Raw genomic sequence first — 218,137 nt, 5'->3', positions numbered from 1 at the left:
TGCCTGGCTGAGGGCTGTGATCCCGCAGACTGCCAGGCCCGGCTCTTCCTGGGCCCGTAGGACCCCAGCCCGTGCGTTCCACCCAGCCTGGGGCTGGGCCCGGGGCAGGCTCCTCAGCGCAGCCGCGTTCTCCTTCCCTCCACCAGCGTCCCTTCCACCAGAAGCGTTCTCACACCCTCCCCTCTCAGCTTCCTAAGGACCACCGCTTCTTCCAAATCCCTAGGTGCTCTCTTCCCAGCCCAGATTACTCAGTTTCCCCACCCCTTACCAATGCCTTAATCTCAATCTAGTCTTCCTAGTTTACAAACGTTTCTTGTCTGTCCATCCATTCATCTATTTCCCATCTATTTGTTTATCTGTCTGTGTGTCGATGCGCCTGTTCACCCATCAAGCCAGCCATGCCGTCATCTATCCGTTTACCCAGCTGTTCATTCATTCATCCATTTACGTGTCAGTCTATCGTCCATCCACCCGTCTGTTTATCTACGTGTGCACTTAGCCATCCGTCTGTTGTTCACCCATATTTCTGTCTGTTTATCCACTGTACGTCCAGCCATCAACCTGTGCCTGCACTGGCCCGTTCCTCCACCCAGCCAGCCAGCCAGCCAGCCAGCCATGCACCCCTCCCTCCCTCCCTCCATCCATCTGTGCACCCTGCCAACGTTAACTGAGTTTCAGGCTTTATGCTGAGTGCTGGCAGAAAAGAAAGATATTGGGCAAGATGCCTGCCTCAGGGAGTCCCCGGTCTAGTGTGGAGGGCAGAGGAATGAACAGAGGCGTTTTTTGATTCGTTGATCTCTGGTGAGTCCACTTCTCTGGGGGGGAGCTTCTTGAGCACTCAGTTTCCTTCCCTGTGCAGTCTAACCCTTTGCTTTATGTCCCCTTCTCACTAAGACTAGCCTGCCTTCTCCCTGTCGGTGGAACCCCAGATGCCCAAGTGTTTCTTCACTAGCAGCAAAGACCAGAGATTCACAGGTCTGGGTTCACCATTAGATCTATGTCACCTGCATCTTCACTGAGTTTTTTGCATCCACACTTGGGACTCTCCAAGACGTCCAGGTCACTGGTCCTCAGGACTCTCTGGGACCCTGACCAAGGCCCCTCCCCAAGAGGAGGACAGGGGTGGGCCGACTTGGCATCCGCGCCATGCCTGTCCCACTCTCCCACTGAGAAGGCCTCGCCCCGCTGACCCGATGCACGTGGGGGCGGGTCCGCTGCAGGAGCACCAGGTCCTGGCTGCTGTGTTCATTCATCCATCCATTCTTGTCTTGCTTTGTTTTGTTTCTATGCTTATTTATCTACTCGTTCAGTCATTTAATCACTAACAGAAAAATTCTTTTTAAAGATTTGTTCTTTTATTTATTTTATTTTTGGCTGCAGTGGGTCCTCGTTGCTGCGCACGGGCTTTTTCTAGTTGCGGTGAGCGGGGGCTACTCTTCGTTGTGGTGCACGGGCTCCTCATTGCCGTGGCTTCTCTTGTTGCGAAGCATGGGCTCTAGGCGCGTGGGCTTCAGTAGTTGCAGCACATGGGCTCACTAGTTGTAGCTCGCGGGCTCTAGAGCGCAGGCTCAGTAGTTGTGGCGCACGGGCTTAGTTGCTCGGCAGCATGTGGGATCTTCCCAGATCAGGGCTCGAACCCGTGTCCCCTGCATTGGCAGGAGGATTTTTAACCACTGTGCCACTAGGGAGGTCCAAATCACTAACTTTTTCTTGAGGGTCTCCCATGTGCTGGGCCTGGTAAGGGGACACGCACATGAAGGATGCATGCCCTGGGCCTCCAGGAGCTCACAGGCCTGCAGAAAGACACGTAAGCAGACAACAGCTGGTATGGTTCTTGGGGAGGCAGGGGCACAAGAGGTGCCAGGTGCATTGGCAAACAGTTAGTCAGGTCAGAGCCACAAGTAGGAAAGCACACAAGGGAGAGAGCACATCTGGCTGAGGAACCAGCCTGAGTAGAGGCAAGGATGCGGGAGAGAACAAGGGAGCGGCGAGCTGCCACCCTTGTGACTGGAAGCGAGACAGGGCAGGAAGGAAAAGAGCCTTGGGTACCGAGTCTGGGGGCCGGGGTTTCAACCAGGGGCGGCGGCGCAGCCTTGGCCGGTTAATCAAGAGCAGGGAGTGTGGTGCTTCCCTCTGTGGGTGCAGGCAACAGATCAGGTCGGCTCCGTGTGCCTGAGCCCTAAGTCTCAAGGGGCCTCGAGATGAGAAAGAGACTCCATTGTCCCAAGCCTGGCCAAGCCCAAGGACCCCAGGGTGAGGAAACCCACAAAAGATCCACGGCCCCAGATCGATGGAAACAGGCAGAACTGACTCCCCCTTGCTGTGCAGCTCCGGCGTCCCGTGTCCATTCGCACAGCAAGTCCCCCCCATCCTTCCTCCCACCGCCCCTCCTCCCAAAGTGCACCAGAGGCCTCTTCCTGAGACTCGAATTCCTAGGGACCTGATGTTATCCGAAGCCTCTGGAACAGTAGGACCCAGATTCTAAGCAATTCTGCGCAGAGCAGGGAAGGTCTGATAACCCACAGCCCCAGAGCTGACAGCTTCTTAAACGGGGGGCACATCATTGTCTGAGGGCCCAGTACTGTGCCGAGTGCTTCCACCCTCGTGCTCTCACGTAACCAGGACAACCGTCTGTTACACTGAGGCCCAGGAGGTCAGAGACGCGCCCAGGGTCACACCACTTGTGAGTGGAGAGCTGGGGTGTGAACCCGCCTTCTGAGGCTCTAGGAAGGGCTGGATCCTAGTGCAGGGGAAGGAGGCAGAAGGAAGAGAAGCCACACGTGGAGAGAGCAAGGAAGGGCAGCCAGAACGGGAGAGGAAAAGAAAGGGAAAAAAGTAGGAGAAAGAGTCAAAGAAGGGACTAGAGAGAAGGGAGGCAGGAAAGAGAGAACAGGGCAGGGGTAGTGGCGGGAGGCAAAGGGGAGGGAGAAAGGAGACAGGACAGCGGCGACCGGGCAGCAGCCGGACATCAGAGGAGCACAGGCCGGGCCTCCTTCTTCTGCAGCAGAGGAGACAGGACCAGCGAGGCTCCCCGACTTGCTGGAGGTCACCAGGAGCATCACGTTGGCCTGGGTTCTGCATTTCTTGAGGGCAAGAAATTGGTTTGACACCAAAAATCTTAGGCGCTCCAGGGAATGAGAGGCGAAACAGTTTTTAACAATTACTTTATTTTTTGAATAGGTAATATATGCACAGGGTATGAAATCCAAAAGGTACACAAAGGGAAACAACTGTCCAGTTCCCTGTTTCCTGACTCTTGGGATTTTTCTAGACATAGTCTAAGCAGACAAAAGCATAGAGGCAGATATATTCTTTTTTTTAATTTTACCCAGAAAGTAGCATATTAAACACACCGTACTTCTCTTTGGTTTTCTCCCCCCTAAATCCATCCCATGCCTACCCACATAGAGCTGTCTTGTTCTTTTTTAATAACTATATAGTTTCCACTGTTTGGGGGGACTGTGATAGTTTTACATCATGAGAGACCCCATTCATACAAAAGACTGCACAAAACACTTATGTACAATTTAAAAAATAATTATAAAGCCACCATCCAGGTAAGACATAAAAACACTGCCAGCCCTAGAGAAGCATCCTCCAAACGCCCTCCCTCTCTCTAGAAGTAACACTGTCCTAACTTTTTCAGTAATTATGTCCTCGCTTTCTTTATAGTTTTCCCACTTATGTAAACATCTCTAACAATATAGTTTAGTTTTTACCTTAACAGATTTTATTCTTTATACAAAGAGAATCATAGCGTAAATGTTCTTTTGCGTCCTGCTTCCTTTTTCCCACTACGCTGTCACACGTAACCAAGGTCTGTTTTCATGGCTGTGTAGTATTCTATTGTTTAAAAAGTCATTTAACCTGTCTCTTACAGATGGACATTCAGGTTGTTTCCAGTCTTTTGCTATTACAAATAATACTGCAATCGGTACAATCTGCTAATTTACACATATGCAAGTGTATGTCTCAGATAAATTCCCCAAAGTTGAAATACTGGGTCAAAGAGCAGTGCTTTCCCCCCATCCCGCCCCACCCTGGGGAAGCTAGAGGTGAGTGTCCACTGGAACAGCTGAGGGAAGATTTGAGTTAAAGGTCGTTTCCTGGGCTGGATGGACGGCAGTGCTGGCTCCAGGTGGCAGTTCTCATGCTTTCACGTTTGCTTGTCTCTAAAAAACATCCTTCAACAGTGAAGAACAAAACATTTTTCTGCTCTAAATGAAAACTATATAGGAGAAAGGCCTCCTTCTGCAAAAGTAAATGTTCAAGGGGAAAAAACCTAAAATGCTATACATTCTTTCCTTGTATTTAATTTTCCAAGTCTAATTTTGATGATTGAGCGATTGATAGCAAAAAGAAAATCGCCACACCCAAATGCAGCCTGAGCTAAAAACCCTTGTGCACCCGCCTGCAGACACGCATAAACAGGATCAGAAATTACCTGAAATGGAAATAAAAAGTCCTCTAACGATAAGCAACACTGAAGACGGCACAGCGTTCTACCTTAACTCACTGGCACCCTGTCCGGGATAAAAGTGGGACCACTTTACCCGCCTGCCAGCAGCGCGTGGCAGGGCTGTCCCCTCTCCACGGCGCGCGTGGGCGCCCGCGTCGGGCTGGGCCCTGCAGAGACGGGGGGGGGGGGGGGGGGCCCAGGCAGGCCCGGGTGGCCGAGCGCCGGGCGTCCTTGGCCCCCGCGGGGCTGGGCGGCGGGTGGGGCAGGCCGGGTGCTTTTGCAACCACACAGTAGGGCAGGCAACAGGAAGCGTGGGCACTGGGTCCTCGAAGCTGCGTCCACATGGGGGGCACGACTCCTCACCCCTCCCCAACCTCAGCCCAAAAGAGCTGTAAGAGGAGAGAACAGCAGCCCCTCCTCTCCTGGGAACCGGTCCCCGAGGGGTGACCGGGGCCTGCGGGAAAGCTCAGGCCTCCGAGAGCTGACCAAAGAGCGCTGAGCCCGCGGACAGAAAGGGCCGTCTTGCAACTTCCTCTCACAGTTGAGACACTGGCAGAGGCTCCCCAAGCCCGGTCAGAGCGCTGGGCTGGCTCTTCGGTGCATTAAGACAGCCAACAAATATTTGCTCAGGGCCTCTATGGGCCAGGCGACCAAACAGGCAAAGAACCCTGTCCTCCTGGGGCTTGCTCTGGAGCAGGGAAGGCAGGGGATGTGCGGGGTCGGTGAGAAGGCAGCGAGTGCTCCAGGAAAGGGAGGAGGGGGGTGTCTGCCGTGGCAAGAGGGTGGGCAGGGCAGGCCTCCCGAACAAGCCCTGGAGCAAGAGGAGCAGCCAGCCAGGCAGATACCTGGGAGAGGCGCTCCAGGCCGGGGGACCAGCACGGGCGGTGTGAACAGAGCCGGGGGAGGAGGCGAGGTGAGGGGCCGGTCCAGCAGGGCGCTGGGGGACGCGTCGTGTGCTCTGCAGAGCTTGGTTTTGACTCCGGGACAGCAGGAGCAGCACTGCAGAGTTCATTTTCTTACTCAGATCTGAAGTCGGGGCTGTTATCCCCGTGGTACCGTTGAGGAAACTGAGGCCCGGAAGGGGCGCACGACTCAGCCGGTCGAGGGACAGGCGAGGCTTAAACGCGGCCTGCTGGAGGCCCCGGGTGGTACCAGGTGCCCATGAAGCGCCTCAGGCCGGGAGAAAGGACCGATGGGCATTAAGTCACCCCACCTCCCGTGACCCTGTGAGTTTACGATCAGTGCCACTTTACAGGCCAAGGTCACGGGGCTCAGCGGGCGAGGGGCTGCCCGAGGACACGCAGCTGGCTTGGGAGTGGGAGGTGACTGCTGCTCTCGGGCGCCCTGGGGCATGTGCTTCCTCTGCTGCCTCCAACTCGAGTTTCTCCCGTGGGTGCTTTCCTGCCCCAAAACGGTCCTCAGCTCTGGCTTGTTCACAGGCTGGAGCCCAAAGCTCTGAGGCTGTGCCGGAGCCCCAACACCCGGGAGCCCAGCCAGCCTCTCCACCCTCCCCCACCCCAAGTGGACCAGCCCCACCCCCACCTCCAGCCAGAAGACACTACTCAACATTCCCAGAACCTCTTTCTCAACCTCCCACGGCCTTTGCTCACAGCCCCACCCCCTTCCACACCCAAAGGCCTCCCTCCGACTTCTGAGGGCTTGCCTCTTCCAGGCTGTCCCCCCAGATACTCCCTTCCCAGTTCACCTCCAACTCTCCCCAGCCCAGCTGAGTCCCTCCTCACACCCTGCGCCAGCTCCCCGGCCCCAGTGGCCAGGAGGCACGATCTCCAGAGCGGCCTGGCCTCCTCCATGCCCTGAATCTCATCTGCCCCCTCCCCAAGCCCCTGTCTCCTGCTGACCAGACCTGCAGACGGGGCGCTCACCTCCCGGCCACATCACTCAGCCTCCGGCACCTCAAACCCACCGCCACCCACAGCGACTTCCTCCTGCTCACCACGGGCGCCGCCCCCCCTCCGCCGCCCGCTCACTCACTGAGGACAGGAGCCACTCCCCCCCCCCCAGGACCCCTCTTCCGTGGAGCCCCGACACCATCCTCTTCTATCCAAGTGCCCCTGGATCCTTCCCCACGATCGGCTGTGCCACGTCTGGGCGAGTCCTTCCCCTCCCCGAGGCTCAGAGGCCTCCATTCTGTGGAGGGGCCGGCGAGCCCCAGCCCCAGCATGGTACAGAGGGCAGAGAGAGAGGATCTGTGTGAGTCTTCCCCTGCGTACAGTGGGTTTCAGCTGGTGCACCTTTCCCTCATGGGCCTCCACAAATGCTTACGGAGCTTCGTGGGGGTTAGGAGTACGGCTCTAGAGACCTTGATCTGAAACCTATCCCTGCCCTTTGTCTGCTGCGTGGCTGAGGGCAAGGCACGTCTCAGAGCCTCGGCGTCCTCATCTGTAAAATGGGGGCACCTCACTGGGCACGCGAGATGCTCACGTGTGACGTGCCCACCGGCAGCCCTCGGGAGGAGGAAGGCTCGGGCCTGTCCCCGAGGGCTCAGGATCTCTGCAGCCCTCAGCTCCTTGCGGCTCCTGCCCCTGGCCTCGCTGAGGCCTCCCTGGGAAAACTGAGAAATGTGGGGAGTTGAGAAGCCGGCGGAGGAGAGCCTCGAGACGGCCACGTCGCCCTCCCTGGCCCTGCCTGCGCCCCGCTCCTCCTCCCGGCCTGAGCAGCCAGCCCTCCTCTCAGGAGGGGAAGGCCCGCCGGAGCAAGGGGCCCGTGTCTAGAGTAGGGCCTGGGATGGGGGGGCCCTTTGCAAACAAGGAAAAATCATCATTACTGAGCTCCCGTCGTGGGCCCGGCACGCTGGATCTCTACAACAAAGCGACGGGACAGCGATCACCTCAGTTCTGCAGATGAGAAACGGGGCTCAGGGCACGTAATTATCCTGCTCCAGGTCCCACAGCAGGAAAGGCCAGAATCAGGGCTGCACCAGCCCTCTCTTCCCCCAGAGCCGTGCTCTCGGCCCAGAGCCGCCCGCCTGTGTGCCAGGAGCCTGGGGGCAGCGGTCTCGGCGCCCGAGACGGGGTCGGGAGGGCCCTGAGGGGGTCAGGGAGCAAGGGGCCGACTTGATGTCCAGGCTGTCGGGCCGAGGCTCGTTTGAGGCTGCCTGGGGGTCCCGGGCAGGCACGAGGGCAGCCCGGGGTGCAGGACCCGGAAGGAGTTAACTGCATGAGGGGCCTGAGTGAATCAGAGGCTCCACAGGCGGAGATGGAAATTCCCTGTGCGAGGCGTGTGGTCACCCAGAAAAGGGAAACGGTGCTTTTCGGAGCAGAGGACGGCGGGGGCTCGAGCCTGGGAGCAGATGCCTGCCTGGGTGGGGCTGGTGTGGGCTTCGTGACCGAGGAGGCCTGGCCTCTGGGTCTGCCCAGGCCCTGGGTGGGAAAAGGGAGGTGAGAAGACATCAGGCCAAGCCAGGCGTGCTCATGCTATGTATGGTGTGTCCATGGGCCCTGACAGATGGATAGGAGTTCCCTGGGCCCAGAGGAAGGAAGGGCATTTGACTGGACCATGGGAACTACCAGAGCCAAGGCACAGGGGTGTGGCTCAGCATGAAGAGCCCGTCCCCCCCACTTTTGCTGGGGAACTCTGTCCTATCCCACCCCAGGTGGCACCCTCCTCACCCCGGGAAGCGCTCATCGCTTTCTCCTGGTGTCCCACAGCCTCCATCTCCCTCTGGGAGTCCTCAGGAACTCGTAAGGCCACGCCTGGCCCTAGAGACAGCCTGCACCCGGCCGAGGGCCGGCCCTGAGGGGGTGCTCCGGCCCTGAGGGGGTGCTCCGTGTCTGTGGAATGACAATTGTTCTGAGACTCAGAGAAGTCAGGTGACACGCAGCCAGCTGGCCGTGCCTGAAGGGGGCTCGGGCCAGGGCTCTGCTTCAGCTGGGACTGGCAGGCAGAGACTTCCCTCGGGGCAGGCAAGGGGGCCCTGGGCAACCGACAGCCCATCTGGCTACTCGACTGTCCGGGGCCTGCCTTCCCCGCAAGCTTCGGGCCAGCCCCGCTCCTGCCTTGTCACGGTGCCGGGAAACTTCTGTCCTCCCGGGAAAGGGACTGAGGGACACGACGCAGCAAGCGGCCGTCAGTCGGAGAGAAAGGGGGACTGGGCGTCAGGAAATCTTGACGCTCAGTCCAGACCCTTTCTAGCCGTGTAGCCTGCGACCCGTGGGAACTACCAGAGCCAAGGCACAGAGGTGTGGCTCAGCATGGAGAGCCCGTTCCCCCGGCTTCTGCTGGGGAACTGAGCCCCGGTGTCCATTTACGATGGAGATAATGGGACAGGCTTGTTCTGGGGACAGAAAGGACTCCCTCCGCTCCGTGGTGAGGGAGCTCGTCTACTATCAGAAGCGGGGATTACCTATGTTGTCTGTTGTCCCCCCCGGAGCAGCTCGCTGCCACGGCCTCATGCCGCCCGCCAGTTCCCATGCAGGGTGCGCCGCGGCCTCGGGCCCAGGGTCCGCCTGTCCCGGCTCCGCGCGGAGCTGCACCAGCGCCTGTGACCCACGTGGCCAGATGAGTAGGCCGAAACCCAACTGGAAGAGACTCACGGCTGGGACCTCCCGTCCAGACACACGCCCCCTGAAGGCCCCAGGCGCCCCAAGTTCTAGCACGGCACCCGAGACTCCTTGCCCCCTCCCTGTGGGGGTCAGGGGCCCCGGAGACGCTGCCCCCGGACAGGGCCAGGCAGCGTCACAGTGGCCATCGGTGCTGGAGCTTTTCCAGGCACGAAGGGGAACTGAGAACTGTGGGAATGTGCTTTGGGCAGGCCAGAGTGGGCTGGGCCCGCGGGGGGCCGGGGGGGTCGCTCCCAGGAGCCCGGACGGCCGGGGTCCTGGGGGCGAGGGGTAGAGGGGGACCCGCCTCAGGCCAGCGACGGTGGGGTGGGGGTCACCGTGAGGTCCCAGCAGGGTGTCCAGAAAGAGCTGGCCGGGCAGGGGGAGGCCGGGGAGCTGTGTGGGGAAGGAAAGAGGAAGCCGTGGGGGGGGTGGGGCACTGGGGATGGAGTGGGAGTGGGGGCGGGGGGCCTGGAGCCGCTCTGGCCGCAGCCACTTCACTTCTCCCGGTTTCGGTGTGTAAATAGCTGCCGGCTCCGTGCCGGCGGGATGGGCCCCGCCCCTCCTGCGGCCTGGGTCCAGGGAGGTCCGGGTCCGGGAGCTGCAGACGCCCCAGCCCTGGACCGAGGACCCCCGCGGCGAGGAAGGCCGGCCCGGCCTTTGGCCTGGGCGGGCGGGTTCTGGGGGGCCCGGTTCTGGGCAGCCCAACCTGTGGTCACTGAGGTAATGCAGCTGGGACAGAACTTGATGACTTGGCCACACTGGGCTTATTTATAACTGGGCCTCCGTGGGCAGGAGCAGCTGCCCGGCCGCCAACTCAGCACTGGGCTGACCCCAGGCACCAAGGCGGGGGCGGGGCGGCGGGGGCCCAGCGGGCCCGATGGCCCCTCGGGTCCTGCAGGCCTCTTTGGCCGGAACCAGTCTTGGCGGTCCACGATGGGCAGGCCTCGAGGGTTGGGGGAGCCACGTGTGAGGGGGGTACCTCAGAACCTCCTGGGCCAGGCGGGTGGCTGAACTCAGTCAGTGGACCCGTCCGTTCCCAGGGGGCTCAGGCCTCAGCCTTCCTGCAAAGAAACGCTTCCTGCAGAGGTCAGACGCTGTCCGCGAACGCAACAAGAAGCCAGGTCACGTCCCCTCCCCTTCTTGCAATAGCAGCTTGAAAAGAAAACAAAAACATTCGGGAAGAAGGCAGCGCCAGATCCTGAGGCCGGACCCCGATGGCGGGGCGCCAGGCCCCTGAGGCGAGGGGCAGGTGCTGTCCGCCCCGAGGCCCTGAAGCACAGCCCACGGGCACCCCTGCCCCCACCCCGACGCCTCTCCCCTGCAGAGGGACGTGGGGGGCACCAGACCCTCGCCTCACGTGCGCCGCAGCGAAGGGGGTTCCAAAACCCTCCTCCCGCTTCCCGTCCTTCCGGCCCCGCCCCGCCGCCCGCCCGCTCCGTCGGCGCCCTCGACGCCCGGTGGCCCAGAGCGGGCCCTGGCCTCCCCGCCCGCCGTCTCTGCGGGCCCCGCGCTGTCGAGGCCTGCGCCGCGCCCCCCCCCAGGCGATGGCGGAACGGGGGCAGACACGGGCGAGGGAGTTTAGGGCGCGGGTGCCACGGCCCCCGCACGGCAGAGGGAACCAAGGCCGGGAGCGGGCCGGGGGTGGCCAGAGGCACCCGCGAGCGAGGCAGAGCGGAGGCCGGCGCCCCCGGCCCTGGACCCCGGCCGCCCCGCCCCCCTGCCTGGCCTGGGGCGCCGGCCCGCCTGGCCACGCCCCCTCGGCGGCAGCGGGCGGCAGCGGGCGGGACGGGGCCGGCGGCGGGGGGCGGCGCGGGCCCCCCGCTGCCCGCTCGGGCCCCTCTGGGCAGGGCCGGGGCGCCCGGCCTGGAGCCACCCGGGCCGCAGCTGCCCCGGTTTCCACATCGGCAGCAGCGAGTCGGGCGCCTGAGAAAACAGGAAGCGCCCGGTCACCACAGGAAGCATGTGTGCGCGGCCTCCCCACCCCCGGCCATTGCAAAACGCCAACAGCCCCGTCACCACAGGCCCCGCGCCGCGGCCGGGACGCGCCCGCCGCCGGGCCTGCCGGGCGCGCTCGCCCCGGCCCTCACCGGCCGGGCCCAGGCCGCGGCGCGGCGGCCGCCGGGGGCCTAAGCAGCCTGAGGGCCGGGCTCGGGCCTCAGCCCCCCTCGGGGTCCTCAGCCCCGTCCCCAGACGCCCGGGCCCGGCCGGCTCTGGCCGCCGTGAGATCCGAATGCGGGGTCAGGGGTCACAGAGAAGCCGCTGCTCCCACCGGGTGGGGAGCGTCCGAGGACCCTGCGCGCGGCCCTCAGACCCGGCAGGACGCCACCCGCAAGCCTCGTGAGGCCGTTGGCCCAGAGCCCGCCACCCCCACAGCCCCAGGGAGCTGTCTGCCGTCAAGTCCACACCTGCCACACCCTCCGCCCGGCCCCAGCCCTTCCCGACCGAGACTGGGCCGGCCCCTGGGGTCCTGCCCGGGGGAGCCTTGGGGGCTGGGGCCCCTGCTCGTCCCACCCTGCCTGCCCTGACTCACCTCTCATTTCTGGCCCCTGAGGCTCAACCTTTGGAGGGAGGTGGGAGTCCAACGAGGCCAAGGCCCTGTGCCTGGGAGGGCTGTGCTCCTCCAGCCCTGGGGACAGCAAGGAAAAGAGAAGAGAGTCGAGCATTTCATGGCTATAATAAATCAAAGGGGGAAGTCAGAGCAGGAGAAATAAGAAACTTCCCTACCCTGGGCACAGGGACCTGCCAGGCGGCAGCCCCCGGCGCCCCACGACCTTCCCTCCTCCTTCCTGCGTCCCCGGCTGGGGCCCAGATCTGGTGCCCTCTCCCCGGGCCGAGGCACCCCACCTGCCCAGGGATCACCTGGGCATCCAACAGCTCTTCTCGTGGTGCACCCTGGAGGCCCAGCACCTCTCAGCTCTGGGCCTCAGTTTCTTTCAAATGGGCACAGAAATGCCCCAAGTCGAGTGAGTCCTCATCTGGGGACGTGAGGGGCCTGCGGAGAGGGCTGAAGACGGGCAGACAAGGACTCTCAGGGCACGAAGTGGGGGGCGAGACATGCTGAGAACGCGCAGGGGGACAGTCGGGCTGCGGTGGACAAACGTCTGTGAGAGGAGACGGGAGAGCCCTGGACCGTGAGCACAGGCACGGCCTTGACCTCACTGCCCCTGCACTTTCTCAAACCGGAGCAGGCGCCCAGGGCCTGGGCTTCGCAGTGCAGGCCCCAGACACACACGGCCCGCGGAGGGACCGCGTCCGCGCGGAGGATCCACGCAGGTGGAGACCGAGAGTGGAAACTTACAAAAAGAAGGGTGGGGAGGAGCCCACGTGTTTAAAAGAATACAAATCTGTAGGAACTTTTAAGATGAAAAGAAGGAACTTCAGAAGCATTTTGGCTAGTTTTGGCCCCGTTATGAGCCATGCCTCCAGATTCCCAGCAGACCTTCCTCCAGCTCCCCAGCTGTAGGGGTCCATTGGTAGAGACACAGGATGCCTCTACTTGAAGCCTCCTGAGACGGTGCGCTCACTCCCTCATTCCAGGGGTCTCTGCTCCCACCGCAAGCAAATTCTCGTGGGCCCCAGTCCCTGGTGCCCTGGCGATGTCTCCTGGACAGCTGCCAGCCTAGAGCTCAGGGCTCCTGGGAGACCGTGGCAGGGTCTGGGATCCCTCTGAGATCACGCTGCTTCACTCACAACCTTGTCAGGCAGATAAGATAAGAAAGTGGCTGTGACTGTTGGAATCCAGGCTACAGAGCCAGACCGACTAGGGAGCCTGCAGTGTGTGACCCTGGGCAAGCGATCGCACGTCTCTGAGCCTCGGTTTCCCCGCTTGGGAAATGCCTGACTTGAGAGTCTGCAGTGAGGGACAAAGGAGGTCATGGAACGGGGCCTCGGGGTGACCGCGTGGCCAGCAACACACAGCGACCGCCACTCCTGTCTCCTCCCAGAAGCCCCCACTTCCTCCCTCCTTTCCCTTTCACCTGCTTGAGAACCTCAGCTCCCTGCTCTTCTCTGCACGCCCAGGGCCCCTGACCTCACTCTGACCTGCCCTGATCTGGGAGAGTACTGGAGCTGGGGTTCCCAGCCCTACCCCAAGGCACTCCATCTGTGAGACGCAGACCTTGGAGGCCCAAACTCCTGCCCTGGCAGGACTCCCCACTTCTGCTCACATACCTCCTGCCCTTCCAACATACCCCCTTCCAACCTCAGACAGCCTGTTTCAACAACTAGTGCCATTCACCAGGCACTCTACATACACAACATCTCGTAATCCTCACAGCTGCAGGTATTCTTATCCGCATTTCACAGATAAGGAAACTGAGGCTCAGAGAGGAGGAATGACTGGTGTGAGGTCAGCTGGCTAGAGAAGGGCAGCTCTGAGCTGAGAACTCAGCTCTCTTGCCCACCAAAATCCTACGCAAACCATGAGGCAAAGCAGTACCTCTTTGTTTGGAAGAAGACTTTGAGTCCTTTGGGATGTCACTGCTACCCAGGCTCATGGTCATGGCCCTATTCCCAGCTCCCCCACCGTGTCTCCATCACCAGAGTCTCCTGCTTCTCCTGGTCCGGGTTGTAGGATGCCAGAGTTAGAAACAATTCCAGCCTCAGGTGCCCATGAGAGCAAAGAGATTATAAAATCCAGAAAGATGAGTAACGTCCTGAATCAAATGCTCCCCTTGGCTCCCTGCCCTGGGCGTGCACACCTAGCAGCGGTGCTCAACTCCCAGGGGCAGACAGGCCCAAGGGGGGGCAGTGTTCCCTGGTGGTTAGAACCAGGGCATTGCTGCCAGACATTCGTGGGTTCAAATCTCAACTTTGCAACCCAGAGACCACCCCCTGGGTAAGTGACTTAACCCTAATATGGAGAGAAAGAGGCCTCTCCTGACCTGGAGATGTCACAGGGGGGAAATTTGCTTGTAAAAGCCAAGCTTCTTCATGCATGGCCTCATTTAAGCCTCATTACAGCTCTGACAAGTAGGTACTATTATTACGCCCACTTTACAGATGAAGAAACCGAGGTGAGGGAGTCTTCCCAAGGTCGCATGGCCTTGCAGGGGTGTGAACTTCAGTCAGGTGTGACTCCAAGTTAGATCCACTTACACTGCCCCAGACAGGTCTCCCTTCCTTTTTTCCTAGGCATTTTCCCTACCGCCGTCAGCTCACAGGCTCAGAGGACCTCAGTGACAAGTAAACCTTGACGGGCTGGGACTGGAGGGCTTGGCGCTGCCCAGCTGTGGTGCCGTCTCCAAATGCCTGACTGCTCTCGCTCTCGGGCTGGGCTGGCGGAGGGCAGGGCCGCCTAGGCATGCAGGGGCCGGGCCCAGCTGCGGGGCTGCTGCAGGCCTCTGCTGTGCTACCTCGAGCCCGCCCTACAGCTGTGTCGGTGTCTGGCCGTCTCCTGTAGCAGGGGTGTAAGCCCTTCCAGGGGGCCTGCAGGGTGGGGCCAGGAAACCAAAAAGCTGGACTTGCTTCTCACTTGCTTGGGCCCCTTCCCAGGCCCCGGCAGAGGCCTCGGCACATTTATATCTGTGATGTTGTCATCTTTTTCTTAAAGAGGGCCCCAGATTGGACAAGCATCAGGCGTCAGGAAACCCAGCTCCGTCCCCAGGTTGGGGGCAACAGAGGGCGCCATCCCCTCCGCACGTGCTTCCTGCTGGCCGGCTCCCCCAACTTCCCACGCACACGACAGGGGTGAAGCCTGGAGAGTCAGCGGGTACGGCAGGGCCGACGCGAGGGACTCAGGGCTCCCGTCCTTCACAGAAGGCCCAGATCCAAAGAGGGATGTCACCAGCCGGCCCCTGCTCCATCCCAAACGGCCCGGGGGGGGGGGGCGGGGGGGGGCTGGAGGCTCCGACCTCCACTTTCCAGCCGAGACGACGGGGGTGTGGGGCGGAAGAAGCGGGCGGGGGCCCCCCACTCCACGGCCCCCGGGATCGACGCCCAGGATGCCGAGCCCCGGGGGAGGCGGGGCCGCCGGGCCGCCCGTGGCTCCGGCAGCGGGGACCGGCGCCGCGGGGGGAGGCGGCCGCGCCCCGCACCGTCTCGCCGCAGGCCCGACCTCGGCCCTTATCTGCTCGGGCAGCTTCCGCCGCCGCCCCCGGGGAGCGCCCCCGCCGGCTGCTGCCCAGCCGAGCAGAGAGGGGCCCGGCCCGCAGGTGAGGAGCCGGAAGGGAGGCGCGGCTGCGGGGAGGGGGCGCCCGCGCGGAGGCCCCGCCCCCGCAGCATCCCGCCCCCCGCCAGGCAGGGGCCCCCCCCCCCAGCTGGGCGGGACACCGGGCGCCCTCGGGGGTCCCTGCAAGGCCCGGGGGGCGGGGGGGGGCCGTGGGGCCGGCGCGCGCGGCGTCGCTAGGGACGCGGCCGCCCCCGCGCCTCCGCACACGCGCGCGCGCACACGCGTGCCTACACGCGCACACACGTACGCGCGCACGCGCGCAGACACGCGCACACACGTACACACGCGCGCACACGTACGCGCGCGCGCAGACACACGCACACGCGCAGACGCGCGCGCGCACACCAGAGTCCCTGGCTCCGGCGCGGCGGGGAGAGAGCTGCAGACGCCTCGGTGAAAGCGAGCTGCAAGACACACGCTGCAGGAGACGGCTGACGTCTGCCATGCACAACCGGCCATGGATAAACATCAGAAATACATCCAGGGCTCTTGCAAATCCATAGGAAACACAAAACACGTAATCCGACAGAAAAATAGATAAAAGACACGAACAGGGCTTTTTACAGAAGCAGCAGCACATCTGTCCCCTGAACATCTCAGGGATGCTCAAGCTCATTGGCGACGCGGGACATGCAAATGAAGACCACAAGAAGACGCGGTTTTATACCGTTTCAAGGGCACAAATGAACGCGTCTGGCAGCGCCGCGGGCTGGAGGAGAGGTGGAGTCTCGGACTCTCCAGCGCTTTGTCAGTCAGAGTGCAACTCCGTACACCCTCTGGGGACAACAATCCGGCCTTACACGTGAAGCCCGGCGGTAGATCCCCCTCTAGGCTTCAAATCAAGAGAAACTCGGATTGCCACATACACAGTACTAATGAGAAAAAAAATATCGAATTGTACACTTTAAATATATGCAGTGCGCTGTGTGTCCAACTGTATCTCAATAAAAGTTCTAAAAAAAGAAAGAGACAGAGAGAAATTTGGGCATGTGTTCCAAGAGACAGGCACAGGAACATTCAAAGCTGCACTGTTCTGAACAGCAGAAATCTAGAAAATAACTCCAATGCCCACGGACAGGCGAATGAGTAAATAAATTGCAGAGGACCCATTCACGCAGTGCCACATCATTCAGCAGTAGGGCAGAGGAACAAGTTCCACCTAAGATCATGAATGGATCTTGGTACTTGTATTGTTGAGTGAAAAAGCCAGTCCAAGACGACAAACACTTCCTGTGAAGTTCAAAACCAAGTCAAACCATATCTCTACAAAAAACAATGTCGGTTTCTTCCTTCTCATACTTTTGTTATTAGGAGATGACACGATCACCCACCCAAAAGACTCAAGAGTAATACTGAGAAATGATTAGCACCAGTAAGATGTAGCTGGCTTACCAGGTAGCAAAGGAATACATAAAAATAATTCGCCTTCCTGTGCACTACATTTATAGTGTCATGGGAAATCGGTTCTTTTAAGTACCCACAAAATGTAAAATACCTACATGTAAGCTCATTAACAGTTCTGCAGGACCTCTATTATAAAAATCACTGAATAATGTAAAAGAAAACTTTAAAAGAGACTTTTCCCTTCTTAAAAAAAAAAAGCCCAAATTGGACAGAATATTGTCTGTTATGTTTCTTAGAAGAAAAAAAAAAGGACTTAAAATTCAGATTCTCCCAAGAAAGAAGCAGGGAGATGGGATGGGAAAGGGGTACCAAGTGCACGCATCTATGAGTAAACACAGGTGGAGTAGAAGAGAGGCCTGCAAAGGGTCAGAGCCCTGCACGCAGTGCAGGGGAGCTCCCCCCACGGTGCACTCCCGAGGCCGCAGAGGGGAAGGGGAGACCTTAAATTCATTTCTACAGACATTAAATTCAGGGTATAGGCAAGAGTTTGCCTTCCTTTCCAGCAGCCCACACCGGGGGTGGGGGGGGGGGGTGGGCTGGAGAAGTCCCATTGTATTCAGGGTACAGGGCTCAGGGCTCCAAGACACCACACTGAGGGCCTGGATGGACCCAGAAGGCTTTAGAGAGGAAGTGGCCTTGTGAACGGGCTGGATTTCAATCGACAGAGATGCTGGAAGGGGAAGAACAGGCCAGGCCTGCCAGGGGTGGGCTGGGAGTTACAGAGGGGACTGTAAAGGCCGAAGGGCCGGCAGAAAGCAGTGGGGCTGGGCCGCACGGGCTGTGTGTACACGGGCTGCCCGTGGCAGAGCTGCTGGCGGGCGGGGGCTGTGGAGTCACCAGGCACCGTCGGGCCAGGGCTGGAGATTCAGGGGAGAAGCCACCCCAGGAACTCACGAGGGAGCTAAGGCTGCCCTGGGAAACGCCCGCTGAGAGACGGGTTGGGTCAGGGGTTGCAGAGTGGCAGGTGCAGTCTGGAGAGGCAGAGCTGGAGGCCACAGTCAGAGCAGCAGGGCCCCGGGTGAGCGCTTGGCTCGGCCTCACCCCCTCCGGGACCCTGGGCACCCTGAGCCTCAGATGCTCTTCTCCGAGAGATTGCTGCCTACCCGCAGGCCCCCGTGGAAAGCCCTGAGGAGGCAAAGGCCTGCTTTCTCACAGAAGGCCATACTCTGGAGGCAGCAGAAACGTGCCCATCCCAGAGCCTCTAGCCCTGGACCGCCAGAGGAGGGGGAGGGTTGTCAGAACACCGGCAATGCCAATGCCAGGCTGTGCGGGTCTCACAGCCATCTCCTGGTCAGTAGGGCCCAGGAGCAGTCCCACCTTCCAGAAATAGGGGACTGAGACCTCGTTGTTGAGAAAGGCCCCCAGTAAAGGTACCAGAGCCAGAAACAACGTGTCACGGTCAGACCCTGGGCAACTCAATAAAATCAGAGAAATCAGTCCACAGCCCTTGCAATCCCAGACGCCTCCCACCCGTGCTGAGCCAGGCCGTGCCCAGGCTCACCCTGCCCTGCTGTAGTTTGTCTGCCCGGTGCCACGATCCAGGCACTCCCCGAGGCCTCCAAACCAATCGATAAATGTGTTGGAAGACATTCATTTGTGCTCAGCAAGGAGAGGAGAGGGGAGGCCCCCACCTTGTGTCTTTAAGGGTTCTCTTCATCACTGTAATCCTTTCTTTGTACCCATGTATCCAACAGAGGTAAATAACAATATCTAATCCTTAAGTAGAACCTCCCATATGCCAAGCATAGTTCTGAGTGTTTTCTGTGTTCATTCATTCAATCTTCACAACTACTTGATCTAGCAATCCATTTTCCTGATGAGGAAACTGAGGCGTAGGGAGTTAAGTAATTTAATATATACACGACTGATAGATTTTACATATCTATTTTTTACAACATTGCATAAATGTGATCATATACATGTTTTTACAAATTTCCGTTTTATATTTCTTCCTCTCCCCACCATGGAATCCATGTTACTACCCTGACGTGTGATCGTCTATATTTTTTATTTACTGAAATTAAAAATGGATTTATATATGCCAATACCTACAATCACAAGTACTCACACAAGTTTCCTTTCTGTCATTATTTGAAACTCGTGGATCATATTAAAAACATCTCTCTGCATCTCCCTTTCCTCACGTGTCCACACCTGGGAGGCCCCGGCGGACACCGCTTTCAGCAGCCACGCGCTAGCCCGCCCACCGCCTCTCTGCTTGGCCCCCCAGGCTCACGGTCATCTTCTCGAGCCCCACCCGCACCCCCACCGCACGAGGGAGGCTGGGGGTGGGAGTTCCGGGCCCGGGGAGGGGACCGGGCAGCGGCGAGGCGGGCGGCGGCGCTTCCAGCTGGGTCTCGCCCCGCCCCTCGCGGGCGCCCGGCCTGTGTGATCGTGAAATCACGTGGATGCTGTGAAGCGCTCTGCAGACGACGGAGGGATCTGCCTACACCGGGGGGCCTCTCAGAGACCCCAGAGCGGCCGCCCCGGCAGCCCCGGGCGCGGGGCAGGCGGGGGTCCCGGGGCCTCGCGGGCACAGCGGGGGCCGCCTGGGGGGCCGGGGCCGGGGGGCCGGGGCTCGGCGCTCGGAGCCCCCCCCGCCGCCGCCGCCGCCCCGCCGCGCCCCGCGGCCCCCGCGCGCCTCGCTGAGCGCGGTGCCGCCCGGCCCGGCCCGGCCCGGGGAGGACGCGACGCGGAGCCGCCAGGCCGGGCCCCGCGGCCGCGTGGGGGGAGCGCCGCCCGCCCGGCCTCCAAAGGGTTACGCGCCCCGGAGACGCGGGCCTGAGCTTCCCGGCGAAACCCCGAAGCACAAAAATACCGCGATGAGTAAGAATAAAATTCCCTCCGCGGAGGCTCCGGGCGAGGCCCCCGGCGGGCACTTCCCCTTTCCCCCCGGCCCGGCCCGGCCCGGCCCGGCCCGGCCCGCGCGCCGCCGTCCGCCGGCCCAGCGCGCCCCCGTGCGGCCGCCCGCCGCCCCTGCGCGGCCCGAGCGGAAGTGCGCCCGCCTCCGGCTCCCCCGCGGCCTCGGGGCGGAAGCGCGCGCCCACCGCCGCTCCCCCGACGCCGCGGCGCGGGGCGCGTCGGGTTCCGGACGGCTCCCGTGTGACGTGGCCGCACGCGGGGGGCGGCTCCGGCCCGGGGGCCCGGGGGCCGGGCGGGCGGGGCAGAGCCGGGGCGGGGCGCGGCGCCGCAGCTGGATGGCCGGGGCCGCCGGGAGCGCCGCCGCCGCCGCCGCACGGTGAGTGAGCGCCCGGCCCCGGGCCCGAGCCCCGCGCGGGCCGGACTCCGCCGATGCGCTGGCCGGGCCGGGCCTGGCCTCCCCGCCCGAGCCCGGGCGCCCGCCTTCCGCGGGCTCTGCCTCGCGCTCGCCCCGCGCGCCGCTCCCCGTCTCGCGCGCTCCCCTCCTCCGCATGCGTCTCCGGCGGGCTCTCTGGACTCGGCCGCCCCTGCCTGTGCTTCCCCTCTGCTCTCGGGCCCGCTCGGGGCCCCCCTCCGGCCCCGGACCTGCGGTCCCCTCGCGTCTACGTGACCCGCCTCCGCCCCCAAGGCCGGCCTGGCGCATCCTGCCTTGGTCCCCAGGGGAGCCCCGCGGGTTTCATCAGGGTCCTGGTGAGGCCCGGAGATCCTAGCCCCGAGCATCCTTTCCAGCCGCTTTCCCTCCCTCCCGCCTCCATCAGCAGATGAGGAAACTGAGGCAAGGACATCCCTGGCTCAAGGTCACAGCCAGCATGAGGCAGGGCAGACCACAGCTAAGCCTCATGCCTGAGTTTCCAGGTTGAACTTCCCTCTTGGCTGACTCACATCCAGGTCCTGGGGTCTGCCTGCTGGGTACATTCCTGCTGCCCGGAGCTCCTGGGCTCCGGCAACGTAAGGAGGGGTCTCTGTGCCTCCTCCGTGCCAGGCACGCTACCCGGTGAGCAAGCCCCTCTCTTCTGCACCACCGTGCGAGCCAGGCAGTACTTATCTCCCTCCTACCGGGAAGGAGGCTGAGGCTCAGAGAAGGGCTTCAGGGACGTGTCCCCAGTCAAACAGCTGTAAGTGCAGAGCACAGAGTCAAGGGCGGGTCTTCAAAGCCTGTGCTCTGCCCGTCTGCGAGGCAGCTCCTAACGGAAGGATCCTCTCTCTTCCTTGCCGCCTCCGGCCTGGCTCCGTGCCCCAAGGATATCGGACTCATTTCCTAGGAAGAAGCCCTCGTGCTCTTGACCTAGCTCGGCTGCTTGGTCTCCCCTCCTGTCCCTCCTAACGGCGGCCCCTCGAGCTAGACAGTGCTGGCCGCTGCCGTGGCCAGGGCTGTCCTGGGGGTGTCCTCACTGGGCGCGTTCTGGCCGCCAGGCACCCAGCTGGGCCGCGCCTGCCGGTGGCTGAGGGGAACCCTGCCAGCGCCTCGCCCTGTCATTAAGGAGAGTTTAGCCTCAGGCGGAGAGGCTGACACACAGTCTGGAAGTGGCTCCCAAGGAAAAACAGCGTGGGCCTTGGGAGTGGGGTGTGGCGAGCAGCCCCTGTGCTCTCTGCACCCACCGCTGGGTCCTCAGAGGCCCTGGGGGGGGGGGGGGGCGAGCAGGAGGGCAGGCGCCTTGGCCCCGGGGAGTGGGGGGAGGGTTAAGATGCCACGTTTCCTGAGCAGGTGTGCGGCCACGGGCGGCAGCTCACGTAGGTGGCCTTTGTGTTTCCAGCACGTGGCATGCCTGGATGTCCCTGCGCTGGCTGCGGCATGGCGGCACACAGCCTCCTCTTCCTCGCTGCCCTTGCCCTGGGGCTCCTGGGAGGGGCCGCGGCTTCCCAGCAGGCCCTCCGGAGCCGGGGGGCGGCCGCGGCCTGTCGCCTGGACAATAAGGAAAGCGAGTCCTGGGGGGCCCTGCTGAGTGGAGAGAGGCTGGACACGTGGATCTGCTCCCTCCTGGGCTCCCTCATGGTGGGGCTCAGCGGGGTCTTCCCGCTGCTCGTCATTCCCTTGGAGATGGGGACCACGCTGCGCTCAGAAGGTGGGGACCCCCCCCCCCCGGCAGCCAGGGGCAGCCGACGGCGTGGGAAACACGCTGTGCTCTTCCTAGGGGAGCCCGCCCTCTCGTCCCCAGGGGCAGTGCGTCTGTGGGGGAGGGCGGGGACTGAGTACAGTCCCTCACCTGGGCCCAGGGAGCCAGGGTGCGCCACGCTCCCGTGCTCATTCGTCTGTGCGTCTGTTCATTCAGAAAGATGAAAGTCAGCAAACATGCACTGTGAAGCAAGAGGCAAGCCTGGAAATAGGAGGTCAGGCTGCCTGGGTTCAAATCTTGGCTCTGCCACTCACCCGTTGGGTGGTACTGGGCAGGTTCCTTCACTTCACTCTGCCTCTCGCTCGCAGCCTTAAAAATGGGGGCAATAATAGTATCGACCTCATCTGGGTCCTTGTGAAGACTGAATTAACTAATATTGGAAAAGCACTCAGATGTCTGCCCCGTGCAGGGAAAGGGCTCCGTGTTCGCAGAGGCGCGTGAAGCGCTGCCTCTCCCTTCAGGGCCTGCTTCGCGGTGCCAGGGGGCGCCCGGTGGCCAGCCCGCCTCTGGGGAGGGGACCTGGGAGGTGGGCGCCGCTGTGGCAGAGGCTCTTCCTTGGCTGCCCTCTCATACCGTGTGCGTGTGTCCACACGTGGCATGCTGTAGGGGGGGTGCCCAGGATCCGATGCAGCACTGCTGAAGATGCAGGTGACTGCCACCGCCACCCAGGAGCAGGACGGAGTGGGTGCGGACCAGGCCCCCCCCAGGGCTTGTGCTGCCGGCTGGGCTCAGGAAGTGTCCGCTCAGCGGGTGGTGATGAACGCAGCTCTGCCAGGCCCTGGGCTGAGGGCTGGCGCCACGCTGTGAGCAGAGCCCTCTCCAGGCCCCGCTGTCTTGCCTGTGTATCACGTCAGCCCCCCTCCTAGCATCCCTGCGAGGTCAACCTAGGGAGGACTTGGATTGTGAGCTCCATTTTGCAAATGGGGAAACACAGGCACAGAGAAGTTCTTTCAGGAGCCCAGGGTCACCCAGCCTGCAAGCAGCAGCTTCCCTGGGCTCCCACCCCACCGCCTCGCTGCCTCTTCTTTCTGGGCCTCAGCGTGTCTGTCGAACTAAGGGTTTCAACAGTGCCCTCTTAGGGCATTTCCAACTCTGGAGATTGCATGGCTGCAAACGTCCTCAAAGCTCTGCCACTTTTCTGAGAGTAACAGTGGCTGAGAAGAGAAAAATTCACATTTAATGAGTGCTTGTTTAATTCCCACAAGGTCACTATCAGATGGATAAAATTGTCCCCAGTTTACAGGTGATGAAACTGAGTCCCGGAGGTAATCTGCCCAGGGTTACCAGCTGGCGGGCTGGGGAGCCGGGACCTGTCAGGCTCAAGCCCAGGCTCTTAACCCTGAAGCAGCTGTGGCTCCACCGTCAGGCCGCAGGTCGTGGTGTTTTCCTGCTGAGCACCTGCCGTTGCCGGGACTGGGGGGTGGGGGACCCAGGAAGGCCAGCAGCCCGTGTCCAGCCTTCCGGAGACTTACCGTCGGGTCGGGACCACACGAGGAGCCCAGGAAGCTGGGTGGGCAGAGGTCAGGCCAGAGGCTCTGGTGCCCCAGCTCCCCGGTCCCGCGTCTCTGCCTTGTAGCTGGAGCCCAGCGCCTGAAGCAGCTGCTCAGCTTTGCCCTGGGGGGGCTCCTGGGGAATGTGTTTCTCCACCTGCTGCCCGAGGCGTGGGCCTACACGTGCAGCGCCAGCCCTGGTGAGTGAGGCGGCAGGCTGGGGCAGGAGGGGGGCGGGCAGTGGGATGGCCTGGGCCCCGCCTGCTCTGCAGAATGGCTGAGAGGGGCTCTGGACGTCTGGCCGGGAACCTGCCCTGGTCCCGGTGCCCTGGTCCCGGTGCCCTGGGAGTCCCTGGGGCCCAGCCACCCCCCAGCCTGTCGCGGCACCCCGCCCGGTCACTGCCGCGGACTCGGTCCCATTCCAAGGGGCCCCGGCCTGGCCTGGTGCCTCCGTGCTGCCCCCTGCAGGTGGTGAGGGGCAGCGCCTCCAGCAGCAGCAGCAGCTGGGCCTGTGGGTCATCGCTGGCTTCCTGAGCTTCCTGGCGCTGGAGAAGGTGTTCTTGGACAGCAAGGAGAAGGAGGGGACGGGCCAGGTGAGCCCCACGCCCCAGAGCCTTCACAGGTCAGCCTCTGTCCCGTGGTGGTGCCCGTGCCTGGAGGCCCAGGTGCTGAGTCAAGCCCTGAGAGAGGGTCCCTTGGCCCTGGCCTGGGAGGCTGGGCCGGCGTGTTTGGAAGGATCTGGGCATCAGCCCTGCCGTGGTTCGTTCCCACAGACTGACCGTGGCAGCAGTGCGGGAGGCAGAGGGCCTGTTGGGTTTGGGGGCACCTGGCGCATCCAGCAGCAAAGTCTAGCCGGATAAAAGGGGCATTCCCTGTCTCTCTCTCCATCTCTCACTCCCTTTCTGTCTACGCTGGCCGAGGGGGGGGCATCTGATGTCACCTCTCCCTCCTTCTCCTGGCCCTAGGCCCCCAGCAAAGACCCCGCAGCTGCTGCCGTGCTCAATGGAGGCCGCTATCTGGCCCAGCCGGCTGCCGAGCCCGGCCTGAGCGCCGCGGTCCGGAACATCCAAGTGAGTGGCCCGCTCGGGGCCCCCTCCGCCTGCAGCTGCCCCGCCCCAGGTGGCCGGCCTGGCTCAGCCCCGCCTGCCCAGCTGAGTCCGGCTTTCTCTCCCCTCACGCAGGTCAGTGGCTATCTCAACCTGCTGGCCAACACCATAGACAACTTCACCCATGGGCTGGCTGTGGCTGCCAGCTTCCTTGTGAGCAGGAAGGTGAGCGGGGCTGGGGCAGGCGGGGCCCAGGCCATTCCAGCAGGAATCATGGTGCCTCCGTTGACCAGTTGGCTCTGCTTCCAGAATAGCTCGCCAGTCCATCTCCTTCTTGCTCCCTCCGTCACAGCACCCTCATCTAAGCCTCCTTGCTGCTCTCCTGGACACGGCCTCCTTTTGTCTCAAACCGCCGGTCTGTTCTCCTTGCTGCAAACACTCCTTATGGGAATCACAGGCCTCTGCCAGGCTGCTAGGCTTGGGCCCTGCCTGCTTCTAGATGCTTCTCCCCTCTGCCCTCTGCGCTGTGGCCCCTCTTCTCGAAAGGCTAAGCTCTTTCCCCTCTGGTAGCCTCCACCTCACTGTTGCTTCTGCTTGGAATGTTCTTTTTCCCACTCTTTGAACTGCTGGCCGTCATCCTTCAGAACTCAGCGTAAAGTGCACTTTCTCCAAGAGGCCTCCACTGACCCCTCATCTGAGTGACACGCATCACGTCCCGTGGCCCTCCGTCCGTCCTTTCCCTTTAGCCCCCGTCACGGTGTGTAACCGCGTGGTTCTCTGCGTGGTTCCTCAGTCCTTGCTGCTCCACTCCAGACTCTTAGCTTCCGGAGGGCGTGCTCCTTGTCTGTTTTATTCGCTGCTGTATTTCCAGTGGCCAAATGGTATCCAGCCGGGGCACCCAGAGCAGAGTAGGTATTTGTAGAATGAGCGGACGAGTGGGCGCCCAGGCCCTCGGCACAGACCCCACAGACTCCCCTCCCTGCAGATCGGGCTCCTGACCACCATGGCCATCCTCCTGCACGAGATCCCCCATGAGGTGAGTGCCCGCGGGTCCCCGCGACCGGCCGTGGCGGTGCGGAGCTAGGGGGAGGGCTTCGGAGTGGGACTGCCCAGCAAGGCTAGGCTTGGGGGGCTGCACCACAGAGACCTGGAGCTGCTCCGCCTCCCAGGCTGCAGCCACCCTTTCAGCTGCGCTCCAGCCACCTCGGGCCTGGGGGCCCAGCACAGGGGATGCGGGCCGGGGGGTCCCGGCCGTGGGGCTGGTGCAGGGGGCTCGGTGTGCGTGTCCATAGCCGAGATGCTCAGGGGATCTGGCCCCACCGGGGCCCAGAGTGATCATCCGGACCTCCCCTCAGGTGGGCGACTTTGCCATCCTGCTCCGGGCCGGCTTTGACCGATGGAGCGCAGCCAAGCTGCAGCTCTCGACGGCCTTGGGGGGCCTGCTGGGCGCCTGCTTCGCCATCTGTACGCAGTCCCCCAAGGGAGTAGGTACGGGCCTGGTGGGTGGTGGTGGCCAGCAGAGGGGCCCGAGCCCAAGGGCACAGCTGCCCTGACCCCGGCATCCAGGCCAGGGTCCGCCCCGGTCCGGCCCGCGGGAGGGAGAGCGGCACACGGGGCTCCCCAGACGCCCAGCCAGTCAGGGCTTCTCCTCCCGCTGCAGAGGAGACCGTGGCCTGGATCCTGCCCTTCACCTCCGGCGGCTTTCTCTACATTGCCCTGGTGAACGTGCTGCCCGACCTCCTGGAGGAAGATGACCCATGGTGAGCTACCCGCTGGCAGGGCCCCTGCCCCCTCCCTGCCAGCCAGGGCCGCCCCTGAGCCCTGCGCTCCTCCCCACAGGCGCTCCCTACAGCAAGTGCTGCTGCTCTGCACGGGCATCGTGGTGATGGTGCTGTTCTCCCTCTTCGTGGAGTAGCTGTCCCTGACGCCCCCTCCCCGCACAGCAATAAGAGACTCGGACTCACTCTGTGCCTGTGTGTGTGTGTGTGTGTGTGTGTGTGTGTGTGTGTGTGTGTGTGTGTGCGCGGCAGAGAGTGAGCGAGCCTCCGACCTCACAAGAGGATGGCGTGTGTGTGTGGCGTGCACGTGACCAGAGGTGTGTGCGAGACCGACACTGTGACCCCCTCGTGTGCCTGCCCCCGGCCACACGGTGACCTTCTCTCCTGGCCACCCTGTCGTCTTGCACCTCCTGGAGTCAGCGGTGAGGGACGGGCGCACGGGCCCCGGGCAGAGGCCTCCGCCCACCGGGATGCCGAGGGGAGTGAGGGCAGCCCCGGGAGCCCAGGGCTGCAGGGAGCCCCACAGCGGTCTCCGGCTGGGGCCTCACGGGTCGCACGTGCCCAGCCCCGGGCAGCCAGCGACCAAGGCTGGGCGCCTTCTCTCTGCTGTGTCCCGTGTCCTGGCCCTTCCTTCACCAGCTCCAAGGCCAAAGAAAGGAGAAGCAGGTGCTCGTGTAGCCCCAGCCTCACTCAGCACCGCCCGCCGCCCCCCGCAGCACGGAACCGGGGGGCGCTTCCTGAGGCCTCTCTGCGCGGCTGCCCGCCCCGGGCCGGCTCCTGTGCCCCGTGGACGCTCCCTGGCAGCGCCGGCAGCTCGTGCCACCTCCAGCTGCCAAACGGCAGCCAGCGGGGCGGTGAGCAGCCCCGGACGGAGGCTCCGCCGTCTGCTCAGGGCCGCACGCGCCCGCACAGGGGCGGGCGCACACGCGGGGGGACGGCAAGAGCGCGCGCGTGGCCGCTGTCCACAGCCCCCCGCCCCCCCACCCCGCGCCCCTCGTCCTGGCCCGCTGCGGGGGAGGGGCAGGGGGGAGGCCGGGCGAGGCCCCGCGGTGTCAGCACTCAGGAATGTGCTCTGGGAGAATGCTGAAGCCATGATCCCCAGCTCTTTCCCTTGGCCGACGCCCAGGTCCTCCCCTCCGCAGCCAGGCTCCTGCCCTGCTGCTCGAGCGCGGGCGTCCCGAGAGCTGGCCATCCAGAGGGTCTGAGTGGTTTTACAGCAGCGTTGCTGTGGGTCCCTTTGTATCTGTAAATACCTGTTCTGTAGAGGAGATGCAAATAAATACGACACAAACTGGCTGCCTGTGTTGCGCACACTCGAGCCTGTGGTCACGCAGGGCTTTTCCAGGCGCCCTGTGCTCCAGCCAGGTTGGCTGCTCCGCAGGCCCCAGCTCCTGCGGCCGCCCAGCCGGGATCCACCGTCGCCCGCGCCTTCTGGCCCTTCTGCTCGTCTCTGAGCTGTGACTTTTGGGGTGCTTCTCAGAACAGGGTGTAATACTTCATGTTTCCGTGGTTTGTTTTGTTGTCAGCTTTTCATGCCACTGAAACAAGCCTGGCTCTAGGCTATGATGGCCCACGTCACCCTCAAGGGCAGGGTCCTCACAGACCTATGAACCAAGAGCTTTTTCCCCGCCTGCCCTGATCATGTAACCACAGACGGGCTCTCCAGCCACAAAAGCACCTCCAGGTGTGGCCTCCATGAAATTAAGTTACTTTTCATTAGAAAGAAAAGAACGAGCTCTGTATTCTAAACCATGCCCTCACCTCCACCGACTATGCTGAGGACAGACAGCGTGCGGCAGTGGCGGGGCCGCGTCCCCAGCGCCCTCGGGGAAGGCAGCCCCGGGAGGCGGAGCCCGGCCTCCTCTCGTGCCTTCAGCGGGCTGTGGGCGGAGAGCACGTCTGCACCGCGTCACAGAGTCTGGTACAGGGGCTGGGAGGCCAGGCTGGCTGTACCTTCAGCCGGGAGCGCCGGGCTCTCGCTCAGGATTTTTAGCCAAAAGGGACCTGTCTCAGCTGACTGTGCCGCACCCGAGACCTGGCGGGCCCGGGCCCGGCAGGGCCAAGGAGGGGACCCAGGGCTGCCCGCCAGCCCCACCTCCCCTCGGCCGGCACCGGGCGCTCCTGCTGTGCCGGTCCCCGGGGCGGGCAGGTGGCCGTGCAGTCGGGGCGCTCAGCCCGCTGAGGGGGGCAGCGGGGCCTCAGGGACAGCCGAGGACTCCGAGGTCAAGGGTGAGGGCGGGGGAGCCCACCACAGGGACAGCACAGGAGCGGCAGTCAGCAGCTGCGACTGTGGACACGTCCCCTTGGTGGAGGGGACGCGAAAAGGATAAAGGGCCAAGGGCGAGCGGATGGCGTTCTGAAGGGCTGCCGCTTTGAAAGGCCATTCAGGGGGCGGGCAAAGCTGCTGACGACAGCACAACAGAGAGCAGGCTTTACTCCCCGTCCTGGATCTGAACCCTAGCTATGCCATCGAAGAGGAGTGCAGTCCTGGCCCGGCTGCTCAAGTGCTTCTATAAAATGGGGCTACCCTATTGGTAGTTCCTGTGATTAACGACAGAAATAAAACCACGCACAAGACCGGCACAGCACGTGGCCCAGGGTCAGCCCTCAGGGAACGGTGAACCACTAGGTCAGGTTCCAGGTCGGGGGAGCTGGAAGGCCGGTGGACAGGAGAGGGCCAGCAAGACCGTAAAGGAGACGGATGGGATGTGGGGCCCGCCGGGGAGCGGGCTGACGGCAGCACGGGGGGCAGAGGACACGGCACGGCCGCCGTTAGGTCTGAAGCCCTCTCAGGCTGGGTCCTGCTCACGGTTCATCTTCCAGCCAGAGGAAACGGCCAGCAGCTAAAAGGGACGTGTAGACACACAGGAGGCGTGGGGGCCAGGTGACAAGGGAGCAAAGCCCCAGAGCCGAGGGCCAGAGCGCCACACTCGAACGGGAGGGAGAACCCGTCTGGTTTCCCTTCAGGCACCTCATACTAGAGCTGCAGCGCAGCAAGCCTGGAAAGCTCAGAGAGGCGGGGCCGGGAGCGAGGAGAGAGCTCTGCAGGGACACGGTGGGGGAGGCCGGGAGGCCCTGGGGAGCGGCTGGGGCACACACCCACCCCTCCGAGACGGCCTCACGCTGACAGGGGGCTTGAGGCGCACGGCTGTCTCGGGTCTCCGGGCAGCAGCACCTGGGGAGCGGCCTCCTGCACGTGCCCCCAGCCTTCCACTCAGAGCCCGGAGGGGCGAGACAGACGGGCGGCAAGAACCCAAGACCATCCTTTATTACCAACTGTAACCAGCAAAAGACCAAAGAACCGGGGCGGCAGGCGACCCCCTAGGCGTAGTACTGCAGGTTGGCTTTCTTCTTGGCCTGCACCTCCAGGATGCCCTCCATGTAGTCCTCGTGCGTGAGCTCCGTGGCACCCCTGCGCAGCGCGATCATGCCCTGCACCCAGGAGAAATGGGCTCAGGGTGCCTCCCCACACCCCTAGGCCGGCTCCCAGGAGCCTCCGCCTTCGCAGCCTCTTCCCCTCGGCAGCCTCCACCAGCCTGTCCAGGGCAGGAGGCCCGAGCACCCGCCCACGCAGCCCGCCACTCACCGCCTCCACACACACGGCCTTGCACTGGGCCCCGTTGAAGTCATCTGTGCAGCGGGCCAGCTCCTCGTAGTTCACATCAGGACTGGGGGGTGGAGCGAGACCGCCGGACTCAGTCACTCAGGGGAGATGTCCTCCCACACGCCTCCCTGAGGCAGCGAGGTCAACTCGCCGTGATCACAGGCAAGTCCCCTCCCCACCGTGCCTGTTCTCTTCTCCGCATGAGATGCGGAGAGGAAAGGAGACAGGTCAAAGTGGGTTAGGCCGAGTTACTTCCAGTCTCTCTTGAGCTCTAGCGTTCTAGAAATCTGCACCGGAGACCCCGGGATTCAGCCTGAGGCAGGGGAGCAGGAGGTCGTGGAGACAAAAGACAGCCCTCCGTCCGCCTCCCAAGCAGCTCGGGCCCTGCCTCAGCACAGCACTGCCGCTGCCGCTTACGGACCTCATGTGCCAAGTCCTGCCCTTGACATTGCTGCAACCCGTGAGGTCGGAGCCCTTATCCCCAAGACCCAGATAAGAACACTGAGGCCTAGAGAAATGACGCGACCTGCAGACGGTCACACAGATCTGAACCCAGGTCTGTCTGGTCCCTGGCAGGACCGCCCTGGGCCATGCTAGGCTGCGTTCACCTGCTGGGGCCGGGGAGGCCAGGACACAGGGCCTCCGGCCTGCACGCCTTCCCATCAAGGGGGAGGGCGTGTTGGGGGATGCAGGGGGTGCAGGTGGACTCCAGCGGGCAGAGCACCTAGAACAAGGGCCTGGGCCCCAGCGAGATTCTGTCAGGCACCTGGGGAGAAATGGAGGCTGGCATGCGGAACTGCGCTGTGTGTGAAAGGGACACGGAGACGGAGGGCGGAGGCCTGGGGAAGCTCCGTACGAAGAGGACAGAGACAGCTCTGCTGCTGCCCCTTCAGGTCCCAGCGCCTTGCTCACGTCCCCGCCTACCTGACGTTCATCTTTCGCGAGTGGATCTGCATGATTCTGGCCCGGGCCTCCTCATTGGGCATCGGGAATTCAATCTTGCGGTCCAGGCGGCCTGAGCGGAGCAGGGCAGGGTCCAGGATGTCCACCCTGTTAGTGGCTGCAATTACCTGAGCAACAGGAGAAGCGGCAACTTGAACTGAGGAGGAAGGGTTCAGAGACAGGCAACAGTCACGGCCACAACAGGCGACGAGGCAGCCCGGGGTCCAGGTGAAACCAGCAGGGAATATTCAAGAGCGACCCTAATTCTAATTCTAGCTGCACTAACTAGATAACAGAGAAGATCCCCTGACCTCTAAGCCCCACGTTCTCCACCTGTGATGTGATGACAACACTTACCTTCACTTGGGTGTTCGGCTGGAAGCCATCCAGCTGGTTCAGAAGCTCCAGCATCGTCCTCTGTACCTCCCGGTCCCCGGCCTTCTCACTGTCAAACCTGGGGCACACAGGAGGCCCGAGACACTGGTGAGGCCACAGCTCGGGGAGAGCCCTCCCCTCCTCCACCACCAGAAGCCCAACCCAACCCAACCTACCCAGGGTAGGGAAAAGCCTCACTCAACTTGGGGCCCCCAGCCCAGGGATCGGCATAGAAATGGTGTCAGAGCCTGGACAGGCTCCTAGGATCATGTGCTGGGCTGACGATAAAACAGTGAGCGACACCCGCTGCCCGGCCTACGCCCCTGATGAATGCGTCATCACAAACGGAGCTAAAACTCAGAAATACAGAGATCTGGCCCAGACGCGGCACGTCACAGGAAGCCAGGCAGGCGTCCTGGAGCAAGCGTGCCTCAGGCTGAGATCTGAAGGCTGAAAACACACCGGATGGGCAACCACCCAATGGCGAACAGGGGAAAAGGAAAAGCACGTTCCAGAGAGGAGACCACAGGTGCAAAATGTCTCCCACCAGAGTGGGCCTGCACACCGAGGGGACGCTGTGGAGGGAGGGGGAGGTGAAGCGGGGACCGGAGGAGGCTGGAGGGGAGCAGGCGCAGCCACCAGGGGGCCTTGCAGGCCACGGCAAGCCCAGCATTTGTCAGAGAAGCAACGGGGAGGCCCCGGGAGGGAAAGCAGGACCTGTCTGCGTGAGGGACTGTGGGTGCAGGTGAGGGAAACTTTGAAGGGACCATGCTGGCAGCTGTGAGGAAAAAGGATGGTCGGAAAAGAAACAAAGCAGAGCGGCTCGCTAGGAGAGAACTGAAGAAGTACAACCCCAAGAACAGAGCTGCCACCATCCCAGGGGTGTAGGGAACAGGGTGGGAGAGCTGGAATTTAGAACAATCCCCCTGGCGGCACCCAGCACCCCCTTACCGCTTGGTGCCGATGGCATCCAGCTCATCAATGAAGATGATGGATGGAGCTTTCTCCTTGGCCAGGGCAAAGGCGTCCCGGACTAGCTTGGCACCATCCCCAATGAACATCTGCACCAGCTGGGGGCCAGCAAGCTTCAGGAAGGTGGCCTGGGGTGGAGGTGGGGTTGACAGAACCCGGGCAAAGGCTCAACAAGAGGCCCCTTCGATCTGAGCCCACTGGCAGAGCTTTAGCCCCCATCCATCTCCTCCTCATCCCTCCCAACGCGCTCACCTTGGTCTGTGCGGCACAGGCCCGGGCCAGCAGGGTCTTCCCCGTACCCGGAGGCCCGTACATCAGCACCCCCTTCGGAGGCTGGATCCCTAAGTTCTCAAACTTCTCCTTGTGGTTCATTGGCAGGACAATGGCCTCCACCAGCTGCCAGGAAGAAGTCCTGGGTGAGGAGAGCGAAGCCCTGTGGGCTCCTACAGCCCAACCCCGAACAGCTTCAACCCCTGTCTATAACCCTCTACTCCAATTCAGGGACCCTGTGCTCTCCTTCCCCCACATCCAGAGGACACAGAATGCTGTGGGCTGGCTATGGGCACCCCAGGAACAGATGGATAAGGGAGAAAGACACTGGGCTAAGAACAAGGAGACGGAGTTCCGGTCCTGGCTCTGGCCTAACCTCCTGTGATCCTGGGCAAGTCATTCCGTCTCTCCAGATCTGTCTCCTAAACTGTTACATGGTCTCCTCCTTGCCTCCCTAAGATGCTAAGAGGCGCCCTGGGGGAAAACGCTCTGGTTGCTGAAGCAGAAAAACACAAAAGGCTGGTGAGGCTGCCACGCCTCCCTCACCTCCTGGATCTGCTTATCCAGGCCCCCAATATCACTGTATTGCTCTGTGGGCCTCTCGTCCACCTCCATGGCCTTCACCCGCGAATCGTACTCTGTGGGCAGGGTCTCCAGGATCAGATAGGAGTCTTTGTTCACGCCCTGGAGACACAGCACAAAGACTTCAGGTGTGTCCCAGCTCAAGGCCTACCTACGTGGCTGGGTGACAGATGTCCATACAACAAAAAGAAAGATATGGAACTGGGCAACAGGAGAATTAAAGAGCAGGCAGATCTGCTCTCAGACTCCGCAGGCTGCTCGGCAGACCTTCAGGACCCACCATGGCCTGGGCCGCGGCCTCGACTCATCAGTGGGAGAAACCTCGCTGGAAAGGCCCTGCCTGGGCGCAGGGACACCACTCACCACCAGGTCTCCTGGCTTCAGCTTTTCAGCATCCACCAACCCAATTACAGGCAGGAAGTACGTCTGTAGGAAAGAGTCCACGTGCAGCCTCAGTTACTGCCCTTAGTCAGGCGCCCCAGTCCTGTCCCACCGCCACCCCTCACCCTCCTCCGCTCTCCTATCGTTGAGCCAGCCTCACCTGTCGGGTAGAGGTTTTGATCACTGCACACTTGCCCTTCCTCTGGGAATCCAGGTCAATATTGGCACCATCTTCCTCCTGATCGTTGGGATCAACATCTAGAAGCTGGGAAAGGAAAAAGCTCAGATCAAGAAGCCCCGCTCAGCCCCTGGAACCCTCCAGAGCCCAGCGCTTCTGAGAGGATAGTCTCAACACTCGCGGGGCTGGGCAACCCTACCTCACTCCTCAGACTAGCCTTGAGCCCAGCGAAGGCGTGGTTAATAAACCAGAAGATTAGTAAGCTCCCTTCTCAGGTGTCACTTCTCTGCACAGAGCTCACCTACCCCCAAGCAAGAATAACCAGTGGAAAAGGACACGTGAGGCTTCCAAGGCCTTTTCAGGCCCTACACATCCCCCTGCACGTGCTCACTGGAAAGGAAACCCTAGGAGGTTTAGCTCTTGCGTGCAACTCAGGCCTCCAAACGCCCACCCACTCTTTCCCCAGTGGGCCCACCACAGGCGGTCTCCAAGCCCCACTGACCGCTCGCTTCCCTCCACACACACACACACACACACACACCTCGATGACGTTGGAGACCAGGTAGGGCAGGGTCTTGTTCACTTTGATCTTCTCGCTGTTCTCTTTGATCTTGTCCTTCATGGCCTGCAGCTCGTGGGTGACGCGCAACACCTCGCTCTTCATGATCTGGGACGAGGCGAACGGGAGCGAGCGCTCAGCCTCAGCTCGCGTATCCCGGGGCCCGGGAACGGCGGGGCGTCATCCCGGCCGCCGGGGGCCCCGCACGCGGCGCGCTCCGAGTGCGCGGCCGGCTGCGTCCACGCCGGCGAGGCCGGGCGGGCGGGCGGGCGGGCGGCCTCCCGGGGAGGCGCTCGCCGCGGGGAAGGGCACAGGGCAAGCCTGAGCGCGGCAGACACAGACCGCGGCTTCCGCCCTCTGCCGCGGGCGGCACGCTCTGGCGCCCGGCCCGCCGCCGCCCGCCCCCCGCGCCCACCTTGATCTCGCTGTCCAGCAGCCGCGTGCGCTGCACGATCTCCTCCGTGGACATCTTGAGCACCTCCTCCCCGATGCCGTCTTGCTGTCCAAGAAAAGCGACGCGCTTTCACTCAGGGCGGGGACTCCGGCCCGCGCGGGAGGGCAGCGGGCGGGAGTCGGGCCCCCGGCCCAGGCGCCGCGCGCCCCGCGACCGGCGGGACCCCGGCCCGCCTCCCGGCCGCCGCCGCCCCGCGCGCACCTCCGCCTCGTCCCACACGGTCGCCATCTTGTCCTGCCGAGTCACGGCCCTCCCGGGCTTCGGCAGCAGCTTCGCCTCCTGGAGGAGGAGGCCGAAGCCCAGACGCGGCAGGAAGCGCGGCGCGGGGTTAACAGCCTCGCTCCCGGCGCCGGCGCCTGCCTGGGCCGGCCCCCTTCTCCAAGCGCCTGCGCGCGCCGGAACCCGCCTGGGCCGCGCGGCCACCGCGAAACCGCTCCTCCGGCCGAAAAGCGGAGGCCTCCGCGGCGGGGCCCGCCCCCGCGGCTCCTGACAGGTTCCCGCCCTCGTCGCGCGGGCGCCGGCGCGGGGGCCGCTGCGCTATTGGCCGGCGCGGGGGCCGCTGCGCTATTGGCCGGCGCGCGCGGCGGGGCGGGGCCGCGGGCCCCGAGGGCCCTTGGGAGCTGTAGTCCGCGTCTGGCGCGCGACGGGAAGGGCGCGGCCCGGGGGTCTGTCCGCCTCGGAACCTGGACCCGTTAGGGAGGCGCGGAGTCCCTGGGGTGGGTGGGCCTCCCCCGATCCGCCGAAGGCCTGAGCAGAAGGAAAAGCGGACCGTCCCCAGAGGGAGAGGGCCCCTCTCCCGCCGGACTGCCTGCAGCCGGGACGCGGGTCTTCCGCCGGCCTGGGGCCGGAACTGAAGCATCAGCGCGCGCAGGGTCCGGCGCCGGCTTGCCTTGCGGACCGCGGGGACCTCCCACCTCCGTCCTGGGCGAGCCACCGCCTCACCGTGCATCTCCCTGCACGTGTGACACGTGTGACACGTGGCCCCTGCTGGGTCTGTTCCTCTGCAGAACCCTGACGACCATCCTTCTCAGAGTCTGCTGTTGTGAACAGTGTTGAATACGTCACAAAGCTGAAAGAATAGACGACGGGATACCTGTGCGTCTTTCACCTGGATGCACGGATTGAGTACATTTTCCGTTTGCTTTTGCTCTGTGTGTGTACGTGTGTGTTTCTGGAACGTTTCAAAGTAAGTTGCAGGCTTCATGACACGCCACCTCTAATGTTTCAGCTGCGTCTCCTAAGAGTAAAGCCATTCTACTGTGTCACTACAACACATTATATAGCATGCTATATTGTCATACCTAAAGAATTTAAGTGATGCAGTAGTACCTAATATACATATTAATCCATATTAAAGTTAAATCCATCCATACATTTAATCCATATTAGAATTTCTTCAGTCATCTCCAAAACATCCCTTACAGCCTTTAAAAAAAAAGAGAGAGAGAAATCCAGTATCAAGTCAAGGATCACACACTGCCTTCAGTTGTCAGGTCTCTTGAGCCTCCTTTCGTCTGGAACAGTTCCCCAACCTTTTTTGGTCTTTCATGACATCAACATTTTTGAAGCCTCCAGGCCAGTTGTCTTGTGTAGTCTGTTCTGAACACAGCAACCAAAGGAATTATTTTAAAGCCTCATCAGATCATGTCCCTCCTCTGCTCAAAACCCTGCAGCAGCTGTGAGACTCGCTCAGCGTGAAAGCCAAGCTCCCGACAACAGCTCCAGGGCCCTGCAGGTTTCCCCTCCCCCACGATTTCCTCCAGGACCTCGACTCCCCCTCCTTTCCTCCCTGCTCACAGTTACAGGGCTCCTTGCTGCTCCGGGACCAGGACAGGGCAGCTCCTAACTCGGACTCTGTTCGGTTCTCCAGAATGCTCTTTCCAAGAGATCTTCTTGCTTCACTCCCTTATCTTTGCTCCTTCAAATCTCTGCTCAGATGCCTGCTTCGCATCCAGCGCCATGCTCACAGCCTTTAAATGCTGCAGCCTGCCCCTCCTGGGCCCTTCCTGTGCCATACTCCTCAACCCCTTACCCTGTGCTACTCTTTTTTTTTTTTAATTATATATTTTTATTTTGAAAATAATCTCAAACCTAAAGAAAAGTTGCAAATACAGTGCCAATAATTTTTTTTCTTGCATCATTTGAGAGAAAATTGCTCACTGGATACCACATCACCTCAAATACTTTGGTCAGAATTTCTTACAATCAAGGAAATTTTCCTACTTAAGCACAATACAGCCTTCAGTTATCAGGAAGTTAACCTTGATATGTTTCTACCATCTAATCCTCAGACTCCATTCAAATTTCACCAATTGTCCTAATAATGTCCACAGCATTAAAGGACATACTGGATCCATAGCTGGATCCCGTCCAGAATCAAGGCCAGAATTAGAGGTCATATTTAGTTGTAGTTCTTTAGTTTCTTTCAATCTGGAATCATTTTTCAGTCTTTCCTTGGCTTCATGACCTTGACACTTTTGAATTTTACAGTTACTTTGTAGAATATTTCTAAATCTGTGTTTATCTGGTGTTTCCTCATGACTTTTTAAAATAAATTTATTTATTTATTTGGCTGCGTTGGGTCTTCATTGCCCACTTGCCGTGGCCTCTCTTGTTGTGGAGCATGGGCTCTAGACACGCAGGCTTCAGTAGCTGCGGCCCGTGGGCTCAGTCGTTGCAGCTTGCAGGCTCTAGAGTGCAGGCTCAGTAGCTGTGGCGCATGGGTCTAGTTGCTCCGTGCCATGTGGGATCTTCCTGGACTAGGGATCAAACCCATGTCCCCTGCATTTGCAGGCAGACTCTCAACCACTGTGCCACCAGGGAAGTCCTTTCCTCATAATTTTACATTCACGTGATTCATCTTTGCAGGAATATCACAGAAGAGATGCTGAGTTCCTCACTCCATTCATTCAGGTAGCAGTTGATTTCATTTTATCTCATTACTGGAGATGTTAACTTTCCTCACTTGATTAATCTGGAATCTGCAAACCATCTCCCCTGTGAGGTTTTTCTTTTTCCCCTTTGAAAGTAATAAGTATTTTGTGGGGAAGTACTGGAACTATGTAAATATCCCATCCTTCTTCATCAAGTATTTAATTTATTCATTTATTTATTTACATCAGTATTGACTCTTGTTTTATGCAATAAATCATTGCTATGGACTGAATGTTTGTATCCCTGCCTTAAATTCATATGTTGAAGATCTAACCCTCAACGTAACGTATTTGGGCATGGGAAATTCGGGAGGTAATTAGGGTTCAATTAGGTTATGAGGGTAGGGCCCTCATGATGGGATTGGTGACCTTATAAGAAAAGGAAGAGAAGGAGACCTTGCTCTCTTCCTCTCTACACATAAGCACAGAAAAAAACCCATATGAGGACACAGTGAGAAAGTTGCTGTCTGCAAATTTGGAAGAGGGGCCTCACCAGGAACCAACCCTGCTGGCACCTTGATCTTGCACATCCAGTCTCCAAAACTGTGAGAAAATAAATTTCGATCGTTTTAGCCACCCAGTGTATGATATTGTGTTATGGCACCCTGAGCCAACTAGGACAGTCATTAATGGGCCAGTGGGAGCTCATTCATTCTGGCTCCTGTGTCCTTTTGAGTCCTCATTATTCTATCAGCTTTCTTTGCTTTCTGTCATAAGATATTCCAGGCTCATCTTGTACTTCCCCTGGCCCAGGCCTCGAATCAGCCATTTCTCCAAAGAGCCTGGGTTCTGTTAGTGGAATATGGTATTTAGAAGCCAAGATCCGGGTGTTAGATGTGCTCATTGCTACTGTCATGTCACTCCCAGGCCAGCGTGCATGTGCGTACACACGCATGCACACACACACACATTTGTAACTGTATTTCTCTATTTAGCTATATATTTTGAAATCCAATAGTTCACACTAATCTCTACAATTCCATTTCAACACCATTGGGTCCCTTCTGTTTTTCTCCCTTCAATTATTTGTAACTCTCTTCTTCAATAATGACCTGGTAGAAATACCATGTGAGCCAGCAATTGAACTCCTAAATATATTCCCCAAATAATCTAAAACAACTATGCAAACAAATGTAAATGCATGTTCATAGCAGTATTATTCATAATAGCTGAAAGGTGGAAACAACCCAAATATCCACATTGGATGAATGGATAAACAAGTTGTGATGTAGGCAAACAATGCACTATGACTCAGCCACAAAAAAGAATGAAGTATTAACACATGATACAACATGGATGAACCTCAAAAGCATTATTCCAAGTGAAAGAAGAGAAACACAAAGCTACATATTTTATGATTCCATTTATATTAAGTATCCAAAATAGGTAAATCCATAGAGCAGGTTGGTAGTTGCAAGGCAGTGGAAAGAGAGAGCCTTATCTACCATTTGTTTTTCCTTTCATCTTTTGAAACTCCGTGTTGAATGCTTTTTGACTAAGTTTTTGTTTTTTTTAATTTTTAAAAATTGAATCATTATTAAACAAAAAAATTATATAATAATACTGAAAAAAAATAATAGTGACCTGGCACCTATTACCCTTAACATGTTTACTTATTTGATCAACCCTTCTGTGTAATCGGCTTCTCATTGCCAATCGGTGCCAGTTCTCAAGGCACAGATCCTTCCTCAGTCCATCTTCGTTCAAATGCCCCATGTACATACCCTATTTGCTCCACTCAAGCTCTGACACCTCCCACCCAACCTTCTCCAACTTGGGCGTCTCCTTAGCCCACTTAGGCCCCAACAGCCCATGCCAGCTGCCGTCCTCACCTGACTTGGTCTCTGACACTCTGCAGGGGGCCATGTCCCAGCCGCCACCACCACCACGTGGATGCTTCCCTCACTTTACTCAGGCTCCCGTGCTAGGCCTTCTCCTCCAGGGTGTCCTCATCGGCCTGCTCTGACTCTGATACTCCACACCAGGCTGCCTTGTGCATAGCTGCCCTCCTTGCCCTGTTCAGGCTCCAGTTCCCAGACCACCATCTGCATGGATGTCCTCCTCACCTTGCTTGGCCCCAGTACCCAGCACCAGGGCTTGTCCTTGTGGGAACTCCTATCTCGCCCTACGTGAGCTCTGACACTCCAGGGTGAGGCACCCATGTGTGTGGGGGCCCTTCTCTCCCCACACAGGCTCCACCTCCCCCCACTGGGGCTTCCCCTGTGTGGACACTCTCCTCACCTAGTTGGGTTCCAATATCCCATACCAGGCTACCCCTCCACACGGATGTCTGTCTTGCTCTGTCCCACCTGATGGTTTTAGGACTGACAAGAAGGGAAGGAGATGAGGATGAGGAAGAAAAATGCTGCTCTATTTTTTTTTTTTTTTTTTGCAGTGCGCGGGCTTTCTTTAGTTGCGGTGAGTGGGGGCTACTCTTCGTTGTGGTGCGTGGGCTCCTCACTGCCATGGCTTCTCTTGTTGCGGAGCACGGGCTCTAGGCGCATGGGCTTCAGCAGTTGCAGCACATGGGCTCAATAGTTGTGGCTCACGGGCTCTAAAGTGCAGGCTCAATAGTTGTGGTGCATGGGCTTAGTTGCTCCGCGGCATGTGGGATCTTCCTGGGGCAGGGATTGAACCCATGTCCCCTGCATTGGCAGGCGGATTCTCAACCACTGCGCCACCTAAGAAGCCCCGCTACTCTATTCTCTACTGTTCCAAAGCACTTATCACTTTTGTATTAATCTGTTAGTTTCTGCTGTTAGTCTCACCATAACAAAATACCACAGACTGGGCGGCTTAAACAATAGAAATGTATTTCCTCACAGTTCTGGTGGCTGGAGGTCCAAGATCAAGGTGCCAGGAAATTAGATTTCTGGTGAGGCCTCTCTTCCTGGCTTGCAGATGGTTGCCTTCTTCTTCTTCTTTTTTTTTTTTTAAGAACTTTTATTGAGATACAGTTAACAGACAATAAACAGCATATATTTAGAGTGTACAATTTGGTATCCCAATCTCCCAATTCATTCCCTCCAACCCTCCCTGCTTTCCCCACTTGGTGTCCATGTGTTTGTTCTCTACATCTGTGTCTCTATTTCTGCCTTGCATTTCCTCTTTCATTGTTGTTAGCATTTGCCTTATGTATTGAGGTACTCCTATATTGGGTGCATATATATTTATAATTGTTATCTCCTCTTCTTGGATGGAACCCTTGATCTTTTTTTTTTTTTTTACTTTTTTGGGGGTACATCAAGTTCAATCATCTCTTTTTATACACATATCCCCATATTCCCTCCCTCCCTCGACTCCCCCCCACCCTCCCCGTCCCAGTCCTCTAAGGCATCATCCATCCTCGAGTTGAACTCCTTTTGTTATACAGCAACTTCCCACTGGCTATCTATTTTACAGTTGGTAGTATATATATGTCTGTGCTACTCTCTCACTTCATCTCAGCTTCCCCTTCACCCCCCGACCCCCAAACCTCGAGTTCTCCAGTCCATTCTCTGCATCTGTGTCCTTGTTCTTGTCTTGTCACTGAGTTCATCAGTACCATTTTTAGATTCCGTATATATGAGTTAGCATACAATATTTGTCTTCCTCTTTCTGACTTACTTCACTCTGTATGACAGACTGTAGGTCTATCCACCTCATTACACATAGCTCCATTTTGTTCCTTTTTATAGCTGAGTAATATTCCATTGTATATATATGCCACATCTTCTTTATCCATTCATCTGTTGATGGGCATTTAGGTTGCTTCCATGGCCTGGCTATTGTAAATAGTGCTGCAATAAACATTATGGTACATGTTTCTTTTGGGATTATGGTTTTCTTTGGGTATATGCCCAGTAGTGGGATGACTGGATCATATGGTAGTTGTATTTGTAGTTTTTTAAGGAACCTCCAAACTGTCTTCCATAGTGGCTGTACCAACTTACAGTCCCACCAACAGTGCAGGAGAGTTCCCTTTTCTCCACACCCTCTCCAACATTTGTGGTTTCCAGATTTTGTGATGATGGCCATTCTGATAGGTGTGAGGTGATACCTCATTGTGGCTTTGACTTGCATTTCTCTGATGATGAGTGATGTTGAGCATCTTTTCATGTGTTTGTTGGCCATCTGTATGTCTTCTTTGGAGAAATGTCTATTTAGGTCTTCCGCCCATTTGTGGATTGGGTTATTGGCTTTTTTGGTATTAAGCTGCAGGAGCTGCTTGTATATTTTGGAGGTTAATCCTTTGTCCATTGTTTCGTAGGCAACTATTTTTTCCCATTCTGAGGGTTGCCTTCTAGTCTTGTTTATGGTTTCTTTCGCTGTGCAAAAGCTTTTAAGTTTCATGAGGTCCCATTTGTTTATTCTTGATTTTATTTCCATGATTCTAGGAGGTGGGTCAAAAAGGATCTTGCTTTGATGGATGTCATAGAGTGTTCTGCCTATGTTTTCCTTTAGGAGTTTTACAGTGTCTGGCCTTACATGTAGGTCTTTAATCCATTTGGAGTTTATTTTTGTGTATGGTGTTAGGAAGTGTTCTAATTTCATTCTTTTACATGTAGCTGTCCAATTTTCCCAGCACCACTTATTGAAGAGGCTGTCTTTTTTCCATTGTATACTCGTGCCTCCTTTGTCAAAGATAAGGTGCCCATATGTGTTTGGGCTTACCTCTGCGTTCTCTATTCTATTCCATTGATCTTCCTTTCTGTTTTTGTGCCAGTACCATACTGTCTTGATCACTATGGCCTTGTAGTATAGTTTGAAGTTAGGAAGCCTGATTCCACCAACCCCTTGATCTTTATGTAGTGTCCTTTCTTGTCTCTTGTAACATTTTTTATTTTAAAGTCTATTTTATCTGATATGAGGATCGCTACTCCAGCTTTCTTTTGATTTTCATTTGCATGGAATATCTTTTTCCATCCCCTCACTTTCAGTCTGTATGTGTCCCTAGGTCTGAAGTAGTTCTCCTGTAGACAGCATATATATGGGTCTTGATTTTGTATCCATTCAGCCAGTCTCTGTCTTTTGGTTGGGGCATTTAGTCCATTTACATTCAAGGTCATTATCGATATGGATGTTCCTATTACCATTTTCTTAATTGTTTTGTTGTTGTTTCTGTAGGTCCTTTTCTTCTCTTATGTTTCCCGCTGAGAGAAGTTCCTTTAGCATTTGTTGTAGGGCTGGTTTGGTGGTGCTGAATTCTCTTAGCTGTTGCTTGTCTGTAAAGCTTTTGATTTCTCCATCCAATCTGAATGAGATCCTTGCTGGGTAGAGTATTCTTGGTTGTAGGTTCTTCCCTATCATCACTTTAAATATACCATGCCACTCCCTTCTGGCTTGCAGAGTTTCTGCTAAGGAATCAGCTGTTAACCTTATGGGAGTTCCCTTGTATGTTATTTGTCGTTTTTCTCTTGCTGCTTTTAATAACTTTTCTCTGTCTTTCATTTTTGTCAATTTGACTACTATATGTCTTGGCATGTTTCTCCTTGGGTTTATCCTGCCTGGGACTCTCTGCGCTTCCTGGACTTGGGTGGCTGTTTCCTTTCCCATGTTAGGGAAGTTTCCAACTATAATCTCTTCCAATATTTTCTCGGGTCCTTTCTCTCCCTCTTCTCCTTCTGGAACCCCTATAATGTTGGTGCGTTTAACATTGTCCCAGAGGTCTCTTAGGCTGTCTTCAGTTCTTCTCATTCTTTTTTCTTTATTCTTTTCCACATCAGTGATGATCACCATTCTGTCCTCCAGGTCACTTATGCGCCCTTCTGCCTCAGTGACTCTGCTATTGGTTCCTTCTAGTGTATTTTTCATTTCCGTTATTGTGTTGCATATCTCTGTTTGTTTGCTCTTTAATTCTTCCAGGTCTTTGGTAAACTTTTCAATCTTTGCATCCAGTCCTTTTTCAAAGTCCTGGATCATCTTCACCATCATTATTCTGAATTCTTTTTCTGGAAGGGTACCTATCTCCTCTTCATTTCGTTGTTTTTCTGGGGCTTTATCCTGTCCCTTCATCTGGTACAAAGTCCTCTGCTTTTTCATTTTCTCTGTCTTTCTGTGGCTGTGATTTTCAGTTCCACAAAATGAAATACTGCTGACACTGCTGGATACTGCTGTCTGCCCTCTTGTAATGGTTGCCTTCTTATTGTGTCCTCAGTCTTTTCTCTGTGCAGCACAGAGAAAGAAAGCTCTCTGGTGTTTCCTCCTCTTCTTATGAGGACACCAGTCCTAACGGATGAGGGCTCCATCCTTACGACCTCATTTAACTTTAATTATCTCCCTAAAGGCTCTGTCTCCTGATGCAGTCGCCCTGGGGGTTAGGGCTTGAATCTGGGGGAACACAATTCTGTCCAGTACATCTTCCTAACAGACTTTCTATGTTGCTGGTTCACTATGGTGACTCTTTTTTTATACATAAATTGGGGTATAGCTGTTTTACAATATTGTGTTAGTTCCGCGAAGCGAAGTGCAGAGAAATGAAGTGGCGGTCCCTGTGCTATACAGCAGGTTCACAGTAGTTCTCTGTTTTAGGTGTATTAGTGCATATATGTTTCTCTTTACGGCATCCTCTTCCCCGTCCCTGCATTTCAGCATTTAAAGGTGCCGCTCACCTGCGGGACCTTGCCTCTGGCTCACGGTGGCAGCCCAAGAACCTGGGAGGGCCGCTGGAGGCGCTCTTACACACGTGCAGAGAGACACGCACGTCCGAGAAAGCGTGCGTTGGGGCGCCTCGCTCCCACTCTCCTCCACCGGCCGACCGTGCGCAGGGAAAGTCAGAATTGCTGGGGCCAGGTACACACGGTTTATTTTTCTCCACAGAGCAAAGTACAGAGAGGTGGGGAGGGCAGCTGGGCCTGGAGGCGCAGCCGTGGGCAGGCCCCCGGCCCTGGCGGAGGCCAAAGGAGGTCCTGGCGGCCGCCCCAGGAGGACACGGGCGTCAGCGGCACCGCTGGTCGGGGGCCGCCGGCGAGAGGACGGAGAAGGGGCGGGCGAGGGGAGGTGGAAGCCCGCGGCCTGATGGGCTCACACGAAGCCGGGCTTCATGGACACGCGGCGGCAGCTGGGGCAGCTCTGCGTCCCGTTGTTCTGCAGGCACCTTGGGAGGCAAAGGGTTCTGTCCACTCGATGGGCCTGTCCTCCCACCCTGGGCCCGACTCCCTCTCCTCCCCTCCCCTCTGCAGGGCCAGGAGGCGTCCACAGCCCCCAGCCTCCTGCCAGCAGCCCTGCCGGCCCCTCGCGCTCTGCCTGGGGAGGCCTCCAGGGCAGGGCCTGGGCCGGGAGTCAGGAGGGTGGGGTGGAGGCAGGTCTGACCCTGGGCACCTAAATGCCATGATCTTTGGGAAGCCTCTCTGGTCCTCGTTGGGGAGAATAACAGAACGTCCCCCTCACAAGGCTGCCGGGAGGAGTCAACGGGTTGCTAGACAGGAGACTCTTAGAACGGGTATGGGATGCCGAAAGCGCTGTGTGAGTGTCTGCTGTGCGTATGACGGCTGTGATCAGGCCCCCGAGAGACCCCAAGTGCCCCGTGCCCACCGGCGGGGCGCGCACCTGAGGTGGAAGATGTGGGAGCAGGGCAGAGCCTGCAGCCGGCGGTTCTTCTCGCCGATGGACTCGCCGCACAGGCCGCAGTAGAGCTCGGTCTCCTCCACGCACTCGTGGAAGCGCACGACCTGGCTGCGCAGCTCCCGCTGCAGCCCTTTGCTGCGGTAGATGCGCTCGCTCAGGCAGTGCAGCTTCAGCTGGCCCAGCTGGGGCGGCGGGCACCGGGGAGCACGCGGTGGGGAGAGGCCACGTCAGCGCGAGCGCGCAGCTGCCCTGCCTCCTCGCCCAGCCCCAGAAGCTGTCCCCACGGGGCCACCGGGCGGTCAGGACACGGGGGTCCTGGCCGCACACCTGCCTTGCTGATGGACCTGGGAAAAGCGTCCCGCCCTCTCTGGGCCCTGGTTTCCCCTCATGCAGAATGAGGAGGTGGGTGAGCTCCGTGATCCTTACTCCTAGAACCGGCTGGGGGCTCCGTGTTTTGGAGGCTTTTATGGACCAAACCTGCTGCATTGACTTCATGATAATTAATTTGCTTTCCTGCTTTTGTGAATTAAATGAGATATTCGGGTAAGCGTAAGCAGCTGTCATCCCGCCAAGGCACACATATTTGGCATTTTCATTGGACTGTGCCCCGATCCCTGTGAAATGCACATCTTCTCGAAAACTTTGAGAAACCCTGAGGCTGTTGTCAGCATTTAAAGGCTTGGATGTGGCTATGACATTTGGGGAGGCCACACATATTATGGAAGAAACATGAGCTTTGAAGAGTTAAGACAGACGGGTCACCAGGTGTGGGACCTGGGGGACATCTCTGAGCCTCACTCCCCTCACCTGTAAGATGGGGCTTGCTGTACCCACCTCGCAGGGAGGCAGTGAGGCCTGGAACTGCCGCCTAGAAGAGCTCTGTGGTGCCCACATCTCTGGGAGTGGAGGCCACTGTTAGGAGTTTTAACGACCATCAAAAAACCTCTGAGGAATTCTGATATCCCCCCAGCTATGGAATGCCTGCCCTGCCCTACGAAGTGGTCTCTGGATGGAAAAGAGACAGCCGGGCTCTGGGGATGACCGGGAGCAGCGCGTGGAGATCAGGAGGCGCTCAGGCACGAGCGGGCTCCGGGGGCCTCCACCTTGGGCTGCTGACTCCAGACGCAGCAGACGGAACCGGGTCTCACCTTGTTCCCCACCTCCTCGGCCAGGGCCTGGGCTCTCTCAATGGCATCCAAAGCCTGGAAGGGGAGCACAGGCCAGGGCTGCAGGCAGAGCCGTCTGACCGGGAGGGAAGGGGGAGGGAGGGCGGCCCCGCTGGGCAGCTGCCCTGTGTACAAAGGTAAGAGGAAGAGGCTGCATGCCGTCGTCAGTGCTGCCTCAGTTTACTCAGGTACGAAATGGGAAGCATATGCCTCTCTCACGGGGTGTTGTGGACTCACAGGAGGCAGTTAAAGTGTCCTGAATTCAAACCCCACGTCTGGCCCTTTACGAGCTATGTGGCTGCGCGAGCCACGGACTTCTCCGAGCCTGGACAATGACCTGGAAGCCCTCGGCCTCGTGGGACTGGGCGAGGCTGCTGTTACACAGTGTCTGAGAGTCCAGCCCAGAACCAGCCCCACACGTGGTTGGCTGACCTACGGGCCCCAAGTGGGAGCCCTGGGGAGAGCTGGGGGCTGCAGGGAAGGGGCCCACCTCACCTTGTCCAGCGCCTTCCGGGCCACCCAGCACTTGGCCACACCCAGCAGCACCTGTACCTGCCCCAGGCGGTTTCCGATCTCGGTCATGATGCTCAGGGCGGAGTCGTACCTGGGGAAGGCTGTCTGCACAGCCAGGTGAGGGGTGGAGTCAGGCCGGGCCGGGCCCGCACCTCCTCCCCCTGCATCCCGGGGGCCTCACCTCCGGGTCCCCACGGCTCCGGTGGATGTCAGCGAAGCAGAGCAGGCAGAGTGCCTGCAGTGGCCGGTCCCCATGCTGCAGCGCAATCTTCATAGACTCCTGGGGTGGAAGCCGGTCACTCAGGCCCGCTCACCGGGCCCCCGCCGCTGGGGCGCCTCACCCCGTGGGCCCCCTCGACGGGCAGTCCAGGCCCACCAGCATCCTCAGAGCCCGGCGCACCTTTCATGAAGCTGAGGCCCCATGCATGGGACCCCTGAGGCCTGAGAGCACTAGACACTGAGGTCCTGAGAGCAGCAGTGACCTGACCAAGGTCAAATGGCAAAGTTGGGATGCGAACCCAGGTCAGTGGAACTCCAGAGACTGGCTCTCTGCCCACTTCATGTGCCCCAGAGGGGGCGTACTCGGTGGGGGGCAGAGGGAAGCCCCCTTGCCTGAGGACGGACTAGAAGGCAATGAGGTTTGGGGCAGGGGGACTGGGAACCCACACCTCCTTCGGGGGCTCAGCTGCAGAGGGGAGGGGCCGGGGCGCGCCTCGCAGGACGCTGAGGGCTGAGCGGGCAGGAAGAGACCCTGGGCCCAAGCCCCGGCCCACACCGCCGCCCTGCACCTGCCCCCGTGCCCTGCTGCCTCACCTCACAGCACTCCATGGCGCTGCCCAGGCGGCCCAGCAGGCGATAGGCCACAGCCACGTGGTACTGGCTCATGGCCCGGTACTTGAGGCTCCAGCCTCTGCCGTAGTCACTGACGAGCTCTGCAGCCTTGCAGGGGAAGAACAGGGCCTTCTCGTAGTCCTGCAGGGGACACAGGGCGGCGCGGGGTGGCAGGGGCGCACTGAGCGGAGCGCTCCGCGGCGTGTCCACGCCGTCGCTCAGCCCGATGTCCGGGAGAAGAGGGGTCCAGGCAGAGGGGAGAGCCGGGGCAAAGGCGGGGGCTCCGTGAACACAGGGTCTCGTCGGGTCTGCGGGCGTGGGGCCAGAGCCCGGCCCCGTTCTTCGTAGACGCACAGGAAGTGTGTGCCGAGTTCATGAAGGAGAGGCGAGGACCGGCAGCTGGGGAGCTCCCCGGCGGCCCCGCGGCTGGGACTCGGCGCGCTCCCCGCCAGGGCCCCGGGTTCCATCCCTGGTCGGGGCACTGCAACCCCATGAGCCGGGTGGCACAGCGGGGCTGGGGGGTGGGGTGGAGGAAATGCAGCTGGCTTCTCCTCTCACTCGGCCCCCGCTGGGCCCCTCGGCCTCGGAGACGCACAGAAGGGCGGCGGCGGGGACACCAGGGCCCCCTCCCGACCCCCGCTGGGCTGGCCTCCTGCCACGCGCTCCTCGCTGAAGGCTCGTGGCGGCCACAGCACAGTCCGCTCGCAGGACAGCGGGACAGACCCGCTGCGGCACAGAAATCCTGCGCTCACCCTCCCGGTCTCCTCACACCTCCAAATGTGTTTTCCACCTGTCCATCACGCGCTCATGACCTCCCCTTACACACCATAAGGAAAACAGAAGAAAATCAGCGAGGCGCTCCCTTAGCCACCTCATCCGTCCAGTCCGCCAGATCCGTTCCCGCGCTGCCTCCCTCCTGCTCCCATCCCATCCAATGCAACTCCCCCCAGGTGGGCTCTGGAAGCCCCACCCTCCTGGTCTCTTTCTACTGAATCAGTCCCATCAACGTAAAAACACAGTCTGGCATTTCTTACCTCATTTGGAAAACAAAAACAAAAATAAAAATCAAACAACCTTCTTTGACCTCATGGCCCATTCAGCTGCAGCCCCACGTCTCTGTTCTGTTTTTGTAGAAAACATATTTGAATCTTTATTTAATATATAACAAGTAAATATGACCCAAAGAGAATTCTCAGTTACCCCAATTAAAAAAAAAAAAGTTCCTAACGTACGTAATTTGCACTATGCACTTTTTAAAAAGATTATTTATTTTTTAAAATTTATTTATCTGGCTGCACTGGGTCTTGGTTGCAGCATGCGGGATCTAGTTCCCTGACCAGGGATCAAACCCTGGCCCCCTGCATTGGGAGGGCAGAGTTTTAGCCACTGGACCACCAGGGATGTCCCTGTACTGTGTACTTCTTAGTATTTCTTTCTTTTTTTTTTTTTGTTCTTAATCAGTCTTTTTATATATTTATTTATTTATTGGCTGCACTGGGTCTTCGTTGCAACGTGTGGGCTTTTCTCTAGTTGTGGTGAGCGGGGGCTACGAATCGTTATGGTGCACGGGCTTCCCATTGTGGTGGCTTCTCTTGTTGTGGAGCACGGGCTCTAGGTGCTCGGGCTTCAGCAGTTGCAGCACATGGGCTCAGTCGTTGTGGCATGCGGGCTGGGTTTAGTTGCTCCAAGGCACGTGGGATCTTCCTGGACCGAGGATTGAACCTGTGTCCCCTGCGTTGGCAGGTGGATTCTTAACTGCTATGCCACCTGGGAAGTCCACTATGTAAATTTTTTTTTTTTTTGGGGGGTACACCAGGTTCAATACACTATGTACTTTTTAATTTGAACCCGTGTAAATGTTTTGCAGACTTAATATTAAATTTAATTTAAAAAACCCTAAAAATAGAAAATGGAAATGTGACCTTAACTGTATATCATTATATTTATATTATAATTAATTATGATAATTATAAGTGTATAATATAATTGAGGTGTATTATAATATTATCTCATAATATGTTATGATAATTTTGTGTTAATGTATATATTATATAATATATTGATATAGCCATACAGAAAAATTATCTCAAATGACCTTAAAATATATACTTGAAGAGTTCAGCCATAGTGGGATATATTATAAAGACAAAAGAAGTGCAAAGAAATCTTAAACCTCATTCATCTTTTTTTTTTTAGTAATATTGGTATTGTCTTTTGAAATTATTTTATGTACTTTGTAGGATAAAGTAAATATTTAGAAACCATGATTTTCAGTCTAAGAGAAAAGAGAGTTGAGTTTGAAATAAATTAAGGAAAATCCTGAAACAAAATTAGCTTTAAATTGGGAATATCAGTATAAAGTTCAATTGTCCTCGCAACTCAAGAGATTTAGTAGCAACAACAACCCCATAGCAATGAGCATCTGGAGAACCCATATTTGGGGTTTTTTAGTTGTTTTTAAGTTTTTTGGCCGCACTGTGTGGCACACGGGATCTTAGTTCACCGACCTGGGATTGAACCCGTGCCCCCTGCAACGAAAGCATGGAGTCTTAACCACTGGACTGCCAAGGAAGTCCCTACATTTGCTCTTTAAATACCATTTCCTACTGAAAAAGAACCCAGCAGGAAATAGAGTGGACCCTCTGTATCTGAGGGTATACAGATACCTTCTTGAATTCAAAGATACATTCTTGAATTCAACCTACTGAGGATTAAAAATATTCAGGGGGAAAAAATCCAGAAAGTTCCAAACAAGCAAAGCTTGAATTTGCCATGCACCAGACGATTTACATAGCACTTACATTGTATTAGGTATTATAAGTAATCTGGAGATGATTTAAGCGATACAGGAGGATGTGTGTAGATTATATGCAAATACTGCACCATTTTGTATAAGAGGCTTGAGCATTCCCAGATTTTGGTGTCCTCAGGGGTTGTGTAACAAATCTCCTGCTGATAAGGAGGGAATGGACGACTGTATACAAAACAAGCCTGGGACAGGATATTGCGCCAGAAAACAAGAATGCTTTCTTTTTTTTTTTTTTAACACAATTTCTATTTATTTATTTATTTTATTTATTTATTGGCTGCATTGGGTCTTCATTGCTGCACATGGGCTTTCTCTATTTGCTGAGAGTGGGGGCTACTCTTCGTGGTGCGTGGGCTCCTCATTGTAGTGGCTTCTCTTGCTATGGAGCACTGGCCCTAGGGACATGGGCTTCAATAGTTGTGGCTCACGGGCTCTAGAGCACAGGCTCAATAGTTGTGGCTCACAGGCTTAGTTGCTCCGTGGCATGTGGAATCTTCCCAGAGCAGGGCTCGAACCCGTGTCCCCTGCAATGGCAGGTGGATTCTTTATCACTGCGCCACCTAGGAAGTCCAAGAATGCTTTCTTTAAAAGACTAAATGAGGTCTCATCAAAAGGATACAGGAGCCATATTGAAGAGAATTCCACTCACTAAAATTAAGGTAATGTGAGCATCAAAAGGAACAATGATTGCAACTGACTGAAGAATACCGAATACAGTTTTAAATCCATGATTTCTTTTTTGTTTCTTTTTTTTTTTTTAGAAATGTATTTGTTAATTTTTTGACTGCATTGGGTCTTCGTTGCCTCGCGGGCTTTCTCTGCTTGCAGAGATCGGGGGCTGCTCTTTGTTGCGGTGCGCAGGCTTCTCATTGTCGTGGCTTCTCTTGAAGCACAGGCTCTAGGCGCGTGCTTGGGCTTCAATAGTTGCAGCGCACAGGCTTAGTTGCTCCACGGCATGTGGGATCTTCCTGGACCAGGGATTGAACCTGTGTCCCCTGCATTGGCAGGCGGATTCTTAACCACTGTGCCACCAGGGAAGTTTCCCTAAATCCATGAATTCATAATGATACTCCAAAAAGAGGAAGCAAAACAAACAAGTGTGATCATTGAATGCAACTATCACATCAACTCATTATTCTGAAACACGGTAATGAAAGGACGGGGAAAAAGTATTTATTCTGCCTTTCCTTTAGGAACTGTATTTTGGAGTAATCAGCTAGCTCCAATTAATGAGGGAAAGTTCCTCCTTATAGAAAAATCCCAGCTAATAACTGTAGAAGGCATGATAATTTAGAACTTGGAAACTGCCGTTTCATGAGAGTTGAAATGAAAGAATTGATTCAGGCAACAAACATCAATCGATGCTCAAAGCATTATGGAGAATGTTGTTGCAGAACTGAATAATCACAGCCCAGTGTCACCCCACCAGTTAACCTGCTGGTTGTGAAAGGAAGAAGGCAAAGCTGAACACAGTGGGATCAGGTGGTCACTCCGTCAGCCATCCGTATGATGTCGTATGAAGCACGCAGCCTCGCTTCCACAGTATTCTAACTGCAAATGCATGACCTAAACCTTACCAAGTCATGATTTAGTTCTAGTTCATAGAGAGTAATGGAGACAAAGAAACAACTCACATGCCTCCTTGAGGAAGACATGAGGCGATGAGATGGAATATTAATTACTCTGCTTCTTCAATACATCATGGAAAATAAAGAGGAGGGCAGGAATTTTCTATTGGAAGAGACGTAATCACCACTGCAATGTGTGGTCCTTGACTGTGTTCCAGTTCAAACAAGCCGAGGGTAAAGGAGTATTTTTAGGATAAGTAGAGAAAGTGAAGAAAGAGATAATTGTTCACTATGGTGTGCATGGTAATAGTATTGTGATTATGTAATAAAGTGTACTTATATCAGAAAATGGTCTTTTTTTTCCCCCAGAAATGCATACTGGGGACTTCCCTCGTGGCCCAGGGGTTAAGAATCTGCCTGCCAATGCAGGGCACACAGGTTCAAGGCCTGGTCCAGGAAGATTCCCACATGCAGTGGAGCAACTAAGCCCGTGTGCTACAACTACTGAAGCCCGCGTGCCTAGAGCCCGTGCTCTGCAATAGGAGAAGCCACCGCAATGAGAAGCCCGTGCACCACAATGAAGAGTAGCCTCCGCTTGCTGCAACTAGAGAAAGCCCATGCGCAGCAACAAAGACCCAATGCAGCCAAAAAAAAATATATATATATTGAACTACTTTGGGGTAAAATATCATGATGTCTGTTATTTTATAGACATCATAAAATAATTGTTAACTCTAAGTAGTGGGTATACGGCGATTCATCATATTACCTTCTATGCTTTCCTGTATGGTTAGTTTTCTTCATAATAAAAAGAGTTTTAAAACATCCCTATCCCTCTCCAATCCTACTGCATCTCACTGAATGGCTTCCCCAGAGGTCTAGTTGCTGAAAACAATATCCTACTCTCATTTCCTCACACCCCACCTCTGCTCCATCAGCATTTACACACTCCAAGGTTTATTAAACAGCTACTATGTTCCAGGCACGCAACATCCCCCGTGGGCCAAGCACAGCCTGGATGCCTTGGGGAAGGGGAGCAAACACTCAGGACCAGAAGCCCGAGGCCGCTGACCCCACCAGTTTCTTCTCAATCTGCCTTCTCCCCTCCCCTACCTCTCTGACCCCACCACCTCCTACCTTCTTCTCACACACCTGCTGCAGCCATGCTGGCCTCCAACCCTCGTGGAACATGCCAGGTAAGCGCCCCCAAGGGCAGAGCTGTGCTTTCCCGTTCCCTCTTCTTCATTCCTTTGCCACACTTCTGCATGTCTCACCCTCTCATCTCCTCCACGTCTATGAGGCCGTCCAACCACGCTGTTTGAAACTGCAACACCCCACCCTCAGCGCTCCCAACCGCCTTTCCCTGCTTGCTCTTTCCCTAAGCACCTTCTAGCAGGCTGTACTCTTGATTTGCTCAATACATGTATCTGTCTTTCTCCCGCAGCTAGAACGCAAGCTTCATGAGCCCAGGGACCTGGGTGTTGTTTTCCCCATTGCACCCTAGGCTTACAACCACACTGTAAGGCGGGTTCCATTCTCCCTCGTTTCATAGGTTCAGAGAGGAGGGTTGACTTGCCCAAGATCACACAGCAAACAGGCGGCAGTGCAGGCTCACGGCCTATCCTCACATAGGGGCTTTCCATTCCCCCAGAAGTCAGACAGATCAAGGCTTGAACTCTGGCTCAGCCCTTCCTGGCCATGCCTTTACCTCCCGGCTAAGTCTTTTTCCTCCCAGACTCCCGCCTGTCTCATCCCTACCTAAATGGGAGGACTGAATGAGGTGATGCAACAGGGAGCGTGGCTCACGGGAGCTTCCACCACCCTCTCCAGGGGCCCAGGCCCACCTTGACCTGGGCGTAGAAGCTGCCCAGGCTACAGCAGACGCGGCACTCCAGCATGGCGTCGTCGTTGTTGTGGGCGTAGCGCAGGGCCTTCTCGAAGCTCTCCAGGGCCTTCTGGAAGAGGCTGAGGCCCAAGAAGGCGTTGCCCATGCTCAGACTGACCTGGCCTCCGAGCTGGGCGGCCGCCCTGGTGCCGGGCAGGCCGAGGCAGGTCTTGCAGTAGGAGATGGTCTTGTGAAACTCACACAGCTTCTCATTGCTGCGCGCCAGGTTCAGGTAGCTCTCCAGGAGGAAGTCTGCATCCTCCAGCTCCCGAGCCGTGTCGATCTGCACCACAGCAAACTGCCCGCCGGGGTGGTGGGCCGGGGCCGTCAGCCTGGACTTGGGGCTGTGGGCCCCAGCCTCCACGCCTCCAAGCCTCACAGCCCAAAGCCTCAGACCCAGAGCATCCACCCCCAGCCTCAGCTGTGTTCTCTGCTCCCCAGACACAGACTGGAAGCTGCAGCCAGGAGCCTCCACCTCCCAAACCCAGACCCACAGCTTTCACCTTTCCATCCCAAGCCTAGGTCTGCACCCAGCCTCCCCAGCCTCAGTCCTGGAGCCAGCGCCCCGCCAGGCTCAAACTCAGAACCCCACACAGGGAGGCTGGAACCTGGACTCTGAGACCTGGCCTGAGCTCCCCGAACCCTGAGGCTGAGAAGCTCAGTCTCAGAGCCTCCGACATCAAAGTTCAAGGCCACAGGCCCCAATCCAAAGCCAAGACACAGCATCTAAGACCCAGGGCCCCGACCACTAGCCTGTGAGATAGAGGGGAGGCTGAGGAGGCGGAGAGGGGCTAGGAAGCCTGGGAGAAATCCTGCCCTACCCCTGCCTCCCGCCCCGGCTGCGGGAGCTCCCACCTTTAGCATCTCCTTGTAGCGGCCCATCTCTGAGTGGGCTGTGACCAGGCAGCCCAGCACTCGGAAGCGCCCCACGAGGTCCGAGCTCTTCTCCAGCACCTTCACCCACACCTGCAGCGCCTTCTCCGTCTGGTTAGACTGGTACAGCCGGAGCCCCTTCTCGATCTGCTGCTTCGTCTGGTCCTGCCCCATCCTCCCAGAGCCCCCCGCGCCCTGCGGAGAGACCCTCGTGGCTCCGTGCCTCTAGGCACCCACGGCGGGGGACCCCCGGGGCCAGCTGCCTACCGAGTCCTGAGGAGCCGCAGGGCCTGGCTGGGGAGCGGGTGCCACCCTGGGAACAAAGCTGGTCCGGCCGCTGTCCGCAGCTGTCCCTGCCAGTTGGGACCACGTGGCTGCCGAGGAATGTCAGCCGCACGGTCACGCGGGCCTCTGCCGCACCCACCCCCAAGCTGGGAGGAAGGGGCCTGCCCCCGCCCCCCCCGCACCCCCTTGGCGTCTCCTCTCAGACACTGGCCCTGAGCCCCCTGGCAGGGCAGGCCCTCCCCGAAGCCCTTCCTGGGAGCCGTCTCCAGGGGTGGGCTGAGAGCTGCAGGAAGCAGGGATGAGGCTCTGGGCACACAGGCGGCAGGGAGGCTGAGGCCGGTGCCCAGCTCTGAGCTCCGCCCCTTCCCCATCACCACCTTCCCCCCAGACCATCACGCCCAGGCCCTATTCCTGTGAGTCACTGGGCAGGAGGTCACTCACCCGTGCACGTGTCCACGCCACCCCCACACGTCCTAACTCACAGCCCGCCCCCAGCCAACAAGTCGCTCAGCGCACAAGGCCTGTCTGCTCATCTGTGAGATGGGGCAGTGACGGGCTGATAAACCCTAAGCCGCGGGCGTGCTATGAGCAGCACCGTGCGGTCGGTACCAGCACGGACCCTGGGAGCCAGGCTGCCAGCGTTCCGGCTCCGACTCTGCCATTGGCTAGCTGCATGGGCAGCATGGCTTTGGGCAGGAGAGGAGTGGTGCCTACTCCACTGGATGGTGAGGAGAACTAAATGACCGAGTCGCGGGCTAGGACTCAGAACAGTGCCGGACACGCCGGAAACCCCGTGACGATAAGCAGGAGGCTGTCTGGAGCTGCTTCCGGCGGCTCCAGCGCTAACTGCCCACGAGGGACAGAAGTGGGCCTTGGAAGATGTTATGTGCTTATTTACTTTTTAAACACTCCGTGTTTTTTTTAAATTAATGTATTTTATTTATTTTATTTTTGGCTGCGTTTGGGTTTTTTGTTGCTGCACGCAGGCTTTCTCTAGTTGTGGTGCAAGGGCTTCTCTTGTTTCAGAGCACGGGCTCGAAGCGTGCAGGCTTCAGTAGTTGGGGTGCACGGGCTCATTAGTTGTGGCTTGCAGGCTCTAGAGCGCAGACTCAGTAGTTGTGGCGCACGGGCTTACCTGCTCCACGGCAGGTGGGATCTTCCCGGACCAGGGTTCGAACCCGAGTCCCCTGCATTGGCAGGTGGATTCTTAACCACTGCTCCACCAGGGAAGTCCGAATATTGTAAAAATATCCAATTCCAATACCAGTCCCAGTTTGGAAGGTCCCTTACAATGAGTTTTAATGCCAGGCACCATGGAGAAGGGCAAAGTCTTACAGAGGGGGCAGGCCCGTGAAGCTCTGGGGCTCCTGGGGTTGAGAGAGGCCCCTTCCAACCCCACCAGCTAGACTCACCCCGTCCTTCTCTTCCCTCTCCGCACCCCAGGCTCCTTCTTGCCTCAGGGCAAAGTTGTCCTCTCAGATGGACAGTGGTTTTTAGTATACAAGCATACCTCATTTTACTGTACTTCTCAGATGTCGTTTTTCACAAATGGAAGATTTGTGGCAAACCAGCATCAAGCAAGTCTATCGGCGCCATTTTTCAAACAGTGTATGCTCGCTTCTTGTCTCTGTGTCACATTTTGGCAATTCTCATAATATTTCAAGCTCCTTCATTATTCTGTTTGTTACAGTGAGGGGTAAGCAGTGAGCTTCCATGTTATTACTGTGGCTCACTAAAGGCTCAGATGATGGTTAGCATTTTTTAGCAACAAAGTATTTTTTAGTTTAGGTCCCAACATTGTTTTTTTAGACATAATGCTATTGCACACTTAATAGGCTACAATATAGCGTAGACGTAACTTTTTAAATAATTTATTGTATTATTTATTGGCTGCATTAGGTCTTCATTGTTGTGCATGGGCTTTTCTATAGTTGCAGAGAGCGGGGGCTACTCTTCATCGTGGTGCGTGAGCTTCTCATTGCAGTGGCTTCTCTTGTTGTGGAGCACGGGCTCTAGGCGTGCAGGCTTCAATAGTTGTGGCACTCAGGCTCAGTACTTGTGGCTCGGGGACTCTAGAGCACAGGCTCAGTAGCTGTGGCGCACGGGCTTCGTTGCTCCGCGGCATGTGAGATCTTCCCGGACCAGGGATCGAACCCGTGTTCCCGGCATTGGCAGGTGGGTTCTTCACCACTGCGCCACCAGAGAAGTCCCGTGTGACTTGCTTTATGGCGATGTTTGCTCTATTGTGGCGGTCTGGAACCAAACCCGCAGTATCTTCGAGGTGCGCCTGTATTCACAAGCTTCTGCGTTCGTCAGCACTAGTTCAGAACGTTTTCATCAGCCTGAGAAGAAGCTCTGTGCTCGTCGGCAGTCACCCCGCTCCTTGGTGGTGTGGGGGCTGAACTGTGCCCCCATCCACATGTGGATGTGGCGATGCAGACCACCCCTCCGCCACCCGCAGACTGTTGCTTATTTGGAGACAGCATCTTTTTTTGGTCCTGTCACCTGGCTTGTAGGATTTTAGTTCCCCCACCAGCGGTCGAATCCAGGTCCTCGGCATTGAGAGCAAGGAGTCCTAACGACTGGACCACCAGGGAATTCCCTGGAGACATCATCTTTAAAGAGGTAAAATGAGGTCCGCAGAGGGGACCATGATCCAATATGACTCGTGTCATTAGAGACTAGGACACGGATCCACAGAGGAGGAGAAAGAGGGCCGTCGACAAGCCAAGGAGAGAGGCCTCAGAAGGAAACCAACCCTTTCAACACCTTGACCCCTGACTTCCGGCCTCCAGAACTATGAGAAAATGACGTTCCATTGTTGAAGCCCCCCATCTGCTGCACAGTGACGGCAGCCTGAGCAAACAACTGCGGCCTGCAGCCACAGTCTGCTTCCCACGGACTTGTCTGCTCTGGATACTTCATGGGAATGGAATCACACACTACACGGCCTCTTGTGAGCGGCTTCTTTCCCTCAGCATAACGTGTTCAAGGTTCATCTCTACTGTAGCATGAATCAGTACTTAATTCCTTTCTACGGCTGAAGAGTATTCATGGTACAATATACCGTGTTTATCCATTCACTTGTCAATGGACAATTGGGTTGTTTCCCTTTTGGTTATTATGAATGATGCTAAAAACATTCATGGACAAGCTTTCATGTGGACACATGTTGTCGTATCTCTTGGGTATACACCTAGGCGTGGAATTGCTAGGTCATAGGTAACTCTCTGTTCACCTTGTGAGGAACTGCAACCTGCTCGCTCCAGGGCCTTTGCCCCTGGTGGTGGCTTTCCTTCTCCCCACCCCGACATTCTGCCCATTGGGTCCTCGTTGGGGTGGAACAGCTTATTACATTCCATTCTGATACACGCTTTCTCTCTATGCATCTATGTTCACTAATGAGGTTACTGGCTTAGCGTCTGCTTCCCCACTCACACGTGTGGGCAGGGACTTCATCCCATTCACAACTGACCGTTTCTCCAAAGCAAGCCCTGGCACACAGCGGCCGCTCCACAAATACGTCCAATGAATGAATGGGGAAAAAAGGGAGGGAATGAAAGTTTGATTTTGAAAATTAAAGCAACCACTCCAGGCTTCCAAGCCAGTCTGGCATGTCTGCCTCATCCCAGGGAAACTAGGCAGAGGCAGAGATGACTTCCTGCCAGTTCTTATTGCCAGCAAGATGGGTCCAGAGTGGGGCAATCTGGGGGCGGGTGTGTGTGTGTGTGTGTGTGTGTGTGTGTGTGTCCATGCCCCAGGGTCACGGCTCAGCAGAGGTCCAAGGGATGGAGTAGACAAGGACACCAGGAGGCCCGGGGGAAGTGCTCTTGAACCCAGACCACAGGAGCTGGGAAAGGGGGAGGTGGGGAGCCGCTGGCATAGGAGCGTTGGCCGGGATCGTCCTCTCGGCTGGGAAGGTGGGTCCTGGGTTGAAGCTGGGTCCAGAGGGGAAGGAAGCTGGACCCACAGGGAAAGTGCTGAAGAGCCGGGAGATTCTCTCCCACTTGTAGTCCAGATATAGGCCAGCAAGAATCCGAGTCGAGTCCTTGGCAGGAAGGGAAGGGGACAGGCCGCCTGCCCCAGTAACCCACAGGAGTCTGGGACCACAGCCTTCTGGGTGCCTGGAAACTCGAATGATCTCAAAACTTAAAAAAACTTGACAGCGTTGCCTCTGTCCCAGAGTCAGCAATTTGCTGACCACTGCACAGTTAGGTCAAGGTCATGCTCCTTGAGGGCAAGGGTGTGGTCTTTGTACCACCAGCACCTGCACAGCCCCTGGCAAAGTGAGAGGAGACCAACAGAGGGTAACAACTAACATGTCCTAAGCTGAGTATATCTTCCAGCTTACAGATCACCGGGAGGCACCCAAAGGCACAGTGATCTGCTCAAGACCACACGACGACCGAGAGACGGAGCAGGGCTGGACCCCAAGCCGTGTGACTCTGGGGGTCCTCCTCTTCACCACGACACTGTCCCAGAAAAGAGCACAGGGAGAAACATGAAGGGGAACTGCACGTTTTCAGGAATCAGTGATTTTCACCAGACACGCCCACGCCCACTGGGAATGTTGTCCAAGTCTCTGGCCTGGGTGAGAAGAAATGTACACAGAGAAGGCTAAGGAAAAGGTGACCAGAATCAAGATGTGCTCACCAACGCCCAGCAATGAAGGCTGACAAAAGGCCAGCGGAACCAGGAGGGCGCGTCACAGACGGAGTCCTTTCTGGGCCATCCAGCCTCACGGGGTAACGGGACAGCAGGGGCCTGGGGCTTGTTTTAAGTGCCTGCTGCGTCAGGTGCCAGCTACGGGCCTGGTACATTTCAGATCCCTGTTTTAGAACTGAAAGTAGAAAATAAAGTTTGGGCCGGAAGCAGGGCTCACAATCTGGCATGCCAGGGCTGAAGATTTCCAAGTTGGTTGGCTCCACGTCTTACCTGGGAGACTTCAGATAAGAATCCGCATTGCCTGCTTCTCTTGAAGACTGGAAGCTCAAACAATCCCCGGGACCGTAGGTCTGCACGTCAGCCAGTCAAGCGGCTGGTGTCCGGCCTCGAGAGACCACGATGCCTCCTGTTCACCCACAGCCCCCGCCTCTTGCTATTCCTGCCTTGACTCTGAAGCCAAGCGCCCCTTGTCATCTTGGATGGGCCCCCTTTTGCACGCTTGCATCACCTGTCTGGCCCCTGCAGGCACCCGCATTCACAGCCCCTGCATGACAAACGGAACCGGAGGAGACAGTCCCAAGTCCCTCCTGCCACGATGAGCGGGATCCTTGGGACGTCTGTCCCTCTCGACAGATCTGTCTTCCTAGTTGTAAATGGGGCTCTACCTCTTTGGCAAGGTTTCTGTGAAAACCAAATGAGACGATCAAATAAGAGCTTGCTCTGAAAACACGATGTTGCACTAACCCCCCCTCTAATGGACCTCCCGAACCTTCCTTGAATCGGTTCTTACAGTTTATAACAGTGAAAAATCTAGAAATAACCTGTGTCCAAAAAAGACCGTCATTGAGAAACCACAAAATGCTATGCAGTCTCTAAAAGTAAAAAGGGTAGATACCAGTGTACGTACCCAGATGAAAGGGTGCCCGTGACACAGTAACTGAAAAGAATGCAAACATTCCGTACATTAAGGCAGGATCTCATTTTTATTAGCAAAAATCACGCATGTACCTATTTTTGTACATAGAAATTCTGGAAGCACACCTCCCCCATCTGTTTGACAGTTATCAGTGCGTGGGCTGGGGGACGGGGCAAGGCGTGCTCTCTGCAGGGCTGCCAGCAGCCTGAACGAGCACGTCTGCCAAGGGCGCCGCGCCGTGCTCAGTGATGGAGACCACCTCTCAGCTTCCCAGCCCTGCTGGGGGGCGTTTTCATTTCCACTTGGCAGATGAGGAAGCAAGTCACTTGCCCAAGGGCATACAGCTGGTATGATTAACCGGATTAACAGACGCCTAAACACAGGCTTTTCCCACCACACGCTAAGCCCTTTGCTATAACATTACGTTTTGCAAAAAAAAAAAAAAAAACAACTCCAAAACCCCAAAATTTCAAACCTTAACTTACCAAAAAAAAAAAAAAAAAGGCCATTGTGTCATATAAACCCCACGCCCCACTTCAGGAATGACCAGGTCAGTGGCACTCTCAGGACTGGAGGGCCATACATAGGTTCCCCTCCCACAAGGGCCTTCCCTGGCTGCCAGAGGGGCTCTCCAGCAGCAGAGGGGCCCGCAGAGCTGGTGCCAGCATCGATGTCCTCACGGGGCAGGAAGCTGTATTAGCAGGATTCCTGTAAAGCCGCTCTAAGGGACTTGGCTGTCATTTGTTTCATGGCCACTGAGGGCCTACAGAGAATTCGGGTACAGGCTGGTAAGATAGCAATCCATAAACAAGTGTGAAAAAAAGTTATCCCCTTTTTTCTGGAGTGGATGGAAATTTCTAAATAAAACTAACGTCATGTAGTTGGGGGAAAAAAGCACGCCCAGAAGCTCTTGGACAAAAGCAACTGTCATCTTTTGGTATTTACTTGTTCATTTACTCACTCACTAAATGTCTCCTGGATGCTTATTATCTACCAGCCACTGGGGCTCCAGTGAAGAACAATAGGTGCCTGGGCCCCGCCTTCACGAGGCTCCCCTCTAAAGGTGGAATTTAAACTGGGGCCCTCAAGCTCCAGCACTCACTCCCAAAGGACTGTGCTCGGCAGGGATACTGGAGTCAGGCTGACCTGGGTTAAAATTCAACTCTTCTAGTGGAGCTGGGAGAGAGAACTGCAGTGTCTCTGTCCTAGTCTCTGCCTTCTCATGCGGCCAGTTGCTGGGTGGACTGGCACAGGGGCTACAACGAATAAGCGGTAGTTACTCTGTCCCGACCACCGGGGCTGTGACGATGGAAATGTTCTTTCTCCTACACTGTCCAATGTTGTAGCCACTGGTGAAATTGAGAAATGGGGTTTTTAATTTTAATTAATAGCTACAGTGGTCATGGGTAATCCTGCTGGACGACGCAGACAGGTCTAGAAGACTGCCAGATGCAGGGCGAGGCAGATGACCCAGCAGGTAACAGGAGGAGCTGGGAGAAGTGCAAGGAACAGGGCACTGCAGGAGCACGGCTGGACTGCAAGGAGACAAGCTCAGAAGGACTAGACATGGCAGGAGCAGGTGGTCCGAGGCCCGTGCTGTGAGCATGGGAAGGAAAGGAGAAAATGCCTCAGGAGGTGGGCTAAGTGAAGGCCCAAGTGCGAAACATATGTACCGTATGACTGCGTTTCTGTGACAAACCCACCAGAGGCAAAGCTACAGACCAGAAAGACTGGTGGTTGCCAGGCGCTGGGAATGGGGATGGGATGGGAAGGGAAAGGGAGTGACTGCTAATGAGTATGGGGCGTCTTTTTAGGACGATGAACGTGTTCTAACATTAGGTTGTGGTGATGGCTGCACAACGCTCAAGACCAGGCCTGGATGCTGTAAGTGGGCAAATTGTACAGTGTGTGAATTATACCCCAATCAGGCAGTTTAAAGACACCCAAAACCTCAGGCGGCCTCAGGTCACTGGGACCCTGCGTGGGGGGTGGGGGGTGGGGATGGAGGCAGGGTCCTACAGACGCGGCTGCAGGCGTGTCGGGACAGCCCTTCCGGGTCAAAATGTGTTCAATTCCCCCATCCCAAGATCTGACTTTGGTTGAAAAGAACAAGAGCCCTCTCTATAGCTGGAGACTACCAGTGAAGAGAAAGTCAATGTATGCAGAAGGAATTAAACACCAGATGGCTGGGGGTTGGAAAGGACCCCCAGAGAGAAGAAAAGAGCTTGAAAACACGGAAGGCACAAGGCAAAGCCATCTATGATTCCTCTTGGAAGGGCAATGTTATCAGACACTACTCTGACATTCCCAGAGGTGGAGGGACAAACCTGCTCTTTCATTTCCTTCCTGATGGCTTTTCTTCGTCAGGGACTGAGATGCTCAGGTGAGCACAGTATGTGAAATACCTGGGAGAGTTAGGGAGGCCGTGTACTGACAGAGAAAGCCAGTAAGCCGGGAACCAGGAGTGTGGCAAAAATCAGGTGCCTGAGGAATCTGTTCAAAAATAAAAGGTGACTGCATGTGGGTTTTTAAAAGAAATACAGTTTAATTAAGACACAGATATGATTATGAAGATGCACAAGCCTAAAATTTTTTTGAGGTTAAAAACAGTTCCTTTGGTATAGTCCTTTTGTAAATTTTACAGAGAAACAACAGCCTTTAAATAGGATGTTAGAGTGGAAGACATTCAAGTTACACTTGACATTTTTTTCTTTTTTTTTTTTTAATTTTTTTTGGCCGTGCCATGCAGCTTGTGGGATTTCAGTTCACCAACCAGGGATCGAACCTGCGCCCCTGGCCTTGGAAGCACAGTCTTAGCCCCTGGACAGCCAGGGAAGTCCCCATTCTATTTTTTCCCCTATTCTATTTTTATATCAAGTTCTATCTCAGGAATACAGGAGTCCTAAGGCAAAGACCTAACACCTCCGTCGTGAGTCACAGAACATCTGCGCTAGGCGGGAGACAACTTCAGGTTCAACCACCCCTCTAATCGAAGAGGAAACAGGTACGGGCAAGGAGTCCACGGGGAAGCCCGGCTCTCCACCCTGACCCGATTTCCCAGTTGAAGCACAGATCTCTTTGAGAAGCCACCCCATGGGCATTTTATATATGCTGATAGTTATGCAGCTTAATGTGTATTTTATTCTATTTTGACCACGCTGCGTGGCATGTGGGATCTTAGTTCGCCAAACCAGGGCTCAAACCTGTGCCCCCTGCAGTGGAATCGTGGTGTCTTAACCACTGGAACGCCAGAGAAGTCCCTTATTGTGGATTTTTAAAACATACAATGAGGACATCAAACTTGTGACTTCACAAATACTCGTGGTCAGAATGAGGCAAAATTATAAAAGGTGCATTTCATGTTGATTTAAAACATCAGGTGGTGACGGTTGTGCAACACCGTGGACGTACTAAATGTCACTGAACTGTTTACATAAAAATGGTTAAAGTAGAAAATTGTCGTATGTACTTTCACCACAAGGCAAAACATACATAAATACACAAACATGAGGTAACGAACAGTTTGGGTGGCAGCAGATCTACAGAAGAACCGTGGCAGGAGTGACGTCTAGGAAGCGCTCCAGTCCTCACCGAAGCGGCACCTTGCAGGGAGGGGCACGCTGACCAACAACCAGGAGCAGAGTCACCAGCGCACCCCGCAAACACGGAGACGGCCACCCCGAGGGCAGAGCTGGAGGTGCAGCACCGAGGGAGCCACAGAGCCGTGGGCCCCTCGGAGGTCCCTTCCCTGGAGCGCCGAGGACAGCATGCAAATCCCGCGTGACGGAGACGGCACAGGTTACCTAAGGCACACGGACGTGCTTTTCCTGACTCAAAGGGGCTGCAAGTCAGGTGGACCTGGTTTGACTCTGAGGGCACACCGCTTTCCAGGGGCAACCCAACCTCTTCTTTTTAGTATGATCCTGGTTTTATTTTTAACACGTGCATGGGAAAAAAAGGCAGTGACGTATAATAGTACCTGCAGCCACAGGGGAGCAAGGCCGTGAGGCAAGGCGGCCTTGGTGTGCCGCTGCCGCTCCTCCCGCCCGCCCTCAGCCTCTGCGACAGAGCAGAGCCTCCGGTGGTTCCCGGCCTCTGCGGTCTGCAGGAGCCTCTATGAGGAGAGGCCAGGGGAGGATTTACCATTCTCGGTGGGAAACAAGATGACTCTGTACTTTGGATCTGGATTTGCTGCACCTTTCTTTACACAGCAAGACACCAACAGCCTAAAAAATAACCCATGAGGGACTTCCCTGGCGACCCAGTGGATAGGACTCCACGCGTTCACTGCGGAGGGCCCGGGGCTCAATCCCTGGGCTGGGAACTAAGACTCGACAAGCTGAGAGGCGTGGCATGGTGGGAGGTTCCATGAGACAGATATGAAGAGGAGCATTTTAAGAGGCGCGCGATCTCTTTGAAAAAAGGATCAAGGGGTTTAACTCAACATACAAGATGTCTGTAAATAAACTTACGGCATAAAAAAAATAGTAACGTTGGTTATCTTTTCTTGGGAGGGTGGCATGAATGCTTTTAAAAAAAAACAACAACACCCAATTTTTTTTTTTTTAAATAAAGTATTTTTATTATTTTTGCTTATTTTTTTGGCTGTACCATACGACATGCAGGATCTCAGTCTCCCGAACAGGAATCAAACCTCACCCCCTGCCGTGGAAGCGCGGAGCCTTCACCACCGGACCCCCAGGGGAGCCTACAACCCAACTTCTTTTAACCTCCGCGTGCTCATCTGCTACATGGGGATGGGAACAGCAGCTCCCTCCCAGGGGTGTAATAGGGACCCGCGCACATAACGTGTATCAAGAGTTTCCCGCAGCCCCCGGACGGTGGTCAACAGTCAGGGGACATTCGCTGGGACCAGCACCGCACACGCCCTTCACCGGCCAGCAGCCAGTACAACCACCACTGGGAGACGCCGCTCCAGACACACCCCCCAGAGCGCGACTCCGGGGAGCAGGCTGGGGCCTGGCCCACCCACAGGCCACTGCGGGCGGCACGGCCCTCGACAGGCTGCGGCTTCACAGGGACGGGCCTCCCGGGGGAGGGAGGACGGCGGGAGCCGCGACGGAGCAGGCGCGCGTCATCCGGCCACAGGGCCTGGCACTCCTGGCCCAGGGGCTGGCCGACTCTGCAGCTCCCAGAGGCCGGAGGATGGGCCTCCCTCAGAGAGTGATCGAGAACGACTGGGTAGGAAACCCAAGGAATCTCAGAAATGCCCTCCCGTGACCCTGTTCCGAGGTGAGAGTGCGGAGGAAAGGCGCTGCAGCACTCGGGGCAGGAGCACCGCGGCCCGGGCAAGGCCCGTGCCCGCAGCAGGTCCGGGCCGGCTCTGCGGCGCGGCAGCCGCCGCTGGCGGCACGAGCAGCACCGAGATGAAGGCTGCCAGAAACCTGCAGCGTGCCCCTCCTGTTGGCCGGGCCGCGGAGAAGAACGCAGGGTGACAGAGAAGGCAGTTTTCTGGAAGGACTCGGTTCTTCCAGGAGTCGGGGGTGGTGCCTCTGCGTCGTGACAGGTGCCTCCAAACGAAGCCACACCAGGGTGCCCGCCCCTCCTCAGGAACGCCCCCGGCCCCTCCAGCCCCGAGGGCGACCCCCCGCCCCAGCAATCACGAGCTCGGAAGACAACCTCAGTTCTTCTCAAACGGTTTAATAGCAAATAAACAAAGGAAGGTACCACACTTGGCAGATACAAAATGACTTTTTGTCCGTGTGTCTGTGCAATTAAAACAGATTTAGGTTCCCCATTGGGACAAGAGGAAAAACACACAAAAAAGGAAGGAGGTTCCTTTTAAACACATACTCCCTTGCTCCAAACTTGTAACAACTTTTTTTTCTTTTTAATCCACTACACAAACTCTGTGATGAGGTCAGAAAAGCCACAAGGGCTCTTCTTGCCTTTTTTTTTTTTTTTTAAACCATTAAAGTAAAATTCATAATTTTCTACATAGTACAACACAAGTTCACACAAAAAAGACATTTTCTTTTGCAAATCAAAACAGGAAAGAAAGGAGAAGCTCAAACAAGGTAAAGAAAAAGCATTTCTACGGCTGAATCACGACGTTGAGTTGATTGAATCCCGTTGTTGCTGCAGAACAGACTGTGCGTTTGGTCATAGTGGCAATTTTTTTCTCTTCACATTGTGAAATCACTTTACATTGTTTTCTAGTAGAAAAGGCAAAAAACTGTACAAAACCCCTAGTGTTAAATACAACGTTTGTACCAATAAAAAACTCACACAGGTTTGTCTCCAAAATGTAAAGTTTCTTTTTTTTTTTTTCTTTTTAAATTATTCACAAAAAGCAGCTGGAAATCAGAAAGGCAGCTGCCGCTCCAGGGTCTCAAATCCATTAAAACCATCACAGAACAATTAAAACAATCAGAGAGAGAAAAGGAAAAGGAAACAACGTCCAACGTTTGGCATTTGATTTTATCCACAGGTTTTCCCAGAGCTCCTCTTGGAATTGAAAGCAAAATATATTGGCAAACGTGGGTTCTGAACACACAGGAAGGGGAGCCTCAGTGCCTTCTGCCGACAGAGGCAGCTCTGTGCAGTCAGACTGTGGGGGGCAAGGCAGTCTTGCTCAGGCTGGGGGTCCTGGTCTCCTCCCATCCAATCACCCTTCCGAAGAAATTAAGCAGCCTACCATACACTGGGCCTCCACCTGGCCGCCCTTCCCTCCTAGTAAGAATGGCCTCAAGCGTAGCACTAGGCAACCTGCCAGGTCCCAGAGCAGGAGTCCTGCCGAGACCCCTGCCTTTATCCACCCCAGCAGGCGTGATGCTAACAGTGCTTCTACCTTCCCCGCCCCGCCCCCCAGCCCCTCGGCTGCCCCTCTCCACCCTTCCCTGGAAATCCTACTCCGCAGCTTTCTCACCCACCAGCAGCTCAGGCCTGGGTGGGATCTATCCCAAACTCCTCCCTCTGCAACCTCTTACCTCCTCAGATCCATCCCGTGACCTCTCATGTCCTCTGGACTCGCCCTTCGCCATTCACACTCCTGCTCAAGTCCTAAGACCCTGAGGCTGGATGGCGCCACAGGAGAGGACAGCAGGTTCCCCTCGGGGCACCGAGGAACTGGCCTGCCTGGCACCCAGGGACAGCAGCTATTTATTCGGCTCTTCGCCCAATTAAAAAAACAAAAGCGAAAACAAAAACTCGCCCTTAGGCCCAGCCCCCGAGCTACGCGAGAAGAGAGCTGCAGTGGAGAGCCAGTGCAAGAGGCTGGCGCCCAGGGCTGCGAACAGTGTGAAGACTGCAGACGTGTGCTTGTCGCCTAGGAAAGCGCTGGCCGCCGTGCTGCCGCTTCGTGCACGGACGGCCGCCTCCGAGCGGCTGGGAGCACCCTCCTCCTCCGGGGCCAAGGGACGCTCACGACCCCTGACGCGCTAAGCCTCGTGCCCACCCACAGCCACCTTCTGAGCTCTATCCCTGCTCCTGTGCCTCTCTGGACCCCCTTCCCACCCACCTCTGAGCAGAGCAGCGGGCCTCCCGGGGGCCCCCCCGCTCAGGCAGGCCAAATGAGGCGACAGTCTAAGTGCACAGGCGAACGCTCTAAGGGCGACAGAGGAGAAGGTCGCCACTTCAAAATAAAACAATACAATCTTGGAGAAAAAAAAAATCAACCCCACAACAATTTAAAACAGCTTCTTTGAAACCCTTTTAAATCGGTCAGTTTTTGCACAAACTATAGAAAACAGAGAGGTGAAGGTGATATATACGAAGGTGTGAAGAAACAGCAGGAAACATGCACAACCTGTTTTTTCTGGGCATAATCTTGGTAGGAAAGGAAAAATTCAAAACAAAAACACAAAAACAATACAAAAACAAAAAAATCAAAGCATCACATTTTGCTGTGGAGACGGCAGGAACAAAGCACGGAGGCGGGCCCAGCGGGGCTGAGGGGTCTGCAGACCCCGCAGGCCTGCTCCAGGGAAGAGCCGCAGAAGACACTGGGCTGGCTGGGGCCCAAACGGCAGCCAGTGGTCAACAAGGAAAAAGGGTTCCGGGGTTTTCTGCCGTTGAGAACTCAAAAACAAAAATAGGAACACATGCGGTCTCCTCAAGCCCCACAAACTATATCAGCAAAATGTGCTCAGGAGCCTCAAAGGTTTTAGTGACATCTTTTATTTCATTGTTTACTTCAAAGTTGTCTTTAAAACGAAGCACACAGAGAAACAAAGCCTAGAAACGGACTGGCTGTGTGTTCACAGAAATACAAACACCACGCGGTATGTGCTAGTAGGGCTGCTCTGAAGACAATTACAAAGAATTGGAATCACAAAATCAAGTGGTTATCTTATGAAGTTCTAGAAAAATAGATTTTTTTATATTCAAATGCACGTTTAAATATTTCCCCTTCAGCAGTCGTTCTAGCAAAACCAATTTGGCAGCACAAAGAAAAAAAAAAAGGAAAGAAAAAAGAAAAAACAAAGAAAGAAACAAACATAATAAAAATACACATCAGCATCAAAGGTCAACACAAGGTCAAAGGTGAGAGTTCAAGCATCAGAGAAGCTGAAGAGACAGGGATTTGGACGATGTACTTGACGCCACATCGACATGCTTTAGGCACAACGATGAACAAACGGCAGGAATCTAGAAAAAAAAACAAACCAGAAAGAGGGAGACCCACTGAGTTACACAGAGCAATACATCCAAACAAAGAGCGAGAGAACAGGAACACTCACTGTGCACAGCCCCGAAATGAGGAGGCGGGCGGGGTAGGGCTGGGCAAGGACAGGGAACTTCCGCACATGCTAACAATGGACACAGGGAAAAGTCAAAAAAAGGACATGGAGGACACCAAGGAAACATCCAACTGCCAGAGACAGAGGGAGCCTAAGGCTTGGATTTCCCCAGAAGCGCCCGACCGCCCAACCCGACCGCGTCGCGGGTGGCGCAGGGGCTCGGCCTCTCCCCCGCCCTCCTGGTCGAGACTCGGGGAGCACGTCGCAGCGGCTGGCTGGGGTGGGGAGCACTCTTTAGGGAATTAGGCCAGGACCTCGCCTCACTCCTATGGGGACGGCCCTTTGTTCCCAGAAATCCAAGCTCTTAGCTTCCATGCAGGCCCTGGCCACTCTCGTGGGACCCAGGGGACAATGTCTGGCTGCATTCACGGCAAATCAATGTCATGATGAAACCCAAGGAAGAAACGAAACGACAGCAAAAGACACATTTATGATTTATGTACGTGAAACCCCCACACAACAGAAAAGGGTGGCTTAAGACTTGACTGCGCATCTCCCCTCTCCGCGCTAAACCCTCTCACACCGCGAGACCTGTCGGGGAGCAGCTTCTTCACAAAGCCGTCTTTGGCCTGGGGAGAGAACTGTGCTCACGGGCAGCACGGCCGTGAGAACCGCTGGGCAGGGGCAAGAGAGCAGAGCGCAGGGCCTGGGCTCACCAGCGGGCCGCCGCGGCAGCTCAGGGCCCTGCGGAGGGGCACGCTCCCGGCAGAAACAAGAGCCCACGCGCAGGCGTGAGACCTCAGGGCCAGGTACCAAAGGCGGGCTGATTATACCTCCACCTTTCACGCCAATATGGAAGGGGTTTCCTAAGGTCCCAGAGCCCGGGACAAACACGTGTACAAATAATCGTGAAACGGGGGAGGAGGGAGAGAAAGGGGAGAAAGTGGGACGAGAGTGGAGTTCCGGGCTTCGGAAAACCCCACGAGGGCCCAGGAGGAAGACAGAACAGAAGGCTGGGGTCACAGCCCCGGCAGCGGCCTGCGGAGCACAGCTCTCTCCTCCGCCCAGTCACAGCATGAGCCCCTCCCCGCCGGCAGAGGAGCTGGGCTGCAGACGGCCACAGAAAGTCAGTAGTCGCAATCATACACAGCACCCTGCGTGTACAACAATCACATTCTGGATTCTACAAAATCCTGGCCTTTTCCAGAGATATAATTTAGGTAATAAATATTCTCCACCCCGGAGCTGTATAAAACTTCTATAAAAATAGAAACGACATTCTTGGTTCCAGCCGGTTGGGATTCAGAACAGCGCCTCCCCAACCTAGCATTTTTTTCTTTTTTTTTTTTTTGTTTTCTTTTTTCTTTTTTATTTTTATTTTTTGCATTTATTTAAAAAATCCCATCATGACCCTGGAAGCCTTTGGAACAGTTTTATCCTTGAAACACAGGACACATGTCTCCCAGTGCGCGGAATTCAAGTTTACGTGGTTCAGCTTAAGACGTATGTTTCATGTTTCTCGGAGGACAACAGACCCAAGTTATCCCTATGAGAAGGGAGCAGCCGTCCCAGCTTCAGGGGGGTAATCCAACACCACCAACTACCTGCGCAACAGCAAGACCGTCCATCCCTGTCTGTGGCCCAGATGGACAGCAGGACCAGGAGAGCCCCCAGCTGACTTCACAGCAAACCAACCCCTTTAATCTCACCTCTGCTGCTAGGGGTCAGGACGGACGTCTGTGAGGTGTAAGATCCCAGGGACTTGGTCCCTGGCCTTGGCTAAGAGCATATCTTAACAGGGCCACTTCTGCCCAGGTACACATTCCCAACAGCGTGCCCTCGCGGCTCGCCGCCCCCACAGCGTTTCTTGGAGCAGAGGCAGAGCCCAGGCTGTGTGGGTCACAGGCAAGAGCTGGAGGGAGACCTGCGGGAGACAGCAGGGAGCTAACGGTAAGCGCGTGGACAAACATGAACACGGTAATACTGAGGTACGAGAACACCAAATCCATGTGGAGGCTGTAAACGTCCTGTTGTCTCCTCTGTCGCCAAGAGCAGAAAATGGGGCTGGCGTGGTCAGAAGAGGGGCCTGCCTCCGTGTGGACACGACATCTGGGACCTCTCAACCACGGAGGCAAACGTGGATTTCTCAATCCTCCTAAGTACGGAGTGCTGGCCAACGGCAAACACAGCACGGGCTCAAAGGGACCTTACGACGGAGGCACACCAAGAAGCAGGCTCCTCCTCCGCCCACTCAATGGCTTTTGATCCCTCTGCTCAGGAGAGGTGCTCCCTTCAGCCAGATCCTATAAGCCCTTCTTGGATCGACCCTCATGAGAAAACTGTGGCTGGGATGGAAGTGACATTCCTTGCTGTGGTCAACTACAAAAAAGGAAACCAGACAGTGTCTTCCCTACAGGCCTTCTTTAAAGGGACCTGGTAGAAATGGGCCACGGCCTCATAGTTTGGTGTTGAGATAAACTGAAAAAGAGCTCTCTGACCCGCTGCTTCTTCTTAGCAGCCACCAGCCAGGAAGGCATGGCCAGTCCAACACAAATGGCTGGTTGGGAAAGCTGGTAATGGGTGATGCATCCCTGCTTTTTGCGTATGTCAGGCTAATGTATCAGGTGCTTTATTTCCAGAGAATTGTTAGCCCCTTCTTAAGAAAGAGGGGCGGAAATCCCAGACAAAAATCTAAAAAAAAAAGGTGGCAAGAACTCAGTATTTCCACAGAAGGCAGCTCTCAAGGAGTTTTCGCCTCCAGCTCCCAGGGCTGTTGGGTGTCAAGTCACTCTCACTCTCCAAAGTCAACCCCACCTCCTCCGCCCCCCAAAAGCTCTTGGATGTCAGTTCTCATTTCACCCACTCTCGCGCTCAGGAAGATGTTGGGGGTCAATTTTTTGTTTTACTCAGTCCTCTCTTGGGGTGGTTTGCGACAAATTCTGATCTTTTTTAATGTTTCTCTATGCCCCCTCCTCCCCCAGGGCAGTTTGATGTTGGTCCTTCTCAACACACACTGGTTACAAACACAGCAAACTTTTAAATAAAGAAAAAAAAAACAAAAAACAAAAAAAACCTCAGGATATGGCACCTAAACTCCAAAGTAAAACACTGGAAACCAAAGCACAAACTTGTCCTCTGTACGAAGCGAAATTCCCACAGAAGGCAGTAGCCGCGTCTTCGGGGCAAGCTGTGCCTGCGAGAGTGGCAGGGATCAGGGTCCGGGGCTGTCAACACACAGCCTTAGGGCTTCGAATCATTACGGGTGCTCCTCCCCCACTTACCAGAAGACCCTCTCACTCCAGTCTCAGAGGGGAGCACGCTCAGTAGGGCTTGCTGTCATTCTTCGAACGTTTGAGCTGCACTTTAAGCCGCTTCATGCCAATCTGGAAGCCATTCATGGACTGGATGGCAGCCTGAGCCGAAACGGGATTGTCGTAACTTACGAAACCTGCGTCCGAGCACAAGGCCGGGTGAGCCACGCGACGAAGCCAGCAGATCCTCTGTCCCCCTTACGCGACAGAGACCCTACGAGCGTCGTCTCAAACCCCAACTTTTCTCAACAGGGACAAGAATTCTTGAAATTATATCACATGAAAGAAATCAGGTTCCCAACAGTATCAGGTGACATCTATCTACGTAGTACCCTAAAGCTTGCATGGCCAAGCCATTTTCCATACATTATTTTTACCCCTGGAGTGACAGGGCGAGCAGAAATCATCACTCCCACTACAGAAACGAAAAAACGGAGGCTCAAAAAGAGGTAATGTAACCTGCCCAAGGCTAAGTTAAACTATAAACTCAAACTCAGAACTTTCTGCTATCAGCCCCATCTCTTCCTTTCTCCTTGGTAAAAACTTAAAAACTTAACCCTCCCGACAACAAGAGAAACACCAACATACCGAAACACTTGCTCAGGTTTGTCTGCTTGTCTATAAAAACCTTGGCAGACACGACATTCCCAAAGGGCATAAACATCTGCAGCAGGTCCTGGTCTCCAAACTCCTGGGGCAGGTGGTAGATGAACAGATTGGCTCCTTCTGGACCTTCAAAATTCCCATTGATGGAAAAGGTATCAGTGTCAAGCCCATTCATCCCCCTGCACCAAGTGACTCTCATTTCCACCTGTGTTAAAATTCTCAGCATCCCAACAAACAGAAATTCATCTGGAGAACTGAACCGATTCTCCAAATACAAAGCAGGGAGATGAAGAGCAATCACTGAAACAGGTCCCTGCCCTCTTTCCTGTTCACCACCCTCGTGCTCTGTCTCACTGACAGAGGTCAGAGTTCAGCCTTGTGGGAGGATGGTGTGCTGGGACAACAAAGCAGACAGATGTGCATGTAGAGCAATAAAACCAGAGACTAGAGGGTTACAGAGGAACAACAGAAAAGGAGGTAGAAAGATATCATAAATAAAACAGGCTTCAAAATTGCGCCTCGAAACTACAGGGACAGCAAAGAGATTGGCAGCTGCCAGAGAGGCAGGTGGGGCAGGGACTGACTACAAAGAGACACGAGGAAATTTCTAGGGGTGATAGAAACGTTCTACATCTGGTGGCAGTTACGTGACTATGTGCGTTTCTCAGAGCTCATAGAGCTATATCCCCAAAAGGGTGAATTTCACCAAATGTAAATTGTGCCTCAGTTAAAATATGCTTTTAAAATGCGCCTATGATAAACAACTAAGCTCAAAAATAAAATATGCTTTCCTCTTCAACCACTTACACTTGATTTCCTGACCAAAGAAGAGGTTTTAAAAAACATTTTATTGGACTATAGTTGGTTTACAATGTCATGTTAGTTTCTGCTGTACAGCAAAGTGAATCAGTTATACATATATCCACTCTTTTTTAGATTCTTTTCCCATATAGGTCATTACAGAGTACTGAGTAGAGTTCCCTGTGCTATACAGTAGGTCCTTATTAGTTATCTATATGGTAGTGTGTATATATCAATCCCAATCTCCCAATTTATCTCTCCCCACCCCCGTTTCCCCCTGGTAACCATAAGTTTGTTTTCTACATCTGTGACTCTTTCTGTTTTGTAAATAAGTTCATTTGGGGACTTCCTTGGTGGTGCAGTGGGTAAGAATCCATCTGCCAATGCAGGGGACACAGGTTCGATCCCTGCTCCAGGAAGATCCCACATGCCATGGAGCAACTAAGCCCGTGCGCCACAACTGTTGAGCCTGTGCTCTAGAGCCCATGAGCCACAACTATTGAGCCCATGTGCCACAACTACTGAAGCCCACGCTCCCAGAGCCCGTGCTCTGCAACAAGAGAGGCCACTACAATGAGAAGCCCACGCACCACAATGAGTAGCCCCCACTCACAGCAACTAGAGAAAGCCCGTGTGCAGCAACGAAGACCCAACACAGACAATACATACATACATACATACATAAATAAGTTCGTTTGCACCATTTTTTAAAAAGATTCCACATATAAGTGATATCATATGATATTTGTCTTTCTCTGCCTGACTGACTTAGTATGATAATCTCTAGGTTCATCCATGTTGCTGTAAATGGCACTATTTCATTCTTTTTTATGGCTGAGTAGTATTGCATTGTATATATGTACCACATCTTCAAAAAAAGTTTTATTACAATAGCAGCCCAGACAGTCTCCAGCCACTGTGGCCTCCTTGCTGTTGTCACACACAGGAACACTGCCGCCTCAGGGTCTCTGCACTTGCGGTTCCTCTGCCACACTACTCTTCTTCCTCTAGATACACGCATGGCGTGCTTCCTTACTTCCTTAAGGTCTTTACCTAAACATCAACTTAGAGACTGCCTTCTCTATATAAAATGCTATCTTTCTGGCACTCTCTAGTCCCCTTTCCTGTTCATCATTCTTCAGAGCACCATTTGGAACACCTCAGGCTTCTGTTCACTGTTTGTCTCCAGAGTTCCATCAGTTCCCCCACATCCTAGGGCACATAAATGTCCAATACAGAGCAGGTAAAGATGCACTACACCAAGACTCCTTGCTGCTAAAGCAAGAGAGGATACTTACTTTTTTTCCTACATCAGTGCTTAAATTTTGCCAGCTCCTGGTTATGAAAAACCAGTGATATAGGAGCACAGAGACGTCGGCAGGACTTTCTATTCATACAAACCACTTTCAGGCATCTTTCTGCTTAGGAAGCCTCTCCTGACTTTAATACCATTTATGTCAAAGCACATACTTCCCACTCCATCAACCCATGGGCCATAATTCTTCCTGTCTCATCATCCTTCAGTCTGTCCTCAATCAGGAAAAGCACAGATCAAAAAGTGAGGAAAATGCCAAACGACAGAGCTAAAAGCGACATCTAGACAGAAGATATCCTCTGGCAAATTCATAATTCACAGAGAAGACTTCCTGACAAAAGCAGACTACCAGTGCTCGCTTCAACAGCACACATACCAAAGCTGGAATGATACAGAGAAGATTAGCATGGCCCCGTGCAAGGATGACACACCAATTCATGAAACATTCCATTTTTGTGAAGCCAGCCGGAAAAACAAATATCATGTATTAACACATATATGTGGAATCTAGAAAAATGGTACAGATGAACCTGTCTGCAAAGCAGAAACAGACACACAAATGTAGAGAACAAATGTGTGGACACTGGGGGTGGGGAGGGGAGATCGATTGGGAGACTGGGACTGACACACATACGCCACCGGACATGAAATGGATACCTAGTGAGGACCTGCTGTACACCACGGGGAACTCAACTCAGTGCTCTGTGGTGACCTAGATGGGAAGGAAATCCAAAAGGGAGGTGATACGTTTTTATCTTTGGCTGCATGTGGTCTTCGCTGCTGCTCATGGGCTTTCTCTAGTTGTGGCTAGCGGGGGCTACTCTTCGTTGCGGCAAGTGGGCTTCTGAGTACAGTGGCTTCTCTTGTTGCAGAGCATGGGTTCCAGGCACGAAGGCTCCAGCAGTTACAGCACACGGGCTCTAGAGCGCAGTTCAGCAGTTGTGGCGCACAGGCTTACTTGCTCTGCTCTGCGGCATCTTCCCGGACCAGGGATCAAACCCGTGTTCCCTGCATTAGCAGGTGGATTCTTAACCACTGCACCACCAGGGAAGTCTGATATGTTTTTACGTATGGTTGGTTCACTTTGCTGTGCAGCAGAAGCAAGCACAACACTGTTAATTAAAAAACAAACAAAACCCCCCAAAAAAACAGACTGCCAAACGGTGTCGGACACAATAAGGCCAGGATGTTTCTTCATCTAAGAACTGCAGCCCCAGAGGCCCACTGCGTCGGTGGAGGAAAGTGAGGGGCGGTTCTATGTATGGGAAGAAAGCAGAGAAGCTGAGCAAAGCATCCATATGAGGGGAGGGCCAAGGGCCTGTCCCAGGGCTGGTACTCGTTTTTATAATTCTGGCGGTGTACCAGAAAGAGAGCCTAAATGGCCTACAATGAAACTTCATCACAACAGGGAGAAGGTGAATGAACTTCTCTGATGTGCTCCTAGGGGCATCACAGACCCAGATTCAACCTATGTCTTGACTTGAGGTTTTCTGAACCAAAAACATCAAAAAAAATTGAATCCAAACCCTAAAACAAACAAACAAACAAAAAAACCCTGCAGCCCCATCTCAGGAGGGTGTAAAGAGGCTCTGATCTGAGCCACATCCAGAAAACATTCCAGAAGCAGATCACAGTTTCTCAGTCTACCCATGACACTGCCAAAGAGACGTGTTGGCCTGACCACCTAGATGGCTCTCCGGGGCCCTGCCTGCCTCTCAGAGCTGGTGCAGATGGAGTCACCGCCCCGCCCGACTCCCGTTTCCCCTGGCACTCACCTTCCTTCTGGCTTCCAGCAGCACCAATACTCTGCTGTGTCAACAGGTTCTGGTTGTACAGAGTGGGGAGTGCCGCTGCAGCATACTGCTGGATCCCCGAGTAGGCCTGCGTGAGGGCCTCCATGGTGCTCCCGGTGCCGTTGGAAAGGCCACTGCTGCCCAGCCCACCATTTAAAGCAGCCATCCCTTGGTTGGGGGTGGGACGGGAGAAGAGCAGGATTAAAAGATTGGAAAGATTCAACGGATCCCAAAGACAAACTCCAAACTTTCATCTCATTCTTAGCTTCTCCCTGAGGAGGAATATCGATCTGACTGGTCAGATTTCAGGACACTCACCAGGCCTGGTGGCTAATGGGGACATTTAAAAATGTCACACTCAGGTGTGACTCCGCCCATTATCTTCTTCCAGCCTGTGCAAGAAGTGATACCACTTGTAAGACTTGCCCCACGTTTCATTTGGCTTTGCTGCCATCGTCTCACAAAGAGCTGCAATGTGGTAAAATAAGAGTCCCAGGACCGGGGATTAAGGGGGGTACCTATGGTCTATGACAAGATGTGGGCAAATCCTATCATCAAAATAGCTGTTAACATTTATTAAGCATGTACTATGTGCCAGACACTGTACTAAGTAATATGCCCAGCACTTTACCTATGTTCTTTCTCATTTAATTTACTAACTCTCAAAGTATTCTACTGCCACTTCATAGATGAGAAAATGACCTTAGAAAGGTGGTCTTAAGTTACAGACAGTTAAGGGACAGGGATGGGATTTAACCATCAGGTCTGACTCAAACTCCCATGATCAGGTCTAACCTCACTGGGTCACCCCAATCATTCATTCTAATGGTGCCCCTACCAGAGCTGTTTAAAATGTGCTACCTGCACAAAGAATGGCTTGATGACATCCAGGGACTCTCACCTGCCAAAGAGCTGACATTGAGGCCTGCTGTTGCTCCAGCTAATGTCTGCAGGGCTCCAAGGGAGGCGATGGGATTGACAGAGCTGCTGCTGCTGGAGCTCGGCGAGGACCCTGCTATCAGACACCCACGAGTTAAACTCAAGCCACCACGTGCCTTCTCATGTCAACAGGAACCAAAGTGCAAGTTATATTAGTCAAGTATTCTCTTTAAAAGGAGGTTTTCAGTTACTGGTTTTGCCCCCAGGTACTGATTTTGACAGCTGTCCCTGCAGGACACAGACGCAAGTGATGACTGCAACAAACTAAAAACTATGAGATCTCCCTTAAGCTGGAAGATGACATTTGAAAATTTACTGTTCATGATCTGACCCCTTTGGAAATGGGTGTTACAGCTATTCTCCAGAATGACATGCTCCTCTCCTGGGATTCTGCCCAAGGCACACAAGGGCACACTGGCCCCTATTCCATGCTTACCTGAACTGGTGAGTACGCTGAGGGGACTGCTGGATGTAGTGAGAGCATTGGTACCACTTGGTGTGTTCTGAGCTGCACTAGCTGCAGCAGCTAGTGCAGCCAAATTCTGTAACTGCATTGCATTTAACCCTGCAACATTCAAAGCAAGAGATCAGCCAGCAGGTAAGGGTGCCTCATATCCGCTCCAGCAGCGACCGTGCACATTGGCAGAAGGCTGGTCCCAAAGAAGAACTGTTCTAGATAAGCCTTACAGGCAATACCGCAGAGCTCTAAAAAGATTCAGATCCCTCAACTCATCCAGAAATTTGACATTTCCTCAGATAAGGGAGGTCCAATCCAACAGCATGCCAGCCCAAGTGAGCATTAATAAATGGATGGGCAATTAGGAAATGAGAAAAGAGGGGCGGATTCTGTGATCTACCATGGAGCCAGGTATCTGAGAGAACAATGCCAAAACCTGCGGCAGGGAACGCGCCTGCAGCTGAGCCCCTCACTCATACTTTACAGGGGATCTGTTCTGCCACGGAGGTGAACAAGCAGAAAATGCAGTAGAGATCCAGAAGGCCATGGAGGAAAGACAGGAGAATCCATGTGAAAACAGCAAGAGTAAAGAGAACAAAGAAAAAACTGCCCCTCGAATAGCAGATTAATCATCAGAAAAAGAGAGGAAAAAACAGTGAGGAACAGACTTCCAACTAGGACCTAGGCAACACAGGTAGAAGGAGAGCAAGACAGCGGAACTGCACTGACAATGTGTGGCAAACAATTTACTAGACAATGGAAAGGCAGATGGGTGGGGGCTGAGAATTCATGAGAATAAAAAGGCTGTAACACAGATTTACAATCTAGCAACTTTTCGAATAAAACAGCAACCTCTGAGTCCCTGGGACAAAAATAAACTCCTATCAAACGTTTCCCAATGGCGTAGCGCAGTTCACCCCAGACTAGCTCTTCTTCAGACGCACGTGCCTGGCCGTACCCCACCGGCTGAGCCAGGCCGCTCTCGAATGGCCCCCCTTCCTGTCTCAGCTTTCCCGACAGCGCCTGCCTTGGGCTTGTCTGTGGAGCCTCCTTTTGTTATAAACTCAGGTATCTGTCAATTAAGTTTTCTGTGCATGTGAACACCAAAAAAGGTAATTCACCTAAGAAATAAGCCACGAACGGCCTGGGTTCTACCAGCTTCGGGGTAAGCCATGCACACACAAGCCACCTTAGACGTCTCTTCAGAGAGTCACTGAAAACGTCACTTTACTGTGGAGACACAGAATTCCTGCGATTTTCTCCTCATCAAAGTGGCTGCAGATAGTCTGCAGGTCTTTTCCATCTTCTTCCTTAACAGAGACTTAAAGGGTGGGGAGCAGCAGACAACCACAGACAAAGAAGGCATCAACAACTAGATGAGCCACCTCCTAGAGACAAGGCAGCTGACTCCCAGGATGTTCGTCTTACGTCAGGTTTACGTAACGAGTGGAAAAAATTTTTTTTCTGCACAAACGGTAGGAAACCCTCAGACTGGTGTCAGCTGGGTCTGCTGGCCTGGCTGCTGCCATCCCTCCGCAGCAGTGGGACACTCACCTCCCATTGGGTGGAGGCTGCTCAGGGTGTTGAGGTTCCCAGAGGAGGCAGTCTGCTGAAGGAGCTGCAAATAAAGCTAGACATTACACCAAAAAACAGAACAAGAGTGAGAGTGAGGGCTGGTTCTGCATCTGGGATAACTCTACAGCACAGCAAAGCGAGAATGCAGAGGCCCCCAGAGAGAGGAACGTTGAAGACAAGAACCCAAGCCAACACAGCTAAAACACGAGGCTTATGACAGCACAGGACAACGCAACACAGCTAAAGCCCTAGCCCAGAAGACAGTTACGTTTGCTGAGTACTAAGCCAAGCTCGAGTCCCTGGCAACAGAGCGCAGCACAGCAGACGACAGAGGTAGAGGAGAGAAGGAAGCTCCGTTCGAGCAGCCACACAGTCCACTTAAGAGGAGTGTCTGCCTAGTGGTGACTGCCATTTCTAGCTCCTCCCCCGAATTCGCCTTGGTTAGGTCCACACATCTTAGTTTGTAGGTTGTTCCCACCTGGAGACCTAATTCCTACTTCACACAACTATTTAAAATACCAAAGCTGAGAATTTCAGCGTATTTCTTGGAGTCATTCTTTACCGGCCACAATGAACAGGTGACTAGATCAATTCTGTCATGACTAGAAGGCTACCCATTCATCTCACTGTTGCAGATGACCAAATGACTGATGGATCAGTCCATGTCCGTTCAGCATACATTCTCTTCCAATGGTTGTTTCATAACAAATCAAACAGGAGGACCTGTCCATGAGCTTACGGATCTCCATGACCTTACTCTGTACCTCAGCAGACCACAACCTTCATCTAACCAACCTGTTGAAACCTTCTGTTCCATTCAAACCCAATCACTGTTCCTCATGAACAGCTGGTATTCCTGTTTCTGGACCCTTTATTCAATTTGTTATCCATTCCCATAAACATCTGATCTGGTTCCTCTGTCATCATGAATCTCTCTAGTCCATATGAGTTTCAGGAAGTCCACAAGCCTCCAGAAGCAGAATGAAAAAAATGTACATACACAGAATGTTTACCAGCTTCTGAAAGTGGTCCACAACCTCAAAGATTAAGAACTACTGACCTATTTTCAACTCCACATATTCCAGTACCTCATAATTAATGATGATGTCACTATCACTTACACAGCCCATTAGCACTCACATGTCTTCATTTTTGTCTTCTTAAATACCTTGGGCAACAAGTTCAGTCCCAACTGGTAGACTATGCATACTGTACTTGGCGCTTCACTTCCTCCCTAAATGAGAACAGCTCTTAGGGCAGGGATCATGTCTAACTCAAATGAAGAGACCACAGCTCTCAACATATACCACCACGTGCCTGCTACGTGTGGCAATGACAACAAAAGAGGGGCGTCTTCCCTAAAGGAAGGCTCCAAAACTCTCTAAAAGCAAGTGCACATCATGGAGATAATTTTCAAAGCGTTATCATTTGGGTAGAAGACTAAAATCTCTCTGAATTTTCTCAACTTATAAGCAATGTTCTGGCACTGAGGAACAATTTAATCTGTAGACGTATAACAACCATCTACACTTTTTGACTTCAGAGAATTACTAGCGAGGGTAAACACGGATTTCTTCTAACATTTTAGAAATATGGAAACCAGAGGGCATCAAAGTAGCCAAAACCCAGTACTGGGGGATAAAAATCATTGCCTTTCTTCTGTTTCCATATAAAATAATATTTTCAAGGATGAGGAACGAATGACTATAATTACTACTATGTGTATATTTTTAGACTATCCACACTCATCGAGTAGTTTCACCATCTATTTTCCTTCCTTGGTAGCTTCACAGATGACTTGTTCTTTCTGGTTCAAAGATGAGACAGTTTTAAGTGTCTTGCGCTATCTGCAGTTCTTTCAGGGGTAAAGCAGTGACGATCCCCTGGAATACACACCGCAGATCTAATAAAACGAACACATCGGAGCCTGCCCTTCTTCCGGATTACAAGACTCACACTCAACAGAGAAAATCACAGTAAAGGAGACCTATTTACTATTTAGTGGACTCAAATACACACCTGTGATACTCATTTAATAGTGTCCACGTTACCCTCTTGATCTCTCAGCCAGTGGAAACATTTACTATCACACGCTTCAGGGAAGCGTCCCCGAGGATTTTAATGATGCCCTCTACATCTACTAGAAAGAGATAGGGAGAAAGATACTTGGTAGCTAAGATGTCCTCAGGAATGTTTTTTTCTTGGCGACAGGGACACATGAGATGTTTCTAAATCTTTTTATTAGGAAATTAGGATTTCACTGTCATTGAAGCAGAAGCTCAAGATAGAACTGAAGATTCGGGGGTGGGGCCGGCCACAACACACTAATCTGACGAAGAACACTGCACTGCCTGGATTTCTATGTGAAACTCTGATACGCTGCGAGCTGTGAGCGCCGTCACACGTGTGTCAGCGAGGGACAGCGGAAGCAGCAGCCGGGAGCGCGCACAGGCTGCAGCAAGCAGACCCCAGAGACTCACTGCTAAATACTGGGGTCCAAGAGTATTGAGACCAGCAAGGTTTCCCCACACAGATGCTGCGCTGATTTGCTGCATCTGCTGCTGAAGCTGCTGGGCCATTCTCTTCTGTTCTTTGTCCTTCTGTGTATCAGCAAATTTTACCACCATGGGGGAGGAGCAACCCTAGGAAAACACCAAAATCAAAGGGTCAAATTCCTCATTCTGGGTGAAGGGAAAATCCTCCTTTCTAGTGATGCACAGGTTGCATTCTAACTTCATTCACTATCAAATGATTCTCTTCTGATAGGCACACGTGTCAAGAGATAATTTAGTTTAGTTCCAACGTGATAATTTTAAAGAAAGCACCAGTGTTTAACTTTAAGGGCAATCGAATGCTGTACACACTCCTGGGCTTTGATTGTCAATTGCCCTAGCACGTTCAGGCTACGGAACGTCCCCCTTTCGTTCACCTGCCCCTACCTCCATGGTCTGTGCTTGGTGCATCGCCTTGATAGCTGTCTGTGCCATGGCTCTTGTTGTAAAAGTCACAAACGCACAACCTGGTAAGAGAAGAGTCAGTAACGCATCCATTCGTTTATTGATCTGACATTTACTGAGCACCCACTAAGTGCCCATGGACCATGCTAGCAACACAGACATGGTTCCTGCCTTCAGGGGTTCACGATCTAGTGGCGAATACAGACGTGTTATGACAGGGTGATACGTGCTTTAATGAGAAACCAGGGGAGCACAGACAGGGGAGAAAGTGCTTGAGGGATAAAGGAGGAATCATATTCTCTAGTTTCTCTTGTGAAACAAGTATTTGCATTTTGGCATGAAGAACCTCGCCAAGGATCGAAAAAGAGAATTTTAATACATGACACTTAAGTGCAGAACGCAGACTCCTTGGAGGAACTGGGATCAATTGATAGGAATCAAGACGGGACCTAGATACACAACACCAAACCCAACCCTCTCCAATACAACAGTACCATGTTGGCTAGAGATCAATGGTTTCCACTGATTCAATTAAAAAGAGACTCCAAATTTAAGACGAGTACTTTTAAAGGCTAAAAATGTACCCACCTCGGCTCAGGCCATCAGGTCCCCTCAATATCCGGCATTCTTCAATCTGTCCAAATGAAGAGAACATAACTCGGATGTCATTTTCAGTGCACTTCTTGGAAATCATACCAATAAACAGCTTCCTGTCTTCCACTGCTAAGAGAATAAAAAACAAAAGGCTTGACCATTATTACTACAAGAGGCAATGTAGCACAGAGCTCTGTGCCTTTATACCATACTTCACCGATTTTAAGATACACATTTTTTCATAATTTAGCACCTACTCTTATAATCAGTGGTATCTTAGAATTACGATGCTGTGGAAGTTACTGAACCACTCTGTGCCTGTTTCCTCAAGTGATTAACAGAGAGAACCAAGTCTCCCTCAGAGGAAGCTGGGGGTATTGCACGCCAAGCACTGAGCCTCTTGCCTAGCACTTCGCAAAGTTTGCTCTCGTGAGCAATGCTACTGTACCAAAGGACAAGTTTTCACGTTTAACTGATGTGACGAGAAACAGAACACACATTTCAGTGAATGTAACTGTCCACTGTCATATTCTGGTTATTCCCTTGAGGACTAAGTATTCCTTTCTAATTTGTTCAGTTCCCCTCCTCACTCCGGTTCATAAGAAATTACATTGATGAAAGGCACTCCAGTTCACTCTAAAATGTTCTTGTAATGTTTCCCTCTCAACTCTATTTATCTCATTTATTTACCATACTTATTTTAAAGAAAAGAACAGACAATTTAGATGACAGATTACTCACAGCACTGAATCACTATCTTTTATCATACATAAAAATTAACTCAGAATGCATTAATTCTGAGTAAGTCACGGATTAACTGAATCTAAGACCTGAACCATAAAACTCCTACAAGAGTTAGGCTTGGTAAGCTCCTTGACGTGGGTCTTGGCGATGATTTTTTGGATTTGACCCCAAAAGCAAAGACGACAAAAGCAAAAAATAAACAAGTGGGGCTCCATCAAAATAAAACGCTTCTGCACAGCAAAAAAACAAACAAAAAAACCATCAAGAAAATAAAAAGGTAACCTACTGAATAGGAGAAAGTATTTAGAAATCATGTGTCTGCTAAGGAGTTAATATCTAAAATGTATAAAGAACGTACAGAACTCAACAGTAAAAGAAAAACAACTTGATTAAAAAATGGGCAGTGGATCTAAATAGACATTTTTCCAAAGAAGACATACAGATAACTGACAGGGACACAAAAAATGCTCAGTATCACTAATCATCAGGGAAATGCAAATCAAAACCACAGTGAGATCTCATCTCATCTATTAGAATGATTATTATCAAAAAGACAAGAGGGAACAAGTGTTAATGAGGTATGTGGAGAAAAGGGAACATTTGTGCACTGCTGCTGGGACTATATGGTGCAGCCACTGTGTAAAACAGCAGAAGTTATTCCAAAAATTAAAATTAGTACTACCATATGATCCAGCAATTCCACTCCTGGATATTTATCTGATGAACGTGGAAACATTTACTTGAAAAGATCTATGCACCCCGATGTTCACTGCAGCACTGTTTACAACAGCAAAGATACAGAAGCAACTTAAGTATCCATCAATACATGAATGAATAAAGAAAATGTGGTATTTTACACACACATGAACATTATTCAGCCATAAAAAAAGAATGAAATCTGCCCATATGTGACAATATGGATGGACCCTGAAGGTATTATGCTAAGTGAATTAAGTCAGACAGAGAAAGATAATACATACTGTACTGCTCTCACTTAAATATGGACTCTTTGAAACAGACAGACAGACAGAGATAGAAGCTCCCAGATACAGAGAACAGACTGGTGCTGCCAGAGGCAAGGGAAAGGAGGCAGACAAAAGGGGAGAGGGGGTCAAAAGGTACAAACTTCCAGTTTTGAAATGAGTAAGTCATGGGGACATAAGGTACAGTATGGTGACTACAGTTAATACTGTATTGCATGTTTAAGTGTTAAGAAAGTAGATCTTAAAAGTTCTCATCACAAGGAAAAAGTTTTTGTAACTATGTATGGTGACAGATGTTAACTAGACTTAGCGTGGTATCATTTTTGCAATGTATACAAATATTGAACCATTATGTTGTACAACTGAAACTAACATGTCAATTATACCTCAATAAAAGATAAATTAGAGCACAATACAATCCAAATGCCATGCAAACAGCAAATAGACAAGAAGAAACCTTGTAAGGGGAGGGCTTTACACCCTTGCTTACCATTATTCTTCTCACTGTCGGCAGGTTTCATTTGTATAGGATGATGCATCTAAAAACAAGAACACATGAATATTATGACTGCACACACTGAAGGAATTCAGAAACATAAATGAGGACTCTAAAGGAAATACCAAAACTGACCTTAAGAGCTGCCTCTGAACTCACCCCTGCCTCATTATCTCTCCTCCACAAAATATCAAAATAGAATGTGAGTCAACAAGTCAAAATTCTCTTGGCTGAGAATTACTTTCAGCCTGTCTTCTTTGAAACATTCCCTTTATGTCCTCCTCTACATCAGTTCCTAGGGCAGTCACCCTCTTCCCCAAATGGTTTTCAATGTGTGCCTGAAATGTGTAAGTACGTTCCATGTATCAGTACCACCACAGTTCCACTTAGTAGGGGCTTCCTTACCCCTGGGAGGACCTTCATGTTGTGAAGAGCATTCTGAGCTTCTAATGCAGCTTTTCGGGTGTAAAATGTAACAAAACAGCACCCTGCAATAAACAACATTTCATGAACTCAAACCAGTCCTTGGAAAGCAGGTAATTCCTAGAGCACTCCCTCCTGTAGGGATATACTGAAAGTTAAAAGAGAGGGCTGGGTTTATTAAAATTGGGGGTGGGGAGATGGAGGGAGGGAAAAGATTTTCTATCCTTTTCTTTATTGCTATAGTCTCCTGGTTTTATTAAAATTCTTCTTGAATAACTGCTCCTGTAACTTCTATGGGAAAGATGACTTTCCTTACAAAGGTCACAGCGCCATGGCACTCAAGCCACCAACTCAGAGCACCAGGTAGCATGCTGGGCAAGAACCCTCAGCTACAAACCGGACAGAGAGAGGCCCTGCACCCCTGCAGCCTGCAGTCTACATATCTTTCTTTCTCAGAACAAGCCTTACACTGCAGCCAATTTCTACCATATGCCTCAAACAGAATTATCATTTACTAAATTATAAAATGACTTAAGAGCAAGGCCCTCTTAGTATCTTTTTCTGGATTCTTAGTTCGCATCAAATATAACTACATGTCTAACAGCACATGGCACCTGACTGAGGAGATGTGGAGATTTTGTGCTCTGTATCCTTACTGGGGATTGGAGGAGGGAAGTATGTCCTGTAAATCCTGGGCCCACAGCCCCATAAGATAGGATATAAATTTCTTTCAAAATCACCCTGCCAGTTAAGGTCTTAAATTACTGCATGTTATATTGACAGTCATTTTCAGAAACTATAATACTTTATATTTTTGGTTACCTATGCCACAAAGAGAAAATAATTCCTTGGCTCTGCTATGAAGCTGGTTTCAAACATGACAATCATCCTTGCTTACATCTGCCATGTAGAACAGCTTTCACAGAAAATTACTCTGAAATGGGTCACTTAGGAAAACAAGTGTACGAGGCTAAGCTAATACCTTAGCTACTATCAGTCCTATAAACGTCCACTCTGCTGGGTATTTCTGGAAGCAGCTTGCCTTTCTTCTCCTGTTCTTCTCCTGTAGGCTGTAACAAACAGGTCACCCACAAACAAGTCCCTCCTAGTTGCTAAGCCATTCCAGAAGGCCTCTGTAACACTAACATAAACCCACGGGTACCTGGACAGTCTTCCTCTTGCCAAAATACTAAAAAAGAAAACCTCTGTGGTTGGTTTACTTCAACTTTATTTTTGTCATTCCATTACCAAGATCAAATGAATCACTCACATGCGTCTGTCTCTTGAATTTATAGATATCTAAAAGCACTGCTCAAGATCCAATTTACAAATTATCCTCATGATGTCACCTTAAGTTTTTCTTTTTAAGCCATTAAATGTCTGCAATATAGCTAAAACAAAAGGACAGTCTGTCCTCCTATGTGACCACAAGAGCATTCCGGCAATGAGAAACAGCAGGCACACGACTGAAAACACACATAAAAGTCAAAGCCCTCACCTTTGCTCTGAGGAGGGTTTTGGCTCCTATCCCTTAGGACGTTGATTTCATAGACAGCACCATACTGTTCAAACAGTTCCCTCAAGTCCTTCTCAGACCAGGTCCTTGGAACCTGGCCCACAAACATCTTGATAGCATCAAGATCTGGTTGGTCTGGGTGGTCCAGGGTGCCGTTCATTTTCTTTGAGCTGCGTAAAATAAAACAAAACTTCTATCGTGTATCATGCCGCTTCCTAGAGAATCTTCTTTTCTTTAAAGGTCTCAACTACTTTTGGAAAAAGCAGCGGAAAAACACTTCTACTTCCTTTTACTGCTTGCATTCAATTTACCAGAGTTCCCTGGTCCTCCCTCACTATGCCACCCCCTCCATTAGATCCCAAACTAAAGTCACCATTCCAATTAGGACACCCTGGGCTTTAACTAAGGGACTGAGTGTCAATCATTCATTGCCTAGCTAGAAAAGTCTCAGAAGAACTTAAAGAGATAAAGCTCCTGAAGCAAGTTTTATCATTTTTAAGCACAGTTCATAAAACTTTTTAAAATGTCCATAAAATCACCAAGGACTATTGCTTATAGATAAGACTCAGGATTCTCGATCTACACAATGATGGGTGAAAAGTTTTCTTTCAGGGGACATTAGAATAAAAGCACATGACTTCCAAGGCCTAAGCTAAGAACCGACTAGAAGGCTAGCCTTTGGATGGTGCCGTCTCACGCATAACCCTAGTGCTCCTGAGCGAGGCCCTCACGTTAATACAAAGCTTTGCCTCTTAAACTTTCAAAATGATTGCTGTATAAACAAAAACGGTGATGCCATCATTCTAGGGCTTTTTGTTTCTAAGTTACCCAATTTACTGCTACTTCTCCAAGATTTTACCACTTAATTCCCATAACCAACTGTAACCATTATAATGTCCACAAATTCCTCCAATCCTATCACATCAAACTTGTAACACTCCTACTTAAGGACCTTCACTCCCACCCCTGCCACTGCCAAGAACCACCCGCCCGCTCCTGCACTATAGATGTTTCCACTCAGAATGGATCAAATTCCTTCTCCTACTACTGTTCCAGGATCTCATCCTTAGCATTTATCCAAACCAGCAACAACGTAAATTCTAAATAGTGACCACGTTTAACTCTTGTGTTTGCTAAATCCAGACATTATATTATCATGTCCAAATGTGCTATGTTCTAATATTCAATCCTAAATAAAACGCCATTTTCCTTTAAAGGAAAAACAACAGTTATTTCACCACTGCTATCTTTTGAATAGTATTTGCAGATCCTTGAGAATGCTGAATCTTGTAGTTCAAGCTCTGTTTAATTCCTAAATCTCTTGTAACTGAATACGGGGCTATTCTTTGCTGAATCTAGCAGTAACCAAACATCAAAAGCTGTAAGAGAAATGCCATACAGATCAACCCTTGTTGCTTTGTCTAAGAAGGTTGCCCATACTCTTCCAGGTTAACTAGTCAGTTTCATCAGGACTCAAATAGTACTAAATTTCCAACTTCATTACAGTATTTAACACCTTTCAGCATAACCTGGCTCTATCTACCTCTCCCAACAAGACTGGAAGCTCCTTGCAGGCAGACACTTTTATTTCCTATTCATTCTTATAGCCACACATGGCATGGCGCCTGGTTCAAAGTAACTACTCAGATGTGTGATGGGAAGAACTTCTTGCTCTCAACAATTCCCCCATTTAAGCAACTAACCTTGATAAAAATGAATGCTGTGCGCAAAGAGGGCTCGCAAATTAAAGAGCAGCTATTATCTCCTATGATTATTTGACTGTCACAGGATCAACCTATTTTTTTTGTCCTTTTAAGTATTTTGGAATACACTGTTTTATTGGTTTTCCTTTATTAATTTAAAACCATGTGTGGTAAGTTGTTGCAAAAATATAATATAGCTGCTTCTAGAAGCCTAATCCCAATGTTCTAACAGAATCATTCTACAGTGAATTTTTTTTAAAAAGTTCTATGACTAGTGAAAAAATGGGTGTCATTCCCTACAACCCGTTACCAACAACTTTAATTACCAGTTTGATATCTTATTAAAATGTTGCTAATATTTAATCATATTTCTGTTCTAGGAAGGGTTAACACAGAACCCAAATAAATGGTGCTCACAATGTTTTGACTACAAGGAAGCAGACAGTTATTTCTGAAAAGAAGCAGAAGTTTATTCGTTTGTATTACACTGGAGGCAACCACTCTGTTTGTCCCTTCCTTCTGTATTCATGTGCCGTTTCTAAACTTTCTACACCGTTTAGTGTAAAAGCATGAACACAGTCAATATATGTGAATTGTGATTTATCAAAAGTTCAGTGGAGATTCAGCATTCCAGACAAGTGACTTTCCTTTCTCTCTTTACTCTCCAAATCCTCTCCATTTCTTCATGCCCGCCTACTCCATTAATTATCCTTCCCCCTGTGTATACCAATTCAAGCCCCAGAAGAATCCCCCAAGGACCAGGGGCAATCTTCAAACTTAACCATTAGAAACTTTTACAGCCATCACGCTGCATAATCTTACATCTGTTCAATCGACTATTTAAAAGATATGCAACATGCAAGCCTACACCTCATTATTTTGTTTTCCTATGAAATTATCTTATTGTATTTTACAAGTTGGGTAGTGGGAGGGATGGGATATGGGCCTTCACCAGTTTGAGAAGCACATCTAGAGCACAGCAAATGATCAGGCCAGGCTCAAGATGCAGGGGACATGATGCAACTGGAGTTACGCACTGACTTATTTCTTCCTCCAATTAACACTGAACTCTTATTTATACAGGCCAAGCACTGTGTTAGATGTGGTATATATCAGTGAATAAGGAAAACATGGGGTATTTCTTTGCAACACATGAAGACACAGTTAGTGGCAGTATCAGCTAGAGACAAAAAAGAGAAAAGCAACCACATGTGTACCTATGTACATGTAATAAGCAGTCACAAACTTTCTCCTCAACTGCTACTGTCTCTGAAGAGATGATCAACAATGCTCTTCCACTCTCAACCTCCCACACGTACTTCCAGTATGCGTGTTGTCCTTAAAAGTAACCACTGCATAAAAAAGTCACCTCGGGACAAGACTCCCAGTGTGATATGCCAAGGATCCCACAATATCCAGGTATGGCATTTACTCTACATATCACTAAATACATTCTCAAATGTGTGCCTTGCCTCCTCACTGATGCAGAGCTCCTCAAGGATCATAAATGACATATGTTTATTATGTTCACTCAAGACTCAGTGAATTCAGCAGCACCCTGGAGACGTATCTATACTGTCCCTGTCATTCCTAAGTAGCAAGTCTGTGGAAATTCTTATCTTCTGTAGAAGTACTGCCAGTACTTCAGTTAAGTACTGACCTGAGAAAAGAATGGAAGAGAGGAAAAGCAGGGACTGCAACAGTGAGGGAAGAAGGGAGATGAGAAGGCAGCAAGTACTTAGGGTAGAGGCATGGTACCAACCCACTTCTTTTTATGTTTCTGAGCCTGGCAGCAACTGGAGAATCATTAAGGATGAGAAACTTTTTGAGGCATCAGGACCAGAGGCTGCCTTGTCTACCTGATTCTCAATGGAAAGTACCATAGGAAAATGAAACCACCAATTTAGAAGAGCCAAGAGGAAAAACAAAGAACTTTATTTTCAAAGCACATTTCCAGCCAAAACTCTTAAGCCCTCTCTTCTCTTTCTCCTATTAAAACTTCCCAGCACTAGGCCGGCTCAGAGGGCAGAGTTAATGTTCTGTTCCACTTCTCTCCCACTGCTTGGCCCCAGATGACGAGACCAGGAGGCGGATCTTAATCCAGTAAGCTGATTCACTGGCTGGCTGGAAACCTAAGACTGTGATCTATGCTTAAAACAGAAAGATAGGCCTAATCAAGACCCTCTATAGCTGCACCGAGCAAGACAATAGCTGCTGGCCACAGTTGACTATTTAAATTTAGTTTTTAAAAATCTAGTTTCTTAACTGCACTAGCCACATGTGACTAGTGTCTTCTGCATAGGACAGCAGAGACAGAAGATTTTTTTTTGGCCGTGCCACACCACTTGCAGGATCTGACTTCCCCAATCAGGGACTGAACCTGGGCCCTTGGCAGTGAAAGCCCGGAGTCCTAAGCACTGGACCAGCAAGGAATTCCCAGAAGAACATTATTATTATTTTTAAGGGACAGTGTAAGAACAAGCTACAAGGATGTATTTTTCTGTGAGCATATCTAGTGTACATACATCACAGAAATTATCCCCAAACACTGCCAGTAACTTTATATATATATGCGTATGTATGTTTTTTTTTTTTTTTTTGGCTACACTGGGTCTCCATTGAGGCGTGTGGGCTCTTCGTCGTGGGCTTCTCTCTAGCTGTGGTGCGCAGGCTCTCAAGCATGCAGGCCTCTCTAGACATGGCGCGCGGGCTCAGTTGCCCTGCTGCATGTGGGATCTTAGTTCCCCGACCAGGGATCGAACGCGCATCCCCTGCATTGGAAGGTGGATTGTCCACCACTGGACCACCAGGGAAGTCCCCTGAAGGATATTTTTAATATCACAACATTCTATTGCACAGGACTGCTCTACAGAATCTAGAACAGGTTAACAGAAACAGGCAGTCAATGGGAAGAGGAAACGTTGCAACTCGGGACAGCAGAAGTTAAGCTGACAAGACGAATCGGCAGTGGCAAAAGGTAACAGGAGTCATGCTACGATGGAGATGAAGCTTGAAAACATCATGTTGAGCGTAAGAAGCCAATCACAAAAGGCTACCTATTGTGTGATTCTATTCATGTGAAACGAATAGGTAAATCTATAGACACAAAGTAGGTTAGTGGTTGCGTAGGAACTGGAATTAGGGGTGGGGAGAAAGGGAGGGAATGACTACTAATGGGTACGGGGCTTCTTTTGTGGGTGGTGAAAATGCTTTGTGAGTAGACTGTGGTAACAGTCACAGAGCTTCGTGGATATAGTAAAAAATCACTGAAGTTGTATACTTTAAAAGGGTAAACTTCGTGTTATATACAGCCGTGTTGCAACCAAAATTCTCTGGCAGACGGAGAGTAGAAGCAGCAGCACATGCAGACAGAGCAGAACCTGTGCCCTGGGTTGAAAAGATGGTGTTTCCGGGTCTTTCGAATGTGGAGTTCCTGATTATACCGCAGTCCCGTCCGCTGTGTCCTCACAAGAAAACCCTTTCATACGTGCTCGCGTGAGTGCTACCTGCTCCTTGCAGCAAGACAGACTGGCAAATACTACCTTCATATCTGTTTAAAAATCATTTCCCAAACCTTTAATTACTCAGTTTTTTCACTCTCCCCTTCTCATTACCTGTTGACCTCCATGTGCTCATTATACAAACAAAAATTTCAAATACTTACCCACCCCTCCACCTCCCCAGCAGGCATAAATACTTGTTGCATCCCAATCGCCAGCCACCACCCACCCCTACCAGGTCCTCTGGCTCACAACGTGCTGTGGAAAAACTGGCACAGAAGAATATCAGAATGAAAAGAACCCAGAAACACTGGCCTAAGTTACTTACCAGCTGTTCTCTAGGGGAACAAGGCTAGATGCATCCATGCTGGAAGGAAGGAAGGAATTTTAATTTGGATAAAGGGAGCTCTTCCTGTTAGTCGAGGTGTTAGATACTAGAAGAAGCTATCCATAAAGAGTTTTAAGGCACCATTCAACAACAGAACAGTAACAATCTGGTTGTGAAGGTTTTCCGCCTTCTTCCCTGAGGCAGAGAGAGAATGTCTGAAGACCTTATCTCAGTAATCATCTCTAATTATTTAAAAAAAAAAACAAAATCATCTCACAGGGCTTACCATTCATTCAACTGTGCTTCCCAAGCTCCTCCTGTGTATCAGACACTACACACTACAGGGGCTGTGAGAGTGGACTGAACAACACCCGCCCTGGAGATAATGGCACTGAGCAAGTGCAAGGACACAACTACAATACCCTACAAATGCTTTAAAAGATTTATAAAAGTTCTGTGAAAAAAGTGGCTAACATGGTTTCACTTATTTGGGGGCAGGGGGATATGCCGGTAGGGATTTAACCTGAATGGTGCAAGCAGCTGGGAAAAGTGCTATGCAGCTTGGAGGTAGGAAATTCTACAGGGTGATGAAGAAATGGTAATGACTCAGAAGGGACAGCAGAGTGAGATAATATTAGAAAGGTAGGAAAAGGGCTTGAGAAAATTGGGGGGGGGGGGTATAAAAACATTTCTTAAAGACTAGAAAGAGAAAATATTAGGAAACTGATGAGCATAAAGAGGTTAGAGAGACCCAGGAAATGGCTTTCCGCGTTATACTGACGTGGAAAGGTCTGAACTTTATTACAAGATTTTTAAACAGGGGGTGATTAGATTTGTCTTTTAAAAGACATCTGGCAAAAACCTAGAGGATGAAATAAAGTGGGGAAGTAAGCAGATCAGGAGGCTCTTGCACAAACCAGCTCTTAAGATTCAGAACCATTTCCACGATGTTGAGAAATCTGAGCGGCAGGACTCCCTACAACTTGGAGATCATTCGATAAAGGAGATGAGGAAAAGAAATTACTGATCACTCTTGGGTTATAGTACAGACAGTCTGGGGAACTGTTTTTACATGGAGAGACCTCCAGATGGAGGTATCCAATGGTCAGTATTTAGAACAAAGCCACAGAGCTCAAGGGACATCTGCTGGGTAGACGTAAAGATCTAAGGATCAGAGAAGCACGTCCGTGCCCCACTCAGCAATGGGAAGTTAAGAGGAAAGGTCTGAGCTGCAATCCCAGAGGGCGCCTGCGTCCTAGGGTGCAAGCGAAGTAAAAGGAAGCAGTGGGAGCTGAGAGAGTACTATGTATTACAAATAACAAGTATCTACAATATCTATTATTATAAAGAAGAAAGGGAACTAGGGATCAGGTCCCCCCAGACCTTCCACAGCTCCTCTAGCAATTTTTCTCTGTTGCAAAGAAACTTTGGAATAGATATGTTGCTAGATCATATTCCCAGGCAATATCACTTCAGAGAGAAAACTAGTGATATCAAGCCTACTACTAAAGTGCTATGAGTGAAAAGCAGGGCTGAGGATCCAAGGAAGAGGTGGCAAGCACACACCATTCTCTAGAACTTTCTTCTTCCCAGCTCTGTGGTGTGGGTGTGTGGTGCCCAGGAGAGTGGGCCAGAGGACTTGCAATAAGAAGAAGAGTTGATGGTAACTGCTTAATGACAGCTGAGGCAGCCACGTCTAGGGGCAAAAATAAAGAGGCTATCGTTAAACTTACGTTTTAGGCCCAAAGGCTGACACCCAACTATCCTCAGTGAAGTCAGGCACAGCCTCTCTCAACTGGGTTTCTCATCTGTAAAAGAGGGGCAACAGCCTATTCCCAATTAACCTCACAAAGCTTTTGTAAAGACAGATGACTAAAACAAATGCAAATACTCTTCGGAAAAAATAATATAACAACGTGCTCCCTGATTACCTGTACTCAGAATGGGCATTGTGTTTAGTCCATTAGTTCTCAAACTTTAGTGTACATAAAAACCACATGGGACACTGTTGAAATATACTCTTGGGCCCATTCCAGCATGAGAATATCTGGGCATGGGTCCAGAACCTGCATTTTTATATTCCAGGTGACTTTCACACAGTGGTCCATGATCCAGATTTCATAGGACACCAAATTAGGCCGACCTTGTAAAAGATAAGAAAACAGGCTGAGGAAAAATGCTGCATCTAAGGACTGAACACTAGGCAGCTGCAACGTATAGAAAGAAAGTGTTACAATGAAAGGTAACTTGAGCCACGAAGTCCTACTTCTGGGGATCATATATCTGGTACGTGGGAATATTTTTATTATGCATTAAGCCTTCACGATGGCATTCATTGTGATTTCACCTGTAATCCACTGCTAAAGTTTTATTTTAGCCATAAAGAACTCTCATAAAAAGACACATCTAAATTGGCATTATTTTGGAGACTACTGAGAAAGCACAGGATCCATTCCAAATGAGCAAGCCAACTAACTTTGAGGCCCCCCCCAAACTACTCCACCAAGAAATGCTGAGAATCTGGTATTACCACACCTGTTACACTTAATCCCAGGGCAGAATGATTTGCACATGGAGACCTAATCTCAAAGACTTGCACTACCGCCTGTCATCTAGCGACTACTTTACTATATAATGTTCTTGGCTTTGAATAACCTATAACCTAACACTCTTTTACTTAGGTTCCAAGGTACTTTGAAGCCTGGTTAAAGTAACTGATATCAAGAGTTAGAAGTGTGTTCTTTTCTACAAAGCCAAGAATTCAGGCTCCCCATAGATACAACTAGGGCCAGGCTGGCGTTTTAGCTGCATACAATGGCAGTGTCACTACTTGAACGGTAGTACTGCAAGCTGATTAGGTTTCTCGTTTCCACAGTCAACATTTATTTAGGCAAATTCCCAATCGAGATTAATCCAATTTGCCCCCCTTTGGGGGGAGGCACATCTGATGTCCCCCAAATCATGTACTGTGTTGCATTTTCAATTAGATCGGGGGTGGGGGAATCAAGGTTCAGGATTAGTTTACATGTCAATACAGCATTCTGTACATACTACCAAATACACTCTAGCTGCCAGTCCTCTGTGACATGAGTCTAAGAATTTGATCATTAAAAATAAACATACAAATAAATAAATAGCTTCCCAAAAGATTATTTGAAGTTGTATACCCAACCCAAAGCAATACAACTATGGTTTAAAAAAATACCTTGGCATCTATCAGCTGGGAAAATTACAGCTTAAAGCGACTAGAGCCAGCACACTTGAGCTGATGCTGCTGGTCATATATCAAATACATCCTCATGTACAGAACTTTTACAGCTAGAGGAAATCAGCAGTAATGAGAGAGAATCTGACTACAGAAAAAAACAATAGCGTGGACTTTGGCTTCCTCAGCCAATTTTTTCTTCCCTCTTTTAAAGAAAGGGACCCGTTTTATCAAGTAACAAAGAAAACAGCCCAATTCCTCTACTTATGATAAAAATTAGACAACAAAAATACTTACACGGGGCTGGAATTCAAAGAGCAATGATCCACCATCATTTCTGGAAGGAAATCCAACTTAAACGCAGCCATCACCTCACTCTCCCCTTCAGAAGCCAATGATATTAACTTGCTGCACTTGTCTGATCCACAAATACACACAGCTTTAGCTTCCTGGGCCCCACAAAAAACACAAAGTGGAAACAGGAGCTCAGGGAAACCAGCAATAAGTGCCACAGAAACAGGCAGGACTGGGGAAGGGGAAGGGAGCACTGGATTAAAGGGGGGATATGACCATGTGAAGGGAGGCTCAGCCCGGCACACAATGAAAGTGCTGATGCGCCAGGCTTGTTTTGTGTGATTTTCCCTGGCGAAGCAGTACTAAGTGCACTGTCAGATAAATAGTGTCAGATCCATGAAGATAGCAGTGGCTAACACAGCAGAAGAAACATAAACTTGTTTCACATCTTCCAAACTCCTCCCCGCGAACCAGTGTTTGAGGACCCCCAAAGCCTGAAACTACCTGAAGCAAAAGAAGATGGAAAAGAAAAAAACAGAAAAAAAGTTCACTTCATGTGGTCTGAAAACGTTTTTTAGGAAGAACTGGGGTTGTTAGCCTTGGTCTGAACTTATTTTCCACATGCCAAAGACAGCAATGAACGCACTGTTTGGGTTCCAAACTAACCTCATAAGAGTCATTTAAGGAGAAATGGTTCAGACCATCCATCAGAAGTAGGCCAGAAGCAAGCTGGCTGAAGAACTGGCCACCAGAAATGTACTGTTCTTATCCTACTATCTGCATTGGACCAAGGCTGCTTTCTTGATGGTCTTGAGAGCCAAGTATGCTACCTAATGGTTCCTCATCACAGTGAAGGTCTTTAAAAATTGCTGTTTCACGGACAGTCATTTAGGTAGCATAAGGCAAAACTTTTTTACTAACCTTGAATCTTAATTTGCCAAAAAAACTTAAAAGGCGAAAAATAAAAATGGAACAGCATATTCTGCCTCTTGATAGAGTACTAAGAAACACTTTCTTCAGCAGTGTGACCTTTCTAGAGAAACAAAAAACAAAAGAAAAACAAAAAGCCACCACAGTGATAATAATGAAAAAGAACTGAGGCCTACCAGGGACAGACCCTCGGACACTTAACGGCAGGACACAGGAATGCAGACCAAGTCCCTTCACTGGCTACCCTCTTTTAAACTGTTCCTAAAACCAAGATTAATGAATACGCACATAAAAATTCTATTACGGGTGAACAGTAGAGATGGATATACTTAGCAGTCAAGGCAGATGTGGTACTCCCGTTCTCAATTTAGCTCCACATCTCTCCAAACAACAAATGGTGGCATTTCAATATTTAAGCAGTGACTCTAAAACTGTACCTCTGAAGGCTCCCACATTTCACAGGCCTTCTTTCCACTTTTATCATTAGGGTTGCCTTACCTCAAAGATTTCACTTCACTCAAGCTCAGTTCACAATACAGGGAACTTTGAAAAAAAGAAGTTATGTTCAGCCTGTAAAGGGGTAAACGAATGAACCCCTAACTAACAAAAAATAATGAAAGGCAGTGACGTCATGGCATTAAACGCTCTAGGCTTAAAATAATGTTCTAGTCTGTGTAACAATGGCTGACACCTGTCTGCATCTGACTGAGGAAGGCAGGAACTGTGTCTTCTTGTTCAATGTCCAGACATAATCACCCAAAATTTAGAACTAAAATAGCAGATAACTGCTTTTCTGTTTTGTCAGAGACCCTGCCCATCTGATCTACTACCTTAGAGACAGAAGTGACAGGAGCTCTCTTCCACCCTATTAAAAGAGGAAGCAAAAACAGGCTGCAAGAGGAGACTGTGCAACGGTCACACAGCACACACAGTTCACCAAGCCCTGACTGCCAGACAGAAAGAAGATGGTACCCCAAGCTGGGGCTGGCTGAGCTACTGGTTAGGTTGCTCTTTGTTTCCAAGTACACTGGAGTCAAACATATGCCTCTCCCTATAGGAAACTACCTGGACTAACGAGTAGCTTTGTGAGGCCAGTTAACAACCAAATTAGATTTTTTAGTTCAAGGATTCCTTTAAAAAGGAATCAAGTTTTCTTCAGGAAGCCCACTGGTTGTTACGCTTTTATTACTCACCAAAAATACATGACTTCTCATTACATCTCTATCTTAATCAGAATCACATGTATCACAAGAGAGTACTGTGCAGTGTATGGAAGAGGTACACTCCTTACCGTGATTTTTACCAAGCCAAAGCCTGTAATGTTGTAAAATTCGTTTTACAATTTATAAGGCTGCACTGTTTTAAAAACCTACAAGATGGAAATGTTATTACATGAGGGAGGGTGATTCTCTTTAGGCAGGTCACAGAGTCATCTCAGTGTAATTAAATTCAACATGCTTGTGGGAAAAGAAAGAACAGAAATTAATCACAAATCACTCACTTTTAGGAAAGGGTTACAAAGTTAAGTGATAATAAAAAACAATTATGGAAATACAAAAATGCAGCTATTAGGGGGAAATTAAAAAGTAGAATTAAAAGTTATTCACAGAAAACTTTCCATAAGCAGTTGTTTTTTTAAAATTTCTTAATCAGAAACACATTCCAGGCTTATAACCCAGGGTCCACTGCAAAAGGAGGCCTTGACTTTCCCGTAGCCTCCTCCCACCGCGCCTCTGAATCTACACTCCTGGTTTTCTTGTCTCTCCCTGGTCGGCCATCTCAGTCTTCTTTGCCTTGAACACTCTCTGCTTTTTTTTCTAAGGGCAACAATTCAAAGTCTGATTATGTGAAGGTAGGAGCAATCAGCCTGCTGTAACATTAAGAATCCAAATCATTAAAAATGATCAGAGGATATCGGAAACCCTCAAAAGAAGTGCACACCCTGCATTTAGAATATCAGAAAGGAATAAACAATTTAAAAACTAGATTAGAAGAGAAAAATGCTAGAAATCACAGCATTCGTTTTATCAAAAGAGTGAAAGAGCAAAGAAAAGCATAGTTGAGCAAAAAAGCCCAGGTGGTACGTGCAATCGTCAGGCTGTCTGTCTTGATTGACGTAACCAGGGAGTTCAATGACAGGTGAGGGGTTTTATTCTTCCATCTCATTTAATAATCCAAATGTGCTTTAAAGGGCAAAAATGTGAAGTCTGGTTATATGAGCACAGAGGAAATTAGAACCTACCACTAAATTATAAAAGAGAGCCTATGTCATTAAAAAGCCCCATCTTCAGTCTATTTAAGGAAAAGTGCAAAACCTAGGGAAAAGTCATAACCTAAAACAATTAAGCAGACTGGATGTTTTTCCCCCCCCAGAGCTTCTGGCAGTTAGATGATATATAAGGGATATAGAAAAGAAGCAACCAATTGATACCACTTGAAAATAACCAACCAGAATAACTTAATATTTAGCCTAAAACCTTTATGGACTTGAATTTCATTTCCAAAATTTAGTACTTCTAATATAATTAGTGGGTCTCCTAAAACTCCCAAGCTAGTACCTTGCATATGCAAAAATATACTGACCTAAATTGCTAATTATCTCTGTGACATCTCACTTTGTGGGAGACTCTTTGCAAAAATGTGACAGTTAAGTATAATTTAAAACAAAAAACCTTTGTTGAGTTTCCATGAGAATCTAGACAATGAAAAAATTCCTGAAAGGGGGAGGGGGGGTTTAAAGTAAAGAAGGAATAGAAATATTGTTTTTAAAAAAAAGTGCTATTCCAAATCTAAAATCACTAAGACAAAAACACTAAATTTAGTAATTGCTGTGTGCAAGTTGGTTTGCCTATAAAATTATCATATATGGTATATGAGAAGATAGGTTGAAGGGAGGAAAATTTACCTTTTTTTAAATCTAAAAGTTTTCCATTTCCTCCCCATACGCTTAATCACTACTATCTTCTCCCCAATCAGTGTCAAAGGACCAGCAGAAAGACATTCTTCTGTGCTTAGTGCTCTCAGCAAAAGTGTTAGCTCAGAGCCTCCCGTGGAGTTTCTGGGACTAACCCTGACCAAATTAACTGTCCTGTCAAACTGTGACCACCAATCAAATCAGGTCATATTTTCAGGTCCCAAACTAGTCTTGGAACTTAAGTGTAACTGTTAGTTGATAACAATATACTGTAAGTTTAAGCTTTCTTTAGACTCCAGTGCTGATTTAAAAATCAATATGTTGAACAAATTCTGGTTCCAGGAGGGTAGTATTATCTGTGTAAAATCCACTAAGTTCTGTCCTCAGCCTTGTTCTAGTTTACTTGGGGTCTTCCAACTATGAAGTGGAAAGGGGAAAGAAAGCTAGCTGGGCAGCTGCTGTGTGTAGATGTACACACATACACTCCCTCCCCTCCTCTCCTTCTCCATCCCCTGCCCAGCCCCCGCTGTTAGAACTAGGCAGCAGCTGGTCCAAATGGGAAATAAGCCTGACTTGGGAAAATGGCTAAGGAGAAAGAGGAAGGAGCAAAAAGAAAGAAAAAAAAAAAATCTAGCTTCCTAGGAATAGGAAATTTAATCCCATAATGTAGGAAAAAAGCCATCACCTTCCTGAAGGCAATTTTTTTCACATCTGCAAAACAGGCCTCATGCAAGAAGGTTAAAAAGATAACCACAGAGCGCACACCCATCCAGCAGTTAGCCCATACCTGTAGCTTCCACCTCCCTCTCTGGACTACTGTCTTCACTCTAAAAAACCAAGGAAAGAAAAATAAGTGGGCCATACCTATACTTATCATAATTTCGGGTACATAGCTTCTTTCCAAAGAAAAGCCCCTTTGTCACCAAGACTGAAGATAACAAACCCTCCCTCTCCCATTTTTAAAGTATACAATACCTTAAAGATAAAATACATTTAACATCTCAAAGTTAATTTAAGAACACCATCAACTTAAAAAATGGAGAACTAAAGTACTAAAAGGCTTAAGAAGAGGCTTACCCCAAAATGTCACAACAAATAGCAAAACAATGACTAGGATTTATGAGGTTGAACTGCAGCACATCTAGGTCACCAAAACAATCATTTTTATTTTTTTTTTACATTATACTTTTTTTTTTTTTTTTTTTTTAAATAGTTGTGGCTCTCGGGCTTAGTTGCTCTGCGGCATGTGGGATCTTCCTGGAAGCAGGGATCGAACCTGTGTCTCCTGCATTGGCAGGCAGATTCTCAACCACTGCGCCACCTAGAAGCCCAACAATCATTTTTAGCATCTGCTTTTGGGTGGGAAACTACACTAAAGCTAAAGGCTGTGTAATCCTTTTAGCAATTAAAGATTGTATTATTAATGTGAAGGGGCCATGCTATTTCCCCAAAGCAACCTTCCTGAACAGGCTGGTGCCAGGCATAAAGCTCTTCAAAGGCAGCCCCAAGTTCCTGCCTTGTAAATGCATATTGGTGGCCTCAGGATGGCGGTGAACCACTGAAACCAAAAATAATCAGAAGATGGGCAAGTTAATTGAAGGTAAAAGCAAACAGAGGAACCACAAAACCAATCTGTTTCATTTTTAAACATTATCGAACAATCTTGCAAGTAAGGACTGGTTCTATAAAAGCTGCCCCAAATTCCTACAAACTTCCATCTACAACTCCTGCCAGCTGTACTTCTGTCTGGCTCTAGCTAGAGAACTGCTGAAAATCACCAAATCTACTCTAGAAAATATAACAATTCTGAAAGACAAAACTCAGCATGAGACACTGCACTCTACCTACCCTCCATGAACACAAAGACATATTTCTTGACTGGCATAAAATGGGTGCTTGAGTACATAATTTGACTTTTCACAAGGACCTAATTGGTCTCTAATTTTGCTAATGAAGTAATGATGCTTTCAACCATTTTAATGCAAAATCTACACTAACAAAAAAACTTCTAAAAGCACTTTCTTGGACCTTCCTACATCATCAGAAGTTATTAAGAGGGAAGGAACTTAAGTTTTCTAAGTTCATACCTCATTCAATACTGTATCATTATCGCCATTTAAGGCAGGGACTACTCTAAGAATTTAGATGCTAAAATAATCCACGTGAGGGATTCTAACTCCAGAGCCCATGGTCTTTCTTAAGAAATGTGACCATCTAGGCAGCACAAACTTTTATTGAGTCAGTGTGTCTTGAGAGGGCTTTGGAGTAGTTGTTACCTTGGAGGGTAGAGAACAAGCTAAATGTCTACTTGTTAGTTTTACTCTGGAAGATATAAAGGGCAAATAAAAGACCAAGGAGTTGTGTTTCCCAATATGTTGCATGGAACAGTTGAGAAACACTGCTATTGTGTGACCAGACTCACACTGCATGCTAGTTGGGGAATCTCAGGATACAAAGAGCAAAAGGGAGGCTTGGGGTTGTTAAGAAGAGCCATTATATTAAAGTATAAAGGACACACATCTAGGTCCCAGAGAACACAGCAGCCCTACAGGGGCTAAGGAACACCCTAGGTGCATAGCCAAGAGAAAAAGAAAAGTGAATTATTTATTTAAAAAACACATAAGCAGGATATTAATCATCCTACTAAGTCATCCAAAGACTTTTGAAAGAAAACTTAAGCACACACAAACAGGACACACTGTCTTCCTCCACACAGTCCGTAGTCACTTGCAGGACAGGAGAAAGACTAACACACAAGAAAGTATTTTCTTTAAAAGCTACGTCATTCCAGTTTTACCTTTCCTACATTCTGTTGCCTGCTCTATAAGAAAACAAAAATGCTTTGGGGAAAGAGGAAAGCTAAATAGAAACTAAAAGCTTTAGGTCTGAGTTTTTTACATCTTTCATTTCTGTGGAGAACCAAACAAAATGCATTAAGATCTGTGTGGAAGCCTGAACTACCTTTGTCCTATACTTCCCTGGAGCGCCACAGGGTCTGTTTCTATTAACATTATCTTCATGTTCTTAATCACCATGTGTGAAGGCATAAAAGTGGTTCCAAAGAGGGGTGAAAAGAGTTAAGGGGGGGGCTTCCTAGGTGGCGCAGTGGTTAAGAATCTGCCTGCCAATGCAGGGGACACAGGTTAGATCCCTGCTCCAGGAAGATCCCACATGCCGCAGAGCAACTAAGCCCGTGAGCCACAACTTCTGAGCCTGCGCTTTAGAGCCTGTGGGCCACAACTATTGAGCCCATGTGCTGCAACTACTGAAGCCCACGCGCCTAGAGCCCGTGCTTCGCAACAAGAGAAGCCACAGCAACGAAGAGCCCGCGCACAACAACGAAGAGTAGCCCCCGCTCACCGCAACTAAAGAAAGCCCGCGCACAGCAAAAAAAGACCCAACACAGCCAATTAAATAAATAAATAATGTTTAGATGTTCAAAACATGACCCACTATGAAGTATTAAAATTGTACTTGGCGGGCTTCTCTAGTGGCACAGTGGTAAAGAATCCACCTGCCAATGCAGGGGACACGGGTTCGAGCCCTGGTCTGGGAAGATTCCACATGCTGCGGAGCAACTGCATGTGCGGCACAACTACTGAGCCCGAGCACCCATATCCTGTGCTCTAGAAGAGAAGCCACCGCAATGAGAAGCCTACGCACCTCGACGAAGAGTAGCTTCCACTCACCACAACTGGAGAAAGCCCACACACAGCAACGAAGACCCAATGCAGCCAAAAATAAAATAAATAAATTAAATAAATAAATTTATTAAAATAAAATTGTACTTGGCAAGTCAATGGTACAGCACCTATCCCACAATAAATAATCTGGAAAGAATTTATATTTTGTTTTGGAATATATCCTGGAACTTATATATGATCTTGACATGTTTCAAGGATGCAAGAACAGTATCATCTCTCGGGGTTGATAGGAGAGGTCTCAGATCTCCTATAGCGTAGGAGTACTTTTGCTGGTAGTAACGGACCTACACACCTCCATTAGCATAGGCAAGATTTATTTCTCAGAGTTTTCTACTGGCCTGTATGTTGAGTAAATAACAAAACACAGTCCTTCACAGAAAGACAGATGGTCACTGACTCAATCTCCACCAACAACTCTTACATAGCATGCACTGAATCAAACTCCAGATACAAAGGCTGCTAACAGGCACAGTAATGCTCAGTGACCTACATAAGGCCGGAACCCATGACCCTAGCCTCACTAGCATAACTCACTAACTTACTAACAATTTTAAGTGCTCTCAATAATATCTGGATATAAAGCAGGGAGCTAAAGAAGAACTGAACCATTCAGATGAGAGGTTTCTGAAATACTTTTAAATGCAGTGTTTTTCCCATCAACATAAAGGTGAAGCTGTTCAGGTTGAAGATGGGAGAGGGGAGGGCTCCCCGCACGAGACACATCCCTCCTGTTTGCCTCTCCTGGCCCTCAGGGTAATCCTAGGTCCCCTGGGAAATTTGATAACAGGCCTGGATAATTCAAAACAATAGCTAATTCACCAATTTTATATCTAGCTTTGAGATGAACAGTTTTTTAAAATTTATTAATTTACTGGCTGTGTTGGGTCTTCACTGCTGCGAGGGCTTTCTCTCATTGTGGAGAATGGGAGCTTCTCTTGCTGCAGAGCAAAGACTCGACGCTCAGGCTTCAGTAGTTGTGGCACGTGGGCTCAATAGTTGTGGCACGTGGGCTCAATAGTTGTGGCTCGCAGGCTCTAGAGCACAGGCCCAGTAGTTGCAGCGCACAGGCTTAGTAGCTCCACAGCATATGGGATCTTCCCGGACCAGGGCTCAAACCCATGTCCCCTGCACTGGCAGGCGGATTCTTACGCACTGCGCCAGCAGGGAAGCTCGAGATGAATAGTTTTTTGAACAGATTTTTCTCTTCGAATCTAATAGGCGATCACAAACCAAGGGATTTAAGATGCCATCAACGATACAAACGTGTGTATCCTCAAATTGATGGTGTACAGTGTTTAAAAAACCTCGCATAACATCACCAGAAAGCAGGGAGAAATGGCCAGTCATTTACAAGGCCACAATTATAAAAGCTAACATGTTCTGAGTATTTACTGTACGCAGTGTGGTGTTTTTGGTCCTTTGTATTTAACCCTACCTATTCTATCTCCATTTACAGATGAGAAAAGACACAAAGAAATGAAGTAACTCTCAAGATCACACGAACCCAGGCAATGAAGGAGTTGGTTGGAATATAAAGCCAGGCAGTTGGACCCTTGGTTGAAAGCCGAGATACACTGAAACACACAGTAAATTCCCTTCTCCTAGCCCCATCTTTCCCAGAGCATCTCTGTCCACTGTAGTAAGTTGCTCTACACTGAACAGTCTGGGTCCTATAGAACATCAGGTTAAAAATCGTCTATAAGGAAGATCACACACACAAACCACAGAAAAGACTGTTTAAATGCCGAGCACCGTAAAGTTGAATCCGACCATTTTTCTAAGACAAATCTTTTAAGTAGGTAAATGTCTCAAAGCCTCATCTGTCCTGAAAGAGATGTGATTAAGGGTAGTGAAAACTTCCTGCTGTTACTTACTAGATGGGAATCCGATCAAGCTCATTAACATCTCTTAAGTGTCAATCTCCCCACCTGTAAAAGAGAACTCAACTATACATGTACCTCAAAAGGAACCAAGTGGATGCCCAGAATACACTCAAGCCACGCACTGTACAAATCTCTGACTGGAAGAGGAGACAAACAACAGGAATGACTTGGGAAAATTGTGCTTTTAAAAACGTTTGTTACCTTTAGACTGTCTGTAATGCCCTCACTTCTTTCTTTTTCCTCCTATTATATGGCTGGCTCAATAAGAAGGCTGGGCTTACTGGCTTTGGAAAACTGCATGTCCTCCCATCCCCAGACCCTAAGAAAACCAAATAACCAGATAGAAGGATCAACTCTGGAAGCTATCCCAGCTAGCCAAGCTCTTCATGACGCAAAGCTCCACCGGCGATGAGTGCTTCACCCGGCTGAGTGTGCCTGGAGGAGCCACTCTACCTCCCTCCCTTCCTTCGGAGCCTACAGCAGGGGATATGGCAGCTGCCACCAGACTCTAATGCAGACACCTGGGCACACACATCACACTGTCAGTGGGCAGAATCTACCTCAGAGACTACAGCACCCGGTGAAACAAAATGCGTGAGAGCACTCAGCAACAAAATGTGCTCACCTATAAAATGGGGGTGATGAGGGGGCCTAAACAAATACAGCCAAATGCACAGCAAGTTCCCTTCTTCTGCTCTCCTCATTCCCGGAGCATCTCCTTCCAGCACAGTAAACGGCTCCATGTTAAACGGCCGAAGGCCCGCAGTACACCAGGCTTAGTCCTGACCTGTCTCGGTCAGCGGGGAAAACGTGACACCTTCTCTGTGGGGTGTGTAAAAATCACTTCCCTCCCCCTCTTGTGACACTTGCCCCGTGGCTGCTATTCCCAAGCTACAGACTTAAGTTTGGGGCTTCTGATTCTTTACTGACTGAGTCACTACGTGTGTCCTCTCCCTGACCCCAGGAGCAAGTTTATAGACCGATCCCAACCTCACCTCCTTCGCCACTGGCCAGCCTGCTCATACTTTCTTTGGAGGTGACAATTTTTCCCCAGCTTTAAAAAAAAAAAAAAAAAAAAAAGTGGTAAAAAATACACACATAGGGACTTTCCCTGGAGGTCCAGCGGTTAAGACTCTGCACTTCCAATGCCGGGAGCACAGGCTGCAGCCCTGATCAGGACATTAAGATCCCACAGGCTGCGCAGTACAGCCGAAAAACAAAAACCAGCCATAAAATTTACCGTCTAATCATTTTTGAGTGTACAGTTCAGTAGTGTTAACCCTGTTATGCAATATGGCAACACTTTTTTCATGTGACAATTATAAACATTTTCTTGTGAGCAGCCCATATTTAAGAATCAAGAGTCAGGAGACTTCCCTGGTGGTGCAGGGGTTATGAATCCGCCTGCCAGCGCAGGAGACACAGGTTCAGTCCCTGGTCTGGGAGGATCCCACAGCCACAGAGCAGCTAAACCCGTGCGCCACAACTACTGAGCCTGTACTCTAGAGCCCGCAAGCCACCACTACTGAGCCCGCGAGCCAGAACTACTGAAGCCCACCCACGCACCTAGAGCTCGTGCTCTGCAACAAGAGAAGCCACTGCACTAAGAAGCCCGAGCACTGCAACAAAGAGTAGCCCCAACTTGCCACAACTAGAGAAAAAGCCCGCATGCAGCAGCAAAGACCTAATGCAGCCAAAAAAGAAAAATTAAAAAAACAAACAAAAAAGACGCTTAAAAAAAAAAATCGAGTCAAAATTGGCATAAACCCTGACTTTGCCAATGTCAGCCTTATCTGTATGTCACAACTAATAAATGCAAAACCTATTTCACAAAGTCAACATAATTATCAAATCCTTTGAAACTGCTACAAAAAGTGGAAAACAAAGTTGAATGGTGGTGAGCTGAGCTTTGTTCTTCTTCCTTTCCCTGATGTCCATCTCATCTCCTGTTTAGTTATGATCTTTAGTTATGTGATCTCTCCATATAACTACACACACAGCTACACAAGAGTTCGTCTCACCTGAGAGGCATTCCATTTTGTAGGTGCTCAGGTGAGGCAGATAGGGAATGCAAAATACATTTTAAAAAATCTCTTTCCTACTTCCTCCCAAAATGCCTATACTCTCAAAGTAATTCTCAAATCACCATTAAGCATTCCTTCTCTTCTCCCCATACAGCTCTCTACTGGCACGGGAGGGAGTAGGAATCTCATTCTGTCTTTAGCTCCTCCTGTTTCCTTGGCATCACTGTCAGCCTTGGGCAGCAAAACTGATGGATGTAGCAGCAGCAATTTACATATGGTAGCTACGGCTAACCTGCAGCTTTCTCTGGGCAGAACTGCTAACTCTCCTATGTATCTTTCTAGTTTGAACCCAATGTCCTAGGCATATCATTCTTACATATTTGCCTAGTGACTTCTACCTCGCAAAGACATAGGAAAGCATACACAGAAGTCAGAGGAAGCAAAGGTTCCCCAATGTGTGGAAGAAGTAGGGACTCAGGACTTCCCCAGTGGCGCAGTGGTTAAGAATCTGCCTGCCAATGCCAAAGGACACGGGTTCAAGCCCTGGTCCAGGAAGATCCCACATGCCATGGGGCAACTAAGTCCGTGTGCCACAACTACTGAGCCTGTGAGCCACAACTAGAGACTCAGTGCCACAACTACTGAAGCCTGCATGCCTAGAGCCCGTGCTCTGCAACAAGAGAAGCCACTGCAATAAAAAGCCCATGTACCGCAACAAAGAATAGCCCCCACTCGCTGCAACTAGAGAAAGCCCGTGGGCAGCAACAAAGACCCAATGCAACCAAAAATGAAGTTGAAAAAAAAAAAAAAAAAGAAGAAGAAGAAGTGGGGGCCAAAAAGACACAAAGGGCTACAGGGATTGAGACACTGACAAAGCATCTAATCCAACCCAAGGGCTCAGTCATTCTAATTTCCCATAATATTCATGTATCATTTGCTGAAATTTGACATGTTCAAAGACTACCAGTTCCGCTTTAGTTTCACTGTCCTGCCATAAGGCCAAATCTGTCTCATCTAGTGAGTCACTACTGCTCCTCTCTCCAACTGCACTCTGATTTCAGCCCACTTGTGCAGCTCATCAGGGGTGCACCATATGTTAGTACCATGTAGGCAGAATGTGACTAATTTTTTTTCTAAAACACTGTCAGAGTTACTTTTAAAATTACCTTATAATTTTGATGTCTCTGAAGAGTCATTTCTATAATACATAACCTTCTGGAAATGACTTTATAATTATTCTTCTGAGTGCTCAAAGAAGATTCTTCAGCATTTCATTCCCAATTTTCCAGATGAGGGAACTGAAGCGAAGATACCAGATTGAGTGACCCAGGTTCCACAACAAGCCAGTAAGACTTGTTTGTGCGTCCACAGCACTCTATTTGGTAAAATAAGTCAGTCTGTAAAATGCTTTTTCGGGGAGGAAACTCAAAATATTAGTTTGCTCTTATTTTGTGAGGTGATTATTAAACTTCAGGCATAACAACTACTCAGAATTTACAGGCTGATTTTGATAACTGGTCTCATGATACCCACCTGAGTAGTTTTAAGGGAAAACAACTGTATGATACATGGACCACACATGTTTTTCTAAGGCAGAGATCATAAATGGGTGAAACTAATATCCTGAGAGTAAAAGAAATATATCTGGCTTGCAGATTCAGCTACCGTCATGTTCCCTAAAAACTGTTTAAAAAGGAGGGGCTATTTCTGTCTACTCTAGGCAACATGCCTCTTCTCCAGCAATAATGGTTGCTGGTTTCGATAATTCAACTTATCTCAGGACAGCCTCTTGAAATCTTCCCTTTCAGAACATACGTTCATTCCAGTAACTGTTTGGGGTACTACTACCCCACTGCATTAAGATCTTTCTATTCAGAACTTCCCTGGTGGCGCAGTGGTTAAGAAGCTGCCTGCCAGTGCAGGGGACAAGGGTTCAAGTTGTGGTCAGGGAAGATCCCACATGCCCATGGAGCAACTAAGCCCATGTGCCACAACTACTGAAGCCCATGTGCCTAGAGCCCGTGCCCCACAACAAGAGAAGCCACCGCAATGAGAAGCCCGCTCACTGCAATGAAGAATAGCTCCCGCTCGCTGCAACTAGAGAAAGCCTGAGCGCAGCAATGAAGACCCAACTAAGCCAATAAATAAATTTTTAAAAATCTTTCTATTCTGATAAACAACAAGGTCCTACTGTATAGCACAGGGAGTTACAATCAATACCCTGTGATAAAGCATAACGGAAAAGAATACGAAAAAGAATATATATGTATAAATGAATCACTCTGCTGTACAGCAGAAATTAACACAATATTGTAAATCAACTATACTTCAATAAAATTTAAAAAAAGATCTTTCTAAACAAAACATTGTAAAGCAATTACACTCCAAGAAACACGTATTATTAAAAAAAAAACCACAAAGAAAAAAAATGCTGTTCTACAGTATAAAGCAAAAAAAATCTTTCTAGTCTTCAGTAGATAGTATCACTTGCAAAATTTAAAAAATGATCTTAAGTATCTTATCAATACTGAAAACTGCGCATGTCCTTTGAATCCAGCAATTCAGCAACTCCAGTTCTAGAAATCAGCCTTCAAGTAAACTTATACCCAATGTACACAACGGGGCATTCATAAGAATGTTGTTTATAATAGCAAAAACTGGAAACATATATGCCTATCAGTTGGGTGCTCGTTAAATATAATATAGAGACACAATAGAACACTTTATAGCTATTAAAGAGAATAAGGCAGTTCCGATGCACCACTAAGGACTGATCAGGAGAATATATTTATGTAAGAAAGGACTGGGAATTCCCTGGAGGTCAGTGGTTAGGACTCAGCGTTTTCACTGCCAGGGCCCAGGTTCCATGCCTGGTCGGGGAACTAAGATTCCACAAGCAGCACAGGGTGGGCGCCCCCCCCCCGCCCCCCAAAAAAGGATTTACACATGGCTTGTACACAAATAGAATATCTCTAGAAGGATAAAAATTATCTATTCTACAGAAATTTTTTAAAAAAGAAAACTCTTGAAATTATGAGGGACAAAGTAAAGAAAAATCTCAACTCAAGCTCTGTTACAAAACAAGCACTATGTTTTTGTATTTTTTTCCCCTGCATTGCCAGAAACTTGTGTATGGAAACAGCCAATGTCCAGGTGAACCAGCAATATACCTACCACCTATGAGCTGAGTAATTACACTATACCATTGGAAATTATCCCAGCAACTCAACTGACTGCAAACTTTACAGCTGGCTTATTTACAAAGTTTGAAGCTATTTTCGATCACTCAGCTGTAGATCTATGTGTACATTTCTTCAATCAACCTTTCCTGCCAGGCAGAGTGCAACATTAGCTGGATTCCAGTAAGGAAGGCAAGGGACAGGGTGAGATAATATGTCAAAACAAGTTCTATAAATACAGCTTTTGGCCTAGTACCTCAAAAAGGAATCAAAACAGCTTCAAGCTTAAATAGAAAAATCTTACACGCCTGCAGTATCTTACTTCTAGAGAACAGAAGAGGCCAGGGATCTGGAATCTTGTTTCTCACACCATATCTTGTCTCTCTCTCCTTACTCTCGGAAAGAGGTTAAGATCTAATTGCAGGTATCATTCCAAGCCAGCATCTCCCCAACTCTTCCCTTATCTCACCCCCACACTACCAAATACATCAATATTCTCTCACTGAGCTCACTCCAACTCTTAGGCCAACATGCCCAATACACACAACATACAACAGTCCTTCCACAGTACCTAACATCTAACTTTTATCATCTCCAAAATCCTTGACCAAGCAGCCAGGAACCCTGCCTGTACCATCTGCCCCATCCTCACCCTAAACACATGGGCACTCAAGCAGGATGCTTCCATATGGTCTTGTCTCAGGAGGTTTGTCCTATTCTGCTGAAAAGCAGGAAACTTTACTCAATCTCTTTCTGTTCTTAAGGTCATAATTCTACAAAACCAGAAACCACTTCTATCTGCAGAGATGCTTCCTGAGACAGTTAGGTTTTAGGCCAGAAAATACAAAAATTATACCTTTGCTTCAGCCAATCAGGGCATATGTTCAGCATGGCTTGATTCACCCCAAAGTATGCGCAGCCCTAGGCAGTCTCCGTATCTCTTTAATAGTGTCACTTTTTTAAAAAGCGACGTCAACGATCATGCTTTCTTCACTCCCGAATTGTGTCCTGGAAATGCTCCTCACATTTAAATACCCATTTATATGATCTCTGTCACCTCCTTCAAATCACTCCTAAAAAAATCCCACTGTTCTGCAAAATTAAACTTGTCAGTGCTTTGATTTCATTATTACAAAATAAGCTTTTTATAAAATGGGAGATTTATCCATCAAAAAACACACATAGAGAACATCCAACTCTATACCTAAGAACAGAGAGGGAACAAAAAAGGCCCAATCCCCATCCTTGTTCAGAAGACAAGATTTACACAAACAAAAAACACAGGACAGCACGTATATACACGAGGGAAAGCATATATGGTTAGGGAAAATCTGTCATCAGTTCGACAGAGAGACAACACCTCAGGAGAGCTGATTCTCACTTCTCTTTCTAAATCAAACTTTTGTGCTAAACACATTGCCTAAGATGGAATAACATTTTGGTTACCCTCCACTGAAATTACTCAGCCTACCAATAATTCTCCCATCATCATTTTTTTTTGAACATATATCCCTATTATCCTGTTACAGTCACAGAGATGACAGCTAATAGATGAGGCAAAATTTGCCAGTCTTCCCTTCCCATGCTCCCCTACGAAGTCATCTCCTGAAGATGTGTAGTACAGGGACCAAGGGTTAAAGAAGCTAAAATTAACTCTGCTTTCAATCTCTTCAGTAAAGAGTCTGGCACTAACAGAGAAAAATTAGCAATTTTGGGTATGCTTCACAGACTCACAATTTGCCTTCCAGCTTTTTATCATCAATAAATGAATTAGTTGACAGTGACCTGTAAAACCAAAGTCATATACTGCAGTCATTTTCAGAAGGAAATTCTAAAATGAAACTGGGTTAAACTGATTCATAACTCAAAACTCCCCAAATAAAATTCAGAATATGTTAATAAAATTAACAGTCAAATACTGACTATAAACCTATAACACATCCCACACTCAGACTCTGGAGTCACACCGCTGCTTTTTAATCCCAGTTTGAGTTTACTAGCCAGGTTTAGGTTTGAGTAAATAGTTTAACTTCTTCATACCTGTTTTCTCATTTGGCAAATGGTTATAGTAACTGTATCTACTTTAGAAGGTGCTTGTTAGAATTTTAAAACTCATGTATGTAATACATTTAGGACAGCGCCTGGCACACAGAAAGTACTCAATAAACTTTTGCTATCATTATTATTCCAGGTACTAAGGTTGGTGCCTGTGGTGGGAGAGGATTGTTTCTCTTCAAAATGGAGTACCTAAGGGTTTTTTTTAGTTTTACTTTTTTTCTATTCTTTTTCAAATTCTTTTCCCATTGAGGTTATTACAGAATATTAAGCAGAGCTCCCTGTGCTATACAGTAGGTCCTTGTTGGTTATCTACTTTAGTATACGTGCTGCCGAAGCCAGCACTGGTTATCTACTTTAAATACAGCAGTGTGTAGATGTCAATCCCAACAAAATGGAGTACCTAAGATTATACGGAAGTATTTTCTATTAGAAGGAGAGGGAGGGTGTAGACAAGAAGGCAATGACTGGCTGACAAATCTTCAACTGAGCCTGTCAGCGTCCAGTGTAAGGGTAACCTTCATTACGAAATACTGAACCACTTGTTCTAAGAGCTCTTATTTATTTATAAACACTTATTTATTACCCTCATCAAACCAAAAAGGATTTATGGAAGCTTTCAAAATCTATGCAATGAAAAAAATACCAACTAATAAAATGAGACCAGGAAAATTATTTTTTTAAAGACCAAGAACAAAGGGAAAGCTGAAACAGAGATGTGCTAAGCTACAGTGTCCTCCTTTACCAAGGTTGAGCTGTAAAATCTGAGAGCTGCCACTGATTTTAATCTCCAATGACAGCCCCTAAAGAGAGTGCACAGTGATTCATGGTATAAACGAGAAAACATTAGTAGAACGGCAACATGAGACAGGCACTAAGAGTTGGCAAGGGGAAGGTGAAGCCAACTTAATGCCACACTCAACAGAATTTCATAAAGTCATTAAGTATGCAGAACCCATGAGAGACTCAGCACCAGGTCCTAGGCCTTACACAAACACATACACCTGAAGCCAACAATGGACAAGTCGCAGAACAAGACTCCTAAGAGATTCAAAGGCAGAATACATCAGTAAATGGTCACATGGAAACCTGCAACCGTAACACACAGCCACAGAAGAAGCTGCCTCAGTGAATGTATTTCTCCAAAATCTAGAGTCCTTTACTGTCCTCATTGGCCACAGTTACAAATATGTGCCGAGAACTGTCTCATCCCTTACTCCGCGGACAAGTCCTATCCCCAACTGGGCATGCTCATGACTCATGGGGGCATGGGGGAGGGGAGCAAGAGGAAAGTGTAAAACAAAGAAGCCAACTTGAATTTAGACTTAAGTTGATTAAGAGCAAGGCATTCATTTCTGTCTAATTAGAATATCATAACAAAGCAAGAGTGTACTCCTTAAATATATAACCAACCCAATACTCTTTGGAAATAACCTGAAATCTATTTACATGTCATGTCCCGTACTATTCCTTCAATAGACATGACACCAAAAAACATCATAAGCCCTCTGTAAGGCTAAACTTTACAAAGCACTCTGAATCAGTGCAAACAGCATAGGCCACTGCAAAGCCCAAAGCAATGGAACATTTCCCACAGTTCCTTCCCCAGCAAAAGGCCAAGGGAAGAGGCTAAGCCCCTACTGTACCCCCTTCCAAAAAGATGGGTATGAGATCATTTCTTAAAGGGGTAGAGGCCTCTTCTACTCAAATCTTACATGTGGAAATTTGTGTGCCAGGAAAGGAATTCATTTCCACCCCCTAAGAGCTGGGCTTTGCGACCAGTGAAAAATAAAGGGGAAAAAAAAACACTACTACTTAAAAAAAATAATAAATTTATTTATTTTATTTATTTATTGGCTGTGTTGGGTCTTCATTGCTGCACACGGGCTTTCTCTAGTTGCGGCGAGCGGGGGTTTCTCTTCATTGTGGTGCGCGGGATCCTCATTGTAGTGGCTTCTCTTGTTGTGGAGCACAGGCTCTAGGCACATGGGCTTCAACAGCTGTGGCACACGGGCTCAACACTTGTGGCTCACGGGCTCTAGAGCACAGGCTCAACAGTTGTGGTGCACAGGCTTAGCTGCTCCGTGGCAAACACTACTACTTTAATGAGAAAAGTTTCTAAGAGAACTCAAAGACCATTTCTGACTTTTTGTTTGGCAAACACCAGTTTGGCATCCTCTCCCTAAAATATATTTTGTTAAATAATACAAATCTTGCCTCTTCACCCCATCCCCAAGTTCTGGAACATTCTTTACCACTTATAATTGACAAAACAAAACAAAAAAGACAAACAGGTCACCTTTTTAACTTGGAAAATCTCAGTCTTCCACAGAAATGGACACAGACAGACAGATGTACGCACGTAAGAACACGAGCTGCAAGCCCTGGCTGAGCTGGAGCAGGCCCGAGCCAGGACGGGCACACAGGGCAGCCCCACGGCCGAGCGAGCAGGCTGCTCCTGCTGTTGCTGTACAAATATAGAAAGCTGGAAAGTGGACCAGCAGCTTCGGCAGAACAGATCCTGCTCCGTGCTCAGAGAGGGAGGAGCAGGGACCCGAACAGCTTTACCCATACATGGCTGCTGAACGGGGGCCGTGAGTAAACGTCCAATTATCTCACACACATGCACGGTGCTCACATGCTCCAGACAAAACCCAGAAACACTCAGAAAGGCTGGTGCTGGAAGAAAGGTTTGAGATTCTACTTCAGCCAAGGAACTTCACAACAATTTCAGTCACTTACACCAAGAATCCCTCTGCCACAGCAACAGAAAAGACACAATGAAAACTTCAGTAGGTCAAATTTTTACCAGATCAGCAGCAGCCCTGAGGCTTAATCTATCATTTAAATTTTGGAATTTAACCTGCAGCAGAGGTTATTCTGCATCTTTGTGAAGGATCCGAGGCTTCACACGCCCTTTGCTGTTTTCAAAATGGTCTCATTCCAACTCTCAGCCGTTTTGGGTCTCTTGTTTTCTTTTTTTTAATTTACAAGTTAAAATAAATTCTGATATAACTTTTAAAATATATTTCCCAGGATACTGGCGTGTATAATCAGAGGTCGAATGTTTCTGTTCTAAAAATTACTTTGCTTGGAACGATTCATTCAGATGCATCTCAATGTGAAGTGTGTGCAACGCTTAGTTTCTGGCCGGAGTGAACTCTCCAAAAATAAGAAATGCATGGTTTAAAAAAAGAAAGAAAAGAAAAGGCAGGTGGGGAGTCAAAAAATGAAAGAAATGCATGTTGATGGGCTCAAATGATTCTGTACTTTAGCTCTCAATGATTCAACCAATATTCACTGTGCATTTGAGATCTTTGATTACAAAACACTTGCTAAGTCACCCAGTCATGAAGGGGAGCTCCAAAGAAGACAGCACTGCCTAGTTCCTTCCCACCACTGAAATGTCTAGTGTATGTGTGTGTACAATCCTCCAGATTATGGAACACAGATTGGTTCAAACATACTAGGTAGGGGGCTTCCCTGGTAGCGCAGTGGTTAAGAATCCGCCTGCCAATGCAGGGGACACGGGTTCGATCCCCGCTCCAGGAAAATCCCACCGAGAAAAGAAAAAAAAAATACTAGGTAGCACCCCGGCAAAATGCTGCCCCTAAAACTTAAAAAAAAAAAGAAAAAGAAACCCTTCAAGTTCTTAAAATTAATTGGTCCACCATAATTATTAACTTTAGTATATTGTATAGGCAAACTGACCATTTGAAATTTCTTTAACTTTTGTAGGTAGTGTAGTAATGAAGAGCAAAAGATGCCAAATTATAGCAAAACTGATCTCTCAGTCGCACCACCTAGATCTCCCAAGAAAGGCACAACCTTGTCCACACCCTGTTTGATGTGCTGAAAAAGAAAAGCATAGCAGGATTCCAGCAGTAGAGGCACTTTCATGTCCCACAAGACACAGACATGCAAGTGTTCAATATTTTATTAAAAATCTCTGAACTTCCTTGGTGGTCCAGTGGACAAGAATCCACCTTTCAATGAAGGGGACTTGGGTTCGATCCCTGGTCAGAGAACAAGACTCCACATGCCTCAGGGAAACTAACTCCACACGCCATAACTTCTGAGCACGTGGGCCACAACTACAGAGCCCACTCATGCTGAAGCCCGTACGCCTCAGCAGAGGATCCCACATGCCGCAACGAAGATCCCATGCACTGCAACTAAGAACTGACGCAGTCAAAAATAAAATTAAAAAAAAAAAAAAATCTCAACTGTTAGTGGCTTATACATTTAATTTTTCTTAGTAGGCCTGTTATAGCAACTCTGATTTCCCAAAGTGTAGCTTATTGTGGACTACTATGCTACTTTCTTTGGTGAGATCACAGCTTTAATTACCCATTAAGATTACTTGTGTAAAAATAAAGAACACAATGCAAAACACCACAATTGTACATACCAAGGGTGGTCAAAGTATAACCACAAAAATCAAAATAGCTATACACACCTACAGAATGGCCTTTGGCAAGTCATTTCTTTCCTGTTACCCACTTCCTCAAGTGGAAAATGGTATTGGACCAGAAGTCCACATCTAGGGTTCACAGACCTATAGAATTCATGGATATTTCATGGATTCCATAAACTCCACTACAGTATGTGCAAAATTTTACATATATGTGTAAAACATATTTATGTACTTAACTTACAGGGAAAATGAGTCCATAGCTTTTTACCAGATTTTCAAAGGGGTTCCATGGTCCAAAACAGGTTTAAGAACCAAAGACTACACAATATGTAGTTTGTTCCATCTGTAACATTCTGTCATCTCCTCTTGGACTTCCTAATCCAAAAAGAAGGGAATCTTCATGACTAACCTAGTCAAGAATAAACAAGTCATCCTGGCCAAGAAATTATTCAAAATAATATATTTCAATTCAAACTGAATCTGAATTGTTTTAGAGGACAGACTAACATAATGCTTTTTAAAAAAAAATTCTAGGACTTCCCTGATGGTCCAGTGGCTAAGACTTCGTGCTCCCAATGCAGGAGGTCCAGGTTCTATCCGTGGTCAGGGAACTAGATCCCACATGCATGCCACAACTAAAGATCCCACATGCCACAACTGAGGAGCCTGCACATGGCAATGAGGATCCCGTGTGCCACAACTAAGACCCAGTGCACCCTAAATAAATTTTTTATTAAATTCTCAAGCTACTGTAAATCAACCATACCTCAATTTAAAAAAAAAAAGAAAAAGAAAAAAAAAAGCCTCAGTAAAAAAATTTTTCCCCCAAGCAAATTTTACCACCACAGCTAATCTCAGGAGGCTTACATGAGAGTGGAACTCTGTAGATGTGCTCAGGGACATCCCACCAGATAGTTCCTCTCTTACCAGGTGTACTTTTTTTTAAGAAGGTAAGGCTTCTGGTTTCCTACTTCTAATTCTATCCTGTAGCAAAGAAAGTAACAGGAGACAGAGGGAAAAAAACAGAGCATGGAAGACTGGAATAAAGACGACTGATCATAGGCAAACAAAGAAGCTAACCGTCCTGTCAGTAAGAGGTGATATCTGAGAAGAGCCACTGCTGAATATCTCAGTATGTAAAAAGTGTATTAGATAAAAGAAAAAGCCAGCGTTCCTCTAAGACAATAAAGGAAAAAAAAAATGTGTCTGTTACTGAACCATTTAAGCCTAAAATTTTTAGGTTCTCATGGCAACCTAAGTCATCACACTGCACATACTGTATATAAAGCACATATTTAGAGGCTTAACTAGTAAACTCAAAATGTGACATATGTGCAATGTGGGCGACAACATTATTCTTGGAACTTTAAAATCTTCCAACTTTTATTTTGCAGCCTCAAAGATGATATAATAGAGTCAACTATGCAGAAGGTGCAAGCTCAAGGAAGAGGTACAAAGAACATAAATAGAAGCAAAGAGATGAAAGACAAGAAAAATCAGGCTATCAGAAAGTTTCTGAACATGGCTCTCCCCTCCAACTGTGAATCAACCTGTAAATGGAGGCTTAAAAAACAAGATTGCTAGTGAGGACATATATCAAGATAGCATCTGGGACACTCTTTAATGTGGGCCCAGTCAAAAGAGGACATGGTCACAGAGCAGACAATTTGGTAAAAGTGGCAGTGACTGCAAAGCAGCCAGGAGAGACTGGATGTCACATCATTTCTCACTAAGGAACCACATAAAGATGTAACATCCAGTTTTCTCACCTACTAAATGACCCGTCGGAGGGATACCCCCACCCTCATTTCTTTTTAAAGACTTGAGGGTGCTATGAATTAAAACCTTAAAACCACATTTCCATGCCACTTCTGTTAGGGTTAAATTACTCCTACTTTTCAACAAGAAAACGGGTAAACAGTTTAGGTAAGGTACATAAACAGTATCTTATCAGGGCAGTTAACATATATGCCCATTCTTCCCTAACTCAAAGGTGAAAACTTCTAAAATGAGAACTGAATTCACATTACTGATTAACAGTTAAAAATTATACCACCACATTAAAAGGAATGGTTACAAAAATTATTTCATTATTTTTATGAGGGTAAGCCTCTAAAAGCAAGAAAAGTAAAGGAAAATAGCACAGAATCTGGAGAGCAGACTCAAAGCCTAGCCTTGACCTAACACTGGATAGCTGGATGCCCCCAATAAGTTACTATCCTCACTCTCACTGAGGTTCCTAACCTAAAGTTTCCTTATCTATAAAATAGCAAGGATGCAATCGACTCTCTCTTCCTCTTCCTCTCTCATTCCCTCCCTTCCTCTCCTCCCGTCTTTCTCACTCCCTGTCTCCCACCCAAAACGTGTAGTCTAACAGCTAATTTCCATCATTACACTGTAATTCAGCATACTTTCTTATCAAGAAAAACTGCACAAGGACTTTCTAGGTGGCGCGGTGGTTAAGGTTCCGCCTGTCAATGCAGGGGACACAGGTTCGAGCCCTGCTCTGGGAAGATTCCACATGCCATGGAGCAACTAAGCCCGTGCGCCACAACTACTGAGCCTATGCTCTAGAGCCCGTGAGCCACAACTGTTGAGTCCATGTGCTGCAACTACTGAAGCCCATGTGCCTGGAGCCCGTGCTCCACAACAAGAGAAGCCACTACAATGAGGAGCCCATGCACCACAATGAAGAGTAGCCCCTGCTCGCAGCAACTAGAGAAAGCCCGTGTGCAGCAATGAAGACCCAACACAGCCAATAAATAAATAAAATAAATTTATAAAAAAAAAAAGAAAAGAAAAAGAAAAACTGCACAATGAACTTCTAAGCAAAAATTCACTGGTCAAGTTAAGAACCAGAATAACAACAAAAATAATAAATATGTTTTGGAGTAAATGAGGGAAAAGGGCACTGGGTTGAAGCTAGGATTAGAGATTTCTTTCAGAGCCAGGCCACACCTGCTAATGACTAACATATTTGATTACCTTAATTACCTTGGCTGTACAACAAGAAGTGCTGGTGGTCATGAAATTCCAGAATATTAAAACCTCAGCCACATTTTCATTATAGCATTCTCTACTGTGTTGAAGTCAAGACAGCAAAAGACTGCCAACAGCATTTTCACTTTAATTTTCTGGTAAGACAAAAAGAAAAATTAACATTGGAGCCAAATTCTCCATTTTTAGATATGGTAAATTCTTTGAGGAAAAAAAATATCTGTGGTTATGAGAAACTGAAATCATTTCTGTATATGTTTATTATTAGAAAATACATTAGAAAATATGCATTTATGTTTCGCTTAAAAGGTATTTAAAACAAAAACAAACCTCAAGCTAATAATCTTACACATTTACCTGTTACTACCTTTCAAGAGTTAGGAAAGAAAAAAAAGTGAAATAAAAGCTGAAGCACTTACTTCAGGGGGACGGGACATTAAATGACTGGCATACTGAGCAACAATGACATCCAAGAAATAGACCTTTAAAAAAAAAAACCCTTCTTTTGGTATATGTAATTAATAATTAACAAAATAATGCTGGTTCTGAATCCAAAATTCACTTCTGTGTAAATGAACCTACTCTAAACAATGACAAAAACAGTCACAAATGCACCACAAAAAATACAAAACACCTTGCCTATCTGGCTTTGGATTCTGTTTTCAAAATAGTTTCAGGCTTCTTTTGATACTCTTTAGCTCACCATCATCTCATCTTATTAAGCACATTATAAAATACTTTAAGCTGAATACAGCCTTTATCATCTCTTCCCTCCCAGTTGTTAAAGGACTAGCTTGTTCCAAATATGGCATTATCTTTTCGAAGTTCCAGGGTTTAGGCATGACATAACGAATTATCTGTCTTGTCATGACTGACAAGCATGGGTTAAATGGAGATAAACATGCTAATGAAAAACATTCCGGTTTGATTTTCAATTGCTATTTTATAAAGGGAGAAAAACAAAGCTTATAGCTTTAAAAAAGGGCAAGGCATGTAAAATTATCTTCTCTTTGAACTCAGGCAGTGGGGTTTTTGCTAAGTATACAGGTAACCCCCACCTGAGGGAAGAGGCAGAGGCCACCTGCCCAGGATGCTGCAGAAGGGATTCCTCCACTGGGCAGAAAATTTCCCCACACGACCCCTCCCCCTCTAAGGTCTTTTCCTAACCTCAGAAACTGAGGCTTGGTTTTTGAAAAGCAAAGCCATGGCAAACGCAATGTGTGGGCAGAGACAGCAGAACAGTGCTGGAAAATGAGAAGACCTGGGTTGGAATCCTGCTTCTGCTTCTATGTGAATTTAAGACATTTCACTTCCCTCATTTGCAAAATGAAAGGTTTAGAGAAGAAAAGGAAGATCCCAGCATTCTCAGCCTCTGGCTTCCTCCTGGGCCTGCCCAGGCCACCCACCACCTTCCCACTACTGCACCTTACCATAATTAAGCAGCTTTTTAAAGCATTTAATTAATGGAACAGAGAAATTAAAACCTTTAACCTTCTATTTCTGGCTTGTTGCAAATGTGCAACAGCATTTTACCAAGGAGTAGTTAATGCCACATTGCTCTTGATACACTGGCTTTTCTTTGAACCCCAGTGACAGTTACACAGTGACAAGTTGTATGCAGGGAGGTTGTTACCATGGGGACCCACTAGGATTCCTGGGGGTGGATCCAGCGGGCCTTTTTTTCTTTTGGTCAGAGCATTTTTTGATGGTCTGGATCTAGCAATTCAGACACTCTGATCTAATTTTTCTTTAGCAAGCTGCCTTCAAGAAATACAGCAGGTCCAAAATGATTATTTTTAAGTAGTTTCCCAATCCCATCATGACAATCTATAACTCAAATTAGTTCAGTAGTTAGCAAGCTTTAAAAAAAAAAAAAAAAAAAAGACTCATAAATGTATCCAGAGGCTATTAAACAAAAATGGCACATGATAAAAACAAGAATGATAAAATAAACATGGTGTCTTTCCACAGTTATTTCCCATGTAGTATACAATTCTGAAGAAATATTAACTGTTTTAGTGACTCTCTCTTGCAAGAGTTAAATATATTCAAGTTTTAATCTCCCTATCCATAAAAAAATTAAATACAAGCTCAATGAACTTTCAGTGACCTATGTATGCTGCGGTACCTTTCCAGATCACCATACTGCATAAACTACATTTAGTAATTTCCTATCAAGACTTCAAAGCTCTCCAAAGCAAGGTTCTACTCAAGAAATGTCAGCTTCCCTACATGATTATGTCAGAAATAGATCACACAAAATAATTATAATAAATAAAACTGATTATAAAATAAATCACACTGATTACACCAGAACGGAGTTTAAATTGCAAGTCTGCCTCCAAAATTGCTGTTTATGGACAAAGGGGATATAATTCACAGAGAAAAACTGCCACTCCCAACTAAATGCGCACAGGCGCTCAACTCCCATGCGACCCATCCTGTTAGAAGACACCTTAAGAAAACAGATCATTTACAAGTCTAATCTGTGGATCTGGTTTGTTCAGAGAAGTGGAGCAGTCAGAATTCAAAAACAAAACAAAACAAAAAAACCCCCAACATTTCTCTATGTCTTATTTGGCCCAGAGCACAATTACACCAGACAAATTAACATTAATAAATAAAAACAGCACTTGATTTCATAGTAATAATCTAAAACTTCAGCTATCCTAGGCCTGATCCACAATAACTTGAGAGCTAGAAAGTACTTGGAACAAAGCTCAAGAAAGTGTCCCTGTGCTCATAAAAATCTTTCCTTGATCTCAAACTAATAATTATTGAAAAACCTAAATATAAACACCACCACTAAGAGAAAATGTGTTGAAACTGAATTCATAACCATATTATAAAAGTAAAAGACAAATCACAAATTCCCAAGTCTAAAAAAAAGAAAAAAAATTGCCCTAAGGAGACAAGATATACTGTCAGCTAAAGGTAAACAACAGGCATCAAGATATTCCATAGAAATATTGTATCTGGTTTTGATATATTTACTCACCTAAGCTTTCCTGTAGCAGGTCCAAAAGGGTTATTTTTAAGTACTTTTCCAATCCCATCACCACAATCTATAACCCAAATTAGTTCAGTAAAGAAGTTTGCAAGCTTTAAAAAATAAAAAAAAGAAAGAAAAGAAAAAGAAATTGGACTTATAAATGTATCCAGAGGCTATTAAACAAAAGTGGCGTATGATTAAAACCATGATGATATAATAAACATGGTGTCTTTCCATGATTATTTCCAATAAACTTTAAAGAGGAAGTGCAAAGGACAAGCCCAGAGCACAGCTTTGTCACATTAGTTTACTATTAGGCAGTCTAGAGACAAAAAGAGACTCAAGGCCACACGACACAAGAAGAGGCAAACTCTTGAGTGCTTTATTTGTTTTTACTACTGGTTTATGATTTCCTTGATTTTATTTTATTTTATTACATTTTTTTTTTTTTTGGCACACGGGCTTAGTTGCTCCGCGGCATGTGGGATCTTCCTGGAGCTGGGATCGAACCTGTGACCTCTGTATTGGCAGGCGGATTCTCAACCACTGCGCCACCTAGGAAGCCCCTTGATTTTATTTTTAAATGCATGTCTTGGCCCAGAAAAGCAGGAGAGAACAGACTGCCAGTAGTATCAGATTCCCCTTTTCTTATTGTTTTCTGGAGCTACAGAAGAGGACTGTCTAGAAGCCTTCTGATTTTGTCCAGGCAATATACAAATATGAGGTTTTAAGATATACAAAGGCTTTTATAGTACAAGTCTTAGCCAATCTAATGTCTTTCAATGGAAAGCTGCTTACATTTTTCCCGAGATAACTCCTTGGAGCTTTAAGGTACTGATTATTTTCAAAAGACAAGGATTCGAAGAAATGGGTTCACAGAATTTCAATTTTAAAAGTTTTCTTCCTATTCCTAGTCCTTAGTACTGAACTGTCTCAAAACATAAAATTAAGTGTCATTCAACATATAATATTCAACAAACATTTATCAGTTATCTACTTTGTGCAAGGGTCCCACACCAGTAAGCACTATAGGCTGTAAAAATGTAAAACTTCCCCTATGAACAGCGCTTGGTTCAATACTATATACACACTATAGTACAGTATGAAGGCATAACATCGCTTAGGTTTACATTCTCAACAATTTGGCCTCCAACGTAAAATAATGACTTCTAGCTTTTTCTACCGTGCAAAACTATTCCTTCCTGGTAGTACAGAAATCCACGTTTCTTTTTAATTCCTGTTTTAACATTACAGGAAAATTTTACATTTCTCTGAAATAAAGTCTTTCGATTGAACAGAAACCAAACGATCACAGGAAGTAAAAAAAATCAAATTAGAAGCATTAAACTGTCTTTCTCAGCGCTTCCCTCTCTCCCTCATTAACATTTCTCAAAGAGAAAACCACCACTGTGATGCTTCTATTACAGATCATTCATGAAGTTACTAACTGAGCTGAGACCAGGCCGACTCCATCAACTGGGAACACAGCCACTCACCATTACCCTTTGTTTAAAGTCTCAACTGCTGTTCAACCCACATTATTGTGTTCTACTCAAGTCCATCAACTTTTTTTTAAGAGGAAACAATCAGAAACAAGCAAATGTGTTACTTAACTAGAAATGAAGAAAGGACCTAATTCATATGCCTCACAAAAAGTTCTTTAAAAATGATGGCTCACTTTAAACTTCTTATCTGAAATAAAAGTATTACTTTATTATCAGTCTTACATTCCGAGAAAGAACTAGTTGTAAACAAATAATCATTAGAAACCTGTTAAAAACAAAAACCCAAACCCTCACTCTTGAGCTGGGAAAGCACCAGAAAGAAGCACTCTGTGCACGTAAAGAGACAACACAGATGAATGTCTACACTACAGACGAAGGAGCCAAAATTTCAAGCAGCCTAAGCCTGGGGGTGGGGAGGCTGTTGGGGGAAAGGGGACAATCTTCCAGAGCCATGATCCTAGGCTTCACTATTCTAAAATTCAAATGAATTTAAGAAATGTTAGGCAGAGCTCTCCACTAAGCATCTTATTCAAAGCTCTCTGGTTGTAATTAAGAGACCTTCCTCCAAACTAGCTTAAGCAAAAAAATGGCATTAATTGAAAAGATACCGGAGTATCTCACGGAACCCAGACCCAGAAAGTACAACAGGGCCACACCTGGAAAGCCTTTATGCACCCAGGCTTCTCTTCTGCCTCTCTCTTCAGAGCTACATTTCTCATCAATGTTTCTTTCTGGAAAAATCTACTTAATTCTCCCTACCTATAGACCAGCCTTCACTGCTTCCACATGTATAAAGCCTGAACTTGGCTGTGCCCCAGCATCTGAGTTTATATGTTTCAAGTTCTCTGAATTCAGGTGATCTGTTTGTTCCCTAAAGACATGAACCTCAGTTCCAATCTCAAATTCCTAGGAGAAACTGATTTGCCCATCTAGGGTTAAGCGACCACTCATGGCACATGAAACTGTTACAAGAAGGGCTAGGTCACAGAGCATAATCAGGGTAGGGACTGCATGCCTGACTCCTCAAAAGATACATAACACACTAAATAAGCAATAAGACAATCTCCATCCTCAAAAAACTTAAAATCTCACTGAAATGAAAAAAATGTCATTAATACTAAATAATATCCTATGATAATACAGTAATAGAATGAATGGACAGGAAAAGCTTCATGACGAAGATTAGCTGTTCACTAAATGACAAGCAGAAACTGAACCATGAGCAGGGAAGGGCTGAAGAACACAAAATGCAATGCCTGCTCCTCTTGCTCTCACCATAAATCTAAGAATTATGGACCTAAGCAATAAACGGTCTTTTACCACATAAACAGCTCCCAGTGAAATATCCTAGTTGGAAGCCTGCTATAAGGTTTAAACAACCACCTGACCACAAAGCAGTACTGTTTCAATGTGCAGTAAGAACCAGCTAGCTGACGAATGTCAGTTACACATCTTCAAGGTGCTTGTCACCACCACCCTGACTTCCTTTCACTCCCTGGACCCCCTAAAGCCCTTGCTCAGACAGCAGCATTCAGAATCAAGCAGGTAGGAGTTCCCTGGTGGCAGTGGTTAAGAATCTGCCAGCCAATGCAGGGGACACAGGCTCAATCCATGGTCCAGGAAGATCCCACATGCCTCAGAGTAACGAAGCCCACGTACCACAACTACTGAGCCCATGTGCCGCAACTACTGAAGCTCATGTGCCTAGAGCCTGTGCTCCACAAGAGAAGCCACCTCAATGAGAAGCCCACACACCACAACAAAGAGTAGCCCCGCTCACCACAACTACAGAGAAAGCCCGCGTGCAGCAACAAAGACCCAAATGCAGCTATAAACAAACACGCAAAGGGAATCAAAAGAAAAGAGAGGGAGGGAGGAAGGAAGGAAAGCTGGATCAAGCAGGCAGCCGACAGAACGGCACAGATGTTTCTCACTGGTAACCCCACCCAACCTGGCATGGTTAAGTTAGCAACATCCTGCAGACAGCCACTGCAAGAGGGAAATACCAGCTAAGCTATGTAACGGGGGGAGGGGGGCGTGCGGCAGTGAATCGGAGCAGAAAAGAGGAATGTTTCCCCCACACACAAGCTACAAGCAGGACTTCCCTGGTGGCACAGTGGCTGGGAGTCTGTCTGTCAATGCAGGGGACACTGGTTCAATCCCTGGTCCAGAAGGATCCCACGTGCCGTGGAGCAACCATGCCCATGTGCCACAACTATTGAAGCCCGGGCGCCTAGAGCCCGTGCTCCGCAACAAGAAAAGCCACTGCAATGAGAAGCCCACGTACCTCAACAAAGAGTAGCCTCTGCTCACTGCAACTACAGAATGCCCACACTCAGCAACAAAGACCCAACACAGCCCCGTCCCCCCAAAAGCTACAAGCACACAAAAAAACTGAGAAAAGCCTACAGTAAATTATCTGTACAAACAGAAACTAGCAAAAACTTAACAGATGTCCAAATAATACTAGGTTAAAAATGTCTACTCAGAGTAGACTGTTAGTTACCCCACATTATCACCAAAATATCACACATTCCCACAGTCTCTGCAAGAGCTTGCTTCAATCTCACAGGAAACAAAAAGGTAAAAAGGACAATGAGAAAGTGGTGACAGTTTCTAATTTAGTGATTCCTATGCTGAACAGCAGCAATGTTATGTAAATGAAAATTACTGACCTACCAAAATTAAAAATATAACACTATAAAATTAAACAGCTTTAGAACCAAAAAACTTCATTTTGTATAATCCCCAAACTAAAGACATTTCCCAATTTGGGAACAAAATTTCATGGAGTTTCAGCGTGGAGGGGAGGGTGATATTTAACTCCATCTTGTCAAAGCCGAACATAGCTACGGAGGGCAGAAAGTGAGTGAAGTTCTAAAGCCACACTCCTGGCCCATGAACACATCCCAAAGTGGCATGTGGAAATCAGCTAAGTGAGACCAGTCAGATCTCACCATTCCTCTCCACATGTGCTGCAATATTTTCTAAGTGGAGGAAAAGAAAAATCAAAATGTACACTCTAAAAGCTGTTCTGAAAGTGAGTCCATTTCTTGTAAAGTTGGGAAAAGGTCAGCTGATTGAGGGTCACATCACAACTTCACAAACCTCTAAGAGTTAAAATGCTTTAAATCATTTAATATGTATAAGATATTTTATGCTCACAGTCTCCCCTAACTAGGCTTTCTCATCTCTTGAGCACAGTCTAATTTTAATATAACTTTTATGAAATTCATGTCCTCTGTATAAAAATTTAAAAACAATGGCAAGTGTGAAGAAAAAAAAAATCACTCATGTCCGACTGCTCAGAGGAAACTCTGGTACTTATCCTTCTAGCCTGTGAGATAATGTTCTCAGAAGAATTAAAGATTTCCTTAGCAGAAAGAATATATTAAGTCAATGCGGGTGGAGCTTACGATGAATACAAAGCATTCTTAAAAATTTTTACAGGTCTGGAACTCAAAGAAGTTAAAAATAAACAAATTTATGCTCATGGCTTCCATAGCATAGCAAAGGTTAAAAAAAGTAACGGCAGAACACGGGAATTCCCTGGCGATCCAGTGGTGAAGACTTGGCGCTTTTACTGCAGTGGTCCCGAGTTTCGGTCCCTGGTCAGGGAATTAATATCTCGCAAGCTAAGCAGTGTGGCCAAAACAAAACAAAAAAACCTATGGAACAGCTCCGGTGATTAATTCTGTAAAGAAACCAGTACTTTAAGGAGATTCTTTTTTTTTTTTTCTTCTTCCAGTTTTATTGAGCTATAATTGACATACAGCACTATATAAGTTTAAGGTGTGCTGCATAATGATCTGACTTACATACCTCATTAAATGATGCCCTCACTGAGTTTAGTGAACATCCATCACCTCATACAGATACAAAATAATTTAAGGAGATTCTAACAGCCAATTTCATGACAAGGACAAGTTACAGTTACAAAGATCTCATCAAGAAAACTGTCTTTAGCAAATTACAAAGCTCAGATAAGGATTCTTGATACAATATAGTTTACAAAGCAAACAGCTAAAACTGATTAACTATGGGACTTGCCTGGTGGCGCAGTGGTTAAGAACCCGCCTGCCAATGCAGGGGACACAGGTTCGAGTCCTGGTCTGGGAAGAGCCCACATGCCGCGGAGCCACGAAGCCCATGCGCCACAACTACTGAAGCCGCATGCTCTGCAACAAGAGAAGCCGCTGCAATGAGAAACCTAAGCACAGCAACAAAGAGTAGCACTGCTCGTGGCAACTAGAGGAAGCCCGCACGCAGCAAGGGAGACCTGAGGCAGCCAATAAAGAAATAAGTATTTTAAAACTTTATCAAAAAATAAAATGAAACTGATTAACTCTTTCATCTACATTACAGCTCTAAATATTAGAGCCCACCCTCTCTTCAAGCCTAAAACTAGTTACCTATAACTAGGAAGAGTCCCAGGCGTCTCTAAATCCAAGAGTATACTCATCTGTACTTTTCAGTTCTCTATGAACATAGAAGACTCCCTATCAACAAACTCCCAGGTTAAGTGTAGACAGTGAAGATGAATCTAGGAAACCACATTACCCAAGCGTTCCACAGGGAACAATGAGCTAAAAGTTTCTACGGGAAAGGACACCTTTCACAGCAAAACAATTAAGATGCACAAATTGGACTTCAGGAAACAATCCTAAGGCACAAGGGACAAAGGAAAATGCAAAAGAAACTACACCTAAGAGGGGAAAGGCCAGGAACATGGACAGTAGTGACTGTCTATGTATGGCACTGTGTCATTTTAACAGTGTCTTTTATTTGGCTGAACTGCATCACTGACCCATGAGATAAGTAGCAGGCCCATTTTTACAGATGAAAAAAGGAAATAGCATTATCAACACTGTACCAGGCACAACTCAGTGCCTAGCTTAAGTTATCTCAATTAATTCTCACATTACCATTCCAAGTTGGTTATCTCCATTTTAAAGATGGGGGAAAGGCCCAGAAATGTTAAGGTCACACAGCGATATTACCAATTTTTAAGCCCAACAGCTGAAGCTGTCAAACCTACCCCTCCCAGGCTATTATTATAAACCCCATTCAAGTTACATCATTCTTTCAAACCACAGGTTTCAAACCAATTTTAAGAACTCGAAAATCCTAGAATCAGCTCTCAATTATGGGAAGACTAATTCTCTAGGTGTTGTTCAAAAATTTCTTGTTTTGGAATATAGCCAATATTTAATAACAACTATAAATGGGGTATAATCTTTAAAAATTGTGAATCACTATGTTGTATACCTGAAACATATAATATTGTGAATCAACTATACCTCAATAAAAAAATTAGCATAAAGTTTTTGTTTCTATTTTACTTGCTCTTTGACCATTTCAGCATGCCTTAGTACCTCTAGGAAGAAGTGTGAAGGTAAATACAGGATTAAATTAATAGCAATCAACTAGTGGAATTTGTGAGTTCTGCTCAGAAAGCCTACACAGAAAGACAATTCTTGTTTCTAACGTATGGTGAAATACTTGAACTTCCATGATACATTCTACTTTTAATTATCAAAAATAACCAGCAATCAAGGAATAGTTCTGAACAAAAGAATGGTTCATGCTGTTTGAAAATGAGGTATGTAACTCCTCCCTAACACTAAACTAGAATCCCATGTGTTAAGTACTGTGAGGCCTGTAATACAGAAAGTCCCCTACATACTTCCCTCCATACAAACCGTCAAGCTGCAAACTTTCAAAGATGCAAATGTGCCCCTGTATGCCAGCTGTTGTACTATACCACTGCACTCTTCAAGGTACTTGTAAGATCAAAAATGGTTTCTGTGTTTGTTTTTTACGCATTATTTGTGTGAAAAATATTATAAACCTATTACAGTACTGTACTATATAGCCAATTGTTACTTGGGTACCTAGGCTAACATTGTTAGACTTAGACCAAACTGGGCTTATGAATGTGCTCTCAGAACGAAACTTGTCTGTATGCAGGGAATTTACCGTATCTCTTGGGGACAATAGGGTTAACCAAGTAAAACTTCCAGTTCATCCCATGTCCCCTTTATTACTGGGGAGGAGGAAAACAGAGTTGGAGGCTAGATCCAAAAAGCAAAGAGAAGGAAAGCAGACAAGCAGCTCAAAATCAGTTATGAACCTCCAAAAAAACAAGCAAAAGCTCACCTTAAGAAGAAAGCCTTTCATACATGAGAATACTCTGGATATACTGAAACAAACTGAGAAGCTCATGATAACCTTCAAAATGCTCTCACCCTCTAAATATCCGTTATTAATTCTATGTACACCATTAAATGCCAAGTTTATTAATTTGATCTCTATAACCACTCATATACTAGCTACACAGCAAAAGCAGAAACTTGCCTATTCGTTCTCTTCATGTGATACTTCTTCCATACATAATTTATATTTTGAAAATGACTGGAAATTATTAGATCAGAAATTAGAAATGACGCTGTTAACTGTGATCTGGGTACTGTTACATACTTTCAAGCACACTGATATGTCTGAATTTTTCCAGAGATTTGAGCGTGTCAATGGACATGCCCCTGTAACTGGCAATCTACATGAAGAGCATGAATTCTAACCAATTCAAGAGCCTTTATGGAGCGCCAAGGGAGGGCAAGATAACAAGATGAAAGTAGACATCCCTGACCTCAATAAGCAGAAGAATTCAACCACAAAAAGGAATGAAGACCTGATACGTGCGACAGGTGGACAAACCTTGAAAACACTGTGCTAAGTGAAATAAGCCAGACACAAAAAAGACAAATATTGTATGATTCCAATTACATGAAATATCCAGAAGAGGCAAATTCACAGGGACACACAGTAGACTACAGCTTACCAGGGGCTAGAGGAGTAAGCAAGGGTTCCTTATTACTTAATGGTTACAGAGTTTCTGTTTGCGGTGAAGAAAACATTTTGGAAATACAGTGGTGTGCCGATGTGATGACTGCACAACATTGTGCATGTATTTAATGCCTCTGAATTGTAATCTTAAAGATAGTTAAAATGGGGGAGTTCCCTGGCAGCTAGTGGTTAGGATGCCAGGCTTTCTCTGCAGAGGCCCGGTTCAATCCCTGTTCAGGGAACTAAGATTCTGCAAGTCAAGTAGCAAGGCACGGGGGGGGGGGTTAAAATGACCTTAACCTAAAACTATAAAACTCCTAGAAGAAAACAGGATAAGCTTTAGGGCATTGGACTTGGCAGTGATTTCTTGCATAAGACACCAAAAACACAGGCAACAAAAGCAAAAACAGACAAATAAGACTCCATCAAACTTAAAACTGTGTACATCAAAGGACATAACAGAGTGAAAAGGCATGGGAGAAAGTATTTGTAAATCATATATATCTGTTAAGGGGCTGATATTCAGAATATATAAAGAACTACAACTCAACAAGAACAACAACAAAAAATTAATCTGAGTTTTAAAAACGGGCAAAGGACTTCAACAGGCATTTCTGCAAATGGCCAACAAGCATATGAAAAGATGTTCAACATCATTAGTCAGAGAAATGCAGACCAAAACCATGAGAGATCACCTCACACCCATTAAGATGGTCACTATTAAAGAAGAAAAGGAAATTCCCTGGCAGCCCAGTGGTTAAGACTCTGAGCTTCCACTGCAGGGTGGCATAGGTCCTATCCCTGGTTAGGGAACTAAGATCCCGCATGTTTTCCTATAACATGCTACAACATGGATGAACCTTAAAGATACTCTAGTAAGTGAAAGAAGCCAGTCACAAAAAGCCAAATTCCAGGTGACTCACTCATAGAACTAAAAGTAGTCAAATTCATAGAAACAATAAATAGAATGGTAGTTATGAGAGGTTGGGGTGGGAGGAGGGAGAAAATGAGAGTTGTTGTTTAATGTGTATATGGTTCCAGATTTAGAAGATTAAAAAGTTCTGGAGATCTGTTTCCCATTAATATGTATGTACTTAATGCTACAGAACTGTACACTCAAAAATAATTAAGATGGTAAATTTTAGGTTATGTGGTTTTTACCACATTAAAAAATGTGAATATTAAAAAGTGGTTAAATGGCAAAATTATATATATTTTACCACAATTTAAAAAAATTAACATAATATACTAAAACTGTTGAATTAAAGGTATGTGAATTATATCTCAATAAAGCTGTTTTTAAAAAAGGCAGAGGAAACAGAGCTTAACCAAATCCTATCACTCGCTGGTTTACAGAAAACAGAACAAATTCTTGGAAGTACGCAAAGCCGTGAGCAGAGAGGAGCCTATGCTCCTACTTCCTCCAACTTCCTCACCCCAGCCTCCAGGTGACAGCTCTTCTCTTTCCCTTTCCAAGGCACACACCACCACCTTCTAGCCTCCCAGTTCCTTACTGTGTCTGGCCTCACAGGAAGAGGCATGAAACTCAAGACACACTCCACGTTTAGCAGCAGAGCCCAAATATTTAAAAAACAACAACAAAAACCACACAGTAGACATACAACAAATGTTAGGTCTCTGCCCTTCCTCCCCTCTTCTTCCGGTCCAGCATTTTGAAAAAAGCAAATTCTCTGCTCCCACCCCAGGATATCCACTGGCCTACCTTATATGTGCTGGAGCTATTAAACACAGAGCATCATTTAAAATGTGACTGTTAATGCCTATCACCTATTATTACATTTTAAAAACACATCACAAAACTGTAACTAGGATAAGCCTATTTTGGTAAAATAATAAACATGTCTACAGCACATAAAAAGGATAATAAGACAAGTGGTGGGACTACAAATGAGTTTCTCTCTTTTTGTCTTATCTGAATTTTTAATAATGAACCTATAACTTCCATAATAAGAAAAATAACTGGAAATCTTTAGAAAAATAAATCATCCTGGCTCGCAATTTTGCTGTCTGCCTCTTATACCACAGAGACTTTCACACATTACAGCACCGAAGCTGAACTGGCACCTTGTGAAACAGACACGATTTCCTCCATTTTGCAGATGAGAATGAACTGAGGCTCAAAACAGTGACTCGGTCAAGGCTGCATGGCTAGTTAACACAGCAAGGATTACAATTCAGGCCTTTCAACTTCAAGCCTGGGGCCCTTTCCATTCCATCACATCTTAAAGGACAATTTGCATTATTGTTTAAAAAAAAAATCTGTGTTGAAACTGTTCTAAGAGCACTTGCTACATAATCTTGGGCAAGTGACCTCGGGAGCCTCAGTTTCCTCATCTGAAAAGTGAAGTCTTTGGAAAAGATATTCTATCTCGCCAGCTCATGGATTTTAAGTGTGGATACCATCTGAAGAGAAGAAAACCCCCGGGGCAAAAATGAATCATTGGAGAGAAGCTGAGGCCTATGCTCTGGGCCAAGGGTCATTCGTAATGGAAACAGGTGGTGGACAGTCAAGAGGAAAGAACCACTGGGGAAACCATAAACTCCCTGGTCAAAGCGACAGCTGAAAGCTCCGGCTTTGCTTTCCTAACAGCAATGTTTCAATCCTGGCTAGCTCATGACTGGAAAGCGCATACTGTAAGTAAAGCTGCAAGAACACAAAAACACGGGAGCAGGGGACGGACCGGTAGCAGCAGTTTGCGCACGCTATGGTAACTGGACGGCTTTCCAAGTGGACTCAGCAATATTAAAGCAGAAAGAACCCTCGGTGGTTCTCAGAGACGACTCTTCTCAGCAAGAACTGAAGAAGAACCTGACACTTTCGTATCACTCTTAGAGATGTCACACTTGTGGAAAAGAGCCAACCCCACACTTGTGGAGGAGGTGAAAGAATGCAATGAAAGCCTCTTCAACCGACAGAGAATCAAAGCAAACGGAAAGACCTTTATTAAGGGCGAAGTTCCCGCGAAGGAGTCATCGGGCACCTGCAACCTGGCACACTGCACGCTACCAAGCGCTCTGCGCTCTCCGAGCCTGTCCTACAGCCTGCTCGCTCGGAGGCGGTAAAAGTGCAGCAGGAACTTTGCTGACAAGAAAAAGATTCCATTTTGCAAAGGCAGGCGCCGACGAGTCCTCCCCACCTTCCCCTGCACCACGCGGACGCGCCTCCCCCAAGCAGCCGCCGCCTGGCGCCTGTGCCACCGCCTTAGAGAACCAGGACCAGAACCAGCGCCCGCTCCGAGGCCCCAGCCCCGACGGCGGCGGCTCCCCCCCCCGACACCCGGTCCCCGGCGGAGGAGGCGCGCGCCGCGCCCCCGGGCCCAGGCCACGGCTGGGCGAGCGCCCGGCGCGGGGGGAGGGCGAGCCCGGGCCCGGGCGGACGCGGGACGCGGAGCCGGGGCTCGCCGGGCCCCCGAGCGGCAGCGCGGCCCTCCGCAGGCGGGGGCCCCGGGGGCCCCCCAGGGGCAGGCGCCGCCAGCACGTGGGGCGGCGGGCGCAGGCGAGGAGTGTCCCGGGGCAGGCAGCGCGGGTCCGGCACGGCGTCCGGAAAGCGGAGGCCGCGGGGAACGCAGCCCTCCCAGCCCGGGGCGCGAAGGCAGAGGGCGCGGCGGGAGCAGCGAGGCCACGAGGAGGGCGGGGCTCCCCGGGCGGCGGAGGGCCCGGCACGCGCGAGGAGACCGCGCGGGCCTGCGTCCGGGGCGCGGGCGCCCAGAAGCGGCCGCGCCCGCAGGGCCCCGTGACCCGCGGCCGCCCGGGCCGGACCCGCCCCGCGGCGCCTCCCTCCTGCCCCTATCCCTCCCTCGCTCCCTCCCTCCCGCCCGCCGCCCGTTACCCCGCGGCCGCCGCACTCACCAGCGGCTGCACCTGAGCCCGCCGCCGCCTCCGCCGCTGCCTGCGCCTTCGCAGCCGCCGCCGCCGCCGCCTCGCTGCTGAGGCCGAGTCCCCGGGGAGCCTCCGCGTCCCGCCGCCGCCGCCGCCGCCGCCGCCGCCGCCGCCCCGGCCAGAGCAGAACACCCCAAAATGGCGGCACTTCCGGCACCTACCACCGGCGGGGAGGGCCGGCGAGGAGGGGGAGGGCGGCGGAGGGAACGTACCACCGCCGCCGCCCGCAGCGCCGATCCGAGCGTCCGGCGCTGCAGCGCCCCCTCGAGCCGGGGAGTGGCGAGGCGGCCTCCCGGGAGCCCGCGCGGCCTGGGGCGGAACCCGCAGCCCTGCGAGCGGCCGCGGCTCCCCTTTGTCCCCGCGCTCTGCGGGAGGCGGGCGTGGGACGTCCCCCGGCTGCGGGCCCCGGAGCTCTCGGCTCCGCGCCGCTCCCCGACGGGCGCCCCGGGCGCACGGGTGGGCGACGGCCCCGCCTGGCGCCGGGCACGCGCGCGCGGGAGAAGCTTTGCGGCATGAACGGGCGGGCGCGGGCGTGCAGGCCGGCGCGGGGCCGCGGGGCGGCGCCCTGTCCCTCCCGGGGGCGCGCTCTCAGGGCGGGGCCGGCGCCTGCGCGTGCCCGGCGCGGACCGGCCTTCCCGCCCCGGCCTGCCGCCCCCGGCGCGGGGGGCACCGGCTGCCCGGCTGGGTCCCCGAGGCCCCCTGGGTGGCCCGGCACGCCGGGGTCTGGGCGCCGCGTCCGAAAGGTCGGCGTCGTCCGTTCCGCAGGCGCGACGCTGAAATGCGACGGGGCGGGAAGCCTTAGCTCTGGGACCGTCGGGCCCCAGCACCACGCACGCAACTCGCGGGTTGGCAGGCGGTGTCTCTGGAACAGCTGGCTTCCCGAAGCAGATAATTCTTCCGCCCGCACATACCGACGATCCCCTGCCTTACCGCGAAAGAGTGGCCTCCCAGGCGGGAGCCTCGAAGGCTTCCCCCCGTGTTGGAAGCGCCTCTTCCCCCTTGGGGCGGGGGGCCAGCCGCGGTGTTTCTGGTACCCTGCACTTCGTCCCTGAGGCGTGCGCTCTCCCATCCCTCGCTGTGCTGCGTACGGTGTGCTTTAGCATGTTGTACACACGAATCAGGCCGATATGTGATCTTGTTCTCGTCAGGAGTTTTATGTGTAATTTCCTGAAAGCATCGTACGTTTATAGACCATTGTAACGTATAGAACGTGTCGCATACATCGCCACAAGTCATTTTACCTTCGTCTCCCAGCCGCTGTAGATTGCAGAACCCTTTTCAGCAGAGCCTCTGTCCCATTCTTTTGTGCACCGTAGAATCATCCAGGTATCCACGTAGTTCACCTGCTCACCCCTCCCTCAGGTCTTGACTTCAATGTCACCTTCTCAGGCGGGCCTTCCCTGACCGCCCGACTTACAATCACACACACGTGCACGCATGTCTCTAGTCCCGCTTCCCTGCTTTGTCTGTATCCAAAGCGCTTATCACCATCTAACGTAGGATATTTTGTACCTCATATTTTCCTTATTTTATTCGTAGTCTTTCCACCCCAGAAGGTAAACTCTACGGGGATAGGGATTTTGTCTGTTTTATATCCTCCGGTTCTAAAATAACGTCATGTAGGTGTTCAGTAAATACTGGGGGGCGGGGCGGGGGGCTTGCTTTGTTTTGGTTTGTTTTTTGTTTTTTTATTTGGCTGCGTCGTGTCAGTTGCAGCACTCCGGATCTCGTTGCGATGAGCAGGCTTCTCTCTAGTTGTGGCACGTGGGCTCAGTAGCTGCCGCTTGAGGGCTTGGTTGCCCCAACGCATGTGGGATCTTAGTTCCTCCACCAGGGATCAGATCCGCATCCCCTGCATTGGAAGGCGCATTCTTAACCACTGGACAAGCAGGGAAGTCCCAATACTGGGGTTTTTTTGAATTTGGCTCCCATATATTGTGAAATGATTACCACAATAAGTTTAATTAACATGCCTTATCTCATACAGATACAAAAAAAGAAAAAGAAAAAAATGGTTTTTTCCTTGTGATGAGAACTCTCAAAATCTACTCTCTTAACAACTTTCAAATATTGGGTGGGCCAAAAAGTGCCTTTGGTTTTTTAAATAAAAATGAAAACCCAGGGCTTCCTAGGTGGCGCAGTGGTTAAGAATCCGTCTGCTAGTGCAGAGGTCACGGATTCGATCCTAGCTCCAGGAAGATCCCACATGCCGCAGAGCAACGAAGCCCGTGTGCCAAAAAAAAAAGAAAACTCATTTCCACCAAGAACTTTATTGAACAATGTATTCACCCTTTTGTTCCACTACCTTCTACCATTTTTCAGGCAATTTCATAATTCCACCTTCCCAAAGCTTTTTATCTTTTTGAGCAAACAACTGTTCCAGGTGCCCTTTACAGTCTTCCAGGGAATTGAAATTTTTTCCATTAAGAGAATTTTGTAAAGCCGAAATAAATGGAAATCCGAAGGTGCAATGTCTGGTGAGTACAGCGGATGAATCAGAATTTCCCAGCCAAGCTGTAACAGTTTTTGTCTGGTCATTAAAGAAACATGGAGTCTTGCATTATCCTGATGGAAGATTATGCGTTTTCTGTTGACTAATTCTGGACGCATTTCATCAAGTGCTGCTTTCACTTGGTCTAACTGGGAGCAGTATTTGTTGGAATTAATCATTTGGTTTTCTGGAAGGCGCTCATAATAGAGGATTCCCTTCCAATCCCACCATACAAACAACATCACCTTCTTTGGATGAAGACCAGCCTTTGATGTGGTTGGTGGTGGTTCATTTCGCTTGCCCTACGGTCTCTTCTGTTCCACTTTTCATCGCCCGTCACAATTTGTTTCAAGAACAGAATGTTTTCATTACGTTTCAGTAGAGAATCGCATGCAGAAATACGGTCAGAAAGGTTTTTTTCTCTCTTAACTTAATGTGGAACTCAAACATCACAGTGATTCATATAACCAAGCTGGTGCAAATGATTTTCAGTGCTTGATTTGGGTATTTTGAGTATGTCGTCTCTCTCCCACATGGTGTAACGTTGATTGTTCTCAATTATTGTTTCGATTTAATTGCGATCAACTTCAGCTGGTCTACCCGACTGTGGCGCATCTTCCAGCGAGAAATCCCCAGCATGAAACTTCACAAACCACTTTTGACACATTCGATCAGTCACAGCACCTTCTCCATACACTGCACAAATCTTTTTTTGTGTGTTTCAGATGCGTTTTTACCTTTCTTGAAGTAATAAAGCATAATATGCTGAAAATGCTGCTTTTTTTTCTTTTGTCTTCAGTATTACAATCGCTACACAAAAATTCACCAGTTTTGATGTCTTCTTTTTTTCATGCATGCTGATAGACAGCTGTCACATACAATCTAACAAAATTGTTTGGGATGAAGTTAAAGACAACTAAGTGCTACTAGAGCTATCCTACGGAAAAAACTGAACAAAACTTTTGGCCCACCCAATATACCATAAAGTAGTGGTAACTATAGTCACCATGCTGTACCTTACATCCCTGGTACTTGTTTATCTTAATAATGATAAGTTTGTACCTTTTGACCACCTTCATCCAACTCCCCAATTCATCAATAAATATTGTTGAATTAATGAATAGACATATCTAGGTGCTGAGTATGAAAAAAGAGAATGAATTGTTTAGCATTCAGAAACTTCCTGCAACCTTCCATGAGCTAAATGAGAGCAGGGACCACACCTGTCTTGTTATCTGCTTGTCTCTCCAGTGCTTTTCTGAGTGTCCAGCTCAACAGATATTTCTCAAAGGGCAACCAGAAGCTTTCCCCATTTTATCTGCCCCTTGACTTAGGGCCACTCCTTGCAGGGCACTAGTGTCTGTCACTCTTGCATCTAGTTACCAAGGAAGGCCACGGCCCATTAGCCCAGACTTGGGTGACAGAACAATTACGTGAAGAATACAGATTCTTTTAACTTCAAAGGGCTTCCCAATATAGACAAAACACTAAACAGTCCAAATACAAAAATCCTGATGCGAGATGTAAACAAGTATGAAAAGCTCCCTGTTTCATTTTTTTGACTTCCAAATTGATTACGATTTGTTTTTGAAAATGTTAACAAGAGTTCAGGGAAGCAAGCCTTTTCCAAATGCTGGTGGGGGTAAAATTCAGATAGTCTGTCTGGAGGAATCTGAAAGTTTACACATCTTTCTAGGAGTTTTTCTTAAGAAAATAATCAGGGTAAGAACAGAGATGTACTGGGACTTCCCTGGAGGTCCAATGGTTAAGACTCCAGTGCTCCCAATGCAGGGGCACAGGTTCCAACCCTGGACGGGGAACTAAGATCCCACATGCCTCACGGTGTGTGTGGAGGGGGGGGGGGGGGCGGGGGCAGACAAAACAGCAGAGATGTACTGATGTATTATTGATTATAACATTGTTGGAATAGCATAAAATTTGATACAAAAGGAGATTGATAAAGTATATGATATATATACAGCCTAAAATATTATATATATTTTAAAATAATGATACAGGAAAACATTTAATTATGGGCAAATATTCATGACACATACTTAGTGAATAAAGCAGGTAACAAATTAATACGTACAAAACAATCCCATTTTTGTTAGAGAGTATGTTTGTTGAGAGGAAGAGGCAAAACCCAGAAAGAATATTTATTAAAATATTAACAGCGGGGGCTTCTTCCCTGGTGGCGCAGTGGTTAAGAATCCACCTGCCAGTGCAGGGGACATGGGTTTGAGCCCTCGTCCAGGAAGATCCTACATGCTTCAGAGCAACTAAGTCCGTGAGCCACAACTACTGAAGCCCAGGAGCCTACAGCCTGTGCTCCACAAGAGAAGCCAACGCAATAAGAAGCCCTCGCACTGCAAAGAGCAGCCCTCACTTTCCGCAACTAGAGAAAGCCCGCGCACAGCAACGAAGACCCAACACAGCCAATAAATAAATAAATAAATAAATAAATAAATAAATAAATAAATAAATTTAAGGGGAAAAAAATTAACAGTGCATTCTCATCATCACTTTGTATCATCAGTCCTTTAATTTTAGTCATTCTGGTAGAAACGGAGCGATATTTTATTGTGGGTTAAATTTTTATTTCCCTAATGGCTAATGATGTTAAGAAACTTTGCATATATAATGCTTATTGACCACTAGGATATTTTCTTTTGTGAATTGCCTATTCAAGCCTTTTTCTCTCTTTTCTCTCTCTCTCCCTCGCGCACCCCTTTTTTTTTTTTTGGTTTGTAGGAGTTCTTTATGTATTTCGAATACAAGTTTCTTGCCAAATATGTATATTGCATATATGTTTTTCCAGTCTTTGGCTTGCTTTTTACTCTTTTAATGGTTTCTTTTGATGAACAAAAGTTTTAGATTTTAATGAGGCCTTATTTATTGGTCCTTATTTAATGATTGGTGATTTCTGTGTTCTATCTGAGAAATCCTTGTTCACCCACGTCATGAAAATTTTCTCCTTTATTGTTTGAATCTGTCATATTGAGATCTATGATCCATCTCTAATTTTTGTGTATGGTGTGAGATCTATTCTTTTCTTTTTCTTTCATATAGATATTCAGTTGATTTGGCACCATTTGAAAAGACCATCTTTTCCCTACTGAGATTTGCAGCGAAACTTTTTTTTTTTTAACTTTCATATATTATTGGTAGTAATGAAAATTGATCCAACCCTTTGGCGGTCTGTTTGACTGTACCTACTAAAACCAACGAGCTAATCATACTCCAGTAAAGCTCTGAAAACACCAACAACAAAACACACCAAAGAGCTGAATGGACTTACACCTTATGACACAGCAGTCCTACTCCCAGCAAAAGTGAATACTTATTTCCACCAAAAAAATGGTTTGTAGGACCTTAGTTAATAATAGCCCACACTGGAAATGATAGAAATAAACTATGCAATATACTTATAACAGACTGCTTACATAGAAATGAAAAGGAACAAGCTGCAACTATATATAACAACGTGGATGAATTGCACAGACATAATATGGAGTAAAACAAGTCAGAAAAAACAGCATATGTTGTATGAGTCTATTCAACTGAAGTTTGAGAACAGGCAAAAATAATAAGAAAAGTCAGGATAGAGATTACCTTTGCTAGGGAGAGGGCATCGACTATTGACTAGAGGGAGCATGAGGGAGCTTTCTAGAGTATTGGAATGTTTTATATCTTATTCCGGGTGGCGTTCACATGGGTGTATGGATAGGTAAAACTTATCAAGCCATGCACTTAGAGTTTGTGCACGTTCTACGGCCAGGGAGAATAACAACAAACAGCCCATCAGACAAACGGGCACAAGAAATGAACGCACAGTTCACAGGAAGAACGTGAAGGGCTGATAAACATAAGATGGTGAAAAGACTCAAATAATTAAAGGTATTCTAATTAAAACAATGTGGGCTTTTTTTTAACTGTCAGAATGGGAAATAATTACATTTAGAAGATTGTTAAAATTGTGAGAAACATGCAACAGGCACTCAGTGTATACAGATATAGTGATATTAGAGGACATTTTAACAGTCGTCACTAAAATTAAAATTAGAAATAGTCTCTCATGTATTTATATAAAATTCTAGAACATGCTAATTAACCTATAGTGGATCAGTGGTTGTCAGGGAATGAGATGAGGGAATGAGAAGTGTGGAAAGAAGGGGCATGAGGAAATTTTAGGGGGTGATGGATATGTTATTACTTTCACCACGGTGATGATTTCACAGGTATATACATGTGTCAAAATGTATTAAAGTGTATACTTTATTTTTTTATTTTTTATTTTATTTATTAAAGTGTATACTTTAAATACACACAGTGTAGGTCAATTATACTCAAGAAAGCTATCAAAGCTTCCCCATGAACTTTAAAAAGATGCTCATATCCTTTAATACAGCAATTGTATTTCTAGAAATGCTTCTTTCAAAAACACAGTTGGGCGAAGCCCATACAAGAGCATTTTCTGCCGCACTCTTTGATTCAGCCAGCTAATATCTATTGAATGCCAACTATATTAAACACTGGGATAGACGTATGGGGTTACAGGTATGAATAAGATAGAGTATCTGCCTTCCTGGAACTAACTCTATTTCTTATTGGTGGTTAAAAAAAAAAAGCCTTAGTTGACTTTCATATCCAACAATGGGGAAATAGTTAAAGATTGATGATATAGTTAAATGTTGGCATATCAAAAGGTATTAGATAAAATGTAAGTCTCGGGGTTGGGGACGGGGGTGGGGGGGCCGGGGAGAAGGGGAAGCTGGGACGAAGTGAGGCAGTAGCATAGACAGATATCCACTACAAACTGTAAAATAGAGAGCTAGTGGGAAGTTGCTGTATAACAAAGGGAGATCAACTCGATGATGGGTCATGCCTTAGAGGGCCAGGACAGGGAGGGTGGGAGGCAGTTGCTGGAGGGAGAGGATATGGGGATACGTGTATAAATACAGCTGATTCACTTTGGTGTACCTCAAAAGCTGGTACAAAAGGGTAAAGGAATTATATTCCAATAAAGAGCTTAAAAAAAAAAAGAAAGAAAAAAGAACAATTTATATACAAATACATTTTGAGGGCAGAATGCAAATTTTCTTATTGGTACACAAAAATAAAAAAGATTGACATTTCAAAAAAAATGTATGTCTGTATATAGTCAATTCTTCTTTGTTGTTAAGAACTAAGAGAAGGGAGGACGTTCCTTGTAAGTGACAGGTGTGGGGAGATGTGGGCCTGGGAAAAATGGTGAGAGACCAAAAGTCCTAGTGGCAATCGAGTCCATGGTTCCCCTGGCATCTGATGCCATTTGTCCACTTGCCCTTTCTGAGGTTTGTTATAAGAATCAATAGATCACCCTTTTTGCCCAAGCTAGTTAAGAGCCGGGCACCATAACCCAAGTGTCGATCAGTGGATGAATGGGTGAACAAAACGTGAAATATACATACGATGGAATACTATTCAGCCTCGAAAAGGAAGGAAATTCTGACACCTGCTGCAACGTAGACGAACCTTGAGGACAACATGCTAAGTGAAATAAGCCAGTCACAAAAGGACAGAAGCTGTGGTTCTACTTATATGAGGTACCTAGAGTAGTCAAGGTCATAGAGACAGAGAGCAGAATGGTGGTTGCCAGGAGCTGAGGGGAGGGAGAGATAGGGATTTGTTTAATGGGTGTGGAGTTTCAGATTGGGAAGATGAAGAAAGTTCTGGAAAAGGATGGAGGTGATGGTTTAACAACAATGTGAATGTATACTTCATGCCAATGAACCGTACACAAACATGGTTAACATGGTATATTTCATAGCTTGTATATTTTGCTATAATAAAAAGAGTTGGTCCTTACCCTGCGACTGCGTCATGCACACATGTTAGTTAGGATAGGTTAAACTGACGGGACAACTAGACCTGAAATAAATAGCTGAAACAAAGTAGAAGTTTGTTTCTCTTTCCCTTACCAGATTAGGGTAGGTATTCCCAGTTAGTGGGAGGATGAGTCATTTTTAGTGACCCAGATTAACGGGGACTCTGCCATCCGTCACACGTTCCTGCCGAGATGATTCCAGCCATCGTCATCACTATGCCGACTCGCAGGAAGACAAGGAGGGTACGAAAGAGACTCGTGGAGGATTTAGGGACCAGGCCCTCTGGGCCTCATGCGCGCGCGCATCACTTCTGCTCACATCCCATTGGAGATACAGCTGAGTCCTACATCACTGCTCACTCCGCGGGATATCAAGCATATGGCTGCTCAGATATTGTGAAAGTGGAAAAGATTTTTGGTGGACGGTTTCTAAAAAGAAAAAAAAAATCCCTGGGGGAATATGCATCTAATTCTAATAGAGGTTTTCTCTGGAGGTGAGATTACAGGAGACATTCACTTTTTACACTATCATTTTGAAGTGCGTGTGTTTTCATAAGGAGCATGTGTTACTGTTGCAATCAGAAACTAAAAAGCAAAACCAAGGTGGGGAGAACAGCAATAAAATGTTTGACTACATAAAAGGTGAAACCACTTACTGATATTCTTTGTTGTTTTTTTTTTACTTTGTATCTTTTTTTAATGTGGAAAGATACAGAACATGACTCAGTTTCACTTCCAGTTCATTCTATTGACAGTCCTTTTAAATATAATTTGCATGTATAATTTAAAGGCAGATTCAAACTGAAAAGTCAAAGTTCCCCTCTCCCTAAAGCTTTCCATTACATTTATTTCCTTCACACACACACAACATTTTTCATCTATATTACCCATAAATATTTTAGGCATATACCAGGATATACTCATATCTATACACTATCCCCTTTAGGAAATTCCCTGGCGGTGCAGTGGTGAGAAGTCAGCTTTCACTGCCAAGGGTCAGGGAGGGCCCAGGTTTAATCCCTGGTCTTGAAAGTCTCGCAGTGAGGCCAAAAAATAAAAATAAACTATCCCCTTTAAACAAAACGAGTAGTGAACACAATGCTTCAAACCTTAATTTCTGAAACTAATATATACAGTTTTTTCCAAATCTGCACAAACGCCTCTATATTTCATTTCTTCAGTATTTCCATCACATTCCATCCCAGGGCTATACTACACTTTAACTAGACTCTACTGATAAAACACTTTTGCTTCCAGTGCCTTACCATTATAAACAATGCCACAATAAGCAGCCTTAGTTATATACCCTTGTAAAGCTTTTGTGGATTGACTACTAGGGTTAATTTCTAGCCATGGAATGACTGTCAAATGCTGAAATTACAATTTTTTACCCTTCTTTAATTATCAAGCAACCAAAACCAGTAGGAATCCATAAGATTATTTCGTATAAATTTCCCCAGGTACTCACAATCCTAAGAACTGAGTTACATTTTTAAAGTGTGCTTTCATTAAAATTATAAAAAAACAGTTCAGATTTTGAGTTCTGTCTGTATAAAAGGGAGGAAAAATGTAGGATTTTGGTTAGAGTCCAGATAATTCTATTTAATTTTTAAACTAATTAATTTAAAATTTAATTCTATTTTTATTTTTTTATTTTAATTAATTAATTTATTTTATTGGCTGTGTTGGGTCTTCATTGCTGCACACGGGCTTTCTCTAGTTGCGGAGAGTGGGGGCTACTCTTCCTTGTGGTGAGCAGGATTCTCATTGAGGTGGCCTCTCTTCTTGCAGAGCATGGGCTCCAGGCACGTGGGCTTCAGTAGTTGCAGCACATGGGCTCAATAGTTGTGGCTCACGGGCTCTAGAGCACAGGCTCAATAGTTGTGGCACATGGGCTTAGTTGTTCTGCGGCATGTGGGATCTTCCTGGGGCAGGGATCAAACCCGTGTCCCCTGCATTGGCAGGCGGATTCTTACCCACTGCACCACCTAGGAAGTCCCTAAAATTTAATTCTATTTTTAGGTTCATCCAGAGAGTGAATTTTGCTTTTAGTCCTTAGTGCTTGGTTGGATGCATTCTTGCATCTAAGTGATTTTTCATCTTTGTTTCTCCAGTCAGCTCCCCTTTAAAATTACTTTTTATTTTGCATCTTCTACATCTAATCAGCAGTCTTTTAAATTCCTTCAGCCTCTCTCACAGCATTCCGATATTCCTTATCATGAAAGAGAGAATCTGCATGATACACCAAAAGCTGGTACTTCTGAGATAGGGAGAATAACTCAGGGTTGTTATTACTCATTGTAAGTAACAAGCTGCTGAGGAGCCGCATGGTGGAGTGCAGCCCTGCGGCCGCCACATCTCGCACGTGGTCTGTCACACTCATTCTGCCCAGCAAGGCCGCGGGTAGCAGCTGCAGCAGCGCGAAAAGCCGGTTGAAGCTCCTTGGGGAAGACTCCAAAAAACTATTCTTTGTTTTTTAATTATTTTTTTATTTCTTGGCCTCACCATGCGGCATGTGGGATCTTAATTCCCTGAGCAGGGATAGAACCTGCACCCCCTGCAGTGGGAGAGTGGTGTCTTAACCACTGGACCTCCAGGGAAGTCCCACTGATACATTCTTAATTCATAAAAACAGAAACCAACCTAAATTTCCATCACAGGAGAATGGGTAAATGAATGATGATATAATCACATAATGAGTTATCAAAGAACAGTAAAAATTAATGAACAATACCTACACACAACAATGTGGTTGAATCTTTAATGAAGAAGTCATAAAAGATTATTTGCTATATTTATCACTTTTATTAAGCGCATATTTATGTGGTAAAACTATATTTAAAATTTTTATTTATTTATTATTAATTTTTTTATTTTTGGCTGTATTGGGTCTTTGTTGCTGCCTGCAGGCTTTCTCTAGTTGCGGTGAGCAGTGCGTGGGCTTCTCACTCCGGTGGCTTCTCTCGTTGCGGAGCATGGGCTCTAGGCACACTCCAGTTTCATTAGTTGTGGCTCTCGGGCTCTAGAGCACAGGCTCAGTAGTTGTGGTGCACGGGCTTCGTTGCTCCGTGGCATGTGGGATCTTCCAGGACCATGGATCAAACCCCTGTCCCCTGCATTGGCAGGCGGATTCTTAACCACTGCACCACCAGGGAAGTCCTAAAACTTTTATTTTGAAAATATTTTTTAAAAAGTAGGTAGGAGGGCATAATGAACCCCACAGAACATCATTTTGTCATATTTTTTGGTACAGTATGACTTTTTTTCTTGGTACAGTATTTTGATGCAAATCCCACATATGTCATTTATTTCTACCTAGTACCTACTTTAGTGAGCATGTAGTACATTTATAGATATTTTCTTACATTGCAACAATGCCATGACCACATTAACAAATTAACAATAATTCTTTGGTTTAATCAGTCCACAATCAACTGTCTTCAGTTATTTCAGAAAATGAGTTTTAATAGCTAATTCATTTGAATTAGGATCTCAATGGTTCACATGTTTACTTCTGGTTGTTTTGCCTCTGGGACTCCTAATCTGAGGCAGCCTCTCTCCCATTCTTTTTTTTTTTTTTTCATGCTTTTGACTTGTTGCAGCAACTGAGGCAGTTGTTCCTGTCGAGTGTCCCACATTCTGGATTGTCTGTTGCTTGCCTGTGATGACACGTCGCTTACCCCTCTATCACCTACATCTCCCGTAAAAGAAAGGCAGCCCTTGGGGCCTGGGAAAAGTCAGGCTTGGCGCCTGTGAAGGGCCGAGCATCACGCTGCGCGCCTCTGCAAGTCTGCGGTGTCCAGCTTGCTCTGATCTCAGCAGGCTCAGGTGGCCTCGGCCCGATCCCCCTGCGGTAGAGCTTCCCAGCACTGCCTTATCTAACGCTGTTATATATCGATGACCAATGACTGGGTCAATTATTTCCCTAGGGATAGCAAAATGCTGTCTTTCTGTCACTCCTTCCACATTTATTGGCTGAAATGCAAAAAGTCTTGGTTCCTAATTTCATTATCTCCTCCATACTTATTAACAGGAAGTCTGCTGTAAAGAAGTTGCCCTCATTGACGCAAGGCATTTGGCTGCCCCGAAATACAGCTCATACAGGAAAGGCAGGAGAGGACAAAAATCTTCATTGATATCGTTCACCGACGTATCCTATCTGTTGGAATATTGTCTGGAATATAGAGGACTCTCCATAAGTACTGTTTAATTGAATACAAATCCATATATTGGCATACTGTGTAAGTCTTTGAAAAGAATGAAGTAAATGTACATCTATCTGTGTTGACATGGTATAACACTGAGAATGTTGAGTGAAAAAAGCAGGTTACAGAACAGTAAATATAGGATGAGTCAATTTTTATAAACATATATTTTAAATGTATCAAAAATAGGACGGGTTAGTGGATGAATGTGATAAAACAAATAAAACGTTAATTACAGGCCTTCCCTGGTGGTGCAGTGCATGAGAATCCACCCGCCAGTGCAGGGAACACAGGTGTGAGCCCCGCTCCAGGGAGACCCCATATGCCGCGGAGCAGCGAAGCCCGTGCGCCACAACTACTGAGCCTGTGCTCTAGAGCCTGAAAGCCATAATTACTGAGCCCAAGTGCTGCAACTACTGAAGCTCACGCGCCTAGAGCCCATGCTCCACAACAAGAGAAGCCCCCGCAATGAGAAGCCCGTGCACCCACCTGCCGCAACTAGCGAAAGTGTGAGCACCGCAACAAAGACCCAGTGCAGCCAAAAAAAAAAGTTAATTGTAGAGTTTGGATGGCAATTTTCCCTGTTCAGTTTATTCAGTTTTTTATTTTATTATGAAATGTTCATCATAAAATGTTGGGAAAAGATGTATATAAAAATCTGTATTTCTGAAGAGTGGGTTTGGGGGTAAGGATGGAACTTTTCAGGTTATATACTTTGCATAAAGCAAAAATTTTAAACTATCTTTTGACACAGTAATTCCACTTGTAGGAACCTATCTTAATATAGTAATTCTAAATATAGAACACATATTAAAAAATTTCATGTTGGAAATGTTTTATAATAAAAATTTGGAAATATCCTGGATGTCTACTAATAGAATGATCACATTATGGAATAGTAATTAGGTTCATTATAAATGATGACAATGTAGTAATATTCAAAGTGCTTATGCGGATTTCCCTGGTGGTCCAGTAGTTAAGACTCTGCACCTCACAGCGTGGCCAAAAAATAAGAAGAGCTTATGGCATATTCAGTGAAAAAAAAAATCGTGATACAAACTTTATTGACATGACACCAATGCTTTTTTTAAATGGTACACATAAATCACATAGCATTATCATATGACCCAAAACGTCCACTCTTAGATAGATATCCAAGAAAAAATGAAAACATAAGTCCACACACAAACTTGTATATGAATGTTCACAGGGGCATTATTCAAAATAGCCAAAAAGTGGGAACAACCCAGATGCCTATCAGCCGATAAACGGAGAAACGAATTGTGGTATATCCACACAAGGAAATATTATTTGGCAATAAAAAGAAATGCAGAACTGATATATGCTCTGTCATGGGTGAATCTTGTAAACATTATGCTACGTGCAAGAAGCCAGACACAACGGACACATATCATATGATTCCATTTATTTGAAATGTCCAGCACAGGCAAATCTATAGAAACGGAAAGTAAGTTAATGGGTACCTGGGCCTGGTGGGTTGAGGGGACATGGGGAGTGACCACTACTAATCAGTATGGGGTGTCTTTGGAGGATAATGAAAATATTCTAAAACTGATTGTGGTGATGGTTGCACAACTCTGCAAATACACGAAAAACCATTGAACTGTACACTTTATTTCTTTTGGCACACGGGCTTAGTTGCCCCGTGAGCACGTGGGATCTTCCTGGAGCAGGGATCAAACCTGTGTCCCCTGCATTGGCAAGCGGATTCTTAACCACTGCGCCACCTAGGAAGCCCCTGAACTGTACACTTTAAATGGGTGAATTGTATGGTGTGTGAATTATATCTCAGTAAAGCTGTGATAAAAAGTTTTCAACAGTACACATGGAAAAGAAGACTGGAAGAAAAAAGAAATGTATCCGAGGTGGTAGGATTATGGATGGTTAAATTCTGCTTTCCTGTATTTTCCAATTGTTATGCCTAGGTATTACTTACAAGGAGAGAAACCTTTCTAGGAAGTGCAAGATGCTCGTTTCAGAATCCCATTTAAATATAAGTAATCAGCCTCACAACGTCTCCTCTTGCCTCTCTGCAGGCGGTAGGTTTTACACTTAAGCGTGTCATCACGCGTTTAACGCTCGTGCATTTTCACAGACAGCACAGACGTCACCGGAACACCGATGTCGCTCCACGCACACACACTCAGCATCGCGCGGCAGGCGGCAGGCGGCGGGCGGGCGGGCGGGGAAGGAAGGGCCGGGCGACCCCGGGGCGCGTCTGTCCGGGGCGCGGCCCTCGCCACCGAGGCTCTCCGCTTGCAGGCGCGGGGCCGCGTCCGCGCTCCGCTCCCGGGCCGCCCGCGGGGGCTCCCTTCCCGGTCACGTCCTCCCTTCGGTGGGCTCACGGCCCCCTCCCCGGGGTCACGGCCTCCCCCGCAGCCCCGAGGCCGCTGACGCGCGCCGCGCCGGCCGGGGTGGCGGCTTCCCGCCCGGGGAGCCCCGAGGCCGGCGGCTCCTCCCCCCGAGCCTGCGGGCCGGGCCCGAGCCCTCGGCGCCCGCGCGGCCCTCCCGGCGGCCGCCGCCCGCCAGCCCCGGGCCGCGCGGGTCGGCGGTGAGGCGCGCGGCGCGGGCGCGATGGCGGCCGGCGCGCTGCTGGAGGCCGGCCTGGCGCGCGCGCTCTTCTACCCGACGCTGCTGTACACGCTCTTCCGCGGGAAGGTGCCGGGCCCGGCGCGCCGCGACTGGTACCACCGCATCGACCGCACGGTGCTGCTGGGCGCGCTGCCGCTGCGCAGCATGACGCGCCGGGTGAGCCGCGCCGGGGGCCGGGGTCGGGGGGCCGGGGGCCGGGGGGTCGGGGGGCCGGGGGCCGGGGATCCGGGGGGTCCGGGGGCCGCGGGGCCAGGGATCCGGGGGGCGAGGGCGCCGGGACCGGGGGTCGGGGGTCCGGGAGCGCCGGGGGTCCGGGGTCGGGGTCCGGGAGCGCCGCCCGGGCCCCGGCGGCCCCTGCTGAGCCCCCTGTGCCTCGGCAGCTGGTGCAGGACGAGAACGTGCGCGGCGTGATCACCATGAACGAGGAGTACGAGACGCGGTTCCTGTGCAACTCCGCGCAGGTGAGCGCCCCCGGCCCCGCGCGTTCCTCTGCCGCCTCCGGGGGGGGCGTCTGGCCCCGCGAGTGTCCTTGGCGGTGGCTGAGACGGATCGCGACGTAGCGGCTGGTGGGGGAGGCCTCTACGAGGGGGGTGACAAACTTGGGTTATCCCTTTGTGCACACTTGCTTTCTTTTATGTTATTTTTTGAGGTGGACCGTTTCTAAAGTCTTTATTGGATTTGTTACAGTGTTGCTTCTGGTTTACGTTGTGGGTTATTTTCGCCCGGAGGCATGTGGGGGTCTTAGCTGCCCGACCGGGGATCGAACTCACACCCCCTGCACTGGAAGGCGGAGTCGTAACCGCTGGGCCGCCAGGGGAGCCCGCACGCTTGCATCCTTGATGTCGGGAACTCAAAGGCAGCCTCTCTGTGGCTTGCGTTCCTCCCTTCGGCACTTGCTGAGCACTAAGTATGGCTCGGCCTCTGTTAGGTATTTAAGATGAAGGCCCTGTAAGCGGTAAAAAGAAAACCTATGCCCAGTCCCCGGTAAATTTATCATGAAACAACCCATTGGAAACACTGCCTCGGGTTCATCTGCGTTTTGTAAATATTTACTTGTTTGGCTGCGCTGGGTTTTCATTGTGGCACGCAGGATCTTCCTTGCAGCATGCAGGATCTCTTTAGTGGCGGTACACGGGCTCCTTTAGTTCCTGCAGGCAGGATCTAGTTCCCTGACCAGGGACCGAACCTGGGAGCCCTGTGTTGGAAGCACGGAGTCTTAACCACTGGACCACCAGGCAAGTCCTGGGTTCATGTGGTTTTGATTGGAGGGAATTTAATTCATATGTTAGAGATGATAGTGGAACTCCAAAGCACTGTCATAAATAAAGTTCAGGCCCGAAACATAATTTTCATCAGATGTGAATGCTTGCTTGTGGAACTCTTCACAGTGGTTATTAGATGTTGCCCTGTCTTTATAGTGTTTGACTTCTATTGGCACTGCACAATTATCTTTCTTGTTTACTGTACTGATAGAGCCTGATGAACATGCGGTTATTTCAACCATAGATTTTTTAGAAATCTTAAAAATACTGTGACACATTTAACATATGTTGATCAGTGATGGCATACATTTTTAAAGAATGGGTAACAGTGTTTTGGATTTCCCACAGGATTTTGCCACAAGACCTCAGGAGTTATTAGCCAAAATGGTAAATGTTCCTTAATGTGGTCGGTCCTGTGGAGCAAAAGGAGTCACAGAAAGTGCTCTGTCTCTGGGTGTGAGGCATTGACATTCGTAAGCAGCTATCTTATCCCACTAGCCTAGAGAAAAGAAACCTCCAGGGCAGTGCTTCTCACATTTTCACATGCCCCAGAATTCACAGTCTTGTTACAATAGCAGATTCCTGGGCACAACCCCCGGAGATTCTGACTCAGGAAATTTAGGGCAGGCCCAGGAATCTGAGTATTTAGCAAGTTCCCCAGGTGTTTCTGATGTATGAGATGTAGAAGCCATACGCTGCCAGATTTTGCTGTTTTTTTGTTAATTTCATGAGCTGTATAAAATACTGATTTCATTTGGAGTCATAAGTCTCTGGTTTGCTAAAGAGATTAGTAACAAGAATAGCTGGAGCCTAGGGCTTCCTTGGTAGCGCAGTGGGTAAGAATCCACCTGCCAGTGTAGGGGACACGGGTTCCATCCCTGGTCTGGGAAGATCCCACATGCCTCGGAGCACTAAGCCTGTGTGCCACAACTACTGAGCCTGTGCGTCACAACTACTGAGCCCACGTGCCTAGAGCCCGTGCTCCGCAACAAGGGAAGCCACCGCACCACAGGGAAGAGTAGCCCCCGGTCTCCACACCTAGAGGAAGCCTTTGAGCAGCAACAAATATCCAACACAGCCAAAAATAATGAATAAATATTTAAAGAAAAAAAAATAGCTGAAGCCTACCTGAAGTCTTAAGACAAAATAAAACAGTTGCCCAGTTTGCCAGAGGCCTTATTTCTCCTGTTTATTCGTTTCTTCCAAGTGATAACATTGCACTAACAAAAGCAGGTGCATTATTTTAATTTTAACATAACTTTATTTTCCACCACATACCCGCTCAAAAAAGGTGGTGAAGAAGAGACTTATGGGTAGAGAAACAGAAAGCTCTTGCAAAATGTAGTAGTCCACCCCTGCAGCTGGATCACTGCACAGGTGCCAAGATCATGCAAAAACAGTCACAACTTTTGTAGGTGAATTTTATACAGCTCGTATTTTGTAGCTGAAGATTCAAATATCCATACGGTACTTTAAGAACACTTTGAATTTTGGACATAATTCTAACTCGGTAGCACATGCAGGTCAGACATTTTAAAGACAGTTTTGAAAGAAGTTTCTTTTTAGGCAAATAGTAGACAGTACATTCACATCGTGGTTAACCGTGAAGCTTCCTTGATGTTTTGCTGCCTCTTGGAGCCTATTTTCCTACCACTCACATCAGGCTTTTTTCATTTTCTTTTCTATGCTGGTGGGCCTGGTTCCAGGAGTGGAAGAAAGTAGGAGTTGAGCAGCTGCGGCTCAGCACGATAGACATGACTGGAGTCCCAACCTTGGCTAACCTCCAGAAAGGAGTCCAGTTTGCTCTCAAGTACCAGTCACTAGGCCAGTCTGTCTACGTGCATTGCAAGGCTGGGCGTTCCAGAAGTGCCACCATGGTGGCTGCGTATCTGATTCAGGTAGGAAAGGTCTTTCTGGACTGCTCCCCTTTATAGCAGACCTCCAGTCTACTGGCGGGCCTTGCTAGGAGCCGTGTCCCCAGTTTCAGGCTGTTGGGAGGTGGAAACCACCTCAGCTTTGCGGACAGGCTGACCTCTGGCTTTGCCACCGGCCAGCCACGTGACCTTAGGCAAAAGTGGCTTCCCCTCTCAAGTGTGTTATGAAGCTTGAATGAGAAAGTATGTCAAGCACTGACTCAGAGCAGGCACTCTGAGTTGCAGAGGGTGTTAATACCAGCAAAAGGCTAGAAACACTTGTTGTAAACAGCATGTCAGGAATTCTAGTTCTGTAGATAATCGTGCGGATCACTCCCAGCTCTAGAGGACTCACATTTCTTTAAGTGTTTCAGAGTACAGTTCTGGACATTAATTTCTAGAAACAGTGGCTCCAAAAGAATTTTGCCTATCAATTTGTTGTGATTGGCAGGTGGACCGCCTTTAAAAACATTTAGAAGCCAGTACTCTCTAGTCCATTGTTTCCTGTTATACACCCCTGGCTCGTTTTTGTTACCTGCAGAGCATTTACTAAGTAATATAGATAGTTTAAGGAAAAAGGAAATGTAAAGATAAACAGCCTGGCCTTGTGTTCATCTGAACTGGTGAATATATGATTTAACAATACTAGAGCTTTGGTCATTAGGACTCTGTTTTGCTGGAAAGTGGGTGTCAGGAGATATTTTGGGCTAAGTGAGAATTGAACCAGCAGGCTAAAAATCTATACTTTCTTGGTTCTATTGAGTTCTAAACCAATGAGTATCCTGAGGACACAAAGATGAGCCTCCTAGTTCAATTTTAAAAGTACTCTTACTCTTTTATGGCGACAAGTTGCATAAAAACATCGACTGTGTACTCTTTCCAGGAAAGTCTTGTAACTAACAGCCTAGCTCAGAGGGGACATCTAGTAGGCCTAGGCCCGCCTGAATTTAGGATCTCACTTTCATGTGTTAAACCTATTTACAGGGTTTGGCAGAACAAGAATTAGGTGGAAAGACTGACTTATGCCCCTCCCCGCATCCTCCAGCCTGTTGCATAGAACTGTGGGACTTTGACTGAAGGGGTTAAAGTGCTCTCCCGCTTATAATATGTGGCGCATGTCTTTTAACTCCCCGCAAAGTAGAATTTAAAAAAAATGAAATTCAGAGAGCCCTTTACGCTTGTTATTAGGTCAAGGACACCTTAACACCTGCTCCTTTTCTTTCTCTGATTGCCCAACTCTGCACTTCAGGTGTACAACTGGACTCCAGAGGAGGCCGTAAGAGCCATCACCAAGATCCGGTCACACATCTACATCAGACCTGGCCAGCTGGACGTTCTCAAAGATTTCCACAAAGTGATCACTGCAGGGGCGGCGAAGAATGAGGCTGATCACACATCACAGACGTGAAGTACATGGATTAGAAAGAACGCAAGACAACCCTGCTTGCTACGGAATGAAGACGTTTCACAGGACCAAAGGGGCTTAAGCTCAAACTTGACATAATAGAAATCTGCTCAGTAGTGGTTAATTTCGCTCCCTTTTGTCTTGTTTCATTTTCCTGAAATAACACTGTTGTGTGGCTAGGAAGAGTTCGTGTGGCTTCTGTTGGTAGGGCATGGGGGTATGGGACAGGGGTGAGGATTTGTTTTCAAAGGGCAAAGAAGTCTGTCGTGCACCTGATGCTGTGCCTGCGCCTGATGACACCTGGCCCGTGACTGAAAGGTGTTCCGCACCAGGAAGAGAGAAGAGAAGCACTCAGCTCTGCTCTCTGGCACCGTCACAATCCTAAGTCACTGGCCCCTTGGGGCTCTCCCCGCTCTCGGAGCTGTCATCCGTACGTGGAAAAGGAAGTATGAGGTTCCCTCGGTACTGGAGCTGACTTAGAGACTGGGGGTATATAATTAGTTGCCCTTACGAAGTCACCCCTTCAGAATTCAAAACAGACACACATCTCCATTCAAAAACTTTTATTTGTATGAACAGTTCCTAGCTCTTGACTTAGCTTATAGAGCTTTTAAAAGAGTAGAGACCTTACATGTTTGAGTTTGAAAAACGTTTCTGCTATTAATCAGAAATAATCCTTTCTACTTCTTTCTGGCTTACTCCTTGGAATAAGCCAAAAATAAACCAAAGTATACATTTTTCTGACAGACAGATGAGAAACAACAGAATGTCCTGAATTCTAGGGTAGACTCTTGCTGGTGAAGGACACCTTCAGCTTAGTCCATTCTCCCAACCAGTCTGAAGGAGAACTCTAACACCTAATTCTTTGTGGAAAAATGAGCAACGAGCCACTTTGCAGGCTACAGAAAAAAAGGAAGACGGGGGATCTTTCCTTCTGTCCTGGGATCCGGGGTGCTTGCATTTAACACTGACCAGGTAAGGAGGGGAGGCTGTGCCAGAGGGTGGAGAGGAGGCTTGCTCTAAGTGGTCTGCAGTGAGGCACAGGATTACGTGGGGATGGGGAACAGGCGGGCCTACTCTCGGTTCGAGCAGCCGGCTGAGCAGCAGCAGTCCAAACAGCCCCAGACGGAACACCCTTACGAGCTCAAGGAAGGGCGGAGGCACTGCCTCTCTAACATGTGCCAAAAGATAGCATGCGCCCCGAATGGGGGCCTCGGGGACTTCGAGTTTGGGTGGGTAAGGGCTAGAGGAAGGGAGGGCAGGAGTCGGCTGCTCTTCCCCGGACAGCCTCAGGCCAACACAAACTGCAGGTTGGTGAGCAGCACCTTGACGCCTCTGGTGACCGTTACGGCCGAAGTGGCAGGGTCAAGCTTGTAGGTGTTGGCGTCCCCCTTTTTATATCGGTCCCGAAAAACATAGATGCTCCCGTTACAGCTGGCGATCTTCCAGAGGGATGGGGCAGCGCTCCAGACCTCGGGAAGGCAGAGCCGGGTGAAGCTGTCCAGCAGGGGGTTGTAGCACACCAGGGAGCCCCCCTCAGCCACGACGAACACCAGGTCCTTGTGCACAGCTGCGTGCATGCGGCCAGCGAAGGGCAGCACGTACGGTTTCACGTGGCACCTGTCCGTCTCTGTGTCAAAGCACTGGATGAGGCGGGACGGTTTGGTAAAGAAGTCCAGGTCATTCTCCTCCCCCCCCAGCAAGTAGATGATCCCGTTGAGGTGGGCACCAGCGGCCCCTGACACAGCCACCTCTAGCTGGGTTGTCTCAGTCCAGACGTTATCACCCACCCGATAATAGATGACTGCATTGGAGAGGGTATCCTGCAGTGTCTTGCCACCCAGTGAATATATGGCATCTTTCCCGGGCACAGACACCAGGGTGTGCTGGAGTCGGTCTCGGGGCAAAGGTGCACACCACTCCCAGTCCACGGTGGCATTGTTGCACTTCCACATGCGCCGTGGGATGGACCCTCCCACCACGTACAGGTCTCCACCATGCTTGCAGGCTGCAGTGATCTGGTGGCACAAGCTGTTTTGGCCACTTACACTGATGGAGTCATCTTCCGCACAATGTAAGGACAAAGCCAACGAGTGGGTACGAGATGACTCTTTCCCGATCAGGTAAATGTGTACATTCTCCCCAATTTCCTATTGGTGAAATTAAAGTTATAAGTGGTTATCTGTCAGTTCTAGGCTAAGGCTCCGCTAAGACGCATACCCTTGAGGTCCTGGACCACACACCTGTATCTTGTCTAACCCACTCCCGTCTAGTTACTGTGTGGCATCCTGCTTCTCCTCTAATCACGTTCTTTCAGGCCTCTTACGCGGGACCGAGAACCTGTTACACCCGTTCTTCCAGCCTTTTTATAATGACCATGAGCTGGTGCTTACGGTGATGAACGCGGTGATGACAGCACTCCTCTCAGGAAGCTCTGGAGCCCAGAGGCTGGTGGTTTCTGGGCTCACGCACACATCCTCCTCCCCAGCTCTTACCAATGTTAAGCCAAAGACTGACTTACCAGCCACCACAGAGGCCAGGCCAACAGATGGCTGGAATGCATGGACATTATGGTGTCCCAACCCTAAAGAAACCTGCCTTACCTTCAAGCTAGTCCTGAGTGACTCTGAAAAAGCCTCTCGTTCTTCTTTATTAAAATTGACCCAAGCTTCTATTGCCTCTGTTGGGTTCTGGGAACATGGAACTCCATCTGCAAGAGACAGTAGAAAGGTATGGTCAGTGGCAATCTGACAATCCAAAAGGGAAATTTAGAACCAGTGGCTTTCAAAATGTGAACCTCGGGTTTCCCTGGTGGCGCAGGGGTTAAGAATCCACCTGCCAATACAGGGGACACGGGTTCCAGCTCTACTCTGGGAAGATCCCACATGCCGAGGAGCAACCAAGCCCGTGCACCACAACTACTGAGCCTGTGCTCTAGGGCCCATGAGCCACAACTACTGAGCCCACGAGCCACAACTACTGAAGTCCATGCACCTAGAGCCCGTGCCCTGCAACGAGAGAAGCCACTGCAATGAGACGCCTGCGCACCACAAAGAAGAGTAGCCCCCGCTCGCCGCAACTAGAGAAAGCCCGTGTGCAGCAACGAAGACCCAACGCAGCCAATAAATAAAAAATAAATAAATTTATGGTTTTAAAAAATGAAAAAATAAAATAAAAACGTGAGCTTCTCTGGTAGACTACCACCATGTACGTATATGTATGTGTATGAGAAATTAACATAAAATTGCCTTGTTTCTTTTTCTTTTTTTTTCGGCCGTGCCACGCGGGGCACGCAGGATCTCAGTTCCCCAACCAAGGATCATGCCCCCTGCAGTGGACGCACGGAGTCCTAACCACTGGACCACCAGGGAATTCCCCAAAAGTGCCTTGTTTCATTAACCAAAATGGATGATTTCATATTCTCCTATTTGTCACGGGAGCAATCTACTAGGCTACAGAGCTCACACCTGCAGAGTCAGGAGTGTTACCTAAAAGCTGGCCAGTCACTTGAGAAGCTTCTTATGTAGGCATCGTGCCTCACTGTCAATTTACTTAGGTAACAAGTCCCACAAATACATGCAAAGTACAGAATGGATGAGAACACTTATGCACAAGAGAGATTAAAATATAAATGCAGATAGCTCCACACTACCTTTTGTGGCTAAGTACTGCATTTTTTTTTTTTAATTCGATTTTTGTATATACTGTGAAGTGCTGCTTTATTTTCCTGGCATCTTCCTCAGGAAGGGATTCTGTCTCTGACATCAGCTACTAAATCTCAACTCAGTCTCTCTCAGAAAGTATCTAAATTCTTATCAAGAATGATAACGTTGGGACTTCCTAGGTGGCGCAGTGGTTAAGAATCCGGCTGCCAATGCAGAGGACACGGGTTCGAGTCCTGCCCCAAGAAGATACCACATGCCGCAGAGCAACTAAGCCCGTGCACAACTATTGAGCCTGTGCTTGAGAGCCCATGAGCCACAACTACTGAAGCCCACGTGCCTAGAGCCCGCGCACCACAGTGAAGAGTAGCCCCTGCTCGCAGCAACTAGAGAAAGCCCGTGTGCAGCAACGAAGACCCAACACAGCCAATAAAAAAATAAATCCAATAAATAAATAAATTTATAAAAATTGTTAAAAAAAAAGAATAATAACGTAAACTAACACCAGGAAGCCTGCGGGTGCCCTTCTCCTAAACTAGAACATTCACTGAGCATCATACCCGTGTCGCTGGGGATGAGGACCCCCCTGCCTCGACGTACCCGAGATGATATCAGTGAGGAGATGGTGGGGCAAGTGGAGAAACTCCTCTGTGCTCTGCAGCTGGGCCAGGTGGGCCTTGGCACAGTGCTTCGCAGCGGTGTAGAGCTCAGGATCACTGTGTCGATCTGCCAGCCACATCACCTGAAGGCAGTTGCCCACCTGCACTGTGCGGGCCAAAAACCGAGAACACTCCTCAAAGAGAGACGTCAGCTGATACATGTCTGACACCTCATAAATTTCCTGCAGCTCCTCAGCTCGAAGCTTCACAGTCCCATGGTAGATATAATCAACCAGGAGCTGGAAAACAGACTCGCTGACATCCTGCAGCACAATCACCCGGTTGTGGGCCTCCTTCAGGTTGGAAGTGAACATGGACCTGAAGAAGCAGCTCTGAGCTGACAGGACCAATCGGTGGAGCTGAAACTCCCGGCCTTCCACGGAAATGGTGACATCAGCGAAGAGCTCTTCCTCCAGACACAGTTTCATGATGCCCTGAGCCACACGGCCTGAGTGCGACCTATCTTTGAAAGTGTAGTTCACAAAGTAGTTCTCGTCCATGGACGCTCCAGGCTCCTCTGGTGATTCCATGGTAGTAGCCAACTGCTCTCTCTGCCCGCTGTCTGCAAAACAACACACCCTGAGTAACGTAAGGAGTCCACAGCCACAGTCTATAAATCCAACTGTCCTGGGAGGGAGAAGGGAAGAGTGAGGGCACAGTCGGCGCAGAGAAGCCTTAGTCCTGGCCCTGTTAATGACATCTCTGATGTCCTCCTTCAAGCAAAGCTGGGCTCATTCTCTTGCAGTGACATCACATTCCTAATGAAATCAAAATTCCCTACCCTGGGTGCTTCCCTGAGAAGACACGGAATACTCCTTTTCATGATGTAACAAAAGGCTTAGATTTAGCTCAACACATGAAAGCAAGGGACTGGAGCAAGCCTATGATTTCAAAAGCCTGCCAAAAGCCTTACTAACCAAAGAACTACTGGGCATAACACTTGTGAGGCTCGGGGCAGCAGAACCCGACAGAAAGACCCCCACGTCCTCGTGGCCAGGCCCCTCTTCCCCCGCGCAGGGAATCCAGACTTTACAGTACGAGGTTTGGCCTGGAACATCCCTCAGCCCCACACCTGCTCTGCCCCGAGCCTCTGCCCGGCACGTCCCCGCTCGCCCTAACGACTCCCAAGTGTTCGTCTCACGCCTCGGGACGGAGCCCAGCCGTCCCCGGCTCGGGCCCGAGGAGGCCCGTCGCCACGCGCAGCGTCCCGCTCCACCTGGAGTCGCCTGGGAAACGGTCGCCAGGGAAACCGTTCTTCTCTCCCCCTCCCCCTCGCCCCGCCCGCCGGCCTTCATCAAAAGCTTAGCCCGAGGAGCGGGGGAGGGGTGTGGAATGTGGAACCCAGACCTCTCGCTCCCTCTTCTCCTCTCACCCGCCTGGTTCTTTAGGATCCTTGCCTTCTCTCCAGCTTCTGTCACACCAAACTAGGGCCACGCTCGCCTCACGGTTTCCCCACCTGCGGGCTGCGCTCTCTCACCTGCCCTCCCTCCTTTCATTCCGAAGCCCGGAACCCGGAACCTCTGCTTCCGGCCCCGCGCCCGCCCGGAAGAAGATCTGACGCACACTTCCGCTTCCGGTCCGTGCCCTTGGGCCTCCGTGTCCTGTGGGTCTGGCCTCGGCCGCCCGGTGTGCGTCCGGGGAGCATGGCGGCGGCGGCGGCGGCGGCCAGGGGCTGTTGGCGGGGGCTCGCGGGGTCCGCGGCGCTGGCCAGAGGTGAGCAGTGGGCCGCCGGCTGAGGCCCGGGGCAGGGGCGGCGACGCGCTCAGCGCGGGGAGCCCCTCGGGCCTCACCGCGCGCTTCGGCGTCTCTGTCTTCCCCCGCAGCGGCGGCGAGGCCCTGGGCGCGGGCGCTGCCGGTGAGGAGGGAGAGCGCTGCGGCCGACGCGCGCCGTGAGTATGTGCGGGTCCGGCCCTTCCTGGGCCCCGTGGCTTCCCTCTGCCAGGTGTTTGCCCGCGTCCTGCGCCGCCCTCCTCTGCGGGCTCCTGGCGGGTCCCCGCTTGTGCTCAGAGCTGACTGCAGTGGTCCTCGCTCTGCAGGCAGCATCGGGCCCTCCCTGCGCCCTAGGCCTCTCTGCTACGGCCATTTCCACGGTTCCCTTTTTCTCTGACTAAACTGCCAGCTCTTCAAAAGCAGGAAACGAACTTTAGGCCTCTGAGCGCGGTTATACCAGTAGCTCCCGGTAACTGGGTGCTGTGTGCCTGGCACCTGGCCATGCGATTGGTGACTGATCGTAGCGCTCCCAGCAGTCTCGTGCGGTGGGTAGTGTTGCGTTCTTCTGCTGTGGAGCAGGAAACAGGCAGGGGTGACTTGCCCGGGATCGCAGCACTAGTAAGGGACACGAGTAAAGGACGGCCTGCTGCCAAAGGCAGGAGAAAACGAACCGTTCCTCTGCAGCTTGTGACGTGTGGTTGCTCAGTGATTTAGTGTTGCACGAGTGAGTGTACGGAGATAAGTTACAGTCAGTGTAAGCCAGCTGGCAGTCAGGAGGCCTGACATTTCCCCCTTTCTAGGCCACAGTTTCCCCATCTGTGCAAAAACAAAGCAAAACGAAAAAGCTTTCAACTGCATAATCTGTGATGGCTCTTCAGCCCTGAACCTCTCAGCTTGAGAACCTATTATGAGCCAGATGTTAAGGAGATGCAGAGAAACAAAAGTTCTGCTTCTCACACTTAAAGAGCTCCTAGTGTGGTAAGAGATCTGAGACACATGCTGCGTTAGCAGAAATGCAGGCATTGTGAAGGAAGAACCATGGGGTAGTTTTGAGAAGAGGCAAACACCCCAGCTCCAGTAATAAGGTGAGTCTTGGTGGACTGCATTGGTGGCATTTTCCCTAAGTTTTCATCACTTCCTGTTCTCTGGAAGAGGACACGTCCACCTTCACTTTTCTCAAGGTTCTGTAGGGAGTCCTGACTGGGAGACAGCACCCCTTACAAGCTCAAGAGACTGAATGCAGGGGTTGGTGCTGCCTTCTACTCGCCTTTCTTAAATGTGCCTTCTCCTTCCAGCCACTGTCAGACCACGGAATGATGTGGCCCACAAGCAACTCTCAGCTTTTGGAGAGTATGTGGCTGAAATCCTCCCCAAGTACGTCCAACAGGTTCAGGTAATAGTCACCACTGTTGTTTGGGTCAAGAAAGAACCATTTTGAGACTTCCCTGTCGGTCCAGTGGTTGAGACTCCACGCTTTCCATCCCTGGTTGAGGAATTAAGATCCCACATGCCGTGCAGCGCAGCCAAAAAATAAAATTTAACAAAACAAAACAGTGAAAGAACCATGTACTGAGGGCGTGTGGGAGTGGGCAGCCTGGAATCAAACCACAGACTCCTCCCTCCCAACTTGGTCTTCTTTCTCTGCCTTAAACCAGGAGACTCCAGCTGAAATTAGCTGCTCCCTCTGGAACTTTGTTCCCTTACCCCTCCTGTTCCATGTCTGCAGGTGTCCTGCTTCGATGAGTTGGAGATCTGTATCCATCCTGATGGAGTCATCCCAGTGCTGACTTTCCTCAGGGATCACATCAACGCGCAATTCAAATCCTTGGCTGACCTGACAGCGGTGGACATCCCTACCCGGCAGAACCGTTTTGAGGTCAGTCAGGAGATTTGAGGTGTGGAGAGTAAAGGAGGGAAAGAGCACAGAACAGTTTTAGGGTGATAGCTACCTATGGGAACCATAGCTTAGTTTCAGTTCAGGTCAAACAGTACAACACAGCAGTTAATCAGGGCCTCGGAATCAGGCAGACCTTGAGCTTGAATTCTAGCTTTGTCATTAATAGTCTGTGACGTCAACATTTTGTTTGATTTTTCTGAGCGTTTGTTTTCTTATATAGAAAATAAGTATAAAAAAAGCATAAAACCACTCTATCTGATAGCGTGGTTGTGGGGATTAAATGAGATCGTGCAGGTGGATTGCTAGCACACAGTATGTTCTCAATGCAATTAGCTGTTGTTATTTACTGGTCATCTACTTTTTGCCAGATCCTGGGATTGAGAGGGAAATAACCCCCGGTACCTGTCCTCCAGGAGTCCCCCACACTCTAGTGAGGAAGAAGGACGCATGAAGCAGTTTACTGTAGTAACATAACTCATGGGATGTTATAGTAACACAGGAGGGGCACTGAGCCCTGTCTAGGGGGATTTTATGAAGAGAGAAGGTTTGTGCTGAATCTTGATGGGTAACTAGGGGGCCAGGAGTTAGCCGGGTGCGGGAGGGCGGGTTGGAGACATCCACAGTGTGAGCAAAGACAAGCGTGCAGCCAGGCTGAGCTACAGCGTGGCTTAGGCCTTCGGAAGTAGTAGTAAGTATATGAGCCGCTTGAGGTTTTGAGCTTCAGGACAGAAGTCCGATTCACAGGGTGGAACTTGAGCCCAGCCTGTATCCCTCAGCTCCCCCTCGGGGACTGCTGTCCCTGACCCCTCCGCCTGTGGTCATCCCAGCCCTCCAGCTCCCTCCGCTCTCCCTAGATTGTTTACAACCTGCTCTCCCTGCGCTTCAACGCCCGGATCCGTGTGAAGACCTATACGGATGAGCTGACGCCCGTGGAGTCTTCTGTGTCTGTGTACAAGGCAGCCAGCTGGTATGAGAGGGAGGTGAGTTACCTGACCTGGTGGACCCTGCCTCTGGGCCAGAGTTGCAGAACTGATTGAAGTTAGTGGGTGCAGTGCAGCCCCTCACCTGTGTTGGCTGTGATGGCTGCTTGCCTGAGTGCCTCTTTTTTCTAGATCTGGGACATGTTTGGAGTCTTCTTTGCTAACCACCCTGACCTAAGAAGGATCTTAACAGACTATGGTTTTGAGGGACATCCTTTCCGGAAAGATTTCCCCCTGTCTGGCTATGTTGAGGTAGGAGCCTTGGATCTGGGCAGCAGTCTGGGGAGGGAGGGACTGGTAGGGGTCCTGGGCAGGAATGACGGCCAGTGGGTTGTGGTGGCTTAAGAGCATCGGTACTGGATTCCATGTTGGCTCCACTCTGACACAGTTTTCTCATCTGCAAAATGGGAACAGTAATAGTACTTAACAGTAATAGATTTGCAGTAAACTAATTGACGTATGTTTAAAGCTGGTGTATTGTAAATGCTCAATTGATGGTAGCCTTTATTTTAACGGTCATTTTAATGACCAGGGCAGACGTGAGGACAGTTTGTCACCAAAATCTTAAAGTGGAGCATCTTTTTACCCTGCCCTGAATCTCTGGGAAGGCAGGACACTGAATGTTCAGCCCTTGAGAATGGCCAGAGGCAAGACCAGTAACATTTGCCTCCAAGAGCCTTATAATGAATTTCAGTGCTTTGCTTTACCACTGCAGCATGCTGCTATTTTCTTAGGGTTAGCATGGTCCCTTTCCCAGCACCTGACTGTCCTTACCTTATCCAGCTGACCTTCCAATAACCAGAAAAGCCATGCCAGGTTTACTGCCTTGCATCTTGGCAGTGATGGTGCCGAGGCCACAGGGTCTGAACGTGAGTGCTTGCCAGCTTAGGTTTAGCCTTTTCAGCCACTGACTTGCTCTCTTGTCCTGGGCAGATGCTTACCATCAACTTATAAGAGTGTGTGGAGGGAATTCCCTGGTGGTCCAATGGTTAGGACTCCGCTTTTTCACTGCTGTGGGCCCGGGTTCAATCCCTGGTTGGGGAACTAAGATCCCGCAAGCCACACAGTGTGGCAAAAAGGAAAAAAAAAAAAAAAGTGTGTGGATGGGTGAGCACAGTCAGTTCTGGTGGAAAAGGAGCTCGGAGCTCAGGACGTGGGGCTGGTGGGCGGGGAGGCCTGCCTGGGCTGACAGCAGAGCATGAGGTGGAGGCCATTTCGGACTGTGGTTGGGTTGTGACCTGGCGGGTGACGCAGATGAGGCTGGGGCAGGAGTCAAGGACAGAGAAGTAAGGGGCTGAGGAAGGCTTGGGGAAGCTGGCCTTTAGTGGCAGTAACAGGGCCTTCTTCAGTGCTCAGGCCTGCCTTTTCCTTCTGCAGTTACGCTATGACGATGAGGTGAAGCGGGTGGTGGCTGAGCCGGTGGAGCTGGCCCAAGAGTTCCGCAAGTTTGATCTGAACAGCCCGTGGGAGGCTTTCCCTGCCTACCGCCAGCCCCCTGAGAGTCTCAAGCTTGAAGCTGGAGACAAGCAGCCTGAAACCAAGTAGTTTCAGGGAAGGCATGTGTATCCTAGAAAGCGCCTTATCTATAACTGAGTGTCCGTGTACATAAAATCCTACTTAGACTCACCACGCCCTGTGTGCTTGTCATGAGTAGCTTTGACTCAGGAGACGGGGGAGGTGCAGGCAGGGGTTTTGCCAACTCCCTTAGACTCTTCCAAACCAGGAGTCTGTTTTAATGGGACTAAACAGTTGCAGACATGGCGACCTGCAGGCCTGGATATTCTCCTGAGAGAGAGAGATTCTGAAGCTGAAATTTAAAGTTCGTACAGTCCACAGGGCTCGGGATGGGTGTGGCAGGACCTCTCCTGAGAATTGGAGGGGTCTCAACAACTGCTGGAGAAAGGCCCTTGTCACAGCAGGCTGTCTGACAGCAGCTGATGGATCCAGGGGTCTGGGTGGAAACAGGGCCACCCCCACCCTCATCCTATCCAAACCACCACAGGGTTCCATGAGCCAACAGTCAGCCAGGAAGAGCTGCAGCTCATGTTGAACCCTGCTTCCCCCTCCCTGCAGACGGACCGCCCGTCATGCTCGGACTCTGGCTTGAACTGAGAATGCTTTAAGCGAGCAAAGGGTGTCCCAGTCTGGGGCAGAAGACAGTCTGGAGCTGCAGATCTGTCTGCCAGGAAACAGTACTCCCCAGCCCAGCCGGTCTGGGGCCTGTTCAACCGGTGGCTGAGTGCCTGAGGTGGAAGTGTTTCTCTGCTTGTCAATGGGCTGCTCAGCCAGCCCACCAGGCAGCTGAGAGACAAAGATCTGCAGCTGTTGCTCTTGGCTACTGAGGGGCTCCCTGGAGGCTGGGCTGGGCCGGGCGTTGGGCTGGACTCAGCTGCAGAATGTTTTGGGGGTGAGGACAGTAAGGTAGTGTTACTGCCTGGGCTCTTGCTTACCTCTTGGGCTACCAAACACCTTTTTCCTATTAACGAAGCATCCAGTCCATCTGGGCAGGAATAGGCTTAGGGCCTGACAGGCCGGGAGCCAGGCTCCTCCTGCCAACAACCAAAGATTCCACATTTCTGTGGGATGGAAAGAGCCCCTGGGAAGCCAGAGCCAGCCCTCCCTGCTGAGTCCTGAAGACTGACACACAAGCAGGGAGCCGCGGGAGCTGCACGCAGCAGCAAGTCGGAGCCCTGGTGTGTGGCAAGGCAGAGAGCAGCCGCAGAAAACAAGACCCAGAGGACGTGGCGGGGAATGGCTGGGAGGATGCAGTTCCTGGCTTGGTTAATGACCGCCATTTGCCTCCTCCCTGGGGTGGCTACAACCCAGCACCGTGCAGGTACCAGGGCCTTCGGGTGGGGGGGCCAGAAGCTAGGGCAGGCTGCTGGCTGACGGCAGTCACCCTTGGTCCTGGCTGAGCCTCGCAGGACTTAGGAACCGTGGGCACGACGGGTACCAGGCTGCCCTGTGCTGTGGGGTGGGGGAAAGAATGGTACGGGCCCCAGCCAGAACCACAAAGGTCCAGGTGAAGCGAGGGGAGATAGCCCTAGGTGCTCTCAGTGGGCCTTGGGCTTATTCCAGCGGATGTGCAAAGTAGGACCTCTTGACCTGCCCCGGGCTTAGGACAGTCGTTCCCAGGGTGAGACAGCGCCCCAGAGAGGGGTGAAGGAGGCTGCAGCAGACGTCCTGCCCGGCCTGGCGCCTCCCTCGCACATGGTCACTTACTGAGGAGCAACAAAGGCACAGGTTCTCCTCAAAGGGGTCTTCACCCTTTGGGGAGGGTCCCTGGCACTGTTCTAGGTCCCGCTGTCCCCAGATGGTTATAGGAGGGGAAATGGGAACTGAAGTGTCTTGTGACCTGCTGGCCTGGAGCTCTTGGCTAAGGGAACTGTAGAAGTTCAAGGAGGAGTCCTGGACATTTGCCGAGATGGTATTTGGGTTTGGGATGATGCTCTTGAGATCACAAGACCTATTCCTGGAAGAGCGAGTGTCAGTGTGCATGTGTGTAGGGGAGGTGGGCATGAGATGGCATGCCTGTTCTTTTGTAGACAGAACCTCTAGGCACCCCTACCAGGCAGCTTGAGGGGCACTTCTGGGAGGCTGGGGTGTTCAGGGTGGAGCTTGGCAGGGCCCTGACGCCTCTCTGCTGCCCCAGGGCAGCCCATGGACAGCACCAGCGTGGGAGGTGGCCTGCAGGAGCCAGAGGCCCCGGAAGTGATGTTTGAGGTCTCTCCTCCGGCCTGGGACGTGCGGGTGGGACTGTCCAGAGGTCCCTAAGCTCAGGGCTGGGAAGGGGGATGCCTGGAGCTGGGGCCGCTGGGGGAGGGGGCCACCCGGCATGGCTCCTACTGCCTGCTTATGCCCCCCCGGCACACTCTTGCTCTCTGCCCTGCCCCCCGGGCCCCAGCCCACCCCTGACATGGCTCCCCTTGCAGCTGCTCTGGGCTGGGCTGGAGCTGGATGCCACAGGGCAGCTGCGCATCCAGGACGAGGAGCTGGCATCCACACGTCCAGGCCGCCGGCTCGGGCTCCTCCTGCAGCACCACGTGCCCAGTGACTTGGAGGGCGCTGAGCAGCGGCTGCAGAAGCTCCAGGACCTGCGGAGGGGACCTCCTCTGAGCCCTTGGGACTTTGAGCATCTGCTCCTCACAGGCCTGTCCTGTGTGTACCGGCTCCATGTGGCTAGTGAGGCTGAGGAGCGAGGTCGCTGGGCGCAGGCCTTCGCCCTCCTGGCACAGGAAGCACTCTGGGACCTGTGCAAGGGCTTCTGCCCCCAGGGCCAGCCCCCTTCTCTGGGGCCCTGGGCCTCTATCCTTGACCCCTTCCCCTAACCCCGCCCCCTTTTGCCTGTCATTTCCCCCCCACCCCGACCCCGACCTGAGCCAGACCCATCTTGGGCAGGAGCTTCCATCTCGCACCTGGTTCTTCCCACTATGTTCAGGCCTCTGGGCTTGGCTTGTACCCTGAACCCCAGCTCACCCCTCCCCCATCTTCTTCCCTGGGCCCAGGCTCTGGGTCCCAGACAGCAGGCACAGACCTAAGGGCAGGACTTGCAGGGTGTGTGTGTGGGGCGGGGGGGGACAGGGTTGAGAAGTGTGTTTAAGAGATGCTGAATGGGAAGCTCCCGAGTAAGGCCAGGTCAGACCCTCCGGCTTCTCCCCTGGCGATCCACGAGGGGCAGAGTCTACCTGTAGGTGCCCAGTGCCCAGTCCTAACGTAGATCCCTCTTTCCAACCCAATCAAGGCTCCGCGCGGGTCCCTAAGTCTCCAAGCACCGCATCTGGGCTAGGAGAACAGACTGGACGTTTTCCGCGCAGCCTGCTGGAGGAACGGAGGGACGCAGGTGGAGGAACATTATCTTTTGGGGGGCAGGGAAGTGCGAAGCGTTTTCCGGTCCATATCAACAGGGCTCAGAGGAGGGGGTGAGGCTGGGAGGGGACAGAGGCCGGCTGGTGCAGTCCCGATCCCGTGCAGCTCATCCCGTAAAATGTCCTGCTCCGGCCTCCTGGAGCCCCGTGTCCTTCTGTGTCAGCGTGAAGTGTTTAACCCGCGTCCGGAGCAAAGCAGCCTCCCCATCCTGGGAGCGCGGGAAGCAGGGCAACCAGATGCCAACTGCCTGTCCGCTTCGCACGGCCTGCCGCGGAGAGGAGCGGGCGGCGTCCCCGAGTCCCAGGCCCCCCGCGGGGCAGCGGCGTGCGGCCGCCGGGCCCCCGGAACGACGCCGCGGGCCAGCGCGGCCCGGTCTCGGGGACCGGCCGGAAGGGCGCGGGAAGCGGGGGCGGCCCGCGGCGGGGCCGGGCCGGTCGGGTCCCGCCCAGCTGCCGCCCCGCCCGAGACGAAGCGCGGGACCCCGCAGCCAGGCGCCGGCGCAGCCCGCTTTATTGGGCGCGCTCAGAGCGGCGCGGGCCCGAGGTCGGGGTACACCAGGAAGCCGGAGAAGGTGATGTACCGGCCGGGGTTGCTGTAGGCGCCGTAGCCGGCGCGGTCGCGGCTGAGCAGCCAGACGGCGTCCCCGCGCCGCAGCGCCAGCATCACGCTCTGGCTCTGCACCGCGCGCCGCCGCGACGCGCCGTCGTCGTAGACCGCCGCCTGCACCTCGCCGCCGTTCTTCACCAGCTGCACCGACAGCGTCTTGCGCGGCAGCTTGCCCAGCGTGAAGGAGAAGAAGTAGGCGCCGGGCAGGCGGCAGCGGAACACGCCCGCCGCCGCGTCGAAGTCGCCGCCGATGTTGACGAGCTCCGTGTCGAAGGCGAGCGGCCGGCGCCGCGGGCCCGGGCCGGCGTCGGAGCCCAGCAGGCTGCGCGTGCGCGCCGCCGAGAAGGCCGAGCGCGGCTCGGGGGGCGCGGCGGGGCCCGCGGGGGCGGGGGCGGTGGAGGCGGGGCCCGCGGGGGCGGGGGCGGTGGAGGCGGGGCCCTCGGGGGCGGGGGCGGGGCCCGCGGGGGCGGGGCCGGCGGCGCACACCAGCAGCCCGCTGAAGGTGGCGCCGGGCGCGCCGAGCGCGTAGCCGGGGGCGCCGGGCAGCCGCAGCCACACCGCGTCGCCGTAGGCCAGCTGCAGCAGGGCGCTCTGGCTGGCCGCGCGCCGCGCGCCGGGCCGCCGCTGCTCGTCGAAGGCCAGCGCCTGCACCTCGTCGCGGTTGCGCACCAGCATCACCGACAGGCGCTGGTGCGGGGCCTTGCCGGCCGTGAAGGAGAAGAAGTAGGCGCCGGGCACGCGGCAGCGGAAGCGGCCGCTGGCCGGGTCGAAGTCGCCGCCCACGTTCACGTACACCCTGTCGAAGGTCACCGCCGTCTGCGCCGCGCCCTCCAGGGCGGTGGTGCGCGCCGCCGAGAAGGCCGAGCGCGGCCCCGCGGCGCCCGCGGCCGGGCGCAGGGCCCAGCAGGCGGCGGCGCCCAGCAGGCCCAGCAGCGGCGGCAGCATGGCACCTGCGGGGAGGCACGAGCGGAGGCGCGAGGGATGCCCGCGCCGGGGCCCCCGCGCCTCCCGGGACGCGGCCGAGACGTCGTCCCCTCCGCGGACGGGCCCCGCGACCACACCTCGGGGGCCGTTCCGTGGGCCCAGGGGGTCCCCGTCTCTCCCTTCTTTCCCTTTCCCGTGACCGCGTGCCAGGGCGAGGCTCGCGGACGTGCGCCCTAGGCGCGGGCAGAAATGCTCCGCTCCTGGGGGCCCGCGGCCCCGTCTGCGGGGCTCCCCACCTCCCCTCCTACTCCGCGCCCCGGGGCTCCGGGCGGGGGGCTCCGCGTTTCCCGCAGCCTCGGACGGCTGCGCTCCCCCGTGTCCACTCTGTGGCCCTGGCTCAGCCTGCTCCTCGCGCGGGCACTGGCTCTCTGCACGGATTCCCTGGGCGGTGGGCTGGCCGCCGTGTAGGCCCCCATCTTGGCAGGAGAGGAGGCAGCTGCTCCCTGACCCCGCCAAGCGCCGGCCCGCACACTGGACCTCTGCGCTCTCCGGGGGCCCTGCCTGCACTGAGGAGGCCAGAACAGCTGGGCTTTGCGGTAGTTCCTCCCCCCCCACCCCCACGGAATCAGAGGAAGAGAAAGGGGCTCCTTCCTCTGGGCTCGGGGGCGGGTCACCGAGGGGAAAGAGAGCGCCGGGCCTGCTGGGGACTGAGTGGGAGAGCAGCTCCAGCGGGGCTTGGCAGGTCCGTGAGGTCAGCAGCGTGGGTCCTCAGTAGCGGTGCTGGAGTGGAGAGGACTGACAGCTAAACCTGGGCTCGGGTCCTGGCTCTACCCGTTACGCGCTGCGAACCCTTAGGCGAGTTGCTTAACTTCTCTGGGCATGGCTCCCTCTGTGTAACCGGGGAGGAGGAGTCCTGCGTCACAGGCTTAATGTGAGGCTGCTCTGAGACAGCAGGTGTGAACACCTTTGTGGTTTGGCAGTGCAGTTGAATTTCTGAGAAAATCGATCTGATCAAGTTCTTTTTAAATTTCATTTTTAAATTTTATATTGGAGGATAGTTGATGATCAAGTGGTTGACTTAAGGGGTTACTGTTCAGTAACTCCTACCCCTGGAAACTCGGTGAAGGCACTGCTGAACTCAGAGGACTAATTCTCCGAGGGTAGAGTTCTATAATGCTTCCTAGTAGGGCATAAGCTTTGGGGCTTGAATACCCTGAGGCCCAGAAGTGGTGGCAAAGCAGGCAAGAAAAATGAGCTGGCAACAGCCCAGGACGCGGGCTTCTATCGGAAATGCCCTGGGAGTGTGTGCACCTTGTGTCTCAGAGACACTGGGGGCCTCCTGGGAAGGGTGGTCAGGTGCAGCTGTGCAGATGCGCTGGACACAAGGCCGTTCGCCTGAGGGTTGGTGGGCACTGGAGCCCAGCCTACATTCTACTTGCCCAACTGTGCGGAACTGCTGCACCTGGGCGAGAGTGTACCTTTTTCTAATTCTCATGATAAAACCCCCGAATCCCTAGCCCAGCTGAACACTCTCTCCTTCTAGAGGAAGTGTCTTTTCTCCTCTTTACAAAGGTGCCCCCCATGGGCCGGCCAGTACCCTTGGTGAGGGCAGGGGCAGAGAGAGAGGAGCATCTGCAGTCGTGAAGACTGCACCTCACAGTTCAGAGCTCTTTGAGCACATCTGGTGTCACAGCCAACCTGCGAGACGGCTGGGCCCTCTCCCATTTTATAGGGGAGAAAGCCAAGGCCCAACAAGGGGAAGCATTTTTTTTGGCTCAAGGTCACCCATGGAGTACTGAGGCAAGCCTTGAACCGAGGTCTTTTGGCTCCACATTCAGTGTGCTTTCCTCTCCATCACCTTTCCCGTCTAAACAGATTATTTCCAGCCAACCTGTCATCTGCCTCAGTTTCCCTTTTTGCAAAAATAGGAGGGGAGAGAAATGGAATGAGTCTTGGGATCTAGGGTGAAGGGAAAAGAAAGCAAAACCAAACAAAACCAACCAAAAAAAAAACTCTTCAGGTGTTTGTATTCTTGGAGTATGGGAACACCTCAACTCTTCCTGACCCTGCTGCTCTCCTAGCAGGAACACCTGCCCTCTCGACCCTCAGTAATCTCCCTACCGAGCCTGGTGCTCCCTGCCAGTGCCAGAGTCCTCCTGTGTGCCCAGTACCCAGCCTCCGATGCACCCGCCACTGCCCATTTCTCAGATCCATCGGTCTTCATCCTTCCCTAAACCCCTCTCCCAGAGCAGGTCAGAGGTGAGAGGGTATCAGGTGGGCATCACAGCTCCAAGGGAAAGAAATGGCTGTTCCTAGCTCCGTCCAGGTGAGGCTCAAAATAATCACCCTCAAAGAGAAAAACCTAGGACAGGGCGCCGGACAGACCCAGAGCCCTGGAACCCGCGGTGGAGGCGCAGCCATGTCGGGCGAAGGGGATTCCAGAGACCCCTCCCTCCCAAGCCCCCGTCCCCAGTCCCCCTCCGCACCTACCTTGAAATCCCCTCAGGCTCCCGAGAAGACAAGTCCCCCTTTCACGGAAGAAGCCAATTAATCCTTCCTCATGGGAAAAAAAGGAAAAAAATCCCTCAGAAAATGGTACCCCAGACCCTCTCTCCCCCAGACCTTCCTTCATCCATCCCTTCATCCATCCCTTCAGAGTAAAAGCCCTTGAGCCTCTTTCATGAAAAAAGCTTCCAGGTCCTCCCTTCAGGGAAAAGGCCCCGCGTCCCATCGGGGAGGAAGCCTGGCTCCCGCGCCCCCAGCAGCCCTCACCTGGCTGGGCGGCGGTCGGCCGGGTCCGTGCGAGCCCGCGATCCGGCTCCGGCTCCGGGCTCCGGGCTCCGGGCTGCGCACTGAGCGCCCGCGCTGCGGAGGTGCGGGCCTGGCGGCGGCGGGGGGCGGGGCGCCGGGACCCCGTGGGGGGGCGCGGGAAGGGGGAGGGGCGCGCGGAGCCGGCCTCCGCGCCCGCGAGGGGAGGCGGGGCGGGGCGCCGGGACCCCGGGGGGCGGGGGCGGGGCGCCGGGACCCCGGGGGGCGGGGGCGGGGCGCGGCGGGACCCCGGGGGGCGGGGGCGGGGCGCGGCAGGGCCCCGGGGCCCCGCGCGGAGGAGGCCCCCCCCCCGCCACGGGCAGCACGAGCGCGGGCCCGCCCCCTCCTCCGGGGCCGCCCTGGAGCTTCGTCTTCTGGGTCTGGGGCGCCGGCGTCGTTAAGCCAAGTGAGCAGATGGGGAAGCCGAGGCCCGGGCCAGCCTCCGGGCGGCGGGGGCTGAGGGGAGGAAGGGCGGGGCCCGCGGCGCCCGCGTTCTCGTCCCCGCCGCCGCGTCGGGAAACGCCCGGGGCTGGCTGGGGAGGAAGGAGGAGGGCGAAGCCCCAGGCCTGGCGGCAGAACGGAGGCCGCTCCCGCCGCGCCGGCGCGGGGAGGCGGCCGGCAGGGCCTCCCGCCCCAGCGCTCCCCGGGGCCCTGCCGGGGCTCCCGGCTCCCCCGCCCCTCAGCGAGGCTGCGGGGCCCCCCGCCCGGCGAGCCCCCCTCGGCCGCCGCAGCCCCGCCGCCTGGCCCCCGGGAAGCCCCTGCCCTCCGGCGCGCTCCCTCTGGACACGCCCGCCGTCGACCGGACACGGCCCGGTGCTCGCGAAGGGCTGGACCACGAGGACGAGCCCATCGAGGGTCCTCGGGGGGGAGGGAGGTGCCGAGGGAGTGAGGAACGGGTGGGCGCCGTAGCAGAGAGGCGTGCAGGCGGCGTGTCCGGCCGGGCCCGGGGCTACTGGGGACACGGGCTGGGGCACCTGGTTGGCCCTTCAGCGTTATCGTTTGTCTCCTTCACCCGCCTGAAGGGGCCTAGCTGGCGTGTGGTGGGCAGGCCTGGGCGGGCCGGGGAAGGGGGCAGCCGCAGCCCTTCCTAGGGCGCCACCGCGTCTGCGCCAGGAGGTCGGGGGTGCCGTCTTGCGGGGGTGATGCCAGTGCTGGGAGGAATGGGAAGGAGGCGGGGCTCCCCAGGCAGAGCAGTTACATCCGGTGGGGGCTCTGTCTCGGGCGGAAAGCCATTTGACTCTCCCTGGGTCCACAAGATCAGCTCCCAGAGAAGACGGGGTTGGGGGGTGGAGACAGGTGGCGGAGGCAGACCACAAGCAGGGTTTGCTTCAAGGGATGGGACAAGGTGGAGGCCACTGGCAAAGGGCCATGGAGGAGGAGGATGCCGTGCACTGTGGGCGTCTGGGGCAGGCTGGGGTGAGGGTGGGCTGCACCAGAATGGAAGTGAGGAGACTGCAGGATTCAGAGGAAAGAGCCCCAGGGCTAGGCTGTAATTCCTGCCTGCCCTTCCTTTGCTGTGCAACTACCACAAGAATCATGTTTATAGCATGTTCCTTTCACTGGGTGTAGCAGATGCTACCGGTGTCCCCACTCCAGCCCCCAGGCCTATGTGGAGGTCACCTGCACAGTTCCTGCACTTGCTCCCTGTGTCTCTCCTGAGGTATTCGCAGCTATGGAAGGGAGTGTGGGGCAGGCTGGAGGTGGAACACTAACACCCCCCAGGGTAACCCTCAACCAGGGAGGGTCCAGAGTTAGTGGATAAGCCCTCTGGCTTTCAGTCCTTCTGAAAGTGGGACAATTCCCAATTCTCAGGCACGTTTCAGTCTGAGAGAGACTCCTGCAGAAGGGCCCCTAAGTGGTCCATGGGGAAAGCCTGCTTATCTCTGTGCGCTGCGCCTGCCTTCCTCTCCTGCTTGTCTCACCTCCCCACTCCCTCACCCTGCTTCTGGGATCACCTCCTAAATAAACCACTTGTGTCTCAGGGTCGGCTTTTGGGGGAACCCAAACTGACACGATGGACAATAGCTGTATTAAGTGCTTTTTCATTTTACCCGTTATCTTATTTAATTTCTACTTATTTATTTAATTTATGGCCACGCTGTGGGGCATGGGGGATCTTAGTTCCCCGACCAGGGACTGAACCCGTCCCCCCGTGATGGAAGCGTGTGGTCTTAACCACTGGACCGCCAGGAAAGTCCTCTCATTTAGTTTCTTAACACCCCCTAACTTGATGTCACTAACCCAGTTTTACAAATGAGGAATAGAGAGGTCAATGCAGAGGTAGGATTCAAAGCCAGGTCTGTCTAGCTCCAAAACCCTGTCCTTAACCACTCTGCTCTGTGGCCTCCCTAATTCTCTGATCCTCTCTGGGCCTTCTTCTTTCATCTATAAAGTGAGGAATGAGCTCTTGAGTTTGAAGGGAGGTATGTACCCACTGTCTCCTGCAGTTAGGCCTGGCCAATGTGATGTAAGCAGAAGTTATTACAGGGACTCCCTGGTGGTCCAGTGGTTAAGACTCTGCGCTTGCACACTAGGGGACATGGGTTCGATCCCTGGTCAGGGAACTAAGATCCCTCGTACCACAGCGTGTGGCAAATAAATAAGTAAATGGTGAGGGGTTTACATAGTGCTGATAGAGGAGTAAGGGGTGGGGTCCAGCCTATGTTAAGAGTGTGAACAAAGGTGTGGAGGTAGCATAGATGGGCCTGTATGTGGCTCAGTTGAAGAGGGAAGGGTTTGTGACGGAGGCACGGCAGGTAAGGTGTGTAGGGCTCAGATGCTGAGCTAAGGGGCTTGGTTTATCCTGCAGCAGTGGGGAGAGTGCTCAGAACAGTATTTTAAGATTACTCTGGCTAGAGTAAAAGGCAGGAGACAGAAGAGGCAAAGACAGGGAGATCAGAACACACTGTGTCCAGATGAATCTGAACTACACAGGGCTAGTAAGAAAGGAAAAGAGAAGAGACAGATGGAAGAGAGACTGACAGAGCGTGCACGCACAAGCTCACAATTTAATTGGCTTCCTGGTTTGCCAGTGGATTACAGGGGAATCAGCAGAGCTCAGAGTCTAGGGACCTTGCTGGGAGTTGAGGGGAAGCTAATGAGAAAGACAGCAACAAGCCCCAGGGAGAAATGAAAGAGGAGGAATCGTCAGCCAAGCAGAGCTGCCAGCAGGAGAAACAGATGTCAGGGCACTGTGTCCCTGGCTTCCTTGGAGATTTCAGCCTTCCAGGGGGAGTAGACATGTAGAGCTCCTGGGCTGGGATCCTGGCCCCACTGCCACTAGTTCCAATCCTTCTGAGCACTTGGCAGACAACCCAGAATGGAGAAAGATGGGAGTGGCTGTAGGATCAAGTCCCTAACTCTCTGTTGGCCCATTTCCCAGAAGGGAACCCCCAGGTCCCTTCTGCAGATGGGAAAATTGAGGTCAGGGATGCAGAGGTGGCCTGCTCCTTACCAGATGTGGCAAGCTGCATTTTCCAAAGACAGCTGTGACAGCATCTCCCATCCCACCTACTCTTCTTACACCGGGATGATGCCACTCCCCTCTAAGGGGTGGACGTAGGTTGGCCATAAAAGGTGATGCTGCTTCTGCCTGATGCTCTCTCTCTTGAAACTCACACTTGGAACCCAGCCATCATGATGTGAGAAAGCCCAGGCCACATGGAAAGGCCATCTGCAGATGTTGTGGCCAACGGCCCCGGTCAGGACCAGTTATCTCATTTGCAAGGTCGAGTGCAAAATGAAAAGGCAGGGCCTTTTGTTCAAAAATTAAGACTTTAGATGGTGACAACAGCATTAAACCAAGCATAGAGCCCTTCTAGGTGTAGGACCTTGTGTAGCTGTACAAGTGGCATCCTGTGAAGCTGGCCCTGACCTCAGCTGAGGTTCCAGCATCGACTGTTTGCAGCATGAGTGAGGACACCTTCAAGATGACTCTGGGCCCAGTCACTGTCTGACTGCAGCTGTATGAAGGACACTGAACGTGAACCACCTGGCTGAACCCAGGGCACTTCTAGACCCACTAGGGACAGAACTGGTTGTTATTGTTCTAAACCAGAAACTTTTGGGTTACTGCAGCAATAGAGAGTTGGAACACTGAGGGAATGAGAACATGTCGAAATTGGACCGAAGATGCAGTACAGTGACCGAGTTTCTCCCCAAACCCAGGCTTATTGCCTGAGCTATTGTTGCAGGTCCTTCTCCTTCTTCTTTCTTTCTTTTTGGTCACGCCGTGTGGCATGCGGGATCCTAGTTCTCCCGACCAGGGATCGAACCCATGCCCCCTGCCGTGGAGGCGTGGAGCCTTAACCACTGGCCCGCCAGGGAGGTCCTGTTACAGGTCCGCGAGGAGACTGGAGGCACAAATCTCTCCAGATCCTACCTACGGACCTCTCACTGTGGAAGGTGGTGGAGCCATTCTGAGCTGACTTCTCTGTTTCTTGACGTTAAAAGCACTACAACAAGTTATTTCCCCTCTCTGGGTCTTGGTATCTTCAGATGTGTATTGAGAAGACTTCATAATCAAGGGCCTATGAGTCTCTGGACGGAGAATACGGAGGACTTGGTGACTGGAATGAGGGCGGGGTGAAGGAACTGCAAGAGTCAAAAGATGTTTACTCCTCCTCTTGTACTGGGATGGGGTGCGGGGTGACAGGGAAGGAAGAATGTTCAGTCTAGGTCAGATGATGACTGGTTCCACTTTGGACATTTAGATCACACTAGATTTGGGGGGGTGGAAAGTTGGGGGGCGCTTACATAGTGTCATCAGGTAGGTAGAGAACAGCCCGGATAGGCAGGAAAAGATTGGATAAACACCAAATATTTAGTTATTTATGGTAGGTTCAGGGATGATATTTATTTTCTCTGTAACATGTTTTCTATTTCCAAAACTTTCTACAATGACTATTTATTCCTTTCATTTGAAAAGTAATTTTAAGTATCAATAAAAACTTTTAATTTCTTTCCAATGTATTCAAATACATACTGGAATCAGAATATTATAAAAGTGGGAGTTTAAGTCAGAGGAGCAAAAATATGTGATTTAATAAACCGTTTGGCAACAAATAGGTAGCCATCTAGAAAAATTTCAGTTGGATCCATACATTATACCTGATACCAAAACAAATTCCAAGTGGATCACATATTTAAATGTAAGAATGAAATCAAGAGTGTACTACAAGAAATCAAGTGATAATAAAAAAAAATTTGGAGTGAAGATGTTTGAAGTATGACATAATATCCCGAACTCATTAAAAAAAATTGGTGGATACTTTTTACTATTGCAACTTAAAAACATATCAACATGGCAAAACTGCCAGAAAAAAAGTCGAAAGACAAACTACAAACTGGAAAATATATTTGTAACTCATATCACAAAGAGCAAAATTTCTTTAGTATATAAAGAGCTCTAAGAAAAGACACCTCAGTAGAAAACTGGGCAAAGGATAAAAAAAGAAAATACAAACAACTGTTAGAATAAGACAGTTACAATAAGATGCCATCATAGTTTTACCTCTCAGGTTACCAAAGATCAACAGATTTATAACACTCTCTTGGTGAGGAGGTGGGGACACAAACATTTAAACCCTGCTAGTGGGAGGGTCAGCTGACACCACTGGACAGCTGGACAGTATCCACCACATTTTAAAGTGTGCATGCCCTTCGACTCCACCATTCCACTTCCTGAAAAGCTGTTCTTCAGACGTATGCCCGTATGTCTGAAACGGCATGTCATGCATCGCAGCACTGCTTGCAATAGCAATAGAGGACCCACCCAATAAATTCTGATACACACAACACTATGCACCCTTTAAAGAAGAATGAGTCATTTTGTACACTGATATGAAATAATCTCTAAGATTTACTGTTAAGTGAAAAAAACAAGGGGTACATTTGTTTTGAGGCAATCACTATGTAGCCACAATAAAGCCTGGCCAGGCTGTGGTCACCTGCAGTCTCTCAAAGATGTTTTATGTAACCCCAAATCACTGAGTACAGCAGCTTCATTCCAAAGGTGGCTTTTCTACTCTCCCCCACAGTTCACTCCCCTGTCTTAACACATTATTATTCAACTCCTGGCTTTCTACATGAGAGTCTTTCACCTTTTTATGTCTTAGCTTGAATATCACCGTAAGAGAGGAAATTTCCTAACAACTGTCCATAGTCCAGTCCTAGTCCCATCTCCCCTAAAAAAATAAAGCAAACAACTTGCCATTTGCTATTTATTTATGGCAGTTATCATTTCTAACATCTTTTTTTTTATCTATCCACTCTAGAATATGACCTCCAAAAATATTTGTTGAAAGAATGCTGGTTAAGTCTTCTGCTCTAAAATCCTCATATGCATTCTTTGAAAAATTTATTTTGCCACCGTAGTGCAAGATCTAAATTTCAAAACAGACTAGACTACGCATCAGGCTTCTTTTTTCCATAAGTTCACACTGACTGTCCTTGGCCTTCAAAGTCATAGCTTCTTATAAATGGGAGAGGAGAAAGTTTCATGGAAGAAAATAATTTTACCTCCTCTGCTTTCCCAATAAGTGACCTCTTTCCTCCTCTTAAATTTCATAAAATTTTTTATTTTTTTATTTTTAAAGATTTTTTTTATTATTTTTTGAGGTACACCATGATCAATCATCTGTATTTATACACATATTCCCGTATTCCCTCCCTCCCTCGACTCCCCCCCACCCTCCCTAAAATTTATTTTTTAAATACAAAGTTCCATTTTTCCACTGATGCTTTCTGGAAAGAGTTCCCTTGAGTTTACACTTAAGAAGAGGCGTTTAGGATCAATCCATTGCAATATATTGGAAAATTTGTTAAATGTTATGCATTTTGTATTCAAAACTTCCTTGAGAATTGCTTTAAGTTCAGGGCACTATGCTGGAAGAGTTAGATCTTTACTGTTATTATAATAATTATTTTTGAATTCTACTGTAAATAGTAATACTTTATCAGGCAAGAGAGGTCCTTACGACCATTTCTGAGTATGCACTGGGTCCACATCTTTGAAATTTAAGTAACGAATCCAAAAGGTTCAAGAATTATGAAATAAACATTGATTTAAGACAAAAACACCCAACATGTACAATATGCTACCATTTCTATACATAAAAACATGCATTTGCTTTTATGTGCATAGAATACCTCTGAGAGAATCTTCTAGAAACCACAAACAGTGGTTGCCTCCTGGGAAGAGAAATGGTTATGGGAGAAAGACATTCTTTTCACTGCTTCCCCCTTTTGTACCTAAAATTTAAAAAGGCAGAGAAAACCACTATCTTTTTAAGCAGCTGCTCGGTTCGTGCTGGCTTCTATTCAACCTGAGGTCAGCTGAAAGCCCTCTGCCTTTTTCACACGCACCATCAAGCCAAACTTCCTTCTTCCTGTGCTGGTGCAGCTGATTTTTAAAAATACATATAAACCCAGGCCTTTCCACTTCTTTTAAATTCATCCTGTTGATTTCAGCCTCGTTCCAAGATATTTTAGAATCTTGATTCTGACATCCAAATATTAGCTTTTCCTCCCAATAGTGGTGCCATCTGCACTGTGAGTGTGGCAGACACGATTAACTACTGAGCTGACCAAATGAGAAATCTAGAAGCATGCAATTTAAGACTTCGCCCCAGATTTATATCAACTGAATAACCAACTTGGGGGGAGGAGTACAGTGGTTAAATCCACCCACTGGGCAATCTCGGAGGTCACTGTTTTCCTGGCTGTCTCCTCAACTGGGAGGCATCCGATTTCTAACTGGAAACAGGCTACGCTACGTCCAAGGCAGTTTTCCTAGTGGCCTTCCAAATAACAAACGAGACTATTGTTGGTATTATTATTTACGCTCTTGTTTTTAGCAAAGGTACCAATTCTTTTTCTAGGTATTCTCAAACCCACAGTTTAATATTATATTCTACAATAAATTTGGGAATTCACCAGAAGTACACCCACCTAGAGTTTCCAGAATCTACCTTTTCCGCTCTTCTAACACCAGGACAGTTGCAGCCATCGGGCATTGGGACCGTTTTCCTTTCGTTCACAGCGTTCTCAGCTACACTGGCAAGGGTTCCCGGATAGTCTCTTCAAAGGGTTACACCTGAGGATTTTTTTAAATTAATTAATTAATTAATTAATTTTATTGGCTGTGTTGGGTCTTCATTGCTGCACACGGGCTTTCTCTAGTTGCGGCGAGCCGGGGGCTACTCTTCATTGTGGTGTGTGGGTTTCTCATTGCGATGGCCTTTCTTGTTGCAGAGCACGGGCTCTAGGCGCGTGGGCTTCCGTAGTTGCGGCATGTGGGCTCAACAGTTGTGGCTCACAGGCTCTAGAGCGCAGGCTCAATAGTTGTAGTGCACGGGCTTAGCTGCTCTGAGGCATGTGGTATCTTCCTGGAGCAGGGATTGAACGTGTCCCCTGCACTGGCAGGCGGATTCTTAACCACTGTGCCACCTAGGAAGTCCTACACCTTGGGATTTGCAACTCATTTTTATTTTTTTTTAATTAATTTTTTATTTGGCTACGTTGTGTCTTTGTTGCTCTGCCATGGGCCTTCTTTAGTTGTGGAGAGCAGGGGCTACTCTTTGTTGCAGTGCACGGGCTTCTCATCGCAGTCTCTTCTCTTGTGGAGCACAAACTCTAGGTGCTCGGGCTTCAGTAGTTGTGGCTTGAGGGCTCTAGAGCACAGGCTCAGTAGTCGTGGCACACAGGCTCAGCTGCTCTGCGGCATGTGGGATCTTCCTGGAGCAGGGCTCGAACGCATGTCCCCGGCATTGGCAGGTGGATTCTTAACCACTGCGCCGCCCAGGAAGTCCCTGCAACTCATTTTAAATGGCTGGGTGCCTAGGTTTACTTTTCCTCTCTTTGGAGTTTCCATTTCCTCTATCCCAAGTTTTGCTTGACTCATTCCAGGTCAGACAGGTTTTTCTTCCGTGGAGAGTGAGAAAAATCAGGGCTGAGCATTCTGCTTTCTGACGACGGCTAACCTGACACTTCTGTCCCCAAGTGGAACCCTAACCTCTCTTTATTCCGCTCGCTCCGAAGGTAACCAACAGTGTCTCTTACTGTCTGCACTACTTCCAGGTTTCAATTTATCAAGGACGGCCACCTTCCTTCTCTTATCCTTGCCTTTTCATTTGTGAGCCTGTCAGGGAGCTCTCGGTAACAGCCACGCTGGTTTCTTCAGCCCTTCCCCTTTTTCTGTCTGAGGATTTTCTGCAAATGGGGTGTCCTCATCTTCTATGTCAGAGCCTCCTCTCTGTTTTGTGTGCCACATTCCCATTTAAATCTCTAAATGTGAGATCATAACTTTAATTTCTTCAAATTATTTTTCTAGGACTATGTATTGGATCACCCACTCATTCCATGGCCAACATACCCTTCCTTCTCGATTCAACCTTGTCCTGTGGTTCCTGTGCCACTGACAGCACTGGGCAGTTCTTTCCCACGGTCAGAGCTAAGGTTGGGGGTGCCGCTCCTCGGTAGCTGTGTCTTCCCACTGAGAGAGGAACCGGTCACCAATGCACGTAAAGAACTGCTCAGCTGCTCAGCGGAGAGCTGCGCGGGCCCGCGGCTGCCAGGGCAGGAGCGGGCGGTCCCCCAGCCTGGGGCCGTCCTGCCCTCAGAGCCCAGCTGGGCAGGCGGAGGTGGACTCCCGCGGGGCCACGGCTTCCACGCGCTCCCCTGTCAGTTTCACGCAGAGGCTCCCCCAGGCCGGCCGTGCGCGGCAGGCAAGCGCGCAGGACTCGGAGTCAAGCGCATCCAGGTCTGGATTCCAGCTCTGCCCCTTCCCGGCAAGTTGTTCACATCTCTGAGCTTCCATTTTCCTCACTTGAAAAATGGAGATACTATGTGGTTGGCGGGGTGACTGAGGTAACATATACACACGCCTACGCACAGGTGCCCGTGCCCATCTCAGGCTCAGTTTTCACAGGCATGTTCTTGGTGGACTGTGCTGCTTTCTCTCTCTGGTCAAGCTGTTTCTTTTGGACATGCTGCAGTGTATGACTGTGCCTGGTGAACCTTCCTCTGCTGAGCCACGCCCCTGCAGCCCAAAGCGGGGCAGATCCTTGCATCTGTTTGGTTGCATCCGCAGATGCCGAGGGCCAGCTGTACGTAGTTCCAGTGGGACTGACCCTGGGTCCTGACACCTTCAGGCTGGGCCTGACTCAGGTCTGGCCAGTAGAGTACTCCATCCCCCAGACACACCGAACGGAATGGTTTACTGATGGACGTGTTTCAAGCCAGAGTCCTCCAGGGGATTCTTGCTGGAACTTCCCTAAGAGATATTAACTTGCTCTCTGGGATTCCAAGCTCTAAGAAGCCATGTAAGTGAAGCTGCCATTTGCCATCCTGCTGCCAAGGGGAGTGAGCCTGTCTGAGAGGGAAACCAGGCAGACGTGGGCCCAAGGGCTGGAGAGAGTGGGAGTCCTGACGGCTTTCTCTGAACCACCAGATTAACAACGGGCCATTTCTGCTGCCTGAGCCAATAAATTCCTTTTCTTAATTAAGCCAGTTTGCTGGGCTTTTGAGTATGCAACCATGATATACAACTTGACCCTTTCATTGTTATAAAATCACAAGTTCTCTCTCATCAAGTTCCATCTCCACCTCCTTGTTTAAATCTGTTCCCCCGTTTTTATGTAGAAAAACAGAACTCAGTACATGTGCATGACACATTAGAAATTCCCCAGCCTTGCAGACGCAGGTCTGAATCTTGGCTTTGTCATTTATCAGTCTTGGCTAAATCAGTTAATCCTTCGGAACGTCACTTTTCTATCAGTAAAATGGGGTCGTATTTTGTTTATATGGCTGTTTGACGGGTTGGAGCTAATGGATACATGGGCAGTTTGTGTAGGAAGCCACAATAAATATGCTGTTACTAGGTGGTAAGTACATTTATGTGACCGCAACAGCTTTTACTCTGTACAGCTGTCTGTAGATTCACTTCTTTCCGAGGGACATCTCTTAGCCGCCATGGTTTCCAGGTTTATATCATGGCCTTGACCAAGGAGGGATAAGAACTTTTGGGAAAAGATGGGAGATGAGGAGGTGGACAGGAATTTCAAAGCTCAAATGGAGGAGAGATGGAATTAGCCTTTTAAAAAACATTTGCAACTGCAGAACTTTACACCCACTTTCTATTTATAAATATCCTTGTCTCTCAGCTTGGCTCCTTCTGCACAAGGCTCCAGCGGAAGATAACAGACACAAAGATCAGCTGCTAGTGATGTACCAATATGCGGAGCAGAGGAGGTTGCAGGAGGAGAATTGGGGCTGCAGGACGTGGGCTTAGGGTGCATGGATTTAAGGATGCTAGAGCAAGAAGTCTTAAGAAACTGAGGTCAGAAAGTATTTTATCCCTTGCCAGAAGCTTGTATGGGCAGGGAAAAGCTGTAGCCATCCTCTGTACCCAGGTCGTACCACACAGCTCCAGCTTTATCTACTGCCTACTGTCCTGCGCTGGTGGCAGGAGGACAAGATAGAAGGCTGCCGCAACAGCTGAGCAGAGATGATGCTGCAAGGCGAGCAGAGATGATGCTGCAAGGCAGTGGGGACGGAGGGAGGATGACAAATTCAAGAGGCGCTTCTGAGAATCTAGCAGTAACTTCTTAGAAGAGGCAAGGGTAGAGAGGATTCAGAGTCTTCTTCAGGGTTTCAGCTTGGCAAACAGGGTGATCATGAAGTGTTTATGAGAATGCAAGCACCACTGCAGGCCTGGGGAGAAGGGTTGCGATGTAACTGAATTTGAGGATCCTGAACAAATATTTACTGATAACTGTGCGTCAGGTATTGTCCGGGGTGCTCATTATATGGCAGAAATGCAGCTCTGAAGAAATGTGAGGACTGTCATTAGAGATGCAATTCCACTTTCCCTCAACGCTTGGCCGGTACTAGCTCCATGACACTGCCTATACTATCTGTATTTGTAAAGTATCCCCTTAGCTTCTAATTCTTAAGTCACCGTAACAGCCACCACACTCCAAATATTTACTGTGACACTGTACTCAATTTAATGCTCCAATAAGAGTATTATCCTCAGTTCAGAGATGAGGAGCCTGAGGCTTAATATGACCAAAGTCCAAGGTCGCATGGCTGCTAAGTGACAGGGATAGAAAATGCTCCCATTCCACCATCCTGCCTCCCAGTGTCCTGTTCTTAGAGACCAGCTCAAGTGCCACTCCTTCATGAAGTCTTCCTTGAGTTCCCCCAACTGGATGTGAGCTTTTCCTCTTGTGGGTCCCAGAGAGCTTGGTTTCAACTTCTGGCACATCCTGCCTGTCCAACAGCCATCACAAGACGTGTTTGGAGACTCAGTGAGAACCTTTTCAGCGCACCAGGCTTTGCTCTTTTACACAGGGTTCCATTTAATCCTCCCAACATCCTTAGTTTTCATGTTCTCTTCAGACTGCATCCCTTCCTCAGTGTGCAGCAATGCCATGGGGACGGGGAGAGATTTATTACCTCCTCCACTGCCCCAACCCAGGGCTTTGCATACTTAGTAACTGAGGGATGTATTTATAAACTCTAAATGTGGGCCCCTCAGGGGAGGAAGGGTATGAAATGCTGAATTCCAGGAGGAGGTGAGCAGTCTGAAGTGAGGCGTGGCTCTTGTTTCCATTTTCACCCTCCTTTTTTGTTTCCAGCCAAAGGACACTCTCACCAGTCTTTGGGATGCCAGGAGGGCAGGGCCGCAGACAGGATAAAAAGTGACTAGGCACACATCTGTTTCTTGTCCTTATCTCACCTCTGGCTCCTCAGTTTGGAAAGAAACCGCAAAGCCTAGCAGAGTTTTCCATGGAAATGTGGCATTACCAGGGAACAGTCCATTCTTCTGGCTACCTTAGTGAGGCAGAAAGTGGTGCTAGGAAACGTTCTCTCACCCACAGCGTCATCTAGGATTGGGGAGGGGCAGGGTTTGTTTCATTATTTGCTCTCCCTCTCAGGAAGCTGGCGAGTCTTCAATAGCTCCTCTAGGTCCATTTTTGTTTCTCCCTCTTTTCCTCAACACGCTCCAAAGCACTGTTCTCCAGCCATATTTTGCTGAGTGGTACTAATCTGAACCTATTTGAAAACATTTTTTTCAGGGTGCCAGTAAGTTGGTTCTGGAACAACTGGTTTTAATCCAAACCTGGCTAATTGGTCCCAGACAAGAGATCTGGGGCCCCGACTGCAGAGGAATCCACTTATGAGAGCAAGGCAAATGGGCTTTTCCACAGGTTCTCTCATGACCATGGACTTATGGCAGTGCGTGTGGAAGACCTGCCTCCCTGAGGCGGCTTGGGGAAGCAGCAAATGGATGAGGCCGATTCACGTGGACAAAGTTGGTTGGAAGGGAAACAGCTGCTTTAGAAAATTAATTGCTGTTACCATCCAACATACTCTCAAAAGAAGGCTGTTTTGGGTTTTTTTGGTTTGTGGCAAAAGAACCTTTCACTTTCCCTCTAGGACAAAAATCAGAGTTCAAGATTCTGATTCTCTCAAATCTGAAGAGATAATAGGACGAGGGATCGATAGAGATGGAAAAAGTAGAATGAGATGTCACGTGACACCCTTAAATAAGCCTAAAAAAAAAATCTCTCCAGAGGAGATAAAACACACAACCTTGCCTATATTAAAACAAAACAAAACTCCATGGGAATTCCCTGGCAGTCCAGTGATTAGGACTTCATGCTTCCACTGCAGGGGGCACAAGTTCAATCCCTGGTCGGGGAACTAAGGAACTAAGATCCTACAAGCCACGTGGTGCAGCGCCCTCCCCCCCCAAAAAAGAACAAAAAGAACAAAAAAATCTCCAAAGATACAAATTACTATGGCACTTAGGGAGGCAGCCTTAATGAACCCTCCACTATGCAAAGATGTTCTAGAAGAATCCACTGAGGGAATTCCCTGGTGGTCCAGTGGTTACGACTCCATGCTTTCACTTCGACAGTCCAAGTTCAATCCCTGGTTGGGGAAATAAGATCCCACAAGCCAAGGGACAGGGCCAAAAAAAAAAAAAAAAAAAAAATCCTCCATTAAGGAGCTGACATGCAAATCATTTTCAAAAAATGTTATCCTTCAAATGTAGTAGGAGTTCCAATACACTGGACCGAGGGCACTCCTGGGAATACATCCTTCCCGTACAGTAACTTAGCTTTCCATCTGCATAAATCAGAACAGTATAGAAAAGTAATGGTGACCATCTCTATTTTCAGTTGCTTCCCCTATTTATCATTCTTCAGAGGCAAAAAGTATGTCTTTTCTGATTGAAGACCATTGTATGTTGTGGGAGGCTTGTTCTTTGGTTCACTGATTTGACTAAAACGCAGGCAAGGCCATTTTTCCTCAGATGGATGAATCACTTATCATTTGGTTCATTGGCTACTTTTTTCTCAGCATTTCATTGCCTCTATGAAGCAGTAAACATGCCTTGGAATTTGAAAGACTCAGGTTTGGACTCGCCTCTGAAACTTACGAGCTGTATAATTTTGAATGAGTTACTTAATGTAAGTCTCATTTTCTTCATCTCTACAGTGGGGATACCTACTCTACCGAAGATTATGAGAATTAACGTTTACACAACAGGCTTGGCAGTCATTACTCCCTACTGTTCTCTCTTCTTGCTTCCCCTTACCTGCCACAGCACCTTAAACTGACCAACTTTATGCACCTCTTTTACCAGCTACTTTTCCTATAAAGCCCAGTGAGGCTGCTGTTTTAGTGGGCCTGTTTTAAAGGGCTAAATGTAATTTTTTTCACAGATTTTTCGGATCAGAGAGAAGTAACGCTACTGTTGTATAAGCCTTGAATCTGGCGTTGGATGTAGTTTCTATTTTGTCAGTTTAGTTTGCAGTATAATTACAAGACTTGGGGGAGGAGAAGTTTGAAGGCAAAGATCTCATCTGGTTTGGAGGACTAAGAGAAACTTCACAAAGAGATGGCACTAGAACTGAATTTTACCATATAGCAAAAATTTCAATGAGGAGAGGGAAAGCAGGACACTTCTACAGTAGGAAATCATAGCAAAACTAGAGTACGTTTAGGTAACAGTAAATAGCTGGGATATAGGACTATGTTTAAAGTTTCCTTTATCCAAAGCTTGTCTGTATACCCTGGTACTTCTACAAGCTCCCCCAAAGTCCCAGGAAACCCCACATTCTTTTCTTCAATCAAGCTTCACTGACCAGCACACTCCCCAGAGGCAATAGTTCCTGGCAACTTAGCTCAGTACTGCCAGGGCAAACCACTGGGCCAGTTTCACAAGTGCAGCTTACAAGATAATCCTTATCTAGGTTTACATGATTTACATATATAATGAGTCAGTTCAGTATTTCTTGCATGTGTATCTTAAAAGCACCTACCTACCTGCATTTACTAGGCCTTGAATAAACTTCAAACTCTGAATATGTTCATGGCTTACAGAATTTTATGAGGACCACAGGTGTAGTACTCTTACTGAACTTGTAGCTTGGATGCAGTTGGATTGATCAGCCAGTACTTTGAATAACCCCAGGCCCTGGTGAAACGTTTCCCAACTTGCGTACAAAAGCAAAGTCCTGGTGCCCTCTGGCGGTAGACTGCTTCCCACAGCCGGGCACCGGAGTGGGCAGGCGGAGTGTGCGTGGGAACAGAAGCCTCAGGGTAATAAACATGGCACATTTTCCTACATCCTCTTTACTTGAAGATTTTTTTGGGGAAAAAAGTAGGTAATGCAAAACTTTTATATTAAAACAAATGCAAATATTGAATAGAATATAAAATTTATATTACTTTTTGAGACAAAGAGACATCAAAGACATTTCAAGGTAAGCTACTCACGAGCTTCAGGCTGTGCTCCTAAGCCTGGGGGGCGGGGGGCCCTGCGTGCTCACTCTAGCACTGTGGGTGCTGCTGTGTTCACAGGCAAGGAGCAAACTCGTTCAAGAAGCAGCAAAGTAAGTGTGTACTCATTTGACAACAACCCAGCAGATTACTTAAATACATGAAACCAAACACGTTCTCATTTTAGAGCATCTTTACCGGCTTTTAAAAGGCCTGAGTAAATAAGAGCTGTATGTTTGAGTGGAAGTTTATTTCCTTCTAAAATGAATTCTTCCCCCTCCTGCGAGTGCTGACATGCCTAACGGAGGCTATGACATGCGAGGTGGTCAACAGCATAAGAATCTTGTGGACCTAAGTCTGCATTACGAGAAGCGAAGCTACACGTACACGTTCCAAGGGTGTCATTAGAAATGAAAGACAAACTACTCACCTTCTGCAACAACAAAAAGCAAACAAAATAAAAAACGGAGTAACAAAATATCATATACCATTAGAACTGAATAATGATGTAATTTAGGGACTGGCAGAGGCTTAGCTCTTAGAGAAGGGGGCCTCATGCTGCAGTATTTGCTTCTCATATTTCACGACAATAAGAATTTCTTCTGGGAAAAAAAAGCCATTATGCTTCCTTTCCAAATCTTGCTTACTCTCTATAATTGTCCTTTTTGTTGTTGGCAACACAATTTATTGCTTTGCAATAACAGACTGAAGGCATGGATGCCTCGTGCAGAGATTTTCTAGGGTAGGTTAGCAGTGTACTGTCCTTTCTTTGAAGTATGAGAGACAGATTTAATCAAATGTGCTTAGAAGAATATACAGATTCTGGTAGATGCTGCTGAGTTTTTAAGGTCTACTAAAGAAAAAGGAATTTATAACCTCCAATATCATTTGCCTTATTAATTTTAACTTTTACAGAATTATTTCTTTCTTCATGGGATTGTACTCTTCATTTTACAAAGCCTTAAATTAAGACTCATCACATGACAACCTGCCCGTACCTTTAGGTAAATGCAACGTCTTTAAGTAAAATAATCTGGAGTAAAAATGTCCCATTTCAGAATAACTAAAGGGGGAATATCAGTGGTAAATTATGTTGTGCTGGGAAAAAGAACAAAAAAAGGCAGACACCAAACACTTCCATTTTCCCGATTAAATGATTATTAAAAAAGCGCGCCACACTGTATAGAAATCAACATTCGCTCCCATAATTCTGTGCACCTGGGACTATAGAAATGTCACTGTCCCTGCCCCACATCTTCAAATTAACATTCTCAGGTCACAACAATAAGTCTTCCCAAAGGGGACCTTCCGGAAAAACAAGCTATTTCCTCGGCTCATATTTCCCTGGAAAAAAAATAAATACAAATATAAAGTCTAATGTGAAATGAGGTCAGACAACCCAAATCAGCAGAGACTTCTGACATATTTCCGGAAAACCTGACTGAAACGACCAGGATAAAACTGGGACTATCACTACAGAGCAGCAATTTGTATTCTCTGACTCAAGGTGAGCTTTTGTGGAACTAACTACAATTATGACACAAGGATAAAGGCAAGTATTTCTTACCTATTTAAATAGAATTCCCATTTAAATTCTGGCTCTGCCTCTTGCTAGCCAGCTGGATTATCAAACGCGTCAATTCATAGACAGTGTTGAGAACAGTCCTAACACACAGTAAGTGCCAGCTTTTGTTTGTTTGTTTGGGCCGAGCGGCATGTGGGAAGTTAGTCCCTGACCAGGGAACCTGCGCCCCCTGCAGTGGACGTTCGGAGTCTTAACCCCTGGACGGCAAGGAAAGTCCCTGTGCCAGCTTTTGTTTTGAATGGAATGGTCAGATCTCTAGGCAGTACTTATAAAATCTTACAATTAAAGTAGTAATGTCATGAGTTTAACTGAGTAGACTTAAGTTAGCCTGCACATAGATCCTGCTCTCCCAAATACAGGCTGTGTGACCTTGGGTTACATAATTGGCATTATTTGACCATTCAAAGTCCCGGTTTCTTAATATGTGAGGATATTAGAGAATGATACTTATCCTCACACGGCTATAATGAGGGTTACATGAGCTGATAAATGGAAAACTCTTAGCATGATGCCTCATATACAGTAAATGTTCAATTAAGATTCGCTGTTGTCTTAAGCATTTAAAGGACCAACCGTTCCCTAGATAAGGTGTCTGATACCCTAATAATTTTCTATTTGCTTTCTTCCTATAGCTGGGGGTTCGTAAGGAAGTGGGGGGTAAAAGGGCCACCTTTCCTTTTAAATGGGGACCACGAAGGGAGATTGTCCAACAGAGAATGTAAAACTCAGAATGAAACCCAGAGTGTTCGTGTTAGGTCTGCCTGGCAGTCACCCAAGGGTCCTGGCCTGGGTTCACAGAAGGGCTTGTTGGGCACGCTAAGCAAAAGCAGCCCCCCCGCACCCCCGCCAGCAGCACTTAGGCCTCTGCATTCAGAATTCAGGCTGGGAAGCCTGAGCCCTGTGAACAAAGGCCTTTCTCATATGTGTCACCAGTGCTGTAATATAATGCAACAAAGAGCTTCCTCATACACGTTCTTCTATGATCCTTCAAAAAGTGCTTCCCACTCAAAAACAGCTTTCAACTGATGGCCTTTTTAAGTAATTCCATGTTACATTTAGCACACAGCCATTTGTCATTTTGGTTCCTAATAAAGCTCTGCCTAGACTGATCAAGAATTTCTGCTTGGAGATGACCTACCTCACACCAATAACAAACAATAAATTGGAATCTGGACAAAATCATCCACTAACGCAACTCTAGAAGTAAGAGGTCAGCTCCTTCAACACCACTGTGACAAATAATGTCATAAACAAACAACTCATCTCTCAGCTTCGCTAAATATTGTAGGAAAACACCTGAATATATTAGGAGATTCTGAAAAGTTATTTAAAAAAGGTAAGGTTGAAAAACAATCTGAAATCAAGGGCATCATTTTAACAACCAGGATAACTGTCTACTCAGACCTTATTTATAATTTAAATGTGATCACTCAAATGGCTTCCAAATGACATCCAGGAAATCTTACTTCTTCACTACCTCTCCTGATGATTTCCAAGCAGCACATTTTACTACTATGCCAGAGTGACACATGCAACATTGAAAAGGGTACATTAATTGGTGACTAAAGGATAACCTACAAGAATTAACCTAGGATTCCAGAGACATTTAAGAAAACAATCAAAAATAAAATAGGAGGAGGGGAGAGGGAGGGAGGGAGAGAGAGACTGAAAGAGAAGTACCTCTTTTTGTAGCATGCACCAGCAATCTATCCAGGAAGAATATACTGGGGAGTAGGGAGGGCATCCGCCAGCAAGCCTGAAATAGAAAAAAAAGGTTAGCTATTAAAGTCAGTATTTATAAAACATTCTCTCAAGAACTCCGTAAATCTCTGTCGAAATATTCTTCCTGGAAGTTTCCCTGGAAGCGATTTTAGTTCTGAAGAAACAAATTCTATTGGAGCAGGGGAAAGACGGAGCATCCAAAACGGATCTCCCTCCCTTACATTTAGGTTTTGAGTCAACACATAAACAGAAACTTCAATCAGTTATGCATTTTCTAAAACATCTATGTTTAAATTTGTGGACAGATGAAATCCTAGAACATAGTGACTGTATGATGAAAGAGCAGGAAAAGGGAATTTTAAAACTAAGTGGTGTTCAAAAGACTCCAAACAGGACAATGGACAGTGGTGTAAGATGCTGGTGACACATGCTCTTCCTCGGGCACAACCCCTCTCTAAAACACTACAAAGAACAACGACAACGCACCTAACTCCTCTTTCAAGCCTACTCTGGGCGAATATGTGGCAGCTGCTCCACCAATCACAAAACAGAATATGGTAACTGTGCTCACAACTCCACACAGCTATGAATCTGATAACTTGTTTGAAAACAGTGACCTATCTAATGGCATACTGTGGCAGGTAGTCTAGTTGAATAGAGTTTTTAATTAAATCAAGAGGCAAAACTTCTGGGACTTCCCTGGCGGTCCATCCAGTGGTGAAGAATCCGCGCTTCCACGGCAGGGGACACAGGTGTGACCCCTGGTTGGGGAAATGAGATTCTGCACGCCACGTGGCGCGGCGAAGAAAACTCAAAAAAGAAAACAAACAAAAATTCCAAACAAACAAAAAAGGCAAAACTTCTGTCCAACCTGCTACAGTCACTTGGCACCTAGAAGCTGGAGACCAGTGCTGTCCACCAGCACGCCAGCCCCTTCCCAGCCAATACATGAAAGGTCAAGAAATTTTCCATTTTCAACCAAATTTTCTACTTTTCTTACTTTAAAACTCACTTTCTCCACGTAGCCCTGAGGAAAAACAGGTACAGATTGTCATTCAATCCCTGACATACCTTTTGTAACTTTCTTTTTTTTTTTTAAATTAATTAATTACTTAATTTTATTGTCTGTGTTGGGTCTTCGTTGCTGCACATGGGCTTTCTCTAGTTGCGGTGAGTGGGGGCTACTCTTCCTTGTGGTGCGCAGGCTGCTCATTGCCATGGCCTCTCTTGTTGCAGAGCACCGGCTCCAGGGGCGTGGGCTTCAGCAGTTGCGGCACATGGGCTCAACAGTTGTGGCTCACGGGCTCTAGAGCACAGACTCAATAGTTGTGGTGCACGGGCTTCGTTGCTCCGCAGCATGTGGGATCTTCCTGGGGCAGGGATCAAACCCGTGTTCCCTGCATTGGCAGGCGGAGTCTTACCCACTGCGCCACCTAGGAAGTCCCCTTTTGTAACTTTCATAAGAGAGGATGAGGACTTAAAATAAAGGAGGGACTTCCCTGGTGGTCCAGTGGTCAAGACTGCACTCCCAATGCAGGGGGCATGCGTTCCATCCCTGGTTGGGGAACTAAGATCCTGCGCGTTGTACCGTGCAGCCAAAAATAAACAAAAAGTTCTTTAAAAAAAAAAAAAGGAAAGATGTGAAAGTAGAGTAATTTGGTAATTATCCCACCCTTTTCAGTAAAGAACGTAGATTACTGGCAAGTGCACATTATTTATAAGTACCTGAGAAATAGTATTTGCACCCTTATCTCTTCCAAAACAGCGTATGAAGTGGCTGCTTATAACAAAAATTGACGGCACGGCTGGTGCACAGGGCAGGCAGAGAAAAAATCAGGAAATATATTAACAGCATCACTTGTACTTATCCTCCCCAAATTTTTACCAGGACTCTCTGCCTGTCAGGCATACAGGCAGCCAACTACTAAGATAAGAAATGCAAGGCACTTACCCACAGTTGTTGACAGCCATAAGATTAGAGACAAGCACAAAAGGATACGTCAACATACTGGCAAAAAACTGTAAAAGAGTAAAAAGAGAGCTAAGTTACTAAGTCATTCTTAGCCTCCTTTATTCTTCTTCCCCTCCCTTAGTCCTAGTGCCACCGTGGTCGAATACTCCAACAATGGTTGTGCTTTCTCAGTAACCCAGGAAAGACTAACTTACACATTTTTGAGCCTGGAGTTATCTCCTCCTCTTACCATACTACTACATGCAACCTTTTAACCAACAATCAGAAGACTTCTCTTATTCTGTGATTGAGCCCTCATTCAAATACAACTGAACTTCATCATTTAAAAGTAAATACAGGGACTTCCCTGGTGGCAGTGGTTGAGAATCTGTCTGCCAATGCAGAGGACACAGGTTCGATTGCTGGCATGGGAAGATCCCACATGCCACAGAGCAACTAAGCCCATGTGCCACAACTACTGAGCCCATGCTCCGCAACAAGAGAAGCCACTGCAATGAGCAGCCCCCGCTCACCACAACTAGAGAAAGCCCTTGAGCAGCAACGAAGACCCAACACAGCAAAAAAAAAAAAAAAAAAAAGAAAAGAAAAGAAAAGAAAAGAAAAGAAAAGAAAAGAAAAGAAAAGAAAAAAGTAAATACAACTAGCGACTTCCCTGGTGGCACAGTGGTTAAGAATCTACCTGCCAATGCGGGGGACACAGGTTCGATCCCTGGTCGGGGAAGATCCCATATGCCATGAAGCAATTAAGTCCGTGCACCACAACCACTAATCCTGTGCTCTAGAGCCCGTGAGCCACAACTACTGAAGCCTGCACACTCTAGGGCCTGCGTGCTACAATTACTGAGCCTGAGTGCTGCAACTACTGAAGCCTGATTGCCTGGAGCCCGTGCTCAGCAACAAGAGAAGCCACTGCAATAAGAAGCCTGTGCACTGCAACAAGAGTGAAGAGTAGCCCCCACCTGCCACAACTAGAGAAAGCCCGCGTGCAGCAAGGAAGACCCAACACAGCCAAAAAAAAAAAACAAACAAAAAAAGTAAATACAACTAAATACAATAAGCTTTTCAAAATAGCCCTGAAGAAAACAAGAAAACATGAACATCTTTCCATAGACCATGGAAACTACTTCAAAAGTCAACTACTGGAAGACTCCACATGATTAAAGAGGGTGAGGCTTCCAGTCAAGGTTCAGCAGGATACAGTGAGAAGCAGGGGCAGCTCTGTGATGAGAAATGCCCACTCGCCCTCTCTGAAAGCTGAAAGGCACCAGACTATGTGGGCTTGTTATTACTGTCACTGTGATGCAGGCGCTCTGGGTTATTCTTACCTCTGAAAAACATTAATACATTTGAGAGACTTCCCTGAGAGACAGCTGGTTGCTTTAAGGCAGTGATGACACGGCCAAATTTAAAAGAAAACTACTCCTAAAAACAGACTTTCCCGGTGGTCCAATGGCTAAGACACTGCACTCCCAATGCATGGGGCCCAGGTTCAATCCCTGGTCAGGGAACTAGATCCCACATGCCACAACTTAAGAGTTCACATGCCACAACTAAAGACTCTGCATGCCACAACTAAAGACCCTGCATGCCACAATGAAAGATCCCACATGCCGCAACTAAAAGATCCTGCGTACCATAACTAAGACCCAGAGAAGCCAAATAAATAAATAAATATTTTAAAAAACAAACAAACAAAAAAAACTACTCCTAAAAGGTTAAGAGAATTTTTGAAAACTTACTCCTGTGACAGCTTGGGAATAACTCTTCATTTCATTCATGGTGGAAACCTAGAATAGGAGCAAAGCCTTTATTAGAACGAGTAAGAAAACTAAGCTGATATTAACAGCTAACTATCCCTAACCATACCAATATACTCTATCTCTTAAAAATTAATTATTAGTTTGACAACTTGAAAATTAATTAATTTTATGAAAACCTAAAATACTGATCATGAGCATAAAAAGGCAGTGGTCAAAATGATCAGCTGGATTCAACATTAACAGACAAGTTCATATTAGACGAAGAGGCTTAGGAACAAATACGATAGCCTCAGGATTTCAACAACAGGAAGTGAGATTGGTAACCCTTTGCCGTGTCCTAGAAAAACAATCTCTGGAAACCATACTGACGGTATACTAAGGGACAAGTCACTCCTTCTGTATGCACCTAGCTGTGACCAGATACTGTGGGGAAGATCAGTCTCTATACTCAAGAAACCAAGCATACGGATTTTTAGTCCTACCCCCTGCCTGCGTATGTTCTAGTTTCCACCATGCTATGGGGCTGCCTGTGTTCAAAGAGGTCTACAACTGCTGAGGCTGGAGAATCATTACTTTCAAGGAAGGCTGATTCTTACACATACACTCACACACACGCACACACCCACCACTGCCCACAGGCTGAGGTTTCTAGAAAGCCCAATATAGGAGTCCCCTTAACACTTCAGATTAGATGGAACACCTGAGTACACTACAGAATTATCCTGCTTCATGGCGTCCCCTAACATTAGGTATTAATAAAGAAGGGATCTCCTTGCAGCATGGAGACAGGCAGACTGTTAGACTGTTAGGCTCACTCTGCCACGCCCTAGGGACTCTCTCCATGGTACACGGTATAGGTCATTCCATTAGCCTTTAAAACTTTGTTAATATTTAGCTATATAACGATGAGTCAGGCACTTAACCAACAGCCACCTTACTTTAAAGCCAACCTAGCTGCCGGGTGGATACAATGAAGTCAACACCTGCACAGCTCATCACCGGCACAACCTACCCCACTGTCCAGTGCATAGGTGTTGACGAGGTAGGCCAGTGAGTTACAGAGCCACAAAGAAATGATGTCACCTAGGAGGCGAGGAATAAGACCCCTACATGAAGATAAGAACCAAGAAATGTGGTCAGTAAAATGATCATTCACTCAATATAAACACTTCTCAAAGAATTAGACTTCAAAACATTCTAGAGAACTGAAAAGACATTAAATATGAGAACCTAACCAGTTCATTCGCGTTAATATAACTGTTCTTGAGGCTAACCTCTAATGACTTTTATTCTAATTTTTAGAACGCAGGTTGGTTATATCCCTCTAAGCTATGGTCAATGGCTCACCTTACTATTAATAACTATAAGCACGGAGGCAAAAAATTTGCCTGAAGAGAAGAGACTTAAATATGCTTATTGCTAACCTACTTGATGTTCAAATTTGGCAGTGAAAAGATGAGAAAAATTACAAAATGAGAACGGCCCCAACAAAGATACAGGTGAGGGGCATCAAAAAACACGTCTCCAGGGCCTAGGTAACCTAGGTGAGGCAGCGTGGAAGAGTGGGACGAACACCACCTCACAGACTGAAGACCAGGGTTTAAATGCCACCCACGTCTACCACTTCCCAGCCGCGTGGCGGGCAGCAAAGGAACGTCCCAGGGTATCAGTTTTTATTTTTTTATTCTCTGAAATGAGAAAAATAATCGCTGTCTTGCCTATTCCCCAGAGTATTTATGATGCTCAAACATAAAATCTACGTGGAAACACTGAAAATTAAAAAGGACCCTTTAGTTGATAATGCCGTCTTCATTGTTAACAGAAGAACAAGGCTAGTAGCTTAAGTTCTTCCAAAGTAAATTCAAGAGAATGAATACAGCGCAACAACGTATTCTCTCAGGATAAGGAAGACATATGTTAGATCATTTTCCATTTTTTCAAAAATGAACCTTCCTCATTTTATGATCTATATATAGTAATTGAGAACTTACTATAATGGTAGAAACTTGGAATGAATTTGTTAAAAAAACAAAACCTTCATTTCAAATGTTTTAGATGTGCAGAGCAAAAGTTTGGGATCTCTACAAGGGAATTTAGGGACTTCCCTGGTGGCGCAGTGATTAAGAATCCACCTGCCAATGCAGGGGATGAGGGTTCAATCCCTGGTCTGGGAAGATCCCACATGCCACAGAGCAACTAAGCCCGTGTGCCACAACTACTGAGCCCGTGTACTGCAACGACTGAAGCCTGTGCACCTTAGAGCCCGTGCTCTGCAGCAAGAGAAGCTACCACACCGAGAAGCCTGCACACCACAACGAAGAGTAGCCCCTGCTCGCAACGAGAGAAAGCCCACATGCAGCAACAAAGACCCAATGCAATCAAAAAAAAAAAAAAAAAAGAGAGAGAGAATTTAAGTTGGAGGGGCCTAAATAGAGTTTAACATAAAGTAAACCCAGAGAGTACATTTTGAGGTTTCAACAGGAATCATGTCCTCATTCTCATAAAAGCTTTCTACTCACACAAAAGTCACACACAAATCAGTAATTTACTCACGCAAAAAAACCTAGGATGCCCTCTTCCCGATAGATAGTTGCTATGGAGTCACAAAGTCCACTAGGTTCAGAAGAAGGAAAGGTAAAATACATTAAGGTTATTTCTGAGCTACTAAAGAAAACAAATTTCAATTACCACTTTGACAAGGTGAAATTTACAGCCCCACCCCTGCTCCCCTTTCTACCACCCTCACTCCACAAAGACAGTTGAATTTAGAAATAGAAGTGGAGGTATTAATCCCTAAGGGTGTAGTCACATGGAGTCAGGGTGAATTCTCACTTCAGTGGTTCTGCAACTTACTCTGAGATCCTGGGTAGGCTCCTAAACTTGTCTGGGTCTTTTCCTTCTATTTTACTGTTGTTTTTTGTTTTGTGTGTGTGTGTGTGTGTGTGTGTGTGTGTGTGCGTGCGCCCATGTGTCTGTAGATCAAATGATACACAATATAGGAATTTGTGTTGTAAGCTCTAAGGCATCATAACAATGTAAAGTGTTATTATTCTAATACTTTGGCTTCAACAGACCTCCTTGAATACTTGAAAATAGAAACACTTACCAGTACTTGGATTCTCTGCCAATAAACTGTACCATAGATCTCAGAGTGATCACTACAGAACACAGAGAAAAGATTTTTAAGCTACCTTGAGATAAATTTTAATAGCCCTGGGGGGCTAAAAAAAAAAGGTTTTCTCACCTAAAGACACTTTGCTATCTGGATACATTGGATAAAAGCCAAAACAAGCAAACAAAAAACCACAGGCAAGGTACTTTCGTGAACTCCCATGTCAACCTATCTAAGTAGTCAGGAGAGATCATGACATAAAAGAAAGATAAACAATCAGATTTCAGTTATCAACTGCAAACATACCGTGGAAGGGATGTGTGATCAGAGTAGCAGCGGAACGAGCCATCATCTCCCGGGTTGTCTGGAAACAATCAACACACACTTGTGAAATCTAAATAAATGACACTCAAATTCCTATGAAAAGTCATGTGGGTGGACAATGCAGAATAAGAAAGTGAGCAACACAGCACTCCTGCTCTTCCTGGAGTCAGGAAGAGTAGCCTGAATGGGATGCAATACAATACACTATCATTCTAGCTTAGCTTTCACTTACGGATTCCAATATTGTTATAGTTACTTCTCAAAATTTCTCTGCAAAGCAGATTTCTATTATCTCCTCAAATTTACAGATAAGAAAAACAAAAGCAAAGAAACAGGGAAAGGGACTTCCTTGGCAGTCCACTGGTTAAGACTCCGAGCCTCCAATGCAGGGGGTGCGGGTTTGATTTCTGGTCAGGAACTAAGATCCCACATGCTGCAAGGTGCGGCCAAAAATAAAGAAGAAACAGGGAAAGTCACCAGCAAACAGTAACCTAGCTAGAATAAAACTAGGAGCCTGTAATTTTAAATTATTAAGTTGTTCTCTCGTGAGTGATTTCAGAGACCCTGATATCTACACTAGACAAATGTCAGGCTCTATTTAATCTGTACCAACATCTCAAGGAGAACAAAACAATTTGATTTGTTTTTCAACCACAACCCTGTAACTGTGCAGTATCTAAGAGCTCCTATATTTATCCTAGTTTATCTTTCTAGTCCAGAGGTTAGTAGAAAAATTCAATCACAATACTTGGAGGTAGGTTATAAATATAGCAGGTCTGTCATTCATTTACCATTTAAACATTATCTTCAGTCATTGAGTTAAGAGATCTCTCACCCCCTACTCTAATGGTAGTTCTAAGAGCCCTGGGATGAAGTAAATAAAGTTAAGAAAATATAAAACACATATTAATACATGTCTCTCTACTTTTAAATAAAATGACTTCATGAAAATTTACAAAAAACAGAGTTGACTCATCTGACATCTAGACCTATAGTGATGTTTGTTCAGTAATATATACTTTAGAAGGCAGCATTTACTGAAAAAATTGTGACCTCACTATAGACAATTAGATAATGTAAAGACTAAGAAATAATAGAGTATTATTAAGTCAGGAATGCAACAAACTCCAATGGCAGGTGACAGGAATGGGAAATGGGCGATGAGGACATTTCTAAGTCAGAATAATGCTCTAAAAGCATTTCTGGATGTATAATATCCAACACACACAAAGGGCCTAGCCACTATTTTAACACTTTTAGGCCAGAGATTTTCAACTGTATTATAAGAGGGTTTAGTAGAAACCTCTTCAATTTTAAAGATGAAAAGAGTGGGCAAAATACATTTCCTTGAAATGCAACTACTCCAAAAAGTAATGCTTTTTTTCTCTCTTTATGCTCTACATGCAGTAAAGCCCACATTAAATTGAAGGTTTAACTTCATTTGGAACAGACACTGAACATACAGGCCTGATGATCCTGATTCCACAACTGCCACCCTGCTCTGATTCAGAGAACTCATAATCATCTTACCTCCTTGATAACTCGGTCAAAGGAAGATGAAACTTCTTTCTGTACATTTCCAGATCCTGACTCCTGGAAATCAAAATGAAAGAAGACAGATGTCTTGATTGTTTTAAACAGAACTGTTCAAACTGGTGCCCACTCTGTACACCAACACTCTCTATGATGAAAGGAAAGCTGACTGCTCATCCCTTTTCCTAAAGAGGACCAAAGAGCAACAGCAGCTTGCAAGGAAAATGGGCTCATGCACATAAATCTGCTCCAACATACCTCAGCCTTGTCACACTCCTGGTAATGCTAAGAAGAAAGAGACAAGAAAAGAAAGGATGATTAGGGCTATCATAGTGTCATTGAACAGGACATGAAATGAAAACTCTATTGACTGGCAGAAATTAAAATAGTTGATTTTTGGGGGACTGTAAATCTCCAATTAACTTCTACTTCTAATTAATACTCAGAAATAAGTATCTCTAATGATCTTGTTGCTAAGTTTAACATAACGATTGGTCAGCTCATATAAAAGCTTATCTAAAAGAAGAAAAAGGAAAACAAAACAAAAATCCAAGAACATTATTTACTAAACATACACATATAACAGAAAATAAATCGGTAAAAACATAGCCTAGGATTAAAGCTATAGAAAAAGCCTCAGGGCTTTTTCATGGAAAAAGCAAGTCCAATACCAAATTAGGGCAAGATGCTTCAGTGTACAAAGAACAGAGAATTGGTACTAAGTCTGAATAGCTGAAATCACCTCACTTTTCCTTTTGTGTCTGACTGTTTCTAAACCAAGCAAGAGAGGAGATGGTTTCTTCTTCTGGAGAAGAGAACATGAAACTGTCAGGACTGACACTGCATTGGAAGAGGAAACATTATTTGTGGGATACCTCAGAAATAGAAGAAGGGCTAGGTGAAATACAAGAAGCAAACAATTGATCTCCTAGCTATAATCAGATTTAAAAAATAGATAACACTGTCTTTTGTAAAAAGAATTACATTTTAAAAATAAAATCAGAGGGAAGAGAACAAATATCATGACTAAGCGAAATGATGATTTTTGGTCAAATTCCAGGTCTTTGGCCAGAAATAGTTCTAACAGTTTAAGGAGTTTTAAAAAATTCTCATTCATTTCTAGACTTTGGTTTTCACCTCGTTAATAAAATTTTCAACCCGTCTCTTCTACATTATTCTGAACAGATTTCAATTTAATTCTTGTTCAGATATATAGAACTCTAAAACAAAGGCTAACAGTTGCATCAACCCTGAATTGGTGGACTTCCTAGGTGGCACAGTGCTTAAGAATCTGCCTGCCAATGCAGGGGACATGGGTTCGAGCCCTGGTCAGGGAAGAGTCCACATGCCACGGAGCAACTAAGCCCGTGTGCCACAACTATTGAGCCCATGTGCCACAACTATTGAAGCTCACTCACCTAGGGCCCGTGCTCCACAACAAGAGAAGCCACTACAATGAGGAGCCCGCGCACCACAATGAAGAGTAGCCCCCTCTCTCAGCAACTACAGAAAGCCTGTGTGCAGCAACGAAGACCCAACGCAGCCAATAAATAAATAAATAAACCAAACCAAACCCTGAATTGGTCTTTCCTCTTGACTGTATAAGTTGCTTTTGATACTAAGTGTACTAATATCCAGTTCTATTTCATGTGGCTACATGTAAAACACATATTCCAGTTACTTGCTTACCTCGGGCTTGTCTTACTTTTCCTTTACATAAAGGAACTTGATCTCAAGCAGTAATTTCACTTGTGCTCTAAGTCTATACACAAACCTCTTTGAGCTTAGATGACAACTACTTTCTCACATGAAAACGTAAACCTCATTTAGGTGACAAGAGCGCTTTCACTGAGTCAGAGTACAGTGTGGCCGGAAAACAGAGTAGTAATCAATCCAGCAAAAACATTAACACTCCATCACTCTGACCTATGGGCCACCCGAAATGGTGCTTCTACCTTCAGGCCACAGGCATGACGACAAGAGTAAGTGTAATGAAACAGCTTCTACGCGAGGAACTGACTGGAAAACCTCTCCAACTCGATTCAACAGTCTGAAGAGAATTTAAAACCTAAGCCAATCAGATTATGAAACTGATGAACAAAATCATGATCTGCTCATCAAATGCTACAACAATAGGACCGGAGCAACGTTAAAGCCTCAAAAAGTACCTGGAGGATTGTAGTGAGCACTTTTGGTGGTGGTTTTCTTTTCTTTTTTTTTTTTTTGGCTGAGCCTCACAGTGCAGGATCTTAGTTCCCTGACCAGGGACTGAACCCATGCCCCCTGCAGAGGAAGCGCAGAATACTAACCACTGGACAGCCAGGGACTTCCCTGTACCGAGTACTACTGAAATAAACAGTTTGTAAACATTTGGAATTCAGCACATCTGACATACAGGTTGAAAATATTATACAGATTTGGTTGGCACACACTGCTATACTTTTGAGAGCTACAGCACACAAGATAACATACCCTTAGTGTCAGTAGGAGACAGAATAATGAACTAGAAAACCTATTAACCTTATATTCATGCTGAACAACCTTCCCATGGACTGTTCTAAATGGTACAAAATTTGTATGCATAATACCTTTACAAATATTGCAAAGGGCAATTGTGTTTGACCTACATTGTAACTGGTGCAACTGAGAAACCAGCATAATCAAAATTATAAGCTTTAGCATTTAAAGTTAAAAGAAGCTTGCAAAACAAAATGATCACTAAGAAAGAAATCTAATTTTGATGTTTTTAAAAACATTTTATGAAACATCGCAAACATACAGAAAAATTGAGAAAACAATCCACCTATGTATCTCCCACCAAGATTAAACAGATGTTAATATTTTGGCTTTTCTGCTTAAAATTTCTTGCCTTTGTAAAATAAAATGCCACAGATTAGCTAAAGTTTCACCCCTCATTTCTTCCTTCCTTCTCAAAAGTAACCACTACCCTGCACACTTGGGTGAGGTTTTCTTAAACAAACAGAAAACCTTTCAAATGTATGCAATATAACACATGTACAGATATAGTGCACGAAATACAAACGCACAATGGAATAAATAATCAAATGGCAAATACACACACAGCCATGGTCCAGGTGAAGGAAAATCATTTCCATTACCCTTGTACCCCATGCACAGTCCCTCTTCCCACAAATAAAGACTATCCTGACTTTTTTTATCTTCTTAAGTTTTTTTAAAAAAATAAGTTTGTAACAGAAAACATTTTACTAGTAGTAACACTAGGAATAAGAGGAAAATAACATCAGAAACAAATGTATGTTTTAACCAGCTTCCTTCCTCATTCAAATGAGCTCTACAGGAGCTCCAATAAGTATACTTAATTTCTGCTCAGAACAACTGGTCCAGAGCAAGAAGCTTATGTAGATCAAAATCAATTACTTCATTTTATACAAATTCTCCTTGCTTTCCAGGAAAGAATTAAGAATGGTTATTTCAAGTAAATGTTTTTCAAGAGGAAGAAAGGCCATGGATATAAACATACGTATCTTTGAAACTGCTCTTGATGAGTAGTAGAACGAACAGTATATGTAAAAGGTAATATAAATCTGTGGGAAGATGGATTGATTTTCTTCTTACCTGTAAAACTTTACCATGGACCACCGTTCCAAGGACCCCTGAACACAGTCTTGGAGTTAAGCCTGTGAACAACCCACGCTTCCCATCGATGCTCGCAATGTGCTGAGCTAAGAACACAAGCCAGAGATTTACATTCTAGTTGAAAGTAATGGTTACATAAAAATTTCAAAGAAACAAGCTTTCTATATATTTTTTCAGTAATTTCTGGCTAGCACACCCCTCAATGTCATCCAATTCCAAATAAATCAGACACTTACCATAACAGAAGAGACCAGGAAGCTGACAAACTTGCCGCCCAAAAATATTTCGTCCTATTGTTGGAGGAAGAGGCTCATATCCCACCTTTAAAAACAGGAGAATACACCAATACTAAGCAAAAATTTCCAGGAATGCCTGGGTTGCAAGGTATTGAATAAAGAACAAATTTAGAGTTATAATTTTTTAACACAAGTTAGAATGCAGTGTATATTTTCCAAGACAGTGATGAATATCATCCTTGTCTGTTGTGTGGTTTTTTGTTTTTGTTTGTTTTAATTTTGTCACTTGATTAAGACTGGTTTCAATAAACTCCAAGTTTTCTTTTGGTTTCAAATTCTACAAAATAAACCATATAGCTGAGATAGACTAGCATCAAACTGAAAAACAGAATAAGGGAAATTTTTGTGTTAAGAAAGCTACAGTTTACTGAGGACGCTCAAAAATATCTTCTAAAGAAAATCCAGCATATTTTTAATATTTGGACAAAGTGAGAAGGCTAAGCCAGCATCAACTTCATATTTGGCTAACAAAACAAAGCTCTCAAAAGACAAATGCAGATACAGCTCGGGATAACTCATTTGGGAAACAATTACAAGCTAAGTCCATGTTAAAGGAGCAGACTGTCACGAACAATCTAATAAAGGCCATTTTAGAGTTAATGTCATCATTTTATTTCCACAATATATTCAGACTCTAGTGCCACAGGGACACTTGAGAGCATGAGTGCTGTCAGACAGGGTTTCGACTCTCTACTGCTGTGATTCTCCACCTGTTCAATTAAAGAACTCCTGAAAGTGTCACTGTGCAACTGTTTTAAAACTGAACATTTGGGAATTTCACCAAAACCCCTGAGACACTTGGCAACACAAGGATGTTGCGCAATCAGGATTAAGGAGTCTTTGAGACAAGAGCTCCGAATGTCACTAGAAAACCTTGCCTCCTGAATAAGGACTGAGTGATGGGCTTATATCAGATTTACTGCAAAATGATTTCATCTCAGATATTATCTAGCTACAGATGTGCCAACTGTTTCAGATGTCACAGTACGGTTCAAAGGTTTTGTTCTTTATTTTATTTCTGGGCCACACCTAGCCGCTTGTGGGGATCTCAGTTCCCTGATCAGGGACTGAACCTGGGCCCTCAGCCGTGAAAGCGCAGTCCTAACCACTGGACCTCCAGGGAATGCCCTTTGTTCTTAATTTAAATGACTGACTTAACAGTTTCTTACATACAGGTTCTGAATCCACAAAGGTCAACTCGGCAACACATAATATGGACTCACATCATTAACGCAAACATAAGAAATGGGGCCTTCCCCAGCGTCTTGCCTATTTTCGACAAAAAGATAGATGGGGAGGACAGGCGTTCTCTCCTTGGTACCACGCGTGACGTAATTACGTCAACTCTCGACAAAAGTTCAGAGACGGAAGGAGCTGCCCAGCACGCGGAAATTCAGCAAGGCCACTGCAGACACGCCCCGACGGTCTGCCGCCAGCGAGACGCGCGAAGCCCCGCGTGCCTGCGAGTGGAAACAGCACTCGGGAGTGGGCTGGCGGCGCGCGGGGGACCGGCGCACACCCCGCGGCGCGCCCCGACCGAACGGCTCCCGCCGGGGCCGCCGCCGCCTCGGCGCCCTCCCTGCGTCCCGGCGCCGCCAGCGCGGAGCTCAGGCGCGGCGGGACCGGGCGCGGATCGGAGCCCGGCTGCCCCGAGTCTCGCGCTGCGCCCGCGGCCGGGAAGGAGAGAGGGCCGCGCGCCGAGGGGCGGAGGGGAAGGCCGGCGCGTCCTCGGCGCCGCCCGGCCGGGGCCCACCTCAGGGAGCAGACGCCGCCGCGCTGGGCAGCCGCCGGGCCGGGTCGGGCGGCAGCGGGCGGCGGGCGAGGCGCGGGCCTGGCGGCGGGCGGGCGGCGAGGGAGGGGCGGCCCCGCGGGGGACGGGAGGCCCGGCGCCGCAGCCTCCTCAGGCGCCCCGGGCAGCGGCGACCCGGCGGGGCGCCGGGCGGGGCAGGCACGGCGACGACGCCTACCTGGATGAGCACCTTCACGTACATGAGCGGCTGGGACAGGATGGTGAGGCCCGAGCCCAGGAGCACCTGACTGGCCGCGTCCGCCATGATGGCACCCGCGGACGGACGGACAGACGCAGCCACGAAGCGACCAAGCCGGTCGCGGATCACGTGCCAGGACCGCCGGCTTCCCTGGCCCGCGGCGCGCGCGCGCACGCGCCCCGGAGCGCCCCGCCCCTGCTCGCGGCCCCGCCCCCTGCCCCGCCCCGAGAAACGGCCGGCGCTCGCGAGCGGGCGCGGACGGCGGGGCGGGGCGGGGCGGGGCTTCCGGGCCCGGCGCGCACGCGTCGTGCGGTGGGATCCGCGCCCTCCTCCAGGAGCAGCGGTTGCTCCCGCGCCTGCGCAGACAGGAAGCCTCCGGGCGGAGAGGAATGGGCGTGGCGGCGGGGGCGGGGGTGACCCTGACGGCAACGGCAAGGTCAGAGGAAGAGAGCGAACTGAAAAGGCGTGTTGGATGTTCTCCGCCTTTGCCCTTGCCCCTTCGGCATCAGCACCATAAGCTCCAGACTGCGTTCAGCATCAGAATCAGAAAGGAGCTAATGGCCAACAAAAGCTAGATGAGTTTGAAAAGTGAACGCGCTCGTTCATTCAGTTAAACTTACCTCCCGTTGATTCCCGCCACGTTGGCTTGTAAAGCTTCTCATTGTCTGAAGGTTACTTGTCTCTCTGTCTCTTCCACCAGAATGTAGACCCCTTGAGTGCGGGAGCTGGGACAGCCTCTGTTCCCGGTATGTTAAGTGCTTGGCACATACTAAGTGTTCAAGGAACATTCATTGGACGTCCCTGGTGGCGCAGTGGTTAAGACTCCGCGCTCCCAATGCAGGGGGCCTGGGTTCCGTCCCTGGTCAGGGAACTAGATCCCACGTGCACGATGCAAGGAAGAGGTCACATGCCGCAACTGAGGAGCCCGTGTGCTGCAACTAAGGAGCTGGCCAGCTGCAATAATAAATATTTCTTTAAAAATAATGAAGTGGGTATCATAACAGTACCCTTTAAAAAATAAATATTTATTGCATAAATAACAATGACTTCAGTGACTACCAGGCTACAGATTACTAGGGGCAAAAAGAAAAAGGCATTATCCTCAACCGTCAGTCCCAGCACACACGTTCTACATTAACACTTAGGCGGAGCCTGGAGCAGATAATAAAGTCAGAGAGGAGACTTGCAGTTCAGTCCTGGCTCTCCCTTGTATCAAAATAATTCGGAAGTCATTTTATCTTCTATTTTCAATTTTTGTATCTAAACCTAAGAATAACACTACTGCCTGCCTCTCAGGGTTATTATTGAGCATTAAGTGAAGTTGTGCATTGGATAAGATTTTTAAAAACTGTATTTTGAAATACAAATGTTAGTTTTGATTTGTATTGTCCTGTACTCAGCATGGTGCTAGAGAGGCAGTTTACAGAGCCGGAGGGAGCATAGACTTTGAAGTCTGACCTGGTCCAAATTTCACCTCTACCAATTATTAACCGTGTGAACTTACGCAGATCACACAGCTTAAACAAATGAATATAGTAATGTCTACTTTAGACTGCTGTTGTGAGAATTGAATGAAATAATGAAGTAATAATGAAATAATAATTGAATAAAATTCAATAATAATTGAATGAATAAATAACTGAATGAATAAATAATAATAATAAATAATTTCATAGCTTTGCACTCAAAAATATAATACCAAATTGTAGCTTTTAGAGTATAAGAAGCTTATAAGTTGATTCTAACTAACTCCAGAATTTTTTCCACATCGGTACAATTGCTGGGACCGAGAAGCAGCTTCTCGACTCCTCGAACCTCTGCTTTGGCCTCCTTGCCTCCTCTCCAGCCTCCACCACGTCCATCAGGGTGACCCAGAAGTCCTACAAGGTGTCCAGCTCCGGCCCCCGGTCCTTCAGCAGCCGCTCCTACACCCGCGGGCCGGGCTCCCGCATCCGCTCCTCGGCCTTCTCCTGGATGGGCAGCGGCAGCAGCTTCCGGGGCGGCCTGGGCACCAGCATGAGTCTGGCTGGAGGTTACGGCGGGGCCCCGGTTTGGGGGACATCACAGCTGTCACCGTGAACCAGAGCCTGCTGAGCCCCCTCAGGCTGCAGGTGGACCCCAACATCCAGGCCGTGCGCACCCAGGAGAAGGAGCAGATCAAGACCCTCAACAACAAATTTATCTCCTTCATCGACAAGGTGTGGCACCTGGAGCAGCAGAAGACAGCCCGAAGCAACAATGACAACATGTTCGAGAGTTACATCAACAACCTCCAGTGGCAGCTGGAAACCCTAGCCCAGGAGAAGCTGAAGCTGGAGGTGGAGCTTGGCAACATGCAGGGGCTGGTGGAGGACTTCAAGGCCAAGCATGAGGAAGAGATCCGAAAGCGCACAGACATGGAGAATGAATCTGTCATGATCAAGAAGGATGTGGATGAAGCTTACGTGAACAAGTTAGAGCTGGAGTCCCACCTAGAAGGCCTGACCGACGAGATCAACTTCTACAGGCAACTGTACGAAGAGGAGAACCATGAGATGCAGTCGCAGATTTCAGACACCTCCGTGGTCCTGTCCATGGACAACAGCCGCTCTCTGAACCTGGATGGCATCATCACCAAGGTCAAGACCCAGTACGAGGAGATCGCCAACCACAGCCGGGCTGAGGCTGAGACCAGATCAAGTACGAGGAGCTGCAGACATTGGCTGGGAGGCATGCGGATGAGCTCTGTCACACAAATACCGAGATTTCTGAGATGAACCGGAACATCAGCCAACTCCTGGCTGAGATCGAGGGCCTCAAAGGCCAGAGGGCTTCCCTGGAGGCTGCCATTGCTGAAGCTGAGCAGCATGGTGAGCTGGCCGTCAAGGATGCTCAGGCTAAGCTGGCCGAGCTGGAGGCCGCTCTGAGAACCGCCAAGCAGGACATGGCGCGGAGGCTGCGTGAGTACCAGGAGCTGATGAACGTCAAGCTGGCCCTGGATGTGGAGATCGCCACCTACCCCAAGCTGCTGGAGGGCGAGGAGAGCAGGCTGGAGTCTGGGATGCAGGACATGAGTATCCACACCAAGACCACCAGCGGGTTCTCAGGTGGGCTGACCTCAGCCTACAGGACCCCTGGCTTCAACTACGGCCTGAGCTCCTGCGGGTCCAGCTTGGGCTCTGGCGGGGGCTCTGGTTCCTTCAGCCACACCAGTTCCAAGGTTGTGGTTGTGAAGAAGATTGAGACCCATGATGGGAAGCTGGTGTCTGAGTCCTCTGACATCCTGCCCAAGTGAAAGGCCCCTGGGATCCCTCCCAGCCTCCCCACTCCTGCAGAAGGAGGAAGAACTGAGGCTCAGCCCCGCGTTTCGCCCACCCACTGGGGGAGTCAACGGCCTTCCTTGCCCATGCCCCCAACTAAAAGCCAACTCAAGCGTCTTTTTCAGAATAAATCCAATTAAGTGTCTTTTTACAGAATAAATCCAATTTAAGTGTCTTTTTCAGAATAAAGCTTCAGCTGGCTCTGCCAACCCAAAAACAAAACAAAACAAAACAAAACAATTGCTGGGACTTGCCTGGTGGTCCGGTGGTTAAGACTTTGCCTTCCAATGCAGGGGGCGTGTTTGATCCCTGGTCGGGAAGCTAAGATCCCACATGCCTGGTGGCCAAAACACCAAAAGATAAAACAGAAGCAATATTGTAACAAATTGAATAAAGACTAAAAATGGTTCACATCAAAAAAAAAGAGAAAAAAATCAAACTTAGTCGCTAACAATACTGTCTAACCAGATGATGTTTGATGTCTGGAGACCATTTAGCAAGAGGACTTTTTTTCTGATTTTTTTTTGAAATGTCGTTGGTGTACAGTATTATATGTTACAAGTGTACAACATAGTGAGTCAGTTTTTAAAGTTATACTGTATTCATAGTTATTATAAAATATTGGCTATATTCCCTGTGTTGTACAATATATCCTTGCAGCTTATTTATTTTATACATAAAAGTTTGTACGTCTTAGTCCCCTACCCATATCTTGCCCCTCCCCCCAGCAAGGGGACTCTTTATTCATGGATTTGTGCTTAGTGGTGCCAAGAAAATATCCACTGTGTTTGCCCCACTGATGTCTGTGGGCACTGAGAGGCACAGAGACGCTGGCAAGAGTGTGTGGTCGCGGGTGCAGGCTGCCCCACCATGTTCTCCAGTGGTGCGGGGCAGAAGCTGCCCATGAAATTTTGGGAAGAACCTGCAGAGAGGGAACCGAAGTCGGTGGCACAAATAAGAGACGTACAGAAGGTACAGGGCTGCTATATACAACTGCCCAAGCTATGCACTGCACGGCTCCAGAGGGTGCCACTCACAAGGACCATGATTTAAAGGAGTGATGTTCCCTGACACAGTTCCATACGGTGACCATAAGACGGGCTGTATTTGGTGACCCGTATTCAAGCGGTGAGAGGAAAGAGAGAAGTAAAAAGGGGCAGAAGTAGTTGGGAAGGAAACAGAACTAGAACGGCATAGTGTCACTGAAGTCAAAGATTTGGAAAAGAAAGGAGGTCAGGAATGTCAAAGCTGCCAGGAGGTCAGTGACAATAATGAAGGCCAGAGCAGGATGAGAAGGTTTGCCGGTCAAAAGACTTCTAGGCTGGAAGGCAGTCTGAGAGAGATCAAAGGTCCTGTACCTTTCTTCCCATTTTCCAAATCTGATTTGGCCACTTGGCTAGTTGACAAACTTGGGTGAGTCATTTCAACACTTTGTGCTGAAGTTGGGGTGAATAAACCCTCCTTCACTGGCTCATTGTGATAAATTTCAAAAGCTCCCTGGCATTCCTTATCCCCCCTGTTTGCTTTATTTTTCTCTCTAGCCTTTATCACCTTCTAAAGAGTTGTATAATCAATTTTAAAGTTTGTTTCTCCCCCACCTCCATTGTACTAGAATACAAGGTATAGGAGGGCAGGGATTTTGTCTTTTTTTTGGTTTACTGCCGCATTCTCAGTGCCTAGAACCAGTGCCAGGCACATAGTAGGTGCTCAGTAAGTATTTGTTGGAATAATTATTCCAGTGGAAACCTCTGGAAATTACTAGAGAGTGAGTGTGTCAGTTTCCCTCCCAGGTCCAGACTGCTCATTATTCCTCTGAATTCCTTCTTGTTCCTTATTTAAATATAGATGAGATTACATCTCACAGTCCTGCCTCGTGAATGTTTTTAAACTGCCTTAGTCTCAACTGAAATACGCATCTGTTCTCTTAATTAGGACTTTCTGTGTGAAGTGACATAAAATCTCATCCAAACTGGTTAAGGCAGGAGGTGGGGAGAGGAAGGGAATTAAGTCAATGGTTTCAGGCATGGCTGCATCCAGGATTTTATTTTTTATCTTTTGGCCGCATTGGGTCTTTGTTGCTGTGTGAGGGCTTTCTCTAGTTGTGGAGAGTGGGGGCTACTCTTCATTGCGGTGCACGGGCTTCTCAGTGCCGTGGCTTCTCTTGTTACGGAGCACAGGCTCAAGCGTACGTGGGCTTCAGTAGTTGTGGCACGCGGGCCTGGTAGCTCCCTGGCATGTGGGATCTTCCCAGACCAGGGATCGAACCTGTGTCCCCTGCATTGGCAGGCGGGTTCTCAACCACTGCGCCACCAGGGAAGCCCATCCAGGATTTTAAAAGATGCTGCCTAGACGGGGTATCTTTCTCTTAGTTCTGCTTTATTCTTTATTGATCTTATTTATTCTCAGACAGAATCACTCCTCAGGGAGGCCTTCTGCAGCTCCTACCTTATACTGTCGAAGTCCTAAGACCTTACAGAGGAGCTACGCTCAACCCAAAAGGCTCAACAAACATGCTGGGGATTTGGATTGGATTGTATACACGCTCCTAAACTACTCTCTGTGATCAGAGGGAAGGGAGATGCAGCTTCGCTGAGGCACAGGCCACATGTTCTCCCTTGGAGCTGGAATGGAGCTTACATTCTAGCAGGGAGCCCACTCCAAGTACATGACTAAGAGTGGCACGGTTTTCCCCAAAGGAAAATTGGGTGGCTGTTATCAAAAGAAGGGCAAATGACCACTGGACAGGCAGAAACAGCATTTTATCTATCCATCGATTGATCGATAATTTTTGGCTTTATTGGGTCTTCATTGCTGCACACGGGCTTTCTCTAGTTGCGGTGAGCGGTGGCTTCTCTTGTTGCGGAGCATGGGCTCTAGGCACGCGGGCTTCAGTAGTTGTGGCTTGCAGGCTCTAGAGCACAGGCTGCCAGGGAAGTCCCTGGAAACAGCACTATATTTTTAAACTAGAATGGTGCTATAAGAGTTAATTTATGCCTGGAACTTCATAGGTTTTCAATAAATGTTGGTCCTTACTGTTTAATCAGTCAACACAGTTATTGAACCAAGTGTCATGTCAACACTTCATATTTTTAGAACAGGTCACAATCTCCACAGCTTCCTCACATGCATCATCACCTCCTCTGACTGTCATCACTACCTTATGAAGTGAGAAGTCAAGGGATTGTCCCTGTTCTCAAAGAGACGATCAACTGTAATGAGAAGACAACGTTAGAAAGGTTAGTGACTCTACCAAGACAGCTGAAAAATTGTGGTCTTACAACTAGAAATACAACTGCCAGCACAGTGTTGGGAACTGAATTTCACATCACGTGGGCCCTGCAGAATGTACAATCTAGTTAAGGATAGAAAGCTAAGATCCATGAAAGTGTCGAGGGCTGAATTGTATCATAAATGCATAGAGCAGGAATTCCCAGGTGGTCCAGTGGGTAGGACTCCACGCTCTCATTGCCAAGGGCCTGGGTTCAGTCGCTAGTCAGGGGACTAAGATTCCACAAACTGCACAGTGCAGCCAAAAAAAAAAAAAAAATCATAGAGGATGCAGAGAACGAAGAAATCTGTGAGAGCAGACTTAGATCTGAGCTGGCTTCTTAGGGGAAGCAGCACTGGAACTAAGGTTTGAAGGCAAGCAGATCCATAGATCCATCCATCCATCCATCCATCCATCCATCCATCCATCCATCCATCCATCCATCCATTTTCTCACACAGCAGGTGTATTTTGAGAGCATTCATCTAGTGGCTGGATCCTAGATGGAGAAGCCACATGAGCAGCGCTTGAGGCAGCAAGGAGCATGATTTCAAAGGAAGGAAGTCTGTGCAGCGGGGAGGGTTGGGATTCAGGTAAAACAGGTGCGGGAGGAAGCTCCAGGATTGGAGCTTCGATTGTGTGACTGTAGGGGGCTCTGCTGGCCTTTTTTTTTTTGGCTGTGTTGGGTCTTTGCTTTTGCACACAGGCTTTCTCTAGTTGCGGGGAGCAGGGGCTACTCTTTGTTGCAGTGCACGGGCTTCTCAGTGCAGTGGCTTCCCGTTGCGGAGCATGGGCTCTAGGTGCGTTGGCTTCAGTAATTGCAGCATGCGGGCTCAGTAGTTGTGGCTCATAGGCTCTAGAGCGCAGGCTCAGTAGTTGTGGCTCACGGACTTAGTTGCTCTGTGGCATGTGGGATCTTCCCAGACCAGGGATCGAACCCATGTCCCCTGCATTGGCAGGCAGATTCTTAACCACTGCACCACCAGGGAAGTCCTCTATTGGCTTTTAAATGGGGATCAGACAGTACGAATGGGAAACCCACTTGGCCAGGAGTCAGGAACGCAGAAGTTCTGCTCTTATTTGCTTTATGACCTTGGGTTCATGCCCCTCTCCAGGCTTGAGTTTCCCCAACTGGTGAAATAGGGAGTCTGAGGAGCTCCAGTGTACCATGCGGGTGGAGATCTCTGAGTCTGTAGGACTTCAGCAGAAGACGAGTCCTGGGCTTATGACAGGGATGAACTGGACAGCAAAGATGCCATCTGTGTCTTTCCCGCAACCACCCTCATCTGCAGCCCTGCTTCCCAGCTCTGTTCCTCCCTCCCCAGACAGGAGCCTCCCTCTTCCCCAGGCTTCGAGCTTGCTCTCTCTCTAACACTAACACAGTCAGAGAAAGACAAGAGGGAGGTCTTTTTCTATGGCTCTCTTTTTGCAGAAAGAAAACTTTTCCCAGATTCCTCCCCCAGTAGACTTCTCCTCATAGATTACTGGACAGAAGTGGGTCACCTGCCACCTGCTGACCCAATGGTTGGCCCCCGACCTGTGGTTCTCAACAGGGGGTGATTTTACCCCCTGGGGAACATTTGGCGATACCTGGAGACAGCAATAGTGCAGCTGTTTGAGCAATCCTGGCCTAGTCTAAGGTGTGTTGTTCTTTTAAATTTTCTCAGATTTGATTCTATGATATTTTATTTGGGATTTTAAAATTGATACTCACAAGTGAGGCTGGTCTGTAATTTTCTTTTTGTGTGCTGGCGCTGTCATTGGTATCAATGTTGTACAATACAGTATTGATTTTTTTAAAAAGAAGCTATTCTTTTTTAATCCTTTAGAACATTTAAATATTGCTGCAATTATCTCTTTCTTGAAGTTTTGGTAGAATAAGCTCATGAAACTATCTGGGCTTGGTGCTCTTTTAGGGGGGTTGCTTTTTGATAACATTCTTTATTTCTTTTAAGGCACTTTGTTTCAATTTTCCATATCTTTTGATAATTTATTTTGTCTAGAAAATTATTTCATCCAAATTTTCAAATTCAATTACATATAGCTAAGCAAAGTAGCCTCTCATGATTCTTTGTTTTTTAAGCTCCTATAATCTTTTTTCCTTTTCATATTCTTTTCCATGATGGTTTATTACAGGATATTGAATATAGTTCCCTGTGCTATACAGCAGGACCTTGCTGTTTATCCATCCTATACATAATAGTTTGCATCTGCTAGTCCCAAACTCCCAATTTAACCCTTCCCCCCCGCCCACCGCCCCTTGGCAACCACACGTCTCTTCTCTATGTCTGTGCATCTGTTTCTGTTTCTTTGATAAGTTCATTCGTGTATGATTCCTTTTATTTTTCTTATAAATTGATTGATTGATTGATTGGCTGTGTTGGGTCTTTTGTTGCTACATGAGGGCTTTCTCTCTAGTTGTGGCGAGTGGGGGCCACTCTTTGTTGTGGTGTGCAGGCCTCTTGTTGCGGTGGCTTCTCTTGTTGTGGAGCACAAGCTCTAGGTGCGGGGGCTCCAGTAGTCATGGCTCACGAGCCCTAGAGTGCAGGCTCAGCAGTTGTGGCACACGGGCTCAGTTGCTCCGTGGCACGTGGGATCTTCCCAGACCAGGGATGGAACCTATGCCCCTGCATTGGCAGGCGGATTATTAACCACTGCACCACCAGGGAAGTCCCTGATTCCTTTTTTTTTTTTTTAAGAACTTTTATTGAGATACAATTAAGAGACAATAAACGGCATATGTTTAGAGTGTACAATTTGGTATCTCAATCTCCCAATTCATTCCCCCCAAATCCTCCCAGCTTTTCCCACTTGGTGTCCATATGTTTGTTCTCTACACCTGTGTCTCTATTTCTGCCTTGCATTTCCTCTTTCATAGTTGTTAGCATTTGCCTTATGTATTGAGGTGCTCCTATATTGGGTGCATAGATATTTATAATTGTTATCTCCTCTTCTTGGATGGATCCCTTGATCTTTATGTAATGTCCTTTCTTGTCTCTTGTAACATTTTTTATTTTAAAGTCTATTTTATCTGATATGAGTATTGCTACTCCAGCTTTCCTTCGATTTCCATTTGCGTGGAATATCTTTTTCCATCCCCTCACTTTCCGTCTGTATGTGTCCCTAGGTCTGAAGTGGGTCTCTTGTAGACAGCATATATATGGGTCTTCTTTTTGGATCCATTCAGCCAGTCTCTGTCTTTTGGTTGGTGCATTTAGTCCATTTACATTCAAGGTAGTTATTGATATGTATGTTCCTATTACCATTTTCTTAATTGTTTTGTTTTTGTTTTCGTAGGTCCTTTTCTTCTCTTATGTTTCCTGCTTAGAGACGTTCCTTTAGCATTTGTTGTAGGGCTGGTTTGGTGGTGCTGAATTCTCTTAGCTCTTGCTTGTCTGTAAACTTTTGATTTCTCCATCAAATCTGAATGAGATCCTTGCTGGGTAGAGTATTCTTGGTTGTAGGTTCTTCCCTTTCATCACTTGAAATATATCATGCCATTCCCTTCTGGCTTGAAGAGTTTCTGCTGAGAAATCAGCTGTTACCCTTATGGGAGTTCCCTTGTATGTTACTTGCCGTTTTTCCCTTGTTGCTTTTAATAACTTTTCTCTGTCTTTCATTTTTGTCAATTTGACTACTATATGTCTTGGCGTGTTTCTCCTTGGGTTTATCCTGCCTGGGACTCTCTGCACTTCCTGGACTTGGGTAGCAGTTTCCTTTCCCATGTTAGGGAAGTTTTCAACTATAATCTCTTCCAATATTTTCTCAGGTCCTTTCTCTCTCTCTTCTCCTTCTGGGACCCCTGTAATGCAAATGGTGCTGCATTTAACATTGTCCCAGAGGTCTCTTAGGCTGTCTTCAGTTCTTTTCATTCTTTTTTCTTTATTCTTTTCCACATCAGTGATGATCACCATTCTGTCTTCCAGGTCACTTATTTGCCTTTCTGCCTCCGTTAATCTGCTATTGGTTTCTTCCAGTGTATTTTTCATTTCAGTTATTGTGTTGCCTATCTCTGTTTGTTTGCTCTTTAATTCTTCTAGGTCTTTGGTAAACTTTTCGATCTTTGCATCCAGTCTTTTTTCAAAGTCCTGGATCATCTTCACCATCATTATTCTGAATTCTTTTTCTGGAAGGGTGCCTATCTCCTCTTCATTTAGT

General features: G+C 49.1%; 10 protein-coding genes, 1 long non-coding RNA gene, 1 other non-coding gene and 1 pseudogene across 45 annotated transcripts; 6 read left to right on the top strand and 7 right to left on the bottom strand.

Annotated features, from left to right (window-relative positions):
* Nucleotides 1-3,148: 3,148 nt before the first annotated feature.
* On the bottom strand, nucleotides 3,149-5,966 carry LOC130860503 (uncharacterized). Its single transcript, XR_009055451.1, has 2 exons — nucleotides 5,305-5,966; nucleotides 3,149-4,523 (listed from the first exon to the last, which is right to left on the bottom strand). It is a non-coding gene; the product is annotated as an uncharacterized LOC130860503 (long non-coding RNA).
* Nucleotides 5,967-19,724: 13,758 nt separating this feature from the next.
* SLC39A13 (solute carrier family 39 member 13) lies at nucleotides 19,725-26,141 on the top strand. Its single transcript, XM_057748813.1, is given in 11 exon segments — nucleotides 19,725-19,832; nucleotides 20,402-20,507; nucleotides 21,268-21,576; nucleotides 23,204-23,317; nucleotides 23,586-23,710; nucleotides 24,083-24,187; nucleotides 24,299-24,388; nucleotides 25,149-25,199; nucleotides 25,519-25,662; nucleotides 25,664-25,923; nucleotides 26,003-26,141. Coding segments are annotated over 9 exon segments (1,266 nt in total). The 5' UTR covers nucleotides 19,725-19,832; nucleotides 20,402-20,507; nucleotides 21,268-21,275; the 3' UTR covers nucleotides 26,079-26,141.
* A 3,050-nt stretch (nucleotides 26,142-29,191) lies between these two features.
* On the bottom strand, nucleotides 29,192-34,723 carry PSMC3 (proteasome 26S subunit, ATPase 3). 3 transcript variants are annotated; one of them, XM_057750931.1, is made up of 12 exons: nucleotides 34,460-34,723; nucleotides 34,220-34,303; nucleotides 33,787-33,912; nucleotides 33,228-33,332; nucleotides 33,050-33,112; nucleotides 32,651-32,788; nucleotides 32,087-32,230; nucleotides 31,814-31,962; nucleotides 30,845-30,941; nucleotides 30,470-30,615; nucleotides 29,528-29,609; nucleotides 29,192-29,373 (listed from the first exon to the last, which is right to left on the bottom strand). In XM_057750931.1, the coding sequence occupies exons 1-12, from the start codon at nucleotides 34,484-34,486 to the stop codon at nucleotides 29,263-29,265; spliced, it is 1,272 nt and encodes a 423-aa protein (XP_057606914.1). In that variant the 5' UTR covers nucleotides 34,487-34,723; the 3' UTR covers nucleotides 29,192-29,262. The 3 variants fall into 3 exon arrangements, with proteins under 3 accessions (XP_057606914.1, XP_057606912.1, XP_057606913.1); XM_057750929.1 differs by having other exon boundaries at nucleotides 34,220-34,299; nucleotides 34,460-34,600; XM_057750930.1 differs by lacking the exon at nucleotides 33,050-33,112 and having other exon boundaries at nucleotides 34,460-34,627.
* A 9,241-nt stretch (nucleotides 34,724-43,964) lies between these two features.
* RAPSN (receptor associated protein of the synapse) lies at nucleotides 43,965-54,746 on the bottom strand. 3 transcript variants are annotated; one of them, XM_057749723.1, is made up of 8 exons: nucleotides 54,364-54,746; nucleotides 53,468-53,806; nucleotides 47,229-47,387; nucleotides 46,597-46,695; nucleotides 46,398-46,520; nucleotides 45,885-45,938; nucleotides 44,719-44,918; nucleotides 43,965-44,266 (listed from the first exon to the last, which is right to left on the bottom strand). In XM_057749723.1, the coding sequence occupies exons 1-8, from the start codon at nucleotides 54,553-54,555 to the stop codon at nucleotides 44,194-44,196; spliced, it is 1,239 nt and encodes a 412-aa protein (XP_057605706.1). In that variant the 5' UTR covers nucleotides 54,556-54,746; the 3' UTR covers nucleotides 43,965-44,193. The 3 variants fall into 3 exon arrangements, with proteins under 3 accessions (XP_057605706.1, XP_057605704.1, XP_057605705.1); XM_057749721.1 differs by having other exon boundaries at nucleotides 44,719-44,871; XM_057749722.1 differs by having other exon boundaries at nucleotides 44,719-44,871; nucleotides 47,229-47,354.
* A 13,624-nt stretch (nucleotides 54,747-68,370) lies between these two features.
* CELF1 (CUGBP Elav-like family member 1) lies at nucleotides 68,371-136,329 on the bottom strand. Of its 18 annotated transcripts, none has more exons than XM_057750460.1 (16): nucleotides 136,048-136,329; nucleotides 101,121-101,160; nucleotides 96,493-96,644; nucleotides 87,442-87,629; nucleotides 85,926-86,008; nucleotides 85,515-85,563; nucleotides 83,292-83,426; nucleotides 82,686-82,765; nucleotides 82,227-82,388; nucleotides 79,726-79,801; nucleotides 78,151-78,279; nucleotides 77,677-77,790; nucleotides 76,758-76,943; nucleotides 72,849-72,992; nucleotides 72,231-72,397; nucleotides 68,371-68,857 (listed from the first exon to the last, which is right to left on the bottom strand). In XM_057750460.1, exons 3-15 carry the CDS (start codon nucleotides 96,561-96,563, stop codon nucleotides 72,270-72,272), a joined length of 1,545 nt encoding a protein of 514 aa, XP_057606443.1. In that variant the 5' UTR covers nucleotides 96,564-96,644; nucleotides 101,121-101,160; nucleotides 136,048-136,329; the 3' UTR covers nucleotides 68,371-68,857; nucleotides 72,231-72,269. The 18 variants fall into 18 exon arrangements, with proteins under 18 accessions (XP_057606443.1, XP_057606441.1, XP_057606444.1 ...); XM_057750458.1 differs by lacking the exon at nucleotides 136,048-136,329 and adding an exon at nucleotides 135,806-135,936; XM_057750461.1 differs by lacking the exon at nucleotides 136,048-136,329 and adding an exon at nucleotides 120,590-120,729.
* On the top strand, nucleotides 75,334-75,439 carry LOC130829517 (U6 spliceosomal RNA). Its single transcript, XR_009047550.1, has one exon. It is a non-coding gene; the product is annotated as a U6 spliceosomal RNA (small nuclear RNA).
* A 14,259-nt stretch (nucleotides 136,330-150,588) lies between the features above and the next one.
* Nucleotides 150,589-155,773, top strand: PTPMT1 (protein tyrosine phosphatase mitochondrial 1). 2 transcript variants are annotated; one of them, XM_057748428.1, is made up of 4 exons: nucleotides 150,589-151,169; nucleotides 151,394-151,474; nucleotides 153,982-154,173; nucleotides 155,438-155,773. In XM_057748428.1, exons 1-4 carry the CDS (start codon nucleotides 150,996-150,998, stop codon nucleotides 155,594-155,596), a joined length of 606 nt encoding a protein of 201 aa, XP_057604411.1. In that variant the 5' UTR covers nucleotides 150,589-150,995; the 3' UTR covers nucleotides 155,597-155,773. The 2 variants fall into 2 exon arrangements, with proteins under 2 accessions (XP_057604411.1, XP_057604412.1); XM_057748429.1 differs by lacking the exon at nucleotides 153,982-154,173.
* Nucleotides 155,774-156,141: 368 nt separating this feature from the next.
* Nucleotides 156,142-161,446, bottom strand: KBTBD4 (kelch repeat and BTB domain containing 4). 3 transcript variants are annotated; one of them, XM_057748426.1, is made up of 4 exons: nucleotides 161,392-161,446; nucleotides 159,856-160,476; nucleotides 158,197-158,303; nucleotides 156,142-157,743 (listed from the first exon to the last, which is right to left on the bottom strand). In XM_057748426.1, exons 1-4 carry the CDS (start codon nucleotides 161,408-161,410, stop codon nucleotides 156,883-156,885), a joined length of 1,608 nt encoding a protein of 535 aa, XP_057604409.1. In that variant the 5' UTR covers nucleotides 161,411-161,446; the 3' UTR covers nucleotides 156,142-156,882. The 3 variants fall into 3 exon arrangements, with proteins under 3 accessions (XP_057604409.1, XP_057604410.1, XP_057604408.1); XM_057748427.1 differs by having other exon boundaries at nucleotides 161,287-161,426; XM_057748425.1 differs by having other exon boundaries at nucleotides 161,371-161,422.
* A 22-nt stretch (nucleotides 161,447-161,468) lies between these two features.
* Nucleotides 161,469-166,136, top strand: NDUFS3 (NADH:ubiquinone oxidoreductase core subunit S3). The gene is made up of 7 exons (XM_057748419.1): nucleotides 161,469-161,627; nucleotides 161,738-161,803; nucleotides 162,920-163,017; nucleotides 163,351-163,500; nucleotides 164,376-164,501; nucleotides 164,634-164,753; nucleotides 165,879-166,136. The coding sequence occupies exons 1-7, from the start codon at nucleotides 161,558-161,560 to the stop codon at nucleotides 166,044-166,046; spliced, it is 798 nt and encodes a 265-aa protein (XP_057604402.1). The 5' UTR covers nucleotides 161,469-161,557; the 3' UTR covers nucleotides 166,047-166,136.
* Nucleotides 166,137-166,267: 131 nt separating this feature from the next.
* FAM180B (family with sequence similarity 180 member B) lies at nucleotides 166,268-168,840 on the top strand. Of its 3 annotated transcripts, none has more exons than XM_057748420.1 (3): nucleotides 166,268-167,337; nucleotides 168,154-168,224; nucleotides 168,434-168,840. In XM_057748420.1, the coding sequence occupies exons 1-3, from the start codon at nucleotides 167,253-167,255 to the stop codon at nucleotides 168,827-168,829; spliced, it is 552 nt and encodes a 183-aa protein (XP_057604403.1). In that variant the 5' UTR covers nucleotides 166,268-167,252; the 3' UTR covers nucleotides 168,830-168,840. The 3 variants fall into 3 exon arrangements, with proteins under 3 accessions (XP_057604403.1, XP_057604405.1, XP_057604404.1); XM_057748422.1 differs by lacking the exon at nucleotides 168,154-168,224 and adding an exon at nucleotides 167,622-167,628 and having other exon boundaries at nucleotides 168,406-168,840; XM_057748421.1 differs by lacking the exon at nucleotides 166,268-167,337 and adding an exon at nucleotides 167,368-167,744.
* Nucleotides 168,841-169,700: 860 nt separating this feature from the next.
* On the bottom strand, nucleotides 169,701-173,883 carry C1QTNF4 (C1q and TNF related 4). 3 transcript variants are annotated; one of them, XM_057748423.1, is made up of 3 exons: nucleotides 173,388-173,883; nucleotides 170,435-170,923; nucleotides 169,701-170,356 (listed from the first exon to the last, which is right to left on the bottom strand). In XM_057748423.1, exons 1-3 carry the CDS (start codon nucleotides 173,626-173,628, stop codon nucleotides 169,890-169,892), a joined length of 1,197 nt encoding a protein of 398 aa, XP_057604406.1. In that variant the 5' UTR covers nucleotides 173,629-173,883; the 3' UTR covers nucleotides 169,701-169,889. The 3 variants fall into 3 exon arrangements, 2 of the variants coding, with proteins under 2 accessions (XP_057604406.1, XP_057604407.1); XR_009055423.1 differs by lacking the exons at nucleotides 169,701-170,356; nucleotides 170,435-170,923 and adding an exon at nucleotides 171,518-171,786 and having other exon boundaries at nucleotides 173,388-173,450; nucleotides 173,670-173,883; XM_057748424.1 differs by lacking the exon at nucleotides 173,388-173,883 and having other exon boundaries at nucleotides 170,435-171,642.
* A 7,936-nt stretch (nucleotides 173,884-181,819) lies between these two features.
* MTCH2 (mitochondrial carrier 2) lies at nucleotides 181,820-207,594 on the bottom strand. 6 transcript variants are annotated; one of them, XM_057747465.1, is made up of 14 exons: nucleotides 207,393-207,594; nucleotides 205,366-205,450; nucleotides 205,109-205,215; nucleotides 202,254-202,316; nucleotides 201,770-201,796; nucleotides 201,509-201,571; nucleotides 199,961-200,018; nucleotides 199,649-199,700; nucleotides 199,096-199,155; nucleotides 197,555-197,648; nucleotides 196,522-196,569; nucleotides 194,762-194,829; nucleotides 192,769-192,844; nucleotides 181,820-190,847 (listed from the first exon to the last, which is right to left on the bottom strand). In XM_057747465.1, the coding sequence occupies exons 1-14, from the start codon at nucleotides 207,477-207,479 to the stop codon at nucleotides 190,761-190,763; spliced, it is 975 nt and encodes a 324-aa protein (XP_057603448.1). In that variant the 5' UTR covers nucleotides 207,480-207,594; the 3' UTR covers nucleotides 181,820-190,760. The 6 variants fall into 6 exon arrangements, with proteins under 6 accessions (XP_057603448.1, XP_057603453.1, XP_057603449.1 ...); XM_057747468.1 differs by lacking the exon at nucleotides 181,820-190,847 and adding an exon at nucleotides 194,536-194,615 and having other exon boundaries at nucleotides 192,783-192,844; XM_057747469.1 differs by lacking the exons at nucleotides 181,820-190,847; nucleotides 192,769-192,844 and adding exons at nucleotides 192,851-194,425; nucleotides 194,536-194,615.
* Nucleotides 207,595-208,125: 531 nt separating this feature from the next.
* LOC130859915 (keratin, type II cytoskeletal 8-like) lies at nucleotides 208,126-211,336 on the top strand (annotated as a pseudogene).
* Nucleotides 211,337-218,137: the final 6,801 nt, after the last annotated feature.

The sequence above is a fragment of the Hippopotamus amphibius genome, chromosome 9 (genome assembly GCF_030028045.1).
Source record: "Hippopotamus amphibius kiboko isolate mHipAmp2 chromosome 9, mHipAmp2.hap2, whole genome shotgun sequence".
NCBI classification, from domain to species: Eukaryota; Metazoa; Chordata; class Mammalia; order Artiodactyla; family Hippopotamidae; genus Hippopotamus; species Hippopotamus amphibius.
Note: the sequence above shows the minus strand (reverse complement) of the source record. Positions and strands in the feature narration are given on the sequence as shown.

Coding starts and splice junctions, on each gene's coding strand:
- MTCH2 (XM_057747465.1), bottom strand. CDS start 207,479: ATGGCGGACGCGGCCAGTCAGGTGCTCCTGGGCTCGGGCCTCACCATC. Junction 201,797..202,253: donor GACACAAAAGGAAAAGTGAG/GTGATTTCAGCT, acceptor CTTTCTTCTTAG/CATTACCAGGAGTGTGACAA. Junction 197,649..199,095: donor GGCATCCTAGGTTTTTTTGC/GTGAGTAAATTA, acceptor ATCTTCATGTAG/GGGTCTTATTCCTCGCCTCC.
- C1QTNF4 (XM_057748423.1), bottom strand. CDS start 173,628: ATGGGACGCGGGGCCTTTTCCCTGAAGGGAGGACCTGGAAGCTTTTTT. Junction 170,924..173,387: donor GAGCCTGAGGGGATTTCAAG/GTAGGTGCGGAG, acceptor GCCTCCCCGCAG/GTGCCATGCTGCCGCCGCTG. Junction 170,357..170,434: donor CGCCGCCGGCCCCGCCCCCG/CGGGCCCCGCCC, acceptor CCGCCCCCGCCC/CCGCGGGCCCCGCCGCGCCC.
- FAM180B (XM_057748420.1), top strand. CDS start 167,253: ATGGCTGGGAGGATGCAGTTCCTGGCTTGGTTAATGACCGCCATTTGC. Junction 167,338..168,153: donor TACAACCCAGCACCGTGCAG/GTACCAGGGCCT, acceptor CTGCTGCCCCAG/GGCAGCCCATGGACAGCACC. Junction 168,225..168,433: donor CCCCGGAAGTGATGTTTGAG/GTCTCTCCTCCG, acceptor CTCCCCTTGCAG/CTGCTCTGGGCTGGGCTGGA.
- PTPMT1 (XM_057748428.1), top strand. CDS start 150,996: ATGGCGGCCGGCGCGCTGCTGGAGGCCGGCCTGGCGCGCGCGCTCTTC. Junction 151,170..151,393: donor TGCGCAGCATGACGCGCCGG/GTGAGCCGCGCC, acceptor GTGCCTCGGCAG/CTGGTGCAGGACGAGAACGT. Junction 151,475..153,981: donor TCCTGTGCAACTCCGCGCAG/GTGAGCGCCCCC, acceptor GCCTGGTTCCAG/GAGTGGAAGAAAGTAGGAGT.
- CELF1 (XM_057750460.1), bottom strand. CDS start 96,563: ATGGCTGCGTTTAAGTTGGATTTCCTTCCAGAAATGATGGTGGATCAT. Junction 72,993..76,757: donor TGCTGGAAGCCAGAAGGAAG/GTGAGTGCCAGG, acceptor GGAATTTTGAAG/GTCCAGAAGGAGCCAATCTG. Junction 72,398..72,848: donor AAACCTGAGCAAGTGTTTCG/GTATGTTGGTGT, acceptor GCTCGGACGCAG/GTTTCGTAAGTTACGACAAT.
- RAPSN (XM_057749721.1), bottom strand. CDS start 54,555: ATGGGGCAGGACCAGACGAAGCAGCAGATCGAGAAGGGGCTCCGGCTG. Junction 53,807..54,363: donor GCTACAAGGAGATGCTAAAG/GTGGGAGCTCCC, acceptor CCCGGCGGGCAG/TTTGCTGTGGTGCAGATCGA. Junction 46,521..46,596: donor GGAGCCGTGGGGACCCGGAG/GTGAGGCCCCCG, acceptor CTGGCTGTGCAG/ACAGCCTTCCCCAGGTACGA.
- NDUFS3 (XM_057748419.1), top strand. CDS start 161,558: ATGGCGGCGGCGGCGGCGGCGGCCAGGGGCTGTTGGCGGGGGCTCGCG. Junction 161,804..162,919: donor CGCTGCGGCCGACGCGCGCC/GTGAGTATGTGC, acceptor TTCTCCTTCCAG/CCACTGTCAGACCACGGAAT. Junction 164,754..165,878: donor CCCTGTCTGGCTATGTTGAG/GTAGGAGCCTTG, acceptor TTCCTTCTGCAG/TTACGCTATGACGATGAGGT.
- PSMC3 (XM_057750931.1), bottom strand. CDS start 34,486: ATGGCGACCGTGTGGGACGAGGCGGAG. Junction 33,333..33,786: donor TGGTCTCCAACGTCATCGAG/GTGTGTGTGTGT, acceptor TTCCTTTCCCAG/CTTCTAGATGTTGATCCCAA. Junction 29,374..29,527: donor AGGCCGTGTGTGTGGAGGCG/GTGAGTGGCGGG, acceptor TCCTGGGTGCAG/GGCATGATCGCGCTGCGCAG.
- KBTBD4 (XM_057748425.1), bottom strand. CDS start 161,410: ATGAAAGGAGGGAGGGCAGGTGAGAGAGCGCAGCCCGCAG. Junction 160,477..161,370: donor TGAGAGAGCGCAGCCCGCAG/GTGGGGAAACCG, acceptor GTTGTTTTGCAG/ACAGCGGGCAGAGAGAGCAG. Junction 158,304..159,855: donor CCTCACTGATATCATCTCGG/GTACGTCGAGGC, acceptor TGTCTCTTGCAG/ATGGAGTTCCATGTTCCCAG.